We start from the raw sequence: 284,932 nt of genomic DNA, 5'->3' as shown, positions 1-284,932 counted from the left end.
AGTTCAGTTAATTCTATTAATTTTTTTTTTTTACTTCTGAATTCCCTTTAAAAATACAATTATTTTAATATTTTTATTATATTATATATATTTGTGGGGATCAAGGTTCTTATTATAAATAATAAAATACATTTTCTTTAGTTATTTTACTTGTAGTAATATAATAATATAATATTAGTAATACTAATAAGACCTCCTGAGGGATCAATAAAGTTCTACCTTACATTAATAACTTTAAAATTACATTTAAATAAACAATAAAACATATAAATATTTAAAACTTATTCCGTTTTTTTGTCTTCGTGTTTATATGTTTTAATTTTATTAAACATGATTCTGTTTAATATTAATTGATTATTATATGAATCATAATCGATTATTTATTATTAGTCACTTAAGTAACTTCATTTTTCGTGGGTTGGATGTTGAACTTCTGCCTCTTTGGTTCACTTAAAAGTCACCAGTGTGTCCTTGAACTCACCTTCCTGAGAGTTGAGTGACAGCCGCAGAGAGTCCATGCTCCTCGCCGGCTTCAGCGCCACCGGCTCCTTCTCCGAGGCCCCTTTGGTGGAGTGTTTGTGTCGACGCCTCTGGTCCTGGAACCGTCCTCCGATGTTGAAGATGGAGATCCACTTCCGTCCCTTCAGAGAGCTTTTCCTCCTGACCACGTGAAAAAAAACACAGACCTCAGGTCAGCAGCCGACGGAGCCTTGGGGGGTCGAACCCGTCACTCACTTGTCGGTGCCGTCGATGATGGCGTGGTACGGCCGGATGGGCAGAGGTCCGTCTCCGGGACTGAGGTTCCCGATTTTCTCCAGAGTGTGTGTGGAGGAGAACTGCTTGAAGAACCGATCGTCCTGAGTGGACGTCAGTGACGGAGAGGAGAGAGACTTCTCTGGTGGATCACCTGGACAAAGATGGTCGTCAGTGTGTGTGTGTGTGTGTGTGTGTGTGTGTGTGTGTGTGTGTGTGTGTGTGTCTGTCTGTCTGTATAAAAGTAAGTAAGAATTTTTTATTTGTGTGTGTGTGTGTCTGTAAGTAAGTTAGTAAGTAATTTATGTTTATGTTTATGTGTGCGTGTGCATGTGTGAATGTTGTGTGTGTGTGTGCGTGTGGATGTTTGTGTGTGTTTGTGCTTTTGTGTGCACGTGTTTGTTTATGTATGCGTGTGGATGTTTGTGTGTGTGTCTTTATGTGCATTTGTGGATGTTTGTGTGTGTGTCTTTATGTGCATATGTGTGTGTTTGTGTGTGTGTCTTTATGTGCATATGTGTGTGTTTGTGTGTGTGTCTTTATGTGCATATGTGGATGTTTTTGTGTGTGTCTTTATGTGCATATGTGTGTGTTTGTGTGTGTGTCTTTATGTGTATGTGTGTGTTTGTGTGTGTGTCTTTATGTGCATATGTGTGTGTTTGTGTGTGTGTTTTTATGTGCATATGTGGATGTTTGTGTGTGTGTCTTTATGTGCATAGGTGGATGTTTGTGTGTGTGTCTTTATGTGCATATGTGTGTGTGTGTCTTTATGTGCATATGTGTGTGTTTGTGTGTGTGTCTTTATGTGCATATGTGGATGTTTGTGTGTGTGTCTTTATGTGCATATGTGGATGTTTGTGTGTGTGTCTTTATGTGCATATGTGGATGTTTGTGTGTGTGTCTTTATGTGCATATGTGTGTGTTTGTGTGTGTGTCTTTATGTGCATATGTGTGTGTTTGTGTGTGTGTCTTTATGTGCATATGTGTGTGTGTTTGTGTGTGTGTCTTTATGTGCATATGTGGATGTTTGTGTGTGTGTCTTTATGTGCATATGTGTGTGTTTGTGTGTGTGTCTTTATGTGCATATGTGTGTGTTTGTGTGTGTGTCTTTATGTGCATATGTGGATGTTTGTGTGTGTGTCTTTATGTGCATATGTGTGTGTTTGTGTGTGTGTCTTTATGTGCATATGTGTGTGTTTGTGTGTGTGTCTTTATGTGCATATGTGTGTGTTTGTGTGTGTGTCTTTATGTGCATATGTGGATGTTTGTGTGTGTGTCTTTATGTGCATATGTGGATGTTTGTGTGTGTGTCTTTATGTGCATATGTGGATGTTTGTGTGTGTGTCTTTATGTGTATATGTGGATGTTTGTGTGTGTGTCTTTATGTGCATATGTGGATGTTTGTGTGTGTGTCTTTATGTGCATATGTGTGTGTTTGTGTGTGTGTCTTTATGTGCATATGTGTGTTTGTGTGTGTGTCTTTATGTGCATATGTGGATGTTTGTGTGTGTGTCTTTATGTGCATATGTGGATGTTTGTGTGTGTGTCTTTATGTGCATATGTGGATGTTTGTGTGTGTGTCTTTATGTGCATATGTGTGTGTTTGTGTGTGTGTCTTTATGTGCATATGTGGATGTTTGTGTGTGTGTCTTTATGTGCATATGTGGATGTTTGTGTGTGTGTCTTTATGTGCATATGTGGATGTTTGTGTGTGTGTCTTTATGTGCATATGTGGATGTTTGTGTGTGTGTCTTTATGTGCATATGTGGATGTTTGTGTGTGTGTCTTTATGTGCATATGTGGATGTTTGTGTGTGTGTCTTTATGTGCATATGTGGATGTTTGTGTGTGTGTCTTTATGTGCATATGTGTGTGTTTGTGTGTGTGTCTTTATGTGCATATGTGTGTGTTTGTGTGTGTGTCTTTATGTGCATATGTGGATGTTTGTGTGTGTGTCTTTATGTGCATATGTGGATGTTTGTGTGTGTGTCTTTATGTGCATATGTGGATGTTTGTGTGTGTGTCTTTATGTGCATATGTGGATGTTTGTGTGTGTGTCTTTATGTGCATATGTGTGTGTTTGTGTGTGTGTCTTTATGTGCATATGTGTGTGTTTGTGTGTGTGTCTTTATGTGCATATGTGGATGTTTGTGTGTGTGTCTTTATGTGCATATGTGGATGTTTGTGTGTGTGTCTTTATGTGCATATGTGGATGATTGTGTGTGTGTCTTGATGTGCATATGTGAATGTTTGTGTGTGTGTCTTTATGTGCATATGTGTGTGTTTGTGTGTGTGTCTTTATGTGCATATGTGGATGTTTGTGTGTGTGTCTTTATGTGCATATGTGGATGTTTGTGTGTGTGTCTTTATGTGCATATGTGGATGTTTGTGTGCGTGTCTTTGTGTGCATATGTGTGTGTTTGTGTGTGTGGATGTGTGTGCGTGTGCATGTCTGAATGTTGTGTGTGTTTGTGTGCGTGTGTTTGTGCTTGTGGATGTGTGTGTGTGTGTGTGGATGTTTGTGTGTGTTTGTGCTTTTGTGTGTGTGCGTTTGTTTGTGTGTGCGTGTGGATGTTTGTGTGTGTGTCTTTATGTGCATATGTGGATGTTTGTGTGTGTGTCTTTATGTGCATATGTGGATGTTTGTGTGTGTGTCTTTATGTGCATATGTGTGTGTTTGTGTGTGTGTGCTTGTGGATGCGTGTGTGTGTGTGTGTGTGCGTGTGGATGTTTGTGTGTGTTTGTGCTTTTGTGTGTGTGCGTTTGTTTGTGTGTGCGTGTGGATGTTTGTGTGTGTGTCTTTATGTGCATATGTGTGTGTGGATGTGTGTGCGTGTGGATGTTTATGTGGATACCTGTGTGTGTATCTGTATGTGTGCGATGTGTGTGTGCGTGTGTCAGTGTGCGTGTTTGTGTGCGCACGTGTCTGTGGATGTGGATGTGGATGTAAGTATGTTTGTGAGTGTGTAACTGTGTGTGTGTGCGTGCATGCGTCCATGCAGGTGTCTGTGTGTGTGTGTGTGTGTGTGTGCGTACCTGCGTCGGGGAACAGTTGTGCGACGTGTGACAGGATGAACTCCACCACGATGGACTGAACTCTGACCTCCATAAATGCCGCGGTGCCGTTGAACCCTGATGTCTCGATGTCTTTAGACCTGGATGAGAAAACACACATGTTCATCCATGAGGGACCCGGAGTAGATCTCTACGTGAGAGTCTCCTAAGTCTGGCACGAGACCCAGGACTGACGGCGTCCACACTCACCTGAGCAGGTTGGGCGCCCAGACGATGGCGAGGTTCCTGGCGTGCATGTTGGTCTCGGGGGAGAACGACGCCATCTTGACCAGATGACGCATCAGGAACTCCAGAGTCCTGCGAGACAGAGAAACACCGACGGTCAGCACCGGCCTTCCGGTCCAGTCCTGATGCCGGACCTGTAATGAGGCGGAGGGAGTTCCTTCAGGACGTCCCGGATCTTCACCAGACGCTCGTCCTCCAGCTGCAGGGCCACGGCTTCCTGCGACAAACAAGATCCTTTTATTGATTAATAAAGTTACAAATGTTCCGATAATCTGATTCTCTTTTACTCTTATTTGTTCCCAGCACAACTAGAACTTTTAAAACTGCTTGTCAACTGTATCCTCTCGTCCTGAGTCATCGGGATATCTTCAGGATTTCAATGTTACTTTAGCTGCTGAGGATGTAATGGCTGCTGCCATCCAGCGGAAGTTGAAATGTTGTTGGTTTTTTTAAGCATTTCATTGTTTTTATTTTTATTTTAAATAATTTCTATATTGACAGTTTGAAAGGTCGAAGTTGTTTGGTGTTTCTTTTTAAATAATTAAATAAAAATGTAATATTAATTTTCCACATAGTAGAGTTTGATCAAACAATTCAATTTTAAATTCAATATTTTATTCAAAGTTTTTTAAATTCATTCATAATATAAAAATGTTATATGAAAAAATATATATATAATTTTTGAAGAAATTCTTTTTTTATTAAAAAGAAAAAAAACAATAAACAATCACTACAGAGATTAATTCAAATATTACAAAAATAAGAATTAAATGCTGAGAAAAGAGTAATAGTAATATTTAAGGAGTTTAAATATATAATTATATATATATATATATAATATATAATATTTTTTCTTAACTTTTTATGCCAAAATATCTTGTCTTTTAATATGTTTTAATATTCTTACAAACCACATTCCCAGACCCATTTTTCGGGACATATAACTTGTGTATTTTCATCAAATTTCAGGAATTAAATAACTAAACTTCAACAGTAATTTGATGGGGTTCGTTTAGTTCCATCTGGATTCAAGAAAGTTTTGAAGGTTTCTTTATTGACTTGTATGGCTTCTCACCTGCTTACGCACGCAGCAGAAACTGGAAAACTTCATTAAAAAGTGATCAATTAAAAAAAAAAACAGCTGCTCGGGGGAGGTATGTCTCGTCCCAGTGCTCGACTCTCACCGCGAACTTGTCGTAGAGCTGGTAGGTGAGCAGCGGGTTGGGCAGCTCCCTGAAGTAGGCCTTGCACAGCGAGCTGACGCAGTGGATGTCCTGCAGGTACAGGTCCTTGTTGAGATCCGGACCCCCGTCGCCCTCGAACTCGCCCCTGCTCCGGGGCACACATCGTTATTAAAGCGTGACCTGCAGGAAGTTCGGAAAGATCCTCGGGACGAACCGGAGCTTCTGGATGTTGGACGAGACTCCAGACAAACGGTAGATTCCGTCCACGACTCCATGTTGCTCCACAAACTCACTGCAGCATCGGAGAACCAGAGGAACTTGAACATGAAATACAAGGATTTACAAAAACTTTGATTATCCTCACATTTTATACAGCGGCTGTGGTTAGGGGCCGTCAAGCAAAAGTAAAGGAGGGAGAAAAAAAAAGTATAAAATTCGGATAAATTTAATTATTTTGTCCTATTTTATTTCATAAAAAAACACATTTTTCAAGTATGTTCAATGTTTTTTAATGATCAATAAATACTCACAAAAAAAAAACACATTTTATACTGTGAATGTTGTAAGGGGCCAACAAGGGAAAAATAAAATACAGTTTTATTGATCATGGGAAAAAAAGAATGAAGCTGTAATTTATTTCATTTTATGTAAAGTGTAAAGTTATGCAATGACATAATAAATAAATCAAAATTACCAATTTTATTAGTAATATTGGTTTTTAGAAATATAATATAAAACACTATATGTTTCACAATTATTCCCTCCAAATAAGGGCAGATTAAGGAAAAAAGAGATAAAAAGTCCTTAAACAAAGATCTTTAGATAAATAATAAATTAGTTTATAATAAATAGATCATAATTTTTATAGTTTTACTCAAGGTGGTCACGATAAAATTAAGCTAAATATGCTAAAAGTATTATTTTCTTGTATTTTATATACTTTCTCTTTACTTTCAAATCAGATATAAAAGCATTTCATGTTCACTTAAAGCTTTTTAAAGGTCAATAAAATACTAAATAATTTCAAGATCTTTAAGGAAAATAAATCTTCTTATAAATAACATTTTTAACGACAAAATGAAATTTATGCCACAACGTCGAAGAAAATACATTTGTATTTCAAGGTGTGATGTTTAATTAAGAAATATGATACGCTTTATTTTCACAGATATTTCCCCCAGAAAAAGAACAGGTAAAAGAAAAGAAAAGAGAGAAAGTCCTTTAAAAACGAATATTTTATAAATAATAAAATAGTTAATTTATAGATGATAACTTTTACAGTTTTACTCTGATCTCATCAAGCTAAATAATTAATATTTGTTATACACATTTCTTGAATTTTTCAAATCTAATATAAAAGCACTTATTTTTAGAAATAGTTTTTTTTTATGTGTAATTAAGAAAAGGAAAATATTTTATTATATTTAATAATATTTGTATGTAAATAATGCAAAAGATGAAATATAGTCATGTAATGACATCATAAAATAAATTTAAGCAGTTGTATTGTGTAATATTTGTTTAGAAATATGGTTTAAAACATTTCCCCCAAAAAAAGGAGAAACGTCCTAAAAACAAAGATCTTTAACGACTAACATTAGTTAAAAATAGATGTTTCCCCATCAGGAACATTTATAGACAAACACAGTTGTCAGAAGGTCCAACAGTGGGACTGAGAAGAATAGAAGATGGAGGAGTGGAAAGGAAGCTCGCAGACTAACGACACGTCAGGACGGTGAGATGTCGGCGGTGGCGTCGGACTGCAGACCCCGGACCTCCCTCGGACTCACCTTCTTGAGCCGAGCTGCTCAGATGCTCCAGCAGGTCACATCCGAACACCTTCTCTTTGTTGGCCGCTTTCCTCCGAACCCTCCTCATGACTTCCTGTCGCCGCTCCTCGCGGGGCCCTTGTCGTCGCCGCTGATCCTCGCGGTCCTCGGTCTCAGAGCTTCATCTGGTCCCTCCTCGAAGTCCACCCTTTTCGAGACCCCCCTCAGACCATGGTCCAGGCTGCAGCAGAGGGAGAAGAGCAGGTGAGTTTTCCATCCCACGCACACTTCCTCCTCCTGGGCTCTTTCTCGACAGGCCACACCCTTGCCTCGCGGCTTCTTCTCTCCCACGACCTTTGACCCCGGGACCCCTCCCGATCACCTGGACCGAACACTCACCGTCGACCGGGTTCCGGACCAGCTCCCGTGAGGTCCGGTGCGTGTCGTGATCGACCCCACGACGGAAGTCAACGGATCAAAAACCTTCCTTGACCTCTACCCTTCGACCCCTGCCTGTGGTCCTGGTCCAGAACCTTCTTCTGAAGCAAACGAACGCACGAGTGGAATCAAAAGTTTTTAGACGTCCTCTGAGGGCGAACAAACTAAAGCGTGAACGATGATGCAAGAAAACCACTGAACTTCCCCTGTTGACTTCCTGCGAGCGTTTGCTTCTCTCGCGCTTTCTCTGTTCGCTGCTATGCGACCCGAAAAAAAAAAAGAAGAATCACTTCACTGCTGGTCGCGTCACAGAATCTACCTCGTGTCTATTTCACCAAAAATTATCAAAATATACTAAAAACTGTTTAATTTTGACCAAAAATAATCACTTTTTTATTCAAAATTCTAATGTTTTGACAAATATCTCTCCATTTATTTATCAAAATGTCGCTCTTGATCTTTAACTATACATTCAAAAAATAAGTTATTCTGTGTAATTTGTTGCAAGATGCAGGAGCCAAGGTCTCAAGCAGTTGCCGCAAAATGATTTGCTAATATTTGGTAGTTTACATACTGGTAAACTTTAAGTAAAGGGAAATACTTTTTGAATGGAATGCTATTCTCATGGTAGCGTAGCTGGTGGCTAACAGTGCTAGCTGTGTTGCGGTGAAACGGAGCACCCCGTAACACTTTGTGTTTTTTTTATATGTTGAAGATTAGAATGAAAATTGTTTAAATTTACAATGAAATAAAACGTCTGATATCAAATTAAAAGGTTTTTATTACTTTATTTTTTTTATAAACTTAACTTAAACCTGTTTCCTGAATGGCGTTATCTCGTGTTACAGGGTGGTAAAGAAAAATATACATATATTTAATCACAAAAATGCATAATTTTTTATTAAGTTTTGTCTGAGGAGGGAAATATATTTACCGATTATATTCTTAAACAGTATGTAAGTGTTTTAAAAATGGCTTTTGCTGAATACTTTTATTTAATAGGACGTTAAAAGCAGCTTTCTTTTCGCTAACCTAGCGAGTAAATACCAGTGTTTACGACTGCATTTCGCAGCTTCTTGTTTCCAAATTTCCAAAAACTGTCAAGATTAAATCGCGGAAACTGTATAATGTGCATCACGTGACGTAGCGTTAGTTCGTATTTAGGAAAACTAGATTATTTTTATTCGCTCTTCATGCTTGATTATGAAGCTACTTATATTTATAGAAACTATAATTCCGATTCTGAAAAAAAAAAAAAACTTTAAAATAATCTTTGAAAATGCACCGAACGTTTGTTGAAAGTGACGTCATACGACGAGCCAGAGTATTTTATTTTATAATTTTGTTGACGCCCTTTAAAACATAAATATATTGTCTTCACGTCATCAAGTATTGACGTTATACGACGTGAGTGAGTGACAAGTGACGTAGTCTTATTTTGTTTTATTAAACGACTACACATTTTGTTTTGTTTTTTGATGTGTTTGATAAAACTTTTGCTTATATTTTTAACGTACATTGTGAACATTCACAGGTGAAAAGTTACGTTACATATCGAGCCAAATTTTTTTTTTTTAATATTTAATCATGAAAAGATGTTTTGATGTTACACTAATTATATATGTGTTTGGTGTTTTTTTATTAAAACTTGAAAGTGTATTTAATATTATTATTATTATTTCGTTTTTTTTTTTTTAAGAGCGGGTCCGTCTGTTAATAGTGTCCGGAGGAAAATCCTGACGGAAGCATTTCCGCGACGCACACCTGCTTGAGCAAAAACAAACACACTCGGTAGTTATTTTGAGCTGAAATCACGATTAAATCCAACGCAGATAAACGAGTCTAAACCTCCTCGTTCCTTCTCTGGATCGTCCTCTGGAGCGTGTGATGGAGAGCAGCAGCTTCCAGGCGCAGATGTTGTCCATCATGGAGGTTCTGGCGCAGGCGGCGGCGGCGGAGATCCACCGGCGGGTCGACGACAGCTGCGCGGTCCTGCGGCTGGAGCTCAGCCACAGCCGGCGGGACATCGAGGGCCTGAAGAAGAAGTGCGGCCTGATGGAGGCCGAGCTGAGGAGGAGCCGGATCAGGGTCCGGAGGAAAGGTTGGAAAAGTTTCTGTGAAATATGCTTTATTATTATTATTATCTTTATATTTAACATTTCAATTGGTGTAATACTTAATATCTGCAATAATAACCTGTGTTCGATTTCTAGGTTTCTCCTTCTCAACTGCTGCATCTGTCAGACGGAGCCAGAACCAGTCCTGGACCTCCCAGATCTACGAGCCGGACCAACCCGAGCAGGTTTGTCATTAAGTAAAATAAGTTATTATTATTATTATTATTATTATTATTTTCCGTATTGTGGAGAAATTGTCAACAGTTAGTAGTAGTTATCACGTTAATAATTAAGTGTATTTATCATACATTTCTAATGACCACTTGAACTATTGTTGTTGTGTCTCAGAGTGACCTCCAGGAGGCGCTCCAGGTCCCCGCTGAGGTCCAGGTCAAAGAGGAAGAGGAGTGGCAGTACGAAGACTCGGAGAAGCTGGGTAAAAACATTTTTATGACCCACAGCTGGTGGGTCGGTTACTAGGTTACTGGGGTTTAAGAAATATATCGATTTGTTTAGAAATCATGGGGGGGGGAAAAGTTTTTTACGATTTACATTTTCACAGCGTTTGTTTATTTTTGTGTTGCAATTGAACTTCCGGCCACTTGATGGCAGCAGTCATTACGTCCTCCGCAGCTAATGTAATACAGAAATCCTGCGAGATGACTGAGGACGAGAGGATAGAGTCGACTCCAGCAGTTTTTAAAGCTGATGTTTAAACATATTTTGGTTTAAAAACAAATGAAAGCAGTTACGACTGAGGACGAGAGGATACAGTGACTCCAGCAGCTTTTAAAGCTGATGTTTGGACATATTTTGGTTTGAAAATAAATTAAAACAGTTAAGACTTCGTCAAGAGTCATGTGGTCTGTAAATTCTGCAACACCAGAGTCAAGTACTAGACAATACTACACATATACTGTATACTTGTTACTACAGTATCACTATACATCGTATCGTTGCCCCTGTATCGTGATCGTTGCCAATACTCACCTCTCACTAACTCTGCTTCTTTCTCATGGTTTTCCTGACAGAGACCCACGAGTCTCAGACTCACCCTGAATCCACCGTGAAACAGGAGCTGTTAGAAGTTCCGTACGAGACCCTCATCCCACCCTTATCGTCGGAGCAGAGCGAGGAGCTGGAGCTCCCGCAGGAGATCCCCTCATTACTCGCTTCCCAGTCGACCTCGCAAAGCATCACGATGGTGACGCAAACGTGGACGCACCAGAACGACGAAGACGACGCGCCTTTGTTGAAGGCGCAGCTACAGCTGGGTCGCCCCGGGCCCCCCCCCGGTCCGGCTCCCGACCTCCCGGCGTTTCACAGTCGCGGCAGTCGGAGGACGAGGGTGCCCTGGAGGTCGTGCTCCGGGGAGAGACCGTACGGCTGCACCTACTGCCACAAGAGCTTCATGTTGTTCAACCACCTGAAGGAGCACATGCGCTGCCACACGGGCGAGAAGCCGTACAGCTGCCAGCAGTGCGGCCGCAGGTTCACCAAACAGTTCAACCTCCTGCGACACGCCGTGGTGCACAGCGGCGAGAAGCCCTTCTGCTGCTCGCTGTGCGGGAAGTGCTTCACGCAGAACTCCGGCCTCAAGTCGCACCAGAAGAACGCTCACTGACTGACGTCACTGGATGGAGTCTGGACTGGTCTTTGTCAAATTCAGGGTTTTTAAGGTGTTCAATCTACTAGACCTAACAACGCTCAAGTCTGAAGTCGCGTGACTAGAATCGTCACTAACTCAGACGTAGCATCGTTGGAGAAAGTGCAGAGTCATCATTAAAGGTGTAGGAAAAAATGTGTACACTTGCAAGCAGCACTGTATCGTGTTTTTAAAATTTTATTTTATTTTATTTTTTTGGTTTTTAATAAAGTGTGTATAAATTAATTTTAAATGTAAAATTAACGTAAAAATATCCATGGCGTTTGTTTATTTTTTGTGTGGAAATTAAACTTCTGGCCACTAGATGGCAGCAGTCATTACGTACTCTGCAGATAATTGAACATTGAAATTCTACAAAATCCTAGTAATGACTGAGGACGAGAGGATACAGTGACTCCAGCAACTTCTAAAGCTGATGTTTGGATATATTTTGGTTTGAAAACAAATGAAAGCAGTTACGACTTCATCAAGAGTCATGTGGTCTGTAAATTCTGCAACACCAGAGTCAAGTACTCGACAATACTACAAATATATGTTACTACAGTATCACAATATAACGTATTGTTGTCCCTGTATCGTGATGCATATTGTATCGTCAGATTCTTGTCAATACACATCCCTAGAGTTTGTGTATTGGAAATGTTTTTGTAGCAATTCAACTTCTGGCCACTAGATGGCAGCAGTAATCACACCCTCTGCAGCTAATTAAACATTGAAATTACACAAAATCCTGGTAATGACTGAGGACGAGAGGATACAGTCGACTCCAGCAGCTTTTAAAGCAGATGTTTGGACATATTTTAAAAAACAAATGAAAGCAGTTACGACTTCATCAAGAGTCATGTGGTCTGTAAATTCTGCAACACCAGAGTCAAGTACTCGACAATACTACACATATATCCTTGTTACTACAGTATCACTATATGTCGTATCGTTGAAATGGATCAAATACTTGCTAATACACACTCATAGTCATCATTAGAGCTAGCATAGCTTTGTAAGTTCAAAAATATTTAGTCATTAACGAGGGGAGACTCAAAACAAATTTCTACTTTTTAAGACATTTTTCATATCTTAGAGACCTCCTCATACATGAAGATAAAGCCTTTTAAATTTCAAATTGTACATTTTCAGACACAAAGAAGAGACAAACCCCAAAAATAGAATCTCTTTGTTGTTATTTTATCAGCAAAAACACCTTGAAGCAGAAAAAAACTCTTTACACAAATATACAAATGTAAGACATCAGTAATCATTTCAAATTTAAACCTTAAATCACGGACATATTTTGCAGAGAGAGTTTCAGGACGAATTTTAACCATCAAAACAGAAATCCTGAAATGTGTTTGGAGAGGAAAAACAAGGAGGAAAATATGAGTGTAAGGTGAGGACGACCCTTCTATTATGGACGGAACTGGACAAGCCAGACGTGACGGAACCTACTCGCGTCAAGCTTTGAAGCTAAAAACACCATAAAAGAAAGTCGGCTCTTAATGACAAGCTGAACGTCTTTGGTTTGTCCAAAGAAAACTACATCAAACATTTGCTGAACAACTTTTTAACCGTTTCTGAATTGTGCTACTTGTGATGCTAACCATTAGCTTTAGCTTCTCCGTCTATTCAAGGTTATTAACCCATTATTTTCATTTTAATGTCGACATATTTCCCCAACTTCTCAAGTATGTGGATTTGCTAAATCTGATACTTATGATGCTAACCATTAGCGTCTCTATAAAAATGTAGCTAAACTTAGCTAATCTTTTTTTTATTATTATTGCCAACTAATCCCCTGAAGTTTTTGTTATCCTGCTGTTGATTTACAAGTTTTAATACCTGTGATGTTGACCGTTAGCATCTCTTTGTAAGGTTAGCTGCCTTAGCTAATAAATAAAATGTATTTTATTGCTGTTGTCGATTTCTACCGTCTGACACTTATGATGCTAACTATTAGCATCCCAATATTATCTTAGCAAGTCATTGCTATAATAGTGGTTTCTTCTTCAATCTGTGATGATGCAAAAGTTTCTATATTTCTTCTATTGTATTGTTGACGTATAAGTATGCTAACTTAAGAACTTGGATGATTGTGATGCTAACCATAAACAAATCACGTTTTATTTTGTAGTTGTTGTCGTTTTCTGATACTAGTGATGCTAACCATTAGCATCTTTATGCAAGAATAGCAGCTTTAGCTTATCATTTTCTTTACGTCGACTAAGTGATTTACTCTTGAAGCTAACAATTAGCATATGTCAAGTTAGCCGCCTTAGCTGATGGTTTCATGCTACAATCCCATGTTTCCATGATGAAACTAAAGTGTCGGCGTTTATCGATCACGTGTCGCCAACTTGTGTCACGTTAGTTTAACGACATCCAGAGAATGGTTAGCATCACCGTTAGCAAACAAACGCTCTCAAAAGCGGAGGAAGAAATGTCGCGATAAATCCGTAGAGTCAAAATAAAGGTACTCATCTGCAGAAGAATCTCAGAACTAAACACAAAGTTTCTTTCTCACGTGTCTCGACAGTGATCCGCACATGTAAAGTAACGACCATAAGTAACCATAGTAACGCTGAAAGTGACGCCGTTAATCATTGGGGTCGCGCTGAAATAGTTCCGACCTTTCACCCTTGATATTTACACATCAAGAATTTACATTTACAGAATATTTAAGAGCAAAAAAAAAATGTACATCGTCTTTAAATTTAATATAAACAACAGATCTGGAAAAATAATCTCTGCTGCGCCGACGGGGGTCGGAGTTCGCCGTGTTGAAGTGCTTTTTTTGTGTGTGTGTATATGTGTGTGTGTGTGTGTTACATCCGGGCTGTTGTGTCGTCCTCCTCCAGGCTGCTGCAGCAGTCCATGGTCTCGCTGCTGGGGACGGTGGGAGACCAGCTCTCCTCGAACACGTCGTCCTCGCTGCCCGTCTGACCACCACCTCCCTCCAGCTCCTCCTCCTCCTCCTCCTCCTCCTCGTCGCCCCCTCCCCTCGCTCTGCAGTACGCCGGGATCTCAACCACCACGTACTTCTTGGCCCAGCTACCCAGGGCCGCCCTCTGTCGGGCGTCGTTCCCGAGCGGAACCGACTCGGACCAGGCACCTGCAGGGAACCACAGAGGATCAAACGCTGCTTTTTTTAGAGGTGATGAGAAGAATCAGCCTTTGGGTTTTGAAGTATATCAGTGTCATCAGAGTATTTTTTTAGTATTTAATATATATATTTTTGAATAATTTGTATATTGAAAGGTTGATTCGTTTTTCAAATAATTTAATAAAGATATATATATATAAATATTTCCACAGCTTGACAGAGTCTAAGTCATGACACGAGAAAAAATTATACTAACTTGTAATAATTGTTTTTGTCATGTCGAGAGCTCCGTACAGTTTAATATTCCAATTCCGATCATTCAAAATTTTAATTTCCAAAATCAATATTGTCTGGTGGCGACAAAATTTGTATATTGAAATTTGAAAGAATTTAGAAAATTGTTAGTTATTGGAATTAAAATAACAAACTCTGCGTGTAAAACAAAATAACTAAATTTAATGTTTTATAAATAATTTAATACATAAAATCAATTAATTCAAATTAAACTATTTTTTAACACAGAGTTAAATATTCTAATTTCAATAATATAAGAAAAATCCATTTTCTAACTTCAATATTTTTCAATTCGTAGCTTCTTTTGATTTCAATAAAAAAACAAATGTTGGTATAACAGTGTCACCAGACAGTACCAATAGAGCACCGAGCTGCTTGATCGAACTTCCAGCCAATCACGCGACGCACAGACGATCATGTGACGAGGCACTGGAGCGTCAATCCATCATGGTGGATTTACAAAGAGACGATAAGTTAAACTCATGGTACAGCTAAGTGTAAATTCAAAAGTTAGATCGAGTAGCTCAGTGCTCGTTTGGTTTAGTCTGGTAAGACGGCACTATCATCTACATTTTTAATTTTATTATCTAAAGAATATATCTAAAAAAAATTGTAATCATTGGAAGTAAAATATCAAACTCAATTCGTAAGAAAGTTGTATTTATTTTTTAGATAATTTGAGTATTTAAAAAATAATTGAATGTTTAAAAATGAAAGACATTTCTATAAAAAAATAATAAGTATTAAAATTTGAATCGTTAAATTCCACCATTCAATTTTCTGATGTCACCGATTTAGAAAAGTGGTTCCGACCCGAGACTCACCTGGTGCCGCCGTGCCACTCTGGCCGGAGTGAGCCGGGGCGGGGGTGTTGAAGGGTCCGGCGGGGGAGGCCAGCTGGAAGAACTCCGAGCGAGGCAGTTGCGGGGACACGGGGAGGGAGTGACACTGTCGGCCCGGCAGCTGCTGCCAATAGTACGACCCCTCCAGCTGCGGCCCGGCGCCGGCGCGGCCCGAACCCGGGTCGCCGAAGACGCTGCCCGGCGGCGAGTGGAGGTCGAACACCAGCGAGAACACCGACTTGCTCGGGACGTCGAAGAACTTGATCTTGCCCCCGCACAGGTCCTCCCGGGCCGTGAAGGGGTTGATCTTGCGGGGCCTGGACGTCCTCGGGGGCGTGGGGGGGTCGTAGTAAGGGTCCTGGACGTCGATCTTCCTCCCGGACTTGCAGGCGAAGAAGTCCGACTGGCTGCGGCTCAGCCAGATGTTGCGTCGGGGCCGAGGGGACTTGGGCGGGATCTTGTCGTCCCGGAAGCCCAGCGGGTTCAGACGCTTGAAGCCCTGGATCTTCTCCCCTGCAACACAAACACACACTTCTGTTTGAGCGACTTTGTGCGTCTTCAGCGAGTTGTGCGTCTTCAGCGTGTTGTGCGGCGTCACCTTTGGACATGATCTTCTTGTCGTGGTCCCGCTCGTTCTCACACACCATCTCCTGGATTTTGAGGCGAGCCAGGATCTCCTCGAGGTGACGCACGATCTCCGGGAAGGACGGACGGAGCGACGGGTCCATCTGGAGGGAGGAGAGGATTTTCTATCAACTTAAACATGGAATAAAGTCAATACAAATATTTGTTGGGATAGAAATGCGGCATCATTTGGAGAAGACTTGAGAAAAGTGCTGTATTTATGTGACTCTTGATAACAAATATTATATAATGTTAAAGTAGAAAATGTCTCCGACAGTATATATATTGTATTAATATTACTTTCTTTAGTTCTTTGTTTAAAAAATGTATTTGACCTACTTTAGAAATATTTCTTGCTCTTCAAAATAATTGAATCAATAATTGAGATAATATTTACAAATAAATGTTTTTTTTGCTTTAAAAAAAAAAAGAATTATTTATGAATATTTTATTGGTGTACTTTTATACTTTTTTTTAACTTGTTTTACTGTGTTTTGTTATTTTTGCACTTCATTTATTTCACTTTTTTATTTTCCTTCGGCACTATTTTTTTTTGTATATTTTTGTATATATTGTTTATCCTCATCTATAATCCTCTTCTAAATTTTTTTTAACCCATTCCGAAGACGTCGACAGCCACAACACAAAGGATACCACAAACACATTTGTTTTCGGTCCTTCAGGTCACCTTGACCCAGGGAGAACACAAGGGATGCCACAAACACATTTGTTTTCAGGCCTTTGGGCCACCTTGACCCAGAGACAACACACAAGGGAAACCACAAACAAATTTGGGTCAAAATGAACTGAAGGCCTGAAAACAGAGACAACACAAGGGATACCACAAACACATTTGTTTTCAGGCCTTCGGGTCATCTTCACCCAGAGACCACAAAAGGGATACAACAAACACATTTGTTCTGATGGTGTCGAGAGGGACTGAAGGTGATCTTCGGGGACTAACTGACGGAGGAATGTTGTGGAAAGACTTGGAGGGTGAATTAAAAAAGGATGAGAGGAACGAGGGAATAAAAAGGAGACGTTGGTCGACGACTCACGTTGCAGCAGTTGAAGGCGAGCTGGAGGAAGTCTGCAGGACAGTCTCCGACCATGTGCTGGAACATGTGGTAGTCCAGACCGAAGTTCTGCAGGTCCGACAGTTGAGAAGAAGAAAGTATCACATAAAATACCAGGTGGAAAGAAAGTGTCTATAATTGACTTAAAATAACAATAATGATAGATTATAAATCAATAATTAATAATAAATTACATTGTTTCATCTCAGGACCATTTTCTCCTCTTAGCTTATGTTCATGACATTAAATTACATATTTAAGAGAATATTTAAAACAATATCAAACACACACGTGTGAATGAGTATATTATATATATATATATTTAATAATGCATTTTTAAAAACTAATAACAACAACAACATGATAAGTAATGAAATAAAAACAATTAACTAGTTTATATTAAATAGAGTTTTTGATAAAGTTAACACTGATAAATATTGAAAAAATATTACTAAATTACATCCTTAATTTTAAGTTGATCAAATTTACATTTTTAATTGAATAATTTACACATAATTTAAGTACAATATTGAATATATTTGTCTATTTATCATCAGTAAGTTGTGTTCAGTGACCTCGGTCCGCGGGAGGAAGTCGGGGTCGGCCTGGACTCGTGCGATGATCTCACACAAGATGATCCCGTAGGAGAAAACGTCGGCCTTAAAAAAAGAAAGGAAATTATTTCTTAATCTTTAAAAGAAAATGGTGATGAATCTTCTTCACCTTCTCGTTGTACGGCTCGTCTCGAAGAACTTCCGGGGCTATCCAGAAGGGGGAGCCGACCACGGACAGCTTCTCGGCCTCGGAACTATAGTTTTAACACAAATGTTTACAACTCAACAGAATAAACACAACCGAGTGAGGTGGTCATAATGTTATGGATAATCCACTTTGTTCCAATCCTCACTATAAGTGACATTTAAATATACATGGATTAAGTTGGATTAGCTAAATTGCTATTTTTAGTCTAATTAAACGTGTTTAAACGCAGGATAAACAGTTGAGTGGAATTATGGGGAAATTGCTCTTTTGAAACTAAAACAATAAGTTTCTTTAAATGACAAGTTCGTGGATAATCCTGGAGAGAATCGAGAAAGTGAAATAATCCCATCTGTGTGAGCGAACATGACTAATGTTGTCTGTAAATATGGAATTAAAGGATAAAAACACGAGATTAGGGAAGGAAAAAAAAGGGGGAATTCCGAGAATTCCTGAGATGAAACAGTGTCATCTGATAATCTGGCATTAACAGGGTGTCTGTTGTGATGGGTGAAGTTAGGAATAATCTGCTTGATGTGGAGTTAGCTGTGACATGTGAGGACTCTGAGGTCAGTTTATATAGATTTATTTCCGTACAGGTTGGTGGGAATCTTCTCCGCCAGGCCGAAGTCTCCCACCACGGCGCTGTAGCTGCTGTCGTCGCACTTGATCAGGCAGTTCTGCGAAGGAGAAGAAGACGCACGAGCGTCAGGAAGTTGCAGAACTCAGGAAATTAAAAGAAAAATATATTTTGTGATTGAGCAACATCTGGACCAGCGTCCACTTCCTGATCACATGACTCGTCAGCGACACTGTGAGCCAGTCGTACGAGCAGGAGACGCAGTCGAGAAAAGACCGTTAATGTCGTTATTCTTTCATTTTGTAGTTATTCATTTTAAGCATTTTTAAGAATTTTCTGTTTATTGAAACTTTATTCCTCATAATTAATTTGCAAAAATGGAATTAGTTAAATACAATTGAAACGACATATATAAATATAAATACTGTATATGACTACATTGAACCCTTTATTTCAATTGATACAATGATATACATATTTATTTAGTATCAATTTATTTTTTAATATGGTTATATTGCACATAAATCAAGTCAAATATTGTTTCCTTTTTAACTGAAACTGTAAACGTGAGTTTTGTTCTCCGACCTCCAAGTATATATATATATATATATATATATATATATATATATATATATAACTAAATGCACCCTTAATTCGATTTGATAGAATATGATGAAAATAAATATATAATGATTTTGCAATTCACTTTTTTGATGATCATTTATTGGCAAAAATGGAAATAATTATACATAAAAATGAATAAAATAGAAAATATACTGCATATAAAACTACAATGAACCCTTTATTTCATACAATCATATAAACATTTATATATATTTTTTTTTTATTTGGCTATATTGAACATTGAGTAAAATATTATTTTTTTATCTGTAACTGTAGAAACACAGTTGAGTTGTGTTGTCTGACCTAAATTTCACCCTAAATATCAGCTGATAGAAAAATTATACAAGGAAAAGAAAAAAATATAATCATTTTTGTGCCCTAAACCTATTAGATTCGTTTCCTTGTTATTCAATCACAGAAATAAATGTAATTTAATTAAATATTATAATTTTTATCCTAAAACTGTTGGTTCAATTAAATTATTTAAATTACATTTAAGCAATCTTTTAATTGAAATATATTTGTTGATTAAGCAACATTCTTATTTTATCCATCTTCTCATTTTGATTGAAAGAATAGAGAACAAATCATTCTATATTTAGACATTTTTCCACAGAACGCACCTTTGACGTGAGGTCCCGGTGGAAAATGCCTTTGCCGTGCAGGTAGGCCAGACCGCTGGCGATGTCACAGGCTAGCTTGACCCGAGCCGGCCAGCTCAGGTGTTTGTCGCTGTCCAGGAGCTGCTCCAGGTTCCCGCCGTTGATGTACTGAAGGAGACACAGAAGAAGAACCAGATGTGAACCAGATGTTCTCTCGCTCGAGAAGTTTCTGAGTAGCTTCCTAAATGTTCGTCTACTTTCTTTACAACGTCTACTTTTCTACGTTGTTGTTATTATTCTGAAAAGAACCAAAGGAAGCAAGAAGCAGCAGTTAGAAGCCATACAAGTCAACAACGAATCCTTCAAAACCTTCCTGAATCCAGATGGATCCATGAAACACCAACAACATCTTATCATCAGTTCATTCATTCATTCCTGAAAATATCAAGAAAATCTTTTGCATTGAGTTTTAAATCATGATATACAGGGCGTCCAAAAAAAGGGGAAATGTTGTCATCTACACATCATTTAGAAATATGTACAATTAAACATAACATTTTAAAGACAAATATTTTCACCTTTTTAACTGAAACTGTAAACGTAAGTTTTGTTCTCTGACCTACAAACATATATATATATATAAATGAACCCTTAATTCGATTTGATAGAATCTGATGAAAATAAAGAAATATATAATAATTTTGCAATTTTGCAAACAACTTTTTTGATGATCGTTTATTTGCAAAAATGGAAATAATTATGAATAAAATAGAAAATATACTGTATATACAACTACAATGAACCCTTTATTTAATACAATGATATATACATTTTTATTTATTTATTTTTATTTGGCTATATTGAACATTGAGTAAAATATATATATTTTTATCTGTAGCTCTAGAAACACAGAGTTGTGTTGTCTGACCCAAAACCAACGAATCCTTCAAAACCTTCCTGAATCCAGATGGATCCATGAAACACCAACAACATCTTATCATCAGTTCATTCATTCATGAAAATAATAAATGTCATCTAAATTTTGATGTTTACTTGTACATATTTCTAAACGATGTGTAAAGACCACTTCATTTAGGGACACACTATAGCATGTGTCAAACTCTGTCCCACCAGATGTTTGCTTTAAAGACCTAGTGACCTATAAAGATGTTCGATAAGATAAGGAACAGAGACTTTTTTTTTGATCAGGAAAGAAGATAAAATCTCTCAAAAAAAAAGACAACATTAGAGTCATCTGAGAATTATAAAAAAAAAAAGGTTATTTTTTGGCCCCTGACTTACATCATCAAAATATTTCGGGCCCCTTGTTTGATTGAGTTTGACACTGAGACTGACAAAATAAATTCGATTTCTTTTTGATCCCAGACCTGACCACAGATCTGTTAGAATCCAACCAACACCAAACCAAACCCTCCAGACCGTCACTGATGTTTCTGGGTTACAGACAGTCTGTATGGATCTGACGGCTGCTGGTTCCATCTCTCCGATGAGCGAACGGCTAAATTAGGGGTCGAAGCGACCTCCGGCCTGTCGGCTCGTCGGCTCCGATCCAGACGACTCGTCTGACCTCGTTGCAGACGCGCTAATCTCATGTCACGAATCACGACAAACTGGTCTGAGCCGTGAGGAGATGAAGGAGGAAATTGGGACATGTCAGGCTTGATGTTGGAGTGACGGGTGAGGATGGGGGGGTGAGGCGGGGTCTGAAGACTTGTTTCTCCACCAGGCTCACAAGAATCTCGAATCATCTCGAGTCGAAGGATCTTCCACACGGAGATTACATTTCATGACAAGCGAGGCCGCGGCTCTAAATAGCTTTTATTAAACATCTTTCGCTGGAACTCCCACATCCATTTGGAATTCGCAGGAAGCAGCGCTCGACATAAACAAGGCCGGGAATAGAAAAAATGCGCTGAAGTGGAAACTTTAAAGGGGATTTTTTTTCAGTCTAAAGCAATTTTGGAAATGAGGCGATTCAACCTCGACAGATCTGAACACGCTCGCAAAAAAAAAAGGCCTTTCCCACCATCATGTGTGTTATATACTGTATTATGATATTATATTTTTCATACGTCAACATGGACCCTTTTAAAATGTGTCTCCAAAAACTGATTTGCCACATTCTTTATTGACACTTGTGCACGGACATCAAGTTATTGAGGAACAAAAGTGATTGTTCTTTTTAAAAAAAACAGCAATTATAATAAATGTATTTGATTAATTGTTTAAAGATTGCTGGAGGAAATAAAATATATATAATATTAAAGCAAACACTTCCCTTTAATAAAATAACAGTTATTCTCTATAATAATAATGGAAATAATACTGAAATTCGAGGAAAAAATTTAAACAAGTTAAAAAAAAGGCAGATATAAATGTATATTGAGACGATTGTTAAAATAATATATATATTATCTTAAGAAAAAGGTGGTTTAGCAAAAGAAGTGTCAAATATTTAAAGAATCAGAAAAGACAAAATTCCAAATTAAAATGAAAATGAATTTTGTTTAAAACGCGCAAATGTTTAAATATGTCTTGACTGTCAAATATGTCGAGTTCAACACATCAGTCGACGTCTACCTCCGACCGTGACGTGTGAGGGGCTGGAGAACATTCCTGTGGAGACCTTCAAAAGCAGATCTTCAAAGGCCAGACGAAGGAACCGGAGGAAGAGATTTCATCTCTCTTTCATCACCTGCTGCCTGATCGGCCGTTGAAGACGATTGAGAAACAGTTTTTTTCTGTCCATCAAGTAGACTTGATAAGGAAAACTTAAAAGTAGCAACAACTGAGAAACGGATTACTAGACCTCCGATAGATCGAGGTCCATCAGGAAGCAATTCAGTCTCTGAGAGAAGCCTCTTGATGAAGAACCCCCTACAGGAGTGTTGCACTCTGGGTAGACACACGACGGCATCATCCGTACAAGCGTACATCTGTACTTTAGGAAATGAGAAACATGGAAATGTGAAACATGTGTGATTTGACTCGAGGAAACAAAGGGTCCTTGTTGACGACTGGAAGCCGCTCCAACCACCAGACAATCCCACCACGGGTCGCCACGTTTCTCTCAAGGCCGGAGTGCAATTACGATGGCGGTTCCAACGAGGGGGGACAGGGACTAGGATGTCACATGATGAAAAGGTGCCTCTGCCCCTGGAAAACCACCCCCAACGTTCATGACGAACCCATGAATGAAGTGCTTTCTCTTGCAAGGGACAACTATAGAAACTATTACTGTTCGTTCTTTGAGGTTTTACTGATGTTTTTAGTTGTGCGATGAATTTGTTATCATTTAAACAAATGGGTAAGGCTGGGGTATCGAACTCGAGACTTCCTCTTACTAAAAATGTATATTTATTAAATAAATAAAATTGATTTTTGATACCGTATTTTCCGTTTTGCTTAGGAGCAACAGCCTGGAAGGATTTCTCTCCTCTGGTCCTGAACCGTGTTCAGGAACCATCAGTAGATTCTGTTCCACAGACCTCAGAGCCCGAGCTGGGGTGTAAGGCTGGATCAGATCAGTGATGTAAGGAGGAGCCTGACCATGAAAGTAAGAACCAGAATTATAAGTTGATTCTGAAAGAAACTGGAAGCCAGTGAAAATGTAAGATGAGTCACATCCTGTTGGCACCAACATGAAAGAAACGACGTTAAACATTAGCTCATGTTACTCACATCAAACATGTGTGGCTCACGCTCCACAAACACTAAGGTTTTTTTCATCCATTAACCTCAACGGTGCGTTAGAGTGCGAGCATCTGTGCGAGGCTTCCTTCTCTACTTTCAAGGCTCCACGTGGGAGTCGAATAACCAAACAGCGCGAACCTGCTACCGGAGTCTGAACATTCAGTTTTGTCTGGACACAACAGGATCTGTTTACACCGCCGCAGGAAAACAAGACCCGCCGCGGCGCGTCTGCTCTCGTCCGTAACGTTACCAACACTCTTTGGACAAAGTTGGTCTTTGTCGGCGTGAAGATGGCGATATTTAAAAAGTGCGCCCGGGAGCATCGTAAAAGCAGATGAATACAGTTGTTTATCTGGAGGTGCATGTCGTGAACGCTGTACGTTCTGCGATGATTCTGCACACAAAGAGTCGTTTGAACAGTTTGTGACGAAGAATCGCCTCAAGCAGTCGAAGAGACAAAACATCTATAATTAGGACAAAAGCGACAGTAAAGTTTATTAGTCGATAAAAGTATTTTCTTTGCAGTCCAGACTAAACAAGATTCATTTCCGTTTATATATTTAGCAACCAAAGCATCTTCCAACTCCTTATTTCGTTTTTAAAACTAGTGACTCCCAAGGACGGTCCCGGGTGGCATTTGAGGCCTGTGAGCTGGTTTTATGTGGCTCTCGTTCTCCATTAACCAAATATTAATTAACCGTAAAATTAAATTAAATTAAATTAATAAAGTAAATATCCCATCAGAGAAATGGAAAGACCCCAAAGTTCTCTTCCATCCTGCTATGGGTGCCAATGTAAGGAGGATGGATTTTATTTATTTACTTTCTTTATTTTCCTTCATTTATAAGAATATATTTCTATTTAAACATGTATATATTTAAAGCTTACTTGAGATTAGTTTATGCAAGTGTACTATGAGCCATATTTTAAATGTAACTGCACATTATCCTTTTAAAATAAACTGAACAAACATTTTTTAAATTCTTTATTTCGTTAAAATTATTGATGTTTATTATATTTGTTATTTGTAGCATTCAATAAAAACAACAACTGTTAATCTCATCTTTTACTAACAAACTTTTAATAAATGTACTTCTTTTTAAAAAGTGTATAAAAAAAAAAGGCATTCAAACATAAAAGTAGAATTATTTCTTTCTTCGGGTACTAGATCATATATTAAGAAAAAAAGGTTGGTGACGTATGTAGATACAACTAGGATGAAATATAGAGCTTAAACATGTATATAATTGATTGTAGTATTACTGCAGTAACAACAAGTTCTGCTGGACCTTTTCATGTGTGACCTTCTCAACCTCACTGACAATTACACAGTATGATGCTAAATTTATTCGCCGAGAGTCTTTGCACCAGAAAGTTTTCCCTTTCACAAACACACTCCCACACACACTTAAAAACACACACACACACAAGTTAAATATAGGTTAAGAGCAGCCTTAAAATACTGCTCTCTGTAACTCTAACGCTCCAACATTCGGCATCACGGGAGAATTTCATTAGCGGTTTGTTTCCTCCTCTCACTTTCAGGCACAAACAAACACAGCTTATGTAACAGTGACAACATCTCGTCCTCCATTTTACACTGATGAGGACTTTTCTATTTATGTTTCCCCCGTGTTACTGCAGTAATAACACCAGTAATACAATCGTACTCACAGAACTAATACAGTTTATATAAAGTTTGTAGTGGGGTATTTGGGTATTTTTAACTAAACAAAACTTTATCTTTGGACAAACAAAAAGACGGCTTGAAATGCAGGGAAGTCCGTCAAACTAGACTTTGAGTTCAACGATAACTCAAGACAAAATATTTATAGATTTGTATACAAAAAAGACCAAAACAACCGTAAAATCTTAACCCAAGGCAAACACACAACCCTTGACGGACCAATACGAGTCAAAGCCGAGTCAGAAATAAAACTCAAAACAAAATTGGAAACAAGATTTCATCACAAAACTAAAGGATGTTAAAACAGGTCAACAAAGAGTCAAACATTATTTCATCATCGAGTCAGTCAAGATTTAGCCTTTAGATAGTCAACGTTAGAAAGAATTCAGTCAAACAGAGGAAGTGACCTCTTACCTCAGTCAAAGCGTGGAGTTGACCCTCATGAACGCAAACACCTTTGAACCTACAAAAGACAAGGAAAAAAAAGAAATTTAAACTGAGGAAAATGTCCTTCTTCAGATGAATTCCCGTTTGTTTTCGTGACTACTTTTGTCTCAAGTGTGTGTAGTGATTGGTGGACGTGTTTTTGACCACTTGTGTAGTTTTTTTTTTAATAAAAGCAGTGTTTCTCTAGACGAAGAGCGACAAAGCCGCGGAACAAAATGTTTCCAGCGGACAAGACAGGGCAAGAAATTTGTGCTAAAACAACATAACAAGGGCTTCACCTGCATTCCTCACATTTATCGTCCACGTCTCTGATCTACACAAACTATCTTGTGTGTCTTCATGGGTAAGTTTGAGGTTCACTATGTGTTACTCTATTTTAAGAGGAGAGAAAGAGTTTTTGACCAAATATAGAGGCAAAATTTAGGCCAAATCTGGGACTAGTTTTTTTCTTCTTACATATAACAATGTCTGTGCTTAAGATAAGATAAAGGAAAAGAGATTATTAAAGGCTACTTATAGGCAGACATCTACTACGAGTCAAAGTAATGACAAAGGAAAGAAGTTTGTGTTGGAAAATGTTTAAAGAAAATGTATTTAGATGAATCAAAACCACCAGAAATGAAAAGAAAATATTTAAATACTTGCTGTTTTTGAAGTAGGTTAATGACATGTTGATCTTAATGACATTTACACAACGATTTTAAAACGACGTGTCAAAAACAAACATTAAAAACCGTTGGGACACAATGAGGCCCGAATATAATCCAAGAGCTTTAGAGTTCAGGATCCATTTATGATGAAGATTTTCAACTTCTGAATCCAAGAAAAAAACTATTACAGCTTGAAATGAACACAAGAAAACATAAATTATAAGACTTGATAGTGACTTTAAGAGCCAGTATTGGACGTGTGAGACGACTCAAGATTTCACCAAAGTCTCTCAGTCGAAGATGAATTTCGTGGCTGTGAATAGAGGAAGTTAGGAAATCCCTGCAGTCAACGGTAGTTTCAAGAATGGATAATCTCGACATCATTTCTCAACTCTTGGTCGTTGTATTCTTATCGCACGTTCTCCTGATATCGCACACTGCTGCACTCTCTACAGCATCTGCACGCGTGTTTGTGCGTGTGTGGTCAATAACACATCCATAACACTCCCAGTCCCACCAAACCAGAATCACCCTGCGGGTCCCACACATGGACTCCAGCTCACAATGCTTGCCTTCAGTGTCGCTTGTTAAACATGCAGAAATACATAACGCGGCCCACATGTGGCCCCCTGACAGAGACGCCATTGTAGAAGACAGTGTTGCATGTTTGTGCGTGAAATAACACACTTTCACGGTTGTGTGTTCGTGAAAGGAGTTCCCTAGATGAACGCACACAAATATGTCTGGCTTTGAATCATTATGAATCACACAGAAATCGTGTTTATCTTGACTTATCAATGTTATTTCAGATGAAAAGTCAGTTTGTACATGCATTTGAATATAGGTTTTACTTCCCTGTACATGGACGTGTACTACAAGACATGATCCAAGATAAGTATTTGAAATGGTTGCAGAAATAAGAGATAGATAGCGATGTTAGTAGTGGTAAAAACAAGTGTGTAGATAGTTGAGTGTTAATAGAGTTATAAGGTGGGTCAGGAAAGGGGGTTTATTTGAGTTAGAAGACTAGTTGTTCAGGGTTTTATCACATGTTAAAATCCAAAACCATAAAGAAATCATGGTGTAGTTTCAGTTCAGGAATGTTTCAAGTCCTACCAGAGCAGCTAGAAATCACTTTCCCACGTTCGTTTTATTATTATTATTATTATTAATGTTTATCAAGTTTTAAAGTTTATTTTATTATCAATCAGATTCATGATCTACAAATTCTTCGGTCATTCTGGTCTGTGTGTGTTAAAAATATGTTAAAATATGAAGTAAAAAAACAACAACATTTGAACCTGTCAACAAGTAAACAATACGTTGTTAGTTTGATTATTTATGTCAGTTTAGACTTGTTAATGTTACAAAGTTGAAACATCAACTGGAGTGTTTTGTCCTCGAAAATTAGCAGTAATGTATAATAATGCATTATTATTATTATTATTGTATAATTCATCTTTGAAAAAAGGGACAAAGAAACTCATAATTATGACAATTCTACAAACACAAAACCAAAAATAAACCCATGTGTGTGATTCACGAAACATAATTAGGATCATAGTGAGGAAACTAATCTTCAATGCTTTAGATAAACAAACCCTTAACTCCCAAGAACATCATACGCAGATGTTTCATTTCAAATTGACTTACGGTCCACCGTTGCCAACCACTGAGCTAATAACCCGTCAGATCTACTTCTAATAAACCAGGAAAAAAAAAAAGGGATTTTAATGAGCGTTTATCGTTGAAGATACACGTCTGTAACTGGATGATAAATACCTGCACACTGGACACACCTCAGACAAAAGATTGTTGTCCTTCTATTCAGGAGATATAAAAACAAACCCTTGTTTATTCTAGATGTTTCTAAATAATCTCTGTAAAGCTCGGTGAGTGCGTGAGCGAGCGCAGGAACCAGCCTTTAACAAGGCCTTTGGATTAGTGACTCAGTGGTTCTGTGAGTCAGTAATTACCTCTAATGGATTTGTTGTAGCAGATTTATCCTGTTTTACAAGCTTCTTGTTCGGCGATTACACAATGATCAGCCAGCGTGACCGAGACTGTAATCATTTCACAGTTGTTGTTATAAGGACGACTCCGACATGCCAACCTCCGCTGACACACTAGTTAATCTCTCAGCGACTTTTATACGACACATAGCAATTATTTTTTTCTACAATCAATCGTTTAAAGATTTCTGTGCGTTTTAATTTTATTTTTATTCTGGGATTCAAGTCTAGTATCTATATTTTAGACATTTTATTAAATTTTCTTTGTGCTTTTCTGTGATGGTTGAGTTTTTTTTTCACTGACTAGTTTAGTAGTAAAATAAAACGTGTCATTCTGTAGTTACATTTTATTATTAATTTTTTTCTTTTTTTGTGCATTTTTTCCCGTATAATTGTAAACTTATTTGTATTTTTCTGGAATTTCATATATATTTAGTTTTTTGTTGTTTTTTAAGTCTTTTTGTCAATGAAAAGTGACATGTTTCGTCACTCAAACTCCTTTTATGAACATTTTTATATGAATTCTATGTGTTTTTTTCCATGTTTTACCTCTTATTGTGACTTTTTATTTTTTATTTTCGTAGTTCAGGTAAGTTTTCATTCATTTGTGCATGATATTTCACTTTTGTTTACCTATAAATAAGCCTTTTTATACAAGAACTTTAATTTTAAAAATCACTTAAAAAAATTATTCAGTAGTTTTTTTTTGTTGCTGCTCATCATTTCTCTACCGTCGACCATATAGTCAAATAAGTAAGTAATAAAAAATATATATATTTCCTGCTTCATACAAATATCTTACAACATCTTAGCGTGACTCAGTCTTTTGATCCTAATCTTCATTTCGAAGTTGATCAAAGTGGTATTTAAAATACTTTGTTCAGTCTTAAAACGGATCTAAAAGCACAATAAACTCTGACTCAAGCTCTTGTTAACGGAGAAGGCTCTGGTTGCGAACTGTGCCGCCTGGTCAATGGCATCTATTCAGACCGACCTCGGCAAAGGAATACGACACTCGCACAAGTCAACTTCTTCGCCATTTGCCCGATCCAGTCAAACCCTGGGGGCAAAAGTTACTTAAAAACCCTTTCATCTGGTGACGTGTCTTGGCGTAACTTTGTTTGTCTTCCGGATAATGAATTACGGCGACACCCACCTGAGTATTTGCGGGTGTGACAGGCGGTTCATGAGCTGGACTTCTCGCAGCATGTTGGCCCGGTTGCTGCTTATCTTGTTCTTCTTTAGAGCCATGACTTGACCCGAAGCTCGATGACACACCTGGGACACAAGCGGCGACATTTTTTTTAATTTCTGATATGCAATGAGAAACAGAAACAGTTGATTTCAAAATATTGTGAGTGTGTCACGTTGTTGCTGAGGCATTAACAACACAAGAGAGGAAGTAAAGAAGTGAATCGAGGTCATCCTCTGCCGCTGACCGGCCGTGACCAGCATCTGTGTCCAGTAAGAGGAAAATCAATGGTGTATTAGTGAGGGTGGAGTGTTGGTTGTTATCGTTTCAGCCTCTGGAAGATCCAGTCCAGGAGAGATGAGATCATTCGTCTCTACAGAGAAATGTTCTCTCGACCTCTAATGGACACTTCCTGATAACTGTTCCGTTGATCTGAGGTTTCTGACTTCCTCTTAACAAACGCACACATTAAAAAAAATGTCAACCACATGTTTATTTGACAAACACGAGATGAGACTGACTCATCAAAAGTTTTGCAATCATTTTTAAGCTAAAGAGACTTTACTTTATTGGTAAACATGCCAAACAAGTGCATGAGGAAACCTTTAAAATCCAGATGGAACTACACAACAACACCAAAAGTCAAATCATCTGAGGACAAACACTTTAAAATAAGTCCATTACTATGACTTTCATAGTATTTTCCTGATATAAATGTGAAGTATTTACTTATTTTTAAATATTTAACCACGCAACTAGCCAGGGTTTTTTTTGTGGTAACTGCACGGTTTGAGGGCATGAAGCTGAATGAAACTGATAAAGGTTCCCCCTTCAAAAAGTGCAACAGTGTACAATATGTGCATCATTTTTTTTTAAAGTCAAAGTGAAGTTCAAGTTCAATTTTTGTTCAGACGGTGAAACAGCTTCCTCGTCTCAGATCAAGTTCAAAAGAAGGAGGTGGGACGCTCGGAGCAGCTCCACCACAGCACGGCAGAAACAACGGATTCCACTCCTCCCCCACGTCGGTCTATCCTTCTGCCGACCTCCCCCCATCCCTCACTCTTCATACACCCCCCCCATCTGCATTCGTCCTCATCCCCCTCTTCCATCTCCAAACTGTCTCTAAACAAACCCTCGTCCTTCACAGGAATCCGGAACTTTTTTTTTTTTCTTTACTGGATTTCGACTCTCGAGTCGCGACTTGTAGAAAAAACTCCCTCACTTTTTTTTTTCCTACTTCAGTCTCTACTGAGAAAACATCTTAGTATTTTTCGATCACCTTCTCTATGAGTAACAGTCTTTAAACTACGGAGTTACAATGGTTACAACGTTTTTCATCCATTCATTCTCATCCAAATCTGTTTGTAAAAAAAGGGTTTAATTTTTTTTTGGGAGAACTTGAAACACCCCTGAATCGAAAAATAAAGTGTATTTCTCTCTGATGGTTTTGACTCAGGCACGTGAAACAACACTATCCTTCTGGCTCAAATAAAATCCCTTTCAGACTGAACTCTAGAATCAAAGTAGGGTTGATGAGATTCTTTTTTCAATTCAAGAGAGTATTTTGGGGTCTCGCTCACGAGTCAAGGAAGGATTGAGTGAAGAAAGAGCTGAGCTAGAAGACAAAGCAGATGATAGATTGTGTCTTAATTGTGATCTTTAGTTTCTAGTGACTCAAGAAGGAGTTTTCTCTCCAGTTATCTCGACTATCTATCATCCAGGAGAGATTCGGATCTTCAAAAGAAAAGCCAATTGATGTTCCTTGAGATCTTGTCAGGATGTTTCCTGGATGGATTTTTATTGAGGAGTCCATAGGGCAAACCCAGGACCCATTAGTGATGGAAACTTTGATTTAAAGCGTACCACAAAATGGGATGTTGTATTATTTTCTCTGACAACTATTTACAAGAGTATAGTCTGATGTAAACAAGTAGTTTAGATGGACAAACATTACGTTTTTAAGAGGCAAGAGTCAAACAAACAAAGGCACTGAACTTCATCTCTGTGTTTTGAAAATGATGACAGCAACTCTGGTTTTCCTCACTGAACCCCCCCCCCCCCACCTTCCACTCTGACACTGGTATTGTTGTTTACCCACGCTGCTCTGCAGTTCACGCCGCCACAACAACACAATGAGCTGCAGTGTTCACGCCGCCCGCAGTGATGGGGTGTTTGCCACAGGACAACCGACAGACCCAGAAGACGACAGAGCCGAATAAAAGGCCGGTTCAAAACCACTTTATGGGCTTGTTGATCAAATCCACGTCGCTCATATTCAAACGGCACATCGGTCCGTCATCTGTTGCAAATGTAATGTTATTTTGTCTCTTTTTCTAAGATACATTTTATTAAAAATAAGAAACTTTATTTTTTAGCTGCTGTTGTAGGACTCGAAACATTCCTTAACTAAAACCAAACTTATAATAATTTATTTTTTGTTTTGTTTCACATGTCTGAGTCAAAAGCAACACTGAACAATAAATAGTATTTTAACTCAAATAAAAGCCCTTTTTGACCCACTTTTCAACTCTAATGAACCATCTACAACTCACTTCATCTCACTCCCTCTCACTGAACTCATCAACGCAGCTGCGATAATTTAGAGATTTGTTTTATTTATTTAGGTGTTCCCCCTCATTTTCTGCAACCATTTGAATTATTTTTTTTGGAGTGTGCTGATCGAGTTCAAATACAGAGACGTAACTCTCTATTCAAACATATACAAACTGACCTTTTCCTTGCAAGATCCAAGGGCTACTGATAAGTCAAGATAAGCATGTTCCTTGGAAAACTGGCAGAGCTATGAGTGATGATATCAAACTTAGGTGTTCTTAAGTATTTTAAAATAATCTTGTTTATGATAAAAGTAAGGTATGATTAAGTGTATTCTCATAGATGCCTTCAGAGTGTGTGTGTGTGTGTGTGTGTGTGTGTGTGTGTGTGTGTGTGGGGGTGGGGGGGGGTGTGTGTGTGGTTACCTCCTTTCATGAACACAAGGGCAAGTGTGTGTTAATTAATGCACAAACATTAACACTGAACCTCTCATTCAAACTAACTTTCTAACTCAAAAAACACTCTCAGAAACACACTACGCACTTGTTTTATGCTTCAGCTCAATCCCCCTCAGGGAACTCATCAGCGCCCCCAGTGTGTGTCCGCTGGATACTTGGCTTTAGACTCTTTGCACTTGAACTCACATAAGACAAAAGGTCCACAACACACCTCTCTTTGTTATGCCCTTCTTGACTTAATAGCGTACGGATTAACTGCTCTTGTTATCTTAGCGTCTTCCTGACGCTAAACATCGGAACCTGCCGTCACATGACGGTCCTTCGTAAAGTAAACAGGCCGCCGTCGTCAGTCTTTCCACTACTTTCATTGTGACGCGATCAAACTAATACGCTGCCCTCGCTAACCTATGGTTGTCGTCGCTACATGGAGAAACCAGACGCGCCACAAGCCACATGAAGGTTCAGATAGGACTCTTTTTTTAGGAACATCCTGTCACACCAGGCGGCACATCCACCCAACATTATGGGTTTCCCTTGAGAAAGATGTATGGTGTGGTCCTACACAGCGCCATCTACTTTTAGACTGGAGTGTTTGAGTCAATACAACTCTGTGGAAAAGAAGCCACATTTAAGGCATGGGGCTAAAAACTAATTTAAAGTGAACCTCTGTTGCCGATAATGTGAGCCACAAAGATTTGTTCATTAGTTTCCATTAGCTATGCTTTTACATTTTTCTATTAAGTCAATATTTTTATCCAGAATTTGCAAATAGATGGGAAAGTAGAATCATTAATGTCAGAGTTCAAGTGGGACGATATTACAAATCCATTGTTGATAACCTAGAGGTAATATATGTGGAGTTAGCATTACTGTAGATATATTAGTAGTTAACATAACCGTAGATATATTAGTAGTTAGCATTACCGTAGATATATTAGTAGTTAACATAACCGTAGACATATTAGTAGTTAGCATTACCGTAGATATATTAGTAGTTAACATAACCGTAGATATATGTGTAGTTAGCATTACCGTAGATATATTAGTAGTTAGCATTACCGTAGATATATAAGTAGTTAGCATTACCGTAGATATATTAGTTGTAAGCATTACCGTAGATATATTAGTAGTTAACATAACCGTAGATATATTAGTAGTTAGCATTACCGTAGATATATTAGTAGCTAGCATTACCGTAGATATATAAGTAGTTAGCATTACCGCAGATATATTAGTAGATAGCATAACCGTAGATATATATGTGTAGTTAGCATTACCGTAGACATATTAGCAGTTAGCATTACCGTAGATATATAAGTAGTTAGCATTACCGTAGATATATTAGTAGTTAGCATTACCGTAGATATATTAGTTGTAAGCATTACCGTAGATATATTAGTAGTTAACATAACCGTAGATATATTAGTAGTTAGCATTACCGTAGATATATTAGTAGATAGCATTACCGTAGATATATAAGTAGTTAGCATTACCGTAGATATTAGAAGTTAGCATTACCGTAGATATATAAGTAGTTAGCATTACCGTAGATATATTAGTAGATAGCATTACCGTAGATATATAAGTAGTTAGCATTACCGTAGATATATTAGTAGTTAGCATTACCGTAGATATATAAGTAGTTAGCATTACCGTAGATATATTAGTAGTTAGCATTACCGTAGATATATTAGTAGTTAACATTACCGTCGATATATTAGAAGTTAGCATTAACATAGATTTATTAGTAGTTAGCATTAACATAGATATATTATTAGTTAGCATTAACGTAGACATTTTAGTAGTTAGCATTACCGTAGATATATTAGTAGTTAGCATTAACGTAAATATATTAGAAGTTAGCATTACAGTAGATATATTAGTAGTTAGCATTACCGTAGATATATTAGTAGTTAGCATTACCATAGATATACTACTAGTTAACATTGTCATAGATATATTAGTAGTTAGCATTAGTACTAGATTTTCAACAGCACTGTATCAATTTTTTCCCCACAATAATTTAACATATTTAGAATTAATATGAAACTATTTAATTTGTTCATTTTAGTGTTTCAATTGAACTTCCTGCCAATAGATGGCAGCAGTCGTAACGTCCTTCACAGCTAAAGGAACAACTAAATCCTAGCGATGACTGAGGACTAGAGGATACTCCAGACGCTTTTAAAGCTGATGTTTGGACATATTTTGGTTTCAAAACAAATGACGACTTCGTCAAGAGTCATGTGGTCTGTAAATTCTGCAACACCAGAGTCAAGTACTCAACAATACTAAAAATATATCCTTGTTACTACAGTATCGATATATATACTGCGATGTATTATATCGTTGCCCCTGTTATCGAGATATGCATCATATCGCCAGATACTTACGATGAGCATCGGAGTGTAACTCTACACTGTCAAGACCGTTTTTCTCAAACCCACCTTGTAGACGTCAGAGAAGAATCCAGAGCCGATCCACTCGCAGCTGAAGTCGTCCAGGCGGGTCAGACAGGAGAAGGCACTGATGAGCGCCCGATAGGACGACGGCCACACCCGGTTCATCTGGAAACACCGAAAAGATATGAGCTCAATCTCACTATAGAGGAAGCTGACGCTTCTTATACATACCTGCGAGGGCGGGCCCACGCCCATCTCGCATCCCCCTACGCCGCCTATACCGTCCCGGTCCTCCGTGAAGCGGTCGGGTCTTGTCGGGAATCCGGCGATGGAGTTGCGTTTGTTCCGATCCATGGCGAGGTCGTAGACGGTGATGCCAGTGCGGGGGCCGGTCGTCTGCGGGACACCCACATGACAGGAACGCCGGGTCGTTGTGACGGCGCCGACGCTTCCACGGCAACGACGGGCGCTGGCTCGTCGCTCATAAACGTGATGAAGACGGTATCACATGGTTGACGGACGACCGGAGCCACAGGTGACCTGAGAACAACGAGAAAAAGTATATAAATGGAAGCTTTTCTTTAACGTTTTAACGAGTCGAGGTCGACTGAGCAGGTTCGGGATCAAATGACGACAATAAAGGGAGTTTGTTTCGTAATGAGCGCGAGAAGAGATTAAGTTCTGACCCGCTGGGCCAACACTGACTCAACACCGCACACAGATTTCTTAACTTTATACCCATGAGCAGCAGCTTGTTTTCCTCACGTCGTCAGGATACATTTAATTTCTCGTCTCTTAATAAGAGTCGACACGTAAAACGAGGAGCTTTCGCAGATGTGAATGTTTCACTTCACGGGAGCTGTTGTGTGTTTGTCCGCCAGGTCCTGGAATAAACTCTTCCAGATGATGTCGGGAAGTAGAACTTAAGATTCCCAGGTGAACTTTCGATGAGCTCATGGGCTCGGAAAAAAGACGACGGACGGTTTGAATCTCCTGGAGAACCTGGTTATTACTCCAGAGCGACGGCGACTTCAAACCAGAGCGAATTAACCAAAGACGACTCAAATACTTGACGTCCCCATTGGAATGGAAAGCCCCCCTGACCCCCCATAAAGATAGGCAAAAACCCAAGTCAGAGCAACCACCGATAGATATTTTTGAAATTCCGATCGAGAACATTTGTTAATATCCCCGAAAAGATTCCTCCTTCTGACCGCCATTACATCACCACATCGGACTCCCACAGAGTCCCGCTGACCTACTGAACAACTTCTGAGATCATTTTCTGCCCGAGTCACGTCCTTAAAAGGCTTTTCCATCCTCCTTCTCCGTCCTCTCTCCGGAGACACCTCGTTTTCCTGCGAGCGCTCAGACAGCGACGTTGAGAAATAACAAGCATCTGCGTCTTAAAAAAAAAAATGAAACCGCAGGCGGCGGTGTCGTATTATTGGAGGGAGGTTTAGAGTCCAAGAGCAACACGGTTCATCAACGTGGTGCCATCGAGAATAGATCAACAGATCTTGAACTCTGGGATTGGAGACAGCTGGCATTGATCGGCGAGTGTCCACCACACACACACACACATCTGAGGCGACACTGACCAAACGCACACAATCGCACACGCGTGAGGATGATTTTAACACTGCTGTGCTACACGCCAACCTCACATACAGTTTACCGCCTTTTTCGTCACCTTTTCAGCCACTATCAAATCTTATTTATTAGGCTTTCAAATCGTATTTTAAGTTTATCATAATTATTTTGGGGTTTATATTTTAATAAAGTGTGTGTAGAATAAAATAATTGTAATTTTTCTATTTACAATTAACAACCAAATATTCACCCAGTTTATTCATTTTTGTGTCGCACTTGAACCTCCGGACACTAGATGGCAGCTGTCATTATGTCCTTGGTGGCTAACAGAACAATACAATCCTGGAAGATCCCGGTGATGACTGAGGACGAGAGGATACAGTGGAATCCAGCTGTTTTTAAAGCAAAAATTACAGCGGCTAGGTTGCAGCAGTCGTAACATCCTTCACAGTTTATCCATCTATCAATAGGAACAATTTAATCCTGGCGATGACTGAGGACGAGAGGATACAGTGACTCCAGCAGCTTTTAAGGCTGATATTTGGACATATTTTGGTTTCAAAACAAATGAAAGCAGTTATGACTTCAGTCTAGAGTCATGTGGTCTGTAAATACTGCAACACCAGAGTCAAGTACTCGACAATACTACACATATATACTCATTACTACAGTATCACGATAAACTGCATTGTTGCCACTGTATCGTGATGCGTATCGTATTACCAGATTCTTAACAATATGGGACTCTAGGGGATGCAACAAGTCTTGAGGGACCTGGTTGCATCTTCTCAAGTCTATAAAAGGAATCGTTTGATCAGGATTAATTTTTTCTTTTAAGAAATCATTACATTTCAAAAGTTGCAAAGATATACATCAAGATAAAGATGTATGGATGATAACAAAAAGTTGTGTAATCATTAAGGAGAAAAATACATTAAAACATGAACGGACAATGATTAACAAATCCTTTTGAGCAAGCATGGCTTTTTTCTCATGGACCACAACTACACACCCTGCGCACATATTGGCCGATCCCGCCTTTTGACGCACCACAGCAAAGAGATTATCATGTGAAGGGTGGATTTCTAAAGCGGCCCGTCTTTATTTCGGGCCCTTAGAGTGCGGTTAGTCGCTTCCCCGGACCAGATGGGACATCTCTGGAGAAGCCCGGGGCCACATGTCTAAACGCTAGTTTAAGGGGCCGGAACACGACGCTCGTGAATAACAAGGCTGATAGAAAAAGGAAAAAAAAAAAGTCAGCCGTAAGTCAAAAGTGAAGCGATAATGAGAAGTGAGAAGGTTCCTCATGGTCACATGTGCTTTCAACAGCAAGTTTCATAAATAATAAAAAAAAACATGAATAACATGTCCTGACCTGCTGCTCGCTGAGTCGGAGAGGTTTTTGTTCTGATCTGCTCAAGAATGTGCGGAGAATAAGACGGGGATCTGGTCGCGCAGGTGAGTCGCGACCTCTTATCTGTCGACGATCACGAAGGTAAACTGCTGAGATACACGAGCCGCCGCATACCTGTCATTCCTCCAGGGCTCCGGATAATTAATAGAGAATGACTTGCAGGATTTTCCAAGGCTTAGGAATGACACACTTAACAGACACGTGTTGATATCGTCCCACACTTCTGCTGTGGACCGTAAAAAATTCCATCTTATTAATATCGCAGTTTTTTTCGGATAACCGGGGAATAATAACACATTTTTTGGAATAATACACTAAGCTATTCCACTCCAGTAGAAACATTAAAAAAAAGGAATGTTGCTTTGACACAAAGTAAATAAAAACACACCCTCTCATAGATCACCCTGCTGTATAAGAATATTATTATTGTAATTTCTATTATTATTATTATTATTATTGCATATTGGAGTAACTCTTAAAAAAAACTATATTTGAATTTATTGTAATGCCAATGTCATCACCGAGTCCAAGGACTGAATATCTAGAAATTGCGTGTGAGCAATTACATTTTCCTAAGGGGACAAATTTTATAAAATGTCTGTTGTAAGGGACCATCAAGCAAAAAGAAAGGAGTGAAAAGTATTAAAAAAAAGTAATAAAATATAGTGAAATCAACATTGCTTTGTATTTTATTTAACACTTTTTTAGATCTAAATCTCACATAGGAGGGGCAATAAATACTCGCAAATATGCCAAAAGTCCTTTAAACTAACAAAAAACTTCAGATGCAATTAGAGACTAGTAATGAAAAATCTAAATAAATATACATTAAAATGTTTTCAACATGATCTTTGACCTCATGAAGGTCACATAAAATTACAGTCAAAGAGTTGCATGTGAACCCTGGGCTGCAGCTTGTCCAGGTTTGCTGTAAGTACGTTTTATTATTCACAGACCAGGGTAAGTAAGTAAGTAAGTAATATATATTTATAGACCAGGGTCACAAAGCGCTTAAACAATCAGAACAATACCCAATAAAATATATACTTAAAAGGTCAAGATAACACCGATAACAACACACATCAGGGGTGAAAAATCCTAAAATAACTAGGCATTGCGAAGAACTTGAAAAAGGACCAAAAATATATATATATATATATTTTGTATTCAAAGAGTAACATGAATTTAACATTTAAAAACATGTATTATGCTGAGGGGCCCCTGGTTATAGGGTCAGTGCTGGATTCCCTGCTGGGGGTGAACAAGAAACTCAGTTAAACATTGGTACAATTGGACTAGGTACTGACCACTGCAGACCATGAAAACACAAGAGGATTTACTAAGACTTTATAAAGATAAGTAACGACTCTGATGCATTCAAGTGATTTAAAATCCCCAAAAAGGATTTGCAATACATTTCTAAATAGTTTCTAAATGAAAATGTACGAGTTTGAGGTGTAGTCGGAAGTGGAAATATTGATAACGGAAGTCTTGACTTTATTCGCCACAACGATAAGAAGTTCAAAGTTACCTTCTTGCGTCCAGGCGTGACCGTCGACGGGAAACGTGGAGGAAAGTTCCATTCCTTTGAAAACGAAGTTTAATTTTAACTGAACCAAGATACGAGAAGTTCGTAGAGAGTTAGCCGAGCAGCTAACAGTTGCTAGTTTTGTCAACAAAACTCAGACATTAGCTTTTTTTTTTTTTTTTTTGGTCCAGAAAGTTCCTCCAACAGTAACTTTCCTGCGAGTGTGTCCACTTTCCTCGAGGGTGGAATTCCGCGTGGACACGACAAGCGTCTCTGGAGCGATACGTCTCCTCACATCTGCGACGCTTGTTGTGTTTGACAGCTCGTCGTTTGCTCCCACCAGGCGCCTGCCGGCCCCGCCCACGCTTAAGTGACAGCTCCGCTGACCAATGAAATCGCGGCGGCGTCAAGGGTCGTCGGTTCAACTCCAGCCATTAAGAAACAAACATTTTCATGTAGTTTTTAACACCAAACAGGTCGTACTGAACAGATCCATAAAGACGTCTATTATTTTATTTTTTTTTAGTTTTCGACTCCATGAGAAGTCTTTCTTTCAAAAGAAATTGTTGTTTTTCATCATTTAAGTTGTTGTGTACATCAGCTGTTTGACACACTAATACTTATTTGAGAAGTTTTAAACTTGTTTTTCAATTCTTATAGAATTATGGTGTGAATGTCTAACGTGTTTTGATTTGATGTTTAAATAAAACTTTATTCGTGGACAGTTTTCATAATGATACCATGGACGCATGATAAAAATATGCATTTACTTAATAATAATTTGATCTTTACACAGATTAAATACAAGGCAAAAAACTTCTGTAGTACCTTCTAATCGGATTTGTTCTTTTGGTTCGTTCGTCCCCATATATGTGTATTTATGTGTAGTTTTTGTCTTCCTCTCGTTTGTTTATTCTTTTTGCTTTTTTTAATTACTATTATTATAATAGTACTCAGGATAGATTGATGCTTATTTGGTTCGTCTTGCAATTGCTTTTATATATTAGTTTGAAATATAATTCCATATGGGTTTTATATCAACTGCACAAAACAGTTGTTTAAATGTAATTGTTTGTTTTTATTGTTGCTTTATAATTGTGCAATAAAAAATTAAAAAAAAGACTTTTCCAGAGGTCACAAAGCGCTTAAACAATCAAAACAACATTCAATAAAATATATACTTTAAAGGTCAAGATAAAACTGATAACACAACAGGAGTTCCAGAAAATCATGAAAAAACCTGAACAAATAAAAATGTCTTAAGATGTTTCTTGAAGGAGTCAGTAGATCATCAAACACAGAGATGGTTCCAAAGCAACAGTCTGGAAGGATTTCTCTCCTCTGGTCCTGAAGCGTGTGCGTGGAACCATCAGTAGATTCTGATCAGATCAGTTATCAATAATACTATAATACAATAATAATTTCTATATATAAACTATAATACAATAATAATATATATATAAACTATAATACAATAATATTTTGTATATATAAACTATAATACAATAATAATGTATATATATACTATAATACAATAATAATGTATATATAAACTATAAGACAATAATAATTTGTATATATAAACTATAATACAATAATAATATATATAAACTATAATACAATAATATTTTGTATATATAAACTATAATACAATAATAATGTATATATATACTATAATACAATAACAATGTATATATAAACTATAAGACAATAATAATTTGTATATATAAACTATAATACAATAATATTTTGTATATATAAACTATAATACAATAATTTCCATACATAAACTATAATACAATAATAATTTCTATACATAAACTATAATACAATAATAATTTGTATATATAAACTATAATACAATAATAATGTATATATTAACTATAATACAATAATAATTTGAATATAAAAACTATAATACAATAATAATGTATATATAAACTATAAGACAATAATAATTTGTATATATAAACTATAATACAATAACAATGTATATATAAACTATAAGACAATAATCATTTGTATATATAAACTATAATACAATAATAATTTGTATATATAAACTATAGAACAATAATAATTTGTATATATAAACTATAAGACAATAATCATTTGTATATATAAACTATAATACAATAATAATTTGTATATATAAACTATAGAACAATAATAATTTGTATATATAAACTATAATACAATAATAATGTATATATAAACTATAAGACAATAATAATTTGTATATATAAAGTATAATACAATAATAATGTATATATCAACTATAATACAATAATAATTTCTATACATAAACTATAATACAATAATAATGTGTATATATAAACTATAATACAATAATATTTTTATATATATATATATATATAGCTGAATTAAAACGATTGTTTTTGTTGCTCCTATTTTGTCCCTTCCCGGCTGCCGCCGCCGTCGCGCCGTCACGTGACATCTAGAGTATCCGGTTCCGTGCTGGTCGTCCACTGCCATGTCTCCACATCTCAAATGTAAATAACGAGCAGTTCCTCCGAACCTGTGCGACCTCGACTCTCTCGCCCCGAAAACATCGACCCTTGAACCGGGTTCTTGTGGTTCTCGAGGACAAGATGGACGCCATGTCCGGCTGCGGCTCCTTCCACAGCCAGCTCGCCTCCATCATGGAGATGCTGGCGAAGACCGCGGTGCTGGAGGTGAGCAGGCTGTGGGAGGACGAGCTGCGGCTGCTGCAGGTGGAGCTGAGGAGGAGGGACGGAGACATCATGGCGCTGCAGGTGAAGCTCAGGTCGCTGGAGGAGGAGAGGACGACGCGGGGAGATGACGCCATCAATCCAGCGTCCAGATCCCCGAAGAGAACTCGACTCGACTCGGTTGTTGACACTGGTGAGTGTTCTGTGTTTGCGTTGTTTTGTCAATAAAATATATTTATACTTTCAAATACTTTAATTTAATTATGTACATATTGTTTATTTATTTATTATTTAACACTCGAATATTTTCAATATTAATTATATTTTATTTCTTAAACATATAGTTTTAAATTCTAACTCCCATAATTTAAAAGTACGTTTTTTTAATTCAATATTTTTAAATCCGTAGCATTTTAATTCAATATTAAAAAGAAGTTGGTTTAATAGTTCGACCAGACAAAACCAAATGATCACCGAGCTACATGATCGAACTTTCTGCCAATCAGGCGACGCACCGACGACCACGTGACTGCTAGACTGCTAGGTACTCTTTTGGTAATATCTGGTGGAACTATTATACCAATGTTTTTATTTTTAATTTTTAAAAAACGACCCATTTTTTACATTTAATTTAAAAATATATTATTTAAAAAAATGCAACTAGAATATTAAATATTAATTATTCAAAAGTAATGATGAATAGAATGTAATGCATAAAAATATACAATTTACAAATTCCATATGCCATTAAAAATTGTAATTAAAAAATCCCAAAAACATTTCAATATATAGATAATTGAAAAAAAAAAAAAAAAACACAAAAAATCAAAGTTTCGACATTTTAAACTTTTAACCTAACGAGGATTAGACTTTTTAATACCACACTTTAATATTAAATTTAAAAAAAACACACTTACATTGGATTAAAAAACGTTATTTTATAATTATTGGAATAAGGATATCAAACTTTATATGTAAATTTGAATAATCCATTTTGAAAATATTCGACTTATTAACAAATAAACAAATTCAATGGATATAAAAAAAAAGAACATTTCAATAAAACAATTCAAAGTTTAAATATTCCAAATAATAAATACAACCATCGACATTCTGCTGAAATTGTTATACTTCCATATTGAACAAGATTTCAGGTGCAATACTGAATATCACCACCAGGCTGCGCTACATCCAAACGCTTCTGTCATTTCAGGACTCGACCAGGATGAAGTCCAGACTGCGGTCCAGCGTGTGGAAGATAAGCTGGAGCTCCGGGCGTCGACACCAGTGGTGACTCCTGAAGCAGAGAATCTGATCCCAGACCAGAGTGAGACGCAGAGCGACGTGTTGAAGCTGGAGGACGACGTCCAGATCATGGAGGCGCTGGAGGTCGACGACCCGGGGGGTCCGGAGGAGCCGCGGTGGCCCGCCTCCGCCTCGGACAGCGACGACCTGTTCGAACCCACGAGGATGTCTCAGAACATAGACTCGCAGATCCGTCTCATCCAGAACGCCTTGAGTTTGATGGACAGCTCGGGGGAGACGACGGCGTCGTCGTCGCCGCTCAAGGACGAGAACTTCGCTCTGTGCCGACGATCTCCGCCGGCGCCGCAGCCGAGCGCCGCGGACCCGAGGGGCGGTACCATGTTCTTTCTCAACGGCCCGGACGCCGACCCGGGAGCCGGCCGGGTCCGGGAGAAGTGGTACATCTGCCCCATCTGCGGGAAGAGCTTCGACCGCTTCAGCCACCTGGAGATCCACCATCGCATCCACACGGGCGAGAAGCCGTTCGCCTGCGGCGTCTGCGGCAAACGCTTCTCTCAGAGGAGCAACCTTCGCACGCACCAGAGGACTCACCGCGAGCTGTTCCTGCACAAGACGCTCAGCACCTGATGGACTTCTATCAGCGACATCGCAGTATTCAAGTGTTGAATTTTATCTTATTTATTTACGATTTTTTTATTATTTATTATTGACTTATATTGAGACTTTGAATTGTTTTTTTATTCATTGAATATTTACAAAATTAATTTTAAATTGTTTTTACATATGTAGTTTTATATTTATATTCCAATAATTCAAAAACGAATTTACTTAATATAGTATTTTGAAATCTATTGCCTTTTTAATTCAATATAAACATGTTGGCAAACTAACCAGACTAATCCAATCGAGCACAGAGTTACTCGATCTAACTTTTTAATATCCACAAAGCTGTTGAAACTACCATTAGTTGCAAATATATGAAATATTACTGTTGCTACCGAATCCGCCGTGATTGAATTGAACGTGCCACTACTGTCACATGACCATCTTCGCATCACACGATTGGCTAAAAATTCGATCAAGTAGCTCGGTGCTCTTTTAGTTTTGTCTTGTGAAACTATTATAGAGACGCTTTTGTATTGAATTTAAAAGGCTACCAATTGAAAAATATTGATTTTTGAAAATTGTTATTTTTATTTTTGGGACTAGAATATCAAACTCTATTTAAAAAATATATTAAATTATTGAATAAAAAACAATTCAGTCTTTCAATAAAGAAATAGTTGATTTAAATTATAAAAAACAACAATAATAATTCAATGCTTCAAAAAACACTAAGATTCCAATAAAAACATTTTAAAACGTTAAATTCAACTATTAAATATTCTGATGTCGCCGATATACTTTCATTTCACCCTCCTGGCCTTTGAACTTCGACAAGATCGCTAGAAATAATAAAGCTTTTAAGTTATAAACTCGTCTCGTTCATCCGAGTCAAAGATTTAAACTTCTTTTTAGTCGCACACTTTCAATCACACCCTTGATTAAGTCGTACCTTCATTTTTTTATAAAGTCTCAAATGTCTTCTTAGTTTCAAACTCAATGAAATACTTGTTGGTAAACTTTAGTCACATCATCACATACTTTTAGTCTCACACTTATTTCGGTGGATTATGAAGAAAAGAGCTGAGCTAAGAGACAGAACCGCTCGACCGCGCCGATCCGTGCGACACATGTAATCCAGACTATAGATTATAATCTGTGAAAAAATGCATTTTAATTGCACGAACATCATTTAACAGATGGAAAAATGGTCGTAACCACTTAAACGTCGTTAAACATTTGCTTCTTTGTAACATAAAATTCACCATAACAACACAAAAACATCAATAACTGGATAAAAAAAAAGCGTGATGCCAGATCAATATCTCGACATCATAACTGTACAAACATGTCGTATATAATCAATTTATAATCAACAATTAATGATTCATTTTTTTTCCTTTAAAAATAACTAAAAAATCGGATTTGTCACGAGAGTACGTTCTACTCTGGGACTTCACTTCCACTCCCGAGCAGCAGGGGGCGCTCTTCTTCATGTGTGTGGTCCAAAAGTTACGGGGTGCAGCACCAGCGAGCCAGCTCTTGGGTGCGACGACACGAGTATAAAAGGTACCGTGAGTCAGATGATCTGCGGCTGCAGCAGGACGGCCCTGGAGTGAGGCAGCGGCCGCAGGAGTCCGTTGCTGTAGTAGAAGTGGTTGGTCAGCGCCTCCGACAGCTGACACACACTGTTGCAGTCGTCCAGCTCCTCGGGGGCGGGGGGCGGGGGAAGACCACCCCAGTCCTCCTCGGAGGACGGAGAGTCTCCTCCTCCTCCTCCTCGGAGCTGGTCCGGCCCTCGGCCGTCTATCCTGTCGTCTCGCTGGACCTTGATGGGGACCAGGGACGAGGGGAGACCGGAGTCCTGGTGGACGACTGGAGTTAAAGGTCACTCAGTTTTTTAACCGTTCTGACACGTCAGACACTTTCTCACACTTATTCTGTCTCACACTTATTCTGTCTCACACTTATTCTGTCTCACACTTATTTTTTGTCTCACACTTATTTTGTCTCACACTTATTTCGTCACGCTCTTATTTTGTATCACAGTTATTTCATTACACAGTTATTTTGTCTCACACTTATTTCGTCGCACACTTATTTCGTCACACACTTATTTCTTCTCACACTTACAGTATTTTGTCTCACTTATATTGTCACACACTTATTTCGTCACGCTCTTATTTTGTCACGCTCTTATTTTGTATCACAGTTATTTCATTACACACTTATTTTGTCCCACACTTATTTCGTCGCACACTTATTTTGTCACACACTTATTTCGTCACGCTCTTATTTCGTCACGCTCTTATTTTGTCACGCTCTTATTTTGTATCACAGTTATTTCATTACACACTTATTTCGTCACGCTCTTATTTCGTCACGCTCTTATTTTGTCACGCTCTTATTTTGTATCACAGTTATTTCATTACACACTTATTTTGTCACACACTTATTTCGTCGCACACTTATTTTGTCACACACTTATTTTGTCACCCACTTATTTTGTCAAACACTTATTTTTTATCACACTTATTTCTTGTCACACACTTATTTTGTCACACACTTATTTTGTCACACACTTATTTTGTCTCAAACTTATTTCGTCTCATACTTATTTTGTCTCAAACTTATTTCGTCTCATACTTATTTCGTCTCATACTTATTTTGTCACGCTCTTATTTCTTGTCACACTTATTTCATCTCGCACTTACTTCGTCTCGCACTTTACGTTACACACTTTCAGTGTCAAGATGCTTTTTGTTTTTAGTTTTGACATTTTTAGACACATTTTAGTCACACTTTTAGTTCATTAATTTGGTCGCACACTTAATGAAATACTTTTGGTCAATTTAAGTCACAACTCTAACAAAGTTCCATCATCACACACACACACACACTATGTTACACATGTGTAGTCTCACATTTGTCATGCATTCCTGATCAAACACACAAGATAGTCGTGCATTTACATACTCACTCACTCACTCACTCACTCACTCACTCACTCACTCACTCACTCACTCACTCACTCACCAGCGACATGTTGCTGCTCTTCACGTACGACTCCACCCTCCTCCGTCGCTCCTCCGTCTCTCCGTGGCTCCAGACCACGGGGCGGCCCAGCTCGTCCACCTCCACCCCGCCTGCGTTCCCCCAGCGCCCCGCCAGAGTGGACTGGCTGCTCTTGTAGACCGGTCGCTCCTGCTGGAACCACACGAGAGAACATCTTTAAATTCCTACGGCAGTGAACGCAACACTCGTGACATCCATTCAAATGTAACATTTTTTAAATATAGTTTGTCTTCTTGTCACTGAGCATGAGCAGAACTACTATTTAAATGTAGCTTTACTTCTTCTTCCTGGTAAAATGTCAACACTAAATAAGAAGTTAAGTTAAGATAAGTTTAGAGAGACACTGACCAGAGACATCTCGCTCTTGATCCTGCTGTCCACGCGCAGCAGACCGTAGTCCTCCGCCTGCAGGGGGCAGCAGCGAGTCAAAGTTGGAGTCAAATAGTTGTGTAATAGTTTAGTGTGTGTGTGTGTGTGTGTGTGTGTGTGTGTGTGTGTGTGTGTGTGTGTGTGTGTAATTGTGTGTCTGTCTGTAAGTAAGTTAGTAAGTCATTTTTGTGGGTGTGTGGATGTGTGTGCATGCGTAGGTTTGTGTGTGTGTGTGTATCTGTATGTGTGTGTGTGTGTGTGTGTGTGTGTGCGATGTGTGTGTCTGTCTGTCTGTCTGTAAGTAAGATAGCAACTAATTTGTATGTGTGTATGGATGTGTGCGTGTGTATGTGCATGTGGGTGTGTGTGGATGTGTGTCCATGCGGATGTTTGTGTGTGTGTGGATGTGCATCTCTGTGTGTGTTTGTGTGTGGATGTGGGTGCATGCGTGTGCGTGTGTGTGTGCATGTGTGTGTGTGTGTGTGTGTGTGTGTGTGTGTGTGTGTGTGTGTACCTGGGATCTGGGGTCAGTGCTCACAGAGTTGAGTCTCCTGAGGGATGTGTGTCTGGAGAGACTGTTGATTTCAATCCTGGAAGAGAAGCAGCAGAATATTTAGAGGAGTGAAGCATCACTTGGAGGATCTTTGATGATCATGAACGACTGTGTGTTGTTTTTTAAAAACATTATTATGATAAAGGATGTTAGTCATGAAACATTTACTGTTATTCCAACAATTAATCAGACACTTTAAGATAAAAATATATAAATGATTAGTATGAAGGTAGATTTGTGATTATATTTCAATCAAAAGAAAAAAATTAAATAAAAAGAAAAACAGTTATAAAAAATAGTTGATACTCAAACAATACATATGACTAGTCTTTGAAAAAGGGTAAAAAGTGTTGATTTTTTTGGGGGGGAAATATTTATTTTGATCGATTTTTCTTTTAATTTAAAATATTTATTTCGATGAAATCAACTAAAATACTTCTTTTTACTGAAGCAACTTTTATTTGTTTTGAAACTATTTAATTTTCATTGATGCAAATCTTTTTGATTGAAGTTTTTTATTCCAAATATTTTATTTTGATTGATCTTTATTTTTACTTAAAATATTTCTTTCCATTAAAGCAACTGCTATTTAATTTTGATGTGAAATGAAATGTTATATCTAGTTACATGTTTGAATGCTTTGTTTTAGTTCCGACGAACAATGCAAATATAAAACATAAAAATAGTTTTAATAGGACTTTTTTTTTAACGTTGTAAATGATGAAAAGTATGATGTTAACTTTTCACTCTTTTATTTAATTATTCAAAACTTTTTTTAACTTTCTCCACAATTTTTATTTAAGGTTAAACTGTGACAAACTTTGTTTATACTAGTTAAGTAACATTAATAAAGTGGTTTAAAACAGTCTCGACTCTGAACTCACGTCTTCTCGGTGAGCTCCAGCTCCAGCTTCCTGTTCTTGCGCTGGTGGTGTCTGTTGACCAGCAGCAGCACCAGGACCAGAACCATGACCGCGGCTCCGGCCAGAGCTCCGAAGATGATCAGGTAGAGGTTCTCAGCTGAGATCACCAGACCTCGAGACTTTGCTGGAGACGAAACACAAACTTTGAAAGATGCTGAGAACTGAGCGGTTGTATATTTCACCACCAGGGGGCAGCAGAGTCTTACGCGCGCTTTGATTTAGGAGACCAGCGACACAATTAGACACGTGACAACATTAATATTTAAAATATCGATAAACTTAAATATCTGGATGTTTTTCATGATACTGTATTGATATTCACCATCACTATGACGATTGTTTTTTGCTTCCTATCAAATCATATTGTTATCATAGTCATTTTAACAAATTGTGTTAAAAAAGAAAGAAAAAGATTCCATTTAAAAAAAAATAATAATAAAATATTCACATGCAAATATTCACGCGTTTTTTTTTTCATTTTTGTGTTGCAATTAAAGTTCCGGATGCTAGATGACAGTAGTCTAAAAGTAACAATGAATTCCTGCAAGATCCCAGCGATGACTGAGGACGAGAGGATACAGTGACTCCAGCAGTTTTTAAAGCTGATGTTTTGGACATATTTTGGTTAAAAACAAATGAAATCAGTTACGACTTCGTCAAGAGTCATGTGGTCTGTAAATTCTGCAACACCAGAGTCAAGTACTCGACAATACTACACATATATACTTGTTGTATTTATATATATATATATTCTAGAGGAGCCCTTGGACTTGATTGACTCAGTTTAATTTATATATATATATATATATATATATATATTACTCAGTTTAATACACATTTAATTAATAAATAAAAATAATTATAATATAAAAATGTTATTTGCTATACAATCATATTTCTTATTGTTCATTTGTGTTTCTGATTTTAACAAAGTGTGTAAAAATTAGAATTACTTTACAAATTAATAATTCATCATTTTTGTTAAACCTTCTTCGCAACTTACAGGAATAATTAAATCCTGCGATGACTGAGGACGAGAGGATACAGTGACTCCAGCAGCTTTTAAAGCTGATGTTTGGACATATTTAGGTTTGAAAACAAATTAAATCAGTTACGACTTCATCAAGAGTCATGTGGTCTGTAAATTCTGCAACACCAGAGTCAAGTACTCGACAATACTACACATATATCCTTGTTACTACAGTATCACTATATATACACCGTACAATACACAGTATATATAATCTCGAGAATCCCTTGGATTTGATTGACTTAGATTAATTTAACATTTATTGTCGATAACATGAATTCAAGTTTTGTAAAAACATAGACCAATTTAATTATAAGTATTGATACACAGATATAAAACACAAAGAACTACAATCAAATTTGAAGTTTGTAGAAGAGATTCAGTTTGTTTTGACACGTGTCATTCTTGGTGAAAAAATCAAACACAAACTCTTGTTTGTCTTGTAGATTAAATACATGTAAATACATGTAGATATATATATAAACAAGTATTCAATTGAACAACAAGGTGTCAAACAAATAATCCCCCCTGCAGCTGATCACATCAATCAAACCCGCGGCGACGACATCCCATAATTCTCACCCGTCACGGCCATCAGGAAGTCCGTCTTGCTGACTCCGACCACGTTGACGGCGACGCACTGGAAGACGCCGCTGTCGTTGAGGTGGAGGCCGCGGTCGAACTTCAGGGTCCCCCCTGCTGAGCTCACCCCCTCGGGGAGGTCTCCCCCGCTCCTGCGTCACATGACCTCACGGTGAGAGATGCTGCCGCGTGATTGGCTGTCGACTCTCCTCACACCAAACATACACTTCAAACGACGACAGACGCCAGAGATGTTTGTTTTGTTTGCGGCAGACGTTTGCTCTCGTGGCTCCATCTGATGTTTTTTTAACTTTATTTACAATACTTTTTTCTTGTTTATTATTGTATTTGTTTATTTTGAATATAACTATTAATACATTTTAACTTAATGATCAATTAAAATGATTAATTGATCCTTTTGGAAACTATTAATAACATACATTTTTAAATAATATTCTTTAAAACCCTGTTGTATTACATTACATATGTAGTATGTTTTTTTAATTATTTGATCATTTTTACTATTTTTCGTTGCAAAAAAAACGACTTAACAGAACACATGAGTTTAAATACTTTTTCGTATTAATATTCAACAGCACTGTTCCTTTTATTGGGGTTAAAAAAGGACTTTGTTATTTTCTATAAAATCATATTTTCTATTGTTCTTTTGTGTTTTTAATTTAAAAGAAAAAAAAAGGTTTTATTATTTTAAATAAATAATTATTCATTTTTGTGTTTCAATTAAACTTCCTTCGCAGCAAAAGGAAGAATTAAATCACGCGAAAACCACAGCGATGACTGAGGACGAGAGGATACAGTGACTCACAGCGATAACTGAGGACGAGAGGATACAGTGATTCCAGCAGCTTTTTAAAGCTGATGTTTGGATATATTTTGGTTTCAAAACAAATAAAAACAGTTTCGACTTCGACTAAGTAACAATATATTTAATTCTTCTTTGCAAAAAAGCTACTTTAAAAAACACATAATTTAAAATAATATCCAAAAAATACAAATATTTAAACTTGACTATGTTAAATATTTTCTCACAGGAAGTATTTATGAAATAAATGTTAATAAAAAGCTCATTCACATCCTAGTTTTGCAGATTTTCTTTTTTAAAAACAGGATTGTTGCCTTCAGGAAGCAGAGGAACGATGACAAGACTACGAAATCAGGAGACTAAAACATTATGACCACCACACTCAACCAATACTGCTGCACACGCGGTGAGGTGTGTGTGTGTGAGTGACACAAATTAAAAGGTTCTTGTGAAACTCAACACTTTCTGCTGAAACTCACGCTGACACCCATCGAATCAACAGAAGAAGTCGAGCGTTCAACAGAACCAGTCGGGCCTCAGTCAGTCAGTCCTGGTCAAACAGTTCCTCACCAGAGCAGGTTTCTCCTCCGAGAGGAGTCGAGTTGCTGCAGACGCTCCCCTCAACCCGCCCCCCTCGATAAATAAAAGTGGAGCTGGGTCAGATTCCCCGTCCCAGGACCCCACCTAGATTTTCTCACAGGCTCTTTAGAGTCGCAGATTACAATCTGACTGAGGAGGAGCTCCTGGAGGAACTCGACAGATCAGATTAGAATCTTGTCGTTTTGGCTGAGAAACAATGAGTTGGATTGAAGCCCAGAAGATTCAGATGCGTGTTATTTAATGCAATCGAGAAAGTTGTTTTATTTTAACATATTTTTTAAAACTGAGGATGACTTGATGATCTGTGATTTTGTTGTTTTTCTCTTTTGTTTTTGTTTTTATTTTAATTCTTAGTAAACCAGATTATTAGTTAAAACATAGTTTTAGAGCCATTTTCAATGTGTCTAATGTTTTTTTTACTTTATTTAGAACACTTTTTTTCTTGTTTATTATTGTATTTGTTTATTTTGAATATAACTATTAATACATTTTAACTTTGTTAATCCTTTTGGAAACTATTAATAACATAATATTTTAAATAATATTCTTTAAAACCTTTTATTATTTGATCCTTTTTACTTTTTTTCGTTGCAAAAAAAACTACGTATTATTATACTTATTCGTATTAATATTCAACATCATTGTGTATTTTATAGGGTAAAAAAAGGACTTATTTATTTGCTATATAAAATCATATTTTCTATAGTTCTTTTGTGTTTGTTTTTTTTTTTTAAAGAAAGATTTTATCATTTTAAATGAATAATTAATCTTTTTTGTGTTTCAATTAAACTTCCTTCGCAGCAAAAGGAAGAATTAAATCATGCGAAAACCACAGCGATGACTGAGGACGAGGGGATACAGTGACTCCAGCAGCTTTTTAAAGCTTTTTTTTTAATTCTCATTAATAAATTTGTATTAAAATGAACTATATAACTAGACATACTTCTGGTTTTAAAATAATTTATATCTTCCAAAGCTTATTTTGACCCTTTTATTTATTTATTTTTGGTCATTTTTGTTTTACTTTTTTCTCTATTTTTGCTGTTTTATGTGTAGCATCTCGTCATGAATGTATTTTTCGACTGTTTTGTGTATAAAAAAAAGGGGAAGAAAACCCATAGCTGCTTGTATTACAACATCATTATATTGTGTATCTGAATTGCCAACAAATGCACAATAAAACGAATTAAAACCTTTTTTTTAGATATTAAACCTACAATCATTTGTTGTTTATTATTTCATTTATTCCATCAATTTATTGTTTGTCAACATATTACTCCATTATTGGCTGTTACTCACAATATAATGTAAAATAAGTTAATCAACGTAACATATAAATGTTTTATAAATACATGTTTTTAGTTTATTAAATAAGTAAAAGCTCTTTGGAATAACATCAGTTTTACTTTCCACTTCAGGTCTAAACTGTTGTTTCTTCATAATATTTATTTTATTACTCATGCTTCTAAAATAGGAGCCTGAAGAAGAGTCGCGAAGATCGTCGTCTCTCAGCCGTCGACGCTCACAACGAAGCCTCGTCTCTCATTAAAGTGCAGACTCAGCGATTTCACAGCCTCACACTTATACTTATAGTCGCCGGCTGTCATTAAGAGATCAGGGATCGTCTCCCGCTCTTCCTCCCTCCCTCCATCCCTCCCTCCCTCCCTCCCTTCAGCTGGTACGAGTGGCAGGACGTGGAGTCGAACCAGCAGCAACATGAATAATAAAGTCAGTTGAAGTAGAACTCGACGTGCAAAGAGGAGTCAAAGTAGTTTTGTTACAGTGAAATAAAGATTAAAAGCAGAGCTTGTGATGGAAGCATCAGTATTTGTTTGAGCAGTAGTAGTACTGGAGGCGATACTAGTTGTTGGTATAGTAAAATCAATAGAGCATAGTTTTAAAAAACACTTACACAACACATATTACCATTAATAAACTATTGATCCGTGTGTGTATCGCAGCATAGTTGGACAACTAGTTCTCTTAAAAAAAAGTAATTACAGTAAATAATACTTTGTATTCTCTAACCTTCTTATTTATTGTTTGATCAATATTATTCTTGGTCATTTTTGTTTCCATTTTTCTCTTTTACAGCTGTATTTCCAATTTTTATCCATCTCTTCATGTATGTATTTTTGACAGTTTTGTTTATTTGAAGAAAAAAGAAAAAGCTATTGTTGTTTACATGTTTTTGCTGTGAATAAGTATTATTTTGTGCAGTAGAATCAGCAAGAGTACTAATACAAGTAGTAGTGGTAGAAATATTGTTTTTCTTTTTTATTTAAATATTTAAACCTTGTTTTTTAAGTTTTATTTAACTAATAGATTTAATCATTTTTATATAAAAAGGTTGAATTTTTTTTGTTGTTGTTATTATTTAATAAAAAAGATTAATATTTTCAAAATGAATTTCTTTTTACACATAAAATTTCGATATTCTAAAAAAAAAAAAAAAAAATCGAAAATAATAATCTAAATTCTATATTTTTAAATTGTAGCCTTTTAAATGTAATATTGTCTAGTGGAACTACTGTACCAACAACTTTATATTGAATTTAAAAGGCTACAAATTAAAAAATATACAATTTAGAACATACATTTTTTAATTGTTGGCATAAGAATATCAAACTCTATGTGTAAAAAAAATTATAGCTCTTGCTGGAACTATTTCAACAACATTATATATTGAATTTAAAAGGCTAATAATTAAAAAAATATATATTGAATTTAGTAAAAAAAAGAAAAGAAAGAATTATTGGAATTAGAAGAACTCTATGTGTGATAACATATATAATTAAATTAAATTATTTAAAAAAAAAAGTTTAAATAAAAAAAAGAATTCACTCTTCTGACAGCACTGCTCTGCTTCCATAAATCCGATCATCTGAATTTGTCAACTAATATGATTTAAAATGCTAAAAAAGTATCTTGTTTTGTAGAATAAATACATGTTTTCTGCTTGGATGAGCATTCGTAGTGTCTGCCCACTCTGACTGAGGAGTCACACGTGAACGTACCAGGTCCAGGTGATGTTGTCTGCAGGAGGGTTTCCTTTGCCGTCACACGTCAGCTGCACCTCCTGCAGACCCACGTACAGGTCTTCGCTCTTCGCGCTGATGCTGGCGTCAGGTGGGTCTGAGGGAGGAACACAGTCCAGAGGTCAGAGGTCAGAAGATCTCAAGGGTCACGGGATTGGACTCACAGTGGACCTCCAGGGTGTTCCTGAGCCTTGTGGGCTCGTCCAGACCGGGGTGGGACACCAGACAGTCCAGACGCTTCCCGTTCATGCTCCTCAGCGGGTGCAGCTTGTAGTAGCTGGACGCCGACCCGTCCTCGCCCTCGTGGTCCTCCACCTGACCCGGCAGGTCCGTGTCCCAGGTGAGGCGGGGACGGGGGCGGCCGGCGGCCCGGCAGGCGGCGGCGAGCCGGAACGACTGACCCTCCACCAGCACCTCGGGGTACACGGAGGAGAGCGGCAACTCTGAGGGGAGAGGACCAAGACTTCAGGACAGGATTCCTTCGTGACTCACCAGGAGACGCGACGACATTCCTGGTCCGACCTCGTCGCGTTCAAGATAATCACCTGCTGCGCAAGAGTTCATGTCAACTCCACTGTAATGGAGATCAGAACCAGAACATCTGGTCCAGTGACATCTGTCACACTCGACTCAACCAGGGTGTACTTTCAGAACATTGTTGACGTGGAACATTTATTTCTCTTTGTTTCTCTTAATAAGAAAATAACCCGGAACAATGTTGAAACTTCATTTGTTTTTTTTTAAGCACTGAATGATTTGCTTCATTCAATTCCATTGACCAACTACTTGATCCAACTTTCAAAAATGTAACTAATTAATTAATTTCATTAAAAAAGAAAAATCATGCTCAAATGAATGAATTTTATTTATTTAAATCATTTAAAGTCCATAATTCAATATTCTTTAATATACTATATATATGGTCTAGAAAGGCGCTATATAAATAGAGATTATTATTATTATTATTATTATTATATGTATATACAGTATATATAGTCTCTTATTTTCCTTATTTAATTTTTATTTTTTTAATATGTATTCTAGTGCTGTGGTTCCCAAACCATGGTCTGGGGACCACAACCGGTCCAAAAGGCATTTGTTACCAGACAAATAAAAAATATTATATAATTTTGTTTCAGTCATTTATATCCTTTCGTGTAAGACACACTTTGCTGACCTTTAACCCTTATTTCCTTTGAGTCAAGGTGAATGACATCCCTGGCTTCCAGAAATACATATGCAGTGCTGGAGGTCGTTGACCTTGACCCAAAGGAAATAAGGGTTAAAGGTCAGCAAAGTGTGTCTTACATAGATCTTGAACTTCTATTGTATCATCAGTGTGTGTTTCTACAAAACTCTCTTTTCATTGAAATATTGGCATTAGAAAAGGATCTTAAGCCCCACCCACTGAAAACACCTGTTTTTCTGGAGATTAAATCTTGTTTACCATTACCACGCCCACTCTGCTGTGATTAGTCAAAGGTTTCTCATCGTGCATTCCTCAATCCTAGAGGTCTCCACCTCCAAGGGACTTGTTGTATAAACAAAGCGGGGTTTGATTACAGCTGGGCTGGAGGAGGAGTGAAGCCATTATTACGTCATAATGAACTCTTGTAACCTCTCGTTTGCCCAGATTTTAGATAGGGGAGAACTTAAGTTGAAAACTTGGTCATGATCAGGGACTCACTGCATCTTGGAGAGGAAGACTTGTAAGTCGTGAAAGTATCGGAAGTAACATTCGTTCCTCTCGTTTCAGTCAAGTTGAAAAACATTTTTGTGGACACAGACATGTATTATGTACACAATTCAACTTCAAGTCGTGACTGACGTTAAAGGCAGCAACAAGTGTTTAAATGTCACATGTTTCTACATAAATACTTTTTTTGTTTGGTCTCTTCCTCCGCGACTGGTCGGACTCGATGGTGAGTCACGGGTCACGACCGGAGTAGACGCTTCCACGACATGTAAACACCGAGGCGGCGTCACAGAGACTCCCTCGCCGTGTTTCCAGTATTAATGACGCCGACGTAAACAGGTAGTTAGCATTAGCGGCGGTAACCCCGGCCGGATTAAAGAGACAAAAGAGCGACGGCAGAAGCTGCGTGGAAAGGAACAGGAAACAACATCAGTGCGAACATGTTTTTCCAATCAAACAAAAACATGAAATCATCTTCACACGAGCTTAATGTACGAGCAACGGTTTGAGGATTTCAACACTCCAGGCTTTCTCTGTGATCTTTAGATCGCTTCGGCTTCACCGGCGTGTCGGGACAGGACAGACCGTCAGCTGACGAGAGAGTGACAGCAGGAGAGGTTTTGATACCGTCTTGAAGCATCGGAAAGATCAGAGATCTGTGCTGCAGAGCTGAGCTAAGAGGTGACACGTACCAATCAAACAATCTGTTCTTCACTTGAATTGATAAGAGAATAGGTGATTAAATATTGATCAGAATCACCATCTGTAGTCAAATGACTACACAATAGGGGGGTTAGAAAATATTGACACAGCATTCAAATCATATATATTTTTAACCGTAGTTCTTTTATGGTTTACAGTTCAATATAGTGTGTCTAAAATAAAATAATTCAATTATTATTTACAATTAACAAGAAAGTATTCACAGCCTTTGTTCATTTTTGTGTTGCAATTTAACTTCCGGCCACTAGATGGAAGCAATCATTACGTCCTCCGCCGCCAAAGGAACATTGAGATCTCACGAGATCCCGAAGATGACTGAGGACTAGAGGATACAGTCGACTCCAGCAGCAATGAAAGCAGTTACGACTTCGTCAAGAGTCATGTGGTCTGTAAATTCTGCAACACCAGAGTCAAGTACTCGACAATACTACACATATATCCTACAGTATCACAATATATAGTATCATTGTCCCTGTATCGTAATGCCTATCGTGTCGCCAGATTCTTTATCCAACTTTATCGACAGGAATAATTTAAAGTTTGCTCACTACTGCCCACTGCTGTGCCATTGAGCTCATGGCTGTCAACAATATTTCAAATGCTTAAAAAGGAAAAGCAAATTCTAAACTCTCAGGGGGGTCTTTCCAGTTTATATCATTTTTATTATTGACATTTTTATCAGTTGTTTTTCCAAAGCGTAACCTCCTCTGTTAAGTCGAATTTGTTTAATTTAATGTTTATTTTTTAAGTTGAATGTACTTTTTTTTTCACCTTTTTTATTTTAATCACTGTAAACTTTGTTTTGAAAATATTATTATTAAGCTACCTACACTGTTTGTATATTCTTTTATCCTTTTTAAAAGCGTCTTTTTATGATTTGTTCATTTCTTTTTCGACCTCCGAGGTTTTTTTATCGTCTACATTTAAAACCTTTTCACTCCAGCTGCACCTTTGAAGTCTGCTCCACCCATCTTATCTGGTTTGATTCACGAGCTAAAGTGGTTATAAATCCTAAATACGGCTCAACCCCGAGCGACCTCTCGGCGAGGGCGACCCGACGACACCGGGAAGTAAAAAAACAACAAAATGAATCTCACTCCAGACGGAGAGGGTCATCTTCATCTCGAAGTTCCCGAGGGGGTAGGTGGAAATGTGGCAGATGTAGACGCCCTCGTCCGACTCCTTGGTGATGGGGATGAGCAGAGCCGAGTTCACCATCGGGTCGCTGTCCTCCATCTTCACGCGGTTGGAGTACGAGCCGAAGGCTGCGGACACAAGGTCAGAGGTCACCATGTAAGTTCGACTAAAGTTATCAACCGGAATTCTCACCTGTGCGCCCGTCCTGGAAGTGCACCGTTATGATCTGCTCTTTGGTCTCGTCCTTGAGCTGCTTGGACCAGGTGACCTGGACCACCTTCTCGCCGTTCTGCGGCTGGTACCGGCACGGCAGTCGGGTCACGGCGTCGGCCATGGAGCGCAGCGACGTGCTGCGGCGAGGAGGTTCGATGAATCTGCTCTTCACGCTCACGGCTGCAGAGAAGAAGAACGGATCGGAAATAAATAGCAAATTAATAACATTTATATTTCATGCATTTTCAAATTATTTACGCCATCAATTTGTTTTGTTTTTATTCACATAATTTTATAAAAATTCAAAATTGTATTCTGTACTTTTATCACCGAAAGAAACGCCTTTGTTGTGTTTAAAACAATGGAAATAATAGTGTCATGATTTTTATGTAAAATAAAAGGGAGCTGAAGAGAGGAAAGATAGATAGATGGATAGATTGACTTTATTATTCCCTCTGGAGAGCTACTTCGGGAAATTGGGTTTCCCAGTTCGGTACAGAACAAAGTGCAAGTATGAAGAACAAGGGTCAAAGGAAATAAAACAAAGAAAAAGATTTTAAAAGGGACACAAAGATTTACATTAAATAAAACACATCATATTTTCGCTTCACTTCTGCCCCCAAACTCAGAATTAAACAGTCTAATAGCACGAGGAATGAATGAGTCCCTGAGTCTATTAGTGTTGCATCATGGGAGGAGCATTCGCGCTCAATCTGCTTCTCTGTTCACCGATGACAGTGTTGAGAGGATGATGTCATGATGGACAGTAGCTTCTCCAGAGATCTATTCTCAGCGACTGTCACCAGTGAGTCCAGCTTCCTCTACATGGATATGAAGAGCAGATGTGAGGGAAAAAAACGAATGAGAAAGAGGAAAAAGTTGCGCTAAGAAAACATTGGATGAGTGGAAAGTAGAGAAGAGAGGAAGGACAAGTGGAAGAAAAGAAAGGCTTAAAGTGAGGAAAAAGACATTCAAAAAAGAGGATGGGAAAGAAAACTGAAGTTAGACGAAGCATGTGCTACTGAGGAAAGAAGGAGAAAAAACTAAATGTGAGGAAAGTAAGTAATTTATATGACAAAGAATTTAAAACAGTTATACAAGATAATTAAAGTAATAAGAGTTTACTTGGTGTTTTGGTTGCAATTAATTTCTATTCCTATTGTAATATTTATTTATAATTTTTTTTTATTTATTTACGAATGTATTCAATTGGTATTATATAGTTTTGTATTGTGTTTGTATCATTTCGCTGCCAACGATGTACGAGACGCAAACATGGAATTTAATTGCAGAACAACAGTCTGAATAACGTTGTTCTTTGACGGTGTAGATATTTTTACTTTGTTGTAAATGAACAAATGAAAAGAAGTTGGAATTATGAAGAGCTGCAAAGAGAATTAAAGGCAGAGGATCTATGAAGGGTGAAGATGAAAGGAGAGAATAAGGAACACCAAAGAGTCAAAGGGAGGAAAATATGGATGTATGAAAAAAGGGAGGAGAAAATTCAAAAAGAAAATTAGGATAACAATTGTAGACATGAAGAAGAAAAGTGGATGAACAAAATACAGAATAGAGAAAAACAAAAATAGGAGTAAAAATAAGATTTTTAGGAAAAATAGGGGAAAAGGAAAGAAAGAAATAAATAGGCATAGAAAAAAGGAGGGTTGAACAGAAAATCAAGAGGAAGAATGGAAGGACGAAGGGAAGAATCTAGGGAAGAATGGAAAGAGAAAGAGATGATGATATGACCTTGACCTATGTTCTTTGTCTTTGTCTTTAGACTTAGATTGTGTCATCTTGTTCTTCCTCTTTATGTTCTTCTTATTTTATTTTTTATGTATTATTTTTTATTGTTTATGAAAAATTGCTGGCTATTGTAAAAAAACAATTTCCCAAAGGAGACCTCCTGAGGGATCAATAAAGTTTTACCTTACCTTACCTTAGTTTAGCTTGAAAGCAAAGGAAATTAAAGTAAAGGAAGGAAGAAAAAAAGGAAGGTGGGAGGAAAGTCTGTCCCAGAATGATGGCAAAAAGAAAGGTAGGAAGAAACACAGACAGGTAGGTAGACAGACAGAAAGGTAGGTAGACAGACAGACATGTAGAGAGACAGACAGGTATAGAGAGAGACAGACAGGTATAGAGACAGACAGGTAGGTATAGAGACAGACAGGTAGGTATAGAGACAGACAGATAGGTAGAGAGACAGACAGGTAGGTAGACAGACAGACAGGTAGAGAGACAGACAGGTATAGAGAGAGACAGACAGGTAGGTATAGAGACAGACAGGTATAGAGAGAGACAGACAGGTAGGTAGAGAGACAGACAGGTAGAGAGACAGACAGGTATAGAGAGAGACAGACAGGTAGGTATAGAGACAGACAGATAGGTAGAGAGACAGACAGGTAGGTAGACAGACAGACAGGTAGAGAGACAGACAGGTATAGAGAGAGACAGACAGGTAGGTATAGAGACAGACACTTTCCCACACAAACACTTGCACTTTGATTTGTGGACTGAATCAACTCGTGGTTACTGATCCACCGAGTCACTGAGTCACTGAGTCACGTGGGACTCCGGCTGATAAAAGTGGACAAAAGAGCCTCACAGAGGGGACGCGACCCCCGACCCCTTCCTGTCACACTTCACCTTCATCCGGGAGACAAAGTGAAGCGACTCCGACCCCGAGTCTGTCCCGGAGACACGGGAACCTGTCGCACCGTCCAGTTATTAATCACAGCAGGAAGAAGTGGGTCACGACCGAGACCGTGACCGGGTCTGTTGTGGCCCCGTCAGTGAAGGATGTGTCTACACAGGACGGGTCAACAGTGCGGTTCTCATGTGGGCTCAAGTATAGTTTGGCTCACGAGTGAGGGGAGGATGAAACACCACTTTCAGTTTCATGTTAAGTTAATTATATTCTGGAACATAACTATATATCAGAGAACAAGGGCCTAAGACTCACTGGAGGTCTCTTGAGGACATCAACAAAGTTTTATCTATCTATCCATCCATCCATCCATCCATCTATCTATCTATCTATCTATCCATCCATCCATCTATCTATCGCTGACACCACTGAAAGAAAACGAGGACTCAAAACAAGAAGACGACAAAGACCGAAAATATGTTTGCTACACAATAAAGTTGTTGGAATACTGTACGTTGTGTATTTACTAGAGGTGTGTATTGGCAATAAACTGCCGATACGATAACGTATCACGATACAGGGGCAACGATACCATATATCGTGATACTTTTGTAACAAAGATATATTTGTAGTATTGTCAAGTACTTGACTCTGGTGTTGCAGAATTTACAGACCACATGACTCTTGATGAAGTCGTAACTGCTTTCGTTTGTTTTTAACCAAAATATGTCCAAAACATCAGCTTTAAAAGCTGCTTGAGTTCACTGTATCCTCTTGTCCTCAGTAATCAGGATGTAATAACTGCTCCAATCTAGCGGCTGGAAGTTTAATTTCAACACAAAAATGAACAAACACAGTGTATGTTTACATGTAAAGTGAGTTAAATGATTTAATTTTATGCATATGTTATTAAAATATAACATATAATATATATGTCCAAAACATCAGCTTTTTAAAAGCTGCTGGAGTTAACTGTATCCTCTAGTCCCCAGTCATGGAGGTAATCTCACAGGCTTCAATTTTACCTTTGAGCTGTGGAGGATGAAATGATCCGGCGGCCGGAAGTTTAATAGCAACACAAATAAAAATAAATCGATACCGTGCTGTTGAATATCGATACAGTATCATGGAAGAAAATACTGCCATATATCGATGTATTGATATATTCTCACACCCCTAGTATTTACTTTGTGTTTTTAAATCGACTTTGAAAGATAGACTTGTAAAACAACAACCTAACAATCTTATTATGCAGTCACACAAAGATTGGTCGCACACTTTGCAGATGACCGACCTCTGACCCGGGGCCACCCACTCTGGCCCGGGAATGTCTCGGAATGGGGAAATCATACGAGGAACCGCCACAACCCTGGGTCGTGAGAAGAACTCTCTCTCGAAGAAGAAGAAATCAAGCAAGTAGGTTCCGATCTGCGGTCGTCAAGAATGTGCCGGAACCACATTCTGTCTTTGTCGCTTTGTCGCCTCCACTCCTGCAGCGACAAACACGTCGCTGAACTATGTTGACGTCCCGGGCGTTCACACCCACGTGTCCAGCAACTCACTCCAAAACCATCCTGCACCAGGACCAGCTTTGAGAAGGGATTTCGTGATTCTGAGATGCGTCACAAGTTCCACTTTCGTACACAATCCGTGTCATCGAAACTTTACTGGTCGAAACAATCGAAACTTTAAGCGCCTCGGCTACATTAGCGAGTTGAATTCGAGGTCTGAATAACTAAAGGTTCTCACTGCGAGCCATTAACTCAAACTTTATTTACATCCTTTAATTGACAAATGAACACACAATCCTACATGCTTGCATATAAAACACACAATCCTTCAACTTCTATTAAGACCCTCAACCTCCTGGAACTCCTGTAGTTTTATCTTTACCTTTAAAGTATATACTTTATTGAATATTGTTTTGATTGTTTAAGCGCTTTGTGACCCTGGTCTGGAAAAGCGATATACAAATAACAATTAATTACTTACTTACAATCCTACATGCTTGCATATAAAACACACAATCCTTCAACTTCTATTAAGACTCTCAACCGGATAAACTAGGACACACAATCCTACATTACACAACTAAGTCACATGATTCTATATACCTACACTAAGACACACACACAATCCTTTATACAGATACTTATTGAGGAACATATGTCTGCACACTTCAACAAACATGTTTTCAAGAGTTTTGCGCTACATATTTTAAACTAATTCAAATTACCAAAACAATTTTACTAAATATAAAATAAATATTTAAAAAAACTTTATTGATTTTTCGTGCAAACAAAGTATTGTCTCAACCTCATGCTCTCAAACCAAAAACCAAATAAATTTAAACCAGGATTACAATAAATGGCAGCAGTTAAGACACTGGAAAGATCTTAAGAAGGCGTTTATGGAGTTACAGTCATTATTTTTAAACACTATTTTCAGCATGAAATATTATTTACAGTCTCCTGCGAGGCGTGACGACAAGACACAACAAGAATATCTGTGTATTTTTAGTGTTTTTAACCTTTTTTTAAACAAATACTTTTCTTCTTATGGTGAATAATAAATCACACGTTTTGACTACTGTCAATGTTATTACTTTTTCTGTTGTTTATTTAAAAGGAAAACATTGACAATGTGTCAATAAAGTTCTATTTAGCCATCTATCGAAAATGATATATTTAATTATTTTAAATACGTTATTTAAAGGTTCAAAAGTCCACATAACTTGAATTCTACTCGAAAAAAAAAACAGGTACATAAATAATACGTTTAAATGTATTTTAAGTCACGGTTTTGACCATATAAAGACATAAAGCGCTATTATTATTGTAGCAGCTAGCTTAGCATAAATTACGTTTAAAATCCGAACATTTAAATTTGTTTTAATTTTATTATTTTATTTTACATTTTAAGTCGTTTGAGTCGTCGCGTACATGTCTTTATGTACACGTGTTTTGACGCTATTTTTTGCACTTTAAATGCGCATAAATTCACTTAAAAACACCGTGGAAGTTGAACGACTCACCGAGGACGAGCAGCAGAACAACACAGTTCGCCATCTTCAAGTCCAAAGTTAAATCCAGGAAAATGATCGACTTCAGTCCCGCTGGTGTGTGGAGGCTCGGACAGGTGAGCACAGGTGAGCACAGGTGAGAACAGGTGCTTTCTTCTCCTGCTCGAGTCCACAAGTGTCAGTGGTGTCGCAGCTCAGCTCAGACGCAGGAGGAGCGACTGAACGACTGAACGTCTCTCTGCTCTGTCAACGTTCAGTGAAAAACACTTTATTTCATCACCACGTGTTGTTCTTTTACTTTATTATCTCTTTGATGTCTTTTGTTACGTAGATTCTTTTTTGTTCCTTTATAGTGTCTTTGTGATCATTTTTACTTCCATTATTAGTATCAGCTCATTCATTTCTAAGCTAATGTAGCAAAGCTAATAGAAAGCTAGCTATTTGAAGCTAACAATGTATTTTTTGTAGCATTATTTTCATTATAGTATCTTTAAAAAATCTGCAACTACTGTTATTATTTATTGTCATATGCATCTGTATTAATAATTTCAGTTGTTGTATCGCAATTTAAACTTAAAATAGTATGTATCACAATTGTTTGTTAATATATCTAGCATTTAATGTATTATTTTTGTTGAATTTACGTTATGATTTATTTTTAAATTATATTCTATAATCTTTTTTTTTAGGTGGTATTGTTGGTTTATTTGTTTTGTTTTTTTAATATGTGTTCTGTATATTTAATCTTTTTTCGATGATGATTATGATGATGATGATGACGAAGATGTGGTTGATAATGATGATAATGATGAAGATAATGTTGATGATGATGAAGATAATAATGATGAAGAAGATGATAATGATGCTGTTATGATGATGATGAAGATGCTGTTGATGAAGATGATGATAATGATGCTGTTATGATGATGATGATGATAATGATGCTGTTATGATGATGATAATAATGATAAAGATGATGATGAAGATGCTGTTGATGAAGATGATGATAATGATGCTGTGACGATGATAATAATAATGATGAAGATAATAATGAAGATGATGATGATGATGATGATGATGATGAAGATGCTGTTGATGAAGATGATGATAATGATGCTGTTATGATGATGATAATAATGATGAAGATGATGATGATGATGAAGATGCTGTTGATGAAGATGATGATAATGATGCTGTGACGATGATAATAATAATGATGAAGATGATGATAATAAAGATGATGATGAAGATGCTGTTGATGATGATAATAATGATGAAGATGATATTAATAAAGATGATGATGATGAAGATGCTGTTGATGATGATAATAATGATGAAGATGATGATGATGCAGTTGATGATGATGATGATGAAGATGCTGTTGATGATGATGATTTTGATTATAATGATGAAGATGATGATGAAGATGCTGATGATAATGAAGATGTTGATGATGATGAAGATGCTGATGATGATGAAGATGCGGTCGATGAAGATGTTGATGACGATGATGATGAAGATGTTGATGAAGATGATGATGAAGATGTTGATGATGATGATGATGAAGATGTTGATGATGATGATGATGATGATGATAATGATGAAGATGTTGATGATGATGATGATGTTAAGGTAAGGTAAGGTAAAACTTTATTGATCCCTCAGGAGCTCTCCTTCGGGAAATTGTTTTTTTCAATAGCCACAGAAAATAAAGCAATTTTTCATAAAAAATAAATCAAAATAAAATAAAAACAGGAACATAAAGAGAAAGAACAAGATGATACAATCTAAGTCTAAAGACAAAGAACAAAAATCAAAGAAAAACAACAAAGACAAAGGATACAAAGATTAACATGGAGCAGAACATCCAGATACTCTCACTCCACTCCTGCCCCCGAACTCAGAATTGTACAATTTAATAGCCCGAGGAATGAATGAGTCCTTGAGTCTATTTGTTTTGCACCTGGGTAGGAGCATTCGTGCTTCATCTGCTTCTCTGCTCACTGATGACAGTGTTGAGAGGATGACTGTCATCGTCCATGATGGACAGTAGTTTGTTCAGTGATCTCCTCTCAGCAACTGTATCAATAGTCAATAGTTGATGATGATGATGAAGATGATGAAGATGTTGATGACGATGGTAAAGTTCATCCATTAGTGTCAATAAATTCCAAACAAGGTTTGACGTCAGACTTTATTATTTAACAGAAGTAAAACAGGAAACGGTTGATTTATTTTTTGCTTTTCTTCTTGTCATGAATCGTCTCATAGGTGTCGCAGCTGGGCGCGGACAAACCCTACACACACACACACACACACACACACACATTAACACAATAAATTAAATCATATACATTTAATCCTTAATATTATATAAAGTCTCACAATGTATGTGGCATCGTCTGTACGTTGTCTCTGTCGGAGAGAAAATATTACACTTTTTCCATCAACACTTTTTTACATTTCAATCAGGCTGTCGGTGCTAAAAAAACTTTTAAATGATGAATATTTGAGTTGCTTCTCTCGACAGCTTCTTCTAAACGACAGGAAGTGAGTTTGCACAAACTATTAGAAATTGGCGACAGGAAACGAGAGGCAGCTCGACGACTTCCTGCCGAAAGAGGATGAAGCTCGAGAAAAGTTACCTCCAGGTTGCTCAGGTGATTCCTCGAGTTATTGCGCTGAAACACACAAGCGACACACAAGCAATAATTCTTCTGGGAGTTCAGTACATCCATCGTTCAGTGTCCTGGGTCTGACCCGGGGCCTCCTCACGGTTCTCAACAAACACCCTCAAAAGTGGAAAATCTAACCATCGGTAAGTTAAGTCTTCTGGCTCGGCTCTTCTGTACTCATGAACAAAACCTGTCGTACCTTTTTTTGTTATTGAGAACCATGGTCTCAGAATTGGAGAAGCTGATCCTCATCTCACACACTTGACATCCACAGTAAAGGGATGTAAGAAAATATTTACCAGATATGTCACAATATTTTTGAATATTTTGGATTTTTCTTGTTCAAAAATATTGTTTTTCTTTGTGGCTTTAATTATGTTTGTCATAGTTATTATATGGTTTATATTTAAATAAAATATACATCAAATTAATTGGATTAATATTAATTATTTATAATAATTTAAATCACCTTACTTGTAAACATACACTGTGTTTGTTCATTTTTGTAATAACTGCTCCCATCTAGTGGCTGGATGTTTAATTTCATCCTCCGAGGCTAAAGCGACAATGTTATCCCGTAGATGACTGAGGATGAGAGGATACAGCGGAATCCAGCAGCTTTTAAAGCTGATGTTTGGACATATTTTGGTTTAAAAAACAAATTAAATCAGTTACGACTTTGTCAAGAGTCATGTGGTCTGTAAATACACCAGAGTCAAGTACTTGACAATACTACACATATATTCTTAATTCTTGCCAATACACACTCCTAATCCAGAGTATTGATGAGTATTAAACTGTCTAAAATGTATCCAACAAACTGCGGATACATTTGCTTCTCTCACTGTATTTTCATGATCGCAACAATCTCACGGAACAAAAATGTCGCACATCTCACTGGTCAACACCTGTGGCCCGAAAGTCAGTGGTCGTGAGGCGAGTGCAGACGCGGTGGACTCACCCTCAGCTTGCAGTACAGCACGGTCAGCACCACGCCGTACAGCAGCAGCAGCCCGTCCAGAACCAAACAGATCATGATCCGGTCCTCGAACCCCAGAAACAAATCAACAGCTGGAGTTCGTTTTCAGACGAAATTTGACTGAAGCGAGAAGACGAGGAAGTCCGCGACTCTCCGTCCAAAACCGCACCCCCCCCCACCCCCTCACCCCCCTCCTCTCCCCACTGAGACAGGAAGTGAGAACAACAAGGTGGTAGAAAGTAAAAACAGTTTAATCGTGAAAAAAAAAAAAAAAAAAGCTCTTCACAGCTACAGTTATCAAAACAGCTACGACCTCCCCGGACTCGTCACTTGAGGCACCGTCAGGGTCCGTGGCGCGTTCGAGGGGAGTCGGGAATTAAGGCCGTCGCTACCGTCACGTACCGCTCGTCCTCGAGGCGGTCGAGACTCGAAGAAGTGGATGTGGGATCGAAGTCGCGGTCGTCACGGACGCTTGCAGAGTTGCATCGTTTAGGAAGCGAGCGTTGGATTTAAAATGATTATTTGCAACAAAAAGATAACGTTGCTGAGAATCATCGTCTCTGGGAGGTTTTCGGTTCAGAAGTGAAACCACGACAATCGCTTGTTCTTCAAGGCTCTGGATCCTGACCAGTGTGTGTGTGGAGTGTTTTTAAAAAGAGATGAAAAGCATTGAAAACATGAAAATGTCATCATGTGGACACAATATTAAAAAAAAAACAGGTTTTTGATCGACAGAAATCATCAACTTTTCTTTAAAAACAAACAGTCTTTTACATCTTTCTTTTCAGCATATTCCTCTGTTTAGCTTCTTATGTCGACGCTCAGTTTTTTTATATTAAAGCGACAATTCTCAAAATAAAAATAAAGACTTGAAACAATGGTTTCGTGGACACGTCCCTCTGTGAAGATAATACATCTAAATTGACCAGAAAATCCTCTAAAAAACGTGGTTTTAACATTTAATAATTAATTTAAAAATTAAAAACTGTTGTCGTGACGACACATGCAAGGGATTCATTAAAAGGTTTTCTGATTTAGTGAAAAAAGGGATCATATGGTCGCAATACAATTGAAAACCGTAACCATTTTACACATATTTTCTTCTTTTTCACGACAATCTGTTGCCAAAAGCATGAAATTACACATCGGATGTTCTCTCGCTTGAGTTTTCCCGAGAGAAAAGTAGTTTTTTTTGTATTTATATGATCAAAAAATCCCTTTAAATACTTTTTTAGGCTTCAAACCTTCCAAATTAACTGTTAAAATGACAAAAAGAGAGGCGTGGACGCGTCCGGGCGAGACCAGAGTCAAGTCACGTACCGATTACCGATAATTCCCAGAGTTCCTTGGGAAGCAGAAACGTTAAAAAAAGCGAAATAAATGCAGTTTTTGAAACATTTCTTCACGACTTTAAGGCAGCGGAGGAGGGGAGGCGGGGGTTTCATCGCGAGGTAAACGAGTCCTACAGTGAAGATTATTGGTCGGCAGAAAAGTTCCATCATTTTTCTTCCATGTGTAAAAACAAACGATGAGTCGGCTAAAAAAAACAAAAAAACAAAAGCTCCGAAATCTTCCTCCGCGTTAAAAAAAGGTCAAGAAGGAGAAGAAGGAGGAGGAAGTGTTAATAATCCAGAGCTACATTCTCAGTTAGCAAGAGTCACAAACAGGAACTCTGCGGTCGACCTGCTTCACAGGATGTGATGTCATCGCCGATGCTGACTCAGCGATTTAAAATAGTCCAGTGGTCACAAAGAAAAAAAAAGGTTCCTCGAGAAATGAAAGGGGTCCTCGTGGTTCAGGGGGGGGGGTTAGTTTTAGGGGTGGGGGGTCGTCATCACACCGACGTCTCGGACTGAAGCCGCATCACGAACTTGTGGCTCTTGGGGTCCACGAACTCCTCGCTGAGGCGCAGGAAGGGCAGCGGCGTCACCGTGACGACCAGCGAGAAGTCCAGGCGACGCATGGAGAAGACCAGACCCTGACGCAGCGCCGACGTCACCGGCTCCTCGCTCACCAGCGTCCACTGGCGACCCCTGCCGTTCTGCTGCTGGTACTGCATGGTGGGCCCCGGCGAGAGGTAGCGCTCCAGGAAGGCCTGCAGGAGGGGGGAACGAAACGGAATCGTTTAGACCCACAATAGTACACAACACGAGTTCTTTTAACACATTTTATTTTAAAAATGTTTGTGTTCAGGTGTGTGTTTGTGTGTGTGTCTGTGGGGAGATGATTGTGTTCAGGTGTGTTTTTGTGTGTGTCTGTGGGGAGATGATTGTGTTCAGGTGTGCGTTTGTGTGTGTGTGTCTGTGGGGAGATGATTGTGTTCAGGTGTGCGTTTGTGTGTGTGTCTGTGGGGAGATGATTGTGTTCAGGTGCGTTTGTGTGTGTGTCTGTTGGGAGATGATTGTGTTCAGGTGTGCGTCTGTGGGGAGATGATTGTGTTCAGGTGTGCGTTTGTGTGTGGGGACATGATTGTGTGCATGTGTGCGTTTGTGTGTGTCTGTGGGGAGATGATTGTGTGCATGTGCGTGTTTGTGTGTGTGTGTATGTGGGGAGATGATTGTGTTCAGGTGTTTGTTTGTGTGTGTGTCTGTGGGGAGATGATTGTGTGCGATTTGTGTTTTTTTGTGTGTCTGTGGGGAGACAATTGTGTTCAGGTGTGTGTCTGTGAGCAGGCGTGTGTTTGTGTGTGTCTGTGGGGAGATGATTGTGTGCAGGTGTGTGTCTGTGGGGAGATGATTGTGTTCAGGTGTGTGTCTGTGAGCAGATGACCGTGTGCAGGTGTATGTTTGTGTGTGTCTGTGGTTAGATGATTGTGTTCAGGTGTGTCTGTGGGGAGATGATTGTGTTCAGGTGTGTGTTTGTTTGTGTGCGTCGGTGAGCAGATGATTGTGTGCAGGTGTGTGTTTATGAGCAGATGATAGTGTGCAGGTGTGTGTTTGCGTGTGTGTATCTGTGAGCAGATGATTGTGTGAGTGGTGCGAGTCTGACCTTGGGTGTCATGTTGTGTGTGATGCAGAACTGCAGATGCGTCAGGATGCTCTCCATGCTGTGGAAGGCCTGCTGCCTGGTGGTCCTCAGGTACTTCTGCATGGCGCGGGCCATCGGGGCGAAGATGGCCTGAGCCGCCTCTCGAGGATCCATCACCTCTCGGGGGTGTTTGGGGGACGAGGTCATCTCCTCCTCGTGCAGACGCTTGATGTGCGTGAAGGCTTCTTCCACCGCCACCACCAGCCTGGAGACGAGTGTGTGTTAGAGAAGATGGAGAAGATGGAGGAGGAGGAAACGATGGTCCTGGTCCAGCGTACCTGGCCTTGCGTTTGCGGACCCTGCGGTCCATCTCCGCCTCCTCGTAGTAGAACTCGTTGTGAGAGTTGTCTCTCCGTCGGGCGGCGGCGGCGATCATGGCTCGAGACTGACCGCCGGAGTTGTTGGTGGGGTTTTCTGGAGATGGAGAAAGATGTTAACTTTGAACTGTAACGCTTGACAAGTCTCATCTGCTGAGTTCACAGAGAGGGAGTGAAGTGTTGTTAGTTGAGTTAGAAGTTAATTTTTCCTTTGAAATAAAAGTATATTATCATTCCTTAATAAACAATTGTATCTTAAAGTTCATAGTAAATAAGTTTATTAGATATTTGCTCCAAGTAGATGAAGGTGCAATTCATTCCTGAACCACATGGAGGCGCTGTACGAAAGTATATCAATACAATCAGTACATATGGTTGAATTTAACAGTTCAAATGTAAAAAACTTGTTTTTCATTTAATTTAAATTCAATAATTTGAATGTTTTTTTTTAAATAAATTAATTTAAAAATTCTAATATTTACAAAATGACTTATTTTATTATAAATATATTCTTTTTATGTTGATTTTAAAATACATTTTCTAAATCAAATGTTTCATATCAATACCGAAAACCAAAGCAGTGGAACTTTTGTACAAACATTCTATATTGAATTTAAAAGGCTACAAGTATTGACTATAGAAAAAATATATTTTTTAAATGTATTTGAATTAGATAAATCAAACTCTATGTATAAAAGAAAATGAATTTATTTTGAAAATATATATATTTTTATATTCAATTAATTCAAATCAACCTTTATTGATTTTTTACATAAATTATAAATAAATTAAACATATATCTTTAAAATAAATAAATAATGTATTTATAATTATTCAAAAACAGTTTTAATGCATGAAAAAAAAAAAAAAATTAAATTAAATTATGCATCAACATTTGAAAAGTCAACATTGTGACACTAATCTTCTAGTTCTAGTCGACAACAAAGGTTCTCGTACCGTCGAGCGTGTAAACTTTGAAGCCCGTCATCTTCTTGGACAGGATGGACTTGGGCAGGTTGACCAGCGCCGGGTTGTAGACGGGAAAGTCGTTGTAGTACCGGTCCAAGACCCAGACCGCGGCTCTTTGGACGCTGGAACACAGTGAGTTTAAGCGATGATCACCTCTTGAACATGTTGGTGTCCTAGATATAAACCCGGGGGTCTCACCTGAGGTGGCCCACGTTGTAGAACCTGCTGACCCCGTCGGTGCTGCGGACCACTTTGAGACAGAAGGCCGGCTGCATGTGTCGGACCTCCAGCAGCACCAGAGCCAGGTACTGGATGAAGAGCAGCGCGTCCACCAGCGAGGCGGCGTACTCCACGATGCCCCTGTAGTCCCTCTCGCGCGGCTCCAGCACCCGGACCCCGTAGAAGAGCCAGTACGAGGCCACGAACAGGAAGACCAGGACCATCAGGAGGCAGCGGAAGACGAAGAAGCGGGGCAGGGTGGCCCTGGGGGGCCGCAGGAACAGCGCCCAGGAGGAGATGAGCAGCACCAGCAGCTTGAAGGCCAGCGAGACGTAAAGACCCTCGCAGGGGGTCCCGCACGTCTCCAGGGAGTCCCGCCACAGGACCTGCGGCAGGATGAGGAAGGCGAGCGGCGTGACCAGGGCGAAGAAGCTCAGGACGCCGCCCAGCGCCGGCCCGATGAAGCGCTTGCACTCCAGCGGCGTGGACTCCTCCAGGTCTTTGGTGAGGCGGGTCAGGTCCTCGTTGGAGATGCTGTGGTCCGACGTGCCCGTGACCACCGTGGTGGTCTCGCCCCAGTTGTCATCCTGTCGGAGGAAGACGGGTGAGGACGGAAAACTTCTCGACAAAAGAAAAAAATATTTTTGGCTTTTCTAATCATTAAGATGCAAGGAACAACAAAATCATGCGAGATCCCGACTACGACTGAGGACGAGAGGATACAGTTGACATACCGTTGTATCGTATCGCTATATTCTTGCCGATACACACTCCTAGTGAAGTGTGATTTTTACTATTTCGCCTAAAAGAGTTACCGTATTTTCCGGACTATAAGTGGCTCCGGAGTACAAGTCGCTCCAGTCATAAAATGCATAATAAAGAAGGAAAAAACATATATAAGTCGCACTGGAGTATAAGTTGCATTTTTGGGGGAAATTTATTTGATAAAATCCAACACCAAGAACAGACATGTCATCTTGAAAGGCAATTTAAAATAAAACAGAATAGAGGCAACAACAGGCTGAATAATTGTACTGTATGTTACGTTACACAACTGAGAACCTGGTATGTTAACATAACATATTAAGAGTTATTCAGATAACTATAGCATAAATAACATGCTAAGAAGTTTACCAAACCATCCGTGTAACTCTGAATAACTAAAATCCAATGAAATCTTCATCCTCGGTGTCACTTTTAAACAAATCCGCTAACTCCGGAGGTAGAAGATGCGGCGCTTCCTCTTCTAAGTCGAAATTATCAATACAGGCCTAGAGCGCCCTCTTGCGGTTTTTGTGAAAATAACATGTGTAATGATATACCGGTAATAATGTGTGAATAATTTCACACATAAATCGCTGGCCAAACTATGATAAAAACTGCGACTTATCGTCCGGAAAATACAGTACATTTAAATTAAGTTTCAATACAAGCGACAGCGCCCTCTGGTGTCCGAGAGCTGTACTGACCCGCTCCTCTCCTCGCGTCGACTCGGCGTCCAGCAGCGGCTCGCCAGGCGTCTGAATGGTCACCGACTTGTCTCCGCGGCTGCTTCCATCTCTGCTCTTGGAGCGATGACGGTCCCGCCGCTCCCTGGAGAACAAACACACAAAAACACACTCGTCAGACCTCAAATGTGTCACTTTTTCATGTGTCATTTCTTTGGGTTAATCTCTTCCTTTCCCTTTCTGTCTGTGTGTGTGTGTCTGTTTGTGTACGCCAAGTAGTACACAAGTGGTTTGTGAGTGTGTGTTTCAGCTACAAAAAAACACAACTGGAAATCGTTTCTGTGTGTGTGTGAGATTGTCTCAACATGAGAGCAAAGGGAAGAGATTGTTTGCATTTGCGTGTATCAGTTTGTGTGTGTGTGTGTGTGTGTGTGTTACTGCCTAACAGTGATTACTTCCAGACGACTGTGTGTTTGTATGAATAAGTCCTGCATGTCCAGCATGAATGTGTGTGTTTGAGTGAGAGCATAGTTAATTGTGTTTCCTTGTGTGTTACAATACATAATTGTGTGTGTGTGTGTGAAGTATTTTGTGTGATTGTTTGTCTCTCAGCAAATGTGTGCATATGTGTTTTCTTTTTTTGTGTCTCTTTGAGCAAATAATTGTGTACAGGTGTGTCTGTGAGCAGATTTGTGTGCGTGTGTGTATGTGTGGGGGCAGATTGTTGTAAGTGGGTAAGTGGGTATCTCAGCAATAATTGTGTGCATGTGTGCGTCAGATTGTGTGCATGTGTGTCTGTGAGCGAACGATTGTGTTCATATGTGTGTTTTTTTTTGTGGGTTTCAGTGAGGAGACCATTGTTTGCATGTGTGTTTGTGTGTCTGTGGGCAAATCATTGTGTGTATGCGAGTGTCTGTGATTAGGCAATTGTGCGTGTGTAAGCAGATAATTGTGTGTATGCGAGTGTTGGTGAGCAAATGATTGTGTTCTATGGGTCTGTGAGCAGACAATTGTGTGCATGTGTGTGTCTGTGATAAGATCATTGTATTTATGTGTCTATCTGTGAGCAGACAATTGTGTGCATTTGTATGTCTGTGGAAAGATCAGTGCTTATGTGTGTATCTGTGAGCAGACAATTGTGTGCATGTGTGTGTCTGTGGAAAGATCAGTGCTTATGTGTGTATCTGTGAGCAGACAATTGTGTGCATGTGTGTGTCTGTGGAAAGATCAGTGCTTGTGTGTGTATCTGTGAGCAGACAATTGTGTGCATGTGTGTGTCTGTGATGAGATTATTGTGTTTATGTCACTATCTGTGAGCAAATCAGTGTATTCTTGTGTGTGTCTGTTAGCAGACAATTGTGTGCATGTGTGTATCTGTGAGCAGATAATTGTGTTCATGTGTGTGCGCAAATGTGTGTCTGTGAGCAGATAACTGTGTTAAAGTGTGTGTGTGCATGTGTGTGTCTGTAAGCAGATAATTGTTTTCATGTGTGTATGTGCATTTGTGTGTCTGTTAGCAGACAATCGTGTGCATGTGTGTGTCTCTGAGCAGGTAATTGCTTTCATGTGTGTGGTCAAGTGTGTGTCTGTGAGCAGATTATTGTGTTAATGCGTGTGTGTGTATGTGACGTTGAGCAGATCATTGTGTTCATTTGTGTGTGTTTGCAAGTGTGTGTCTGTGAGCAGATCATTGTATTCATGTGTGTGTGTGTGTCTGAGAAGATCATTGTGTTAATGTGTCTGTGTGTATGTGTCGTCGAGCAAATCATTGTGTTCATGTGTGTGTTTGCAAGTGCGTGTCTGTGAGCAGATTATTGTGTTAATGTGTTTGTGTATGTGTCGTTGAGCAGATCATTGTGTTAATTTGTGTGTGTTTGCAAGTGTGTGTCTGTGAGCAGATAATTGTGTTCATGCATGTGTGTGTGTCTGAGCAGATCATTGTATTAATGTGTGTGTGTATGTGTCGTTGAGCAGATCATTGTGTTCATTTGTGTGTGTTTGCAAGTGTGTGTCTGTGAGCAGATCATTGTGTTCATTTGTGTGTGTTTGCAAGTGTGTGTCTGTGAGCAGATCATTGTGTTCATTTGTGTGTGTTTGCAAGTGTGTGTCGTTGAGCAGATCATTCTGTTCATTTGTGTGTGTTTGCAAGTGTGTGTCTGTGAGCAGATCATTGTATTCATGTATGTGTGTATCTTCAGTAGTTTAGTCACAGAAGTAGCAGCTAATGCGACAACAGTGTTCGGTGACATCAGGTTCTCTGGAGTCGAAGGAAACTAAATCAAACATGCGGCGACACGTCGTCAGGCCGACAAGTCGACACTAGAGCTGGAGGAGACGGTGGCCTGTGGGTGGTCTCGCTGGTTAACATCTGAACCAGGGGAAAAAAGTTAAAACGCCGCGGCGTCTACCTGTGTTTGCGGGAGCTCCTGGAGTGGGATGACTTGTACGAGTAGCCCGAGTACTGCGACTCGTTGTCCATGTCTCGGGTCGGGGGTGAGCGGACTTTACGAGCCCCGCCTCCGACGCCTCCGCCCGGGCCGCACGGCCGCCCGACGCCGCCCAGCTGACTCTTGCGCTCCGAGATGGACTTGCCGGAGAGCGGCAGCGGCAGCTTGAGCAGGTCAACTTTGCTCCTGAGGGAATCTATCTTGGAGGCCGGCGAGGAGGGGGAGGGAGAGAAGGGGGAGAGCGGGGGAGGCCGAAGAGAGGAGGAGGAGGAGGAAGAGGAGGAGAGGGAGACAGGAGAGAGATGAGGCCAGGATCTGCAGGAGAAACACAGCAATTAGTCAATCTTTAGACACAAAAACATCACGTGAAGACGACGTCACTTCCTGTTGCTGTACTCGAGACTCCAGCTAGGACATGTCACGATATATATCACGATACGATATATCGTGATACTGTAGTAACAAGGATATATGTGTAGTATTGTCCAGTACTTGACTCTGGTGTTGTAGAATTTACAGACAACATGACTCTTGACTGAAGTCGTAACTGTTTTCATTTGTTTTGGAACCAAAATATGTCCAAACATCAGCTTTAAAAGCTGCTGGAGTCACTGTATCCTCTTGTTCTCAGTCATTATCAGGATTTTGGGGAATTTTAATGTTCATTCAGCTGCAAAAACATTGCCAATACACAAACTCTAGGGATATATATTGACAAGAATCTGACGATACGATATGTATCACAATACAGGGACAACAATACGATATATCGTGATTCGTGATACTGTAGTAACAAGTATATATGTGTAGTATTGTCGAGTACTTGACTCTGGTGTTGTAGTATTTACAGACCACATGACTCTTGACGAAGTCGTAACTGCTTTCATTTGTTTTGGAACCAAAATATGTCCAAACATCAGCTTTAAAAGCTGCTGGAGTCGACTGTATCCTCTCGTACTCGGTCATGGCCGGGATTTCAGTGTTCCTTTAGATGAGAAGGACGTAATGATTCTCATCTAGTGGTTGTAGGTTTAATTACTACACGAAAAACACTCAAAATTTGTAGTTAATGGCATTTTATACACACTTTATTTAGATATAAATCATAAAAGAAGTATAATTAAAATGACATTTTCTTACATCCTTAAGTCCAACTATATAATCTGCTTAAGACATTCTCTATATATAAAATGTCTCATGCCTTTATCTTTATTTAGTTAGGAATTCTATCAAACTTTTTCAGGAGGTTAAACCTGGTTTGCACTGTGAGAGAGTCGGGTCTGGAGGACTCATTGTGAGTCACAGGGATTTCATTTATTTATTTTTATTCGACTCTTTACTCAAAGATGAATGTTTTCAGGACTTCCTGGTCTGATGCGTAGATTCGCCCGGATTAGGACCATGTTGATTTTCTTTAAATATATAAACTATTGAATAAATGATTAGATAAAAATCAAGCTTTCAATATAGAAGAATAAACAATCAAAACAATGATTAAAAAAACAACATTTCAATAAGAAAAGTCTCAGCACTTGAAACTATTAAATATTCTGATATACTTCCATAGTTCTACTCCCAGAAAGTGAATTAGGCTCCGCCCACTGACACACACTCGCTCCTAATCTCAGGAGTGTGTGTGTGTGTTTTCACCGTGGCCGAGGTTAATCATCACGCCGCACCAGAAGTGATCTTTAGCCGACGCTAGCCGGCGCACAAAAGCGGCCATATTGCATTACTGTGTTTTCACTAAACTAGTTTGGCCTCCTCCTCCCTCGCCGGCTCACATTCCCCCCCGCGCTCTTCCCGTCGCCCCGGTAACCGAGCCGGGGCGCTGCCATGGCGATGAAAGAGGGGGGCGTTCGGTCTGGGGGGGTGGAAGGGGTGTTGGAGGTTGAGGGTTGCCGTGGTAACACGACCCTGCGCTGCCCTCGCTGACGGAGATGTTGGAAAGAGAGGCGGCGACGTGACGGATGTCGCTCTGTCACGCTGGTTAATTGATAAAAGGGGGCGGGGCTAGTGGGAACAAGAAGGGAACGAAGGGGGAGTGGGAAGGTGGGCTGGGGGGTCGGGGGGGTCGACTGCAAGAACGACTTCATCTTGGATCGAGTTTCAAACTTTCAATTCTTCTGAGATCTGGAGGAAGAAAGTTGCTACATGAGTTTATCTCCTGATCCTCCTTCGTCAGTGTGGTTGAGCTAATGTTTAGCTTATATAGCTTAATGCTAGTTTGAAGAAAGTGTTAGACTCTCCAGGTGTGTAAAACAATATCGATGCACCTAAATATCGCACCCCCCCCAACAACCGTACTGTAATTTAATGGGGTTTCTTTTTTTGGCTTTTGGACGACTGAGGATGAGAGGATACAATCAACTATAGTGGCTTTTAAAGCTGATGTTTGGACATATTTTGGTTTGAAAACAAATGAAAGCAGTTACAACTTCATCAAGAGTCATGTGGTCTGTTTATGTTTATCATAATTATTTTGTGTTTTATATTTTGATAAAGTGTGTGTAGAATAAAGTAATTGTATTTTTCTATTTACAATTAACAACCAAATATTCGCCGCGTTTCTTCAGTTTTTGGTTGCAGTTGAACCTCCGGACACTAGATGGCAGGTGTAATTATGTCCTACGCGGCTCACAGAACAATTGAATCCTGGAAAATCCCAGTGATGACTGAGGACGAGAGGATACAGTAGAAAAAATTACGGTGGATGGATTGCAGCAATCGTGACATCCTTCACAATTTATCCATCTATCTATAGGAACAATTAAATCCTGGCGATGACTGAGGACGAGAGGATACAGTGACTCCAGCATCTTTTAAAGTTGATGTTTGGACATATTTTAGTTTGAAAACAAATGAAAGCAGTTACGACTTCGTCAAGAGTCATGTGGTCTGTAAATTCTGTAACACCAGAGTCAAGTACTCGACAATACTACACATATATCCTTGTTACTGCAGTATCACAATATATCGTATAGTTGTCGATTTATCGTGACACATATTGTTACGCCAGATTCTTGCCAATAACAAGGCCAAAAATGTTTTTGGATAAAGACTGGCTCAGAATTTACCTATATCTTCAACATATTCTTCCAAATATTATTGCTAATCCCAGCTAACCAGGGACACTCCAGGAACTCCTCACACTACAGTCATTTGTTGTAGCCCAGGCGTAACAATTTATCGACATCCCCATTTAGTAAAAACAATTTTCAAATACCAGAGGCTACAATTTATGAAAAGTAAATAAAGTATTATGCCAAGTCTACAGTAGGTGGCGACAGAAACAAAAGTGGACAGAGTAAAGTTTTTTCTCTTTTATACTTATACAATAAATATAGCAAAAATACCATTACGCAATACATTACTTTACCAAATTCTTCGTTATTTTGCACTTTAGTTTCAGTGAATGTTAATAAAATATTGAAGTAGTGAATCATTTATTTTCATTTAGATTTTAACATGTAATTTTGTGATATTTATAATCATTTGTTGTAATGTCTATTCTAAGTGTGTGTTACTAAAGGTCTTACTATATACACATTATGGATCACAATATCTAAAAAAGTAAATAAATAAAAGCTAAAAAAATATTTAAAAATGAAATCGCAATTCAACGTTATTTCTACCAAATCCTTGAATTATCGCCAGAAGACTAAAATCTCCTTAACTTTACTGGGTCCATCTAAGCCGTAACATTATGACCACCGTGACAATATGTAAATGTATACGTACTGGAGCTGAAGTTGAAGTTCAGGTTTTAGGACAATAAAGGGGATGAACAGCGAGGAGGGTGGGGTCCTGGTGCCGGATGACATCAGTGTCAATCACTTCCAACAGAGTATCAATGTTTTTCAGAACCAAAATAAAGAACGGGACATGACAGCCAGGACACGGAGGGGACACCGGATCTGCCGGGGGGTGTGGTCCGGCAAAAGGGGGTCGGGTTTCCTATTCAGTGGCGCTCCGCTGACCGCCTCACAACAACCACTTATGTTAAATTCATGTCAACTGATTCACTCGCAGCGTCTCGAACCGCGGCCGAAAGACGCCACTGTTCGTCAGAACGACGGCGTTTTCAAGAATGTGTCCCGAGACCTCGTTGGCCGGACGACGAAAAACAGTCACACATGCCACGCTCAAAATGTAAGGTATTTTATACCCAGGGTTGCTACAACTCGATTAAATACAACACTTTCTAAATACTTTTTAAATGCCATTTGAAACTAAATGAATCAAGAAAAATGTAAATATTAAAGATAACAAAAGTTATAACTTAGATTTAAGGAAAACTTGACACAAGTTAATGTTTTAAACATAAAATAAACATGACTTTTTTCCCCATTGAAAACTTTCCTCGACTCCCATTGTACTGATTTTTAAAAAACATGTCATGAACAAAATATATTTATTCATGATTTATTATAAATAAATACATGTTTCCAAATCCAACATTAAATCATACATATCAGGTGCTCATACTTTTTAGAATTGTGTAAAATGTATTTAATACTAATAATGGACTTATTTTTCAATTGTTTCAAATAAATGAATTTAATGCTGTTTAAAACGTTATAAAGATACTGCCTAACAAGTTTTTTTTTCCATTCAAATCTTTTATCTTGATTTTTTTCTAAACTTTATTCCAATTGCAATTGAAGATACTTTGTTGACGTCGATGAAACGCTTAATTCTTTTAATCTTATAGACGACTGAGGACGAGAGGATACTTTATATTCCAATTGCAATTTCAGACACTTTGTTGACATCGATTAATAACATGATTTTATTTGACTTATACACGACTGAGAACGAGAGGATACTTTATTTTCCAATTCCAATTGAAGATACTTTGTTGACATCGATGAAAAACTTGATTTTATTTGGCTTATAGACGACTGAGGACGAGAGGATACTTTATATTCCAATTGCAATTGAAGATACTTTGTTGACGTCGATGAAACACTTAATTTTTTTAAGTTCATAGACGACTGAGGACAAGAGGATACTTTATATTCCAATTGCAATTGAAGATACTTTGTTGACATCGTTGAAACACATTTTTTTTGGCTTATAGATGACTGAGGACGAGAGGATACTTTATATTCCAATTCCAATTGAAGATACTTTGTTGACATCGTGGTCCAACAAACAAACATCACTTTAATATTTTCCTCCTGTTTTTTTTTTCAAATATGTTTTTCCACATCGTCTCATTTTTCCACTTATCGTTTTATCGTCACATCGACTTCAGTTCCCACCGCAAGCCGTCGACGGATCTCCACCCCATGGAATTTCTTTCGGGCATTTTTTTTTTTGTTTTTCCGAGTGTCTCTTAAAAACCACCTCCTCGGTGGAGCAGACACTCGTCGACTCTGATGATGGTGATGAACACAAGAGCTGCTGACGCGACGCAGATGTTCCACAGCGGTCATTAAGAGGCGAAGAACACTCGTGAGGTGAACTCATAAGTGGAGTCAGAAGACGACTCACTCTTCGCCGAGACGCACATTCTTGTGTGTGACGGCGTGTTAATCATCGTGTGTGTGTGTGTCTGTGTGTGTGTGTGTGTGTGTTTGTGAGAGTGTGTGTGTGTGTGGTCTGAGATGAAACACTTGGACTCCTTCCATTAATGGAGAAGTTGTCTTCATCATCAACTGAAGCCAAATATCCCTGCAGTGCTTTTGAAGCCACTTACTCACAAACAACATTAACATGAAAACTTTTGTTTTGCTTTCTCAAAAGTTACAATGAGCTCCATGAGAATGACTTTCTGTTTTTGTTATTCCAGAAATAACAAATTAGAAAAATATATATATATATATATATATGGTCACCTTTGTGATGAAAACATCAAAATATCTGAAAACACTCTTCAAACAGGTTTAAAACTTTAACAAATGTGTTTTATATTAAGATGATGTTTTATTTTATTTTTACTATTGAATTTAAATACTTTCTCTTTGATTTGACTACTTTCAACTACTAGTTATGATCAAAACGTCAAAATATCTGAAAACACTCTTAAAACCAGTTTTCAAACTTTTACAACTTTTTACAAATATTTTTTTTATTAAGATGATTTTTTAAATTTTATTATTGAATTTAAATACTTTCTCTTTGATGTGACTACTTTCAACTACTTGTACTTTTGTGATTAAAACGTCGAAATATCTAAAAAGCTTTAAAACTTTTACAACTGTGTTTTTATAAAGAGTTTTTATTAAATTATTTATTTTATTTTACAATTGAATTTTAAGTTCTGTACTAGAATAAAACTGAAAATCTCAAAACTTTTTGACGAGACTACTTTCAACTACTAGTCAAGTGTCCATTTGATCTTTTTTTAACATCAATTTTAAACAATTTATTTAGCAACTAATTATTTTACGGTCGCGCAAAAATGTTGACTTTTTTGTCAACGAATGAATAAAATAAATCACCATTTAAAAAAACATTTAAACATCAGATTTGTGTCTTTGGGATTTTTTATTTATTAATTTTATGGTCATTTTTTTAGAACCGTTTATATTTATATTCCGGATTTTATAATATAAATAACAAATTATTTAATTTTAATTATATATATATATACTTTTTTTAAATTTATTTAAAGTGTTTCACGTACATAAAACTATTTAATAATTTCCTATATTGACTCTTTTCCTCCAAAATAGAAGTGAAAAGAAATAAATAATAAAATAAAAATAAAATACAATTAAAAAAGAGTGAGGTCTAATGCCATAATAAACGCTAAACCACCGTAGTTTACAAAACATTACTAATATTCTTATTTAAATACGAGTATATATATTATAGAATACAATAAATCAAATATATATAAATACAACATATTTACAGTCCTATAAGATGAAATAAGTGATTAATACACTACAGTGCGCATATAAATAATTACATTTAATTAAGAAAAACCTTATGTTGTTATTAAAATAATCTTTTTTATCATGTCCATGTGTGTGTTTGTTGTCACCAACACTATAAACATCCTAAATTATAATCCAGTCTTCTGTTCCCGACCCGAAGATAAAGCCGCCGACAGGAAGCGCAGCTCGACTTACTAAAATAAAAAATCATGTGACCTTAATCTGGGCTCAGAGTTGTTTTCTCAGCGGAGTCGAAACTGTCAAACATTTTGTCAGCAGCTGTCGCCCCCGGAAGAACAAACCCGGACCATCTCTGCGACCATCTGAGGACCAACTGTGAAAATATGTCCACGCACACTCGTCAGGCCACACACACACACACACACACACTAGGGCCCGTGACAGTAGCAGCAACTGGACCCACATGAGCAGGTGGCTCTGAACCATTCCTGCAAAAAAAAAAACTCCTGCTGATCTGGATTTGGTTCGGGAGGTTCTGGTTCTGCTCCATCAGAGGCGCAGGAGGAGTTTTAAGAGCCCGGATCAAAAGATCATCTTCAGCCTCTGAATCAAACTTTGTTTACGTCCACTGGACCCGAATCAGAACCGTTCAAACAAGTCCGTTTAAGGAAGGAAGTCGGAAGATTTGTTTCATGAGTCGTGAATACTTCTCACGATGATCATGCAAGAGTTTGAAACCTAAAAAAACAGAGATTCTTTCCTACTGAAGATCTTAAACTTCAAACCAAAGCGCTCTATGAAGGTGTAAGAAAACCTCCATTCAACAAAATACATCTGTTTTTTACATATATTCAACAGCAAAGTTTAGATTTTTGAGGTTATTTTATGGTAAACATTTCAATATATAATATCCCTAAAAGAAGCTGGGATAGGCTCCGGCTCCTCGACTTTTATTTACAACTCACGTGCAAATATTCACATCGTTTATTCATGTTTGTGTCGCAATTAAACGTCCGTCAGCTAGATGGCAGCGGTCATAATGTCCTCCGACGCTAAAGTAACAATGAAATCCCGCCAGATCCCAGCGATGCCCGGGTACGAGAGGATACAGTCGACTTCAGCAACTTTTAAAGCTGATGTTTGGACGTAATTTTTGGTTTGAAAACAGATGAAAGCAGTTACGACTTCGTCAAGAGTCATGTGGTCTGTAAATTCTGAAACACCAGAGTCAAGTACTCGACAATACTACACATATATCCTTGTTACTACAGTATCACTATAGTATCGTATTGTTGTCCCTGTATTGTGATACATATCGTATCGTCAGATTATTGTCAATACATATCCCTGGAGTTTGTGTATTGGCAATGTTATTTGCATCTAAATGAACATTGAAATTCCAACAAATCCTGGTAATGACTGAGAACAAGAGGATACAACGACTATAGCAGCTTTTAAAGCTGATGTTTGGACGTATTTTTGGTTTGAAAACAAATGAAAGCAGCTACTACTTCATCAAGAGTCATGTGGTCTGTAAATTCTGAAACACCAGAGTCAAGTACTCGACAATACTACACATATATCCTTGTTACTACAGTATCACTATAGTATCGTATTGTTGTCCCTGTATTGTGATACATATTGTATCGTCAGATTATTGTCAATACATATCCCTGGAGTTTGTGTATTGGCAATGTTATTTGCATCTAAATGAACATTGAAATTCCAACAAATCCTGGTAATGACTGAGAACAAGAGGATACACCGACTATAGCAGCTTTTAAAGCTGATGTTTGGACGTATTTTTGGTTTGAAAACAAATGAAAGCAGTTACGACTTTGTAAAGAGTCATGTGGTCTGTTAATTCTGCAAAAGCAGAGTGAAGTACTCGACAATACTACACATATATCCTTAATTCTTGCCAATACACACTCCTAATCCAGAGTATTAAACTGTAAATTGTTTCATACAAACTGCAGATACATTTTTTTTTCTCACCGTCAACTGTATTTCGGCCGCTTGATTCACACGTGAACAAAACCCCTCGCTAATGTAGAAACTAACCAGTTTAATTTGTATTTATGTCCATTATTTTTTCTGTTGACTTTATATTTTTATTACTTTTTTGTGAGTATTTATTGCCCCTCATAAATATTTAGGCGAACAGTAAAAAGGGGAGTTTTAAAATGTAAATAAGTTACTGGATATACATTACAATTATACATTTTAATCTTTCATCTTGATTGTATTCGTTCATTTTATATTTTTCCTTCCTTCCGCGCCTCATAACAGCCACTGTATAAAACAGAAACTACCTTGATAGTATTTTGATTTCCCCGTGAGACGGAGAGATAAGAAAGAAAACAACAAAGAACGTTAGCGAATTAGCTTTGCGGCTACACCGCCAACACGCTAGCAGCATCTCACCAGATAAAAAAGAAGCTACCGTGTCATTATCAACCTACATATGTAAAGGTCGCGGTTCGAGCTCCTCGAGCATCGGCGCGACCTCCACAACAAACGGCCGAGGTGATTTATACGTTGCCAAAATATTAGCAAACTAAAAGCCGCGAGTGCTCTCGGGTTCTAAAGTTTCAAAGCCGTAGATGACTGTGGTTTTTTTTGAGAAAGAGCTGCCTGAGGAGAGTCAGGTCTTTTCTGCTGCCGAGCTTTTATAGACCTGGTGGCTTTTTTTACGAGCCTCTTTGTTTCCCCCTGTTTGTTTTACTCTAACGGCATCTTATACGCCTCAGTCCAACAAACATTAGTCGACGTTTGAAGCACTGCAGGCTTTCAACTCGCGCTTAAAAAGCATTTAAATTATTTGAAACAGTCGCAACATCAAAACTTTTTCAATTTTTTGTGTTTAATTCGGTTTTAAAGTCTTGATTAAAAGAGAATCAGAGATGGTTTAAGTCGGATTACTGCGATCATTTAGCGAAATATTCTGATATTTTTCTTGGGAGTCTACTTTGGTACTTTTTTGTGTGTTTTTAAATGTTCTTATTTTTTTATGTTCTTGTACAGAACTTTGTATCAACTGCTGTTGTTTTTAAAGTGCTTTATAAATAAAGTTGAGTTAAATTAATTTCTTTAAAAAAGCTTATTCAGATGCTCTTTTTACTTTAGCTTTGATTTACATTTTTGACTTACATATATATATGTAGTTGTGAGGGATGCAAACAAAGTATTCGTAGCATTGTATTAAGTAGAAAAATGTGATATACATATATTGTATTAAAATAAAATACTTCCTTTATAAGTAAGTCGGTTGCTTTACTGTCAACTTTGGCTGGATTTGGTTTTTAAATAATGTTTGACAAGATATTCAGAGATAGTTTTGTCAAATGTATATGTTTGTTTAGGTAAATATGTATTTTTCTTATATAAACTTTCAACATTGGCTACTTAAATTCATTAAAAGAAAAAAAAAATTATGATATCGCGAGATCTTTTTAATTCAAATTTAAAAATTCTAAAAATATTCTTGAGAAACTGCATAATAAAATGTCATCACACTGTTAATTTTAACAATAGTTATATTGGAATGTTTTTATTATTACTTTAATACGTTTTATATTGTCAGTCAGTTTTTATGTTGATAACTCAAGGATGCTAACCATTAGCTCAAAAAGCTAACAAGTATTATTATTGATATTTTTGTATTAGAAGGATCATTTATAATAATGAAAACTATAAACAAAAGGTATTTTAAAACAAAAACTCTTCTTTACTAAACAAGTTGGTTGCTAAACAGATTTTTGTTTTAAAAACAATAAATCACACGACACTGAGAGACTGAATTCAAATCCCAATTCAATGTTCTCAGTACATTCCTAAAAAAATACAAGATGCTTAAATTAAATCATTCATAGATTTTAATAAACAAACATATTTTTAATTTGTATTTTCGCAGTTAATTATTCTGTATATTACTTGAGTATGCTAACTGTTAGCCCAGAAAGCTAACAACAACTTTTCTTTTGAGAACAACCGTTTAAAAAAGCATTTTAATCCACAAACCAAATAATAAAAAATAATAATAACCATTTAATTCATTTTAAAATTGTCGACGTTATGTTTTTCTACTCAGTTTTGTATTTTTATTCATTTAAATTGGCGGCCATTTTAAGATAAAGTTATTTGTTTTTTCCCTGATTTTGATTATTCACTTGTTGGTTCGAGTTTGTTTTTTTAAAAACACATTTGTTTTTGTTTTTTTTAAATAAAAAGCGAGTAGAACCACAGGAAGATACTTTCAACTACTTTTAAGTAGGTTTTCAGTTTAAACTTGTATTTTCGGTTAAATTAAAAGGCTTTTTCTGGACGAAATTTAAAGAAAAAGAAGGAAAAGGTTGGTGTTGTTGTCTGAAGATAAACAAGGATCTCCGGGGACAATGGAGACTCCCAGGGCCGCCGCTGGTGGTCCGGAACCAGAACGACTCTCGACCCCCCCTCCGAACCAGAAACGAGTGTTTCGAGTGGAGAAGCTCCAGAGGCTGGACCGAGGATGCTCGGAACCGCTTCGCATCTCCTCGGTTCCATTGCGAATTTTGATAAAAGAAAACCGCGGCGGTTCGGCGGTGAAAAGTGGACCCGAGACCGACGTGGCTCCGGCGACAATAGCGGCTGCAACTTCCCTCGGAGAAGACGAAGGAACGACCACCGCGTCCTTCCCTCCATTGTTCCGGGGAAGCAGCAGCAGCTCCGGCCGCGTCTCTCTCACGGAAGTCCAGCACAAAAGCGGCCTTTTCACGAACGTTTAAGTGGAATTAAAAAAAAAAAAGAGCACTTACTTATTTGTGAAGATCCATTCAAGGTATTTCTCTCACTTTCCACTTTCTTTGCAGCCAGACGAAGCTCCGTGCGCCCCGCCTCTGACCCCGCCTCTGCTTCCCCGCCCCGGGGGGTCGAGACCGGGGTGTGAGAGGACGGGGAGCCGAGAGGGACAAAACAAAAACCCGGAATTCATTTTGCTTAAAAAAAATAAAAAAATAAAAAATAAAACAAATTGACGTGTATAACGAATGATTAACAAACCGAATAATGTTTGTGTCTTTTTATAACTGATTTAAAACCAAATTAATCAGGTTTTTATTATTATTTACGTTTTTAATTAGGTCTTTAATTATTCTGTGTGTCGGAAGTTATGGAAGTCAACTTTGAAATTAATATCTAACACAGAATTTTTACAGCATCAAAAGTTAAAACATTAAAAGGAAAAAAAAGGTTTCGACAAAATTCAATGTAAAGAAATTCAGCAAAAAAAAAAAAATCAGTGTTAACAGACTTTGAAAATTAACGTATAACACTCGCTGTCGTGGTGCTCGGTTCTGTTTTTATATTGCTTATGTTGTATTCTTTAATTATTTTACTCTGTACTGACAATACAAATAAATCCCATCTGGTGTGTACAGTAGCAATAAAAGTTTCCGAATTTGAGTCTAAACTTTTAATTAATCAAAATCAGACTTAGATTTTTTTTTTAAAGACATAATTTATTTTTTTCAGTGATGAAATACATAAAGATTAAAATTCAATGTGTAAAAAAATACAAGGTAAAAATAATTTTCAGTGTTAATTAAATGTTTAAAAAATTTGTCAAATTTAATCAAATATTCAATGTAAAAAAAATCTGTGTAAGTTTGTCACACTGAATTTTTAAAGTATCAAAATAAAATCGGATATTGAATATTAAAAACCATCAAATTTTAAGCACAGTTATTTTTACACTGTTGTCTTCTCTCAGATTTTTTTTAATTTGTTTTTGTTTTTAATTAAATGTTTCACATTCAAAGTTCTTTATTTAATGGTTAACATTGAATATTTTCTTGACATGGAATTTAAACTGAATTTATTTCTACAATGACGGCTAAAGAAATAACTGCTTGAAATTTGCCGTTTTTTAAAATTCAAACTCCGACTTTGATGCTGTGAAAATTCATTGTTAGTAATTCATATTAAAAGTCTTATGACACACATTTACTTCCATAAGTAGTTTTGTATATTCAACAGATTATTTGTATCTCCTTGCTTGTGTTTGATGTGGAAATTTAAATTCCAAACTTTCTTGCTTTATTTTCCAATCCGGAAAGTTCACCTTCATTTAAACATCATCGTCTGGTACTCTGCTGCAACCAGAATGATAGCCGAACACTTTGATGTTCTGGTCAGAACCAGGTCATTTATGATGGACATAAAAGATCAATTTAAATCCCAAAGTGATGAATATGCGAAGCCATGACCCCCATTTTGCTAAACCCCCGTCTCCCACTTAACCCCCACTATCCCCCCCATCCCCCCTTGAACTCAATTTCAGAGACAAATAAACACAACAAAAGTGTGAGGTCAAAACTGGTGATGAAGATGTGATGCTCCTCCTCCTCCTCCTCAGCATGGGGGTTGTGACAGTACAGTACAGAAACCTGAGAGGGACAATTTTGGGTTTTTTAGACGATTAGATGAGAATAAACATTTTTTCTTCACAAAAATGTTTTTGATTTCATCTAGAATTTGAAATTCCTCCTCACACACGGTTCTCATTTGTGATAATAAAACATATTTTTAGTAGAATAAAATCAGTGTTCTGAGTACATATATTTGTACTTTTCTCCAACTTGAATATTTCACAAATGACTTAAAGATCTTAACACAATTTTACAATTGAACTGATTTCCAAAATATACAGTATTTACTGATAAATAACATTTTAAACATTTTTTTCATTAAATTATCTTGCTATTCATATTTTTTACATTTTAATTTCTTTAAAAACTCAAATGCCCATTTTTTTTTAATCACAATATGTTTAAGTATTAAAAATTTAATTTTGAAGAAAAAAAAAAAGGAAAAAAAACATGTTATTCTAACGTTTTTATTTGATTTTATTTAACAATTCATTTTCCATATTAAGGTGCTGTTTTTTAATGTTTTCTGTTCATAAAACATTCCAACAATCCACCGTCTCTCCTCTGGATGTCACTGGATCCAATAGAAATAAAAAAAACAAAAGAAGTTAGAAAAAGAAGTTTAATTTCCCGCTCAAGGCAATTTTTCCTTAAAACCAGAATCATGTCGACTACAAAAACTCAATAAAAAGTCTTGAAGTAGAATTAAAACTCGACGAGGATTCGAGGGCTCGTGTCGCCCCCCGACCGGAGATCCGGGTGGATATGTGGTCGAACGTTCCTTCGCCTGTTCCCCGACGAGCTTGGACTAAAATAAATTAGATTTTTAAGATGAAGAAAATCTCGCAGCAGTGAGTCGTGTGTTGTTCAATAATGGAGAGTGGTTTGATTATCAGCGATCGATACGAAACAGAAGCAATATTGCACCTGGCGACACACACGCTCTGGAAAGAAAACAATCACTTGTACACAAAAAAAAAAAAAAAAAATCACAACTGAATCGCTCACAGTCTTATGTACACAAACATTTAGTCCCGACATTCTTGTCCAACGCAGAGAAAAAAGTATGAACACCTTAACACCGGTGGGTCCTCGCTGCCCAACTACAGTCCACTGACCCAGATGGGTTCACATCCCGGTCTTTTTCCCCCCCGAGTGAGTCCAGAAATAAGTGGCGGGTTCGTGTACCAACGTGTCGGGGGTGGGGGGTGGTGAAGCTAAAAAAAAAAAAAAAATGGTCCAGTAGTCAGTCGTGAAGCAGCACCGGCTGGTCCTCGTCAGTAGGTGGCGTTGGCGGGTTCTCGCCCTGAGCTGAAGAGGACTTCGGCCTTGGAGCTGAGGAAGTAGGTCAGCAGCAGCGACGTGAGCATGACGCCCACGCCAACACCCAGGGTCAGCATCTGAGGGAGGGGGGGCGAGAGGAGAAGGGTCAGCGCCGGGTCCGTCCTCAGGCCTCCACCCACAGGACCACGAGACTCACCTCAAGGTCGTGACTGGCCACCAGGAAGATGCGCCCGTTGATGGCGCTCCAGCGGGACTCGGTCCACGTGGAGTAGTTCCTAGAATCCCACTGTTGCAGGACGCTGACGGCGGGGGACACGGCCAAGGAGGTCCGGGCGCTGGAGCGGACGCAGAAGCCCACCCTGGCCGTGCTGTTGGGGGGCGCGGCTCCCTGAACCCACAGGTAGTAGAACATCTGCGGACGGAGAAGAGAGAGAGAGGTCAGGTCTGTTCGCTGCGCCACCACCACCGCCAGGGGGAGCCGTTGCCGCCGTACGTGTTTGCTCTCCTTGTCGTTCTCCTCCTCCCTCTGGTTCTGACAGTCGTCCTGCGTGACGTTGACGGTGCTGCCGGTCAGGTTGGCGAGCACGTGATGCACCGTGACCACGGTGTCGCTGATGGAACTCTGGAACGCACCCACGTACAAGTTGGCAGGTTCGTTCTCTGAGTGGAGGAGAGAGAGACGGTTGAGTGAGGTTGAGTGACGGTTACAAGTATATCAGTGTCACCAGAATATTGAATGAATTTAACATTTTAAACTATTTCTTTTTACAAATTGTAATTCAGTCATTTTTATAAAGAAATATTTAATTTGTATGTAGCCATGTGCAGTGATATCTAGAGTTGATCTTGTCTTTTAACACTGTGGCCAATTATGTTGACATCAAGATGTTTTTTTCTTTTAAACCGTAGCCATGTGCGCTTACATCCAAAGTTGATGTTTTTTTTACACTGAAGCCATTTGCGCTTACATCCAAAGTTGATGGTTTTTTGTACACTCAAGCCATGTGTCAAGGTTTTTTTTTTTTTTTTTTACACTGTAGCCATGTGCGCTTACATCTAGAGTTGATTGCTTTTTTTAACTGTAGCCATGTGCGCTGACATGAAGAGTTGATCAAGGTTGTTTTTTTTACACTGTAGCCATGTGCGCTGACATGAAGAGTTGATCAAGGTTGTTTTTTTTACACTGTAGCCATGTGCGCTGACATGAAGAGTTGATCAAAGTTTTTTATTTACACTGTAGCCATGTGCGCTTACATCTAGAGTTGATTGCTTTTTTTAACTGTAGCCATGTGCGCTTACATCTAGAGTTGATTGCTTTTTTTTACACTGAAGCCATGTGCGCTGACATGAAGAGTTGATCAAGGTTGTTTTTTTACACTGTAGCCATGTACGCTGACATGAAGAGTTGATCAAGGTTGTTTTTTACACTGTAGCCATGTGCGCTGACATGAAGAGTTGATCAAGGTTGTTTTTTACACTGTAGCCATGTGCGCTGACATGAAGAGTTGATCAAGGTTGTTTTTTACACTGTAGCCATGTGCGCTGACATGAAGGGTTGATCAAGGTTGTTTTTTTTACACTGTAGCCATGTGCGCTGACATGAAGAGTTGATCAAGGTTGTTTTTTTTACACTGTAGCCATGTGCGCTGACATGAAGAGTTGATCAAGGTTGTTTTTTACACTGTAGCCATGTACGCTGACATGAAGAGTTGATCAAGGTTGTTTTTTACACTGTAGCCATGTGCGCTGACATGAAGAGTTGATCAAGGTTGTTTTTTTTACACTGTAGCCATGTGCGCTGACATGAAGAGTTGATCAAGGTTGTTTTTTTACACTGTAGCCATGTGCGCTGACATGAAGAGTTGATCAAGGTTGTTTTTTTTACACTGTAGCCATGTGCGCTGACATGAAGAGTTGATCAAGGTTGTTTTTTTTACACTGTAGCCATGTGCGCTGACATGAAGAGTTGATCAAAGTTGTTTTTTTTACACTGTAGCCATGTGCGCTTACATCTAGAGTTGATTGCTTTTTTTAACTGTAGCCATGTGCGCTTACATCTAGAGTTGATTGCTTTTTTTTACACTGAAGCCATGTGCGCTGACATGAAGAGTTGATCAAGGTTGTTTTTTTACACTGTAGCCATGTACGCTGACATGAAGAGTTGATCAAGGTTGTTTTTTACACTGTAGCCATGTGCGCTGACATGAAGAGTTGATCAAGGTTGTTTTTTACACTGTAGCCATGTGCGCTGACATGTAGAGTTGATCAAGGTTGTTTTTTACACTGTAGCCATGTGCGCTGACATGAAGGGTTGATCAAGGTTGTTTTTTTTACACTGTAGCCATGTGCGCTGACATGAAGAGTTGATCAAGGTTGTTTTTTTTACACTGTAGCCATGTGCGCTGACATGAAGAGTTGATCAAGGTTGTTTTTTTACACTGTAGCCATGTGCGCTGACATGAAGAGTTGATCAAGGTTGTTTTTTTTACACTGTAGCCATGTGCGCTGACATGAAGAGTTGATCAAGGTTGTTTTTTTTACACTGTAGCCATGTGCGCTGACATGAAGAGTTGATCAAAGTTGTTTTTTTTACACTGTAGCCATGTGCGCTTACATCTAGAGTTGATTGCTTTTTTTAACTGTAGCCATGTGCGCTTACATCTAGAGTTGATTGCTTTTTTTTACACTGAAGCCATGTGCGCTGACATGAAGAGTTGATCAAGGTTGTTTTTTTACACTGTAGCCATGTACGCTGACATGAAGAGTTGATCAAGGTTGTTTTTTACACTGTAGCCATGTGCGCTGACATGAAGAGTTGATCAAGGTTGTTTTTTACACTGTAGCCATGTGCGCTGACATGTAGAGTTGATCAAGGTTGTTTTTTACACTGTAGCCATGTGCGCTGACATGAAGGGTTGATCAAGGTTGTTTTTTTTACACTGTAGCCATGTGCGCTGACATGAAGAGTTGATCAAGGTTGTTTTTTTTACACTGTAGCCATGTGCGCTGACATGAAGAGTTGATCAAGGTTGTTTTTTACACTGTAGCCATGTGCGCTGACATGAAGAGTTGATCAAGGTTGTTTTTTTTACACTGTAGCCATGTGCGCTGACATGAAGAGTTGATCAAGGTTGTTTTTTTACACTGTAGCCATGTGCGCTGACATGAAGAGTTGATCAAGGTTGTTTTTTTTACACTGTAGCCATGTGCGCTGACATGAAGAGTTGATCAAGGTTGTTTTTTTTACACTGTAGCCATGTGCGCTGACATGAAGAGTTGATCAAGGTTGTTTTTTTTCTTCACACATTAAGGTTGATATTCTAATTCCAATAATTCAAAAATATTTTGTCCAACTTTAATATTTTGCAATTCATAGTCTTTTAAATTCAATATTAAAATGTTGGTATAATTGTGTCACCAGAACATTCAGCCAATCGTGCGACACGCCGACGGTCATGTGACTGTTACACTATAGATATAATTGAAGTCAGTTATTCAGAGATAAAACTCTTGAAAAAGCCTCAAATTTCAATAAAACAATTTCAATATAAATATATTTTTAAAGTGTTACATTCTGATAATTTACTAAATTCAATTGTTTTAATTCATAGCCTTTAAATTCAATATTATCTGGTGTCATCATTGCACCAATATTTTTATATTGAATTTAAAAGGCTACGAATAAATACGCTTTTATTTTTAATTCCGGAATTGAAATATTAAACTATGTGTAAAACAATATCTATATAATAATAATAATCTAAAATATTTTTATTCTATTATTAAATCTTTCGATGTATAAATCATTATATTAAACGATTTAAAAAATAACTAAATGCTTGAAGAATTCTTACGTTACTGATTTACTACATTAATCATCAATTCAACTAAATGACTATTAATTTAATAAACATTTACTTCAGGTTCAATATAAAAAATAAATAAAAATGTGTGAACACTTGTAGACCCTCAGGGTTCTACATCCATCATCGTGAGGTCGTAGGTCGTGGAGACTCACTCAGGTGAGCCATGAAGTCGGCCGGGATGATCTCCTGCAGCCAGGTGTTGTTGGCGCTCACCAGGAAACTGAACAACATCCTGCTCACCTGAGCCACACAAACAGAGACGGATGGTAAGAACGTGAAGCTTCTCTTTTTAAATCGTCCTGAAGGTTCTTTCTGGTCGAGCGGCGACTCATTTACCATCTGAGGGTCTGCGTTGATGCTACTGACCACCGCCTCGTCTCCTCCCGCCTGACGGTACAGACTCCGGGCGACTACTGTGGCCACGTCAGCCAGAGACTGCAGGAGAGACACACATATGATGTAGAAGATAGACATGATCATCTACTCATGACACAAACATTCTTAAAAACTAGCAACGACTCCCTGTAATGCTAACTGTGCTAACAAGTTAAGTTAAATTAAATTAAGTTTTTCCTTCCATCCATCCTTCATTTCCCCTTTCCTATCCTTAGTCATTTCCTTCCTTCCTTCATATCCCTCTTCCATTCCTTAGTCATTTCCTTCCTTCCTTCCTTCCTTCCTTCCTTAGTCTTTCCTTCCTTCCTTCATTTCCCTCTTCCTATCGTTAGTCATTTCCTTCCTTCCTCGTCATTTACTTCCTGTCTTCCTTCATTTCCCTCTTCCTATCTTAGTCATTTCCTTCCTTCCTTAGTAATTTCCTTCCTTCCATAGTCAGTTCCCTCTTCCGATCCTTAGTCCTTTCCTTCATTCATTCATTCATTTCCCTCTTCCTATCCCTAGTCTCGTCCTTCCTTCCTTCATTCATTTCCTTCATTCCTTCCTTCCTTAGTCATTTCCCTCTTCCTATCCTTAGTCATTTCCCTCTTCCTATCCTTAGTCATTTCCTTCCTAACTCCTTCTTTCTTCCCTCTTCCTTTCTCCATCCATCCTTCATTTCCCTCTCCCTATCCTTAGTAAATTCCTTACTTCCTTCATTTCCCTCTTCCTATCCTTAGTCATTTCCTTCTTCCTATCCTTAGTCATTTCCTTCTTCCTATCTTAGTCATTTCCTTCCTTCCTTCATTTCCCTCTTCCTATCTTAGTCATTTCCTTCCTTCCTTCCTTCATTTCCCTCTTCCTATCCTTAGTCATTTCCTTCCTTCCTTCCTTCCTTCATTCATTCATTCATTTCCCTCTTCCTATCCTTAGTCTCTTCCTTCCTTCCTTCATTTCCCTCTTCCTATCTTAGTCATTTCCTTCCTTCCTTCATTTCCCTCTTCCTATCCATAGTAATTTCCTTCCTTCCTTCCTTAGTAATTTCCTTCCTTCCTTCCTTAGTCATTTCCTTCCTTCCTTCCTTAGTCATTTCCTTCCTTCCTTCCTTCCTTAGTCATTTCCTTCCTTCCTTCCTTCCTTCCTTCATTTCCTTCTTCCTATCCTTAGTCATTTCTTCCTTCCTTCCTTAATTTCCCTCTTCCTTCCTTCCTTCCTTCCTTAATTTCCCTCTTCCTTCCTTCCTTCCTTCCTTCCTCCCTCCCTCCCTCCCTCCCTCCCTTCCTTCCTCCTTCCCTCCCTCCCTCCCTCCCTCCCTCCAGACTACAGTAAAACCATCTGCTCTGATCCTCGATCCTGGTGAAGCACCTTGGCCGTGTCGGTGATGAACTCCAGCTTCTCCTCGGGCGTCATGTCCGCAGGATACGTGACATTCAGGTTCTCGGCGTTGTCGTACATGCTCTCGTAGAACCTGCGCACACACGTCTGAGTTAGCGTCCGTCCTGCGCCTGCTAGCGGGGCTTTTTTTTTTCTTCTCACCGATTGGCGTAGGTGGACTGGTGGTCCTCGATCACGACCCCCGGGATCGGCCGGAGCAGCAGGAAGCGCTGCAGCGAGGCGGGCGGGAGAGGCTGGGAGACGGACGGCGTGTCCACCAAGATGCTAGCTTCAGCGGCGGAGGAGCGAATGTTGGAGATCAACTTGTCCACCTGAGAAAATGACAGGGAAAAAAAAACCATGTTCTCACACAAAATAAAATGTAACGTCTTCCAAATTGAAGCGCAAGGAACAGAGAATGTGATCGACAAAACACTAGGTAACCATGGTAACGGATGAGATTGCAAACCTCTCCGTTGACGGTCTCGTTTCTCCTGGACACCGGGTCAGAGTGGAGCCAGAGGGTGGAATTGGTCTGGAGACCCACCTGCAGGAACAGTTCCTCGTCAGAACCTCGCATCTCAGAACTTTTTTTGAACCATGTTATTGAACCATTTTTCTTTATCAAAATTGAATACATTCTATATTGGACAGCGAAATTTAATTGAATATTTTTTATATGTATAATTTTAATATGAAAGTTTTAATAATATAATTGTTGTTTTACAGATAGAGTTTGTAGTTCTTATTCCAATAATTTAAAAAAAAATAAATTCTAAATTAATTTTTTTTTATTCGTACCAAATTCAATATAAAAACAGTAGCAGTAATAGTAATAGTAGTAATAGTTCCACCAGGCAATATTGAAGTAAAAAGGCTATGAATTAAAACTACTGAATTTAGAAAAAGAATGAACAGAAATTGATTGATTGATGATTAGAATTATAATCAAAAATCTTATTTAATCTTAATATTTTTTATGGAATTATGAAATTAAAACCAACCTTTCAATATACAAACTATTTTAAGCAATTATAAAAAATAAACTGAATTAAATTATTAAAACAAAACAAAGTCTCAACACTCAAAACACGCAAAACATTCTGATGTCACCGATATACGAACACACAACTCCTCAGACACAAAAGTACAAGAAATTAAGTCTCACCTGTCCGACCTCCAGCAGCGAGTGAATGTTGTCCAGGTCGACGGGGAACAGTTGGTTCTCCATGTCGTACACCATCCTGGAGCTGCCGATGTAGTCGAAGGTCTCCTGTAGGACCAGAAGTTAGAGAACACATGGAGATCGGTGGGGGGTGATGATCGGGGGAGGAACTGACCCCGTTGAAGAAGGCGTACAGGATGGTGCGGATGGGCGGCGACTCCCGCGTGGCGTTGCGCAGGGCGTGAGCGGCGGCCAGCAGGCTCACGAAGCCCGAGACGGCGCTCACGGCTCCGGGCGCCACGTCGAAGAAGAAGGAGTGGCTGTCGATCTGCGGGGGGGAGAGGAACACGGATCAGAAGAGAGCGTGAGGTCGGGTTTGTCGTTCCGGGGGGGGGGGGCTCGGACTCACCCTGGTGGCCGCGACCACCACGCTCTCGCCCTCCTTGTGACCTTTGGCCGTGTTGTTGATGGGTTTGGTGGAGCCCCAGACGTTGTAGTTGCCGAGGGGATCGCAGACCTTCTCTGTGGAGGTCGAAGAGAAGCAGTTAGAACAATCGTCAGCGCCCTCTAGTGACTTCTTCTCTACAAGTCAGCACGACTATAGTTATGAACCATCATTTTTCCCTTGAACAAATTCTTCTATTGCTCTTAGTCGTGGTGACAAAATGCTTTGCCGCCCAGCCAACCTATCACAGCTGTTGATCATTTAATACATAGCAACATAGAATTAAAAAAATATTATTATTATTATTATAGTGACCGATCAGCCGTCACTATAGCAGCAGTGTGTGGAAAGGCATCATGGGAATTGACTTTTGTTGACACTATAAATAAGCCGTTAAAATAATTTCTTTGCCAGTTTCACTGCTGTGTTTTCTGTGCAAAGACAATAAAATAAGGTCTAAAGTTTAAAGTCTAAAATATACAGTATCTGTCAGTATTGAATTGTTCAAATTTAAACTTTATTTAAAGCCAAAATGAGTCCAAACATCCGATGGACTCTAGTGTATCCTTTCTTTTCACTCATTGCTGCCATTTCGCCAGGTTTTGTTGATACTTTGGCTTGGAGGAAATGACGAATGTCGCCAACTAGTGGCCGGAGGTTTAATTACACCACACGAATGAATAAACTGGATATTTGCCTGTTAATTGGAAAATAAAACATTGAATGATCGTTTTTTTATACACACCCTTTCAAAATATAAACCATAAATGAACTATGAATTAAAATAAAATGTTATTTCAAAGGTTAAGTGAACAATAACCACTGTACCAGAGTTGAGGCTGAAAGAGATGTCGCTCCTCCTCATGCAGGTGGGCGTGTCGGTGACGGCGAACATGTGCGAGTACAGCTCCATGGCACACAGCGGGTACTGAGGCTCGCTGCCGTTCACCGACAGGTTGTGGTCCAAGTAGCACTGGAGAGGTAGAAACATATCAAAGACCCATTAAACGTGCGATGAGAAATGTATTTATTGTTTCTTAAAAACATGATGATGAGGATTTATTGGCTAAAGGATCGCTGCCGCGGTGATGAGTTCACTGAGAGGGAGTGAGACGAAGACAATTCATGGAGTTAGAAAGTGAGAGTGAAATTGTATTTGAGTTAAAAGACTATTTTTTTCAGTATCGTTTCACATCTTTGAGTTAAAACCATCATAAAGAACTTTAGAAGTTCAATTTCAGTTCAGGAATGTTTGAAGTTCCAAGACAACACCTGAACACTGACGTGTCCATGTTTTTAAAATATGTCAAATAGTTTAATCCTTCATGTCTGATTAGACATGTTAATGCTACTATGATTTATTTATATTTAAACTCACTAACTAACTAACATCAGTCAATATTTTACTAATTTTAAGCAATTCTACGTAAGTGAGTGGTTTTACCTGTCGAATGTTTTGTGTGTCGTTGTCGTCTTTTAGGGAGAATATGGGGAACTGGAACTCTTCAAAGGAAAGTCCGTTACCCTCTGGGTTCCACTTTGTCGTGTTACAGTTAGCCAGTTCTGGACCGTACGTCTCCGAATACACACCTGTGTCATAGACATGTAAAAATAAGTTCATCAGTTTCAAAACTTAAATGACATTTTCCAAAAGAATTAGGGACCAAACGTGCACATCTGACCACGAGTGTCACGACACACCAGCGACTGGTGACGTCAAGTTGTAAAGTAATTCGTAAAAAGCATCACTTGTGTGTCTCGGCACTGACCCGTGTTCTCATTAGGGCACGTCACGTATGGAGAGAAGGGAGTGGACGGGTTCTTGCTGGGCGTCACCACCGCAACACCCGCCACCCTGCTGGTGCCATTCTTCAGCTTCATCATGACGGATCTGTTGAACACAAACACGACTTTAAAGGGCGAATAATGTGTTGATTCAAGCGTCTCTGTTTGTACGAAACTCTCCTTTCATCGTAATATTGACATTAGAAAATGTTCTTAAGCCCTGCCCACTGAAAAAAAAAGTTTTTCTGGAGATTAAATCTTGTTTACTATAACCACGCCCACTCTGCTGTGATTGGTAAGTAAGTCAGTAAGTAAGTAATTTGTATTTATTTAGCGCTTTTCCAGACCAGGGTCACAAAGCGCTCAAACAATCAAAAAAATATTCAATAAAGTATATACATTGAGGTTTGTCACAGCATCATCAATCCCAGAAGTCTCAAGCTCCAAGGGACTTGTTGTATAAACAAAGCGGTACGTGATTACACACGGAGGAGTGAAGCCATTATTATATCATAATGGACTCCGCTCTCGTAACCTCTCGTTCGCACAGATTTCAGACAAGAAAGAAATTTAGGGAGTAATAAGTTAAAAACATGGTCATGATGAGGGACTTAGTGCATGTTGTAGAGGAAGACTTTAACATTTAAAACATGTTTGTTGGGAGATTTGGAGTTGCACATTAGTTGCCTTTTATTCTCTACAATTGTCCGAGTTCAGTAGATAATTGTCTACCACTGTATGTTGTTTTACAACAAGATGATGTTAAATAATAATAACAACTAATAAAAATAATAATAATAATAATAATAATAAGTCACAGATCTCTCAGCCCCGCTCAGGCTGGTGTGTACAACTTAAAAATAAAAATACCTGGTGAAGAGTCCAGACTCCATGATGACCAGGTACGGAGGTGTGCGTCCCTTATTCAGGACGAACTCCAGGTTTTCTTCCGACTCCAGCACATGTAGAACGCCGACGTTCCCCGACATCGACGCTGAACACGAGAGTGAAAAGTCAAGTCTCAGCAGGACATCGGAGATTCAACTCACACACATGCAGCACTAGGAAGACTTGTGTGCGATCTGTGAGTCTGCGTTGAATCTACTCACACTGGCAGCCGATCTGATGGGTTGCGTTGAGCAGTCGCACACATGAGATGGTGTCGTTTAGCTTCACGTAAATTTTCTTCTCCACTGAGGTGCAGCAGACGCCTGAGAGAGAATCAAACGATTTTAACTTCATATAATGAGCATTTATGAAAAACATGCACATCTTTTAATGTTTCCCATAGTAGGCCACTGATGTTAAAAGTAAGTAATCAAGTAGAATTTGTATAGCACTTTTCTAGACCAGGGTCACAAAGCGCTTAAACAATCAAAACAATACCTAATAAAATATATACTTAAAAGGTCAAGATAACACCGAGACCAACACAGGAATCAAAACTTCGATGTTAGATTGAGTCTGACCATGAATAGAGAACCAGAATTTTAAAGTTGATCCTGAAAGAAACTGGAAGCCAGTGAAGAGTTTTAAGGATCAGAGAAATGTGAGTTCTTCTACTAGAGCAGGTCAGAATTTTCACTGCATAGTTCTGTATCAACTGCAGACCATTTAATGAAAACAACACATTTGTTGCTTTATGACACACAAATATACTAAGTGTGTTTAATTATTATTAGTCCCTTTTTAGACACAAAGTTTAAAAAGTGGTCATAATGATGTGACGAATGTTTCCCACCATTTGATCCAATAAACTAAATAAAATATGAAAAAATATTTAAGATAGTATCTTTAGCTCTAAACTTCTTATGAGAGTCTTCAAATTTAGACTTTGTATTTAAAAAAACATAATTTATTTAGATACATGATTTGAACAATGGATCATATCTGAAAACTCCTAGTTATATGTCGAGTGCTTGAATGAAGCAGATCCATACACTGACCTTGTTCTACATACTTTCCCTTTTTATTCTCAGTTTAAAATAATAATAATAATAATAATGTCTATTTATATAGCGCCTTTCTAAAACCGTTTGATAGTCTTTTGTAGTTGTTCTCTAGCTTTGACTCAACATCTACTACAATACTTTGGGTTACCGTGATCTTTACAAACATATTTTATATAGAAATCTCATACAATTATTGTTTTAAATCGTGCTTTTTTTACTTTAAACATTTCAGATACTTGACTGAATATTAAAACAAGTAGACAACACGACAGTCAGTGGATATTTCCATGTATTTTTTTTAACCTTTTTTCTTGAATTTAGGTGATAATATTGAAACATATAATGCATTGAGTTAACTCCCTGAAATTCAACACAAAAAAACAAGCCCTTGTAGTTCATTTCCTAAAGATGGCAGGTGATAGTCTGTACAATAGGTAAACACCAGATTTTAACCACTGTTTCCGGGGTTGTTGGTTCTAATCCCGAGGCTGAATCACGAGCAGTCACGCTCCTGTCAGCAGCACTGATCCCGGTTTAAAGAAGAAGTGAAACATGGCCTTCGTGATAGACGGTTTTAACCAGCCATAAAGTAGTCTCATCATTTAAAAAATACATCCATTAGATTACAGTATTCATAACAGTCGACAAGGATTTGCGCCGAAGGAAGAGCTATGTGGTTAGCCTAGCGCCAGGCTAGCTCCGAACACAAAAGAAGCTCAATGAGTGAAGTTAAGGAGACAAAAAACACTCAGGCTTGTTCAAATCCAACGACACGACGGAGATAAGGGGTCAAAGGTGGTCACTTACCGCTTAAAAAGACGCATACTAATAAATTAACGACCCATTTGTTTGTGAGAAAGTCCATCTTCCTGGTTCATGCAGGAATAACACAACAGGAAGTGTTGACATGGAAATCGTCCGGGTTTCGAGTTTTTTTAGTTCCGCTTCTGGTGGCGCCCATGAGAGAAACCACACACACCAGCATAATATATATAGATATCTATATATAAATCTATATATAGATATATATTTCAATGACTCACAAAATACACACATCAAATAATTGTAAATGTTTTTAGGCCCTAATCAGGTGGGTATATTAAAAAAAAAAAACGTAATGACCTAATTGCATTGTAGAAAAAGGTTAATGTCAAATGTAAGAAGCCGGAAAAATAGGAAAGTAAAGCAAAGTAACAAAGTGATAATTTGAACAAATGCCTTTTGTGGAGAACTTGGATGTAAGCTGGAAGAACAAACCAAACACAGGAAGATAGACTCCGACACAAAATCTGCTGATGGAGCATTTATTTTATTTCTTACATACACCAAAAGTTAAGATTGTTCATCTCAAGACAAAAGCTGAAGTGTGGCAGCAGTTGAGATATATTCACTGCTGAGAGAAGCATAGAGGAGCACAATGATTTCAAAGTATTTTCACCTTGAATACATCATTTCTTTGAAGGTTAGATCTACTTTGTTTTATTTTTTTTCTGAGCACATTCTTCTTCCCCGTCTCCACTCTCAGCGGAACTGAAGTGGACTCACGCGCAGGCCGATCACGTCCTTGCCGATCTCCGTCACCTGAAGGAAGAGCAGATCGAAGTTAGTTCACACAGAGTCCGATAATAACAGACTTCAAGTGTTTGAGAGTTTCCGGTGTGACTGACCTGAGTGACTCTGCAGATCTGGCCTTTGTAAGTGGGAGAGTAGCAGGCCCCCGACAGAGGACACTTCTCTACAGGACGGCCACGATACAGGGGGACGAAGGAGGCGGCGCACAGGTCGAATGGGTTGTGAGGGTCGTAGTTCAGCTGGTGGGCGTCGGTCAGGGTCTTCTCACACGCCGCCAGGATCCTGCGGGTCTGAGGGGAGACGCACACAAGTGTTGGGTAAAGAGAGTGTTTCAGACGTGTCTCGTCGACTCACCTGCTGGGCCACATCGGGTTTGGGCCCGAGCTCCAGGATGCGGCGAGCGAATCCTGCCGCCGTCTTGAAGTTGCTCAGTTTGAAGAAGAGATTCTGGGCCGTTTTCAGCACCAGGACCATGTGGACCGGCTGCAGGTTACAGTGGGTGAAATAGGCGGCCATCTGAGGAGGAGAGAGAAGAACGTTGAGGTTTGTGGAGAAGGAATCGATGAGTCTAAAAACGCACGACTTACCTCACAGTGCCTCTTCTGCTCGTCGAGAGTGCCTTTAGGAAGCGTCTTCCTCTCCGTCTCCATGGTCAGACCCACAATGTACTCTTTGCAGATCGTTAACAGCTGCTGAGCCTGAAGGGAGGGGTTTTTAAAAGCGTCATCGGTGAACTTGAGGCGGCGGCAGAAAGCGAGGTCACTCACCTCCGCGATCTCCTGCTTGTTATCGACCACCAGCAGCGGCACCGACAGCAGGATGGCTCTGAAGCGCTCCACGGCCTCCTCGAAGCGTCCTGCGGTCGTCAATTGGTAGCACTGCTGCAGACGGGCGATGAGGTCCGCCAGGCGAAGTCCCACAGCAGGAAGACCCTGTTTCATGCCGCAGTCCTGCAGTAAACTAAGAGTTAGCTCCGATTCAACTGGATGTTAAACCATGAGCATGAAACCAGGGTTCCTACAGGTAAAGGTTAATTCAAGCCAAGACTTGTTAAGGCCATTTGGAAGTAAATTCAAGAAAATGTTTAACACCACACCTATTACAAAGGGTTAGGGACCTGGGGCTGGGTACTTTTGCCAGTTTACACAATCAATTTGATTGTAATCATAAGGTTCTAAATTGAAATTTTGATTACTTTCAAAATCTGCTCTTGAATAATTAAAATAAAGAGGAAACGTATAGACTGTAAAACAGTTAAGCCATTTTCAACAGTTCTACTTCATGCATTCTCTGCCCTCTACAGGCTGTTAGAGGGCAGAGTCAGGGTTATGGCTGTAACTTGGGTGTTTTATGTGCAAAGATTCTAATAAAAACTGATAATCATTATAAAAGAATTTATGAATTTGATTCATAATCATTTACCGGGCCCCAATAGGGACAATTTTACCCAAATATTAATTTTAACAAAATATTTTTTGAAAATATTCTTATAAAAAACAAACACATTGCCTGGTCCTAATTTTAGCCATGAAGAAAAATGTCAGACAATTCTCCATCAACAATCATCTACTGATGTTTCCCAAATCAATGTCTCTCTTAGGAGTTGCAACAAGAACACTACATTCATCAGCTGTGAGAGTCCTCACCACAACTGTATGGTTAGTTCAACTTTTGTGAGCATGTCAATCTGTAAATGTGTCATTTATTTTCATAAATATATGTTGCCAAATGTTGAAACTAACATCCAAGTGTGTCCATATGTTTAAGACTTTGATTTAAAACATTTAATGCATATAATCAAATGCTTATTTATAGATTCAGTCTTCTTAAGGATCCATGGAACGCAAGCTTCACCTTCCAGTTCCTCTGAGGGTTTGCCCTCAGGCAGGGCAGCGACGGCAGGCCCAGGTAGCAGGTCCGACCTCTGGACAGGGTCTGCATGAACAGAGACTTGTAGGGTCCGAAGTTGACCACTCCCACCTGGTCGTGCAGCAGCTGTGAGGGGACGGGGGGGGGAACAGGGATTTTAGACCAACAGAAATCAACCTTCGGGGCAAAAATTCAAACTCACTCTCATGGCAGTTTCAAAGGAGCCGGCCAGCATGTGATCCACCGGCAGCTGCGAGTTGTTGCACCACATCTGGGTGGGACTGATGCCCTTGGTGGGCGGGACAAAGAAGCCCTCATCCCCACCTGCTCCTGCGCCAGAAGGCAAGTCCTGGTGGAGAGAATAGAAGAGGTTGATACCCTGGTCTTTCACTGTTGTTTTTTTTGAGCCTGATCATATAGAATAATAGTGTAATGGGTGTTGGAACGTTAGCGAACATCCCTGCGGAAGAAGCTGTAGGCCAGGCCATTAAAGGCTAAAGTGGGAGTTACCCTGTGGAAAAATATTTTTTGTCCAACCAAAACAATATGCTTCAGTGGAAACCGAGTAGTACGATAAACCAGGAGGAAACCAAATGAGATAAAAAGTTAAAACAAGGGGTTTTCGGTGTAGATGAAAAACCCATTTTACCAGAAGCATGGACACAATTCACCTACTTCCAAAAATATAAATACACTATCAAATATTAATAAGACCTTTTTCAATAATAGTTGAAAACTAAAAACTACAGGACATGGATTAAGTCGTTTCTTTTGAACTGTGCTGCCTTTCTTGTTTCTCCTTAATTGTTGCATCCTGGCTCTCTGTTCCTCTGATGCTACGCAAGACATCCTGGAGACCAGGGTAACCTGGCAAAGATCAGATCAAGCAAATGGTTCCTCACCAGCTCCGGAGGCAGATCCAGGTCCTCCTCTACATCCCATCCCCCTCCTTCCTCTTTTCCGTCTTCTCCCAGACCATCCTGAGCATCCATGAAGCCATCTGAGCAGTTCAAAAGACAGTCGCACAACTTCAAAGTTGGAACTACAAATCATGCGCCTGGGAAGTGAAATGAGCTGAACTTGCCTTCGTCCAGAACCAGCTCGGCATCATCACCCCACCCTTCTCCTCCGGGCGCTTCCATGTCCAGGTCAGCAGCCATCTGACCAGCTTTACCTGAAGAGGTAAGATGAGCATTAACAGGGTTTGGGTATCAATACTTGGTACCACAACACCAGCAACTTAAAAAACAACAGATAAAAGATACATCAAATTGAAATATTTTCTTTAGCAAAGAGAATAAATAGACAGTTTGGTCTTTGAGAACTAGCACAGCTTAAATTCTACTGGTTTGGACGACTGCTGACTCACCCTTGGCAGCGATGGCGCCCTCGAAGAAGCCCTTAGACACCGTGAGGAGAGGCCAGTTGGTGTCCAGAGGGTTGATGGGAGGCGGCGGCTGCAGCAGCTGTGCCTCCGAATCAATCTCTGGCATCTATTAATGTAATTATTGACATTTTTATTAGACCGTGCCATGAATAAAACTAAGAAGAAGGCAAAAATAAATGCACTTTCTGATCTTACCGTCTCCTTTTCGGGATCAAAGGTCTCCTTTAGAGCCTCCGCTTCTTCATCCAGTCCATGAGTGGCGGCGGTGAGGTACGCTAGAGATTCTGGAAGATACAAAAAAGGTCACAATGGCAAATCATTTCTGGGTTTTAATAGTTGCTTCTGTAGGTAATTAATCATCTCGGGGTCCTTGCAGTTCGGCATTGATGAAATCTAATCATTACAGGCAATAAACATAAGGGTGTGTTTTGGCAAGAATCTGGCGAAATGATCAGGATAAAGGGATATTAATGTGATAAACTATGATACTGTAGTAACAAGGATATATTTGTAGTAACTCTTGACGGAGTCGTACCTGCTTTCTTTGTTTCGAAAACTTAAATATGCTCAAACGTCATCATTTTTTTTTACATTGACTTTGTTGAAATATAAATCATAAAAGATCGGATAAAAATAAAGTATGATTTGAAAGGCAAAATTAGTTTTTAATACCTATAAAGTGCTTTATATATATATATATATATATACATATATACACACTGTATATATATAGTGTTAGAGTGTATTACGTCAGTCAGAGCTTATTCGGGGCACGATGAAATAAAATGCATACTTTTAAATGAAACATTAAAATATTGACAAACTTACTCTGTCCACAGTTCTTCAGGATGCGAACGCGCTCGTTGACGTCTCCCAGGTAAAGTGCTGCCTGGTAATGTCCGCTCATGTCCTTCCTGATCTCAGCTGCAAGTGGGAGGGGGAACAGATTTCAAGACCTGAGCTCATATAAAAATTTTAAAAAAGTAACTTCACTCACCGATCTTCATCATCTTGCGCAGCTTGGCCAGGTTTCCTGTGATGAGGTACAGGAAGGTGAGCTTGTCGAAGTTCTTGGTCCTCTGGTAGCACATCTCCACCACCTGGTGGTGACCCTGCAGCAGCGCCGCCTCGCCAAGGCGCTCCCAGCAGCTGCGCTCATCCAGAGCCTTGGCGGCCTCGAGCGCCACCTGGAGGTTAAATTAGAAACAGCAGGCGTAAACTTTGGCTCATATCAAAACATGAACAAGCAGAACTGAACTGTATTAGACACAGTCTTTCAAAAACATTATTTGTTTGTATCTGGTACCTCGATGTTGCCACACTCCAGGGCCAGACTGAAACGGGTTTTCTCATCTTTGACGAAGTGCAGCGCCACCTCTGGGTAGCCCTTCTTCTGCAGGTAGGCGATGATGGACTGACCCACCAGCTTGGCGTTACGGACCATGTGGAGCACCTGGAGAGAGAGACGATCAGAACAAGCAAAACCCGAGGAGCTCCTCGTAAACCTTTGCCGGGGGACAGACCTCTTCATATTTTCGGTTCACCAGGGCCAGTTTAAAGCGGTACTCGGTGGGGTCGATGGTGAGGACGCGCGGCCTGCACTCCCGGTCCAGGCAGTAGACGCTGTTCCCTCGGACGCGAGTCACGTAGATGGGCAGGTCCAGAGTCCTGATGATACCGTGATCGCTTCAGGGAGAGAAGAAAGAAGAATGTTCAGTTTCTTTTAATCAAAGAAAGCACCTCCTGAGCAAAAGTTATACAGTAAAAAATGAGTTATACTAAACATTCACTAACACTGCAAACAAACAAAGTCTCAACCACAACACATTAAATTGCTGAAGTTTATATCCGGTCTGGATGATTGTGCGGTTACACTTGTGTGCATGTACCCAGAGGTGAGGGCGTATTTGATGTGGTTGGACGTGGTGTAGATGAAGACTCCACTCTCGTCCCAGGCGCCGCTCTTCACCCGGATGTTCTCGTGGATGTTGCACAGACTCTCCAGCTTACGGTTGCAAATCATGATGGCTGCGAGAGAAAACACAGGATCTAACCAGGAGGCATGGATCACCGGGAGCATCGACTCTTGTTATTTCAACTGAGAAGCGTTCAGTCGCCTCATTCCTTCCCGTTTCTTTTTTTAGAGAAGGTCAAACGAGACCATTCCAAGAATATTGTTTTACTGTCTCCTGACATCGTTGTTGGGTAAAATCTAATTAGCAGAATCACATGTTGCTGTTACTCTGAGAAGAATCATTTCATCTGCAAAAACATCCTAATCAGTTTATAGAGGAGAGGCGGTTCAGGTGTTTGTGGTTCTGCTCGGCTCACCATGCTTGGCCAGCAGTGCCACGTGGCTGGTGTCGGCGCTCCACACCACGTATTTGACCTTGGCGATTTTGACGGTGGCCAGCGAGCGCTTCTGCTGCACGTCGAACAGCGTGACCCCGTCGGTGTCGCGGAGCAGGAGGGAGCCGGTGCCGGCGTAGAAGATCTCCTCGCAGCTCGGCACCTGGACCTTCTTGACAATTTCGTTCTTGAGGTTCTTGATCAGCAGCTACGAAGACAGAAAAAGTCGTGGAATGATTTAATTTAGTTAGAATATTCCGGGATGAGCTCAAACGTGTAATCATATCATCAGTTACTGGCACAGTAGACGTACCGAGTGCATACGATCCAAGACGGCAAATCTGTTCCTGGCCACCCAGACTGCAGTCAGACCTGAGGAGCGTTTTCCTTCTGGTGCTTTGAGGGGAAGAAACATTTAAATGATTGTGTCGACATCAAAATAATATTGATCCGACGACAGCCGGTACCATCGGGGTTCTGGGAGTCGCTCTCTTTGGGAATGGAGTAGAGGTCGTAGGTGCTGTTCTCCAGGTTTGTGGCCCTCTGCAGGAGAAACGAGGAGTAACTTAATAAACAACAAGGAATTTTCAAACAGGTTTGTCGTCTTCTGCCACTCACCGTACAGAGCAGGACAGAGTTTTCCGCAGGGTTGTAGGACATGCTGAACACTGGGAATTTTGAGCCGCTGATGGAGAAATGTAGACAAATGTATTTTTAACATTGTAATTCAATTCAGGGCCAAAAAAAAATTGTTTGTTTTCTTCATTTTTTTCATGTTTTCGTGGATAGGTGTACCTGCGGAGCTGCATGACGGCAGTGTCCTTGCTGCTGTTAAAGTCCAGCTGCCGCAGGAAACGGTCCTTCACGTAGTACAGCATGTTGCCGTGGACAGCATACGCTGGTCGCTCACGCTCCAGCTTGAACACGATCATGCCGCTGTCATGACCTAAAGGAGACAATTTAATGATACAGGTTATAAATTCTATATACTTTATATACTGATTTGAGGGGAAATATTTCATCCTAAGACAAGATATTAACACTAGCAAAACTCAAAGTGAGAGAATCATACCAGCAGCAAAGAGGTTGAGGTTCGGGTGAGCCCCCAGCACCCAGAATCTATCATGGTCCCGGCGAAAGGTCTGAACTCCAGTCCTCTTGGACATGTCCCAAACTCGGATGCTCTTGTCCTCAGAGTTGGACAGGATGAGCTCCTGGCGCGGATGGAAGACGGCGCAGGACACGTTGTTGTAGTGGCCACGGCACGTGTCCAGCTCCCACGCCTTGGACTCTGGAGGGCGATGACCGAGGAGCGAAATTGAATTTAGAATAACCGCAAACCAACGGGTACAAACAAATGCTGATGCCTTCCTACCGTTCATCCTCCAGATCTTGACCTGCCTGTCGTCAGCTCCAGAGACGATGAGGGGCATGGTGGGATGAAAGGAGGCCCAGTTGACCCCACGGTCGTGACCCTGATCACAGAAACACTTCTTGTTAATATAAGGCAAGTATTGAATATGTTGAAAATTTAAGAGGAGATAAGGAGAGTTCAATGCATGTCAACAAATGAACCTCCAAAAACAACCCAAACATTATTAAACTGTACATTCTACAAATAAATCTCTCATAGCCCTGTCTAAAACAACAGGTTGATAAAGAACTGATCTCTGCGAGTAAACATATCAATTTAAATTAGAGTAAATCTTGCTTTAATGCAACTATAATCTTAGATCTCTCGCGGGTCGTGCAAATTGAGTCTGTGGCGCAGATTTAGCATCAGGTCTTCAATTGACACGTCTCTGAGAGGGAAAAATATTTCCATCAAAGAAGCTGTTCAGTTTACTGTATCACGTTAGATTTAGAACCAACATGGATAAGGAAGAAGACACACAGCCGTACCTCCAGCACGTGTTTGACCACAGCATCCGAAGCGCCGAACAAATCGACACCAGAGATTCCTCGAACCTCGGTCTCCACAGCACCAGGTGACAGGTTCTTCTTTCTCAGACCTAGAACCGACATTAAAACCACCGGGCAGAAGGAGGAGGCACGAAACACAAAAGGGAACAGACAAACCAGAAGAGACTTGGATTAAAAAAAACATTATGGGTAAAAATAACGGCAGACATTTCGGCTGAATCTGCAGCGCTGTTGGACTGCTGAACGCACACACGCAGGTTTGATACACACCAACGCAACATTTGTCGACTCTTATCCCTCCATCTTAAGCCTGAGAATGATCTGGTAAGCGCGAGTTGATTGATCAGGTTAATGAATCAAAAGAACAGTGTGATCAGGTCTTTCTCAGACTCAAAACATTTGGGATTTTAAATATGACGAGCAAACAAATGTTGCGTTCTTGAGTCGCGCCTGCTGAAGAGACGCAGTGAACATCAGTCCAACAGCAGCATCAAGCAGGGAAACGATAAAAGGGAAGTGTAGGGGCAGATGTTTCTGGGAGGAGCGATGGATGAAGACTGGTGAGGTGAGTGGGCTGGGCTGATATGGGTGGGCAGGTGGTTGGCACTGTGAAGACGTGCTATGATGGCTGTTTTTTTTAGCATGAGAGGACTGGTTATTGTCACATATACTCATGCACGCTACTCAGTGTTTGAGTCACATGCAGCGTTAGGAGTGTCTGTTAGATGTACACAACTAGTCCACACACATTAAGATGCGTCTTTGTGTCACTACATGCATTGAACTCATACTTAATCTTAGCATTTCCCCTTAAACACTGCAAGATTAAATGAGATAGAAGTGACTTTGTTTATGTTGGGGTTTTTTCACCCTTTTTTCCTACAGTTATTAGAAGAGACACTTTCTTACATTTGCTACATGCACTACTTTTTATAGCTTCAGATGTAGAATATTAGTACATGTGTGTTAATGGGATGCAGAGGACACAGTTATCAACAGTTATTAACAGTTATCTCACAACATGAAGAAAAAGGACAATGTTTTCATGATCAACAGGCGGAAGGGACAGGATAAGAGTGATTATTGGTTCATTGAGTGAGAGGAAAGGAGAAAGAAAGAAAAACACCGAGCAGGAATATAGAGCATGCTGACACACAAACACCTTCATCTCAGTTGTCGCACACATTTTTGTTAAAACCTGAATTATTCACAATGTTACACTCAGTATATCAGAATACTAAAATGTAAATGGCCAAAATGAATAATTCAGCTCTTTCTGAGAGATCAGGTGTTCCATCAAGCAGCCCACAGTTCAATTTTTGGGGAGGAGGGAGAGGGTTTTAACACAGGTCCAACCCTTTTCCTCCTCACCCTCGACTCCAATGTTACCCCCCAAAACTCCCATCATAAGACCAGGACCCTCTACACTGCCTTCTCCGAGCGCTCACCAGAGATATCCCACACCCGCACGGTTTGATCCAGACTGGCGGACACCACCAGATCCTCAGACGGGTGGAACTGAGCACACATGACGTAGTGATTGTGGCCGGTCAGAACGCTGTGGGGGGAAAAGAAAAAGGGGATTTAGTATCGGGAGAATCCCAAAGGGTTTAAAAATTGCTTTGTTATGATAAGATTATTATGGCAAGCTGACTCGATTGATGGCAGGAAGCTGGACAATTGCAAGGAGATATTTTGAACAAACTAAAGTCCATCAAGGGTGATGCCAAACATCACACCGTCATCGGTGAACAGAAGCCAAGTGAGAGGATGGCCGGTCCTCCTCAGAAAGAAAACCAACTACTAACTTCTCTTCCTATTTAATAAATATCTCTGGATTTGGGGACTGGAGGAGGGTGTGTGGGTGATGGGGAAGATGGTCCAAGTCTATGTTCATCCTATACTGATAGTAGACTTTGTTTGTACTTGGTTATTCTGCTGGCTGCTGTATGGTGAGTGGAACCCTAAACTTTCCAAATAAATATTCCCGAAGAATCAATAAAGTAATATTTTATCTAATCTAATGGAGATTAGGCAAAATAAAGTTAAAAGCAGTCTTACCAGACACAAGTCCTGGACTGCCAATTCCAAATGCGGATAGTCTGGTCATCTGATGCACTCAGGATCCACGGGTACTCCTTAATTTATAAAAATAAATGAAATATTATATACGATAAAAAGTTAAAAATGTAATAAAAATAAGGTCACAAGTCTCACATGATGAAAGAAGGTGGTTCTGATGTAATCCAGGTGACCAAGGAGTGTGAAGAGGCAACGTCTCAATTTGTAGTTCCACACCTAGAAACCACAAGATTTGAAATGATTGAGTTCATTTTTAGCAAAGTTGCATATGTTAGACACACAAAAAGCAACACATCTTAACATAATAGTTTCAATTCTTCAGAGTTCCTAGTGAAACTAATCATTATTTTCAGACATAACAAAAACCTTGATTTTGTAGTCGTCTCCTCCCGACACAAACAAGGGTTGCTGCTTGTGGAAGTCAATGCCTCTGACAGGACCTGCCGAAAAAAAACAAAAAATGTAACCAAGTCTGAACAAGAACATATTGTTTTTAGTTGTTGTCTCACCATCATGCTCATCAAACTTGTCTATCAATGTGCACATTCGATAGTCCCACAGCTGGATCACTCCGTTGTGTAAACTGGCGAGAACCCATGGCCTCTTGGGATGGAAACTCAGGCCTGGAAGACACAGATTTAAAAAGAAAAAAGAAGACATTTTAGCTCAACAACAATAAGATGCAAAACTGAATGAATGATAACGATGAGATTACGCAGCTGGTCCGTGTAGTTAGCTGGTTATTATAGTTAAGTACGTTATACGCATATGACAACAGATAATATAGAATATTGCAAGTAATTTTAATCTGCATTAGTATGTAATATTTAATCAAAATACAATATTGACACGTTAGTATGACAGACACCAGCAGCTAATGCTAGCTAAACGGATTTAGCTTCTGGCCTAAACAAGCAACATTACCTTTGACTCGCGCCGATTTAGTCTCGAATTTGGTCAACATGGTCAACAGCGAGGATTCTTCAGATCCTTCTGCAAGTTAAAAAACACCTCAAGATGAAGGCGAAAGTGTTAAATGGTCCCAAGAAAGCAGAGTCCGGTTGCCTTTCAGCTCCGCTTCCTGACACGTAGCTAGTTCTGACTTCCGGTGACGCGGAAAGCTCCACGACGGCGCGGTATAGACGTAGGGAACACAGAGCTCCTCTGCAGGGCTTTAATATGACAAGAGCGGATCTGTGTTTTATATTTCTAGGCACTCAGGCCACTTCGCTGCATCATGACGTGAGTTTAGCAGAGAAGTTGATAAATAAAAATAAAAAAACGTTATAATACGTTTATTTGATTTATTTTATTTATAATTGCCCGTGTTAGCTCCTATGCGAAATGCTGAAGAAAAAAACATAGTAGCAAGTTTATTTTTAAACATAATACATTTAAAAATAACATATATAGGTTTTTATATATATATATATATATATATATATATATATATATATATATATATATATAAAGAAACCATAAAGTGGATGCAGTTATACTTTTTAAGGTACAAATTGTTGTTATAATTTAGATTGAGTTTGAGTCCAAAATGTACCTCCATTACAAAAAACAACAACGATAAATCCCTTTAGGATACGATTTATAAGTAAGTAATTTTTATTTATATACCGCTTTTCCAGACCAGGGTCACAAAGCGCTTAAACAATCAAAACAATATTCAATAAAGTATATACTTTAAAGGTCAAGATAAAACTAATAACACAATAGGAGTTCCAGAAAATCAAGGAAAAGCCTGAACAAATAAAAACAGGGCCTGTGTCAGCTAATAATACATTGAAGAAAAAACAAAACCCAGGTATGTTTATTTTTTAATTTAATAAATATATACTTTTAAATTAAATATTTATAGAAAATAAATATCCTATTATTAAACATAAAATACATGTTGTAATAAATGTTTTTTTTTAAATAGTTTAGATTTAATTTAAGCCAAAAAAAATGTACTCAATAACAAGAAAAAAATATCACTAAAATAATATTTTGATCTTTAATAACAAAACTGGCAGACGTCTCTCACCCGAAGTAGATTGAATAGACAACGATGAATACATCAGCGTTAGAGAATGATTTAATATTTTAGTATTATGATGAATCTATTAACATAAAAACAAGACGACAAAAGCAATGAATGTCCCATTTTTAATTTACAAAGTGAATTTTGAATTGCATGTTGAAACCGAGCGCTTGATTGATGAAGGCATCACAAAGAATAGTGAAACTAATCTGCAGCGACCACTTCCGTCTCCGTTCACAGCCATTTCCATCATCACCGACGGCTAACAATCCGTCCCGTCCGGCCATCGCTTCCCAGGCTCCTCCCGTGTGCAGTTAAATCTACCGAAACGACGCTTGATGTGATTTTAAACTGATTACCGAAGACACTGTGCTGTGACGTTAACGACCCATTATTACACTCAACATTTTCAGCACTTTAAAACCATAAACCTGGGAATCGAGGAGGGGAAGCGCAGGAAGTTCACACGACAAAAATCACAGGAAGCAGAAGGCATCGAGGAATCGTCCTCAGGCACGACACGAGGATCATCGGTTTCGGGACGACACACTTATCCGTTAAATAATTCAATACATTTGTTAATAAATCACAAACTAAAGATGCTGTAAACCTGCACAACTCTGATGGACGTCCAGCTCGCACGGTTTTCAGCTTCATAAAATCATGGCAGTGGTCAGCCGTTGTTCTACTTAAAAAAGAAAAAAAAAAATCTGACCCGGAAACTGCCGGAAATTATTAAAAGTGTTCAATGTTGTGCGTTTCCTTTGCTGCGTGTCGTTTCTCCCGCCAACCGCTAGTTGGTCAACACAGCTGCCCGTTCGTCCGCCTCGATGTCACCGTCACGAACCGATCCAGGCATGATGGATAGCGACGACGCCTCCTCCGCCGCCCCCCCCGAAAAATAAAGCCGACCGGTCACATGATGGAACACTGGTCTGCTGCGCCGGCCCCTGCGGCCCCCGGGAGATTCAGGGATTCCATGTCGAAGTTAAAGCCTGGAGGCTGAAGAAGAAAAGAGACACAAGTCATGAAATAAGTCTCTCATCATGACCACGTTTTGAACGTATTACTTTATAAAGTTTGTATGAAATCTGGGCGAACGAGAGGTTACGAGCGCAAAGTCCATTATGACGTAATAATGTCTTCACTCCTCCTCCAATCAGCTGTAATCACGCCCTGCTTTGTTTATACAACAAGTCCCTTTGACGTGGAGACTTCCAGGATTTAAGAGGCATGGTGCCAAACCTTGATGTTTGACAGCAGAGTGGGCGTGGTTATGGTAAACAAGATTTCATCTCCAGAAAAATATAATTTACTAATGTCAGTATTTCAATGAAAAGAGAGTTTTTTTTACAAACGGACATGTACTGATGTTAAAATAGAGTCCAACATCTATTTAAGAGACACTTAAATCAACACATCAGTTGAACTTAAATAGTTTTGGTTTGTGTTTCTTAACGGATGAAAACTTACCGCTGACCCTGCGAGCTCCTGGGGTGGTTGTCCGAGCTCTTGAAGCTGCAATAAAGAAAACACATTTCTCAGTGTGAGAGTAACATCCATTAGAGGAAACTCACTTGTTTTTTTAATTAACACGATTTTAAAGTTTTACATTACACACAAATGATTGATAATAATTCAATATTTCATTTTTTTTCATGCGCTTCATTACGTTGCGGTGAAACGATTAGTATGAGCAACACACATGTGTAGCAATCTTATATTTGGTGCCAAAGACAAGAGTGAATCATAAAGAAACTTTACTCCCTGCGAGTTTTAAAAGGCCAACGACGTGTGTGAGTCCCTATGTTTTATGTAAAGTAGGGGTGTGAAAAATATACAGATATATCACAATTTAACAACACTGTATCAATTGATTTAAAAAGTTTTTTTTGCGTTCATATTTTATTTTTATCATGTTTATTTTATGGTTTATATTTGAGTATATAAGTGTGTGCTAATAAAGAAAAATGAAATCCTGCACGATCCCGGTGATGACTGAGGACGAGAGGATACAGTGACTCCAGCAGCTTTTAAAGCTGATGTTTGGACATATTTTGGTTTCAAATGAAATCAGTTACGACTTCGTCAAGAGTCATGTGGTCTGTAAATACTGCAACACCAGAGTCAAGTACTTGACAATACTACAGATAAATCCTTGTTACTACAGTATCGCTATATATCATATGGTAACACCAGAATCTTGCCAAAACACACCCCTAATGTTAAGTAAATCTGTTTTCTTTCATGAGTTAAGTTCAGTTTTCTGTAAGTTTTTTTTTTTTTTTTACTTCTGACATCATTCTTGGTGCATGAAGACATGAAGACATGAAGACATGTCCAGAGTAACAATGAGAGTTAAACCCTTAAATCCCTGGATGCCATGAAAGTAAATGTGACCAGGATTCCACAATAAAAAACGAACCAAGTAAAATCTGAAGGTGGTTTTCTCCGCCAGAAGGCGAGTTTCATTGCGAGAGACAAACCTTCTGCATCAGGTCCATGATTTCCTCGAACGTACTGTCCTTGTCTTCTCCTTCTTCCTTCTCAAAGTGCTCGCAGATCTCCCCCATGACCTTGGCCTGCTTCTCGTAGCGCTGGTAGTCTTCAGTGCTGAGGCTGGACTTGTTGGCGTCCAACCACTCGGGGTACTGAGTCAGGTGGGGGGGGGGATACATTAGCATAGTGAGCAGAAGAAGAGATGTTAGCGAGGTTGCAGACCTTAGTGGTGATCTCCTTGAGGGAGGGGTAGAGCACGTCCTTGGAGAGGATGTTCTGCATGATGGACTGCATGATGGGGAGGATGTTGGCTTCGTCGCCTTCGCCTTCTCCCTCGCCCTCCAGGCCTAAACCTTCCAGAGCTTTGACGAGATCGTCGCCGGCCAATCCTGAGGACTGAAGGGAAGAAAATATCGATACACTTGAATATAGCGATCATTTATTTTTACGACACATTATCGATATTCACCAGCATTGTATAGATTTAAAAAAAAGACAATCTTAAATACATTTTATTTATATCATGTCTTCTATGGTGTATATTTCAATATAATATACATTTATACATTTACTCCTGCTTAAGGAACAATTCAATATCGCGAGACCCCGGCGATGACTGAGGACGAGAGGATACAGTCGACTACAGCAGCGTTAAAGCTGATGTTTGGACATATTTTGGTTTTAAAAATACTTTATCTGGAAAAAAAAAGGATTGGTGATATTGTTTTTTCTTTATCTGAATTGACAACTAAATTAATATTAAAAAATAAAAGAAGTTAAAAAAAAATACTAAAATGAATTAAAAGAAAATGTTTAATTGATGTCAATCTGCAACTGAATATAAATAAAACATGTATACTTCTAGGGGTTTAAAAATATCAATATTGTACTAATTTAAAACAAGGCAGAAAAGTGTTTTTTTTCCCTTTTTAATGTTATTTTATTTTTAATTATAGTACTTGTATGCAAATATTTTCATGTTTGTTCATTTTCGTGTTACAATTAAACTTCTAGCTACTAGATGGCAGCAGTCATTATGTCCTCTGCAGCTAAAAGAAACGATGAAATCCTACAAGATCCCCGTGATTACTGAGGACAAGAGGATACAGTGACTCCAGCAGCTTTTAAAGCTGATGTTTGAACATATTTTGGTTTCAAAACAAATTAAAGTAGTTACGACTTCGTCAAGAGTCATGTGGTCTGTAAATTCTGCAACACCAGAGTCAAGTACTCGACAATACTACACATATATACTTGTTACTACAGTATCACAATATACTGTATATTATTGTTGCCCCTCTATCGTGACATGCATCTTATCGACAGATTCTTGCCGACACACACTCCTATACACAGGGCAGTCACAGTTGCTCACCTGCAGGTTGTCTGCATTCTTAGCCAGTCCTTTAAGCGTGTCTTTGAGACACGAGGTGAACTCTTGTTGCGAGGCGGTGTCTGTGCCCACTTTCCCCGCCGCCTGCGACAGTTTGTTGAAATGCTGCAGCAGGTCCGGCTCCTCCTGGGCCAGCTCGGTCATGGCCTTCTCCCACTCCTCCTTGGCCTGGACTGCCATGTCGCCCTCGAACAGAGTCTCGAAGAGCTTACAGTCCTCCAGCATGGGCGGCTGACAACGAAACCACACCGTAGTTAGTGTGATTTGGAAAACGGAACTAGAGCGAGTACAGAATTCTGTCATTCCTCAGTAGAACCTTGATGATAAATAAGTAAGTAAGTAAGTAAGTAAGTAAGTAAGTAAGTAACTTATTTGTATTTATATAGCGCTTTTCCAGACCAGGGTCACAAAGCGCTTAAACAATCAAAACAATACTCGGTAAAATATATACTTTAATGGTCAAGATAATACTGAGAACAACACAGGAGTCTCAGAAAACATTAATCAGAAAACGTTATATGAAATAAGATAAAATAAAGATAAAGATAACGTTAGAAATGATAATGAAATAATTACAAGTGAGTTGGACATTAAACTAAAGATTCAATAATTAATCCAACTTAAAATAGATGATTAAAAAATTGAAATAACTCAATAACTAAAGTGTATTTTGTTTATTAAGAATCCTTCATTTAATTTGGGGGAAGAGCATATATTTATGTTAATAAAATCATATATAATTTAATAAAAACATCACATTCTGATGGCTTGTTCGCAGATATGATTTGATAGATCCTTCGCTAATGGCTACAGTGCAAACACTAATGATCCAGATTTTAAAACAAAACAAAAACATAGATTTTGTTTTTTTAATTTGTGACAACATGACCACGAACCTTCTCCGGTCCATGGCTGGCAGAGGACGGAGGAGCAGCCGCCTGCTCAGGGACTGCAGGAACCGGCTGCTTGTCAAAGTCATCGAGCGCACCTGAAATATCAGAACAAGCAGGTGAGTGTCGTCAACATGAAGTCAACTTGTTTGTGCTTCATCCAACAAGGAAGTGAAGGTCGAATGACAAAAGTAAAATATTTAAAAAATAAAGACATTTTAAGGTAGAAACCAATCCGATACAACTCATTGCGAAATCCTTTTTGATTCGCTACAGTTGGTGTAGACATCTGTAATATTTAGTTTATTTAATTAAATTAAGTAGAAACGTCAACATATTACATGTCGGATCGAAATTGTGTCAACACACATTTGCATTTCAGGTAAACCGTCTCAACCATCCAAAAAAAGTGTATATTGGTGAAGGAAATACGGATCAATTTAATCACAAAAACTACAGAAATACACATGTTTACTATGATAGTAAACATATGTAGCTGTTTATATCAGGATTATATCAGTTTATTCAAGGACAAATGTACTTGTTGACAGGCGAAGCAGAATGACAGCTATGACCCCGCGTGGGATATTTAAGACACAATAGGAATTAAAAACGAGTTTAAACTTTAATTTATCGGAATTTTGGTGAAGTTTCTGGCTTTAGATCAGTTTGACGTGAAGCGACAACGACGACGACATCGATGCAAAAATGCAGGAGAACGTCGCGCTTTCAGCCGCAAGAATGTGAGCAAAATGGAGAAAAATAAAAGTATTTGTTCAAGCTTACTGTTCAACAACTCGTCCAGCTCGGCATCATGCCCGGCAGGAGACTCTTCGGACTCTGACGCCATGATGCTTCTCCTCCGAACAGCAGCGTCACGTGACAGCCACCGACGTCCTGAAAAAAAAATGTCGCGCGATCATGACGTCACTCGGCGTCAAGAGCCGACGTGGCGCCATCTAGTGACGAAAGGAGCGATTAGTCTCGATACTGCATGTAAAAAGAAATGAAAAGTAGTTGTGTTTCTTTATTATTCCTCGAAGAAAATGCGTTAATAAAAGTGAATCGTCAATAATAAAAAATCAATAATAATTAAATAAAAACGTTTTTTTAAGAATAACAAATACAGTTTCAGTTTTAAAACATTTTTTCAATAGTTTTTGTTGTGCATTGGCCCCTCTTATGGATAACGTTTGTGTCTCACTTCCTAAATTTCCAATAAAGTTTTGAAATGTATTGATATATTCTTTTTTATTGAAGCAACTGATGGATCTACTGACTCCTTCAAGAAACATCTTAAGACACTTTTATTAGTTAAGGGTATTCCTTGATTTTCTGGAACTCCTGTGTTGTTCTCAGTATTATCTTGACCTTTAAAATATATACTTTATTGAATTTTGTTTTGATTTTTTAAGCGCTTTGTGACCCTGGTTCTGGAAAAGCACTCTATAAATACAAATTACTTACTTAAACTTTGACTTTAACAGGATTTTCTTTCTGTTTAAATAAAGAAAACCCCAATACCTTCTCTATTTATTCCAACTTCAAACATGATTATCCATCTACCCTTTTAATCAAGCATTCGGATTTTTTTTTGTATTTCTTTTTTTGAAATTTTTTATTTTCATTTTTTCAGAACAAAGTGGTACATACAAGAATAAAGTACAGATTAAAAAGAAAGATGAAATACAAAGTAATAGTAATAAAATAATAATAATAATAATAATAATAATAATAATAATAATAATAATAATAATAATAATAATAATAATAATAATAATAAAATAAAATTAAATAAAAACCCACTCCCCAGGGAGCATACCCATCAACCTTGATACTTTACAAAATACATATATTTATCAAGAGTTAGAAAAAGAAAATCAATAAATGCATTCAAACAGACAAAATGGAAAATAAAATGACATCTCCTCAAATGAAATCGCTTCTTATTGGTTTTACATATTCTGTCCATTTGGTCCACATCCTGTAGAACTTGTCCATTTCTGTTTGGAGTGCAAAGGATAGCTTCTCCATCTTATAAATGTCGTAAATGATGTCCATCCAGTCCTCTGTCGTCGGTGGTTCAACTTGTAACCACTTCCTCGTGATACATTTTTTACTCGCTGCCAACAATATGAAAAGCAATTTCTTGTCTCCATTGTTCCAGTTTTCGGTTGGTAAGTCACCGAGGTACATGTTTTCACCTTTACAGGGAAGATTCACACCAAAAATGTTGTTAATATGACTGTGGATCTCTGTCCAAAAAGTTTCGATTACCCTGCAGTTCCAAAAGACATGCCAGTGATTTGCTCCATTATACCCGCAAAGTCTCCAACATGCTTCATCCGTGCCCATGTGTTTTTTTTGAACGGGTGTGATAAAAAATCTAATAATATTCTTCCAACAGAACTCCCGCCATGAATTTGATCTTGTTGAAAACCATTGTAGATGACAAATTTTTTCCCAGCTCTCATTACTGATTGATATATATCTCCATCCTTTTCCCATCGCTGCTTTATATATCCTGTGTTCTCTTGTTTAGATTGTCGAATTGCTTTGTACAATTTAGATACTATTTTATTGCTATTATTTGCCTCCAATAATGAAATAAAAATCACTAATAATCCTTTTTCAAATTTTGATTAAAATAATTTCTGACTTGTAAGTATCTGTACCTTTTAAGATCCAAGTCTTAAATCTGCCGTCCCTTTTATTGGGCACAAAATCGGAGTCAAAAGCACCTCAAGATCCTCGGGGAATCCTCTAGGTGGCATGATTTAACCAATTCCTGCCAAGATTTTAGAAAAATGCTTGTAAAAGTATCATCTTCAACCTTCAGTTCATCCTGCAGCTTCTTGTCTGCCATGAGAGCAATCAATGGAACACCATTCACGCTAGAACCTTCCAAGTTCTTCCAGCCTGCAGTGTAAGATCTCGAACAGAGACAGATTAAGGGCCTCAACTGTGCTGCATGGTAATAATCTTGAAGGCAGGGCAGGCCCATACCTCCCTTCTCTTTACTTAATTGCAGTGTTTTATATCTGACCCTGAGTTTTTTCCCTTCCCTAACAAATCTTGAAATTAACCTGTCCCATTCTATAAATTGTTTTGGTGGAATTTTGACCGGGAGACATTGAAAAAGATATAATATTCGTGGCAGAATATTCATTCTGATGGAGTCTATCCTTGAGTGAAGATTTAAATATGGTATAGTTGCCCATCTTTGTAAATCCAACTTAATTATTTCACTGAAAGGTCCATAATTTATGTCATACAGTCTCAGCAAGTCTCTAGATAGTGACACCCCTAAATATTTGATGAGTTTTGCATCCCATTTCCAGTTATACATAGTCCTGATGTTTGATGGTGGGTCATAGTTCAGTGTTAGAACTTGGGTTTTATCAATATTCATTTTGTAGCCAGATAACAGACCGTATTCTTTTAACATCTCCATCACTTTGGGGAGTGTCTGAGTAGGTTGTGTTATGGTCAACAGTGAATCATCAGCAAATAACGCAAGCTTTTGCTCCCCCGTGGACATCATGACCCCTTGGATTTCTGCCCTCTGCCTGATCCATTTTTTTTGTATTTCTATGTAGAAATCCTTGAATTAGAGTCGAACATCTCTCATTCTCTGAAAATAAAGGATCTTTTGGCACTCTTGAGGTACTTTTGTTACATTTAAAATTACATTTTGAATATGTACTGTATATATATAGGCAGAACAAACGAATAATGACATTAAAAAAAAGAGAAAAAATATGCACTTTTTCTTACTAGAATAGGGCAACCACATTTTTTCTTACATAATAAACATAAAATAAAAGAGTATATTTATTTTATGTGTTTTGCATTATCCATTTTAGGATGGTGCTGTTCTAATTATTTTGGATTCATTCAGTTTAAAAGTGCATTTTTCTTGTTTCTCATCCACCAGCCTTTCATCTACAAATTTCACAATAACTCAATCTATTTAATATCAACTCATCCATGATTCCTAACCATCCCTTCATGGGAAAACATATCAACTGGTCCACCACGCTGTGAATAGAAGAGCATTGTTGGTAAAAGTGAGTTGACATTCTGAACCCAACAACAACAGAATCAGATTAGCATCGTTTACGGCTGCTAACTCAATCTACGAGAGAATGTTGGAGTCAGACTATTGCTCCGTCTCCTCACATGATCAGGAAACATTACGACCGTCCGGCACCAAACAAGAGCGGTCGTCAGGGGAAACAGGTACTTGGTTGCTGGGTGACTATAAAACACTATCGGAGAGAGAGGGGCGAGTCAGGAAACAGGGGATGATCGAACGATGGAGGGAAGTGGAAGTCATAGCAGGGGTGACGTCACTTTTAAGTTTTCACACCTGGAGGGGATTTCCACAGTTGAACAATTCTATAAACAATCAAGATTTTATAGTTTTAACTCATCTGTGGGGCTGATGAAGGTCGGAGATGATGGGATGAGGATCAGCTCCTCTAAGTCTGGGACCGTATCCAGTTCATATCGGAGATCCTTCAATTTGTTTCTGAATTAGACTCTGAATAAAAGTCTGTTTTTCACATCTATTGAATATAAGAAGGAGGATGATTGTCACGCTCTGAAAAAAATCCTCCAGTTTTTGTAATTGTCAATTATTAATTTATTATTAATATATATACTCATAATCAATTAACAATTAATAACTTTATTTATTTCTTCTTATTCATCATTATTTCATCATTTCTGTTTTTACTATTTAAAAATTCACATCAGATAGCTGTGTGTAATAAATATTAAAAAACTATCCCAATGCTGTATATTAACCACTGCCAAGGATGGTCATATTTTTGTCCTCATCCTCAGAAGGTTCTGAATAAATATAATAATAATAATTGAGCTAAGTTTAATCAGAAAATAAGGCACACTCCATTAAAAAAAAGAGGAAGAAAAAGGTTATATACAAAGAATAGATGATCACATTTTGATGGTTCAATCAAAGATTATCTTGAAAACGTCCATTAATAATTATCAAAAAAAACAAAAAACATAACACAATGGTGGTTAATAGAATACACTTCCTAAAGTACAATCAGTCAATGAATTTGTGAATAATGGTAGTTTAAAAAAACGTCATTTTATATTGTACTGTTCAAGCTAAGTGAGCTCCTTGGCAGAGGTATGAGCTGCTTTTAATGTATTTTATAATCTTCAGAGTCTAATTAAGATGAACCCAAGATGGTTTCAATTTGTAATTTTTAGTTCGGTTTTATGAAAATAAACTTTTAGTCCTGATTATTATCATTGTATTGTGGTTGTCAAGCTACGAGGGTGATGCATGCAAGGGTTTTGGGACAGATGTGTGAAATGCTGAAGACATCTGACGCCTAATTTGGTTTGCTGGGCCGGGAACAGCCCCCTTTTTTTTTTCTTCTTCTTTTTTTTTTTTTCGAGCAGCTACTCAGTCAAGTCAGGCAGCTGCAGTCGGGGAGTCGCACTCACAACCTCTGGATGTGTCGGAGCAGCTGAAGACAACACAACTGCAGGTAAAGTCACGGGTGTTTTATGAGTTGTTTTTCTTTTTACTGTGCGAGCAGAAACTTGTTGCTTCTCTCTCAAGAATGTTGTTTTTAAAGATACAAACTGTTGCTTCAGATGAATGTTTGTTAAATAAGCTTTTTTTTCTTGAGAGGTTTAAATGAAAATGTGTATAAATCAACACGAAAAGTCAATTTAGAAGTTGATTATCTACTTTTTCAAGCTTCCGCTTTACTTTACATCATAAATATATTTTTTATTTTTTTAAGAAATACGTAGCAGCCTGACTTGAGCTCAAGTTTGATGTCAAATTATAATGTCTAGGTTCATGTTGTGCTGTCCGTGCATCAGTCTGAGGAGGCAGGGTGTGGCCGGGCGGCACACCCACCTATGCTGTCAATGAATGAGCACGAGCAGAACACACGTCCGTCGCCCTCAGCTTCTCCTCTCCGCCGTCCTGTTTACTGTCAAGTTTGATTCATTTTACGATCTCCACATGTGGAGGTTCTGCATGAGCCTCCCTTGAACGTCTTTCTCTAAAGTGAATTAAACCGAAATGAAGTCAGAGATGTCGTACGGTGACAAACACGACCTGAACTCTGGGGCGTTTGTTTACGACCGCCGTGACGGACTCACATCCCGCAACATTCCATCTGAGGAAGTGTTATCCTGTCGTGTTTTCCACACTTCTTTCTCCAATTACACTTTTTTTCCCTCCCTCTGTTCGGCCTCTAATGCTCCACCTGAGCACACAGTAATAGCCGGATTGATTTTTCCATCGTGAGCCTTTACGTTTATTTTGAGCGGTTTACATGACGGGTAATTGCTAGTCTGACTTTAAGGCTGGTGTGGGAGTACCCCGGTGGGGGAGGGAGGGAGGGAGGGACAATCATGGAAAAGCGAGGGAGAAACTATGAAGAGGGAGGAAAGAAATTTGGCAAATATGACAAAGTTCCCAGTTGTTCAGAAGCCGCCAGACTAGAACACATCTGGAAGTCATCAGCGCCTTGGAAAATCTTACGAGAATGGAGGGAGGAAGGGTACGACGAGAGGTGGGGGGGCTGGTCGGTGAAAGAGAAGGGGCCCCACGGTGAGTCACTCTCCTGCTATTCCACTCCATCACTCTGTTTAAAAAACTGTGTCCTTCTGTGGCTAAAGGCTTAGGGCTTCCCCAGAGTTCCTCCCCAAGTGTTAACATCCCTCCCCCAGCGGACGCTGATTTATGGGCGATCCCCTGCCCCACCCCTCCCAAAAATCCCTCTGACATTTAACAGCTCCGGCCAGAAACCCTCGACTACAATGACCAGAGATCAGATTTAGATTCTAAAGGAGATGGAAGCCCACTACTGTCTCTAGTTGTCTATCCTAGGAAAGGTAGGAGTGGAGTGCTGCTTCCATATGTCTTAGTCCGATTGAGGCAAAACCTACATTAAACACCTCGAGTCCAAACACATGGTACACATGTGTGAGAACACCTTTCAAACACGTAGGGCTCTGCTTTCGTACATAAAATCCTGTCTTTGATTACGAAGCATGGACGTGGGGCATAAGAGGGAGTGTCCCAGGTGGGTCACAGGTGGCACAGGGGTATTCTTAAAGACGAAGGTACAAATCCAGTTATGACTACAACCCTTCAAGATACACAGATTCTTCTTCACTCTTGGGCCTTAAGGAATCTAAACTCAAATGGCTTCCAAAAAAGGCCCCAAGAGTGGGACTCAAGAGTTAGGAAGTAGGTGCGTCGTGAAGACCCAAGCAACACCTTATTTGGGTTGCGATGGTAAAGTCCAAAGCTAAAAATGAACTAAACGTCATCTATAAAGAGAATACACGCTTCTCTTCTTTTACACCCTTAATAAGATAAAGAATCAACATTTGAACATGTCATCTACCCCTGGTCTTCAGGGAACATCCTAAAAAGAATTCCGCATCTCTTTTTTTGGCCCCTTCCTTCGTACCTCATACCTCAAACCCGTCCGGATTTTTTACCCAAGCAGCCGCAACTGTCTAAACTTGTGTTTAATGGGACTAATGTAAACATGGCCCGCTCTCCCGGGCCGTAACCGTCTCGCTGTGTAAACTAGGAACAAGAGTGTGGCGCTTGTTGAGCCAAGTGGGCGGTGGTGCCGTCACAAGAGGCCGCGAGTGGAGGCCCGGGAACTTGACAGCGTTTCTGCATCGTAAAAAATTCTCCATCTCGTACCTCCAGTTCGAGGAACAGAAGTCTTGCTCTCAAAATAGTTGGCGGAGACGGACAGTTTGAGTGAAATCTCAGAAGTACAATCACTTGAGATGTTTCGCACATGTTTTCCAGTTGAACGCTACTTTGAAGAACAGAAGTTAAACTGTAGTGTTGGATCAGTACGTCACGGTGAAGACACAGCCCAGGGGTGGACAGACTATACTGGGAAAACCTCTACACGTAAGTTGGCACCAGTGGGGAGATGTTACCGAATTATATCACAAGGCAATTTTGCAAAGGGTCTTAAAAAAGAGGAGGCGTATTTAACTGTCCCATTTAAATTTGTAAATTTAAGGTGGAGAAGGTCTTTGGCTAGGGTTTGGTTCCAGACTGTAGATCTGTTTTCGATCTGTGCAAATATCTTCTTTAAGAACCAGGCAATGGTAGGGTTAGGTTTAGGGGTAGGGTTAGGGTTAGGGTAAGGGTTAAGGTTAGTGTTAGGGTTAGAGTTAGAGTTAGGGTTAGGGTTAGGGTTAGGGTTAGGGTTAGGTTTAGGGCTATGGGTTAGGGTCAGGGTCAGGGTTAGGGTTAGGGTTAGGGTTAGGGTTAGGGTTAGGGTAAGGGTTAGGGTTAGGGTTAGGTAAGTAAGTAAGTAAGTAATATTTATTTATATAGCGCTTTTCTAGACCAGGGTCACAAAGCGCTTAAACAATCAAAACAATACTCAAAAAAGTATATACTTTAAAGATCAAGATAATACTGAGAACAACACAGGAGTTCCAGAAAATCAAGGAAAAGCCTGAACAAATAAAAACTTCTTAAGATGTATCTTAAAGGAGTCAGTATGGGTTAGGGCTATGGTTAGGTTTAGGTTTAGGGTTAGGTTTATGGCTATAGTTAGGGCTATGGATCTCAACTTTCATCTTTGGTCCTGGGCTTTATATTAACATAAATAATTGTTTTCTAAGCAGGTTTTATGTCTATCGGGAAGACCATAGTGAAATAATTGATTTTTCTTGTTTGACTCTATATTAAATTGGAATTAAATGAAGCTAGTCAATCCTTGTCTTAAAGCACTATCGGTTTAAAGCCGCCACTGTGTGTGTTCCAGCCTGAACCGACCCGAACACTAATCTTCATGAGTGTGACAGCTGGAGACATGAGGTCTTGTTGAAAATGTGATTCCAGACGTTGTTAGCCGTCGGTTTCATCATCTGATCGTCTCAGTTCGCCAATATAAATCCAGCGGAGAGGAGGAAGAGGTCATCGAGCGGGCGGGCGGCCATGATGAGCCACGTCTGATCAAATCAGAGAAGCAGAATTTATCGTTGCATCGAAGAGAGCGGCAGCAGTTTGAGGCTTCGTGACCACCTGTGCAGACGAATCTTTCAACAACCGTAGAGCTGGAAATGGACCACTGGGTTGCTAATGGAGGGGATGACGTCATCAGGGGCTTTGGGACGGGGCGGGGTTAATAATTGTTAGTGGAAACTTCTACGACTGCTCGAGGAGAAGAGTCTGATGGACTTTAAGAAGTTTCGTGCCAAGTCCATAAACTCTTCTAATTAAGAGAGTGACATTTTATGACAAATAAAAAGCAAATGTTTATTTTGGTTCTAATGGCGGTTTGACGGACCGAGAGGTTACTTAAAGTCCAAAGACTTTGTGTACTTTAAGAAGGGGAGTGTATACTAGTATTTGCAAGGAAGCTTTTTGTGATATAACAGATGGATGGTATCGTGAAAGAGCAGCAGTTTAAAGTTCTACGTGTTCAATTGACCTGCTTTGTATTCAGCAGATCGCAATCTTCGCATTGAGAAATGTCAACGAAAGTTGAACTTTGTTTTTTGAAAAGTGCAGTGTTTTGCTAACATGAGAGTCTGTAAGAATCTAACAGTGAAACTGAGTGAAGGTTATCTATACACAAATCCACTTTTGTTTTAATCATATGTCTTTTATGGTTTATATTCCAATGAATAAAGTGTGAAACTGAATCCTTTTTAATTTACAATTAACAAGCAAATATTTACAATGTTTGTTAATTTTTGTGATGCAATTCGAATTCCGGCCTCTAGATGGCAGCAGTCATTATGTTCCCCATATCTAAGATTCTAGTGACAACTGAGGACGAGAGGATACAATCGACTCCAGCAGCATTTAAAGCTGATGTTTGGACATATTTTGTCTGGCTAGGGTTTGGTTCCAGACTGTAGATCTGTTTTCGATCTGTGTTAGGGTTAGGGTTAGGGTTAGGGTTAGGGTTAGGGTTAGGGTTAGGGCTATGGGTTAGGGTCAGGGTCAGGGTTAGGGTTAGGGTTAGGGTTAGGGTTAGGGTTAGGGTTAGGGTTAGGGTAAGGGTTAGGGTTAGGGTTAGGTAAGTAAGTAAGTAAGTAATATTTATTTATATAGCGCTTTTCTAGACACAAAGCGCTTAAACAATCAAAACAATACTCAAAAAAGTATATACTTTAAAGATCAAGATAATACTGAGAACAACACAGGAGTTCCAGAAAATCAAGGAAAAGCCTGAACAAATAAAAACGTCTTAAGATGTATCTTAAAGGAGTCAGTATGGGTTAGGGCTATGGTTAGGCACCCCAGCTGAAGAGTACCTCATTGAAGAACCTTGGTTTGTAACAACCCTTCATCATTTGTAGTGGCTGATCAAATGCAATACAAGGGCAATACTTTCAAAACAAGCCAGTTTAAAGTTCAGGCAGAGATGGACAACACCTCTGTAGGCACAAAAGGAGAACGACTACCACTGTAAGCAACTTATTATTCTGTCGTCAGCTTTTAGGAATCAGCTCAGACCCAAGAGAGTATCGGCCGTGAATCACACTAGTGTTTCTAGAGCCAGTTTCAGACGCGTTCACAGACCATGGGATGTTGGGACGCAGGGGCTGCCTATATAGTTGCAGGAATAGTGTTGAGAAAGCAGGAATTCTAATAGGACAGCCTGTTCTCCAGATTGCCAGGCCTGATGTTAAAGCACCGTGCTCACAGTGGAGTCATTCTTCATGGTCTGAAATTGTGTTTTCATGCTTTCACTTGTTTTTCTGAAATACAATACAAGCATTGTGCGCCTCAGAGCCTGTTCGTGGTTGGAGATCTGCTGCCCGGTGCCCTCATGTGGTCAAGTGTTAAACGTTTTCTAGAAAAATAAATGCCAACAAGTGTCACTTATTAGTGTGATCGGACACAGAGCCGTCACATTTCAACCTTCCACACACAGAACCACTGCCAGGAACCTGGTGGGAGTCTTGAGACGCGTCTTATCAGAAGACATTTCAACAACGTTCTGTTTATGCAAAACAAACTTCTTGAAAACAGAAAATTCTTCTCTGAGTCAAAAAGGGAGTTTTCGGTTCTCATGAGCTGCTGTGAGTCATCCATCCTGGCCAACCATGTGGTGATAATTGCCGATTATTGATAAAAGGATGTTAGAATTGAAGTGTGTTTGACCAGATTTGTGTTTTCTCGTTGCAGTTTTTCTTAAAGCTCAAGACTAAAAATCTCAACATGCCGATCGTCCTCCACACCAAGCCACTCCTGTGGACCCGCCTGGCAGCGCTGGTCTTCACCTGCATCGCCTTCTCCGTCGCCGCCCACGGTGCCAGAATGGACCACGGCGTGGGCGACTGGTGCATCTTCTGTTGGGCCTTCAGCTTCGCGGGAACTCTCCTGGTCCTCCTGGTGGAGGTGTTCGGCCTTCAGACCCGAGCGCCCGTCTCCTGGAAGAACTTCCCGATCACCTTCGCCTGCTACGCGGCTCTGCTGTGCCTGTCGGCCTCCATCATCTTCCCGCTCTACTACCTCAAGGGCTCGCTGGGACCCAGCGAAGTCCGCGACTTCCGCATCGTGGCCACGGTCTTCTCCTGCCTGGCCACCATCGTCTACATCAGCGAGGTCAGCATCACCAAGGCGCGCCCGGGCGAGGTCGCCGGCTACATGGCCACGGCCCCCGGCATCCTCAAGGTCTGCGAGACCTTCATCGCCTGCGTCATCTTCGTGTTCATCAGCGACAACAACCTGTACGATCGCCACGACGCGCTCAGATACTGCATGGCGGTCTATTGCATCTGCTTCATCCTGTCCGCCGTCGTGATCATACTCTGCGTGGGCGAGTGCACCGGCTGCCTGCCGTTCCCCTTCGCCCGCTTCCTGTCCTCCTACGCCCTCCTGGCCGTCCTCCTCTACCTGTCGGCGACCATCATCTGGCCCATTTTCAACTTTGACCCCAAACACGGCGGCAACAAAAACAGGCCCTACGCCTGCAGCAGCTACGTGGGGCTGTGCGTGTGGGACAAGCTGGTGGCCATCGCCATACTCACCGCCGTCAACTTCATCCTCTACCTGGCCGACCTGATCTACTCGGCCCGCCTGGTGTTCGTCAGCGCCTGAGAGGAGACGACAGACGAGGGGTTTGATCCACGAGGATCTAAATATGGCGCATTCTTCTTCGACCGGTGGAATTCAGAAGTCTTTTTATGTAACGGTCTTGGACACGTTCACAGCACATGTAGGTCTATATGCCAAATAGTTTCACAAGCTAGTTTTTCATACCTTTGTTTGCACTAAGAAGCAGTTTTAAGCAGAATTAGTTTAAATTTTAAAAGGCAGTAACGTCAACATAAAAGTTGAAAAAAAAGGCCAGAGACACATACATTATAGTACATTTTACCGTATTTTTGTATCTAGTATTTTTTAAGCTTCATTTAAAACATTAAAAACCCAACATTTTCTTAAAGAAAAATCTTGATATTATTGTAAGAAGTGAGTTAACTATTTTACTTCCTACATCATTGTATTCAGAGCTACTGTTGAGGTGAGATAAAAAAGTAATTTATGAAATTATTGGGGCTTTGCATTAGCATGTAAGACTTAGCTTAGCTTCATCAGGGAATATTATTGTTGCCTAGAATAACACAAATATAAACATAAACACAGCTTCAACTGCCGACATCTGTGTATTTTTACATTTATGACAATATGGTGACAAAGAAATCACGGTATTTTGTGTCTATTTTCGCAGCGAGTTAGCATGACGTTAGCTTACGAAGCTAAAACTGTTTATTCCGTCGAAAGAAAAAGGAAAAAATGTTACGCTTTACTGCATTGCCGCAGACAATGGGAACAAGATGAAGAGAATAAATATGATTCTACGAGGAAAAAAGTTATAGAAGATGAAGAGTCAAAACTGCAGTGTTAGCCACTTTAGCGGTCATTAGCCACGTTAGCCTGTGGTCAAATATATCCTTGTTCTCAAAGATACAAAAGTATTTTATGTCAATTTAAAAAGATTACAAAATAAATGATTTAGGGCAGACAAAGATAATTACAAATACGGCTTACTATTTATTACAGTTAAGAATGTGCCACATTTATTTCAACCAGAACAAACCCACCAGATCGAGTACGACAATATTCCTTGCGCGTGAAAACGCGACACACATGAGCTGGAACACGCTGGTAGATCAAAAGTTCAGAAACCATCACTCTCAAGAGTATATCCTGCCAAGCAGCTTCGACGTATACTAAATCAGCTTCAAGCTTTAAAAGAGTAAATAGTTTTTGTCGTTTACTTTAAAACGAACAAACTGTCGCCCGAATTGTTGCAGCTAACCAGTTTTGTTTGTCGCTCCAAACAGCTCCCATGTTTAAATACTTGAAGTAGTGGACAATATACGGCTTCTTTCCTTGATAAAAGAAATATATATGTGTGTTTGTGTGTGTATATTTGCAAGCTACAATCCAATGGAAAGAATATATTTGAGCACCTGGTATTAATACTGTCGCTCCCCGAACCGTCTGCTGACATCTGTGTCTGGTTCTGGACTGCTGTAGAGACCAAAAGAAATTGAATAAAATACGCTTTTTTTGTACTCCACAGTTTGTCCCCATGTCAGTGTTGTAGGAGCATGTAACCCAGTATTTGAATAAAACCACACGGGCGACAGATGAGTGTCTGAGTTTGTTGTTGCATCCGTCGTCACAACTTCCTTTGGCTTTACTACACAATTTAATCAGGTTTTAATACAATGTTAAATAATATTTATTTTAGTTTGAAGTGCTTCGTAAGAATGATTAAAACAGTAACACATATGTAGTAATAGTTTTTATCATTAGAAAATATAATACATTTCAAACTAATATTTATTTAAATGTTTTTTTTTAATCATTTCAATCATTAAAAAAAAGGTTTTTAAATTAAATAATTTTGACTACATTCTTAGTTTATTTCACCATTTATTTAGTATTTTTCTAAATTTATATTAAGATCTTTCACAGTATTTTGGCATTGCTAATTTTTATTATTTATATATTTTATTAAACAGTTTATTCAATGTTCAATACTATATTCATTGTTTATCAACAAGGATTTATTTTTAAATATATTATACTTACTATACTATTTAAATACTCATTTAAAATCAGAAACAGATAAGTTTATTGCGAGTAATGTTAAAACAGGACAGGAATTTCTATGGTGTTTTGGAGTCATTATAAAACAGAATGAATTAAATTAAATGAAATTAAAAATAAATAAATAAACTAAACTTAACTAAACTAAACTAAACTAAACTAAACTAAACTAAACTGAACTACACTACTCTACACTACACTACACTACACTACACTACATTAAACTAATATAAAATAAAATAAATTAACAAAAATAAAATAAAATAAGCGACTGGTACATTATGGTGGGTAAATAAATGAAATGAAAATCAATAATAAAATAAAAAATCAATAATCACAAGCTTTACACCCCAGACAGCAGTCCTGTAGAATGAGTATTTTTAATTTTTTCTAATAATATCTTAAAAAAATAGTGTAAACAGAATAAATCATGAAAATAAATCAATAATAATAATGTGATGAAATCCTATTAAGGTTACGTGAGTTATGTGTGTTTGACCATTAAATATAAATTAAAATAATAATTAAAAATAAACGGTGCTTTAAGTTGATGCTGAAGATAAAATAAAAAGTTCTAAGAAGAGCTTACATTTGAAGGTATGATAAAACAGCAACTGCAGCTCGTCCTCATCTGACCTGAGACGAGCCGCAGACTTTCTATCTCTGGAGGATCTCGTTCACAGATGTTCAAACGGTTGTTTCTCACACGAGGAGGCCATGTTGACCGTGCATGTGCCTGTGACTCACTTAAGAAAAAAAAACATGTTGCCAAATAGTGTCTATTTTTGTCAACTTCTCTTTATATCCACCATGTTTCAACACAATATCTATATTATTGCGTAACTGTCGTTTAATTCTAACACACTGACCACTTTTCTTTAGGCGTGACCTCATCGTGACCTCATCGAAAACAGGAAGACTAAACTCTCGCAACTCCTGCAGCACGAGAGCAAGAGACACAAACACTGTTTCCACGGCAACAACAACGTGACAGGAAGTGCAGAGGTTAAAAGCGCAAAACACAAAAACCGTGTCATGTATTTTCAATTGACTTAACTTTCTTTCTTGATGTCAGCTTGCGATGAATGAACAAGTTAGTCTTCTCACCTGATGGAACTCCATCTTTCCAAAGTTTGTTTCATTCGTCATCTACGAATCTCTCATAACCTGGACCTGTCAGTAAAGACTTCCAGCGCCGTGAAATGCTACAACACCGACATCTGCTGGTCATCTCTGAAACTACACCAGTCAACAGATTTAAATTTAGCCTCTTGTTTGGACTGTGGCCAGTAATAACATTCTGACCAAAACATTCCTTCCTATCTGCGGAGGGATCAACGGGGAAGTAGTGAAAGAAAAGAGAGTCCAGACTTCCTCCTCATGGGTCTGACCCGAGACCTCCTCCCAATTCTCAACACGAAGGCATCAAAAATATATAGAGAATTTAGAAAACAACATTGTGTATAACAATAATAATAAGAAAATTGTTATTGACATTGTGTATGTATTTATAAAATGTATTTATTCAGTTCAGAACATTCAATATTACAAAACATTTTAATAATATGCAAGAGATATATGAATAATATAGATAATTTAGATTGTATCATCTTGTTCTTTCTCTTCATTTCTCTTTGTTCTTGTTCTTATTTTATTTGGATTATTTTTTTTATGAAAAATTGCTGTATTTGCTGTGGCTAATTGGAAAAAAACAATTTCCCGAAGGAGACCTCCTGAGGGATCAATAAAGTTCTACCTACCTACCTATTTAGAAAAATAATATCTTATAATTTAAATGATTTATGGTTTATTTAAGCTAATAATTTAACATATTTATTGTAAACTCGATATTGCCCGTGTGTGTGTGTGAATGGTTGTATATCTTTGCCAACCCCCCATAAGGGAATAAGTGGCAGAAAATTATTGAATAAAATAATAATTAAGAGTATTTATTTTAAAAATATAAGTCATTAAAATCAATATTTTCAGGAAATATTTGTCTGCCACTTCTGTCAGTACATTTTAAAGTAAATATCAGAACAACTAAAAAATATATACATTTAAAGCAAACTAACTTTTTGGAAAAACATTCAAGAAAAATGTTAAATGAATGAGTTACGATAAAAAGTAAGCCTCACAGGTACTCGTCACACACAATAAGTTTCCTGCTGAACTTCAGAGTCGAGAGAGAAAAGTTGGAGGTGAAACACTGGGACGTCGGTGAAGATTTAAAGCCGAAGATTCCGAACTCGTCATAAAAAGACGTTCAAAGCTGGGAAACGCTGCGTCCAGCACCAGCTTTTCTCCTCGTCTCCATGTAAGGCAGCGAAGAAGCCTATGGAGCCGTAAAAGCGTCAGGAGGACGAATGACTCTGTCCGCCTTCATCTCTTTGTTACGAACACGCGAGCGAGCGTTGAAAGATGAAACTTCACACACACACTTATTAAAACCTTATTTGTCTTGTCCACGGGGGGGGCTGTGACGGTGTCCAGCAGGGGGCGCCGTTAATACTCGTTTGATGCTCAAACACGTTTTTTGATAACTGAACGACCCAGCATGCATTGCGGGTCTGGTTGAGCTCGTTCCCCGCCAGGTTCCCCAAGTCAAAGAAATGAAGACAAAAGCAAGGTTCATGTATAATTTATATTGAAAACAACTTCATGAAGCTCGTCACGGAGCTGCAGGTAACAAAGGGAAGTAAGTGCACAGTGGAGGATCGTCGAGAGCTTCTCAGTTCGGCTGGTTGTTGGCGTGCGAGCTCGACTGGTACGACTGGATGTCCTCGCCGATGAACTCCGACACTGCCGGGGTGAAGAGAAGGAAGTTAGGCCGTTTCGTTTTCTATTGGTTATGTTTACACAGATGGAATCAGGTCCGGGTCGACTTATTGAAAATCCACTCTGCATAAGAACAGTTGCCTTAGCTCAAGCTGCTGCTGTGGTGGATAAATCAAGCTCCTCTTTATATTAAAGGGAGACTAACGTAAAAACCCAACTCTCCTGACTCGCTCACATGTTTCAAATGTTGAAGTCTTACTCTCCAACATGCAGGAAGTCCCACATCATGACCATCTTTTGAACTTATTACTTTATAAAGTTTGTCGGAAATCTGGGCGAACGAGAGGTTACGAGAGCGGTGTCCATTATGACGTAACAATGGCTTCACTCCTCCTCCAGCCAGCTGTAATCATGCCCCGCTTTGTTTATATAACGAGTTCCTCTGAGGTGGAGACTTCGGGGATTGATGACGCTTGGTGACAAACCTCAAGTGGGCTGCTTATGTTAAACAAGATTTCATATTCAGAAACAGTGTTTTCAGTGGGCGGGGCTTAAGATCATTTTGTAAATATTGCAATGAAAAGTAAGTCAAGACCTCCACAGAACTCCTAAGGCGGTTTCACTCTACAGATAAAAGCAATCATCAATGTTATCACGGTAAGGCTTTGGTAACGGACTTGGGTCTGCCTGGAAAGGTGGATTTTGGTTGAGTTCTGGTGCCTGGTTGGCTTGATGAAGCCATCATTTGGATAGGCAGAGATGACCTGACCAAAATCCCCCTCTCCAGTCCAGGACCAAAGTCTAGTTCACTTGTTGCACATCTCGAATTTGTAGGAAAGCAGACTTCATCCAGAAGGACCACTCACCCTCTTCAAATGTGATGTGGTGCATTGATGAGGAGCTGCCGAACTCCAGGGGGCACTCCTGAGTCTTCGACTCACCCCCGAGACCGAACACCTTCCCTTGCTGATCCCAGACGTCGTAGTGGGAGTAGGGCGCGGGACACAAGTCCTGGTAGGAGCTGGGGTGCAGTGGCGGGGACGGGCACATTTCCTGAGGATATGCAGAGTACTGGGGGTAAGGAGAGGTGGGCATGGGGGGCAGGGGGGAGGTGGAGATGGGACTGCCTGCCGGGAACGGACTGAGGGAAGAGGAGTGCGACGGGGAGGGGGAGGAGGAGAGGTAGGGAGAGTCCAGCCACGGAGAAGGAGACGGCGAGTTGGGCTGCTGGCCTCGGTGGTACAGAGGTGGCAGCAGCTCGGTGAAGCCCAGCTCCAGGTTCTCGAAGCTGGGGTGTCGCTCGGACATCGAGGACCTGCCCGGGTCCTCGTCGACTTTGGCGCAGAAGTCGTCCTGGTAGCCTACGACAGGACAGGGCGGGGAGGGGTAGGAGGGGTAGGCGGGCAAGTGGAAGCCCAGGCCCTGATCCTCCGTCATCGGGAAGACCTGGTCCCCTCTGGACTGACACCTGGGACCGGCGTCCAGGGGCAGGACCTGCGGCCGGGACAGCAGCGGATCCTCCTCCTTGAACATGACTGCGAAGAGACAAAGAGCCGTGATAGTCCCTTCATCTCGAACACCTTCATCAACAATCCTACCGAAGACTTCAAATCCAAAGAAGCCAATTCTAGACCTCAAGAAGTATGTTTTTGGGGGGTTAAATTCCAAGTCCAACTTTCCCTTGAGACCTTAAGTGGACCTAAAAACACTCACCTGGCAGGTACTTGAAGCAGTGAGTGCTGCTTCGTTTCCTCTTCCCGTTGGAGACGTACAGACTGACGGACACCGGGCGACTGACCGACAGGTCGCTGTAGGCCGGCACTCGAACACACAGCAAACACTGAAGACACAACCAGGGTCAGAGAAGGGCAGAGGTCAAGCATGTCAGAGTGGCAGGTTTACCTCGTTGCTGTTGTCTCGGTCCACGTGAGCCTCCTCCTCCCACTGCAGCTTCCCATCTGACCACACAGCAGTCGTGAGCTTGAATCTCATTAACTCTGAACAACTGGTGTTTTTTAACTCAGATAAAATCCCTTTCGCACTCTCAGTAAACTCTCTAGAAATGTTCGTCTCATCATCCTACAACGTTTGTTACCACGCCGCACAAAAATACATTTTTCTAAACAAAATTTGAGTTTTTCTGTCATTGATTATAATTGTTATAATTAAAAAAGACTGGATTATCCTCAACATTAACCTGTGAGGTCAAGACACTTGTTTCAGTGGAGTTTACTTAGAAATAACAACAAAAGTGAGTATAAAGAAAATGAGTCAAACACAAACTCTATATGGAAGCATCTTGTTGCGGAAAAAACAGTCCAGAGCTCCTGCCGATTCAGCGATATTTATTTCTAACGAACTTGATAGTTGAATGGATCGAAAATTCAGAATTTACTCATTTTCTACTCACCCTCGTGTCGACTAAGGGTTGGGTTTATTTTCAGAGTAATCTGTTACTTTTTTAGCATTATAGACAAAAATGTTTGTTCATTTTAATGTAGCGACTGGAGCTCAGTTGTCTGCGTCTTCACATTCGTCCAAAAAGACACTTGAAAACGTCCAACTATCTCCGTACTGCTCGACATGAAAATAACTGTTCAGAAAAACTTAAACAAGTTTTTATTTTAAGCTTGTTTGTGGAACCAGACACTCCCCTTTCCTGTCAGTGTAGCATGTTAGCCTATTAGCTTCTGCCACAAACAAGCCTAAAATAAAAACTTGTTTAAGTTTTTTCTGAACGATTCTTCTCATGTCAAGGCTTCAATACAAGAGGCACGTTAGAGAAGAGCAGTATGAAGGTATTTAGATGTTTTTTAAGTGTCTTTTTGGACGAAGACAACTGAGCTCAAGTCGCTAAATAATCCCAACCCTTAGTCGACATGAGGGTGAGTAGAAAATGAGTTAGAATTTAGGGTACTATCACTTTAACGTTCATGTTACTTAATTTTTTATCTGAAGTTTAGTTAATAAATATAAAGCTGAGATTTAACAGTTCCAGGACGCCTGAACTTGTTTTGTACTTTCAGGAACTGATTTAAATTGCACCAGTTGTTAGGAACACAAATCTTGGACCAAGTACACTTGACTGAAGGACCAGAAGTTGTTCACCGAGGGTCTTAATTGTTTCAGGAAACACCTCAAGTCAGGGTCGAGCCTCGGCTCCCAGAACCAGGACCATATTGTCACACACAACAATCCCTCCATTTTTATAAAGGATGAATTGAGTCACGAAGGAGTCAGACTCGGGGCTTCAGAACTCCAGAACACCGAGCCAATTAAATTTACAAGCACATCTACCAGAGCAGAAAATTTTCTCCAGCTCCAGCTGCCAACTTTCATAAATAACTCGATCTCAGAAAGAAGGAGCTTAAGCAGGCATTTTAAACGAATAAAGCCTTAAATCTCCGAACTTCTCTGCTCAACATCACGGTTACCTGTTCCTCGCTCCATGAACAACACCCGGGATATCGGCAGGAAGTTGCTCCCACTGACCAGGAGCTCCTCCCCTCCCTCCACCGAACAGGAAGTGATGCTGACCGACTCGATGACGGGGAGTTCCTGGGCGGAGCGCTGAGCTGGTGGACGATGGATAAGTTGAGAAGATGCTGGAGAGGGGGGTTAGCGTTTAGCAGCTCTTCCCACTCACAGCACTCGATGGGCAGCGACGCCACCTGGAGCGCCAACACTCGCCCGGGCGGGGCGGCCGGGTGCGTCAGGTGCATGTGGGTTCGGAAGACCAGGCGGACCCGCGTGTTCTTCCTCCCCACGTCCGTCTCGCCTTTCCTCAGCTCTATGTCGGAATTCCTCAGCTTCAGAATTCCCGCGCAGTCGATGCTGGGACAGCAGTTTAACGTTAAGACCGGAACTTTTTTTTTTTTAAAACGTGGATCGCTGAGGACACTCACAGCGCCGTCATGTTGTTCTCCGGGTTCAGCGGGATGTCCAGCAGCTTGGTTCCGGCCTGGACACTCTCATGACTGGCGGTTCCGACCATCTTGCCCGTGACCCTGACACACAAACTCAGTTGAAGCTCTCAAACTTAACAGCTGCGCGAGCGTTTCGCAGCACCTGTGGATCTGGTAGAAGGGGTGCGGTCGGATGGACCGGTCGTCCGCAGTCCCGACAAAGACCTGCAGGGACAGCGGCTTCCTCTCGGTGTAGCCGCACAGCTGACGGGAGGAGAATCGTCACTTTTGATCGAAATATTTTTGCTTTCCGCTGCAGTACTCACCTTCACCACCGGGTGTCCTGACGGCACGGCTTTAACGGCCCCTCGGCTCCCCTCGGTCTCATAGTGGGCCCGGTGGTGTGGACGCGGCTGCACCTCCATACGGAGCTCGTACTGGTCGAACTGGGATGGCAGCGGCCAGTCAAGCGGTGGCAGAGCGTTGGATCTGAGACGAAGATGTGTGAGAAGGGTTATGTTAGGCCTTTAGAACAGGGGTTTCAACCTCAATCACACAAGGGGCCAATATCTTTTTAGCAGTCAAAGTTACGCGTCAAAGTAACTGTTTTATTAACAGGAAGTGTGAGTCTGACCGTCATTCTTGGATGTTTTATTTATCTTATTTATCTGTGTTTGTCCTGGTTCACGAAACATCAGTGTTACTCTTATTGAAAGTCGCCAAAATTATATTGTTTACCTCCTTATTTATTATATATTATATATATATATATATATTATTTAAAAGTGTATGTTCATAATACGATGTTAGCTTGGTTAGCTCAGTAGGTAACGCACACCATTTTTGAAGTTTCAGGACTCGGAGTTTCGCCTGTTCGTTCCCCGCTCTCGACTTCTTAATTCAACAATTTTTACGAGTGTATTATTATTATTTAATTGCAATGTGTTTGTGATAGGTGAGTATAAAGTATCTATGATGTCCTGGTGCAGAAGACCCTTTGTTAGTAGCTTTTCCTTTTGTTTTCCTTTTGTCTATGATGTATGTCACAGTTTAATTAGAATGTGTTTTTTAATTTGTATATAAACAAGGAGCACAATCAACATTATTCATTATAAGCTTACAAAGTGTTCTCCATGTTATTATCAAATTAAATCTTTCCCCAGCTTCCACTACAGTACATATGTCAGTACCATGCAAATAATTTGGGAAACATAAGGGTGAGAGTGAAAAAAAAATTGATGGAAATGTCACCCAAACATTTTCAAAAAGCTACAGGGTTGTAAATTCGTACCTGAACAACGGACTGTGGGCCGTGGCTCTGGTCCTGCCCCAGGCGAGAGCCGGAGGAACCGATAGATAGTCCATGCCTGTAGATTGGGTCTCTCTCCGGGATTGCACTGTCTCTGACTGCAGACAGGGGACGCCATGTCCTGGAGCCTGCTCCGGATCCACCTCCCTGGAGGACAACTACAGAGAACGGACGGTAAAGACCAGGGAAACGGTCCTGGCACTGAAAGTGCACAAACCTGCTCCAAGGAGGTCTTTCGTGTTTTCTGGGGGATGTTGAGGTCGCAACTGCTGGGCAGGGCCTGTGACGAGGGGGCGGAGTCACACCCTTCCTGGGTGAACCCCAGATGTTCCTCAGAAGAGCTCCCCCTCCTGGAGGTGCAAGGTGAGCCGAGCGGCGTGTTGCGACGCTTCTTCCCTCCCGGAGAAGTCGGCCTGGAGGACGGAGAGAGCCCGTAGTGGACGGAGTTTTCACCCAGATCCTCCTCCTCCACCAACAGAGAGTCACAGCTGGAGGCGGGACTGAGCCAGCCTCGGGACGAGGGGCTGGAGGCGGGACTGGGACTCAGCGAGCCGGGGCAGCGGTCCCTATAGCTGAAGGGGTCCAGCAGTGGGAGGAAGAGTCGCTCCCGCTCCCAGCCACCTCCTCCTCCCATGTCCCAGTAGGTGGGAACCGTGGACGCCGGGTCATCGTCCGGAGAGATCGTCGTGATCTGGATGCTCGGACACTCGACAACCCGGGATTCCGAGACCTGGAACCACAATGGATGAATCTTTAGAAACAGAATTTCCAAAATGGGAATCAATAGACATTGGTCAAGATAAGTGGTGGTGGAGCTATTGACAGTTTTCAGGTCCTTGAAAACAGCCTCACCTGAACGGAGCGTGCCGGCAGACTCTCATAGGTTCCGCTGAACTCCCGGACCAGGGCTCTCCGAGGAGGCGGCGAGTGCATCCCGACCCTCTGGCTTGCCGGCGAAGGCACCGTGGGGATGCTGATGGAGTGACCTGACCCGACGTGGTTCTCTGTCACTGAAACACAAGAGTCAGGTTTTAGTCGAGACTCATGGAAGGTGGTGGTGGTCCGTAGGTGTTCTGCCAGTTGAAAACCGCCTGATGACAAGAGTTCTTTGAGATCCTGCTCGCCTAGCACGAGAGGAACTCATGAGATGTCAAACCCAATTTTTGAAAATACAACTTGGGGGAACGCTCCAACATGCCTACCTCATTCACTGCACAACAATTTTCCTTGGGATTCTAATCCAGACCATGTGTCAGACGGAGATGTTTAAAGCGAACCGCAACTTAACCTCAAATCCAGTCCACTTTGGACAAATTGGACTGGACTTGAAAACAACTGGATAGGAACCCGGGGAGCGAATTCCGTTGAGTCACCATGATTTTTCAAAGTTGATTCACTTTAGTGATTCTGTATTTTGTAAAGTCCTGTTTTTCTAGTAAACAGAATAAGCCGCACGAGCTGCATCTGTGGTGCGACGCCATACAAGTGAATGACCTTCAAAACTTTCCTGGCTTCAGATGGAACTATCCAACACCAACAAAATGGAATCATCAGTCCCCATTTCCAACATTTCCTGCAATATATTCAGAACCTTCGTTTATTTCCCTTTAAATAAACTCTTAAATTGTGCGTGAGTCCTCATCATCCAGGCCCTTCCCCGGTACTTTCAGGTCAGGGTGAAGCATGAAACACCAGCTCTAGACTTCTTCCTTCAGAGGGGAACATAAGTCCCCTTCTGTTGTGGCCTTTCAGGTGTCCTGGAAAAAGAGTTGTAGCCGCATAAGAACTGGAGGGTTCCAAGAACACATCCATGACTTGAAATCAACTGGATAATAAGTGACCTTCAAAACTTTCCTGGCTCCAGATGGATCTATCCAACACCAACAAGATGGAATCATCCATCTCAATTTCCAACATTTCCTGCATCAACACATTCAGAACCTTTAATTGTTGACAAAGGGAAACATAACGTCCTTAATGAAAATAATTACTTCTACACATCTGTGAGACCTTCACCAAGAACTGATTTTATTTTCCTTTATATAAACTATTAGATTTTGCGTAAGTCTAAGTCAATCAGGTCGGGGTAGCATGAAACACCAGCTCTAGACCCTCAGAGGGCCACATCAGTTCCCTTCTGTTGTGGCCTTTCAGTTGTCCTGGTAAAAAAAGAGTTGTCCCTCATAAGAACTGGAGGGTTCCAAGAACACATCCATGACTTGAAAAGCAACAGAATGCCCTGTCGCTCTATTATTAGCAATGTTTTTTTGTGGAAAAGTGAAGCCAAATAACTCCAGAAAGCAGCTTTTAAACGGTCAACAGAAGTTTTCCGAAGCAGTCTCGCTCCATTAATTCTTTTATTTCACATCTGATGACTTGAAGTTTTGCCTGTGACTATAAAAGACGGTGGACGTTGAGCAGATTTGGGTTGCAAACGCCAACACTCATATGGCAATAATTTACTTACGCACCCCCCGCCAATCCTTTCTGGGTGTTAAACTCTGCACTCCTGGCCAGGACGGATCACGGAGCCCAGTTTTCCCTCATTAAATTCCAGATTCATTAATAAAAAAACAAATTCTAATCACATGACAGCATCTGGTTGAACATGCGCCAGGGCAGCAGACCCACTTTCGTGGTCAGACATTGGTGAGAGTTGCTCTGAAATGGCACACCGGCGAGTTTTTTTTTTTTTTTTTTTTTTGGTCAAAACCGCTCGCCACTGCCAGCAAATTAAGACTTGCGGTAAAACAAACAAGAAAAAAAATTGTTCAAAAGTTTCCTGGCAACGAGAATATTTCCAAGTGATTAAAGCTGGAAGCGCCGAAGCAACTCATGCTGCTTCATATGATTCAGAAGGTTGTGGCGATCCTGCGCCAGGAGGACCAAAAAGTTCATAGATCTATTGGTCCAACTACTGTACGTCCCAGAATGAACTCCGGAATATAAGTTAAAATCTGAAACGGGGCTTTTTTTAACGGGCACATCTGGACCGGACCTGAGCGCCAGAGCCCTCCATCACATATTCTTTATATTGATCATTCGATTAATAGAATACAATTGTATATATTTATAGTCAAAGTTCTACATTGTTGGGACTGTTGTACAATGAAATTCAGTTTTACGTCTCAACACTTAAAGGAACATAAAATGTAGAATATAAAATAAAACAAAATGATAAAAAATGAATGATTAAATAAACATACAAAAAGTAAATACATTAATAGATATATTTAAAAATCGATAATTAAAATTTGATTTATAAATAATAACCAAAATACCATTGATTTTAACCAGTTATCTACAGTGCAAATTATTTAAAAGGTTGTGAAACAAGTGTAACAATACAATATTAAAGCTTAAAAAGTGCATTCTTGGATACAAGCAAAGAGAACCATCTATGATAAGTCTGTCTCTATCAATATTAGAAGTACCTTGATTTAAATCTATTATAGTTTCCTTTATAAATAATAAGAGAACGTGAGATTGTCCCTGGAAAATACACGGTTTAAAGTAGAAGCTGCTTGTTGACTAAAGTGGTAAAGCTCGCCGTTGTGTACTTCCTGTCACGGCTATTTGTTAAACTAGTGCAGCATTCGAAGAAAGAAAGTTAAAATCTGCTCACGAGCAGCGAGAAAAATATCAATATTTCATTCAGAGAAATCCTCGTAGACGACCGGGATCAGCGCTAACAGGCAGCAGTGGTCGCTAGGTGTTTGGTTCAAGGCCCCAAAATGGAGAGGAGACGACTGGTTGTTTACATGAACAGAAGCAGGAACAGAAAAAAAAAGATCCAGACACGTGGAAGCGCTGCTCGAGGAATCGCAGGCAGCGTCGACTCGATCGTCTCTAGCTTCAGGTGTGCGGACGAGCGACCCTCGGTATCGAAACTGCGACACCGAACCAGAACCCTGAAGCTCAGAACCACACTGGACGGTAGAGTCGGTGACTTTAAAACGTGTGCACGTGCGAGCTAGTAGCTTTAGCCAGAGGTGAGAACAGGATGTTCTGATTCAAAAGATAAAAAAAATCGAGTCAAAGATTTACAACTTGAATATACTTATGGATGAGTCATTCGGCCTTTGAATCTTTAAAAGATGCAGAAACATTTGGTTGTTCAAGAGTTTATGAAGTTATAGGCGTAAAACTACATCAAAGATGACATCACTTCCTGTTTCCTCTATCAACAACGAGAGTATGTATAGACAGAATATTGTGCATATTGGGTTTCTGTGTTAGCTCAGCCGTGCTTGCGGAGGAGGTTAAACCTGGTCCACGATTAGAGAGACTCACTCCGGTTCTAAGGAATCTATTTTTAACTATTCCTGTCTTGTTTCATTACTTCCTGATGCGAAAAGGAATCATTAACAGGCAAAGATCCACAACTCTAGTGGTTTACATGGACATTATTATTATTATAATAACAGGCAGGATGGTTACTTAGCGTAATGCTACGACAGGGAGCCCCCTGGTGGACACAAACACCGCTTCACAACTATAAAACAAACGATGTGTTGCAAACAAAATATACGATTCTTGTCTCAAAATCAATAATTCAGGATGTGAATAATATTCAGCGGAACAAGCTGGTTTTACCAAATTATTATTTTTTCGCTTCTAAGTTACGCTTCTAAACCATTGGGGATGAACATTTTTAACTTAAGTAAAATGTAATCGCACGAAACACAAAACTCTGTTCCATCCTGGTACAATTATGAATACATCTAGGACTAATGGCTTGAAAGTTTTGAACATTAGCAAATGATAGATAAAATATGAAGGCCATATAAATGGGATTCCTGAGATGAGATTGTAAAGGTCGAAAACTGACGATCGTTACTGTGACGTGCGTTTCGAGAAAAGTGTTGCCATAACATGTGTTTGAACTCTTAGGCAATATTTTACAGGTTCTTTGAGATTGTTTTGAAAAGATATTGGGTATTCAAACGGCAAATGATGTAGATAATCAATTGGATGAGAAGTTTTTGAAAACAAAACAACCAGAAGAACTGCGTAAAATATGGAATTTTGGCCACAAAATACTAATTTATGTTCATAAAATTCGCATTTGTGGGCACAAAATATTTATTCATGGCCACAAAATAATAATTCTTGGTTAGGAAGGACTCATTTGTGGCCAAATAATAATTTAAATTCCGTAACGTATCTGTACAACACTAAATCATAGGGAGAGAAATTACACAAATTAAACAAGTTTGTGGTCACAAATAAGTAAAACGTGGCCAAGATTTAGTATTCTGTGGCCACAAATTATTTTTATTTTTTTTACCATGTCATTGCTGAGGCTGAGATAGATATTCTATGTTTCTTACAGAGAGAACATTTCTAGCAGCATCAACTGTCAATGAAAACAAGTTTTAACTTTAAAGGATTATTAGAGCTGGGGACTCAAGGTAAGGTAAGGTAAGGTAAGGTAAGGTAAGGTAAGGTAAAACTTTATTGATTGAAATTGTTTTTTCCAGTAGCCAGCAATTTTTCATAAACAATAAGTAAGTAGTAAAATAGTAAGTAAGTAAGTAAGTAAGTAAGTAAGTAAGTAAGTAATTTGTATTTATATAGCGCTTTTCCAGACCAGGGTCACAAAGCGCTTAAACAATCAAAACAATATTCAATAAAGTATATACTTTAAAGGTCAAGATAAAACTGATAACACAACAGGAGTTCCAGAAAATCAAGGAAAAGCCTGAACAAATAAAAACGTCTTAAGATGTTTCTTGAAAGACTGGGTTTTGCAATTTCAGTCGTTTTGTGGTACCGACCAAAATCCTTCGATAGTACCGAAAAAGTATCGAAAAATGCTTCGTCTACAGGTGCAACACTAATTCAAGTATAGTTCTATCCCTTGTATTTTCTCAGGGTCGAGGTGACCCAACGGCCCCGAAAAGGAACGCAAGGGATACCACGAAACATTTGTTTTCGGATCTTCGGGTAACCTTGACCCTGAGATAATACAAGGGCTACAGGAAAACTGACAAAAACTGAACACCACATTCATTTGTTACTTGTTAACAAGTTTTGTTTTGCACTGGATGTTATTTTTAGACGTGTTTTCTGCTTAAAAAACACAACTTAATATTAATGTCATTAATAAAGTATTTGATCTTATTAAATTGGTATCAAGAAAGTATAGTTCAGGAACCAGCATCGACATGTTCGAGGCCAATGTTAAACGGGAAACTAAGATTGTAAAAATACTTTTATGAATACAAGAAGATTTTATTTGCGGGGGAAGGGAACCGGGGGGTGAGTGGAGGACCCAGAAGAAAGGTGGCCCCGAAAAATTGGGGATTGTGACGGTAAAGAATCCGGGTTGTGGACGAGCAGTCAGGGAGGTTTAGCTGAGGTTGAGGTTCCTCCCAGATGGCAGCTGTTAACTCCGCTCACACGCACAGCTGATTAGAAACACATTGAGTCTGGGTCTCACACACACACACACACACATTAATACACATGTGGATGCATACCACACACACAAGAACAAACACACAGTAGAAATGTGCTTACAGACGGAGTCACGCACAAACACGCACAGATTCCCACACGTCAGAAGCGAAAAGATAGTTTCTCTCTCACCCATGCCGGGGGAGTCTCGGGTCAGCGGGGCGCTCTCGCTCCCCTCGCCGGGCGCGGAGCTCTCCGGCTGGGCTGCGGTCACCGGGTCGGCCCCCCGGTTCTGGTCCTCCTCGAACACCAACTTGAACTCGAACTCGCCCTCTTCCCAGCCGGAGCCCGGTGCGGCCCCCATCGCCCTCCCGCCCCCTGCTTCGATTCTTCCGCCGATTCAATGCGAGTCCCCAAAAAAAAAAAAAAAAAAAAGAAAAAAGTTACGTCCTCATCCTGGACATCGTTCCTTTCCTTCCAGAAAACTTCCCAGACGTGTCTCTACAGAAGGTGAAGGTCCTCAAAGAACCGGGTCTTTGAAATCCGGATCCATCGCCACATCCGCGCGCAGGGAAAAACTTTATCAAATATTTTTTTTTGTCGTCCTTTACCCTTAATTGCCTTTGGGTGGGTTTCCCAGCTCCTGGACTCCCGATAGGACCTCCTTCCTGTCCATCAAGAACCCCCAGACCCGTCCTCCCTTCTCTCTCCTCCTTCCTCTCTCCCTCCTTCTCCGAGGACTCTCGTAAAAAAAAAGAAGTAGTGCATCAGTTCTTCTCTGTTAACTCACCATCTCACTTCTAGGGTCGTCACCTTAACTACCTCAGTTAATCCACCTGACAAGCAGGTCACCAAGGGGTCAACTCAAATTTTTTTGGGGGAAAAACTAGTCTATCTGGATTTTTCTGGGGGGAAAAATGGGACACTGGGACCTCCTGGAGCCTCGGCGTATATCTTTAACACACTTAATTTTTAATAATAATAATAAACATCAATTTTTATTTTAATGGTATTGTAATAAAGTGTTTATAAAGTAAAATAATTCAATTTTTGTATTCAAAATTAACATGAAAATATTCAAGCCGTTTGTTCAGTTGTGTGTTGCAATTAAACTCCAGCAGTCGTTACATGCAACACCGCTGAAGGAACAATGAAATCCCGCCACATCTTGGCGATGGCTGAGGACGAGAGGATACTGTGACTCCAGCAGCTTTTAAGCTGATGTCTGGTCATATTTTGTTTTTCAAAACAAATTAATTACGACTTCGTCAAGAGTCATGTGGTCTGTAAATACTGCAACACCAGAGTCAAGTACTCGACAATACTACACATATATACTTGTTACTAGTATCGCTATATATCGTATTGTTGTCCCTGTATCGTGATACGTATCGTATCGCCAGATTATGGTTGATACACATCCCAAGTGTTCGTATTGGCCATTTTTTTGTAGCAATTAAACTTTTGGCCACTAGATGGCAGCATCCATTATGCCCTCTGCAGCTAAATGAACATTGCAATTCCACAAAATCCTCGTAATGACTGAGGACGAGAGGATACAGTCGACTCCAGCAGCTTTTAAAGCTGATGTTTGGACATATTTTCGTTTGAAAACAAATAAAATCAGTTACAACTTTGTCAAGAGTCATGTGGTCTGTAAATTCTGCAACAGTGTCAAGTGCTCGACAATACTACACATATATCCTACAGTATCACGATATATCGACATATATAGTATTGTGATATGTATGGTATCGCCAGACTCTTGTCAATACACACCTCTATAGTATTTAATATACATTTTGTTTTTGACATTTGCTGGAAAACAAACTTTTTTTCAAGTGTAAATGTTGTTAAAGTCATAAAATGTCTTTGATCTGGCAAGAAATCCTTTTGTTATCATCATAATTACTCAATTTTTAATAAGATTTAAATGACAGCCCCCTCTTCCTGTGTGTCACTTTCCCTAATCCCTCCCCCATTTTCTTCTCCCTCCTCCTCCTCTTCCTCCTCTTCCTCCCTCCTCTTCCTCTCCACCGAAGATCTGGTTCTCATTATCCTCTCTCGTCTGCTCTCTGTCTGAGTCAGGAGACGAAAAACTTAAATAAACACTATCTGGCTCTGACCCGCTCCTTCTTCCTCCTCCCCCTTCATCCCCCAACCCTCGCCTCCCCCGCTTGACTCCCCCACCACCACCACCACCACCAGCCCTCGTCCTTCCCAGTTCTCACAGTCATTACACAGGGGGCTTCACTCTCCCTGCCTTCCTCTCCCGGGTCTGTGTGGGCCGGATCCTAGACCCATCACAAGTTGTTGCAGGCAGTAAAAGTGCTACCAGCAGGCCCGGAAATAAACTTTGTAGGGTCCAGATTTGAGCCCCCCCGACTACAATCCCACCCCTCGACATGTTTTTCTATAGCCTTATAGGAGACAACACAGGGTTGCAGTGTGAACGCAATTGTTGTTATTTGGTCAATTGGAAAACTAAAAAAGTTTGATTAAAAGTAATTTAAAGCTAGATAAAGTTTTTGTTATTTATTTATCTGTTTACCTGCAAAATAATTCAGCTGAAGTGAATTCAAAGTATTTCACTGAAAATGAGTACAAGAAAAAGAAGCTTACGTTCAAGTTGTGTTATGAATTACCATCTGGATCCAAAGATAATTGGAAGATTTTTCCTGCTTATTGCTCTGATAACAACAGTATCTCATTGGCTTAAACATGTGTAAAATTGCAAATTTGTTGAATTGAATCTCAGAAACCTTTTCTAAATAAAATACAGACACTAAGAAATTCAAACGTACTTTGAATGGAATTGCAACTTGACATGAGGCTTACATTAATGAATTATTAAGGTCATTATATGTACAAAAAAAAAATATTCAAAAAGATATTCGATGATTTCAACAGGACTCGCAGCTGTGACGCGGATGTTTGTATTTGCTTCCCCCTGGTGGTCAAAAGTGAGAACAGCGCCTGAGCTTGAGGGGACGATGAGTGGAAACTTGAACCTGTGAGGACTCGATCACATAATAACACAGTACAAAAGAAGGACAAATAAAAAGGGATGATTTATGTTCAATTAATTGTAATAACCTTTCTTTTTTCTCTTTAATTTTGTCAGAACATCGAAATACACTCAATATTTTATCATTATTGTAATTTTAAAATAGTGGCTCATGTCTTATATCCTACATTATATTATGAATATAATGTGATAATGATTTTGATTTTTAGCGACTCAAACACATGTTATTCAGTCAAGCGACCGAAGACTCTGATGTGGAGAAACACACCCTCGGTTTTATTGGAGTGCTCGGTGACAAACTCAAGTGTCACACTTCAGATAAGAACCTCTAGATTGAACAGGAAGTGGGTTTTGCATGAGGGGGGAAGAGAGGGGGACTCTTTGAGATTAAAGGATTGGAAATACTCCGAAAACCAAGCTTTTGCTTATTATTAAAGATCAAACGGTGCTTAAACTTACAGCTCAAAAAGTGTGTCAAACACATTCAGTGATTTTATGACATCACTATGTTCCTTTCCATTAATAACACCTTATATATTTTTATCATATATAATATTTGAGCTGCTGCCTGACAGCTGTGACTCATAAAATCACTCTGAGATTAAAGTAGCTGATAGTAGAAGGTCCACAAAAACATACAGTATATATTTTAATTACAATTTATATATAATGAGCTCCTTTATATATTATTTCCCACCCAATACTCTATCCCTTACTATTGAATAATATTAATTAATTAATTAATTAATTAATAATTGTAATAATAAAAAAAGGAAGATGGAGAGTATTAAAGAAAATAAAGTAATACCATATAATACTATATTATGTATTAGCTAATTGTACAAGTAAAACAAATAAAATAATATAAATATATATATATATATAAAAAATAGAAAAATGAAATAATACAATGAAAAAAAAAGAGATTGATAAATAAAAATATATATATTATATATATATATATTATAATAAATTTAAAAAAAAATAAGCGACATTACAATAAAACGACAACTAAAATAAATATATAAATTATATATATGTATAAATAAATTCATATATCATTTTATTTTCTATATATATAGCATATATAAAAACAGATAATGGATATATAAAAAAAAAAGTATAAGCTTTTGTTCGCCAAATGTATCTATTAAAATTGTCAATAAAATAAAAACAAACTATAACACAATAAAAATATTTCTTATAAAGCATTTAGATGGTAAAAACTTAATGAGCAAAACATTTAAAACACAGGAAATTTGAGGATTTTTTTTGACTAAAATATGGTCATTAAATCCTAAAATAAGAGATTGAGTAAGGAATGACGCATTATTGAGTGACAGGGAAAGTTTTGACATACTTTAAACGACCTTGATCAATAGAATAAAAAACTTATCCGGTTTCATCACAGGCCTGACGCACAGAGGAATATACGCTGCCCAGGGGGAGCGGAAATATGTAACTTTATAAACATGTGGCCGTGGGACATGTCTCCGCAGAAAGAGGCTGTTCACATGTCTACTCAAGTGGAGAGGAGTGGAGGCTGAGAGCGTGTTGGACGAGACACACCTCTATATCGTGGCGTGTCAAGGCTTGTGGGTCCGGACGTCAACCAGAGGTTCCAGGACCGAGATGTCAGAGAAGATCTTGCAGCCGGAGGACGAGGAAGCACAGACCCTCTGAGGAAAGATTCCATCTGTGAGGTCAGTGATCGTCGCCAGGATTATTATATAGGTTATCTACACTTAACACTTCAGTGCAAGAACTCTTAGAACCTCAGATAGGTTTCGACTTGACGATCATTCCAGGGCGAAGAGGGAAGATTCCTCATTCCAGACAGAAGTAAACAAACATAATGACATTGTTATCTTCTTGTCGTTATCTGTTGATCTTCTTATACTTTGATATTTCACTGACCTTCTACCGATACTATCATTTTACCACAGTGTACCAGGTGTGTGTAGTTGTAAATAAATGTTGCACAAACATCTGAACGATGTAGTAGGTAGTTGTTGTAGTAGTAAATGCTTGTTGTAATAGTAGCAGTTGTTGTAGTAGGTAGTATTTGTTTTACTATTTGCATAAGTTAGACTTGTTTGTTTTACTATTTGCAGAAGTTAGACTTGTTGTTGTTGTAGGTAGAAGTAATTGAAATGGAACATGTGGTTGTTTAAGTAATAATAAAAGTTGTCGCAGTTGTGGTGTTTTATGTTATTGTAATACATAGTATCAGTAATCATTTGTTGTGGTTGAAGATACAAGTAGTTGTAGTATTTGAAGTAGTAATAGTAGTAGTAGTAGTTGTTGTTGCCATATTAGTAGTGGTACTGTCATTAGTACTATAGTAAAAAGTAGTAATAGTCATAATAGTAACTGTATTAGACGTAGTTGTGTTAGTAGTAGTGGTTTTGTAATTGCAATACATAGTAGTAATAGGCAAAGTAGTAGCTGTACAAGTAAGAGTAGGTCAAAGTCTTTGTAGTAATTGTTGTTGATTAAGTAGTAATATTAAAAAGTAAGTGTTGGATTAGAAGTAGTGGTGTTTTTGTAATACAAAGTAGTAATAAACACAGTAGTAGCTGTATTAGAAAAAGTTTTTGTAGTAGTAATAGTAGGTAGAGATAGTTGGAGTAATGGTAATTGCTGTTGATGAAGTAGTAATTGTAGTAGTAGTAGTTGTCTGTAGTAAAAATAGTAGAAAAAATATTTGTAGTAAAGGTGATTGTTGATGACGAAGAAGCAATGGTACTACAAGTAATAGTGGTATTGTAATTGTAATTGAAATACAAAATTGTAGTATTCACAGTAGTAGCTGTATTAGAAGTAGTTTCTGTAGTAGTAATAGTAGGTAGAAGTAGTTGTGGTAATGGTAATTAATGAAATAGTCATAGTAGTAGCAGTAGTTGGTTGCAGCAGTAATCCTGGTATTGTCATTATAAAACATAGTAGAAATAGTCATATTAGTAGGTTTAGTAGAAGTAGAAGTTGCTGTAGTTCTAATAGTGGTAGCAGTAGTAGTTGCAGTAGTAATAGTGATATTATTATTATTAATAATTATTATTATTAGTAGTAATAATCAAAGAAGTAGAAGATGTATTAGTTGTGGTAGTAGCTGTAGAAGTTGTAGAGAAGGTAGCTAAAAATAATGCTAAACAATTTTAGCTAAACTATAATGTTACATAAAACAAACATTAAGTAACACTTGCCATTATAATGATTAAGGATCTGAATGTATCTTATCAGAATTATCAACAATGTTTATACTAATGTTTATACTTAACTAATATTGTATAATTATTTACAAATTGTGTTTATTGTCTGCCTTGCATGCTAACAGCTAGCGGGCTAACATGCTAACAGCTAAACTAAAAAATAAAAAAAAACGTGCCCTAAAGGCATAAATATAATAAAATGCTATTTTATCTCAGCTACTCTCAAGGATATTGTGTGGTTTGATATTCACTCACCACAAAGAGGATTATATGTTGCCTTCACTCACGCTAAAGTGAATTTATTGACTAGCTGAACATCCCATAAACAAGAGCTCTTTCCCTAACATGACAACAAATAGAATCTCCAAGAATACATTTTTATCAGGAAATAAGTACTTGAAGTCCAAACAAAAACTTCCTGTTACAGCTACTATAAGATGTTTTTTTTGTTGTTTTTTTAAATTAAATCAGATGTTACTATTTTTGTTACTATTTTCTCTTCTGGGAAAGAGAAACAAACCAAAAAAAAAAGAAAGTCAGATGAATGAGTGTTGCAATTCTGTGACGGCGTGTTTTAGCACGTTTACTTTCGTGACTCAATACTGTGAATATTTGAGAGGAACAAAAACGGCTTATTAGTGTTCCCGCGTAATGGTCGTTGGTGCGACGCCAGGCTGCACGGATTTGATTTACAAGAGATTCGAAATTCCAGCAGGATGAGTTATGCCGTTTAAGTATTAATCCGAGATGGAGTGGAAAAGCACCAGAAATCTAGGAAAACTCTGAGGTTGCGTTCACATTCTTGGATACGAGCAAGTGTAACTATATGTTACAATTGTAGTTTTTGAATTAAGAGCGCCGTAGAAAACTTTCTTTCTGTTTTGTCATTTTTCGCAGAAAATATTTTGGGAAAAAAAGGGTTTTGATATTTTTATATAAATTGTATATAAGTACAATATATATCTAACATTAAATATTAAATACAAATAAACAACAACATTACTTTATTTGGCTTGAACAGTATAATTTACTTAAAATGCAATCAAATTACCCTTTAAGCTTAATTTATAATGTCTTATTTTTTATTTAATTTTCCCCATAATATTAACTCCTGTGTAATCTCCGGGTCAAGGTGACACGTCATTGACCTTGGCTCACAGACGACACAAGGGATATCTCAAACATATTTGTTATTTGGGCCTCTTGGTTACTTTGACCCAGAGGCAACACAAGGGATACAACAAACACATTTGTTTTTGGGCCTCCTGGTTATTTTGACCCTGAAGCAACACAAGGGATACCTCAAACACGTTTGTTTTTGGGCCTCCTGGTTATTTTGACCCCGAAGCAACACAAGGGATACCTCAACCATGTTTGTTTTTGGGCCTCTTGGTCACTTTGACCTAGAAGAAATACAAGGGATACCTCAAAGATATTTGTTTTTGGGCCTCTTGGTTACTTTGACCCTGAAGCAACACAAGGGATACCTCAAACACGCTTGTTTTTGGGCCTCCTGGTTATTTTGACCCTGAAGCGACACAAGGGATACCTCAAACATGTTTGTTTTTGGGCCTCCTGGTTACTTTGACCCCAAAGCAACACAAGGGATAACTCAAACAAATTTCATTTTGGTCCTCCTGGTTACTTTGACCCCAAAGCAACACAAGGGATAACTCAAACAAATTTGTTTTTGGGCCTCCTGATTACTTTGACCCCAAAGCAACACAAGGGATACCTCAAACACGTTTGTTTTTGGGCCTCCTGGTTACTTTGACCCCAAAGCAACACAAGGGATAACTCAAACCAATTTGTTTTTGGGTCTCTTGGTTACTTTGACCTAGAGGCAACACAAGGGATACCACAAACACATTTGTTTTTTTTTGGGCCACAGGGTCATCTTGACCCAGAGATAACACAAGGTTTGAAGCTAATGTTATGCTTGAATTAATTAAGGCTCAGTGTAACAGGCACAGTTTATTTTGTGGCCCCTGAGGAATTGCTCTAGAATGTTGGTCGATATCAGGCAGAAACCTAAATAAAACCAGACTTAATACAATCCCGGTGAATCATCTTGTCCTGACACGTCCACGATCTCTCTCCAGAATGTCCAACCTCAGCCGCCTACAAGCGCTCGCCAACGCCACCGCCATGAACCCGGAGGACGACAGCGTGGTGAGCAACGACCTCTCCACCGCGCTCGGGGCCCTCATCCTCGCCCTGGTGTTCCTCCTCGGGGTCCCCGGGAACCTCTTCATCGTCTGGAGCATCCTGGCCAGGACGCGCCAACGCTCCGTCACCACCCTGCTCATCCTGAACCTGGCGTGCGCCGACGGCTTCCTCATGTGCCTCACCTTCTTCTTCGTGGTCTACCTGGCCATGCAGAGCTGGGTGTTCGGCGAGGTGATGTGCAAGGGCCTCTTCTACCTGTGCAACACCAACATGTACGCCTCCATCTTCATGATCACGCTGATGAGCGCGCACCGGCTGGTGGTGGTGGTCTTCCCCCGCCACGTGTCCTCCCGCATCAGCAAGACGGTGGTGATCCGGGCTCTGGTGGGCATGTGGGTGCTGGTCATGCTCATCGCCGTCCCCTCGCTGGTGTTCCGGAACGTCAGGGAGGACCAGAAGGAGCGGAACAAGACCAGGCTGGTGTGTGCGCCGGAGCACACCTTGGACCGACACGTGAGTTACGACCGCGGACGTGAAAGTAGAAATGTTGTCTCAACTTCTGAGGTTGACTTAGTTTTTTTTAAGTTTAGGGTCTATGGAAGTATATCAGTGCCATCAGAATATTGACATCCTTAACCCTTGTTTTTAACAAATGTGTTTGTTGTACCCCTTGTGTTGCCTCTGGGTCAAGGTCAACGACCTCCACCACTGCATATGTATTTCTCGAAGCCAGGGAGGTTGGTCACTTTGAATCAGAGACAACACAAGGGATACCACAAACACATTTGTTTTTGTGTCACTTTGACCCAGAGATAACACAAGGAATATCACAAACAGATTTGTTTTGGGTCACCTTGACCCAGAGATCAAACAAAGAATATCACAAACACATTTGTTTTTGGGTCACCTTGACCATGAGAAAAAACAAATAATATCACAAACAAATTTCATTTTGGGTCACCTTGACCCAGAGATAAAACAAAGAATATCACAAACACATTTGTTTTTGGGTCACCTTGACCCAGAGATAAGGGATCAGTATTGAAACTTTAGTTATAATAAAAATTTAAAGTTAGTTTTTAGGCATCGTAATATTTTTTGTTGAATATTTTAATAGTGTCTTTATTAAAAGGTAGAATTTGTTTTAATTGAATCATAAAATTCAATAATTTAATACAAAAATCTAATATTCTTTATTTAAATATCGATTTTTTTTTTTATATATATATAATAAAAATTAATGTATACTGAAAAGCAGAACTTTTCTTCTTTATATTATATATATTATTATACACCTCACTCTCCACTCTACCCCTGCCATCCAGGTGAGGTTCCAGTACACCTTTGAGACGGTGGTGGGCTTCATCATCCCCTACACCGTCATCATCACCAGCTACGTCCTGATCCTGAGGCGACTGAGGAAGACCAAGTTCCGCAGGAAGGTCCGCAGCGAGAACCTCATCCTGACCATCGTGGTCACCTTCGGCATCTTCTGGCTCCCGTACCACATCGTCAACATGATGCAGGTCTGTAGTCCTCTTTGAAAACGGTGTCATTTTTTTTCTTCCTTTTCCTCACGATCTTTCCACGGTTCAGGTCGCGTCGCGCTGGTACAAAGAAGGTTCACCTCGACGAGAAGGGTGAGTTAAGAACTTTTTGGAAAACTGAAAGAAGAACTGCTGTCTTTTGTGGGTCTCTTTAGTGGTTTTCCTTCTTCCAGGCTGGAGCAGATCACCAAGGACAGTCGCGCCGTGACCTCAGCTCTGGCCTTCATCAGCAGCTGTGCCAACCCGGTGCTCTACACCTTCGCCGGGAAGTCCTACATCCGGAAGAACGGGCTGGCCTTCATGGCCCGCCTGTTCGAGGGGACTTCCCAGGACCAGACCGGGAAGAGCCGGATGGCGAAGAAGGAGAACATGACCCTGGCCACCACCGACTCCAGCTCCGGGTCTTCGACCCAGAACGCAAGATCGCAGATGTGCACGGATGAGAACTGAACTGAGGGGTCATGGGGGTTCGAGTCCGGGTATTAAGGTTCTCCAGTTTCCATCAAAGTGGGTCCACCAGACCCTGGCTTGCTGGGACTGTGCTTGACATATTTGAATGTAAAAGAAAAAAAAAATGTACGTCCATCACAGAATGTAAATAATTTGTATTTTATTAACAAGCAACGAGTGGTTTTTATTTTTAAAAAAAACATGTCGTAACGACCATGAGGGAAATTTCCAGAACCTGTTGCGAAATGTTGGTCATGTTCCGACGTCAGAGTTGTGAAACTTTATCACCGGAGGGGATTGAAACCGTGAAAGTGATAGAAACGTTTATGCAACTGAAAGTGTTCATTTTCTGCTGTATAGGGAACGAACCATCGAAAATAATTTTTAAAAAACGTAAAAAAGTAGTTGAACGTCATGATTTTGAAAGTGTATTAGTGTGAAAATAAAATTCTTAAATACTTTTAACCAGCAAAATAACATTGACAAAAACAAAATACATGAAACACATTTGTGCAATTTAGACTTGGATAAAAAAACAGCAATTTCTTAGTCAGTAAATGAAGTTTAAATACATATAAAGCTCAAAATTCAGCATAGTCTGAGGAAAAACAAGGTTACATTTTTACTTGAGACACAATGTAAAGTTTTACTCGCTACATTAAAGGGGTTTTGTCTTAAACTCTAAAAAAAGAACGGATTACTCTGAAAAATATCTTAACTTTTAGTCACCATGATGGAAGAAGAATTTAAAGTTTATTAAGCTACATTTTACAAGTAACCCCAGCATTAAAATGTTAGATTGTCATTGCACAGAACAGTGAAAAACTTGCAATGAAACCGTTGCTTGGCAACCGTTTAAAGAGAAAAACAAAGCATAAGATTGTATAATAATATAGTGCAATATAAAGAGAATCAATGTTTCAAATATTGCATATAAATAATGTGCAAATACAAGCAAAAAATAGTGCAATATATATTAAACAAATGTTTTAATTAGTGCAATTGCTCAAAGTTTAGTTGGACATTGAAGCTACTTCTCAGTAAGAAAGTAAACAGTACAATCATGTACATCATTTTTTCAAAAGTATATTTGAAGGTTAAACGATTGTCGCAAATGACCCCATTTTGAATTAACAGTTTTGTCAACTCAATAAAGTTTTGACCCAGTCACGACTTTGAGACGCATTCAAAACACAAAAATTTAGAAAGTAAACTTTATTGATGAGAAAATATTCCAGTTACAAAGAAACAGCTCGAGCTTCCAAACACCAAGTCTCACCTGCAGCTAAAAAAAACAAAAAAAGTTAGTAAAGCAGAGATAACGTTTAGAGAAACCATGTGGTGCAACAAGGACTCACCGTATGACAACTTCCGGTCTGCACCGACAAGTCTGCAACAGCGACAAAGAGAGCAAAAGTTAAAACGTGATAAAACAAAAATAGAAATAAACAGTGTGGTTTCATGAGCGCAAGTCAAACCCGAGTCAGTGCGTGAAGAATAATCATTAGTTTCAGGTGAAACACGGACTCACGTGGGACTCATCACACCAGGTTTGACGCGACACATGTTTAGAATCAGTTTTTACGACAAGGACTTACCGTAAAGCAAACTTCCGGTCCGCACCAACAACTCTGCAACATCGAGAAAAAAGATCAAAAGGTTAAAAAAGGTGATAAAAATGTGATCAAACTACATCGACACATGGTTTCACGAGCGCGAGCCAAACCCGAGTCAGTGCGTGAAGAATAATCATTAGTTTCAGGTGAAACACGGACTCACGTGGGACTCATCACACCAGGTTTGACTCGATAATATTATCTAGTCATTTGAATTATATTTATTAGTACTAAATAAGAAAATACTGAGGCTGATCGATTATTAATTTAAAATTAAAAAAAAAAGATAAACCACCTGCACGTTAGGAACCACGCGGTCTTAGAAACCGGAAATGGTGGTAAAAACGAGATCTAACGAATAATAGCTTAAATAATTAAACGTAAATAAAGGCTAAACTTGACTCACCACGTGTGAAGCAGAAGAAAAACTGATAAGAATGTAAACTGGATGGAAGGCGGACCAGAGCGAGGTCGAGAACGCAGGCGCGGCTTATTATATACCACCAACCACGTGACCACAAACACTTCCGGTTGGGGAACAACACTGGTTAAAAATTGATAAACTATTTCTATACTTTACGGGTGAATACAAAATGCTTAATTAGTCTTGTTTATTATTTAAGGTTTGGAATAAAATGAATAAATTAATGTTAGAGCCAAGACGATATATTTAGGTGTTATAATTTCTTTTTTTTTCTTTTTTTTTATTAACGAAATAAAGTATAACAATAATTTAAATACTTAATAACAGAAATACTAATTCATGATTAATAATTCATATTTCACTAATTCATGGTACAGTTCTTTATTCCGGATTCTTTCAAGCCAATACAGGATTTTAAGAATCTGATGATATTCTTTAAAATATAGGGTATGAAGGAAATTGCTGTGCGGAAGGAAAACAATGTAGTAGAAGAAAAATAAATAGTAATTTAAAAAAAATAAAAAAATAATGTCTTAAACATATGAAACAAATGGAAATGCTTAGCAATGCTAGCTAATTATTTTAGCCTAACATTTATTTAATTGTCGATCAAACATATATATCTATGATTCAGAATAAAACTTAATCATTACTTGAATGTTAATGCTGATTTCTTGAAGATAATTAAATAAACTTTTAGATTTCGTAACGGGTCATTCAGGACTACAAAATGACGTCACGTGTCGCTCAACTACGGCGTCCCGGGTGGATGAATTCCGCGTCAGGTCAGAGTCTCCTCACAACAACGATTCTCTCTGACACTGAGTCCTCGCGTGTGTCGTGTGGAGTGTGTTTGAGTCACCATGAGAGTTCTTGTCGGTGAGTCGTTTTTCTCATTTATTATCTGCTGCAAAAGATTAAAAAACTCGACATAACGCTGTTTGCTAACGTTAGCTTCGCATGTTACATGACTCTGGTGCAACTTTATTTTTATTTTTCGAGACTCTGTTGTGTTTCAGTTCATAAAACAACCAATTGTTTCCCTTAGAAAACTGCTTTAAACCACACGAGAATAATCTTAGTTCCATTTATTTTGCGTAAAGGTATCTCCGCACATGCGCAGTGTCATCTGCTCGTTTATAAAACCGGTGAATATTTCTTAAAATTAAATATTGCAGATTTAACTTGATTTATTCCCTTAAACACATATTAATAAAAGTATACCAAAATATCCATTTTTTGTTTTTCATATCCGGTTGTGCAACTTGTATTTTACTGTTGAACATAAAATAATAAAACAATGGGAAGGATTGAGGAAGTAAAAGCATCGTCTCTGCAGGAGGAGGATCTGGATTCGTGGGTCGTGAACTCTCGCGTCTGCTGCGAGGCAAAGGTCATGAGGTCACAGTGATTTCTCGCCAGCCCGGTCCTGGACGCATCACCTGGGTAAGTTAGCTTCTCTTTGTATATTCACACTGATTTAATTCTAACTTTTCGTCCACTGTTGTTCGCCGGCAGAGCCAGCTTCGGTCCAGTGGACTCCCGCCCTGTGACGGCGCCGTCAACTTGGCCGGAGAGGAAGTCTTGAACCCTCTGAGATGGTCGGCTTCACCGGCTTCAATCATATCAACGTTGTCGTTTTTAACTTTTCTTCTTCTTGTTCCAGGTGGAACGAGAGCTACAAGAAGGACTTGTTCTCCAGCCGCCTCGACACGACTAAAGCTCTGGCCGAAGCCATCTCGGCCTCGTCCAGTCCGCCGAAGTCCTGGGTCCTGGTGACGGGGGTCGGTGAGTTTCTTTAGTAACACTGAGGATGAGAACTAATGACTTCCATTAGGAGCCGATCAGGTTTTGTTTCTACTGATATTTAAGCATCGTCACAGTCACTGAGTTCGTCTCTTTAATAGTGATTTTAAATGATTAGTTTCAGTTTTTTTAATCAAGATGTTAAGATGGTTGTGTGAAGTTCGATTTATATATTTTGTTATTCAATCAAAAACATCTTCATTAAAGAGAAAAAAAATGGATTGAATCAAAAAAATATTACCAATTTAAAAAAAAAAATGGATTTCAAGATTTCATTTAACTTTAATTAGTACTTTTTAGTTGAAGTAACCCTTATTATGTTCAGGGTGTATTATGGTTAAACAATTTTTATCCCAAGAAGTTGCTTTAATAATATATATAATAATGTTCGATTGTATTATTTTGATTAAAGTAAAAATAAAACTTTTTTGGAACGTTTTGATATATTTTTATTGAAGTGAAAAACATTTTGAAGTATTTTATATTTTTATTGAAGTGAAAAACATTTTGAAGTATTTTATATATTTTTTTGAAGTGAAAAACGTTTTGATACATTTATATTTTATTGAAGTAAAAAAAGTTTTGAGGTATTTTTTATTGAAGTATTTTCTTATTGAATATGATATATTGAAGTAAAAAAAAAGTGCTGAAGTCGCTTTTATTGAAGTTGAAAGTCATTATTTTAAATGAAATATTTTTTTATTATTAAAGTAACTTTTGTTTGATGGAATAATAAGGAAAACAATCTACCATCATATTTCTGGATCCTCTTTCTGCAACTGTCCACCAGGTGGCGCACACCAGGCCCAGAGACCTTGCGCCCAAGATTTGAGTAGCATTAACAAAAAGATGTTCAGTTTAAGTTGCGTTAATTTCCTTTTGTGTGTGAATGTGTGCAGCGTGTTACGAGCCCAGTCCGACCGTCAAGTACACGGAAGACAGCGAGTGGACGCCCTTTGACCTTCTGTCCAGGCTGGTCCAGGAGTGGGAAGCTGCTGCACTTCTGCCCCAAACTCTGACCACGACCAGACAAGTCATCGTGAGGCCTGGTGGGTGTTTAGGGTTCAGACTCATAGACGTATATACATGTCTAGTTCTCTACGGTGGCCCAGAAGACACATTTAAAGAAACAAAATCAGAAACCCAACCAATTCAGAAAGTCATGAAACTAGTTTATTAACTTTAAAATAGATTTTACCGTCATAGTAAAAACTCTGAAATTATGGAAAATATTAAACAAGTCATGAAGTTAATATACAATTGAATGGAACAAATTTACAAAGTCAAGAAACACTTTTACTTTGTCATTAATCAAATTTTCAAACTCGCGAAACCAATTTACGATTTAATGGAACAAATTTACGAATTTATGAAAAATAAAATTTACAAACTCATCAAACACCTTTACAAACTCTGAAACACATTTACAAAGTCATGAAACAAATTTTCAAAGTCATGAAACAAATTTTCAAAGTCATGAAACACATTTACAAACTCTGAAATATATTTTTTAATTCATTATAAATATTTAATTAGTCATGAAATAAATTTACAAAGTCATGAAACAAATTTTCAAAGTCATGAAACACATTTTTTAACTCATGATAAATATTTACTTAGTCATGAAATAAATTTACAAACTAATGGAAAACATACAAACTCTGAAATATATTTTCAAGTCATGGAACAAATGTACTAAGTCATAAAAAAAAAAATTCATCAAATAAATTGACAAACTCTGAAATACATTTTTGAAAAAGTAATAAAATAAATTTACAATTTCACGGAACAATTTAACAAAATTCATGCAAAAAATCTTCATAGACGAGAAACAAATTCATAAACTATGTACATTTGTTTCATGACTTCAAAAAATGTATTTCAAAGTCATAAAACAAATGAACAAACCCATGAAATACAATTTTGAAGTCATGAAACAAACTTAGGAATAGATGAACAAATTTAGGAATTCATGAAACGCATTTTCAAAGTCATGAAACACATTTACAAACTCTGAAATACATTTTGAAATCATGATAAACTTTTTCCAAAGTCATTCTACAAATACTGAACACAGAAGCTAATTTATTAGTTTAGGAGATTGTAATTTTGTTTCAGTGGTTGTAAATTTATTTCCCACTTCCAGGCCACCGTAGTTATTCTAGCAGACTTGAAGACACCAGGCTCCTCAAAAGCTTGTCCATCTAAACTCTTCTCGGTTCGTCCACCAGGGGCAGTGTTGGGTCGTGACGGCGGCGCCATCAAGCAGATGATGCTTCCCTTCAGACTGGGCCTGGGGGGCACCCTGGGGTCCGGCAGTCAACCGTTCCCGTGGATCCACGTGTCGGACCTGGCGGGGATCATCACGCACAGCCTGGAATCTCCTCCCGACGGTTCCGCTCGTCCTCAGGTCCTGAATGGAGTCGCCCCGGCCCAGAACACCAACCACGAGTTCACCAAAGAGCTGGGTCGACTCCTGAGGCGGCCCACCGTCTTCCCGGTACCGGGCTTCGTGCTCAACGGTCTGCTGGGCTCGGAGCGCGCCGTCATCCTCACCCAGGGTCAGAAGGTGGTGCCCAAAAGAACTCTGGAGACCGGGTTTCAGTACCAGTACCCGGACCTGAACTCTGCTCTTAAAGAGATCGTGAGCGGCTGAATGTTTGTGTGTGAAAAACCAAAGGAATAAAATCAGAAAAAAATCTAATGTTTTCAAGAGTTTATTGACGCGTCAGTCAGAGGAGGTTTGGTCGTCGTCCTTCGAGGGCAGAACCAGCGGCACCTGGTCGCCCCAATCACTGTTCCTGGCGCAGCGGTACACGTCCCTGCAGTTCAATACCACAGTGTCAATGTTGGTCAATAAATAATGGTTTGAATTTCCATAAAATTAAAAGATGTTTTATCATTTAAAATTATAGTTATAAATAATTAGAATCATCAATATCACAACATTTGTTCTTTTGTGTTGCATCCCATGTGATGACTGAGGACGAGAGGATACAGTGACTCCAGCAGCTTTTAAAGCTGATGTTTGTACATATTTTGGTTTCAAACCAAATTAAATCAGTTATAACTGAGGACGAGAGGATACAGTGACTAGAGCGGCTTTTAAAGATGTTTGTACATATTTTTGTTTCAAACCAAATGAAAGCAGTTACAACTGAGGACGAGAGGATACAGTGACTGCAGCGGCTTTTGAAGCTGATTTTTGGACATATTTTGGTTTCAAACTAAATAAAAGCAGTTACTACACTACACTAGTATACTAGTTACTATACTACACATATATACTTGATACTACACTATCATAACACCAGAGTCAAGTACTCGACAATACTACACATATATACTTGATACTACACTATCATAACACCAGAGTCAAGTAATAGACAATACTACAAATATATAGTTGTTACTACACTATCACAACACCAGAGTCAAATACTCGACAAAACTACACATATATACTTGATACTACACTATCAAAACACCAGAGTCAAGTACTCGACAATACTACACATATATACTTGATACTATACTATCACTATATATTGTATTGTTTCCGCTGTATCGCCAGATTCTCGACAATACACACTCCCAGTAATGAGTACACAAGCACACACTAACGTTACATGACGTGTGCGTCTTGATGATTTTTAGCTACACAAAAGTCCTTCAACACACCTGCTGTGTTTGCTCGCCGTCACCACCTGGTGGCGCAGCTGTCCGTCGGAGCAGCACATGTGACAGTGGACGTGTCTCGACCTGCTCTTCACCGGCGCGACCAGCCGGGCCCAGTCCACGTCCGAGTCCGAGTCCGAGCCGGGCTCCGGGGTCCGGCTCAGGATCAGGAAGCTGAACTTCTCCAGCTGCAGGTTGAGCTTCTGGACAACGAGACGAAGACGAAGGTTCAAACGTGACCTGGAGAAGGTCTGGAGAAGGTCTGGAGAAGGTCTGGAGAAGGTCTGGAGAAGGTCCAGAGAAGACTCACCCTGGACAGAGGCAGTGGATGGTGCAGCTGCTGGAAGTTACAAGGAGTCGGAGGCTTCAGGGACAGCTTGGGACACGTCAGCTGGTGAGGACACTGGAGGACACGAGTTCATCAACACACAACAGCGACTGTTGGAAGACTTGTGGAAGGTGCTGAAGGTTTACCGGAGCCAGGACCGAGGCGGGTCTTCTGTCGTGGACGACACTGTCCTGGTTCTGAAGGAGGAGAGAGTCAGAGAGAGAAGGAGGAGGGAGACCAGACGGCCGCTCACACTGACCTGCAGCACCGCGTCTCTGACCTCCATCAGGGTCTGGTGACCTTCTCTGGTGCCGCTCTCCACCAACACCTGACGCACACACACACACAACAACGTCGTTGTCATCACTGTGTCTGTATGTGTGTTTTATTTCTGTCTACATTAGTGAGTGAACATGTGTGTTATTGTTACTTTTGTACTGCAAGGGTAGGTGTATGAACACAAGAGTGTGTTTTCATGTTGTCAGTATAGTGTCCACGTGTGTGTGTGTGTGTGTGTGTGTGTGTGTGTGTGTGTGTGTGTGTGACTGTGTGTTTCCCAATGTGTACGATAAATGTACAAAACATGTCTTTGAATGCGTGTCTTTTTAAATCAACGTGTTTGTGTGTCTTTATGTGTTACTCTTGTTTTTTGTACGCTTGTGTTATTGTCATCACTGTAGTGTTCATGTTGGTATGCAAGTGTGTGTCTGTGTGTATTGTTGCGTATCTGTCAGTGTCTTTTCATCTGTCTTTGTGTGCGTCTCATATTCATTTGTGAAACCCTTGTACGTGCGTGTTTTTTGTACTATTTTGTGTTATTCTTGTGAGTGTGATATTTGACATATTATTTTGTACAACCCTCAAGAGTATGTGTTTGACATATTATTTTGTGTTACCATCATGAGTGTGTATTATATTATTTTGTGTAACCTCTGTAAGTGTGCGTTTGTCATACTACTTTTGTGTTATTCTTGTGTGTTTGACACATTATTTTGTATAACTGGCATGATTGTGTGTTTGTCATATTAGTTTGTGTAACCCTTGTAAGTCCGTGTTTGTTATACTATTTTGTGTTATCTTTGTAAGTTTGGGTTTGACATATTGTTTTGTGTTTCCCCGATGAGTGTGTGTTTGACAAATGATTTTGTGTAACCCTCATGAGTGTGTCATATTACTTTGTGTAACCATTGTAAGTGTGTGTTTGTCATACTATTTTTGTGTTATTCTTCTGAGTTTGTGTTTGTCATATTAATTTGTGTAACCCCTGTAAGTGTGTGTTTATCATACTATTTTTGTGTTAATCTTGTGAGTGCGTGTTTGACACATTATTTTGTGTAACCCTAATGAGTGTGTATCGTATTATTTGTGTTACCCTTTTGAGTGTGTGTTTTCTTATATATTTTTGTGTTTCCCTCATTTGTCATATTATTTCCTTGTGAGTGCATGTTTGTTATTCTATTTTGTGTAACCCTCTTAAGTGTGCGTTTGTGTGTCAGTACAACTAAGTGTGTTCATGACCAGGTATCTGTTGGTTTTCCTCCACAGAGTCAGTGCAGCTTCCACTCGCTCGCTCGCCGTTTGCAGCTCCGATAGCGTGAACGCGGCCGACACCACGTCGAACTGGATCTGCAGAACATGGGTCACGGTTAGTGGTCACATGACCGCAGTGATAAAACAAGGTGTATAGGGTCAGAACCGGGTCTGGTACCTTCGGGGAAAGAGGAAGAAACTGTCTGAAGTACACGTGCTTGAACCTCGGCTCTCCTTCGTCTTCACCACCTGTTGCAACGACCGACACGCGTCTCAGTGAAGCAGCAGATCACACGTCGTCGCACGAGTGTGTAGACCTCTGAGAAGCCGCTCCGCCAGAGTGTTCATGATGCCAGAGCTGTCCACGCACACCATCTCCTTCAGCGAGTCCGGCCAGCAAGAGTGCGACGCCCTGAGAGAGAGAGAGAGAGAGAGAGAGAGAGAGAGAGAGAGAGAGAGAGACGGGTCACGATCTCAGAGGGTCGGGATGTGGGCGAGTGATACTGACCAGGCCACGCTGCCGACCCCAGAACCAAAATCCAGCAGAGACTCTGGGGCGAACGCGGGGTCGCGCTTCATGATCTGGGGAGACAATCGAGGATCTTTTTTTTTTCAATACCCCACTAGAGGGCGCACTGCAGACACATGCCAATTCACTACCTCATTCAGAGCTCGCCTCACTGCAGCGTATCCCCCGGCTAGCCGGGCAGCCATGTAGACAACACTGGTTTCCTCATTGTATCTGAAGAGATTGAAACAAGTGAGAGTTTATTGAGTTAGAAAGTGAAAGAGAAAGTAATTTTATTTGAGTTAAAAGTTACTTGTTTAAGTCGAAAACATCATAAATCATTTTTTTGTTTCCCTTCAGGTTTTTTAGCTGCTGTGGCGGACGTGAATCACCGACTTGTCAAGAGGTAAATAATAAAAGTCATAGAGTGAAAGTTTGTTCTAGTTTATTAAGTCGTTTTTTTTTAATTGTTGTAAGTTTAGTTACAGTCAAAAACTCACACGATAGAAAAAAAACTCGACCAACTTGTTAATGAAACAGAATTAAAAAAGGAAAAATGAGTTAAAACATGGTTATTATATAGGTTTAGGGACAATCTTACCCAATTATTATTTTTTATAAAATAAAAGTTTTATTTAACTGAAAAACTTTCCTTTGATCCTGCTTGTTTTTAAAAAAAAATAATTCTTGCACAAAAAAAAGCATGTCTCGTACAAGTTGCCTGTGAGTGTCTGACGTCAAAGAAATTATAGTTTGACAACAAATTGTCATTAAAATAAATGTATTTAAGACATTCAAATGCTTGTTTTTAGATTATCTTACTGCCTATGCCTTTTTAAGATTTTTAAGAATGTGTGGGAACCCTGTTGCATCATATTAAGAATTATCTTGGAAGAGACAAACAAACTCACTCATGGAACAGTTTTAACGATTGTTCAGTTATAAAAATGGATTCATTATGTTAAAGCTTAAGGTTCAAATTAAAGTTTTACTTGAGAGCGGTCCAGTGGTAAGTCGTTCTTCTGAGCTCGGACATCACTTTCTCCTGGATCCGTTTCTCCAGTGCCTCGCTGTCAACATCTGCATTTAAGACAAACCCGAACAGATGTTTTCGAAAACTTAAATCCACATCGTGTCGAGTGCATGAGTCCGAGTCACCCACTGTCAAACGACAGCATGGCTTCATCCCACAGGTTTCTCTCCAGACTCTGAGCCTTCTTTCTCAGCGTTGAATCCTCCACCAATCTCTTCCTGCTCCACAGGAAGTTCCTCATACTGTGAGCTCGTTCGTCAAGTTGACGAATGTCCGCCTCTGCGGGGACGAAAAGCGTGAATACCAGAGTTACAACGTCGCGTTCGTCACAAATCCTACTCTGGACGATGGAGAGCGCAGCAGCTTGGAGCTCATCGGGGATCTTCAGGGTCTTCATGTTGCTGATGCCCGGGTGGCGCTTGTGTGGGTTTCCCTGGAGGAAGTCCCCGTTAGGCTGGACACTTGCAGCTGCTGTCATTGCCTGGTAGGAAAATAACAATAAGTGTAATATTTGACAACCAAAAAAACATGTTTTTAAATCGCTCACAATGTTTTGCATAACACATCTACACAACAGATCATTCAATACATTTTAAAATCAAACACAATAGGAAAAGTAGTCGACTAACATTGCAATTACGAGCAAAGAAACCTTTTTTTTTACAGTTTTAAATAAAAAAATAAAAAAATTATGTTTGTATGCTAAGTGACAAGCGGGGATATATATATATATTTTTTTTTTACAGTTTGAGAAAAACTTGCGTCTGACCTCTATCACAGAGATGATGCGTTCAATGACACCCACAAACTCACCCGTATCGTTATACTCGTCACAACCGTCCGGTGACACAGAAACCCGACTCTGTAGATCCGACTAGACATTCTGAAAACCTATTTTTTCCCTCTTAAATTACAAAAAATATAAACAGCATTCTGTGCGGATCACGTTTGTCCCGGCGGTTCCATTAACAAAATAACTCCGTTGATTCCAGACGCGGAACCATTGTCATCGAAATTATGTTCCGCTTGATCGTGAAACATGCAGGATCGCTCACTCTGTTGACGATTTGTGGACGTAACATTAAACTGTCTTATGTTCAGAGATGCGCAAGATCTTTATGGAATCCATCATTAACTCATTAAGACAATCTCTAAACATACAAACGGTCAATATTGAAAACATAAACCGCAAAAAACAATACATTAGAAGTTTACAAAAAAGAAACGCGTCATCATACACGATCTTTGTCTTGCCCGGCGCGGAAGTCCATTAGAAGGTTTTCCCGCCCACTTTCTGGAGTCCAGCGTTCACGTTAACATTACTGCACATCGAAAAATAAAACACACAACATGAGGCCAACAAGGAGCACCAGATCCAAAAGCAACAGTGCCGCAAAAACAGAAGATGTACCAGAAAACACCGGTGAGTTCTTGAGTTAGCTGGAAGCTAGTTTGTTAGCTTGTATACAAACACAGAGGAACACGTCTGGACAATGATCTGAGATAAAAAAATATTAGTGTTTATATTGAGCTATATATCTATATGTAGGACATTTATAATAACATAAATAGAAGGTACAAGTGAAAAAAAACAAACAAGTAATGGTAAAAAGATTTTTTGTTATCTAATTTAATATCTACATCCCACCTTTGTGTAACAGTGTGGCAGTGGCAAGGAGACGAGAGTCAATGGGAACCGTATTCCTCGGCCGACTGCTCCCTGCTGGACGCCGCCGTCGCCTCGGGAGACACTTCCCTGTCTCTGACTTCGCCCTCCGGGACCGTCTACAACGTGGACCTGAAGAAGATGATCCAGATAAACTCCGTCACCAAGTACAAGAGGAAGATTCGGAAACACGCGCTGAAACCTGGTTTGTTTGTTTGTTTCCTTCCTCAAATACAACGTGACGCTTTGTAAGTCGATTATTGGTGATGGTGTTTTTTAGAAAACGTGGTGAATGACGGCGGCGATGAGGCGACTGAAGATGTCGCACAAGTTAAAGAAGAGGAAAGTGAAGATCAACCTCCTGCCAAGAAGAAGAGAGGACGACCTAAGAGCCAAGCAACTACTACTAAAACTGCTGACAAACAACCTAAAGAGGAGATAAAAACAGGTAAAATGTGAAAAGTTTTTTTTTTTTATTGTAGTTTGTCGTTAGAGATTGAACTTAAGCGGCTTGTCGATGTCTTCACAGAGGTCGTGAAGACTGTGGTGATGAAGGGAAAAGCTCCGGTCGACTCGGAATGTAAAGCCAAGATTGGAAAGGTGAAATGAAATCAAACCATGAAACTCTGGTTGTTGAACAAACAGACGATTGTTGATGTTTTTTTTTCGTTTTTCCTTCGTCAGGCTTACGTTTACAATGAAGGCAACGATGTTTACGACGTGATGATGAACCAGGTGACGTCCAGCGACAAACATAAATCTACCTTCCGGCAAACTCTCCTCCATCCATCTGTTTCTTTGATAGTCTGCATTAGTTTGCAAAAGTTGAGCATTACAAACATTCCTAAAACAATCCTAACTCTGAAAACTATCAGATTCAAGAGAGCACAATCTTTTTTTTTTATAAGTTTAAGCATTCTAAGCTTATTGGGGCAACTTTTAATGACATGGCTGGCTTCATTTGGCCCTTGAGCCACGAGTTTGATGCACGGTTTGCACTGGTCTCTCTTATCATTCTCTCTAAAGGGGTGCAGGGAAGGAAGTCTTGACATCTCTTTCAGGTGCTGCCCCCCCAAGACTTGACCTGGCGCCTGAAGTTGATAAATTGACATTTTTCTGTTCTGGCAGACGAACCTTCAGTTCAACAACAACAAATACTACTTGATCCAGCTCCTGCAGGACGACAGCTCGAAGCTCTACAGCGTGTGGATGAGGTGGGGAAGAGGTGAGCCCTGATTCATGACGTCCTTCTCTGTGAAAGATCACGCCGGACTTAAAGTCTTCCTCTCTTCAGTGGGGAAAGTGGGTCAGAGCAGTCTGACGCAGTGCGGTGGCGATCTGATGAAGGCCAAAGATCTCTTCAAGAAAAAGTGAGCTCCATCTCCGCTGGTTTATGTTGGGATATATTGAATGACTTGTTGTTGATTCAGGTTCCTGGACAAGACCAAGAACGAGTGGGACGAGAGGGACATGTTTGAGAAGGTGGCAGGGAAGTACGACATGGTGAAGATGGACTACAGCGCTCCCGAGAAGGTCAGCTGTGGAAGGTGTCTTAGTCCTGGACCAGGAGGGGGAGAGATAGAATAGTGAGGGAGAGGTGGATGGAAGGAAAGAATGGGTGACTATGAGAGGGAAGAAAGTAAAGGACAGGGGAGGAAGATGTAAATGACAGTAAGGACCAGAGAAAGAAGCGATGAGAGAGAAGAAAGAAGGTACGTGAAAAGGAAAGTGAAAGGCTGGAGAAGAATGAGGTTATGGTGATGGAGAGATGTACAGAGGGAGATGGAGGGATGTGAAGGTGAATATGTAGATATCTGGAGGTGAAGATGAAAAGATTTGGAAGTGATGATAGACAAATTTGGGGTGAAGATAGACAGATTTGGAGGTGAGAATTGAAAGAGCTGGAAGTGAAGAGAGAGATTTGGAGGTGAATATGTAGAAATGTGGAGGTGAAGATAAAAAGATTTGGAGGTGAAGATGAAAAGATTCGGAAGTGAAGATAGACAGATTTTGGGGTGAAGATAGACAGATTTTGGGGTGAAGATAGACATATTTGGGGGTGAAGATAGACAGATTTGAAGGTGAAGATACACAAATTTGAAGGTGAAGATAGACAGATTTGGGGGTGAAGATGGAAAGATTTGAATGTGAAGATAGACAGATTTGGAAGTGAATATAGACAGATTTGAGGGTGAAGATAGACAGATTTGTAAGTGAAAATACACAAATTTGGGGGTGAAGACAGACAGATTTGGAAGTGAAGATGGAAAGATTTGAATGTGAAGATAGACAGATTTGGAAGTGAATATCGACAGATTTGAGGGTGAAGATAGAGAGATTTGGAAGTGAAGATAGACAGAGTTAGAGGTGAGGACAGACAAAGTTGGAGATGAAGATAGACACAGTTATAGGTGAAGACAGAGGTCCAGGTTTGACGGCTGACAACTTGCCGTGTCCGGTGTTTCAGGAGGAGAGTCAGGAGAAAGAATCCGTGGTCGAGCGAGACTCTGCTCTGCACGAGAAGGTCCAGTCTCTGCTGAAGCTCATCTGTGACCTGAAGGCCATGGAGGAGTGTGTCCTGGAGATGAAGTTCGACGTCCGCAAGGCTCCTCTGGGTCAGAACCTTCTTCTTCCTCCTCCTCCTCCTCCTCCTCCTCCTCCTCCTCCTCCTCCTCCTCCTCCTCCTCTTCCTTCCGTTTCAAACTCCTCCAGCGCTCTGAGCTGACTTCCTCCTGCAGGCAAGCTGACGTCGGAGCAGATCAAGGCGGGCTACACAGCGCTGAAGAGGATCGAGGCGTGTCTGAAGAAGAAGGGCAGCAACAGGGAGCTGCTGGAGGCCTGCAACCAGTTCTACACCCGCATCCCCCACGACTTCGGGTAAGAACCGCCCACCGTGTTGTTTGAGGGGGAGAGAAGGAGGGGGAGATAGAAGTGTAGAGGAGGAGAGATGGGGGGGGGGGAATGGTTGAGTAAGAGAGAGTTGAAGTATAGAGAGGAGGAGAAGTAGAGAGAAAAAGGGAGGGATGAATAAAGACCTAAGGAAAGGAAAGAAGGTAAGAGTCTCCTCTGATGCTGTGATTCTGCTGCAGCTTGAAGACTCCTCCACTGATCCACTCCGAGGAAGAACTGAAGGAGAAAATCTCTCTTCTGGAGGTGAGATGATGATGATGATGAAGATGAAGATTTTGAAGATGAAGATGAAGATTTTGATGATGAAGATGAAGATTTTGATGATGATGATTATGAAGATGTTGGTGATGAAGATGAAGATTTTGATGATGATGAAGATGAAGATTTTGAAGATGAAGATGATGATGAAGATGAAGATGATGATGATTATGAAGATGTTGGTGATGATGATGATGACGATAAAGATTATGATGATGACGATGAAGATGTTGGTGATGATGATGATGACGATGAAGATGTTGGTGATGATGATGATGAAGATGTTGGTGATGATGATGATGACGATGAAGATGTTGGTGATGATGATGATGAAGATGTTGGTGATGATGATGATGACGATGAAGATTATGATGATGATGACGATGAAGATGTTGGTGATGATGATGATGAAGATTTTGATGATGATGATGAAGATGTTGGTGATGATGATGACGATGAAGATTTTGATGATGATGATGATAATGACGATGAAGATTTTGATGAAGATGTTGGTGATGATGACGATGAAGATGTTGGTGATGATGATGATGAAGATGTTGGTGATGACGATGAAGATGATGATGACGATGAAGATGTTGGTGATGATGATGATGATGAAGATGTTGATGATGATGATGACGATGAAGATTATGATGATGATGATGAAGATGTTGGTGAAGATGATGAAGATGTTGGTGAAGATGATGAAGATGTTGGTGATGATGATGAAGATGTTGGTGATGATGATGAGGAAGATTTTGATGATGATGATGAAGATGTTGGTGTTGATGATGATGAAGATGTTGATGACGATGAAGATTTTGATGATGATGATGACGATGAAGATGTTGGTGATGATGATGACGACTCCCCGAGACATTCCTGCGTCAGATGACTCCTCGTTCTTCTTCTTCTTCACCTCCTCCTGAAGGCTCTGAGTGACATCCAGATCGCCGTGAAGATGGTTCAGTCCAGCGCAGGAGACGACGAGAACCCTCTGGACCGACACTACCGGAGCCTCCGCTGCAAGCTGGACCCGCTGGAGTCCGGCTGCCACGAGTACCAGGTTCTGACCCGCTTTCTCCGTCCTCCCTTCATTCGTTCATTCGTTCGTCAGTTATTCATCCGTCCATATTCAGTGTTTCATCTCTCATTCATTCATCCAGTCTTTATCGCAGTCACTCATCCATTAAAAAAAACGTATTTTCTTTACCCGTTCATTCCTCTCTTTCATTTACCTAATTTTCATCCTCCCATCATTCATTCATCCTTCAAAATGAAGCTACTTTTCATGTATTCATAAGTAATTTATTTATCCATTTATCATCATAAATGTTCCCATTATTCTTTCATTCATTCATTGAGTAACCACCCTCCTGTCTTTCATCCATCCCCTCATTTTAATTTCAGCCATTCTCCCTCTCTTTTTCATCACTCCTTCATTGGTCTTTTCCTTTTCAATCATTCAATTTACCTATTCAGTCATCCATCCATTCATTAATGTCCCTCTTTCTTAAAACTTTATTCTGTCAATCATTCACTTGCTATTGTTCTACTTTTCATTAATTATTTGTCTTTCGTTCTCTCTTCATCCTTTCATCATTTATCAGTTTTTCATCCTCTAATGTTTCGAACCCATCCTTCCTTCATTTATCTTTCGTTCGTTAATCTGTGTTTGTTGCGAAGAAGACTTTATTTGATTGACCTGGACTCGTGTTTCTGCAGCTGCTGGAGCGGTACCTTCACTCCACTCACGCCTCGACCCACTCCGACTACACCATGACGGTTCTGGACATCTTCTCCGTGGACCGGGACGGAGAGAGCGGCAGCTTCCTGTCGGACATGAGCAACAGGTGAACGTTCACCGGGTCTCGAGGTGTGCGACGACTCTTGCTCAAGGTTTCTGTTCCGGTTCCCGATCCAGGGCTCTGCTGTGGCACGGATCCCGCATGTCCAACTGGGTGGGAATCCTCAGCCAGGGACTCCGAGTGGCGCCGCCTGAAGCTCCGGTCACCGGCTACATGGTAGGAGCGTCACTCTTTTATTTAAGGTTTTCTTTACATTCTTTATTCATTCATTCATCATTGACATTGTTAAGTGGTCATTTAAATTATTTTTTTTGTTTTTAATTTATTCCTAAAGAACCTTGAGAAAAACACTAATCTATTCATAGAACTTGATTATTTATCTGAAATTAATTTAATGAATTAATCAAAATACTTTTATAATGAGTTAATATATTTTTTCAACTTGTTATGTTTGTTTTTTCAATAGTACCCGACGCTGCCTGAGGATTGTTATAAGATGCAAAACTGTTTAGATTTACCTGGGATACCATTAAATGTAATTATCCTTTTTATTCTGGAAGATATAAGTACGAATATTAAAACATAACAACTATAATACAACGAAAACATCAGGTAAAACTAATCTAATATTACTAAGGACAATAAGATCAATGGACATTTTATTTAAATCCGTAATTAAAGTTAATTTATTCGCTGTAGAAAATGTAATTCCGCTTCCTCAATATATTAATAATAAAGCACAATAAACAACCTCATGCAAACCTTCACTCGGTCATTCTTGTGTTGATGAATCATAGTTTCAGATGAATCCTTTATTTTTCAACAATTTATGTATTCATTTCTTATTAACCACTCATTGATCCTGCTTTAATCTTCAATCCTTTATCATTTTCATCAGTATATCCATCATTTATTTATGAATTCAACATGTTCCTACTGACCAAAGCTTCATTCATCCATTCGTCCTCTCATCAATATATTCAGTATTTGTCCATCCATCCTTCAACTATTTATCAGTCCGTCTCACTCGCTCGTTCATTCTGTCTTCAGTCTACTGTATCTTTCTGTTTTCTTTGTATCCTTTTCTTTGCGTTATTTCCTTGGATCTATATTCTTCATATTTGCACTTTGTCATCCTTTGCCCTTTGTTCTTTTATTTGCACTTTATTCTTTTTATTTGCACTTTGTTTTTTGTTTTTATGAAACTATCATCTGCCGTGAACTGGAAACCCAATTTCCCCGAAATGGAGACCTCCAGACGTATTCATAAAGTCAATCTATCGATCTTGTAGTCCTACTCAATAGGGGGCGCTCTCTTTGTGTTTCAGTTTGGAAAAGGCATCTACTTCGCCGACATGTCGTCCAAGAGCGCCAACTACTGTTTCGCCAACAGCAGCGGGAAAGTGGGACTTCTTCTGCTGTGCGAGGTCGGTACTGGTCTCTGGAGTGAGCTGAGCTGTGAGGCACCGTCTCACCTGTGTGTGTGTGTGTGTGTGTGTGTGTGTGTGTGTGTGTGTGTGTGTGTGTCCAGGTGGCTCTGGGCGACGCCAACGAGCTTCTGGACGCGGACTACGAGGCGGATAAACTTCCCTCCGGGAAACAAAGCACCAAAGGCGTCGGCCAAACCGGACCCGACCCGAAAAACGGCGTCACTCTGTAAGTTCAAACAATCCCCCTTCCGACACCAACCGACGAGATAATAACTCTTTATCTTTAGCGACGGCGCGACGGTTCCGATGGGTCCGTGCGGGAAAACCGGTCAGACCCGGAGCAGCGGCTACTCCCTCCTCTACAACGAGTTCATCGTCTATAACCCGGCACAGGTCCGCATGCGCTACCTGCTGAGGATCCAGTTCAACTACTCGTCGCTCTGGTGATGTCATCAGTCGTCGCCCGCAGCTAGACGCTCCTATAGTTGATGCTGCTTCTATGGATCAGTCGGTTCTGCCGCACGAAAATACGTTGACGGGAAATTATGTAGTTTTACTCGTGGTCGGGAAACGGTTGTTGGAAATTGTCAATAAATATTTGTAAAAAAAATAATATTTTTCTTTATTTTTCTTTATTTATTCCTTTATTAACTTTTTTGTCTCCTTTCACTGATTTAACCAGTTTTTTTTATATGAATTAAAAGAAAAAAAATGTTTTAAATTATATACATTTAGGATTTTGACAATTTTTGAATCATGTAATGTTTTTGAGTCATTTCATGATTCCTAGTATCTGACTCACTATCAATGACTCCTTAGTTTTCAGGAACATTTTAAATTTTTAACTTAACCTCATTTTCTAATTCGAGAATAAAGTTACGAGCCTTAAAATGTGGCTCTTTTTTATTTTTAAATCTGAATCAATTTCTTAATATTTCATAATTGGCTCATCTTCTGACTTGGCTTCTTTCTTGTCGATTCCTTTTTTTGATTCAGACGGAGGTAAATATTTTCAAAAGTGATTATTTTTCTCTTATTTGTAATTTCTTGGCTCTTTATCTGACTCAAAACTTGTTTGATTCTTTTCCATATTGACACATTTTCTGAATTCTAACTCGAATCTACTTGATATTTGCTTCATGTTCTTCCTGAGATGTCTTCTCATGTTGTGTCTTCATTGACTCAAAGAGTAGAATCTCCAGTACATGACATTATTTTATTTGCTGTTTTTGCCACAATAGATAATAACTTTTCACATTAAGGGGTCGTCACAGGTGTGTCCGTCTGCAGGTTCACCTCTTCCCCATCAGGAAGAGGAAGATGATGACGATGTCCAGGTAAATCTTCAGCGCGGCGGTGATGTAGTCCTCGGGGTCGGTGTCGCCGTTCATTATGATGGCGCAGTCGCCGGCCAGGAACTGGAAGAACAAGTCGAGCTTCAGATTCACGACACGTTATTCTTGTTGCCGAACAGTTTTCTGAGGCGTACCAGCGCGTAGAGAAGAGCGCCCAGACAGCCGTAAGCGATGTCCGCCATGTGGTTGTAGTAGAAGGACGAAAACACTCCGAACATGAGGAGATCCACCAGCAGAACCAGCCCCAGGCCGTAGCAGCAGCTGAGGTCGAAGCGGGTCTGAAAACATCGAATGAATGTGAGGGGAAAAAATGGGTTAGAACGATGAAAAATGAGTGAGTGACACGTGAACACTGACCTGTACGGAGAAAATGATGATGGCCAGAGAGATGGCCAGAGTCACCGCCATGGTGATCATGACGGCGAGCGTCTCGTGGTAGGAGGCCACGGTTCCCACCATGAAGGAGAGGCTCACGGTGACGATCGACTGTTGACGCACAAACGACCAGTGAGTGGAGACGCAGGAAAACAAGTCAAAATGTGCAGCGTGAGTCAAGTTCGAAGGGTCAACGTTCAAGAAACCCGGTTGAATCTGAGAGAATGAGGACAATTAGTGAAGGAAAGGTTGAGAGAGCATGAAATGAGGGGTGTCTTAGGACTGCCCATCACATCAGGATGGTTCCCCAGTTGGGAGGATTCAGTTGAAAGACGTAAGCCTCGGAAAAAGGACAAGAAATGTTGACAATAGACGTCTCCAAGTGCTGGACATAAACGACAGACGGGCAAGAGTACCCGATGGATAAATGCAAGTTGCGACAAAGAACCAGCTCCTGACTGACATGGAACGATTAGCGAAAAGTTCCTGACATTAAATGAAAGTTCCTGATAGATGGGCAACGGTACCCATCAGGCACAGAAGGCTACTCAAAAAACAGCAAGTTTCTCACTTAAACATAAGTTCCTTAAAAGATGGGCAAGGGTACCCAATGGATAATTACAAGTTACCACAAAAAAGTTGCTCCTGACTGACACGGGACGATTAATGGTTCCTTGTATAAAAAGTTCTTGAACGATGGGCTACGGTACCCATCGGGTAAATACAAGTTACTGACAAAGAACTACAGTGTCGATCATGACCGACACGGAAGGCTACTCAAGGAACAACGGCAAGTTCCTCACGTAGACGAAAGTTCTTCAAAGATGGGCAACGGTACCCATCGGGTAAATACAAATTACAGACAAAGAACTACAGTGTAGCTTATGTCCAACACAAAAGGTTACTCAGCGAATAACGGCAAGTTCCTGACAGACGGGCAATGGTGCCCAATGGATAATTACAGGTTACCGCAAAGAACCAGCTCCTGACTGACACGGGACTATTAACGAAAAGTTCCTGACATTAAATGAAAGTTCCTGACAGATGGGCAAGGGTACCCATCGGGTAAATACAAGTTACTGACAAAGAACTACAGTGTAGCTCATGACCGACACGGAAGGCTACTCAAGGAACAACGACAAGTTCCTGACGGATGGGCGATGGTGCCCAATGGATAAATGCAAGTTGCGACAAAGAACCAGCTCCTGAATGACACGGGAAGATAAACGAAAAGTTCCTGACATAAATGAAAGTTCCTGACAGATGGGCAAGGATACCCATCGGGTAGATACAAGCTACCAACAAAGAAATAGCTCTAGACCAACACCGAAGGCTACTCAATGAATAATGGCGAGTTCCTCACATAGACAAAGTTCTTAAAAGATGGGTTCCCAATGGATAAATGGAAGTTACCCACAGATGGGTTCCCAACATTGAACACAGCTCTTGACAAACAGGGAATGTTACTCAACCAATAACAGCAAGTTCCCCTTCATCAACGGAAGGTCTTAAAAGATGGGCAAAGGTACAGAACAGATAAGCAGAATGAACCAACAGATAGGTTCCCTACATAGAACACAAACGGGGGCAAGTTCCATCAGACCAGGGTTCCCAACAGATGGGCAAGAGTTTCCAACAGATAAGATGCCAGGTCTGGACAGAAGAGGGTTGAGAGTTCCCAACCAAGGAAGACAGGAAAGAGGGACCAACGAATAGAGGATATTGACAGATGAATCGATGCTAGTCCCTGACAGACAGTCACAGGTTCCCCTTCAGGAAAGGGTACTCAACAGACAGATGCAAGTTCCTGACATAGACGAGAATATCAGACATAAACCGGGGCTCTCTGCAGACAGGATGGGATTTCCAATTTCCTGACTGATGTCTCACTCAGAACACTGTTCCAAAAAGACGGCCAATAGTACTCAACAGAGTTCAATACAGACCAGCAATAATTCAGGAAAGGTGAAAGTGTCCATTGGAAAAGACCAGAGAGAGCTCCCAGAAGACTTTTTATTATGGCTAAACCTACCAGGCCTATGATGTTCCAGGGGTGTCGCCGGCTCAGGGACTTGCAGCAGGCGAGGGTGATGGCCACGAAGGCGAAGACGAAGAACGAGCTCAGGTAGATCCAGATGTTGCGCTGGACCACCTTCTTGACGGCGCTGGAGTAGGTGAACAGGGTCACCGTGCCGAAGGTGAAGAGCAGCTGAAGCGTCAGGATGCTGAAGACCTGGAGGAGACACAAGAGGTCGTCACATGAGTCGTCCACTAGATCCGATCGAGTGTTGATGCAACGGACCTTCCTGACGAACGCCCGTCTCACTGTCTTGTCCGCGAAGGGCGACGGCGTCTCCGCCAGCGGCGCCTCAGAGACCTGCACTTCTTCGCCGTCGGGGAGAGGCTGGTCTTCGGGTGGAGGCGGGTAGCTGAATTCTCCATGGATCTCGCCCGCGGGTGCCTCTGCCAGAGTGTACGTCGGCGGTGGCATCAGAGGAGGGTTTTCATACGGCGGTGGCGACACATCTGGAGGCGGGAAGCTGTCAACGGTCGTCTCTCCGGACATCTTGGAGTTCAAAATGAAACGGTTCTGTTTGGAAAATACATTTGGAAATATAATTTAAATAAACAATTGTGTATTTGTATCATATCTTAATAAACAATGACTAACCGTATCAAATCCTAAACTTATTGCATAAGTTTATTATATAATAATATATTTATTTATTATTTATTGTAGAATCTCGTTCTCTCATATCAAAATTGTCTTGAAATAAACAATCGTGTACTTTTAATGTAGGTAATGAAGAAAAGAAAGCGAGACATTAAAAAGTATAACAATGTAAAATGTTTCTTATTTTAATCTCTTCTAGTTCTTACAGAAAAGTTCATCTATTTATTAAGCTAAAGATTTTTGCAGATTTAAATTGAATACAATATAAAGACATTTCTAGTTACAATTTGTAAAAGTTTTGTTTTCGGTTTATTAAATTGAAAAACACATTTTGGCTAGTTTCATGTTGTTACGAATTAAAGGTATTTTTACATCATAGAAAAAAACATTTTGATAAAACATTGAGTGCAAAAAAAAAAAAGTATTTTTTTAAACTTTGACCTCTGAGCGCACAACACAGGTCAGTGAACTGTGCTCTCATGGGAAATTTCCAAAGTTTAGTCAAACTTCCTTCTTGAAACCGTTGACATTGATGTGACTTCCTGTTTCCCAACGGGGGACAGGTACGTTTGCATCACTTGTTGTGTGCGTTTAGGGAACGGGAACGCCCAGGTTTACGTTTCCACATCAAGACTAGCGAAGACTTTTACCATTAGTCTGTAATAATGTGCGACAATCAGTGGCCGTAAAATTATGACCACCAGGCTAGCAACACAACAAGTTTTAATGGTGCAAAAAAATGTTATATTTAATGCAAAGAGAAGATTTTTTTTTACAAAAATTAAACATTGTACACATTACACACACTTTTAATATTATATTGTATAATCCATATTGCATATGTCAAAAATGTAACTAGACAAAGAGATCAATAAAGTTTTATCTATCTAACTAGAATTACAATTTTGACATATGCAATATGGATTATACAATATAATCATCAAGTGTATAAATATATATATATATATATATGTGTATGTGTGTGTTTTTGTGTTGAGTCGCATAATTTGTTTTCTGTACAATAATGAGTAAAATGTATACTTTTTTAAAATTGTAACTTAATGTTTATCCATCGTTACTGACAATATTTACGTTTTTTACAATGAAAAATGTTCTGCTTTAAACACATTGAAAACTTAACTATTAACTAATGATTAAAAAAGGTACATATTTTTAAAGATAAATAAATGGATTTAGGCTACAGCAATTAATTTAAAATATTAAAAAATAACATTGGTGAACTAGAACAAATTATAATTCAAATATTTTTTTCTAGAAACGATTTTAATTTGTTAATAATAATATAATTATTGTTAAAAAGTGTATTGACACATAGAATACAATCAAATAAATAATACAATCCAACTTGTTTTAATGTATTGTCTTAAAATACATTAAATCAGGGAATTCACAGACTGTAGGTCATGTTTGAATTAAATATTATTCCATTGATATTTGAAGTATAAATATATTTTTGGAAAATGCCCTTCAGAATTTAAGCGTCATATTTAGTGATATCTTACCTTCAGTGCTGCGAGTGAATCTTGTGAGTTCCGACTCTTTATATACGTCGGAGGTGAAGCAAGAGTGAAGACCTGAGCTGGAAGTTTTTCTGTTGCTTCACTCGCTCACATCAGCTCCTGCTTCTCGACACTTTTTACTTCTCGACATCCAATATTCAGAACATGAAATGATTTATTATTTTAACAATTAAACCGATGTCTGCTGAGGAATAACAAAACAAATCCATTGTTTAAATCAAAAATAATTACATTGATAAAATAATTATTATAATTTGCTGTTAAAAGTAAGTTATTATGTTGTTCAGAGGGATCGCTCAGTTAGCATGACGCGGTAGAAAAAAGTGGCAGAGATGCTAGTAAGTACTTTATAATGTTTAATAACCTGTTATTATGTAGCTATTACACATATTATTGCATTGTTTATTAATGTATGTTCCCTAATATTACTGACTGCAGATTACTTTTAGAAAGAAAAGGAAAATAGTAGCAACATTATTATTTTTTTTACAGTTAGCTTAGCTTAGCTTAGCGCAGAGCTAAGCTTCATTAGCAGCTTTATATTTCTTTTCCATAAGTAAAGTTTCACTTGTTAACTATGAAACACATCCCTTTATTACTATTTTAATCTGTAAATATCTAGGGATTTTGTGTTTTGGATTTATTTTTATGTTCTGAATTTATTTAGTGCACTTTGCTAAGCTAAGTTAGCAGCTACGAGCTAGCAATGTATCTTATGCTGTGGAAGAAGTTTAGAAAATCTAAGTGAGTTTGACAAAGAGGGTGTTTTTTTGTTTCCAAATGTGGTTTTGCTCATAGTTTGAGGTGTGAACCGTGTCAAACTATGGTTGTCTGTGGCTTTGTGTAGAAGTGTGTCTTCTTTTCACAGCTTCCTTTTTCCTTCTGATATCTGTGTGTCTCTATTTTCACGAAGAAACAACATAAAACAAATAATACACAGTGTCAACATAGTCAGTCCATTTGGTTGTTGGTCTGGAATCGTTGTGTATTTTTGCAACTTAAATTTGAAGTTCACCATCTCTTCTCATAGCTAAGGTCGGGGTCACGGGGGCAGCAGTGAAGGAGTGAAGAGGTCCAGACTTCCGCCAGCACCTGCATCCAGAAGAACTCTTAACCTCGAGTGTACCATCTTGGATGAGCAGGAATTCTTCTGGATCACAGGTGAGTCCATTTTGAATTATAACAGGTATAATCACATGTGTCATGAAGCAGTTGTCAATAACGATTACACTTCATCAGTGGATGAAACAGCGCCATCTGCTGTTACTATTACTAATCATAATAAATCGGTATTTGTCATAAAAAGGTTATGTCATTATCATTTTTGAACCAAATGTGTCATTAGATTATTACACATTTGGATGAAATTGTGACTCACGTTTTGTGAATGATGAAAACTATTGAATAAAAGAGGAACAAATAGTTGCACAAATTATTGGAGGTGATTAAGAGTAAATCTGGACATAAAAATCAAAATCACATTCGCATCAGAAAATAAATGTACAAAAACTGTCCCATTTAAAATTCACAGTCAAATGTGGCTAAATAATGTCAAGTCATATTATGTGGCCAGTCAGAATGTGACTCATGGTCAAGGTACATTTATATATATATAAAATTATACATTTACAGTAAAACTGAGGTTGAAGGAATTTGTGGAAATTTGAAACTCCAAATTTTGAAAATATAACATTTTTTCAGACCCCTACCAAAGGTGTGAAAATATTTTGTCCCCTCGCAGTCCTTAGGAACAAACACTTGTTGATCAATAAATGTTAGTCACAAATGATGCTCCTCGCCCAAAAGAAAATCAGACCAAAACCTCTTTCACACATATTTATTGTAAAAAATACATATAAAAACAATTTCTGAGACATACAAAAGATCGGAGCTTAGAAACAGTATATTGAACAGACAGAGACCAAAGCCATCTTCTCTCTCATCACATATTTACAATTTAATAAATAAAATCAATTTGTTTTTAAACCGGAGTAAAAGGCAGATTGTCCGTTTCTCGGAGGGGGGGGGGGCGAGGGGATGACGACGACGACCCCCTTCCTCGTGGTTGCTCTTTTTAAAAATCACAAACATTCCAAAGACGTCGGCGTGGAGGCCAAGATGGAGGCCGGGCCTCCACGCCAAGGACGTACAAGAAAGACCGCGCTTGGCTGGAGAGTTTAAACACACGCACGCACACACAGAGCGTTTTGATAGTTAGCATTGGTAAAAATTGAGGTATTGCACCACACAGCTTGGAAAGTCGAGGGGGGGAAAGGGGGGATACAGAAACAGCAGGGTTTCCGATTGTCACTCATTTTTTTATGGACAACCCAAACTCCCATCCCTACCCGGCGATTAGAAAAACACACTGGAAACGCCCCACCCGTCCTCGCGAGAGTATACAACATCATAACATATCACCACGACAAATGTAACATCGAACGCACCTCCTCGTGCACGACCTCACAGACTTTTGGCATTTTTTATATATAAAAACTCTTAATTCACCAATACAAAAGTACATGCACGGGGCTGCCCTCTAGTGGCGAGACAGGTCATAGCACCTCAGACTGCAAAAATAAAAATAAAAAGCAAAACAAGGAGAAGCAGCAGGGGGGGGGGGGGGTAAGTGGCGCAGGCTCGCAGGGTAATACCCCAGAAAATATTTTTTTACTCCAACACCCATGAGCGCCCTCTACGGTCAAGCCCTGAAATAACGACGGAAGGCCTCATGCGCAAATAAAGGCAAACGAAATCCAGGAGCAGAATGAGCCATTTTTTAAACCCTTCAACCATCAGTTCGTTCTAACAAAACGTCAACTGAAATCCAGATCCAAACATTCTGTACCACATGTCTAAACCCTGGTATAATAATCCTGTCTTTTGGAATCTGATGTCCGAACAGAAGCGATAATAAAAGATGGCCGTGAAACATTACCGGAAAGAAAAAGTCTGGACTCTTGACGCTCGTCTGTTCCTCTCCCACTCTGGGTCTTAAGTCAAACAAGAGTCCCGGACCCCTCGAGGAGGATCCAGACCCACATTCGTACCAACGTAACTCGCCACAACTCCGGCTCCAGATCTGAACTTGCTTCAACTCAATTTGGAGGAACAAAAAGTGCTGAAACGCGGCGGCGTTGCTCTACCAAACAAAGTCTCACATACAAATAGCAGCACATGAACCCGGCAAAAAAAAACAAACACTTGGGCCTGAAAACGATGAGCCCCAAATCCCCCATGAAATGTTTAACAGGCAAGATAAGAATCATAAGAAGTCCAGAATCAAGGCCCGGTTCGTCGCCTGGTTCCTATTGGGCTCGGCCGAAGGAGACAAAACATTCATCCAATAATGCAAAATACTCAAAATGTTTGTTTTTTTTGGGAGCAAAAAACAAACTCCATGTCCTCAGTCATAGATGGTTCCATCGATTAGGGTTCATAAAACGGGGATCTTAGGATAGATGAAGCAGCAGTTTCTCAGTGGTGGAACGGAAATGGTCCAGACTCAGGGTTGAAAGGGTCGGATCCCAATCGTCACAGGACTTTTCTCCTCAGATGGTTTTCTTTATTCTTGTCAATGTTTAGGATTCAGTGTCGTCTCCTGCAGCAGGAAAGAGGAAGTTGAAGTGAAATCCTGGAGGAAATTTCAAAGTATGTTCTAGTATAGTCAACCATTGACTCTTCTTATGGTCCCTTTGGAGCCATAATCAAATGTTTAATAAACTTGCTCAGAACCAGCGGTTTTAACCTCAATAGCAGACCTGTTTGTGCGGAATGGGGGCCACATGTGGCCCTTTTTATGTAGTTGCATGGCCCTCATGATTTTGCATCATGAAACTATATTGATGAACAAAAAGCTTCCATCAATATCAATGTTTTTCTTGAATCGTTCTCTCACAAATTTTTGTAATCAAATATTTGAGGACAATATTGTCCATCAAATTAAACAAACAAGTCCACATTTTTAGACCATGATATCCCTGATTTCAATAGAAAATAATAAAATAATTATGATCATATAGAGAGACTATCAAATGTATCTATTAAAATAATGTTTTAAAAAATAATTCCATTTGTACTTTGTTCACCATCAACAGTTACAATTCAACACGTGGTCACTCATTCAACTCTGCACTAGAGGGAGCTGTGGAGTCCAGGAACCCGCCATGCTCTGCCGTTTCACTCACCTGAGTCTTATTGGTCACTGCGGGGTCCATGTGACCTGCGAGTCAATCGAATGGGTGTTCGGGGCAGCAGGGTTTCACCTTAGACCAGGAATCAATGCAGCTGCCGAGAGAGAGAGGAGGCCGAGGGTCAGAGCGACCCATCAATCGGGATGTGGACGCGACGGCTTGAAGAGGTTTTAAAGATGGACTACTATTTCTATAGAGTTCAGGACACGTGTAGATCCCCCCCCCCGGACAACTAAAAGACAGTTGCTGGATGAACTAGATGAACAGGATCAGCTGCTGAACCTGCAGTGTTTGCTTAAAACCGCTAGAAGAGCGTTTCTCAAAAGCTCTTCTGACGAGAATATTAGATTTTTAGACTTGTTGACTCACGCGACCAACAACTCTGGTCGGTTGCGCAGCACTAGTTTCGGGAAGGAAGCGCTCAGGACTTGCACATCAGCCTCCAGCATGACCTTGATGCAATACCAGTTTTACCCCAGCAAAAACTTCTGCTATGAGACAGAACGGGGACAAGACCGGACTTGCAGATGCTGGAAAAGTACCCGAGCCAGGGAACCCGTCAGAAGCTAAATCTCAGACGACGCTTCCTGTGAATCACGGTTGCAGAGAAACCTGACTCAAAATGAAAGACAAGTGGGAACACAGAGGATCGTTCTTCGCCCCCTGGGGTAACCATGACCACTAGGAGTGGTAGAACACCTGCACTGGACAGGTTTCACACAATTTTGAGGGAACCCTGAGAAGGACCCATTAGAGTAGACTCGGAAGACCTTCTTGGATCATCAGAAGTATCTTTAAGAGGGACTAGGAGCTGCTCAAGAAAACACTGGCAACTCTTGTAGAAGTTTGTGTTTTTTTTTGCCAATACGTTTCATTTAAAGTAAAAATTTCAAGAACTATGTGTAATTATAAAATATCTAGTGACAGACGCCAGGGGCAGGATTCTTAGGAACTCTATAGAGTCGACAGGTTGGAAATAACGGACGAGTCTGTGAGCGAAGTCAGAAATGTGTGTGGTTGCTCAGACTACTTCCTGTTTCCACGAAGACATACTTCACATACGACGACCACAAAGACTGGAGGGGTTACTTTGACTCAGCCCCGTTACCTCTTGTGGTAGACGCAGAGACATGCCAGTCGGGCGATGGTCTCCCCTTGCACCAGATCCTCCAGGCAGATGGAACACTCGCCGCTGTCTTTGCTCAGCACGTCCGCTGCGAACAAACACACAAAGAGCATTTAAAAACCACAGCCTCGCAAAAGTCGTTTCCGAGTTCCAGATGAGTTGTGAAACTTAACCTCATTCTACAAAGATGTGCATTTGAGCTCCACGGCACGTTGATATTTCACTTTCGCTCGTCAAAAGGTTGTGGCTTCTGGGAAAACTGTGGGCAACTGCTGTCGGCTGGGACTTTCTAGAACTTTTAACGAGAGTTTCAAATCCAATACCAACTCATCTGGAGATGCGTTCGTCACTTTAAAACCTTTAACAACTAAAGGGTATCCGCTTCAAAGTGATCCTCCTGACTGAGACGACCAGTCCAAGTTTTGTCCGATTAACTCAAAGACATCAATGGGAACAAGAATATTGAGTTATACAATTAACATGAAGGGTCTTGTAGACCTAGAAGACCAAGAAGGGTGTTCTCAAAGGGCTATTAAACATGAGAACCCAACTCTCCTGACTCTCTCACATGTTTCAAAAGTCTTCCTCTCCAAGATGCAGTAAGTCCCTCATGACCATGTTTCGAAGTTATTACTTTATAAAGTTGCTCTGAAATCTCAGCGAACGAGAGGTTACGAGAGCGGACTCCATTATAACGCAATAGTGGCTACACTCCTCCAGCCAGCTGTAACCACGCCCCGCTTTGTTTATACAACGAGTCCCTTGGAGGTAGACACTTCCGGGATATTAGATGTTTAGACACAAGATACTTGACCAATCAAAGCAGAGTGGGCACTGTTCTGAGAAACAAGATTTAATCTCCAGAAAAACTAAGCGTTTTCAGTGGGCGGGGCTTAAACACATTTTTCAATGTAAATAAATAAAAACAAAAATACAATAAAGGGTCCAAGATCTATTTAAGACACCAAACTGAAACACACTGGTTTCCTTCCAAGTACATGAAGAAGAAAAGCCTTAAAAGAGCTTCATCTTCTCCTTTACTTAATGTGATGTTAACTCGCTGACAGCAGGTCGAACGATTGAGAAGGATGTCTGTCCGTTGTAGACACTTCAGAGTCAGTTCAGGAAGTGTCATCTGTACAAACACCGCCGGCCAGATGAGCAGAATTACTCGGCAAAATAAAGATCTCTACGAGTATTCTGAGGTGGACCGATACCAAACTCAAGATCTAGACGTTCCTTTATTGTAGTCTATTCATCTTTCTTCTCCCGACGATCCTTCTAGACATGATACTAGACCGTGTACGTCGTGGCGAGAAAAAAAAACCCCCAAGAGAAGATGCTCACCGTTGTAGGGAAGTGGAGGAGAGGTGAGGCAGCTCAACAGGTGATCCTCGATCCGTCCCCCGGGGAAGGGCTTGGAGCAGAAGGGACAGCGGATATCTGTGCGGGAGGAGAATCAGAGCAGAGATTAACATGGATGATGCATGAAGCCGACGTCATAGCGAGCCGCGGCGGCGCCTTGTTAGAACATCTCCATTTCACGGCCGAAACACAATCCGTCGGTGTATATGGGGAAGTATTCTTGCGGCCGAGATAGCCGTGAACAATGTGACGACGGATTGTTCGGCGCCCCCGGGGCGTTGACGTGCCCGCCGGCGCTACCTCGCCGCCCTACATTCGCCTCCACCGGCGGGGTGCTGACAGCAAGTTCTGACCCACTTCAGCTCGGGAAACCCAACACGCTGGTGTTTTGATTATGCCGAGACATTTCTGCAGACTCATCTTAACATTAGGGATGTGAGAAAATATTTACATTGTGTCAATTTTTTTTTTTTTTTGCTTTCAAATCCCTTTTTTTTTTAAATCATAGTTCTCTTATGGTTTACATTCAAGTAGAGTGTTGTGTAAAAACAATTCGATTTTGTTTAAGATGAAGAAGATAAGATGTGGTTTTGGTAGTGCCAATAGTCTGGGGGTTTAAAAGAAACTATTTTAGTTTAGGGTAAGGCCATTTGTAATTTTAATACCGGCTTTATATTTACCTGCTTAAATAACTTTTTGTAAATTAACGGATTAAACTTTTGAACTAAAATGTTTTGATAACTATAAACAATTATACACATATTTAATACTAATGCATCCTATTATATTTAACACATCCTCTGCTGCTCAAAGAACCTTTAAAATCCAGCGAGATCCGGGTGATGACTAAGGACGAGAGGATACAGTCGACTTCAAAAGCTGATCTTTGGACACTTTTTGGTTTCAAAACATATTAAAGCAGTTACGACGTCAAGAGTCATGTGGTCTGTAAATTCTGCAAGTACTCGACCATTCTACAAATATATCCTTGTTACTACAGTATCGCTTCAATGCACCTGTATTGTGATATGCGTCGCCGGAGTATTGCCACAATACACACACTTTAACATCCTTTTTGTAAAGAACCAAATGGTTCATAAGGGCAGAGTTTTTTTTACTTCACACAAAGTAACCAAAATTAGCATCAGAGAATACGTTATCAAAATAAACTAGGACGAGTAATTACACTAGTCTGGCACCTAAAGAAGGGAAAGTCTCCATTTTCCACTAATAAATAAGGTAAGGTAAAACTTTATTGATCCCTCAGGAGGTCTCCTTCGGGAAATTGGTTTTTTCCAATAGCCAATGCATACAGCATTTTTTTTTAAATAAAAAATCAAAAATAAATCAAAGTACAATAAGAACAAGAGAAATAAAGAGAAAGAACAAGATGACACAATCTAAGTCTAAAGATAAAGAACATAGATCAAAGAAAAACAACAAAGACAAAGGATACAAAGACTAACATAGAACAGAACATCCAGATACTCTCACTCCACTCCTGCCCCCGAACTCAAAATTGTACAATTTAATAGCCCGAGGAATGAATGAGTCCTTGAGTCTATTTGTTTTGCACCTGGGAAGGAGCATTCGTGCACTCATTCTGCTTCTCTGCTCACTGATGACAGTGCTGAGAGGATGACTGTCATCGTCCATGATGGACAGTAGTAAATCAGGCCTTGCTCAATGGCTGGAGTCTTGTAAAAGTAAAAATAAGTCTCAAACTTCAACCATCATATTTGAGAATAGAGTTCCAATGCCAAGTTTACCATCTCAGAATGAATCCCAATACTAAAGACAAGGTCCGGCTACAAGAGTGTGTTCTTAGATTTTAAAAAGCATAAAGTTCACTGAGAGTAATAGAGCAAATTGCTCAGCGTAAATAGAGTTGGAAATAGAATCTGATAGTGACTTTATTTTAGTAGGTTGTCACCCTTCATAAAGAATGTTTCAAGTCATACAACAGCAGCTAAAAACACATGAACACCATCTCATCTAAAAGTAAAGAATACAAGTACAAAAGTGAAAGTTTGTTCCAGTAAACAAGTCAATACCCTAGAGCCTTAATCTGGCATCTTGGTTGAACTATATCAGGTGCTTCTTTTTTTTTTATAAAACATCTGGATTAACTTCATTTAGATCATCGAATTAAGCCGCTAAAAATGTTGGGTGTTGCCGAAGTAACCGCATTTCTGTCATAACTAAATCATTCAACTAACGGCTCAGAGGATACTCGATGCCACAATGCAAGTTTAATGTCCTCGTGTGCTCCTAGGTCAGCATCTTGGACTCCTTCCAGCTGGACGCAGAGGGCCCTAGAGAGGAAGTGGCCAGGAGACATCCTTGAGAGAACCAGTCCATCCTGCCTGGAAATCACTGGCAGGGTGGATGACGAGGTGTTCCCAGGTAAAGGGTCCGGCAGGATGGGGGTCAAGGTAAGATATGCTGGTGCCAATATGGTTGGTCAAGCAGGAAGAAAGTTTAGGAAGCATCTCGCTGGAAGTGGAAAATACCAGAGTGTCTTCTCCAGGTTTGTAGGCTTCAACAGACAACAGTCTGGGTAATAGTACTCAGCAAACACCAGTTTTATCATCATTTACAGCAGATTGTGAGGGTTTAGTGTCAGTGCTAGGAACTTAAGACCCCACTATTGAGGGTTGTGTAACAAAAAAAGCAGCATGACCTGCACAAGACCACCACTACTGTGTTCCAGGAAATAATCTTGTTTAACGTCATATTTATCAGCAACAAAGGTCACACTAAATCATGTGTAAACCGATCAAGATGCGATTAAAAGTCCAGACATGTTTCTTGGTGATCGGGTTGCACAACAGAACAGAACGGTCACCATCACGTCGACAAAAGGGGGAACTTCAAGAGTCACAAGTTATTTATGGGCCGACGATAATAAAACAACACATGTTACAATATGTCACGCATGATTGGGAGATTGTGACGGTTACGCCGATACATTTAAACGTCAATTTCCTGTGACATCTTGGCACTCGTGTTCCAAAGACGTTAACTCGTGGTTTAAGCTCCACGATCGAAGTAAGTAAGTCATTTTTATTTATATAGCGCTTTTCCAGACCAGGGTCACAAAGCGCTTAAACAATCAAAACAATACTCAATAAAGTATATAATTTAAAGATCAAGATACAACTGATAACACAACAGGAGAAAATCAAGGAAAAGCCTGAACAAATAAAAACGTACCCGACTTTGGGCAAATATTTATACACCCTTGAGCAAATATTGACGACCATTAAGGAAAATTAGATTAAGATATTTACTTTAAAATAAGTAATAACAGCTCTTGAATAGGTTGGTTTAAAAAAATACATACAATTGTCTCTAGAAGACACAAGTTATTCCCAAAAATATACAAGGCTTATATAGATGGATATATAGAGAGATACTTTATTGATCCCCCGGAGTATTTTTATTTGGCTTAGTTACATAATAGAAAAAAACAAATATCACGTTACAGTTGATGCAAGTAAACTTTGTCATCATTGCCTCCCATCTTTGAAAAAAAACTCCTTTAAAATGTTATTGATATTTTTCATAGTTCTTTACATTGTTGTTTTATTTGAAGAGAACATGTTACTTTAAAACAGTGTTAGTGCCTACATTAAAAGTTACGTTTCAAATGTTGTCCTCTGAAAGCGCCAATGCAGTTGTTATTTAATATTTGGAAATACTGAATAAACACAAAAAAACGACACGTTTGAAATAAGAACCGGTTTCCGTCTCAACTTACTGCCATGGCGGTTGTTAACGCGGTACAGGCCGATCCAAGCCTCGGAGACCGGCCGCGGGTGCGAGCCCCGCACTCGGGCGGATCTCGCGCTGACGCTGCGGGTCGAAGAGTGCCGAGTGGCGGGCAGACGCTCGGAGAACGTGCGGTGCGGAGCGCGGCCTGTCTCCTCCCCGGGCTCCGCCGCGATCGCCGCCTCCTGGTTCGCCCCTCCGTCCTCCTCCTCCGGCTTCCCGTCGCCTCCGGTGTCGTCCTCCGCGGGCGACGCTTGGCTAATGCTAGCGGGGATGCCGTGGTGCTCCTCGGGGCTCCCGTCGGCGCTCGCCCCGTGCTGCCCCAGGTCGGAGTCGCTGCCTTCCTCCGAGCGGCTCCGGTTGGCCTCCGTGTCCTCGAAGCTGCCGGAGAAGTCCACCATGAGGCTGGTGGGCCTGGCGCAGCGGGGTCGCCGGTACGAGTCCCGCTTCGGGCCGTCCTTCCCGAAGGCAGGGGGGACCGGGTCTTCCTGGAGGCGACTCGCTCTCGTCCCCATCTCTGAATGTAGCCACTAGCTCGGGCGAGGAGAAAAACCCACAACGACCTCGAAACGACACTTTGGATTCTCGACGCCGACAACGATCCGGATCACATTTGTGACCCGCACACGGCGTCGAAAGGAGACGGTCTCGGGGAGTAAAAAGCAGCTGTTCCTCCGCCGGCCTTCACTTCGTCCTCCTCGGACACATTTTTCTTTCTTTATCACGGTCTCGGTGCTGCAGCGGAAACGGACAAAACTCGCTTCCTCTTATGAGCCCACGTACACGCACAGTTACGGTAACGGTTCTGGTGCCTGATCGACTCCAGCTGTGCGCTGTGGACGCTTCGGCTTCCGTAGTGACGTCATCAAGCTTTGCTATTTAAAAAAATCCAAAGTTATAAAAGTCAAGAAAACCCCACCCTCCCTGCCAAGAACAAAAACTAATATTATCTAAAAATATAAAGATATAGATATATAAGATAATATATATATATATATATATATTTAAAAGATACAACAAAAATAAAACACAACATACAAATAAATACTAAGATAGCGATCGAGGGTCTGTGAACATTTTAAGATACTTGATAAAAAGTTCGTTTTGTAACAAGGATTAACGTAGTTTACCACTGTAGGGGAATATTTATTGTTTTGTGTTTTAAAAAAAAAAAGAAAAACAATTAATTCCAGTATTTCTTGTTCAGATTTATTTTTCAATACACATTTACTATAAAGAAGACATAACTTCTCTTGGTAGCCTTTCTACCTTAAAGACAAACAAAACTAACACTAAATATACATATTTGATAAAAACATAATTTTCCTATAATTCTTTTTTATTATTAATTTATATTCAATCCTTAGGTCAAGATATATTTTTTCTGTGTACAACTTTTTAACATGACATTTTTTTCTTAGCTTCATTTAATTGGATTTGGATTTCTTCTGGCAAATGTTTTTAAAATATTAGTTTAATAAATGCTAGTTAACACTCTTAACTAGTATATCAAAAGAAAATTGCGATAGTAATTTAATTTAGTAAGTATATTTCCCCTATTAAAAATATAATATATATAGATAGATTATACTTATTATTTGTTATTTGACAATACTAATAAATGACAATTAACCAAAGCCACTTGTCCTGTAAAATGTATCTATTAGGCCATTTTGTCAGGATGTCTGGTGGACTAATAGAAAATATACAAGATTTTTAAAATAAAAAGTTATATAATGTTTGTTTATATTACGATAATTTCTATCTTAAAGGGAAATTGCTAAGGTGGGACATTGCTTCTGCGAGGAAAGATATCATTCAGGAAGTTTTTTCTCTTGTTATACACATTTAATTCCAATTTTAAAAACACATTGTATGTCGTAAGTACAAGTGTCCTGTACGACTGCTCCTATACGACCGTCATTACGGTAGCTCCCTCCACCAATCAGCGCTCTTGTGTCTGGGCAGGAGCTGGTTCAGGAAATAAACACAAGCCTGAGCTTCACTTTAGAAGACTTTAGAACATAAACAAACATATTTTAAAAGAACGCATCGTAGCTGAGATCTGGTCGTGATGCCCAGCGGTGAGTTGTTTTCATGTCTCGCTCTTCGCTTGTTTCTAACCACGACGTCAGCATAAAAGTAATGAGTCATGGTTGAATCATGCAGATTTAAACTACAAAAATACTTTTCAAGTTCTATTCTATTTAAATCTGTGATTTATTCACTTGCGGAAAAGACGATTTTATAAATTAAATATTATTATTTTAGCATACAGCTTCGTTATAAATGCTGTGAGCAGAATACAAATAATATTCATGTAGAATTATTTGGCTTCTTATTTGGTTCCTTTAATGTAATACAAACGAATACATCTGCCACCATTTTTTATCAACATATGGAAAACATTGATTGTCTTAAACATGTATCAATCTTTAGACTTTGTACCAGTAACACTCCTTAACCAGCTCTTGTTTAAACAGTAGGCGGAATGCGGCGGAACTTCTCGCCTGTACTTTCTTGAGTGAGTCTCATTGATCGATTGATTCTTTTTGTCTCCGCACAGAGATGAAGGCGTCGACTCTCCAGCCGACAGTTGACGTCGATCTGCGTCAGCTCACCGGTGGACGGAGCCTGTCCTCCAACTACGTCCCCCTGTGTTTGGAGAACAAGTTCTTGAAGGAAACCCCGTCCCTCGTACCTCCTCCTCCTCCGCTGCTGCAACCATCCACCCTCTCCTCCTCCTGGCTCCTCTCAACATCCCACACTCCTTCCTCCCTGATCAGCACCGAAAACAAGCTCCTGAAAAAGGACGCCTCTTCCGCTCTCGCCACTTCCATCTCATTCCCGACAAGCTCTCTGTCCACCAGCCGCTTCTGTCATCCTCCTTCGTTCCTCGGTGCTGAACAGCAGACTCCGGATGAAGCAGATGGAGGTGAAGATGAAGAACCTGCATCAGAAAGCAGTTGGGCTTTGGTATGTGACACGTTTTTCACTCAAGCAGATAATAATGTTCTTTTTTTTAATACATTTTTTATCAACAAATGAGAGAAACTAAATCCTATTCTGTCACAAAATCTGTAGTTTTCTATTTTCTAAAAGGTTGAAGTTCTAATTCTGTGCTGTGATCATCAGTCGTCCAGCAGTGATGGCGAGACGTCTGAGGAGGAGGAATCTGCCTCGAGCATGGAGCTAACAGTCCAAGACGTGCATGAGTTGGAGGACCTAGACCCGGGAATGGTCAGCAGGAGTGAGGAGTTTGCTGAGATGGATGGAGGAGCGCAGGAGATTGTGGCCAATTTAAAGGACCAAAAGGTAAAAATGATCAATAAAAATCAGAATAATTTGATTCTGAATAGAAAGGTTTAATTCAAATAAAGTTTTCACAAGTTTTAATTTTTCAACAGGTTATAACTATGTAAAAAAACAACATCAAAAGTCTGTCCAATATGTTTTATGTGTAAAAAAAAATCCATTTAATTATACATTCTTCAGTCTAAGAAAAAAAGGTAATCTTAGATTAAATAGTTCAATTATTATTTACATCTACTTAGAAATTCTATATTTTGGGACGGTCCCTGAAAACGTGGGCGTCATTTGCATCTTAACATCCGAAGTGTCTGATGATGAAATAACAAATGTACTTCCATGATGTTGACGTTTGATCTCGATCCGATCTCCAGTATCATCTCCTGAACGTGGTGTGTTGCTCTCTGGTCAACAAGAGTGTGGATCCAGGAGCAGAAGAATGGGACGAAGAGAAGAGCGTCTGGACCAGGATCATAAACCTGGTGAAGGGAATTTCAGAGAGCGATCCTCAGTTCGTCCTCAAGGTATATACATACTTCTTGTTCCTGGAATACAGAACAAGTGTTGTTTTTTTTATCTTCTGCACTTGGAGGATACTTTGATCTTTTATTTCTAGTTCTTCTGTGTAAGTGTTTCTTTCAAGCGTATATAAAAGGCTACCAGTTAAAAAGTATTTAGAAATTCAGTTTTTAATAATGGGAAACACAATATCAAACTTTATTTGTAAAACATACTACACCAACATTTCTATCTTTAATTCAAATGAAAACACATTTAGAAATAATTAATTTTGTAATTATTTGAATAAGACCATTTAACTCTGTGTAAAAAAAAAAACATTTTTAGTTCAATAATAACAAATGTATTACAAATAATTACAGAAAAATAAACACATTTTTCTTTCAATTAGTTAATTTCATTTTTCAAAAATATAATTATATGTTTAGAAAAACAACAGCAGCAATCCAATTCAAGATTTTAAGATACTGTAGAAACAAGAATACATTTGTAGTATTGTGGAGTACTTGACTCTGGTATACACAGAATACACATGACTCTTGACAAAGTCGTAGCTGCTTTCATTTGTTTTCAAACCAAAAAATGTCACAAACATCAGCTTTAAAAGATGCTCGAGTTGACTGTATCCTCTCGTTCTCAGTCATCGCCGGGAACTTGCCAAGATTTAATTGTTTCTTAAGCTGAGGAGGACGTAATAACTGCTGCCATCTAGCGGCCTGAAGTTTAATTGCAACACAAAAATAAACAAATGCCGTGACACAATTTATTTCATAACATTGATCGAAATAAAATCTTATTTGAAAGCCAAAAAAAAAGTTATCGAAAAAATAACCCGCAATATTCAAGGGTATCGATATTTTCTTACACCTCCAGGTGGCAGTGTACACGCGACAAGAGTTGAACATCCGCATCACCGCCAACTTTCTGTTGGCTCTGGCAGCCAACCTTCCCGCCACCAAGTCTCACGTCCGCAGATACATATGCGCCGCAATTCAGCTGCCTTCCGATTGGCTGGAAGTGGTTCGGATCTACAGCAAGGTGAGTCGTCGTCGGACCCAGACTCTTTCGGTCAAAACTAGCTCCTCACCGTCCACCTCTGTGTCCGCAGTGCTTCAGCAAATCACTGCCGATGTGCCTGAAGAAAGGTTTGACCGACAAGTTCAAGCAGTTCAAGGAGTATCAGCTGGCCAAGTACAACACGCGCAAGCATCGCGGCAAACACTCTGCCAAACCCAAGGTAAAACCACCACAATCATCAACATGATGAGAAGATAAGTCAGGACTGTGACTGAGAACCATGGCCTCAGACAATGCTCATGATACTTCATGCCTTGTCTGCAGGAGAAACCGAGCGCCGAGCAGGTAAAGAAGTGGGCCGATCTGCTCCGATCCGAGCCAGCTATTCTGGAGAAATATGTAAGTTCCTCCGCAGTGAGTCACTCCATGTTTGAGTCGTCAAGAGTTCCTCAGCCGGTGATTCACGATTACATAACTTCGGTCCACACCCTTCGTGGTTGTAAATATTGCTCATTTGAATTCTATCCTGCTTTTTATTTTTGGCTGTTTTTCTTGTCTCCTTAAATAACAATTCAAGTTGTATAACTTATAATGTATGTTTTTCAATTCTGATTTTATTTCTTTCATGTTTTAACTTGTTAAAAAAAAAGTTTAACTTTTCCCCAAGTTACCTTTGAAACCGTAGTTCTATAAATGTGTACGACGCCCTATACAGGCTGATAACAGCTTGTAGAAGGTCAGAGCATGCATGAAGTAGAATTATGTTTTAACCCATTCTATGCATATGCCTCATGATGCTAGTTTATTATTTTACTTTCCTTCTTTCCTCATTTTTAGATCTTATATGATCATTTTTTAATCAGTTTTAACATAAATTGAAGGTTGTTTGGATGAATAAAAAAACTCAATAAAGATTATATTTTTTGTGTGTCCAGCTGCAGTCGAAGAAGAGGCAGGTCGTGGATAAGAAACAGGCCGAGTTCAGTCTGAAGAAGATGATCAGGACGCTCCACATTAAAGAACCTGCCGATCACGTGATGGCCATCCTGGGGAGGAAGTGAGACGCTTCATTCACACGCTCACTTGTCAGAAGCTTCAGGGTGAGGGGCTTCACGACTCCGGTCTTCGCAGGTACCCGGCGGACGCGAAGGCGTTCACCCACAGCGGACTGAAGGGTCAGTGGGACCACGAGCGAGCCGGGCAGAGGATGAAGCTGAAGGAGCCGGAGACCTGGGAGCGCCTGCTGAGCCGAGAGGGGAACAACGCGGCGACGTGGGAGCGACTCATTGGTTCAATCATTTTATTATTATTTTTTAAATTCCTTTTATTGATGAATCTTAAATAATCCTTCGATTTCTCATTGATTAATCTATTTTTTAAATGCATATTTTCATCGTATTTAATATATATACATTTTTTTTCAGTTTTTAAAACAATGTTTCACACTCATGTTTATTCATTTTACTTTCAATTTTCTTTTTGTCGTTTTATAAAATTCAATAGCTTTTTAAAGAATAATGTATTTGACTTATTTTTTTCTCTTATTACATTATATGGGAAGACAACATTTAAAAACATTTTTAATTATGTATTTAAAATTGTTCTTAATTTTTTCAGAGGTCTTTTGTCACTTTAAAATTGTATCTTATTATTTTTAATTGTCTATTTTTTAGACATACATTTTATTAACATCAAATTAAATATATATATTTTTAAATTAAAACACTTTTACGTCCTTTGGTGTTTGTAATACTAGATAGAAATTACCTTCTTTATTTTAAATGTTTGTGTCACATGAAAGTCTCTCTTTTATTTTACGATTAATTATATATTTTCTCATTACATCTCGTGCAGACATTTTTCTTTCTTAGGATTATTCTAACCCCGTCTTACTGTGCAGATAATAATTCGTTGCCCTTCATGGCCATGTTGAGGAACCTGAGGAACATGATCACTCAGGGCATCAGCGAGACTCACCACCAGAAGATCATCGGTCGACTCACAAACAAGGTTGAGTTTCAACCCGGCATTCCCATGTTTTCATAAAAGTGTCGTCACACTTTCTGTCGTGGGTCCACAGAATGCCGTGATCCAGAGCCGCCAGTTCCCCCTGCGGTTCCTCGCTGCCTACAAAGTCATGATGGAGCTTCGTAGCGTCGGTGAGTGACGAGTTCAGCTATCGAGAGCATTACGAGAGTTTGGGAAATGAAGTCTCGAAATTTGACTTAAAGCCGTCGAGGCGGCGCAGGATATCCCGTCCGTGACTAAAATCATGACCAGCATCCTGAAGAAGATTCCACGGAGCAAACGCTACCAGAACCTTGAGTGGGACGAGACGAAGAGGTGTCGTAAGAGGGTAACGATGGGAGTGCCGTTCATCTACCAGATGTATCGAACCAAGAGGGCCCAGCTCTTCAAAGCCAAGTCAGTCTATGGGCACAGGTTTACTAAAAGGAAGCTGGTGATTTAACACAATTTTTTTTCCCGACCTCCAGTCGACGTAGGTTCACGGTGGAAGTGCTGGACCGCTACTGTGCAGCTCTGGAGACCTCTGTCCAGATCTCCTGCCGCTATAACATCCCCCCCCTGCCTGGACGGACCGTCATCATGCTGAACTCACACTGGTCGGATACGGATAAATGGTTGAACAACCTTGACTTCTACATCCCACCTGACCCAAACGCCGAAGAGCCCAAGATGGAGGAAGAAATGGAGGAGGAGGAGGAGGAGGAGAAGAAGAATGAGGAGCAGGAGGAAGAGGAGAAGGAGAATGAGGAGGAGAATGAGGAGGAAGAGAATGAGGAGGAGAAGGAAGAGGAAGAGAATGAGGAGGAGAAGGAAGAGGAAGAGGACGAGGAGGAGAAGGAGAAGAAAAGGAAGAGAAACAAAAGGAGAAAGAGAAATGAGGAAAAGAGGGACAAGCTCGCGCCTTCGGTAAGAAAAGTTTATCAATTTTTTCTGGGTTTTGGACTGATTAAGCGTTGCTTGGTAACGGTGTATCCATAATATTCATCCGCTCATCAACTGTCCAGATCCAGATCTTCCTTCAAGTCAGAGCCATTTAGATGTTTCTCTGTTGTGACTAAAAATCGAGCTGGTATCTCATAGCGCTGTGACATTTGAGGAGGTCCTGATGATGAAGACTCTCATACTTGTTACGATGAAGTCAAGAAATATAAACATAGGGGTGAAGGTGCCCATTGATCCACAGGTATGGGCCGTAATAACCAAAAGCAACAAAGCAACATAGCTTGGAAAGTGAACTGGTTTGCTTCTGGCCTAAAAGTTGCAGGTTCAATCCCAGCTCTAAAAAAGATTGTGCCATTTTGTCTCTGAGCAAAACACTTAACTTTGATTGTTCTTAATGGTGATATGGCGCGCTGCATTGCAGCCTACTCCTATCGGTACGTGAATGGATGACTTGGTACTAGATTACTTTGCTGATAAAAAAACAATTTTATTTTCAATTTTTTTTTACCAAAAAATGTTATATTAGCTTTTTTAAAAATGTGTCCTGACGGTACCCTCCAGTCAGTTTGTCATGTGTCCTTCACGTGTCTTCAGGGGCGCGAGGTGGCGTCTCTCCTGGCTCTGATGCTGGCCAGCTGCTGCGAGGACGCCAACATCTTCATCTATTATTCTTCACGTAAGTTTAAAGTCACGCTGAAGTCGGACGTCCTGCTGGAGAACGTGAGGAGCGTCGTCAAGAGGATGGAGGTCAGAACCAGATACCACTCCAAACATCAAGGAAACAATTTGACTCTGAATTAAGTAAATAAATGATGTTCCACTTGCTGCAGGAAGCCAGAAACGCACCTTACGACGAATACAACAAAGACGTCAGCATCTTCCCCAGGAATGGCAAGGTTAGTGTAATTGTGTGAATCCAAATAATGTTTTTTTCTGTTAATAATTATCACATATTAGGTTGACTATTATCCCATCTGGGTCATCAAGCTATTTTTTTGTGTGACGTTGGTATCTACTTTAAAGATGAGGAAGAGAGGAAACAATTGAGAAATAAAAAATACGACAAAGAACAGTAAATATGAAACCGAAAAAGGCGGAGATAAGGAAAAATAAATTGTAAAAAGGATACACAGCAGAAGGTAGACAAAGAGAAGGAGAAGGGTAAATGATGCATAAAGGCAGCTTGTAGAAATGGAGGCAGAAGTCAAACTGGAATGAAGGATAGCTGGTAAGAAATTAGAATTGGAAGGGATGGAGGAATGTTTTAGGAAAGGAAAAAAACTAAAGTTGTGGGAGGCTTTAATTTAAAATAAGAGGTAAAGGTTTATAAGGAAACAAAAAGAAAATGGTAAGATTGTAGATTGTATAAATGTCTAATTTGAACAATGAAAGAGGTGCAAGAAGGAAAGACGGGAGTTCACATGTCGGGAGTCAAACTCACGGTCGGTGCTGCGGCTTCACAGGTGGACAACGTCATCCTCATGAACGAGGGCTGGACGCCAAACGATCAGACCTGGAAAGTCGACAACTACAGGAAGGAGGTCAACAAGAAAACCCTCTTGGTCAAAATCTTCTTAACTGACCATTAGTAAGTGTCAGACGGGGCTCTTGAGCAAGGCATGTTTGAACCAACTGAGGAACTTCTGCTCTCCTGCAGCTATGGGGATGACAGGAGCCATGATCCCCAGACAGTGGAGCTGGTGGGCTTCAGCGAGCAGACGTTGAGGTGGACTTCCTTTCTTCATTCCTTCCTTCCTTTGAGCTCGGATGTTTTTTCTGACATGACCTCTTGCGCAGGTTTGTGGCCGAACGAGGCTCCTCCAGGCTGCTGGATCATGTGGAGTACATGGACAAACTGCACAAAGTCCCGCCACAGCAGGGAACCGTAGAGACCACCAAGGTGGACAAAGTCTCCATACCTGCCAGTCCTAAGATCAGGTGAGCCAAAATCACAACTGGCCCTCAGGAGTGACTCACTGAGTCACTTATAACCGACTCATTGACCAAATAAATGTTCTGATAAACAGCAAGTCATTAGTGATTTACAAAATGACCAGAACTCTCAATAACTGACCTTGTACCTTGACTCAATGGCTTTCAAAGTGGGGGACCACCAGGGGGCGCTATGGGGGCTCAGAAGATTGGAGGAAAACGGAAGAATGGAAATAAATATAATGTGATATCAGATGAGATGAAATTTATATTTTTAACTATTTGCCCTGAACTAAAATCACTACCTTGATATTTGGATTCCCAAGCTTCCGGTTGTACCGTAACACCTGTGATGATGTCACAGTCTTTGCTGTGGAACTTTTTGCTGATAAAAAAATCTAAGATCGTATTAGCGTCTTAAGTAAATTAAAAATTAGGTGAAAGGCGAAAGTATGGATTTAGAGACAAATTGAAAAATGTAAAAAAAACATGCTTTAAAAGTAATTAAAAGTTAGGAAAAGTTGATGTTTCTTTACATATTTTGAAGCATTTTACTGTGTTTTTCATTGGGATCCCCGGTCATAGACCTTTTGATGTTTTAGGGGTCCCTGTGTAGTGAAAAGTTATGTAACCCATGACTCAACTTAACTATTGAATGACTCAAGAATGTTCTGACTCGTCTAGATAAACCTAGTAACTGACCCTAAATGTTACTGTCAAATTCATTCATTAAGTTGAGCTTGTTTTCTTACCCACTGACTTATTGACTTCACTGACCAACTAACTTGTTTACCCACTGATAGAAATAACTGAATTCTGATTTTGTTGTCTTAACCTGACCAACAAAATTACTAAGTAAAAAACTTTTGTTTTTTTCTGCTCCTGCAGGTGGCGCACCGTCCGAGTGTTCGTCTCGTCCACCTTCAGAGACATGCACGCCGAGCGAGACGTCCTCGTTCGGAACGTCTTCCCCGAGCTCCGCCGCCTCGCCGCGCCACACTGCCTCCACGTGCAGGAGGTGGAACTGCGCTGGGGCGTGACGGAGGAGGAGTCCGCCCGGGCCGCGGAGATGTGTCTGTCGCAGGTGTGTCGCAGCCAGATGATGGTCGTGATCCTGGGGGAGAGGTACGGACTGGCGCCGCCCAAACCCGCCCTCCCGGACCGCCCGGAGTGTTCCTGGGTAGGAGTGATGAGCGTGAGTCCACGTTTGGTTCTCCTTCATCAACCTCTGGCGTTCTCCTATTCCGCAGCTGGCCTCGGCTCCTGACGGTCTGTCGGTCACGGAGCTGGAGGTCCGTCAGTTCCAGGCTCTTCACGGAGACGCCGAGAGGATGTTCTGCTACTTCAGAGACCCGGAGATCAGCAAGTGTGTAGCCCTCACTGTGGAGCGTTTACTTCTTCAGCTCTTCAACCCGGATCTCTCTCTTTAGGTCTGTTCCGGTGGCCTGGAAGTCCGACTTCTCTCCCGAGTCCAAGGAGGCCCAGTCCAAAATGCAGTCTTTGAAGGAGATGATCCAGAAGAGCAAGGCAAAAGTCACAAACAAGTAACTAGTTTCTGTATTTCCTTCCAGCCTCTCCTTATATTGACTGACAACATGAACAGCCAATAGTAATAAGTAGGACAGTCAACGACTACACGTGATCAGTTACACAGATTACAGATCATTTATTTAGAAAAATCAATAACCGTTTAGACATTTTTCTCTTACCAATACATACATACATGTGATCGGAAACTCCTGTTGACCAATGAGGCACTTATTTTGGTCATACGATGTGTGCCTTATAGACCGAAAAATATGGTAAATGAAGTGATTTATATGTCAGCTGGTTATAACTTAGTGCCTATTTAAAGTGGCTTTGACCAAGACTTTGATATAATGGGATTAAGTAGGTTTTTAAATTTCGACAGAACCCCCTAGTGGTTATTTAGCGCAACTGCAATCGAAGAATCGTTGACGTCGACAACCATAATAATAAGAATCTAGAACTCCAGACTGTAATCAAATACTGACATTCTGAGACCAAATCGATGAGAAAAAAACAAACTCCATCACTTCGATTCGACAACGAGACGCGTCTCTCTCATGTGACTCATCATCGCAGCTACTCCTGTGAGTGGGCCGGCGTGGTGGAGGGGAAGCCCTACCTGAAGCACCTGGAGGACTTTGGAAAAGCCGTCCTTCAAGATCTGTGGGCTGGCATCGTCAAGCACTTTGTGAAGGTCAGTTGAACATTCGTTCTGACTTAATGAACACTCTCCTTTTCGCCTCACCCCCTCTGGTCTGTGTTTTGGGCGGTCCTGCTGAAGAAGTGCTTGGCTGCCTCCTCAATGATGCCACACGAGCAACATAACTCTTATCATCTGTGCAGGAGAGCGACGAGGTGGCCTCAGACGTGCTGGAGCAGAGGGTCCACCAGGCGGCGCTGCAGGCACAGTGCACCGGTCGGTCCAAGCAGCTGTTGAAGGCCGCGGCGACCGTGAAGCAGACCCTGGCGAACGGCGGGATGATGTTGGTGGAAGGCCGTCAGGGAGAAGGCAAAAGCGTCTTCACGGTAGTTCGACTACAGACTTCTCTCGTGAGCGTTTTTCTGTGCATCAGTGAGTGAACCTTCTGCTCCACGACAGGCGGCTCTTGAATCCAGCCCCGGGAACTTCGACACCATCTTTTACTCGACCGCTGCCAGCCAGTCGGCGCCCTCTGCTGGTCACATGCTCCGATACTTGGTGAGGTCTCTGAGGGAGCTGCAGGAAAGTGAAGATGAACATCCACCGACCCTTGTTTACAGGTAGAGCAGCCTTTAGATTGACGTGGGTTCAAACGACGGCACACCAAATGTAACTTCCTGCCGTCATTTTAAACTTGCTCTGTGAACATTTACTTTTCCAGTCAAATGTCATCAGAGGGAGATGAATGATAAGTGATTGTAAGCTTTGTTTTATTGTGATCATAAAGATTAAGAAGGTAAAACTATTTAAGCTAACTTTGAATCTGTTTGCTAGCTTATACTAGCTAGCTGCTGTTAGGAGCAGAAGGGATGAAAAAAAACAGTTTAACCCAAACCCAAATTTAAAAAATGCTGGGTCTCAGTACATTGACCTGAAGCTCTTTACTCTAATCCAAGTCTAGCATTAGCAAATACATTTGTTTAAACGTGAAATTGAAGTAATAAATAACCAGAAGTAGCTCAGCTAACAAATAAATACAGAGCTAGCTCCGTTTTTGCATCTATATTTCTGTATGAAATTTCACATGTTCATTATTAAATCAAGATAACCTCATTCTTTCTGCATCAAGTAAATAAGGAACTATGTGTATGGAAGTATTTCAGTATTGTGTAATATAAAATGTTGAAAGAATTTTTTAACTCAATAATTGAGTTCAATAGTCGCTCTCAGCCAATCCTGCGTTGCGCAGCAGATCACATGACGGATGGCACTATAATAGCATTTCTTTTTAATTTAATTTAAGAGTCTACAATTTTAAAGATATTAAATTTTCAAAAATATTCTATGAATTATTAGAATTAGAATATTAAACTATATGTGTAAAAAAATATATATTTTAAATAATTTGGTTCAATGGTTCATAGATGAACACAATTAAACATTTTTTATTATACATTTATTCTTGAATTAAAAATGTATTTAAAAAAATGTAATGTTTAAAAAAGATTCTATTAAAATAAAAATAAAATACATAACCATTACCCATTCAATTCTGATGGCACTGATATCCTTCCATTAATATCTCTAAATTCCCCTCTTCTTGTTTGCGTCACTCAGAGATCTGCTGTCAGAGTTCCACACGACCTTGAAGGACAGGAAGGAGAAGAAGCCTCTGGTGTTGGTGGTGGACGGCGTGGACAAGGTGGTCGACGCCCACGGTCAGATCAGCTCAGAGTGGATCCCTCAAAACCTCCCGAAGGTAACTTTCGCTCAATTTTCCCGGAATCAAGAAAGAAACCTTGAACCTCTTTGTTCCGCTGTCAGAACGTCTGCCTGGTCCTGAGTGCCACGTCCAATGCTGCGCTGGTCCAAACCCTCGCCAAGCGCAAACATGCCGTCCTCTTCTCGCTCGGGCCGCTGATGATTCGTGACAGACTCGATATAGTCAAGAAACAACTGGATGATTTCGGGAAGAAGTTGAGTGACACCGCGTTCAACAACCAGGTAGGTGTCTTAGCGACGTCCCTGTTGACGAGGAGCCTCCTGAACCTTCTCCGTCTCGGCTCCAGCTCCAGACTCTGGTCCTCAAGAAGGGAGCGATCAGTCCTCTCTACCTGCGTCTGGCATGTGAGCACCTGAAGAACTTTGCCTCCTTTGACACGGTCAGTGACTATCTCTAGTTTCATGGTCAAGAGGTTGTGAGCACAACTGTCCCTGAGTTAAAGATCGTCGTCTGTTTGTGTCTCAGCTGAATCAGAACCTGCAGGATCTTCCCGACTTTCTGGGCCAGTTGGTCCAGGTCAGCCTGGAGAGACTGTGCTCGCAGCATCGAGCCGTCGAGGGACTCAGATGGACTTTATCGGCTTTAACCGTCAGTTCTGCAGGCGAGTCTCTCAGAGGCTGTGAAGTCTTTCTCGAATTGAATTGAAATCTATGTTTTCTAGGATTTTCTTTTGTTTTATTAGTCACGAATTATAATAATAATAAAACGTAAAAAACACTTGAATACAAAATTAATGAATGTATTATATATTTTTTGTTCAGTTGTTAAAATATTTAATAACTGAGATATTATTCAGAAAAATGTAAACATAATTATAGAAAGTATTACTTTCAATCAATTTTTAATATAAATCAATTTTAGTTTGTTACAAGCCTAAGTATTTGTTAAAAAAAAAGTTAAATAAAATGACTGAATAATCAAAAAAAGATCTATATTCATGATACATCCATAAATACATCTAGTTATATTTCTTGGTGAGTACTAGAAACTCTAAAAAGCAAATAAACAAAAGATCGTTCAAAACTATTCAAAAAATACATTTTAAAATCAAACTTTATTATCTCTTGCGGTAATATTTCTTTGTTTGTGGAGAAAATACTGTAATTATTAAATTATCTATCATGTAGTATTTATTGATAATTACTGTATTACGAAAGAGAAAATGTTTCTTGGGTAAAGAACGTTTAAAAGCATGTTTCACCAGAGAGTAAAGCGTGTCGTTCCTCCAGGTCTCCGAGAGACGGAGCTGTACTCGCTGCTGAACGTGAGCGGCGGCATGATCGGGGGGGCAGACCGGGTCCAGAAGCTGAAGCTGAACAATCGACTTCCGATGGCCACCTTCACTCAGATCGTTCTGAGCCTGCGCAGGTGAGCATCTCCTTCATTTATCTGCCTCTTTCGATGATCTCATTGTGACTTTTGTTCGTGGCCCAGTCTGATCGACCCGTCTCGCTGCTGCCACGAGGACGACCCGCTGAAGCCGACCCACCCCGAGGTGAAGCAGGCGTTCGAAGACTTCTTCCTGCCCACGGAGGGGGACCGGACCAGAGCGCACCACCTGCTGGGAGGTAGATCGTGTCTCCAAACATGTGTCACCATGAGAGCTTGACGTAGAGACGTCTCTCTGCAGTTCACCTGTGGATGGTAGCCGACACCGAGGGAAAGGAAACGTTCCTTCACGCTGAAGCTGCTGCAGTTCAGCAGCTGCCCACTAGTCTGGTGAGTATCATGGTCGACATCCACGTCTTTTATAAACTTCTAATTAAACCTTTATTAACAATCCTGTCCTTCAAAAACTATTTGAAGACTTGAAGGTAAAGTGCGGCCACGTGCAGCCTGTTGACTCCATATTTGTGGCCTGCATGAGGTCAAAATATTATTATAAAAATGAACATGTAGAAATGTTTCTGATGACACAGTTTTATTACTAGTTCAACTCTAAATATAACTTAAAATCATTTTTTGAAAGTCATTTTTGTCCTTGTATTTGTTCTTTTATGGGTATGTTTTCTTTTCATTATTTGAGAAAAAATGCTTATCACATTTTTAATTTAATTTATATTTAATTAAATATAAAATACCTTATTTAATGGCATAGAAACCCTTTTTCCCGTATTATGTATTTTATTGAAATTCGAATGAATTAGGCATTTTTCACATATAGAATCTTTAAATAAAATACATTAAAGAAAAAAGCCTTTTTAAAAAATAATCTCCTTTAACTTATAATTATTTTTCAGAATGTTTGTCCTTTTTTGTCCTTTGGCCCCTAATAACAGCTCCAGTGTTTAATGTGGCCCATGAGGAAATTTAATTGCCCACCTCAGTCATATCGGTTTCTTAGTGAAAAATGATCAATGTTATTAAGGATATGTTCACTGTGTCTGAAAGCAGGAACATTAGATTTGAGTGGTAAAAAAGAAAAGCTTACCTCGTCTAGGTGCAGTGATGAGTTCACTGAGAGGGGATGGTGTGAGGAGAGAACGTTTTTATTAAGTAAGTAAGTAATATTTATTTATATAGCGCTTTTCTAGACCAGTGTCACAAACTGCTTAAACAAGCAAAACAATACTCAAAAAAGTATATATTTTAAAGATCAAGATAGAAATAGAAACGTCTTAAGATGTTTCTTAAAGGAGTCAGTAGATCCATCAAGTGCAAAGAGAGAGGAAGATCGTTCCAAATTTTAGGAGCAACAGCCTGAAAAGATTTCTCTCCTCTGGTCCTGAACCGTGTGCGTGGAACCATAAGTAGATTCTGATCCACAGACCTCAGAGCCCGAGCTGGGGTGTAAGGCTGGATCAGATCACTGATGTAAGGAGGAGCCTGACCATGAATAGATCTGAAAGTAAGAACCAGAATTTTAAAGTTGATCCTGAAAGAAGCTGGAAGCCAGTGAAGAGTTTTAAGGATCGGAGAAATGTGAGTTCTTCTACTAGAGCGGAAAGTTAGTGGGAAAGTGATTTTGTTTGAGTTACAATACTAGTCTTTTCACATGTTTCAGTCAAAACCATCATAAAGCAACGTTAATTCAGGAACTGTTTCAGCGTTGAGTTCACTGAGAGGGAACGGGACGAACACAGAGCTGTGTTAGAGGAGAAGAGCTTTGAAGAAATATTTATTTTCTAAAGATTAAAAATGATAAAGTCACAGAAATTCATATAAATCGATCATTATTCAGTGTCAAACTCAAGGCTCAAGCTAAATGGCTCAAGATCGGTGCATATTACTGTTCTCGTGGATGACCTGTGAAGATGCCAGTGTTTAAGATAAGGTAACAAGACGCAGATTATGGATGTGAACAATTAGACTTCCGTTATTTTGATAGATTTAACCTCCAAAAAGGAAAAGAAAATATCGAGATCAGACTTTGTGTTGAAGACAGTTTAGTAAATATACTTTTAGTTTTCTCAAACAAGTTGTGTGGTTGAGTTTGACACCTCAATCTCTTCCCAGATCGCCAGCGGACAATTGGAACCTCTGGCTTCATTGCTCTCCAACTTCTATTTCCTGCACGCCAACGTGAGACACAACCTGCTGCACCAGCTGCTGCAGACCTACTCTCACTACGGTTCGTGATCAACCTGCTTGTCGAATTAAGTGGAGAATTTATTTATTGTATTCTTTTGTTCCAGATGATCTGGCGAAGACCAAGTCTCACACGAGTAAGAGCTTGAAACAAGCCTGCAATGCTTCGACAGGTTCCGTCTGACTGAAGTCTCTCTGCTCGCAGGTGACTACCAGGTGAGCCTCGAGGGCTGCCGGAGGTTCCTGCAGCGGAACGCGGCCCTGCTGGCCTCGTGGCCGGCACTGTTCGTCCAGCAGGCCCTCAATGAGCCGGTCAAGTCTGCTGCTCACGTTTGGGCCAAAAGGCTGAAGGTTTCTCAGCGAGCCGTGGAGTGGAACAACAACGACAGTCAGGAGAAATCCTCGAGGTCAGTCAAGGTCATCAGCTCCTCTCCGAGCGACTTATTCACCCATGACATCATGATTGACAGCACGCTGGTGACCACTTTTCCGGACGACCCCACGTGTCTGGTGGCGAGTCCAGACGGGCAGATGATGGTGGTCAGCTCCGCACAGGGAACGCTGCACTTGGTCCACACACACACTGGACAGGTGACGCACACCTACGCTCAACATGTTCTCTCGCTCCTCCTCGCTTTTATTTATCCTGAAGCTCGGATTCTTTACAGGAAGTGAAGTCGCTGGTCAGCGGCTGTGACGGCGTTTCCAGCTGTGCCTTCCTCAGCGATGGACGTCTCGCCGTCACGTCCTTCGATGGACGGATCGAGATATGGGACGTTGAGAATGGATGCAAGTGAGTCGAAGATCTTTTATGAAGAGTGAGTCAGTAAAAGAAAAAATGTTAAAACACTTCTCTTCAGGTTGCTTGATTTTATTTCCATTTTGTTAAACTTGCTGAGTGAGCATTTTTCATCTCTTTGTTCTCAATAGACTTTTTATTTATCTGATTTATTTATTTAATTAATAATCGAAATGAGATAATTATTTGACATGTTTCAATGACAACCTTCAGTTGCGGACTTATTACGTATTATTCCCTTCTTTTCTGTCAAGTATATTATTTTCTTTGCATAATTCAATTAACTAATTTCTATATTAAAACATTGAATTCGTTTTTCTGAAAAATAATTATTTAACTTAAATATAAAAAATAAAAAAAATAAAAATAAAAAAAATATTATTATTTAAAAAAATAATTGGAATAAGAATGTCACAGTTTTTAAATTATTCAATTATAAAAACCTTTAAATATAGAAATTGTAAATAATGAAATGCTAAAAAAAATAACCATTTAATATTATTTATTAAGTGATAAACTTATTATATGTATTTTAGCTGCTGGGGTAGAACTTGAAATATAATAATAATAATATAAACTGAAACTAAACTATTATTTCTTTATGATGTTTTGACTCTTATTTGATTTCTTATAACTCAAATACAATCACTTTCAGACTCACTTTCTAACTCAATAAACACTTGTATTAGTCTCACTCCCTCTCTGTGAACTCATCACTGCAGCTATTTAATTAAAAACCTCCTGGGAAGTCCTTGCCCAGCCCTTGAACTCCGACATGATCATCAACGAAGGTCAAACTGACGTTGACTCTCGCTCACAGAACCGCTCTGATCGACGGACACAAGAACTCCATCACGGCCAGCAGCGGCACAGCCGACAGGAAGCACCTCGCCACCGTGTCCTTGGACTTCACGCTCAAAGTGGGTCCCGAGCTCTGGCTCTCCCTGCCGTCCATCAACCTGACGCTCACCCCGTGTCTCCCCAGGTGTGGTCCTCCGACAAAGGTCATCAGGTGGCCTCCTGGCCGAGCACCAGCCCTCTCAACTGCGTCACCTTTGACCCCGAAGACCGTCTGCTGGCGGCGGGCTGCTGGAGCGGGCAGGTGCTGGTGTGGAACTGGCTTCAGAACCAGTCGCAAGCGGTGAGTCGAGAGACGGATCTCGGTGACGAAACCGGCGTCGAATCTTTCGCTTCTGGTTTCAGATCCTCCGCGGCCACCGGAGCTCTGTTCGCTCCGTGTCCTTCTCGCCGTCGTCGTCCTCCATGCTGTGCTCGGGCTCCCTGTCCGGGGAGGTGCGTCTGTGGTCGGTGCCGCCCTCCACCTGTGTGGGGTGTTTCCAGGCTCACTGGGACGCCACGGAAGCTCTGACCTTCCTGGACGACGGTGCCAAGCTGCTGACGGCAGGATCCGACTGCAGGGTGAGACGGTGAAGCCGACTTTAAACCCTTCAATTAAAGTTGTATGTTTTTGAAATTGGTCGTTCGAAGTATATCAGTGTCGTCAGAATATTTAAGTTTAATATTTCCTGTTTTTTCAATTATTTAATACAATTAATTCTATATGGAAAGGTTGAATTTTTTTTTTTTATATAATTGAATTTAAATAATATTTAAATAATATTTTCAAACATATACTGTATATATACAGTATATATATATATATATTTTACACATAGTTTGATATTCTTATTACAATATTTACAAAATACATTTTCTAAATTTAATATTTTTTAATTCATTGTCTTTAAAATTCAATATAAAAATGTTGCTATAATAGTAAGTAAGTAAGTAAGTAATATTTATTTGTATAGCGCTTTTCCAGACCAGGGTCACAAAGCGCTTTAACAATCAAAACAATACTAAAAAAAGTATATACTTTAAAGATCAAGATAATACTGAGAACAACACAGGAGTTACAGAAAATCAAGGAAAAGCCTGAACAAATAGAAACATCTTAAGATGCTTCTTAAAGGAGTCAGTAGATCCATCAAGCGCAAAGAGAGAGGAAGATCGTTCCAAAGCTTAGGAGCAACAGCCTGAAAAGATTTCTCTCCTCTGGTCCTGAGCCGTGTTCAGGAACCATAAGTAGATTCTGATCCACAGACCTCAGAGCCCGAGCTGGGGTGTAAGGCTGGATCAGATCAGTGATGGAAGGAGGAGCCTGACTGTAGCAATAGAGCGCCGAGCTCCTCGATCAAACTTTCAGCCAATCATGTGACACACGAATAATCAATGTTAATCTATTTATCATGGTTGAATTTAATGTAAAGGTTAGATTTCAACTATTTGCAATGAATGGTATTTTACAGCTTTAGTGTTGATTGAAAAGTTAAAGAGCGAGTGGCTCGGTGCTCGATTGGATTAGTCTGGTTGGATGGCATTATTAAACCAACATTTCATATTCAATTTAAAAGGCTAAATATTGCATTTAGAGCATTTGTTTTGGAATTATTGGAATTAGAAAATCAACTCTATGTGTAAATATACTTTATTACATTTGAAAATATTGGATTTTTTTTCTTCTTTCAACATAGAAATGATTGAATCCAGTTTTTTTAAACAAAAGTAATGAAAGATACATCATTTAAAGAAAAAGAAATTCAACATCATTCATCAGTAAAAATTCTCAGGACTAACCAGTAGTTTTGTTGTTCCAGCTCCAGCTCTGGTCCGGGGGTCTCGGGCGCTCCATCGTTACCATGAAAGACGAAAAGGTTGAACCTCTTTTTTTTTTAGTTGTGAGTGATTAAGATCTGACCTGTTGATCCGTTGCCGGTCCAGGAGGAGCAGCAGCCTCCCCGGAAGAAGAAGAAGTCCGAGTCCGAGGAGGCGGCTCTGTGCGTGGCGGCGAGGGGAGACTATGTCGCCGTGGGTTACCATGGCAACGGCTTCAGACTCTTCAGCCGCGACTCCGGTTGGTCTTCGTTCGTGGAAACTCTTTGACATAAACATTCACTGAGATGTTTTTGCTCCTCCAGGTGAGCTGGTCTGGGCGCCCGACTACCTGAACCTCACCGTTTACTCGCTGCTGTGGATCTGCGTCGACGTGGAGGAGACGACTGTGGAGCTGCTGCTGACCGCCGGAGCTGACACCCGTCTGCGGTTGTGGAAACGAACCGACGATGGAGGAATGACCGAAGCGGGGTTGTTCGCCGGGCAGGTGAAGCCGGTCCGGGCGATGGCCCACAACAAGACCTACCTGGCGACCGGCTCAGGTGATCTGCAGCGATGACGAAAGATCCTTCTTTCGATTTTTACTTAAAATAAAACTTTATTGTTCCGGTGACAGACGACTGCAGCGTGCTTCTGTGGCTGCTGAGCGAGATAGCGGTGGATAACTGCAGCGACCCCCACGACCTGCTGAAGGGCCACAGCGGGCCGGTCACCTGTCTCACCTTCAGCCCCGACGGGACGCAGCTGCTGACCGGAGCGAGGGACAAGGTGGACCTCGGAGAGATTTGTGAAATGATTTATGATGATGAAAAAAACACTCACTTCCCGTTGTCCTTGTGTTCAGGCTCTGGTGTTTTGGGATGTGAGTACGACTCCGGCGGTTCAGTCCAGGACGATCCCTCACGCTCACAGAGACTGGATCACTGGCTGTGTGTGGACTCCAGACTGTGTGGTGAGTCCTGCTGTCTTGTTGGTGGTTTTATTGATTTATTTTTACACACGCATATTAGACTATTTTCAAATCCATTCTTTTGCATTGATGAACATTAAACCTATTGTTGATAAGGTCAGGATGAAACATGATTAAATACATGTTTTAAAAAGTACAATCAATGTGGAGTCAAAGTTTTATTTTAATTTCTTGATACTACTTTTTACTTACTTATTATTTCATTATAAGTCATTTATTATTAATACATATTGTTCTTATTTTTTTAAATAATTTGTTCAACTCATTTTTTTAAAATTAAACTATGGTAAATAATCAGTGCAATCAGAATAGTATATATTAATAATAAATCATTGAATTTTAAATTTCAAATCTCGTCTTCGTTTCAAATGATTGGCTGAAAGTTTGATCGAGTAGCTCTGTGATCTTCTGGTAATGCCTGGTGACGCTATCATACCAACATTTCTATATTGAATTTAAAAGACTATAAATTAAAAATGAGGAAATCAAACTTAAGGTGTACAAGAAAAAGGTGTTCATTCAATTTTTATTACATTATTAAAAATAATAATTTAATTATAGAAATGGATTAATTTGATCATTTAAAACCATAATTAAATTCTTAAAAAACATAATTTCCATAAAAAATGTACACATTTTGTTAAGTTACGTTTTATATCTGCATTTTGTTATTAGATAAAGTTTTAATTTGATATTTTTGTGTGTATTCTGATGCGTCTTAAATATCTAAATGCCATGAATTCTAATCCGTTAATTGTTTGCGTCTCCTTCAGGTGAGCTCGTCCAACGACGGGCAGATCATCCTCTGGGACGCGACGGACGACAAGAGGTTGAAAGTGTTCACCTGGTCCAGTCCTCTCACCTCCATCTGCTGCCAGGTCACATAAAACACCAAACTCTTTGTTGCCATGGCAGCAATATTGGGCAGGTGGTCATAATGTTGAGCGTGTGCGTGTGCAGGGTCCGTACCTTCTAGCCGGGTGTTCTGAAGGTTCCCTTCACATGTGGAACTGGGAGAAGAACATGGAGATCTGCCACATTCCCGCCCACAAGCAGAGGATCAACCAGATTTCCATCCTGCCAGGTGAGCTTCTCACGTTCCTTCAACTTCTGCGTCTACAACTTTGATTCTTCTCCTCAGGCGACGACGCCCCGGAAGACCTGAAGGTGGTCACGGCGTCCGACGACGGAGCGGCTCGCCTGTGGAGTCCCATGCAGGTGAGTCGTTGCGAGAATCGGACCCTTCTCTCTTTCGGAGTGTCTCACCCGCCGTCGTCGTCCACCAGGTGGAGCACTTCGGGAGCCTCCTCGGACACAGCGGCGGCGTGAGCGGCGTCCTCCTCAAAAGCGGCGTCCCAGAATTCCTCAGCATCTCTGAGGACGGCTCGCTCCGGAGCTGGACGTGGGATTCAGGTCGAGTCATGACTTCAATGAAGAGTCTGAATGTTTATATTTATTTATTATTATTGCCAAGAAGTTAAATCTTTTATTTAGGTTATTTTATTTTTAACAGTTGAGCTTCATGATTTAACATTTGTTAACATTTTTAAAGGTTTAGTAAAAAAATGAAATATTTGTTGAGTCATCAAAACTAGAAATTGTCTGATTTAGAAGATTTTTGGTCAAATTAAATTCAAATTTAAATGACATTTTAGGTTATTATAAATCAGACTTCAAAGTAAAATATTTAGAAGTGAAAAATATATATTTTTTAATTTCGATTATTCTATTTCTGGGACAAATTTCTGAACAATTTTAAGTATCTTTATATATTAGTTAACTATTTAATTTCCGTATATTATTATTATTTATCTTTGTATTTAATTTTGATATGCCCACTTTAATGTACAATTAATTTATTCAATTTAATTTAATTTATTCTATTTTCTGCCAGTAAAGGCTTTCAGATTTGTATCCTAAATTCTTGAGTTTAAAAGAAAAAAATAGGATTAAAAGTTGCTTATACCCTTCTATTATCGTAGGGTCAAGATGACCCGGAGGCCCAGAAAACAAATGTGTTCAAGGTATTCCTGTGTATTTATGGAAGGCCTTTATCTTGTTGAGACAACACAAGTGATAATTGGGTGAAAGAGGAATAAAACTATGGAGATAAAATGGAAATAAATATAAAAAGTTGTTGTTCATGTAATTGTGTAAAAGTCATGTTGGAGTCGACAGAGCAGCTGAGAGTAAAAACAAGTCACGAGTCAAGAAGAAGCGTGAAAGTCGTGAGGTTTAATCAAAGGGATGTAGAGAAGAATTGAGGTCAGAAAATTGTTCAAAATCCATTTAAAAAAGTTCAAAAGTCGATTTAAGGAAACCATTACAGTTTCTGAAGGGAGTAAAACGTTCTTTTAAAAAGTGTTGAACTTCTCTTCTGCAGGGAATGGTTCGGGCCTGCAAGGGTCGGTCACGGCGCTTTGCTTCTCGCCCGGTCACGACCTGGTTCTGGTGGGATACGGGTCGGGCCTGCTGGAGCTGTGGCGGAACAACAAACGTGTCGGCCAGAAGCAGGTGATGATCACGGACAGGAAGTGAGCGACACACTCTCTCTCACCTCCGTTCCTGTTCTCAGGCGGCGAGCGTCGACGTCACGGCCGTCTGCGTCATGGACGACGGGAACTTCGCCGTCGGATACAAGAAACCCAGCGTCGACATCTGGAGGCTGGAGTGGAGACAGGAACGTGCCTGGTGAGTGTGTTGGACAGCTCCCTCTAGTGGCCAAGCACTAAAGAAATGTATATAAAACATCTCTGACCTCTGCAGCCTCCTCAAGGTCGCCACCCATGCGGTCGACGACAACGTGGCTCATCTCATCCCCTGCAACGGCCTGATCGCCGTCTCCGTCTTTGGCCAGTTCTACAACGTGTTCGGGGACCATAACGACTGGAGGAACAGAGACAACCAGTGAGTGACGAGATTGACCTTTGACCTCCGGGACCTTCAACCGTGGTCTCCCCACAGTTGGGAGCAGAGCGTGCGGGTCCTGGACGTGAGGCGCAGCGACAGGAGGAGCGCCTGGCTTATCGGAGAGGACAAGACCAACGTCCAAGTCGGCTTCCTTGTGAGTTCAGATTGAAGCTCAAGCCTTTGATTACTGAAGTATTAACAAGTATTTATTTGTAGTATTGTCGAGTACTTGACTCTGGTGTTGCAGGATTTACAGACCACATGACTCTTGACGAAGTTGTAACTGCTTTCATTAGTTTTGTAACTAAAATAAGTCCAAACATCAGCTTTAAAAGCTGCTGGAGTCACTGTATCCTCTCGTCCTCAGTTGTAACTGCTTTCATTAGTTTTGTAACTAAAATAAGTCCAAACATCAACTTTAAAAGCTGCTGGAGTCGACTGTATCCTCTCGTCCTCAGTTGTAACTGCTTTCATTAGTTTTGTAACTAAAATATGTCCAAACATCAGCTTTAAAAACAGCTGTAGTCGACTGTATCCTCTCGTCCTCAGTTGTAACTGCTTTCATTAGTTTTGTAACTAAAATATGTCCAAACATCAGCTTTAAAACAGCTGGAGTCGACTGTATCCTCTCGTCCTTAGTTGTAACTGCTTTCATTAGTTTTGTAACTAAAATATGTCCAAACATCAGCTTTAAAAGCAGCTGGAGTCGACTGTATCCTCTCGTCCTCAGTTGTAACTGCTTTCATTAGTTTTGTAACTAAAATATGTCCAAACATCAGCTTTAAAAGCAGCTGGAGTCGACTGTATCCTCTCGTCCTCAGTTGTAACTGCTTTCATTAGTTTTGTAACTAAAATATGTCCAAACATCAGCTTTAAAATCAGCTGGAGTCGACTGTATCCTCTCGTCCTCAGTTGTAACTGCTTTCATTAGTTTTGTAACTAAAATATGTCCAAACATCAACTTTAAAAGCAGCTGGAGTCGACTGTATCCTCTCGTCCTCAGTTGTAACTGCTTTCATTAGTTTTGTAACTAAAATATGTCCAAACATCAGCTTTAAAAGCAGCTGGAGTCGACTGTATCCTCTCGTCCTCAGTTGTAACTGCTTTCATTAGTTTTGTAACTAAAATATGTCCAAACATCAGCTTTAAAATCAGCTGGAGTCGACTGTATCCTCTCGTCCTCAGTTGTAACTGCTTTCATTAGTTTTGTAACTAAAATATGTCCAAACATCAGCTTTAAAAGCAGCTGGAGTCGACTGTATCCTCTCGTCCTCAGTTGTAACTGCTTTCATTAGTTTTGTAACTAAAATATGTCCAAACATCAGCTTTAAAAGCAGCTGGAGTCGACTGTATCCTCTCGTCCTCAGTTGTAACTGCTTTCATTAGTTTTGTAACTAAAATATGTCCAAACATCAGCTTTAAAAGCAGCTGGAGTCGACTGTATCCTCTCGTCCTCAGTTGTAACTGCTTTCATTAGTTTTGTAACTAAAATATGTCCAAACATCAGCTTTTAAAAGCTCCTCGACTCGACTGCATCCTCTCGTCCTCAGTCATTGCTGGGAACTTACCTGAGTGCCTGAGAGAAAAACACACGTTGATAAGGGAAAAGTTTTAATGTAACAAAAGCATTTTCTGTGTGTAAGTCTTTACTTTAAAAACTAACCATCACAAAAAAAAACAAGGGAGTTTTGTGTCTCAAAACATTTTTGTTTCTGTTTTTTCTTTCCGTCAAAAACAACAAATTCTGCCACCAAGTCTGTGAGACTGATGGTCGTAATGTTTTCAGTTCTCTGTGGGACACGGGGAGACTTTCAGCCTGAAGTTCTCAGACCTCAACCTGTTTGAACGAAGCAGAGACGAGGGGAAGCTGGAGGACACGACCACGGCGGGCGCGCAGGAAGAAGGTACGACGGCCGTAACATTACGACCACCAACGCTCCAGTGTGGCTCACCTTTGACCTAGAGAGGTCGGACCAAAACTAAATAATATTTCAAGGTTTTTTATTAATTTAAAAGTTTCTGTATTAGTTTTATGTATTAAACATTCTTATAATTTATTATTTAAATGTTTCTTAAAATTATGTATTTAAGTTTCTTATAATTATGTATTTAAAATATGAATATAATGATGTATTGAAAATATTCTTATAATTATGTATTTAAAATGTTATTTTAATTATGTATTTAAAATAGTCTTATAATTATGTATTTAAATATTCTTATAATTATGTATTTAAATATTCTTATAATTATGTATTTAAATATTCTTATAATTATTTATTTTAAATATTCTTATAATTATCTATTTAAATATTCTTATAATTATGTATTTTAAATATTCTTATAATTATGTATTTAAAATGTTCTTTTAATTATGTGTTTATAAGTTTTTTATAATTATGTATTAAATATTCTTATAATTATTTATTTAAATGTTTCTCTAAAAATATGTATTTAGGTTTCTTATAATTATGTATTTCAAATATTCTTATAATTATGTATTGAAAATATTCTTATAATTATGTATTGGAATTATTCTTATTATGTTTTTAAAATATTCTTATAATTATGTATTTAAAATGTTATTTTAATTATGTATTTAAAATAGTCTTATAATTATGTATATAAATATTCTTATAATTATGTATTTAAAATATTCTTATAATTATATATTTAAATATTTTTTATAATTATGTATTTAAAATATTCTTATAATAATGTATTTCAATATTCTTATAATTGTTTATTTTAAATATTATTATAATTATGTATTTCAATAATCTTATAATTATGTATTTAAATATTCTTATAATTATGTATTTTAAATATTCTTATAATTATGTATTTAAATATTCTTATTATTTATTTTAAATATTATTATAATTATGTATTTAAATATTCTTATAATTATGTATTCAAACATTTCTTAAAATTACGAATTAAAAAGTTTCTTAAAATTATGTATTTAATTGTTTTATTAATTATGAATTTTAAAATGTTCTCAAAATTATGCAATAAAGTTTTTATTTAATGATGTATTAAAACATTATTTTTTTTTCAAATTATGTATTTAAATGTTTCCTAAAATTACGAATTAAAAATGTTCATAAAATTCGGTTTTTAGGTTTTGTTTTTAATTATGTATTTAAAGGTTTCCTAAAATAACTAATTTAAAATGTTCTCAAAAGTATGTAAGTAAGGTTTTTTTTCTTATGTAAAGTTATTTTTTAATTATGTATTAATAACTTTCTTAAAATTATGAATTTAAGGGATTACATTTTTTTATTGTTTCAAAGAAAAAAACCGAAGCAGTTCATGTATAATGTCAATATTTCATATACATTTAGAGAAACAAAGTTCTTTATATATTTCTGTACGACGTGGTCTTGACCTGATCAACGACGATGTTTGTGCTCCAGACTTCTTCGTGCTCGGGGACCTGTCGGGGAACATGCGGAGCAGCAAAGGTCCACAGTTCTCTTCCTGGAGCGACAGGAAGTTGGTGAGTGGCGACAAGTTCTGGTCGCTTAACGTCAGAAAGTTAAAGAAGGTTCTGGTACCCCAGGTCCACAGCGACCGGATCACCGCGCTCCGGCTCACCAGAACCACCATCGTCTCGGCCTCCGCGGACCGGACCGTCAAGATCTGGGACCGGACCACCATGAAACAGGTTTGTGGGATTAAATCACTTCATTCAAAAACGTGTCCTTTTAATCCTAATCTCTCCAGCTCGGCATGTTCGTGTGCGAGGGTCCGGTCCTGGTTCTGGAGCTGGACCCGGTGAATCCCTGCAAGATGGTGTGCGGCGACGCACTGGGGAACGTCTACTTCCTGTCCTGGCTAGAATAATCTCAGAAGTATTTACTCTGAAGATGCATTTATGTTTACAAGTGCCTTTTATTTACTGACACGAGCTCGACTTTATGTTGCCACAGATTATAGAGAATGTTTGACACGAGCTCAGAAGAACCTGCTTCATTAAAGTGTTTGTTCTGCACTTCCGTGTTTGTGTGTCTGCTCTTGTGTTGAGGTGAGAGTGTTGGCGCCATCTGGCGGTGAAGCAAAGAGATGTGCAGCAGATTATTTAACCTATCAGGAACCAAACGGTAAAATGTTGTTGTGTGTAAACACTAACAGATTACAGATTACAGATTTAAGATCACAGTTGTCACCCGGGTACGAAAAAGAGCTGGCATGTAGCAACACAACTGACTAAATGAATAGAAGTTTAAGTTACGTTTAAAAACATGGAATAAAAATTGTGATGAAAAAAGTATGTATTTTTAAATAATTCATAATATACTGTATATATTTGTTGTTTGATTTGTTTTGTCTGACATTATTTTAATCACATTTCGATTTAAAATTCCAAAAATGGGTATATAGGTAGTCATATTTTCTTTATTTATTTTATCTTTATTATTTGCCAACATCCTGTTGTTTTACTTTGAAAATCTATTTTACATTTGTGATATTTCCTTTAGTTAAAGATTCCATTTTGAGCTTCAGATTAAATGGAAAATACTACAAAAGGATGATATAATTAAATATATTTAAAAAAATCTTGTATATATACATAAATATACACACACTCAATGTTTAAATATATTTAAAATTTCAATAAATAATAATCTGCTATTTCTGTGTTTATATACACATTTATTAATATTTTTTTTACTTTCATTTATTTATGCATTTGATTATTAATGTGTAGCATTGTTTCGACATTTATTCATATATTTATACATTTCCGTTTTTCTTTTCTTTATTTCAAAATATTCAAATCTATTCACTTTTACGTTCACGTTTACTATTGTATTTATACATGTATTTATTTATTTGATTAGAATGATCATTTATCGTCTTTCATTAAGAAGAATAACCGGATGTTGGGAAATAATATTAAAACATTAGCGTTTCTTTCACAAATACAAGTAATATAATAATACTAGTAATAGTAATATAGTAATATAATGATTAAAAAAAGCCTAGTGGACAAAGTCTCTCACTGCAACTGAATCAAAGATCGATCGATAATGTATATATTTAATATTTATTTGTGTGTTTATCTCAGTTGTTGCTTGAATGTGTTTAACCGTCGAAGGTGAATGTAAACAAACCAGGAGAGTCACGTGACCCTGCAGGTTCGTCGACGTCACATCTGGAAACCATTAAGTCTAAGAGGCTCGTGAAGGGAAACTGTTCTGATCTTTTCAAACCTTTCCATCCAAACAACAGTTTCTTTTTCCATATAACCATTTTTTTTAACTTCTTTATCTGACTTTACAATGTATTTATTAAATGATTATTAACTAGCATTTTATCTCTTTTTTTTCTTGAATCTGCAACTTAATTTGCAAGTAAATTCTATATTTTTATTGATGGCAATTTATTTATTCATGTTTGGTTTAAATTCATGACACAATCTTTATTTTATATTTTATATTTTTTACCAGTGATTGTTTTATCCTCTTTTCACATTTTCAAATATTATCAATTTAGTAAATACTTACTATACTTTTGATCATTATTTTTTTAATCATTCTTTAAAACAAATGTGAATTAAAATTATAATCTGAAAAATTCGCTATTGTATGTTATTATTATTATTTTATAAATGTGTTTTTTAACCTTAAAAAAAAGTTTAGTTTCACGTTTTCAAAATATTATGACATCATACTTTTCAATCCTTGAAAATGATTAATCATTTTTCTTGTTTAACATTTAATTTCAAATTATAATCTGATTAATCCAATATTATATCTCATTATAAAATAATATTTCAGATTTTTTAAATTGTATTGTTTTGTGTTTTATCCTCTAAAAAGCTTCTTGGTAAATATTACAATAATATTCTGGCAACAGGTCAGATGTGGCCGCACCGGCGACGGAGAGACCAGATTATAATCCATCCCAGGGAGGGAGAGACGGAGGGATTGAGGAAAGGAAAAGATGACTTTCCCTCATTTCCCTGAGAAAACAGCCGAGCTCACCTGGAGAGGAAACGCAAGACGAGGTCATTTCCTGTCGCTCGGTGAGACACAGATGATCCTGATTAAGAAGCTGCAGAACGAGAAAATCAAATCTCTTGTTCTCAGATCACGTGACAGGAAGTCAACGACCTTCTTGTTCTGATGAAGGTCGGCTGCTCCACTCCGAGTCCACGGTGGACGACTCCGCTCTCGACAGGTCGAACAGGAAGTTACATCATCTTTAAAAAAAAAAAAGGTGATGAAATGATGATGGATTAATAATGGAAGGATGATCTTGAGATTATACACAGGGTTGTGTGTTTGAGTGTAAGTGTTGGTGTGTAACAGTGTGTGTGTGTGTGAGTGCAAGAGTCGACTGTTTAAAGTGCTAAAGTCATAAATCAATGTTAATCTGCATTTACATAATCTCAGTTATCTTCTTAATCCCACAGTTCTTAATCCAGTGTGTGTGTGTGTGTGTGTGTGTGAAGGTTTAACTCTCATTTCTTTAGACAACTTTACACAACGCTCCTGGTGTGTGTGTTTAAGTGTGTGAGTATGAGCTTTTGTGAACAGGGAAGTGTGTGTTTGTATGGTTGTGTGTTTTAGAATAGTGTGCGTAGGTTTGTTTTTGTTTGGTTTACATGTAAAGGTTGTGTATTTGTGGGAGAGTATGTGGTTTATTTTACCAGTCTTTGTGTCATTAATGGACTTGTGTGTGTGAGTCTGGTGTCAGTGTGTAAATGTGAGTTTAGTTGTGTTTGTCATAAATAAATAAATAAAAAACTTCATAATTTGTCGACAATGAAATATGAATAAAATACACAAATAAAGTTTTGACGTTTGAATGAACAATCATGACATCATCAGAGTCAAGGATTTGTTGTGCGACTGTGTGTGTCCAAGACGGCAACAAATGAGGTCAGCCCACAGTTGTGTGTGTCTGTCTGTGTGTGTGTGAACAGCAGGCGGTGCCTGAGGAGAAACACACTCTTAATTAAAACACAAACGCACACACACACACAGGTATTCTCTTGAGATGAAGATGAAGTGATGAGGAGTGACATGGCTTGTGTGTTCGACTCGTGACACACACACACACACACACACACACACACACACACACACACACACACACACACACACGTGATTATTGATCTGCAGAGTGACACGATGGTGGCAGCAGAGGAAATGAACAGAGCAGAGGGAGGAGAGTGTGATGAGAGTCTGATGATGACAAAGACCCACAACGATGGTGAACGAAAGAAGGTCACATGACTGGTTTTTATATGAGATTTGTTTGTTGTTATTGAAAGTTAATTTGTATATAGAAAGTTTCAATTTTTCTTCTTGACTTTCTATTTTGTAGTTATATATATATATATATGTATATATATACAGTATATATATTTTTAAATATTTTTTCAACTTCAGCACCTTTTCTGATGTGATATCAAATATTTTCTTAATCTTAACTCTTTTCAACTTTTTGTTCTATTTTTGAACAATTTGATGTACATTTTTGCATTTATTTATTTTGCTAAAATTCAACTTGTATATAAGATGTTATTTGTCTTTTTTCCTTCTTGACATTTTATTTGTTATTATTATTGATTTACTTAAATCACATTTTTACGACTTCAACACAAGACTCATTTTTTTAATTTCCAGTTTTTTTCTTATTGTTTTTTTCTATTTATTAGATTTTTCTTTGATGGAAATCTGGAGATTTTTCCCCCTTCATTTTTTTTTAAATTTATTTTTCTTCTAAATGATATGATCTTTTTATTGTATTTATTTTTTCGCAGAAATCAACTTTTATCTAAAAACTTTTTTCCTTCACACTGTTCAGTAACGGTGCTCTTTTTGTTTTCTATCTTTCCGGCCTTTTTTGTGTTGTAACATTTCCGGATTTCAATTTCCTCTAATAATTTTTTTTACTGAAACTCAACTTTTAAATAACGTTTATTTTTCTGTTAAATCTTTGTTCCTTTTTTCTATTATTTTCAACTCAAATCATTAGTTCCAAAATGCTAGTTAAAGTGTTAGCCGTTAGCTTCTCTCCTGTTCTGCTGTCAAGCCTCAACCACGGCCTCAGACTTAAAGGCTGACAATAGAGTTGAACCTGCTGAGGCACAACAAAGGCAGAGGACAGGACTTTGGGGGGGATTGACTTCATCTGTCAATGCACTGATGGGGGGCGAGAGGCTAAAGTTCACTTCCTCATTTGCATTAAACATCATTTCCTGTTTCAACAACACAGCAGCAGGACGGGAGTCACCTGTGGAGACCCCTGTGAGGAGGGGGGCGGAGCCTCGTGGTCCACCTGAGAGCGGAGACCCCTGTGAGGAGGGGGGCGGAGCCTTGTGGTCCACCTGAGAGTGGAGACCCCTGTGAGGAGGAGGGCGGAGCCTTGTGGTCCACCTGAGAGTGGAGACCCCTGTGAGGAGGGGGGCGGAGCCTTGTGGTCCACCTGAGAGCGGAGACCCCTGTGAGGAGGGGGGCGGAGCCTCGTGGTCCACCTGAGAGCGGAGACCCCTGTGAGGAGGGGGGCGGAGCCTCGTGGTCCACCTGAGAGCGGAGACCCCTGTGAGGAGGAGGGCGGAGCCTCGTGGTCCACCTGAGAGCGGAGATCACTGTGAGGAGGAGGGCGGAGCCTCGTGGTCCACCTGAGAGCGGAGACCCCTGTGAGGAGGGGGGCGAAGCCTCGCGGTCCACCTGAGAGTGGAGACCCCTGTGAGGAGGGAGGCGGAGCCTCGTGGTCCACCTGAGAGTGGAGACCCCTGTGAGGAGGGGGGCGGAGCCTCGCGGTCCACCTGAGAGCGGAGACCCCTGTGAGGAGGAGGGCGGAGCCTCGTGGTCCACCTGAGAGTGGAGACCCCTGTGAGGAGGAGGGCGGAGCCTTGTGGTCCACCTGAGAGCGGAGACCCCAGTGAGGAGGGGGCGGAGCCTCGTGGTCCACCTGAGAGCGGAGACCCCTGTGAGGAGGAGGGCGGAGCCTTGTGGTCCACCTGAGAGTGGAGACCCCTGTGAGGAGGAGGGCGGAGCCTTGTGGTCCACCTGAGAGTGGAGACCCCTGTGAGGAGGAGGGCGGAGCCTTGTGGTCCACCTGAGAGCGGAGACCCCTGTGAGGAGGAGGGCGGAGCCTTGTGGTCCACCTGAGAGCGGAGACCCCTGTGAGGAGGGGGGGCGGAGCCTCGTGGTCCACCTGAGAGCGGAGACCCCTGTGAGGAGGAGGGCGGAGCCTCGTGGTCCACCTGAGAGCGGAGACCCCTGTGAGGAGGAGGGCGGAGCCTTGTGGTCCACCTGAGAGCGGAGACCCCTGTGAGGAGGGGGGGCGGAGCCTCGTGGTCCACCTGAGAGTGGAGACCCCTGTGAGGAGGGGGGCGGAGCCTCGTGGTCCACCTGAGAGTGGAGATCACTGTGAGGAGGAGGGCGGAGCCTCGTGGTCCACCTGAGAGTGGAGACCCCTGTGAGGAGGAGGGCGGAGCCTCGTGGTCCACCTGAGAGTGGAGACCCTGGACAGGTTCTTTCAAAGCGTCTTTGTTATTTCAGTCGCTCTGGTGGGAACAATCCGGAGCTTTAAGTTAAGACAAGAGTTCAAGTGCAGCTGAGAGTCGACAATAAAACCTGCTGCTCTCAGATCAGCACAACAATGAATAATATCTGCTGCTCTGAGCTCGACTGATCATCCTTAGAGTCCAGAGGAGGCTTAAGAATCAACTGGTGTGTGTGTATCAGTACATACTGTATGTGTGTGTGTGAGTGTTTCCGTGTGTACATGAGTGTGAGTGTTTGTATACGTATGTGTGTGACTTTGTACGTGTACAAATGTGTGCGTCTGTGTTGGTGTGTATGCGTATGAATGCGTGTTTATGTGTGGGTTTGTTTGCTTTTGTTTTTAGTAAGGAGTGTGTTTCTGTGGGTTTGTGTTTATGTTTGTATTCATGTTTGTGTTCATGTTTGTTTATGCTCATTTGTGGGTTTTTGATTGCGTTTGGGTTTGTATGAGTTTATTAGTTTGTGTGTGTTTTTATATGTAGGTTTGTCTGTGTGTGTGTGTGTGTGTGTGTGTGTGCGGAGGGGTGTCTTATGTGTGTGAGCATTTGTGCTATACATAAGTGTGATTGTGTGTCCATGCCTGTATTCTCATGTGTGTGTCGGTCTGGGTGTGAAAATGTGTGTGTGTGTGTCTGTGTTGGTATGTATGCCTATGAATGTGTGTTTATGTTTGAGTTTGTGTGCTTTTTTTTTTAGTTATGCGTGTGTTTCTGTGGGTTTGTGTTCATGTTTGTGTTCATGTTTGTTTATGCTCATGTGTGGGTTTTTGATTGCGTTTGGGTTTGTATGAGTTTATTAGTTTGTGTGTGTTTTTATATGTAGGTTTGTCTGTGTGTGTGTGTGTGGGGGGGGGGGGGGGGGTGTTTGTATGTGTGTGAGCATTTGTGCTGTACATAAGTGTGATTGTGTGTCCATGCCTGTATTCTCATGTGTGTGCTGGTCTGGGTGTGAAAATGTGTGTGTGTGTGTCTGGGGAGGGGTGTTTGCTTGTGTGTTTGAGCATTTGTACACATGTGTGTTAGTGCGTGTGTGTGTGTGTGTGCGTGTGTGTGTGTGTGTGGGAGGAGCAGGAAACCTGATCATAGGCAGGTACAAGAATAGATCCACACTGTCGCCGACCTTCCTGCACATGACGGACTCACAACAACAGTCAGTCGTGTGACGTGTGTAACACACATAAGAGGGAGGAGTCTCAGTGGACCCTGATGTTTGTGGATGATATGGTGAATTTTTTTTTCATTTTGCTTATTTATTTTTTACTGTTTTAACAATTAATTTCTACTCAATACATATATTCATGATTAAGTATAAATATTGATAAATAAATATTTATTTTCTTTATAACATAAGAAAATCTTAACTTTTCTGTTACAAAACAAGTATTGATGTAAATAATAACCACACTATGAAGACTCAAGAATCAAAATTAACTTTTTATATTTGTGTATTTCACTCCATGCAGTGCTGCCATCAGACTCCACAATAAGAACTCAGCAAGATAAATATTTAACAGCACCTTTTCTTCTTGTTATTTTCTTCTTGTTATATTTGTAAATATGATGTGTATATAATATAGGGCAGATTTTTATTCTATTCTATTTAGATCTTTCTTTTCATTTTATTATTCTATTTCTGGGTGTCTTTTATTTTTTTTATTTGAGGTATTGCGCTTGATGTTGTTTTAAACTGAATTTCCCCTCGCGGGACAAATAAAGGATTTCTGATTCTGATTCTGATTCTGATTACTTTTACCAAAAATACATCATTTATTCTGAAAAAACATTCTTACCACAAACAACTAACCACTTAAGATTAGTTTGGATTCATTATTTTCTTTCACGTTATTCTTCAAAATTTTGAAATTTTGAAAAGGTGATTAAAAAACAGATTTGTTAAAAGACAGTGTAAATAAATGTGGATTAACATGTAGATAAAGTAGGATTTATAAGGATAAAACCATGTCAAGAGGAGAAAACGTGTTCATATATATTAATATTGAAACTCTTAATGTATACATTTATATGTGGAACACTATACTGTTTTGTTTATATATTTAGTTAAATACATCTGACAACAAAAGCCCAAAAATACACGAAGACATATGAATATATAGTTGTTATAAAAGTAGTATTCATCTTAAGACGTTTTTATTTGTTCAGGCTTTTCCTTAATTTATCTTGATGGTCCCAGTATTGAATGTGGCCCCTGGGGAAATTGAACTGCCAACCATTTTATCTTAATACTAATCCACATGTTTATCCAAATAAAATGATTATGTTTTAGCATTTATGCCTCATTTATGGCTCTTACGAAGACCCTGTTTCTTTAAACGGCGACACAGATGGAGGATTATTTGACTCAAACCTGTGCGGGAGACAAGGTCTCAAACAGGGTCTGTGTGGTTCTCAGTATTATCTTGACTTTTAAAGTATATACTTTATTCAATATTGTTTTGATTGTTTAAGCGCTTTGTGACCCTGGTCTGGAAAAGCACTATATAAATAAAAAATACTTACTTACTTACTTATAATGTAACTTGCTGTAAATACAATTATTATCTTTTTTTTTTCTTTTTTTATTTCTACTTTTTTTCATTTAACTGTAAAGAATGACTTCTATTAAAAGATTAATTTAAACTATAACTGTTTATATTTGTCATGTATTGCAGAGTTCTGCTCCACCTGTTCCTTCAGTCACCTGGATCAGAACCTGAGAGCATCGACCACTGACCACTTCCAGCAGCTCACCGGGCTCGACGCGCCCTTTTGTGTCCGCCCGGAAGCGACCCGCGGGCGGGCCAGAGCGAGCGAGGAGGAGGTGCTGCCGTAAACCCCGCCGGAGCGTCGCAAACCAGGTGTTTTGTCGGTGAGGGGAGGGGTGAGGTGGAGGGGGGAGGAAGGGAGGGAGGGAGGGAGGGAGGGGTGAGGAGAGGGAGGCGACTGTCGGTCCAGACTCGGCGAGGATCATGGCGGATGGCCCCAGGTGTAAGCGCAGAAAACAGGCGAACCCGAAGCGCAGCAGCGGTAAGTCCAACTCCTACCGTGGGCCGCGTGCGAGGCGAGCGTGGATCCCGCCGTGGACGCGCGCGTCTCCGCCGCTCAAAAAACTCCTGACTTTCGTGCCTCAGTTGCGGCACTTTTTTTTCTCGGGTGACTCCGGAGCGGGTGGACCGTTATACCTGGCCGCCCTGCTCTCCCCGCCTCTGGGGCCGCCTGCCTCCCAGGACCGTTATCCGCCTCGCTAGAATAAAGCTCCGCGCCTCCTCCTCCTCCCGCGGCTCTCGCTGCACCTCTTTCAGGGACTTTTCGACACTTTTTTCCCGGGCGCTAGCTTCTCTCTCAGCGACAGGTTTCTCTCCACAACGTGGCCGAGAGGCGGCTTGTTGTCGGACGCCGTTTCTCTTTTTTTTCTTTTTTTTTCTTTCGGGCGAGGTTTCCCCGTCGCTTTCCAGCCTCTCCCCTCCACCCCGAACCCTGTCCTCGGTGGGTCTTCGTCCATTTATCCGCACTTTGTCTCTCTTGGGGATCCCGCGGGGAGGTTTTTATCGCGGCGACGCTGCGAACGTGATGTTTCTGGACGAGATCTGGTCCTGAGCGTGATCTTTCTTTTTTTAATGTTTGAAGTGAGAGAGAGAGAGAGAGAGAGAAACAACAACTTCAATCATTCTCTTAAACTTCATTCTGGTCACTTTTTTTAGAAAATCCACCTGCTGTTTTTTTTTCCACTTTCTCCATCGTCATTATTATTGTAAACGGCGTGTCGTGACGTCACGAGGACCGTTATTCCCCACTGTTATAAACAGCGACGGTGACGACAGCAAGTTTGATAATAAAAATCTAGTTTTTTAGCAACACTTATTGGGTTTTTTTTTTCTTTCTTTGTGGTTGATTATTTTATTTTTTCATAAATAAGTGAAAAGGTGAATTCGTGATGATGCGTTCAGGTGGCTCGCTTCCTGATTGGTCGGTTCCCCCACCTGGTCTCTCCTCCTGTTCAGCCTCACCAGCCAATAAAAGCGGAATAAATATATATTTATATATTTACTTCTGAGGCTGTGAAGCACCTTTTTTTTTTTTTTTCTTTTTTTTTTATCCCCGCGCTGCTGACGACACGACGTGCGCGCAGGAGCCATCATCCTCCTCATCATCATCATGTTTACCTGAAGGCGTAGATAAAGCGGAAACAAACACCTGCGGATCTCGGTACCGGATCCGGTCCTGCTCGATTGTTCTGCTCAGAAGAGCTGCTCGAGATGTCAACTTGTGCAGGTAGACGTCGTTATTTTCTCTCTCTCTCTCTCTCTGTGTTTCGCTTCAGTCCTTCTCGCGGGATTTATCACCGCGATTCTGACCCACTTTTATTATGGCTCGGTTTCGAACCCATTCGTGGTCGTGTGCGTGCGCGCGTGTGTGTGTGTGTGTGTGTTATTACTCCACCGATAATAGCGTCTGGTTTCCATCTATTGTGCTGCGGTGGTTTTGTTACACAATATCCTGCTGGTGTGGAGGATGATGATGATGAAGATGATGATGATGATGAAGATGATGGTGATGATGATGATGGCGGTCAGTCCCGTTACTGCAGTGAGGCGGGGTTGATGCTTTTTTTCTTCCTCCTGGAGACGACACAGCCAGGTACGCAAGGTGATGCAACACCTATCAAGGTGTGTGAGCCGCGTGCGTGTGCGTGCGTGTCAGTGTTCGACATTCATCGCAGGAATTGGTTTTTGTTTTTTTGAACAGAGATGATAGTTTAGATGTTATCAAGTCAAATCCATTTCCTCAGTGTTTGACTTTGATTTGTGTTCAATGAAAAATGCATTTGTTATTTATTGTATAATAAATTAAATACATACATGGATGTGAAGATAAATATTAGATCCGTATGTATGTTGTTTCTATTTAAATATTTGTAGGAAAACAGATTTGAACGTCGGTACATTCATAAATATACACGTGAATAAACATAAAAATGTAATGGAAAATACGTAGATAAATAAGAACCTTTTATGGTAAAATACATAAGAAATAGTATACGTGTATATGTGTATATGAAGTATAGTTTGATGAAAAGAAATGATTGATATGAATAAGGAAAACACTCCTACGATGTCAAGCATATATTATAATAATAATTTGATTTTCAGGGACTTTGAACAGGTAAAAAAGAAACGATAAACTCACTTAAGACAATAAACTAACAGAAAACAAAACGTGGAAATGTAGCATGATTTAAAAAAGGAAGTGAAAGTGACTAGAGGTATATATTTAGCAAATAAAGTGAAAGAAAAATCATTTTTTACATAAATATTCATGTATTTTTTAGCACCTGGAGTATCCTTGAGAGGTTTAATGGTTTTTATTTTTTCAGGCTTTTCCTTGATTTTCTGGAACTCCTGTTGTGTTATCAGTTTTATCTTGATCTTTAAAATATATACTTTATTGAATATTGTTTTGATTGTTTAAGCGCTTTGTGACCCTGGTCTGGAAAAGCACTATACAAATAAAAATTACTTACTTACTTACTTACATTAGGTGGAAGAAGAGACAAAACAGAGAGGAATCTTCCAATGATTCGTGGATCCAGATGGTAATTTGGAATTCCACAAAAACAACATAATCTCTTCTTTGTCCTTTGAACGTATGCCACCATCTTTTACTTAAATAGATTCTTATATAAATTCTTAAAAAGACAGTAAAACCTGGCTGATCAAATTCTTTTCTGAGTAACAAATACATCTTAAGTGAATAAATGATGCAGTAAATCTCTTAAAAAAAACATTAATTGGCAGATAAATGGATCGTACATATGTATGAATCAATTGAAAAATATAAGCGTGAATATAACATAAATAAATCTATAGATAATTGAATATACACCATGTAGTTTGATTGACAAAAATTACTCAATACTTGAATAAACGAATGAATGAATGAACAGAATAGTATCAGGATGAATGGGAGAACAAATTAAAAGTAGGTGATACATGTGTGAAGTCAAAGGATGGATGTTGAGGTACATGTGAGGATGCAATAGTGAATATTTGGATAAATCTGTAAACAAATGATGAATAATGGATAAATATGTTTATAAACAGTCGCATACTTGGATAAATACGTTGATGAACGGGTGAATATATGAAGGAAAATGAGGCTAAACATGTTGTGAATAATATATGGAGTTATTTGTCTGCTGAAGTAGATATTTTGTTCATAAAAACTAAGGTCAAAGGTCATGTAGAAGATCTGATAAGTCTATGAACTCTGGTTGATTAAGCTTCGTCTTCAGTCGGATCTGAGCGAAAGACAAACTCCTCGCACTTCCCTTCTTTTTTCCTCTCGTGAGCTTTGATTCCTCCCGATATTTTACCTCCGTGTTCGGGGCAAACCTGAGGGATGAGCGACAGTGAGGCGAGGGGGCGCTGCAGGGGGCGCAGCAACAACATCCCACTTTGATATGACTTTGCAGACGAGGAGACGAGCTCCTCTGTTCGTCTGCCTCATGAAGTCTGACAGTCACAGACGAGGAAGTAGGTCGTCGCTCGTCTGGAACATCCCACTTGCAGCGCTTCAGTGCTGTAATCCACTCTTTTAAGACACCGGTTTTTGTCTTTTTTACACACATTTCTACTGACTTGTGTCGTCAGAATCAAAGTCTTATGAGTCAACATTCTTATATTTTTGTTTTTGTCTTATCCAGCTATTGTTTAAATAGGTTATTTGCTAGCGCTGATGTTATTAGCATTAGCTTTATTTCTTCACAAACACATAAGCAATGTTGTTATTTCTCCTGTCAATCAAAGAGTATTCAGTTTAAGATACAATTGGACATTCATTTCCGATTATTTTGTCTCCAAGTTTGCACGTTATTGAAGATTCTGCTCTGAACGTTCGTAGCTTCATGATGAAAAAGCTAACAAAGCTACTGTAAGTTAATGACAACAGAAACTGAGGGATTTATTTTCGTAAATTGAGTTTTATTTTTAACCTTAATACGTTTAATTTCTCTTCATATATGAATGGCTTGTCTTTGAGTTTCTCGTCAGGCCCGTCGTGAGAAAATAGCTAGTTCTGATGGAGCTAAAGTTGCTAAAGCTAAAGCTAGCATTGCTAAAGATACTCGTTGTTAGCAAAGGAAGGAAAATGTCTTTTTGTTGAACATTCTGTAATTTTAAGAAGGATTTTTTAGTTGAACATGTTGTGATATATGTATAATATGTTGCTTTATTTAGGAATTTAAAGCTAAAGTACTAAAACAAATGGATGTTTTCAGAGTAGACGTTATGACTAAGACGTAATAATTGACTTCCTGTTGAGCAACACCTGAACGAGACCGCCTTTCGACTTCCTTTTAACTTCCTTTTAACTTCCTGTCATCGTGGAGTCGCTGTCGTCGCATGCACCCTTGACCTTTGACCTCTCAGATTCCCCTCCACACGTCATCTCGAGCATCAAACCGATCTCGAGACGGTGAATTAGGTCAACGTGTTGTTTCATGAATTTAGGAAAATGAAAGAAGCCCTTGTTGAGATGGACGGTGTCGTGACGGTCATGTGATCCTCCCGAGGACACAGTTTGTTGACATGTTTGCTTGAAGTTATTGAGAAAACTCACAGTTCGAACTGTCCTCTGGAATACAAGCATTAGGTGGCGCTAGTCGTGTCGTCGTCTGACGTCAGTCACCCTGTCGTGTCGATAAAGCTTTATCATGTGCGTGGAACATGGTAGACTACATTGATCAAAAATGAATTACATTCTTTCGTTTATTTTATATATATTTTTGTTGGATATTTCACTCTTTTTTATTTTAAAATAATATATAATTTCTGTTGAATTAAACTCATATTTTTAATATATATCTGTATTCACATTACACTTTTATTTCATTTTTACAATTATTTGCATTGATTTTACTTTTGTTTTTATTTATGTATATTTATTTTTACCATTTAATTTACCATTCATTTTGATTCAAAGCCATGTTTTTTTTTTTAATTCCCACTATTTTCTATTACTTAATTCTTACTTTTATTATACTGTTTTGTTTTTGGAGTGAATTTTCTCTCAGCAATTTTTAATAGTTTTGTAGAAAATCTCCTCAATTTTGCACACAAAGGTTGAGACTTAAATGTTATATTAATATAAATATAATATTTGTGTTGAAAAAAAAGTTAGAAAATGTTAGCACGATGCTAACTAGCTAACTGGTTGGCTTTCTGCTAATCATAAATACACAATTGACAAAACAACTTTGACAACAGGTGCGACACAAATGGACATTTTTGATGAGACATTTAAAAATAGTGTTTTTGTTTTAGCGCAAAATGATATTTTAAACTTGACAGATTGTTGAAGAAGAGCTTCATCGGTCACATGTGTGTCAGCGCTAAGAAGCTTGTTGGTTCAGTAGCTGTTAATTGATCCATGACGCTCACTCATTCAGGGTACTTTCTCTTTGTGTGTGTGTGAGTGTGTGTGTGTGTGTGAGAGAGTGTGTGTGTGTGTGTTTTCAAGCCCACAAATGGGCTCTTGGAATGACAAAGCACTACAGGATGTCTCCAGCATGTTTCCATTAGCTCCTCCCATCACCGTTTATGGTCTGTAGGGGGAGGGGCGTGAGCTCCTGACGCTGCCGTGGCTAATTGAACTGTGTGTGTGTGTGTGTGTGTGTGTGTGTGTTTGTGAGAGAGTGTGTGTGTTAGCATTAGCATCGAGGTGGGAAACTGCTACTTTGCTCCTGGGTCTGCATGACAACAACTCTTAGCTTGGATTTACATGAACCCAGCAGGTGGTCATGTGACGTCAGCCTCACAGGTGGTGATGTCATGTGATGTCAGCTGACGGTGTTTAGTGTGTTTTTTGAGGATTTGTTGTTGATTTGTTGTGTCATCGTTTGTGTTTTCAGCGATTATGGTGGTACTTTTTTTCTCTAAAATTTTTGTTGGGTTTTACTTTTCTTTCATTCTTGTGCTAATGTTTTTTTTCATCTTTTAATTTTAGAAAAACAAAAGGATTTTCACGCATTTTATTAAGAATCTATACATTTTGTTTGTTTATCTTTCATTTCTTTCTTGTGCTCACTTTACTAACAACCTATATTTGTGTTTTTTAATAGACTTTTGTCATGTTTTTTCTTCAATCTTGTGCCCGTGGGTTTGAAATTTTTTTTATTTAGCATTTAATTAACCATCTTTATTTGTGCCTTTCTTTTAGAATTTTTATCACGTTTTATGTTTTTTTTCAGGATTTGTAATATTTATCCATTCCTTTATTAACGTTTTAATAACGATATATATTTTTCTTTTTTTTATAGAATTTTTGTAATAATTTTTAACACACGTTAAAAAAAACATTTTATTAACCATCTTTATTTGTGCTTCTTTCTTCTTATTGTTTTAAAAATATTTTCTCCAAATGTCTCCCTTATGTTTGTTACTACATTTATTTTTATATTTAACATATTCTCAGTTTTATCTCAAATTTCTTTCATTAATTGACATTTTCCAAGGCGTGTGGATCTCGCAGCAGCAGCTGAGTTTAGTCTGGTTGTTGTTGCTGTGAAGTGAGTGTTGTTGCAGTTCTTGAGGGTAAACGTGGTTCGTCAGCAGAGGGGAGACAAAGAGGAGAGAACCTCACAGATGCAGACTCCCCCACAGGGTCAGAGGTCAATCAGCATCCCCCACAGAGTCCTGGCGAGCCACATGTGCTCGGAATCTTAGCCGAGGTACAGAAAGTTTGTTTTCCAGCTGTAGTAGCATCTCAGCCGTGTTAGCATTCCACTTAGCCTTTGAGCTGTGTTAGCATTCCACTTAGCATTTGAGCTGTGTTAGCATTCCACTTAGCATTTGAGCTGTGTTAGCATTCCACCTAGCACTTGAGCTGTGTTAGCATTCCACCTAGCATTTGAGCTGCGTTAGCATTCCACCTAGCATTTGAGCTGTGTTAGCATTCCACCTAGCATTTGAGCTGTGTTAGCATTCCACCTAGCATTTGAGCTTTGTTAGCATTCCACCTAGCATTTGAGCTGCGTTAGTATTGAGCTACATTAGCAGTGATGACCTAGTTATTATTATTATTATTTATACGATTGTTTCAATCTCTGTGTTTATTCAATTAGCTAATAACCATCAATTAAGGTAAACTATTGACTCATGTTAGCATCTTATTTTAATAAATCTCCAGAAAATGCTATCTTTGGGCAGCTAGCATTTTCTTTTAGCAAGACTTTTATTAGCGGGTGTTGTTTTAATATCCCTTCAGTTTTCTCCTGCGTCTTTGTATATTAGCATTAGCATATATTAGCTAACGTGGGTTACAGTTTTGTCTGTTACCGCTTTGTTTTTTTTTGTAAAGAAATTTCCAAAGATGGAGTTGAAGACCTAATGTTTACAGTTGATTATAAAGTAACAGCAACTCATTTGTTTTTGTTTTAATTGTAGGTGTTAGCATGTTAATGCTTACAGTTTAGCTTTTGCGACAGCAATCCTGCAAAGTTATTATCTATTTATTTAATATTTATGCTAACACGTCTATTCCGAGACTTCACTTGTTTTTGTATCACAGCTGGACGATGCAAATGCTAAATCTCTCTTTTTGACGTTTATTTTTCTCTAGAATTTGAAACAAATAGTCAGAAGAACATCAACTGAACTTCGTCCGATCACTTCCGCCTCGTTGACAGAAGTGAAACTCACCTGCAGTCCCAGGGTTCGGTCTCACAGGAAAAACCGAAAACACACTTTATTTATGTATTTATTCTCGTACAAAAATGGCTCATTATTGCCCTGATGCGACCCGGTTAAGTTCCCCGGTCGACCCGAGTCGTCGGTGCAGTCGCTACAGTGACATCATCCGTGCTGTGCTCGAGGGCCGCTGCCTCCATTAGCGCTTCCTCCACAGGGACGGGGAAGCCTCAGGAGCGCCGCACTCACACACTCGCGAGGGCCACTTTAACAGCCACATCACATTCCCCGGAGCGTCACACACACACACACACACAGACACACACACACACACACCCTCTGGAGGGCCCTATTAGCAGACGTGAATTCAATTGTGTACTTCCAGAGATTGAAGAGACGCAAACAGACCTGAATGAACCTTCTGTCTTCTGTCCATTTATCACGACACTGTCATATCGCACACCACTACTCACAGACACACAAAGTGAAGAAGTACAGATCGCACACCACTACTCACAGACACACAAAGTGAAGAAGTACAGATCGCACACCACTACTCACAGACACACAAAGTGAAGAACTACAGATCGCACACAAACAATACACAGATCATGTCATGTTTCGAATACCTGGGCTCGATTAGTCGTGTCTGTTTCTGTGGATCGGATAGGAATCATGTGTTCATGCATTTTAAGAACTGAACTTTTAAGTACCTAGTAGTAGTTTTTAATGGAATCTTTGCTGACAAATGTGGCTCAGGGGCCACTTTAGGCCCTCTGCTTTCATTTATCAGGCCCTAACAAGGTGTCGACATTTTGTAACTTGTGGTCATAAATAATATTATTATATTCATTAATTATATTAATTATATTACCTATCTTTTCAAGTCGTTAAATTTTTTTAATGACAATACTGAATTTTTTGTGAACAATATATATATATATATATATATGTATATATATATTGTTCACAAAAAATTCTATATAAATATATATATATATATTTATATTATATTATATTTTCCTTAAAATATTATTCCCAAATTCAAGTTCTTTTTTCTTCTTAAAAGTGAAATTATTTCCTCTTTTTTTCTTAAAAGTCAAATGTATTAGGTATATATATGCTGTATATATATATATTCTTTTTTACAAATGTATTTATTTTGAAAATCCTTTAAAGCTATATGAACGATAAGGTACAACTTTTATATTTAACCTTAAATGAAATATTTATTGTTCAAATGTAAAATCAATTTTTAACAACAACTTTCTGACACTGTTTGTATTCACGGCACCAGATTATATATATTTTTCCCCCCTTTGGTCATTTATTTGCGACACTCATACTTTCTGGGGCGACTGTACTGTTGACAGATAATAAATTCCCATCTGAGACTTGGCTTAAAAATGATCTAAAAATCTAATCTTGCATTTATAAAATATTGGGTAAAAGTGCTGACTCGGAGGAACCGCTTCATATAAATCAAACAAAGTGACTTCAGTAGCGTCACAACGTTTGCTTCTGCGTGCACAACATAACACACACACATTAAGATAAAGGTACAAAATAATAACACAATCATACTCCAAACACACACTGAAATCGAGAGAGAAGAAATAAATCAGCATGATCGTAAAAAACACACACATCTTAAGAGAAGCAACTACACCCACACTACACTACACTTTAATGCACACATTAAAACTTGAACACAACTCATCCATGCTCCGAACAATATTGAGATACACAGCAACACAACAAGTAGAAAACACTCAGAGACCAGTGCACGCAAAAGATTGCGAGGAAGGTAAACGCACACACATGAAAACACACGCTTGACACAAGTGTCATAAATCACGTCACTGTGGCTCTTAAACATAACATTAATATCTTAGTCACGTCTTGGAGAGAAGCTATATTAGTACTACTGCTCACAGCAACATCAGTATTAGCAGGCCCGTCAACACAAACACACACACACACGCACACACACACACTGCTGACTTATGTAATTCTCTGTGATGTAACTTTAATGAGCTAGCGGGACTCGGAATGAGAAAAAAAAAAAAGCCCCATTGAAGACAAACTACTTTGTCTTGTGCCAGAGCGGCAGGCGGCCGCGGGCCGTAGTAACCGGCCGTAGTAACCGTCCAATCAGGATCATAGCTGACCGTACACGCAAGTCAGCCACGTCACGCCAGAACACACACCACGGCCCCGGCTAGCGCGGATGCAGATTTGAAGTCGAAAGTTAAACCCGGGCAACTGACTGAGAGACTCACGTCTGCTTTCAGTTCACTTTCTACACCGGGGAGCCTCTGGTGGACACGCTAGCAAAAAAGCTAACGTTGTCAACAGTATTTAGACGCAGATCCCGATAAAAACACACAAGTTGTGTAGCGCTAACAAAGGTCCTAACACGACACACAGTCATTTCTGCTCAGACTCGGCGAGCTAAAGAACAACGAAGAGGCCCTCGTTACGTATTCCTCCGCCACCTGTCCTGCTGCCGCTGCAACCCCGGGGGTCCCCGGGGGGCCTTTAGAGGGCTCAGCTCCTCCTCGCCCACCTGTCCATCCCATAATTCACGTCTCTGGAGAGGCGGCGGATCCACTCTGACGCTCACTTTTGAAGCCACTCTGCGAAGTGAAATCTTATTTTCGTGTTCGTGTATTGACGTCCCTGTGGTTCGAGGGCGAGTGAGAGAGTAAAAGTATTTGTGGTTTATTAAAGCATATTTCCTTACAGAGTAATACTTGCAGTAGTAATACATCAGTCGCCGTATCACAGATGTTTTCGTGATTATTTAAACATCAGATCAACAAACACAACGGCCCTAATAACCGCACTCACCTTACTAATGGTGCAAACAAAAACGGTGAACTCCCATGATGCCTAGCGTCTACACAACGCTCTATTTAGTGACAGATGATTTGTCGCAACAATACTGTAATACTTAAATCATGGTTATGTCGCTACGTCAAAAGTGGTGGACGACTGTGATTGGTTGACTGGGCGGCAAAGCATTGCGGGAGCGGTTCAGGTCACCGTTACCGAGAGAGATGGCACCGTATGGGTAATGTTGGATTTCAAAGTTTTAAGAAATGTTGTTAAACAAATGTTGTTGATTTAAAGAAGTAAGACATTTAATAATTGTTAATTTGCAGATTTCGTTATTTCCGGAATAAACCGCAATTAACGAGAAACAATGTATAGGATTATAAAAGCACTCAGATCCGTTTGAAATTGTCATTTTTTAGCATTTGAAATACACAAAACATCCTCTAAATGGGAGGTTGTGTTGAAAAGCTCGCTTCCAGAAAACACACAACAATACTCTTGTACTGCAGCTCCTTCTGCACCACAGAGACTGATTGGAAATGTGTCTTTTCTTCTTGTTTTCTTCGAGTTGTTTTGCTAGCAACTTGCTAATAATAATAGGAGATTAGCAGTTGTAATATTCGCGGTGTAGCGAGTGTGTTTCAAAGCATTACATTTGTTGGCGGTCATAATGTTACGGCTCGTCGATCGACCCACTTAAGTCCGATCCCGGCGACGACGACGACACGTTGTCCCGGGTTGTGAATGATTCAAAGAGACGCGAGAGTTCGCGGCGTCGCCGCCGGCTCTGTGTCGAGGCCGCGATCTTCCTCCGAGTCGCGAGTCTCCGAAAGAAGACTCTGAAAGAAGGAGGGAGGACCAGGGGAGGAGGGTGAGATATGCTAATGCCACCTCCAGCTAAAGACAGCCAGAGGAGTTTCCCACCGGGTGTGTGTGAGTGAAAGACACACACACACACACACACAGAAGATGGAGTGAATAGCTTCCTTTCTTGCGACACACACTAGCCGGCGGTGGCGCACACAAATATTCTGGAGACTTCATTTAGAATCTCAGGTGGACGTTAGCAAGAGTCTCGGCGGGAAGTCTTTCATGGCCGCGAGCAGATTAGCTGGTGAACGCATGAATATGCAGCGACAAAGTTAGCATCGCCATGGAGTCCAATCCTCGCTCCAGTTTTTTGCTGAGTCATCGTGAAGTAGCTGTTAGCCGTTGAGTTAAAGCTAACTGTAAAAAAGTGTATTAAAGGGGGGGAAAGTTGGAAGTTTGAGTTTATCTGAGGTTGTGTTCAAACACTGTTGTGTGAGAGAAACACTGGAAGATGTGTGTTTGTAATTGTGTCTTAAGTTGGAGCAGGTAGTGACATGGTAGTATCTGCGCTAGAGTTAGCATGTGTTAGCATCACAAGATACATGATTTGTACAAAAAATACATGAATAATTAAATAAAAATCAATACAGTGTTGAATATCATCACTGTATTGATTTTTACTTAATTATTCATGTATTTTTTTGGCTTTTAACTTATATATTTTTTCATTTGTTAAGAGTTATTTTATGGTTTGAATTTCAATAGTGTGTGTAAAATAAAATAAATGGATTTCTTATTTTAAATGAACATGCAAATATTGCATGAATGCATTTTTGTGTTGTAATTAAACTTCCAGCCCCTAGATGGCAGCAGTCATCACGTCCTCCACAGCTAATAGAACAAGACTGAGGATGAGAGGATACAGTCGACTCGAGCGGCTTTTAAAGCTGTTTTTTGGACATATTTTGGTTTGAAAACAAATGAAAGCAGTTACGACTTTGTCAAGAGTCATGTGGTCTGTAAATTCTGCAACACCAGAGTCAAGTACCTGACAATACTACACATATATCCTTGTTACTATAGTATCACGATATATTCGTAATACGTATTATTAGATTCTTGCCGATACACACAACTAATTCTGATGTTGTGAGTCCTGCTAGTAGCTGCTCTTGAGTTAGCATGTTAGCGTGTTAGCTTCATCATGAGTGGGAGAAGATCTTGTTCTACAAGTGTATGCGACTCTATCTTGTCAAAGTCCGTGGACCGCAACAAGGTCTAGTTTGATTTATCCACCCTTGCATCACTGAAAACATTTCTGAGGTTTTTGTCACGTTTTTTTTGTGAGTTTCCCTCCGTTTTTCGACCACAGCGCTTAAGTGGGCCACTCCAGGATTAAACCTTTTGTATGTAATCCTCAAACACCGCGGCTCCCCCTCAACACACCTGAGCAGAGAAACAAAGCTTTTTTTTTTTTTTTTTCTTTTCCGTCTCACACAACAATCATGCGAAGCTTCATTCATCCGTCCACGTCTCTGGACCGGCTCTGGCGTGAACACAACACCTGCTTCGCTGTTCCACGAGCTACACATGCCAACTTGTTAATCTCCAGCATGTGAATCCAGAGATGATTTTTTTTTTTTTTTATAAGCAAAAAACGAAGATGGCGAGCAGCTGGTGGCTGCGGGATTAAAAAGTTTCAGCTCAAGATATAAGTTACACAAAAGACGAAGGATCGAGACAAAGAAAAACGTTGACGTCCTTAAGAAGGTCCTGAGATCTTTAGAAGTTTCCCTGGCACATGGCACTCACAGAACAAATACCTCTGCCAAGGAGGTTAATTTAAAATAGTTAACAATAACAATTTAGTAACATTTTTTCCATACTTGCCATTGAAATCTGAGAGCTGAGAGCTGCTATATATATATATATATATATATATATATATATATATATATATATATATACCAAACATACCTTTAGACTTTTAAGGAAAAAAAAAATTGCACCTTTGAGAAGAAAAAATAAGAAATATGAGTGAGAAATATTTTAATGAAAATATAATAAAGATAAATATTTTTTTCTAATATATATTCTTAGGATTTTTAACTATAACGTCAATATTGTCATAAACAAAAGTATACGATTTGGTTTAACAATGAAATAAAATTATTTTTAGAAAATAGGGGTAGGTTAATAAATATAATAATATTTATATATATATATATATATATATATATAAATTACATAAACAATTATCATGATGATAAATAATAATAATGACAATAAAATACATTTGAACAGAACCAGACACACACTGAAAAGCATTTGTCCTTTTATCACAATTTTACAAAATAATATATAAAAATAATTTATTAAATTCTTAATTTACTTTCTTTACTTACAGCAGCAGATATATAAAACATAATGTTCCCCTTAGCATCTTTAAAATTACCTTTTTTTTTTCGACCATCATATTTAAATCTAGTTTGGGGATCGTACTGGAAGAAAGTTGTCGCCATCCGGTGGTCATAGTTTAAATTAGTGCTGGTTGATGAAAGGACAAGTGTTGGCTTTATGACTATTCCACTTTTAGCTTCTTTGTGTTGTTTGTGTGTGAGTTTTGTATCCATTAACAACAGAAACCAGTTAGCAACAGCTAGCAATAGCTTATTTAGCAACTAGCATCTTTTTTGCACCTTAATTCTTTAACGTGATCTTTGCTTCAGTGTCGATCAGGAGCCAAACATTCATTCATCTCGAGTCATGCGGCGCTTGAGTTCCAGGAAAAGTCAGAGACACTGTTGAAAACTTTGGCTCCGTGTCGTCTCTGCGAACTCGACTCAGGTGTTTTTTTCCAGAACAGTCCGAACAGATGTTAAACACTCGGATGTCATGTTTTACATCACAGCGTTCTTAGCCTGTTAAACTTCAGGACCCCCCCCCCCCCCCCGCACGTGTTGTGTGGGAGACGGAGAGTGTGAGTGGAATACTGAGCAGGACACGAGGTGAGATCACAAATGCAACACAACGTTGTGTTGTGTTGTGTTGTCTCGGGAGTAGCAACTTAGCTCGGGCTAGCTTGTTCAGAGCGATCGTACCTGGACCAATCAGGAGGCTGTATTTCCTCACTTAAGTTTGCTACTAGCATAACTGTCAAACTAAACACAAACAGGAAGTTGCTAATCAAGCGTCTGAATCTGGTCCCGCCCCCCTCCACACCCCCGCTCGCCCTCGGATCACATGATCAATCCAGGTAGATTCGTCGTGACGGAATGTGTTTTTCCACGAATCGAAAACCAGTCCAGTTTTCAGTCTCACGATCAGATATTCCAGGTTGTGAACGCCAGAGAGACTTTAATATCCATTAGCCGCCGCGCTCCTCCAGCCATGCTAAACAAATTACATCCTGCAGGCAATTAGGTAATGCAAGAGGCCGGCCAATCAATGTGAGCGACTCCGGCTAATTATTTTTATGGAGACGCTTTATCGCAAGAGAAAACCCTCGCGTGGGTTTAAAGCACCGACGCGTGGACCCGCCTGTGATCATTGTTCTCTTGTCAGGGGGTCAAAGGTGACATCTTAAAGTAGTCCACGGCAAAAAAAACAGAGTTATTGTTGGCAACAATACGATATATCGTGATACTGTAGTAACAAGTATATATGTGTAATATTGTCGAGTACTTGACTCTGGTGTTGCAGTATTTACAGACCACATGACTCTTGATGAAGTTGTAACTGCTTTCATTTGTTTTCAAACCAAAATAAGTCCAAACATCAGCTTTAAAAGCCGCTGGAGTCGACTGTATCCTCTCGTCCTCAGTCATCATTGTATTCATCATTCTATGGCTAGGGAGGAAGTAATGACTGCTGCCATCTAGCGACCTGAAGTTCAATCGCAACACGAAATGAACGAATGCCATGAATATTTTCTAATTTTGAGTAGAAAACACATATATTTCATGTTGTTCACAATTTAATAAAATGTTTACCAGAAAATAATTACGATAAAATTAAAAATAAAAGAAAAACGCTACAGTGCTGTTCAACCTTGATACAATATCGGGGAAAAAAACATTATTAATCTGTGTATCGATATTTTTCACACCCCTAGTATGTATTATCAAAAGTTTAGTTGCAAAACAAAAGATTACATATAATAATAATAATCATTTATTACTCATTTGCAATTATCAATTAAAACATTATTTATGTTATTATATTTAAGCATGAAACGACTATGATAAAATAAAATACTATTTGAAAGCAAAACAATAAATTATCTTTCAAAAAAAGTAATTTCTTTTAATTGATAAAGTGTTGGACGTTGACACACGTTGTTTGGATGTTTGTCTCATAAACCAAAATATTGTCGTCTATTTAATGTCCACGACATGAACTTGCTGAAGGTCATGTGACGCCGGCCTCCATGATTGACGCCCCCCCGCCCCCCTCTCGCTCTCCTTGAAAGTCAAACAGACGACCGGTGGAGGTTTGTCACTGCTGGTCGTCAAGGTGCCACATCTCATCACACGTACGTGGAAGCAGGTTTTAAGGGCGAGGATGTTAACCTGGCTGATCCCCTCCCCCACTCCTGCAACCCGGGTGTTGGGGGGGGCTGGGCCTCGGCGTGTGAAAGGTCACATGACATCACTTCCTCAGACCTCAGCTGACCGTCTCCTCTGGTGGTCCACAGAGAATGATGCTTTTTTCCCCCAGCATTCCATGTTTTTCTTTCATCAAAATTGTCTTCATTTGATATAAGAATTTAAAACATGTTATTTCATCGTCAGTTTTCAAGATTTAAGATTTAAATCTTCGACATATTGAAAGATACAAAAGGGTTTACGGGGACATACGTCTCGCCTCGCTGCAGCTAGCACCGTTAGCCACTTGCTAAGCTAGCACATATAGCATTTTTTGTCACTTTAGTTAAAATCTTAAAGGTTGAGTTTAATATTTCAAATGTTGAACGTTTTGTTTTTTATAAAAAAATATATATATATCGGAATGTTTTTATTTAATAATTTGAATATTTAAAAATTTAAGTTAGTTTTTTTGGAACAATTAAATAGAATATAATCGTACACATTGAGTTTGATATTCTTATTCAAATAATAATTCAATTTATTATTATTATTTATTATTTTATAATTCCGTCCATGGTGAATTGATTGACAGCTTGTTGCATGATTGGCAGAAAGTTTGATCAATTAGCTCAGTCTCTTTTGGTAGCACACCAACATTTTATATTGAATTTAAAAGAATATTGAAGTTAGAAAATGCGTCATATTATCAAACTATACGAGTTAAAAAAAAACATTTAGTGTGATAATTATTTTAAATTAACTTTTCATTATAAAAACATATTGAATTAAATAATCAAAAAAGAAATCAAATGCTTTAAAAAGTATTGTGGTTAAAAAATTAAACACTGACAGATACTGGATGTTGCATTGTTAATATGAGTTTTTGGTGAATATTTTAAGAAGCACTTTCCTAGAAGCACTTTCACATTGGATTAGAGAAAGTATTTGCTCAACTTTTTGTTGTAAAAGCCAGAAAAAGGGTTATATATATAAAGATATATATCGTTGTTCCTACAGTATCGCAATATCGTGACACATGTATCGTGATACGCATAATATCGCCAGATTCTTGCCACTACACAGCTCTACAACAACAGCTCAGGTTCCATCATGAAGTTCTTGTGTAAATATTACGGTTTAACTGAAAATGTATGCATCGTTACTTCTGGTTATGATATTCTCCACTGTCACCTTGTGTTGTGAAGGTCAACCAAGCTTGCTCAGATGTGAGACCATGACCGTTTTCTAAAAATAGTCCTTCCAGACAAGGAAGAATTTAGCCCAAAAATAGTTCTGCCAGAACATAAAACGAAAAAAAAGTCTGGTCCAAAATGTAAACATTCTTTGTGATGAAGAAAATCAAAGTAATTGTAAGCCATGTGTGTTTTCTTTTCCATTCTTTGAGCAGCTGATTCAGGTACATTCAAAAAGTACTGCTTCAAAACTTCTGGTGAAGATTCGACGCTGCTGTTCCAGACTCTATAAGAACACAAAAGTATGACGTGTCCTCGGGTTCAGCGCCGGCGCTGAGCTCCACTTCATTTTCATACAGATGGACACAATCGCTGCCCAGAATAATCACAGCGTTTTTCCACTCACACTTTCCACCGAGCGAGTCTCACTCTTATCCCGGCTTAAATGATTCATCGCGCTTCATAATTGATGACCGTTTAGATTCCTGATCTGACATCAAAACACCGTCACGCCGGAAACCCAGAGTCCCCGATTTGTTTGGTGTTTTTTGAAGGTAGAATGACAGTTCTGGGTCGTTTTTTTTTTTGTACCTCGGCTGGGCTGGTGACCCAAATCGGCGCCCGACGACGGTTATCGCTTCGTCGCGGCGGTAAAGCGAAAGTGTCTCGTTAGCTTCGTCTGTCGCGCGGTGGTTAAGACGACACTTTTGACAGCATCGGCTCACGAGGTCGTTCAGAACTTTCTGCTCCAGATTAGTCGTGTGTATTGACAAGAATCTGGAGATACGACACGTATCACGATAGAGGTGCAACGATACGATATATTATGATACTGCAGTAACCGGTATATATTTGTAGTATTGTCGAGTACTTGACTATGGCGTTGCAGAATTTACAGACCACATGACTCTTGACGAAGTCGTAACAGCTGCTGGAGTCACTGTATCCTCTTGTCCTCAGTTGTAGCTGCTTTTATTTGTTTTGAAACCAAAATATGTTCAAACATCAGCTTTAAAAGCTGCTGGAGTCACTGTATCCTCTTGTCCTCAGTTGTAGCTGCTTTTATTTGTTTTGAAACCAAAATATGTCCAAACATTAGCTTTAGAAGCTTCTGGAGTTGACTGTATCCTCTCGTCCTCAGCTGTAGCGGCTTTCATTTGTTTTGAAACCAAAATATGTCCAAACATCAGCTTTAAAAGCTACTGGAGTCGACTGTATCCTCTCGTCCTCAGTTGTAACCGCTTTAATTTGTTTTGAAACCAAAATATGTCCAAATATCAACTTTAAAAGCTGCTTGAGGCGACTGTATCCTCTCGTCCCCAGTCATCAGAAAGATCTAGAGTTTTCATTCTTCATTTCGCTGCGGAGGACGTAATGAATGCTGCCATCTAGTGGCTTGAAATTGAATTGAAACGCAAGAAACAAACACTGCGAATATTTGTTAATAAATAAACTTTATTCAACTAACCATGAACAAATTATGGCCACCGCCCCCTCGCCCCAAAAAAAGATTGATAACATACGGTCTCGTGAACAAACTTTTTGCGATGTTTACTTTCGTTGACATCTTGTTACGTTTCTACTCCAGGTGAACCGAAGATTCCTGCGTTTGTTTTGACACAACACAACCCGTCCTGCTCCAAGGCTGCTAATTCTGGACGCACATGCCTGGAGTTCCTCGGGTCACGTATCTATTTGTAATCGAGAGTCACATGACAGGAAGACTCTTCGAGGTGAAGACCTCCCGAACAATTCTGGACCAGAAAAAAAAAAAAAATAGAAACGCTGACTCAGCGTCTTTGCTTGGCAACAGACGCATGGACGTCGCCTGCTCGCAGTAATGGTCGAGCTGCTAAATTCAATCACACACACACACACACACACACACACACGCTCACACACACACACACACATCCCTCCTCTCCCCGGGTCGATCGGGATCTTGTGCGGCCCCTGGCATGGAAACTCGAGCCATCACATCGATTTCTTTCTCCTCTTTGTTTCCGAGCGTGTCTTCGCTCGGGCTCGTCAGCACGTCCGTCGGTTTCTCTCGCTCGGACGCCGCGTGACGGCCCGCTGCCGTCGCCGCCGCGACCGTGGGTTTAGTTCCGCGCGCCTCGTGGGAACGCAGATTACGTAACCGTCACGGTCCCTCATCCCCGTGGGTTCCTCTTCAGAGACCTAAAATCCAGGTCAGCACTCTCTTCAGTGGCGCATACTCATCCAGCTCTTATACCTGTTCTCCGTGAGAGCCTTGGGAGCCCATTACCACTAAAAAACAACAAATTCACATTGAAAATATACACTGTAATATTATGAACATTTTTGAATGTTTTTTTAAGTATTAATTTTTTCTGAATATGTTTTAGTGATTTTCAGTGTCTAAACAATCATTTTGTTCACATAGTTTTATATTCTTATTCCAATAAAATCATTATTATATTAATTCTGTCACTATGTTTTAATTTGTTGCCTTTTTAAACTCAATATAAAAATGATTAAAAGGCTACGAATGACAAAAAATATACATATTATTCTATATTCTATATATTACTCTATGTGTAAAATCTGCATTTAAGTTGACAATATTCAATTATTATTTTTTTTAATTATTAAAAAGAAATACATAAACAACAACAAATATTTATTCACATTATTCAATAAGAACAAAGGTATCCTTTCAATATTTGACTTGATTCCATTTATTTATTAAAAAAAAAGAAATTCAATAAATATAAATAAGTCTCAACATTTGAAGTGTTCAATTTAACCCTTATGTTATCTCAGGGTCAAGGTGACCCGAAGGCCCCGATAACAAATGTGTTTGAAGTATCCCTTGTGTTACTTCTGGGTCAAGGTAACTTGAAAGCCTGAAAACAAATGTATTTGTGGTATCCCTTCGGGCCTCTGGGTCACCTTGACCCAGAGAAATCACAACGGTTAACCATTCAATATCCTGATGGCGCCGATATTAAATAATCCTGTTTAATCTCTCAATATTTACAAAAGAATTAATAATAAAAAAACAACAATATATGTTATATAACTTAAATAAATCAGGTGAAGGATTAAAAAAAAAGGGAGAAATTGTATTGGTGAGTTTAACATACAAAGCAAAAACAAACAACAGGAAAAATCATATATTTTTTGCTTGTTTAGATTTTTACTCTATTATTAATTTGTGTTTTTATGAATCGAAGGAACCATCGAGAGGCTTTGATTGGCTCTTGAGCCTCAACATGTCTGAGTCCACGAGCAGCTCTGCTCCTGGACTTCAGCGTCTCATGCTCTAGTTCATCACTGATGACTTATGGTGTGGTCCAGATGTGAGGAGGTTCTTGTGTGTCCATGTCTTCATCATCATCATCTTCATAAAAACTAACGACAAACATCCGCGCGTGCGACCACAACGCTGCTCATTGTTGAGCTCGGAATATTCCGCTTTGTCGTCTGAGGTTAACCGAGGTCATGTCGAGCTTCCTATTTTTTCAACCCCCGCCGTCACTCCGCCGTAACATTACGACCGGCGACAAGGTGACACACATGTCTCTAGGACTGTAGTGTGACATGACAGCGGAAGGAGGAGGGAGGCGGCCAACGCGATAAACAGGAAGTGACCGCTTTAACCTCTGCTGATGTCACTTCCTGTTCACCGAAAAGCCCTCGCAGTTGTCCAGCCGAGGTGAAGTGATGATGTTCTTAAATGTAGGTCAGCGCCGTGTTTATACTGTATGTGTGGGTGAGGGGTGTGTGTGTGTGTGTGACCCAGATGCTGTCAGAGAAGCACACATGAGCAGCTGTGCGTGTGTGTGAGTGTGTGTGTGTTACAGGTACACACGTCACACATGGCTTTTATTTTTAATGGATAAGGCAGAACCATGGCACTGTTCCTCTACCTCTTGGGTCAGAGGTCAAAGGGCACGAGCTGGAACCATCTGCGGAGAGACTTGTGTGTATGTTCGTTTTCTTTCAGAATATTTAATGGTCGAATTTGAAATTTCAAATACGTATACATTTAAATTGTTTAATATAAATGTTGTTGTTTTTTAAACATTGTCTTAAAAAAATACTTTGATAAGAATTTTGTTACTTATCTTACTTTCAATGCCCTTCACTATACAAATGATTAAATAGATAATTCAATAGAAAGTGCATTAAATGATGTTAATGTTAAAAACAATTTTAATAATAAAGGTTTAAAGATTTACAAAGTTAAATTGAATCATTCAATATTCTGATACGCGTAAGTGTTATTCCTACCACATTACTGTCGATCTAAAGGTTATTTTTCAATAGTTTTTATTTAAGATAGTAGTGATTAAAGTGCTTAGAAATGCTGGCACAACTTCCCATTTATATTTGTGTCACTCTTTGACATCCAGAGTAAAGTTTCAGATCCATCCGACGTCTTTTGAGAGTGAGCAGAAACATCTATAAACAAACAAGATGGCTGCCAACAGCATCACTAGCTCTGATTCAAAATAAAGGTAGAAGGCTGAAAAAATTACGATCAATTCCAATTGATGTTTCTTTTCTAACTAAAAGTGCATTTATAAAAAGTGAGTCAGTTTTTAAATATGTTACATGATCATTTTGCTTTTCTCATTTACAGCCTTGTTGCTAAGCTAGTCAATGCTAAGCTAACCAATGATTTCTGATCAAGAAAGCAGTAAAAGACAGAGTTGCCTTCAACAAACCTGCTCTGGTGTGGTTCTTGTTTCACTCTGCTCCGGTGACAGCGTTTATAGAGAAGCAGGACGTTGAGACTCAGCACCTGCACCGAACAGGAAGCAGCTGGAGCTACGCTTGCTAAACTCTGCTAATATAGAAGCTAATGAATCAACTTCTCTTGTTGAGAGTCTGTTTGTTGGGAGATGACGTCGTGAAGAGGGTGAGACTGTATCGTAAAGGGGGTGAGACTGTATCGTGAAGAGGGTGAGACTGTATCGAGAAGAGGGTGAGACTGTATAATGAAGAGGGTGAGACTGTATCATGAAGAGGGTGAGACTGTATCATGAAGAGGGTGAGACTGTATCGAGAAGAGGGTGAGACTGTATCATGAAGAGGGTGAGACTGTATGTTAAAAGAGGGGGAGACAGTATCATGAAGAGGGTGAGACTGTATGTTGAAGAGGGTGAGACTGTATGTTGAAGAGGATGAGACTGTATGTTAAAAGAGGGTGAGACTGTATCATGAAGAGGGTGAGACAGTATCATGAAGAGGGTGAGACTGTATCATGAAGAGGGTGAGACAGTATCATGAAGAGGGTGAGACTGTATGTTGAAGAGGTTGAGACTGTATCGTGAGGAGGGTGAGACTGTATCATGAAGAGGGTGAGACAGTATCATGAAGAGGGTGAGACTGTATGTTTTGAAGAGGGTGAGACTGTATCGTGAAGAGGGTGAGACTGTATCGTGAAGAGGGTGAGACTGTATGTTTTGAAGACGGTGAGACTGTATCGTGAAGAGGGTGAGACTGTATGTTTTGAAGACGGTGAGACTGTATCGTGAAGAGGGTGAGACTGTATGTTTTGAAGACGGTGAGACTGTATCGTGAAGAGGGTGAGACTGTATGTTTTGAAGACGGTGAGACTGTATCGTGAAGAGGGTGAGATGATGTCGTGAAGAGGGTAAGACCGTATCATGTAGAAGGTGAGACAGCATCATTAACGGGGAGACTGTATCATGAAGAGGGTGAGACTATCGTGAAGAGGGTGAGACAGTATGTTAAAAGAGGGTGAGACTGTATATTAAAAGAGGGTGAGACTGTATGTTAAAAGAGGGTGAGACAGTATGTTAAAAGAGGGTGAGACAGTATGTTAAAGAGGGTGAGACAGTATGTTAAAGAGGGTGAGACAGTATGTTGAAGAGGGTGAGACAGTATGTTAAAGAGGGTGAGACTGTATCGTGAAGAGGGTGAGACAGTATGTTAAAGAGGGTGAGACTGTATCGTGAAGAGGGTGAGACAGTATCATGAAGAGGGTGAGACAGTATCATGCAAAGAAGCGAACACACCTCCAGCTGCTGCAGCGACTCATGACTCAGCATCTTGTTCTTCTCTCTTGTGAATCGTGTCCATGTATCGATGATCCTGGAGTCAGCAGCTCCTGATCCATGACATCATTGTTTCCTGCAGAACAACCTGAACCACATCCTGTATTAACCCATGACTCGCTGATTTAGACACATTTAAACATATTTAACATATAAGAATATAGAACTCTTTGTGTAAAATGATAACATTATGACCAGTGTCTGCATTGGTCAGTACTATCAACACGAGGACTTTAAACTCTACACAACATGAACCTTCCTGTAGATTAAAGCACTTAATATGTGTATTTTTGAAGAGTTTACAGCATGATTTGCAACTAAAAAAACGTTTGTGTATTGGGTAATAATCTGGAAATATGATACGCATCACGATATATTGTGATACTGTAGTAACAAGGATATATGTGTAGTATTGTCGAGTACCTGACTCTGGTGTTGTAGAATTTACAGACCACATGACTCTTGACGAAGTCGTAACTGCTTTCATTTGTTTTGAAACCAAAATATGTCCAAACATAAGCTTTAAAAGCCGCTGCAGTCCACTGTATCCTCTCGTCCTCAGTCATCGCCTGGATCACAGTTAACTTGTTATTGTATCGATACTAGGATGTGTATTGGCAAGAATCTAACGATACAATACATATCATGATACAGGGGCAACGATACGATATATAGTGATACTGTAGTAACAAGTATTTATGTGTAGTATTGTCCAGTACTTGACTCTGGTGTTGCAGTATTTACAGACCACATGACTCTTGACAAAGTCGTAACTGCTTTCATTTGTTTTCAAACCAAAATATGTCCAAACATCAGCTTTAAAAACCGCTGGAGTCACTGTATCCTCTCGTCCTCAGTCATCGCAGGAATCACGGAATTTAATATACATATACATTTGTCTGTGAAGACGTTTCTTATCCAAGTGGCTTCATCACTTGGAGAGACCAGCAGGTCCGACTAGACATCGACAAAAACCAGGTCCAGTTGACCTGATTCAAGTCCCTGGAGATTAATCCCTTATAAGTCCTTCTTTAAAGAAGACATTTTACATCACAAACGATCCTCCATCAATCCTAGAAATATGATGTTGTTTACCTTCATAGTGATACGTTTAATAAAAGACTAGCATACAAGTATGTTTTGTTGTTTTTGACATGTGACGACAGAACCATGTCACTGTGTTTATTACTCTCTAAGATGTAAAGTCTCTCTGACGATGAAAACAAACTTAATGTTGAATTTTCACTACTGACACAAATTAGAAAGTACATTTCAACAAGAACTGGGAACAATGAGCTGCTACTGACGTCAAAAATGATAACAAACACACAAAATAATAGTCATTTTTAGTCATTATTGTCTTTCTCTGCATTTAACATAACAATGTTTTGCATATTAAATTTGTTTGTCCTGATGAATGGACTCATGTTTGTTTTTCTCTTTTTTATGTAAAGCACTATTTGACTCTGAAGGGTTTTATATACATTAATATACATCATAACAATTGTATTATTATTATTATAATCATTTAAACAATGCCGAAAACTTCTTCTTACTCTCTTCTTATCAAACTTAACCTAATTTAAAATAATGTTAAAGTCTGTAACTGAATGACTTGCTTTAAAATATTAAATATTTTCTATGTACAAATTTGTAAATAACATTTTTGATCAAACTAAAGTAAAATTCTATAACGTTGTTGTGCGTGTTACTGTTCCTTTAAGACTGAGACAGGTGAGGGAGGGGGGAGCGAGGAGTTCTGATGTTTGCAAAATACCTTTACAGTACCGTGAAAAATATATTGTGAGACTTCGGTATATGTTTTATTTCCTAGCTGACATATTTCTTTCGAAGGCAATATCATTACGACCACTTTATTTGGTCACTTTAACAAGTAGAATATGAAGAGAATACATCATTCTCGGATCTACAAGTTTTTATTTTACACTATTTTTAAACTATGTTGAACAAATATCTGGAATAGCATCAATGCTAACATGACTTCCTGGTGACACAGCAAAGTATTTCAAAATAAGAGTCCAAGTCAACACTTGTTTTTAAGTTTTTATGTGAGAGGAAGTTAAACCCGGTCAAGTATCCGATCGAGACAGGTCAAAGTTGAGATGAACTGATGTTTTATTTGAAGCTCACTCGCGTAAATAAAAAAAGTGCTAACAGTTAGCGGCGGCTGCACCTGCCGCAGGACTCTGGAGCCAGAGTGGAAAATGTGCGTCTGGCCCTTTAAGATGCTGAACTCTCGCTGCAGCTGCTCACCATGTTAATGTCTGTTCACATCGAGTAGCAGACAGACATCTTTAGTGATGCACTGTTCCGCTGGGCACACACACACACACACACACACACACACACACACACACACACACACACACACACACACGCACGCACATACGCAAAAGAGCACACACACACAACAGTGGGGTAATTGTCTGTTAGGGGTTTGGCAGTGGTCCCATACTTCACAGCTGCACTGCATCTACACACACACACACACACACACACACACCCCACACACACACACACACACACACACACACACACACACACACACACACACACACACACACACACACACACACACACACACACAGCCATCATGAAGTCGACTCACATGTTTGCTGGTCAATGAATCGAAGATCAAAAACACTTTGAAATCCAAAAACAAATATTCTTTTGTGTGTTTTATTTTTTTTATTATTTAAATGGTTTTAATGTTTTGTTTCATTTCAATATTTATCTCAGTTTAAATCAACTTATTAAAACAAATTAAACAAATGATTGTTTATTTTGTGTTTGATTTAGTAGATTTTAATTGAACATTCTATTCAATTATGTACATCATTTAAAACGTTATATTTTAGCTATAAATTAAATAATTTATTTATATTGTTTCATGTTTTTGTTTGATTCTCGTTTGGCGTATATAATATCATCGTGTTATAGTACATTTAAAATTATTATTACTTCAAGTTAAGACATTTGAAATGTGAATATTTAACTGTATTACATAGATGATTTAGAATATTAACATTTTTCTTTAACTTTGAAATTAAAGGTTAAAAAATATTTTAATTGAATGCTGTCAACTTTATTAAACCAAATATTATTGAGTACATATTTATTTAACAGTATATTTGTGTATGAAAATGTATTAAGCTCAAATTATATTCATTATTAAAACATATATTTCTACCTCATTTTAATTGATGTTAAATAATTAATCTAGTTCATTTATTGTTTATGTTTTTTATATAAATGTGATATCCTGTGAATCTTTTATTACAGTTTAAATCTACTTTCGCACATCTAAAATTATGTTCAAGTTGATGTAAATAAAACCACTTTATTTACTTTATTTGACTCTTTTATTACATTTTATTGAAGTTTAAATCTACTATATATCTATATAATATATCTGTTTGTGCCGGTTTCAGTACATTTCTAATTTAAGATTATAATAAATGTATTAAGTAAGTAAAATGTATTTAACCACAATCGCATTGATAATTATAACCATTTATTTTCACCTTGGAATTAAAAACATATACAGTATATATTATAATAATTAATAATAATATAATAATAATAATATATTAATATAATAATAATATTTAATTGAATGTTGGATAATTAACATAGTTTATTATTTATTTTATTTACAAATAAATGTGATTATCTTTTTAAAGTTCTTCCTATGACTTGGAATTCTGTTTTAATTTGTCTATTTGAAAGGAAAAAACATGATATTGTTTTATATTACATGTTTTACCATTTTACTTCTTATTTTCCACTATAATCAAAACATTTTCATCCTCTTGAAACATCTTCCAGACATAAGCAAACGATCACTAGCTTCTCATCGTCCATCTGAGCTCCGCTGCTCTGATCTATTCCTGGTTTCTTCCAAGTGTCCGGTGCTGGAGTGACCTTTGATCCAGATACCTGTGTTCTTGCCTGGCGGGTCACGTGACCCGGTGTGTCGGCTGGAAACATGGCCGTGGAATCTTCTTCTCCATCACTCTCTAAATAATGAAGCGAGCGAGAGCTCGGATGATGATTAATAAATGTGAGTTTACTCAGGAAGAGAAGATCATGGAGTCTAGACTCAGACCTGCTCCTCCCCTTCTTTTTAAAAAGCCTCAAGATGAAGAGAAAGAAGTGAGACATTGTCATGATGACGAGTGTGTGTCACGATGACGAGTGTGTGTCACCAGAACACACCAGAGAAAGTTGTGTCACGTGAGAGGAAGCTTCCTGTTCGTTCCTGTTCGCTCACTGCTGACACCTATCTGCCAATTTTGTCACTGCGTTTATTTGCGTCGAAGACAAATTCGAGATTTTAAAAGCCTGTTTACTAAATAAATAGGTAAAATAAAAACGTTTTAATTAACGTTAATCCTTAGAAAATGCCTTTATTAATGGTTATAACATTGTTTTTATTTTTCTAATTATTATAATTGTCCGATTTCTGACAACTAACCTAATTTTTTAACTATTTGTATACTATTTTATTTTTAGAAGTATTATAATTGTCTGATTTATGACAACTAACCTAATTTTAAAACTATTTTTCTACTATTTTATTTTTAATAATTAAAAAAATAATAACAAAATAAAAACGAATCTAATTGTTTATATATTTTTCCTGTATTTTATTTTTTAAATTATTATAATTGGACGATTTCTGACAATTAACCTCATTTTTAACCATTTTTTCTACTATTTTATTTTTAAATTTAGCAATTTTTGTTGTTGCTGTAAATGTGTGACACTTTTTTTTAAATATTATTATTAGTATTTATCATTTATTCTTCTTCTTCTAAGTATTTCATTTTCATGGGTCTTTAAGTGAATTTCCTTTTTTGAGTGCAAAGTTAATTTATTTAAGTAAGTAAGTAAGTAAGTAATATTTATTTAATGTGTATTTTTTAGTATAATATTTTATAATAAATTCCTTTAATCTCCCCACAGTGGGAACATTTGAAGATGTGTTAGAAGCGTTCCCTAAAAATTACTGTATAATTTTAATAATGTTAATTCAATTGTTTTGCTATGTTTTTTAATTTCCTATTTGCTTCTTTTTTAAGTTTAAAATTGAATTGATTATTTTATCAGCCTGCTGCACAGAAAAGACATAAACAATATGACATTATTACGTCACATTTCTATACGTTATAAACTCCTCGGTTGACTCTGACTCCTCCATGGATCCACAGATCTGGTGAGTCATTGGACGTCAGGCGACGAGTCGTCGGCGAAGGAAGCAGCAGGTGAACAAATGTCCGAAGACAAAGAAGGACGAAAACCGAGGATGATTTACTGCCGTTGATTAGTTAATGGAGAGCAGGTGTGACACGCAATCAAGGAGAGAAGGTTTCCATGACGACAGAACACACGGATACACACAATGATAAGAGTCGCCGATGCGGCACCAGATTGTGTAGCTTTGTTGAAGTGGGTCAAGTTTGTTCGCTCCGGGGTCACTGGGTTCTGGTTCCGAGGTTTAGGTGAAATATTTTGGTTCTAGTTGTTTATATGGCTAGTGAAGGTGCGGCTTGAGGGCCCCTTGTGGCCCTCTGCCTATGTTCATGGGGTCCACGTGAGGTCAGTGTTTGTATAATAGTTTCATCTTGTTTATTCAACCGTATCTTTTTTAACTATTTTATTTCAAATTGTTTCATAATATCATACATTTTATTTTAACATGTATTCATATATTTTTATAAAGTGCTCTTCATTTATGTTTTTGTAATGTTTTTGTAAATTTATGTTTTGGTTAAAACACGATTTTACTTCTTGATAAAAATATATATTTTAAATGGAGGCCATTGATCCTGGGGCCACATAAAGAGAGTCGATACCTTTTTTCTAAAAATAGTTTTTCATCGTTCCTGAAATGACATCATTATATCAACATTTTTTTCACAGTACTTTTATACAGCACTGGATTATATTTAATTATTGTCAAAGTTATTTTATGGTTATTATTTTAATAAAGTGTGTATAAAATTAATACATTTTTATTTACTATTAACATGAAAATATATATTCACAGCATTTGTTCATTTTTAAGCTGCAGATAAACTTTCGGCTAACTAACTAAAAAATACAATAAAAATCCTGTGAGATCCAGGCGATGACTGAGGACGAGAGGATACAGTCGACTCCAGCAGCTTTAAAAGCTGATGTTTGGACATATTTTGGTTTGAAAACAAATGAAAGCAGTTACAACTGAGGACGAGAGGATACAGTGACTCCAGCAGCTTTTAAAGCTGATGTTTGGACATATTTTGGTTTGAAAACAAATGAAAGCAGTTACTACTGAGGACGAGAGGATACAGTGACTCCAGCAGCTTTTAAAGCTGATGTTTGGACATATTTTGGTTTGAAAACAAATGAAAACAGTTACGACTTCGTCAAGAGTCATGTGGTCTGTAAATTCTGCAACACCAGAGTCAAGTACTGGACAATACTACACATAAATACTTGTTACTACAGTATCACTATATATCGTATCGTTGCCCCTGTATCATGATATGTATTGTATCGTTAGATGCTTGCCAATACACATCCTAGTATCGATACAATAACAAATTAACTGTGATCCAGGCGATGACTGAGGACGAGAGGATACAGTGACTCCAGCAGCTTTTAAAGCTGATGTTTGGACATATTTTGGTTTGAAAACAAATGAAAGCAGTTACGACTTCATCAAGAGTCATGTGGTCTGAAAATACTGCAACACCAGAGTCAAGTACTCGACAATAGTACACATATATCCTTGTTACTACAGTATTACTATATATAGTATTGTTGTGCCTGTACCATGATGTGTCGTAGGTTTCATTGCAATGGAGTTGTAGGAACAAAGGTGAGTCACAGGTGGAACAACAAAGATGGTGTTCTGTGGGTCGAGGGGTTTGAGATCAAAGGTTTATAGAACTTGGCAAAGATATTGTGATGAAACAAAGATCTTCTTTCCTGGTGAGACACTCGTTGGGGTCACTGACCAGCAGTGTCCCTGACAGAGCTCATGTCGGACAGTCGAGTCCAGGTGTGTTTCTACGAAGCCTTCCTGTCAGGTTGGTGCTGAAAGATCTGCTGCTGACACGTGTCACTCACGCTTGATGGACGTCTTGAAACACCCAGATGGTCCTTCAGGTCTTTGACTCGTCGTCTTCTTCTCCCTCCACAGTCACAGACTTCAACAATGGCTTGGAGGCCAGCTCGGACTCGGACGACGACGACAAGCTACACATCGTGGAGGAGGACCAGGAGTCCAGCAAGAGTCCGCCGGACGCCGAGGGGGCCGCCCGGGACGCCAGCCATGAGACCGCCGCCAACGTGTTACCCGTCAACGGGACCTGGACCAAAGGTAGGACCCGTTTGTGAAGTCATGTGTGTTTGTTGTTCTGCACACTTGTGTGTTTTCACTTCTCAAACCAGAGGTACTCAGTAGTATTGGTTTAACTCTTTGATCAACAACTTTTTTTTACTGATATAAAAATGTCTTTGTGTCCTACTTTGAGACTGCTGAGCTGCTTTCTCGCCAAACTAGAAGTTCATTTTGTGAGTTTTAGAAAAAGATGATAGTACTTTTTCCTTTTATCTTTTTCCTTTTTCATTTAATCAAATCTACTTTAAGATTGTAAAGAAAACGTCAAAAAAAAACCTTTTTTTTTTTTGTTGCTTTAATCAAACTTTTGCCCTACTTTAAGACCGCTTGGCTGCTTTTCCACCAAACTAATAGTCAATTTATGTGAGGTTTTAAGTAAATAAGTAAGTCATTTTTATTTATATAGCGCTTTTCCAGACCAGGGTCACAAAGTGCTTAAACAATCAAAACAATATTCAATAAAGTATATACTTTAAAGGTCAAGATCCGGAAAAGTAGTCGTTAAAACGGCTGTTTTTAGCAATTATTGCAAGAGCTCAAGTGAAAAAATATTAAATAAAAATAACTAAAATAGGCAGTATGATGTTTTGTTTTGCTTTATACTGTTTGTCTTTGACCTTTTTTTTCTTTGGTAAAGTTTTTCTCGGAATTTTTCTTTTTGACGGTTCACCGTTTTGAGGTAATTTCATTTTTCCTTTTATATATGATTTATTTTATTTTTTTTACACAAAGGATTTTTTTGACACTTTGACACTACTTTACTACTTTGATCTATTGTCTTCAAACTGTGACCAAAGGAATAAAGTATGTCCGACTTAAAGACTGCTGAGCTGCTTTCTCACTAAACTGAACGTGAGTCAAAGTAAATCTTGAAAACAGAGACTAAACTCAATTTATTTACACACACACACACACACACACACACACACACACACACACACACACACACACACACACACACACACACAGTTGTTGGTCTCTGGTCTGCTTCACGCGAGTGAGGTTGTGAGGCTGCAGTGTCAGCAGACATGATTGATTGACAGGTGAACACACAAAGCTGGGAGAAGGTGAGCAGGAGTGAGAGCCGCTCACACCATGTAAGGCTTGTAGCTGCCGAGCCGAGTCGGGTCGGAGTCGTCGTCGTGTTTCCTGCTCCGAGCTCTCGTCGTATCGCCCAGTGTGTCAGAGAGAGAGAGAGAGAGAGAGAGGAGGAGAAAGGAGGAGGAGAAAATTAGGAATGTTACCTTTTTATCGTTGATTTCTCTGCTGTTGTTGTTGAAATAATGCATGTTTTTTAATGGTTTATGTAAGTAAGTAAGTAAGTAATTTTTATTTGTATAGCGCTTTTCTAGACCAGGGTCACAAAGCACTTAAACAATCAAAACAATATTCAATAAAGTATATACTTTAAAGTTCAAGATAAAACTGATAACACAACAGGAGTTCCAGAAAATCAAGTCTTTTTTTCCTCATCAAAAACATTTACTCTGATTGTTCTTTATAAGTTGAGTTTTCAATAATCATTTATTTCATTATTTGTTACTTTATTTTTGGGTTAAACTGTTGTTTGATTGGTTGCTTTGGAAATATTTATACATTATTTAGAAATTTTCCCCCAAAATCTGTGTGGATTGAAATCTTTTTTATAATCCACTCTTGTATTAATACTTTAATATTAATTATTATTTCTCCTACCATCTTGTACTTTTGATTCATAATGAGCTAGCGATTAGTTTTTTGTGTTTAAATTGTTTAGTATTTGTTCCAGATCCTTGTGTTATTAGGATATAAAGATAATAATTACTGAGTTTGTTTTATTTCATGTTTAACTTAGTCTACTGACTCCTTCAAGAAACATCTTAAGACGTTTTTATTTGTTCAGGCTTTTCCTTGATTTTCTGGAACTCCTGTTGTGTTATCAGTTTTATCTTGATCTTTAAAGTATATACTTTATTGAATATTGTTTTGATTGTTTAAGCGCTTTGTGACCCTGGTCTGGAAAAGCACTATATAAATACAAATTACTTACTTACTTACTTCAGTTCTGTTCAATTGACATTTTCCATGAAGGAATACTGAGTGTTAAGCGAGAATATTGTGAGCTTCAGTGTCGTCGTCATACGACCTGCTGTGGTGTTTACACTCAAGTGTGAGTGCACTTTTGACCCCGACCTCCCCCTCCCCTCGTACCTGCCGCCCCTCACCTGTCCTCCCTCCCCGACACACATTAATGGACGAACGGTCGAAGGAACGACTGGAGAAAAGTTGCTGAACTGAACATTTTTCACAAGATTTTTTTTTTTTCTCGTGGACGACCCGTTCTGCAGTCTGGACCGCACTGCAGCACCCATCCATCCCGCCTCGTAAAGTCTGAACGAATTCACAGTGACGGATTCTGGCAAGGTAGAGCAGGGCTGTCTGAGTGTGTGTGTGTGTGAGTGTGTGTGAGTGTGTTTCCTGTTTTCATTCCACTCTGATATCCAACATGTGTGTTTCTCCTCTCGTCATGACGGAGAGGTTTTTTCAGTGTAACTGTGGTGGGAAAATATGCAGAGAGGTGTATCAGCTGGAGAGGAGGCGGGAGTGTGTGTGTGTGTGTGTGTGTAGGGAGGGAGAATGGGGCTCTCATGTGAAGGAGGGAGGAGAAAATGAAAGTTAGAAAAGAATAGTGTGGGGGTGGCGGCGGGGTATGTGTCGAGGGTGGAGGTATAGAGGGATCCTGCAGGAAACATGTTTACAGCTGTGAGTCGTTTCCTGGGCTTTTCCACACATTTCAACATATTTATGTCGAAACAGCTGAAACTTGTGCTACACGTTCGACATCTGAAAACACTTCCTATGAACCCCTTAAACCTGTCGTGGAATCTCTGCCGTTACACGGTAATAATAGCACCTTATGTAGGAGGGGTTTGGCATCACGTCTTTATTGATATTTCTTTACCTTAAATCTCTTTCTTTATATTCACGTGTATTAAGTCCCTTAATTGGTGCGTCCTTTATTGTGGTCCGTCTTCATGCTAGCTAGCAATGCTAACAATAAGTAACGAAAAACACTCATATGGTTTACTCAATAATAAAGTCCCCTACCTTATGACTATTTATTATGTCTTTTAATCGAAATACAACATAATAAGTACTTTTAAAGCGATTATCTTTTATTTATTATGAAGTATCAGTCCCATCGTTAATTTTCCGGGTTCAAACAAAAAGCAACAATAGTTCCTATTTCCAATTATTATTATATTTTTGTTTTTTCGCTTATTTATAACAATAATATTGATTTAAAACACTTATTTAACCTATATAATAACCTAATAACGTTGTTTTCATACGTTTATTAGTGAATTAATGTAGACTTTAAAACGATCCACGCACTCCATCTAGTGGTGCTTTTTAAATAATGCAACCGTGGTTCCATGAGTACGAGAAAACTGTTATTTTGTGAATTTTAGGCCTCAATATAAGACTATTATTCACGATATTCACGTTAATCAGTTTCACATATCGTTTGTGAAGTATTACAAATTTTAAAACACATGACATTCGCTTCTGTTTGGCATTAGGATTATTAAATAAACGCAGTTTTGAACAGATTTATTATAATCATGCAGCAGAATTCAACATAAGAAAAATAATGTTATAAAAATGTGCTTTAAATTAATTAAATTTGTCTTTAAAAGCAAAAAAAAGTTGCTTGTCTCTGTACTCTTGCGAGATGATATTCCTGTGTGGGTTGCAGTGAAGAAAGAGAGTTTATCCGAGGAGGAGGGGGAAGAGGAAGAAGAGGACGATGACGTGGAGAAGGAAGTGAAGGATTCTCTGGTGGAGGAGATCCTGCAGCAGGGGGACACGACCATCATCTACCCTGAGGCCCCAGAGGACGAGCAGAGCCCGGCCGAGACCGGAGGAGCAGATGAAAATGGTGAGAAAGTAGTTAACGGTCGTTGGATTAAAATGAATTAATGTGCAAACGAGGAGAATAAAAAGGCTGCACAAGTGACTTCTTCATGTACATTTCAATACAGGAACTGATGCAGAATCAAGTCACTAGTTGTCACATCCTATATTTATATGAAAGAAAAACTGATCTGTAAAACTATTTATTATTTTCTTCAAATTCTATGTTCTGTACACTTGTAGTAAAATATTTACAATAAAAAATGTTTTTTCCAAACGTGTTTCCACAAATGTTACATTTTATAAAAAAAAACGTTTTTATTAAATATATTTAAAAAGAAAGAATAAACCCAAAAGGAAATTAAGAAGATCATGTCAAAGAGCAGAAAAATATTTACAATATATTTGATATATTATGATTTTAAATGAAAAAATATAATTTAGAATCCAGGGAAAATAATCTATCACAAGCATTTCAGATAATGATAATGTAATGAATCTTGGAATCGAAAATACTTTCTTGTATGTATTCTAAATGTTTTAAACAGTTATAATAAATAAATAATGTCATCATTTTTTTATTTAAATATTAAAGGATCTGTTTTTTCGCAGGAACGCCGGATTCTTTCTCGCAGCTGCACGTGTGTCCGTTCTGCTCGCGCGGCTACAAGCGCAACGCGTCTCTGAAGGACCACATCAAGTTCAGGCACGAGACCAGCGACGACAACTACAGCTGCTCGCACTGCAGCTACACCTTCACGTACCGCTCGCAGCTGGAGCGCCACATGAGCCATCACCGCGGCAACAAGCAGCAGGTGAGTCTTCGCCGCCCAATTCAACTTCAATTTTGAAGAGAACATTTTTAAGTTACACTCAATAAAAACCAGGGCGGTGTATTAGCAAGCACCTAGCGATATGTTACGTGTCATGTTACAGGATGTTATACAGTGATACTGTGTAGTAACAAGAATATATGTGTAGTATTGTTGAGTACTTGACTCTGGTGTTGCAGAATTTACAGACCACATGACTCTTGACGAAGTCGTAACTGCTTTCATTTGTTTTCAAACCAAAATATGTCCAAACATCAGCTTTAAAAGCTGCTAGTCGACTGTATCCTCTTGTCCTCAGTCATCGCTGGGATTTCATTGTTCCTTTAGTTGTGGAGGACATAATGACTGCTGCCATTTACACGCCATAAGTTTAATTGCAAAACAAGAATGAACAAACACAGTGAATATTTGCGTGTTAATTCTTTAAAGAAATAAAATTGAAATTTGAAACACACTTTTTAAGACTGTAAACCATAAAAAAAAACCTTGATTAAATACAATGCCATCTGAAGTATAATTGCAACACAAAAATTAAGAAACGATGTTTGCATGTGAATTGGAAAATTTAAAAAAACAAAATATTTATTTTATACACGCTTTGTTGAAATATAGTTTGTTTTGCAAAATAAAGTACCATGACATTCTATTCTATGTTAATCTTTGTATCCTTTGTCTTTGTTATTTGTATTTGATCAATGTTCTTTATCTTTAGACTTAGATTGGGTCGTCTTGTACTTTATTTTTATAGAAACTTTGTTCTTCTTTTTTTCTTTGTGAAACTATCACCTGCTGTGAACTTGAAAAAACAAACAAATTTCTCGAAGGGGATCTCCAGAGGGGATTAATAAAGTCCGTCTAATGTTTGTTTTAGAACAGTTTGCATTAGTCCAGTCGTCAGCACTAACAAAAGCAGCGACGCCCAGCGACATCTGTTGAATTCAAACTCCCCAAGCACATTAACACGTGAATCAGGGGTGCTATGTTTGGCGACAGGAACACCTGGCCAGGTGTGACCTGCACAGCGTCGAGAACGAGCCGCTAACGACGTCTCTGGGGTTTTAAACCGGAGACTCTGTAGAAGCCTCTCGAGCTGCTCCTCAGTAGAACTTTCCCCCCCATCTCTCCGTATGACAACAAGGTACAGGAAATACTCTTTAGCTCGACAACGTGTTATGATTGTAAAGCGATCGGGATAAAGACGCTTCTTAATGACATCACAGGAGATCTTCTAATTCAGACGTTCTTAAAAATGGAGTCACTCTTTAATTTAAAGTTATATGATTATAAAGAAGAAGACACCGAGCCAGACAGACCACTGAGGAGTTCTTGGACCGAACGTGACAGTTAGACAGTAAAGGATAGTTCTAGTTTACTTTGCTAGTTTAAACATGATCGTCCGTGGGTGTGTGTGTTGTTACCCTCTGTGGGTGAACTTTAAACCTCACGCTCTTGCTCCTCCTCTTCCTCAGCATCACGTTACTTCGACGCCGACCACCATCGCAGGGACTCGTAAATTCAAGTGCACAGAATGTTCCAAGGCCTTCAAGTACAAACATCACCTGAAGGAGCATCTGCGCATCCACAGCGGTGAGTTTTTCACTCTTTTGTTCTTCTTTGTTCCCTTTATTGAACTGTAGCTTATTATCTTTTATTTTATTTTATTTTTTTATAAATAGAGGTTACTATTACAGCAATGTTATTTAGTTTCATTATATTTTCGTTAAAATAAAAATAAAACACAATGTACTTTTACCATTAAAAACGCATGAGAAAATGTTTTATTTTTATTTAGATCTACAATTATCTGTATCCCTAGAAATGTTGAAACAAATTGCATCACTTTAAATTATTAAAAATATATTTATATAAATACGGTTGATGATTGAAATAAACGAAACAAAAGACCCGATCTTGCGATGTCAACGTAGTTATTTAATAAAGGTTGATTCAAAGACAACCACGTGATCGTTACACATGTGTCCTTCCAATGTGGCGCTTCGTTCGATCCATATCGAGACTTTTACGCAAAATTATGCGCAATAAATGGAGGCAGTGCAAGTGTATGGTTCACACGAAGTCGTTTGATCCACATGTTTGCCCCGAATGTTCCGAAAGAACCGCGTAGTTTGGACCAACGAGTGTTGTTTTTAGCATCGCTAGCTAAAGCTAGCAGCTACGGAGACGTAATTTCCGACGTCACTTTGAGACATAAAGATAACAAGAGTTCAAAGTAAGAGTCCGAGTATTAGTGAACGAAGTTTTTTTCACAACCTTTATTACATTGTGACATCATTGTGTATAGTTTTCTATTTTTTAAATATTTAGATAGATAGATACACTAGCAATACAGACTGTAATTCATAAACATAAGAACAAGAACAAAGCTTCTATAAAAATAAAGAACAAGATGACATAAGTCTAAAGATAAAGAACATGGATCCAAGACAAAGACAAAGGATACAAAGATTAACATAGAATAGAATGTCATGATACTTTATACTTTCACTCCTGCCCCCAAACTCAGAATTAAAAAAATCTAATAACACTAGAAATGAAAGAGTCCCTGAGTCTGTTAGTGTTGCATCATGGGTTCATGCTCCATCGGCTTTTCACTGATGACAGTGTTCAGAGGATGATGTCATCATCCATGATGGACAGTAGTTTGTCGAGCGAGAAGATTTCTTTTTCTTTTTAAACCTTGATAATTTCTCCCCCACAGCTTTTAATATTAAAATATACTACAAATACATCTTAACAACCCTAAACGTTTTAGTTCAGTATGTTACATTTACATAAACAATGTTCCTTTGGCTCCTTCAAAAGTCTTAAATGCATTCAATTCATGAATCTAAAAATAAAACCTTAGTTTTGATTACAATTTCTTATATTTCACACTTGAAAAATGTGATATTTTACATTAGTTTTCAATCAACATTTATATTTATTTACAAAAATATTACAGATTGAGACATGGGAAGATGTAAATTAGATCTTCAAGGTTGAAAAATGTGACTTTTAATCATGGATGAAAGTGGTACCAGTAAGTATTTTGTGCAGTGGTTCTTCAAAATGAGCAGATTTTAGAATATTATTAAAATCTAATTATTATTGGATTTTCGAAAAAACGTCATTAGCTTAAAATTGTATGTTTATTTTGTTTGAATTGAAATATGGACACATTTTTTTGCAAAAGCTTTTCTATTGATGTGGCGTTTCTTTTTGGTTAATTGTTATGTTGGTCTTAAATTTAATTTCAAATTGTATTTAAAATAGTCTTGAATGGAACCAGGAACCCTGATAAAGGTGTGACAACATCCAGAACATTGATTGATGTGTGTTTTCTGTCTCGCAGGTGAGAAGCCATACGAGTGTTCCACCTGTAAGAAACGATTCTCCCACTCGGGCTCGTACAGTTCCCACATCAGCAGTAAAAAGTGTCAAAGTCCTGGATCCAACGACGTCACCAGGACGTCAGCCCCTATGTTAGCCGCCCCCCTCCCGGTGCCGCCCGCCGCCATCTTGGTCCGAGAGAAAGTGGACAGCAAACCTCTCCAGGAGCAGCTGCCCGTCACCCAGATCAAATCGGAGCCCGTCGAATACGAGTGCAAGTCGGGGGCGCCGGCGACGTCTGCCGCCACCATCAAGCTAGTCAACGGCGGGACGACGCAGCCCACGGTCGCGGCGCTTCCTCAAGGCGTCGCCATGGTGCTGCCGACCATGGGCCTGATGTCGCCCGTCAGCATCAACATCAGCGACCTGCAGAACGTGCTGAAGGTGGCGATGGAGGGCAACGTGCTGAAGCAGGCGCTGGGCTCGCCCAACGGGCTGCTGACGGCGGGGAAGCAGGGCATCGTGCTGCAGCAGCCGCAGCAGCAGATCATCAGCCTGCCCGCCTTCGTGGACCACGACGGAACCACCAAGATCATCATCAACTACAGCATCAGCCCGACCGCCGCCACCACGCCCACCACCCAGCCGGCGCCGCTCATCATCAAAAGCCACCTGCCCGTGCCCCCCGCCGTCACCACCGCGGCGGCACCCACCCCTAGCAAGACGGGCACCACGCCCGAGGCTGCCGACCTGAGCCGGGTCAAAACGGAGCCCGAGGCGGCCTCAGACAAATCGACCCCACAGACTTTTGTAAACACTGTAAAGATGGAGTCGGCCGAGACCGACGACGGCGGCGAGTGTTCGCTCTGCAACGACTGCCCGGACGACCTGGAGGCGCTGCACCTGCTCCAGCACCGGAAGGCCGCCAACGGCGAGGCGGTGGACTCGGCGGCCCTGGACCCGTCCTTCGCCACGCTGCTGAACGAGGCCGGCGTGACGCTGGACGACCAGCCCGTGGACGACCCGCTCCTGCTCCTCAAGAAACACTTCGCTTCCAACGCCGACCCCAACGAGGAGGAGCTGGAGGAGGTCTCGGAGTCGGTCCGCATTCCTCTCGAGGTGGTCCGGAAGTGGTTCGTCAAGAGGCGGGAGAAGAACCAGGTCTCCAAAGGGACACCATCGGGTCAAGGTGGAAAGAAAAAATCAGAAGCCACAAGCACTTCCCCGTCACTGGGCGCCAACAAGGTGGTGATCAAGACCGAACCAGAAGACCCTCGGGACTCCCAGGCCGAGCCTCTGGATCTCTCCCTCCCCAGGGAGATGTCCACCGCCATCGACGACAAGTCGCCCCTCAAGCTCTCCTGCCTCACCAAGGGGCATCTGGACGGCAAGACCATCTTCGTCACCACGCCTCAAGCGGGCAAGCCTATCAGCATCGTCTCGGCCGCCCAGCTGCCCACCCTGGTGGCCATCGCGGGGCAGGGCACGGTGGGCTGCCTCGGCACCATCAACTCCATCAACTCCTCCGCCAAGAGAACCATCCTCATCCCCCAGCTGTCCTACAGCTACGCCTCCACCTGCAGCACCACCGGAGCCAAGACCGTCGTGCTCAACGGCCACAAGGTCAGAGACGGAAGATCCTCCCAGAAGGTTGTGTGTAGTTGTGTGTCTGACGGCAGGATTTGTCTTCTGTAGGTGGAGAAGAAGTCCGACAGCAACTCGGAAGCGGCTTCGCCGACGCCGGACGAGCAGAGCGACCAGGATTCTCCGTGTAAGAAGCGGCGACTGGAAAACGGCATCTTCTCCTGCGACCTCTGCTCAAAGGTCTTCCAGAAGGGCAGCTCCCTGCTGCGACACAAATACGAACACACAGGTACTAGAACCATCAACTAGGACTCGCACCTTTTCACACATGTTTCAGTGAAGACGACTTTCTTGTCAAGAGTTTATACTGTCAAGTTAAACCTGGTCAACACTCTGAGAGACTCGCATCCTCTCTTCAGAGAAAAAAATGGGTCTCATAGATAGACAAATAAACAAGTCTAAAGATAAAGAAATAACAAAGACAGGAGGATACAAAGATTAAAATGGAATAGAATGTCATTATACTTTATACTTTCGCTTCACTCCTGCCCCCAAACTCAGAATTAAACAATCTAATAGTACGAGGAAGGAATGAGTCCCTGAGTCTATTAGTGTTGCATCATGGGAGGAACATTTGTGCTCCATCTGCTTCTCTGTTCACTGATGACAGTGTTCAGAGGATGATGTCATCATCCATGATGGACAGTAGTTTGTAAGTAAGTAAGTAATTTATATTTATATAGCGCTTTTTTAGACCAGGGTCACAAAGCGCTTAAACAATAAAAAAAAAGAATATATATATATATATATACTCAAAATATATATACTAAAAAGATCAATATGACACCGAGAAAAACACAGGTGTCCCAGAAATTCAGGGAAACGCCTGCAGGAATAAAAAAGTCTTCAGATGTTTCTTGAAGGAGTCAGTAGATCATCAAACACAGAGATGGTTTCAAAGCTTAGGAGCAACAGTCTGGAAGGATTTCTCTCCTCTGGTCCTGAACCGAGACTTAGTTGCTAACTGAGACTTAACCGACTTGCAAACAGGGCCGGGTCTAGGCAGGGGCAAGAGGGGGCCTGTTGTGCCCCCTCAAACTTACATGTAAGTAAGTAAGTAACAGCACTATGCCCCCTCAAGATTTGTGGCTGCCCCCTCATACATGCCTGTCTAGACCCGGCCCTGCTTGCAAAGAGTTTTTGTTCTTGTGTAATGAAGTCTTTAGGACTCACTTAGATGTGTAGGACTCAACTGTTGTCCATGTATAAAAGATAATTTGTTTCGGCCAATAGAATCACAGAGATTAACTTAACTCACAACTTTAGTCAAGAGCTCCACAGTAAATGTCAGATAGTTGTGTTTTTCATCTGGAGGACGATCCATGACTCGCGTGTCTCTGTGTCTCAGGGAAGCGACCCCACGAGTGCCACATCTGCCTGAAGGCCTTCAAACACAAGCACCACCTGATCGAACACTCGCGGCTGCACTCGGGCGAGAAGCCGTACCAGTGCGACAAGTGCGGCAAACGCTTCTCGCACTCGGGCTCGTACTCGCAGCACATGAACCACCGCTACTCGTACTGCAAGAGGGAGGACGTGAGCCCCGAGCACGACTCCGGACCCGGCTCCATGCAGCCCGAGCTGGGGGGCAGCCCGGCCGACGGCTCGCTGCTCAACAGCTGGACCTCCATGCTGCCCCCGCAGATGGACTCGGACGGGCGGGAGACCGAGGAAGAGGAGGAGGAGGACGAGGAGTACCTGGAGGGGGACGAGGCCATGTGCATGGACGACATCCGCGTCGTGCAGGTGGACGACGGCGAGTGCGAGATCTACGAGGAGGACTTCGACGAGGGGGAGGAGCCGGGGGAGGTGGTGGAGGTGGAGATGGGCGAGGAGGACGAGGAGGAGGAAGAGGAAGAACGATCGGACTGTGAACCAGATTTGGACAAAAGCATCAGGGAGCCGGACGACGGCCAAACCCCCGACGCCAAATGAAACCTCCCCCGGACTGGTGAGTGGTACTCCGGCGCCGCCTGGTCCAGAACGGTCCACTACTGTGTACAAACACCCCGGCGTGCCTGAAAACGAAAAAGAGAAAAAAAAAACCCAACATTTTTTTTTTTCTTCTTCTTGTGGAGTTTAACAGAAATATCAGTGTTTAAATTGTTTATAGAAGATTTTAAACTTTGTTAGTTACTGAGACGGTTGTTTGTTTGTCATCGCGTCAGTGTTACTAACCTCTAGCTCTGTAAAGTTATTTCTAAAAAAAACCTTTTTATTGCCAATATGTCTCCGAGAATCAGTATTTTATGAGTTCTACGAACAAACCTGTGCACTACAAGTGTTCCCGCGCGGACACAACGTACGCCCTTCAGTGTTACTCGCGTGTTCCCGCTAGCAACACGTCGTCGACTGTGTAGCCTTTTTGCTAGCGAGCGTTTTTAGTTTTTGACTGTTAGCCTTAAAAACGAGGGGAGGGGAGGGAGGGGGAGGGCCGGGGGGTTGTGACCGCGACTTCAGTATCACCAAAATTAGACCTATCAGGGAAGTCAAAAAGCCAGCAGGGGGCGTCTTTGGCTCAAGAGAAAAAACCCATGCGAGTTTTGTGTGAAGCCGCGCGGCGCCTCCAGCCTTATGCAAGACCGGTGAGCTGTTAAAGTGCCATTGAACAGTGTTTCTCTCACGTGTAGCCACTGCAGCGTCTGTTACCGACGTTCACTCAAGTTTGTTCCCACGCGGGTTCACGACGTCACCTTTCGTCAAAATCACCTTCACATGTTTTTCTGCTTGAAAATAGTATTTCAACGTTTTGCACCTGGATGAAGAAGATGAGCTGAACCGGAATTTTTTTTACATCCAAATAAATTATTGGGAATTTTTTCCAGGTTGTCGTTAAAATGTATTTGATATGAATTGAGAGGAGTTTCTTAACTGGAGGACAAACAAACAACTGGATGAGTAGTGACCCCTGAGGTGCACCAGATTTATGCAAGAAGATCAAATCTCTTCCACTACACAAAATGCATGCAAAAACTGACCTTTTCAGGTCAAACTGTAAATGTCATATGTAAAGATTTTTGTAAGAATTGAAAAATAAAAAGAGGGAGGAGCAGCGACCCCTGTGGGTCACCACATGAGTCCTCGGAGCAAGTTCTTTTCATGTCAAATTATAAAAATAAATCCTAAAGAAAAGATGCACGAGATTTGACCCCTGTGGTACACCGCATTTTATAAGAACCATTTGAAAAATAAATGAAATGATGTAATAAATGTTTTAAATCCCTGATGATCAGTCGACAACATTTACATTTAAAATAAATGATTACAGCTAAGTAGTCAAAACCCTTTTTACTAACTAATCAATTAAACCACTTTTTAATTTTTTTTTGTATTCCTCTGTTAGCTCAGGAATTCAACAAGCTGTTATGATATATGTAAATGGATCTGACACAAGCATGGATCCCTGTGGTGCACCAGATCCTCAAAATAATTAAATGAATTAAACTAGTTAAATGAAATATTGTATTATTATTTTGAGGAGAATTATAACTATCCATATACATTTTTATAATCCATCAAATAACAATTTATTTGAATGTATTAAAGTTAAAATAAAAGTGACATAAATATTGTCTGAAATGTAGCCAAAAAACATTTAAATGAATTATATCCAACACATGCAATTTTAGAAATAAACTCCTAAATTTGGGGAACAAACCTGAGTGAACAGTTTTTGTGTTACCAACCAGTGTTTTGATGGTTTTTGTACCGTTCATTTTGTTGTCAGTATTAACTTCACCGTTTGAGTTGCTTTTTCATATTTATGTTTGTATTGTTTTTATATTTTCTGTCGGGTTATTTATTACAGTGTAGTGAACTTGTAGTCGACTTGATACGATAATATATTTTAGTATGAAAAGCAGCCACGAGTCAAAACTTCCCGCCGAAGTGTCGACGTTTAAAAAAAAAAGAAGAAAAAGCTATAAAAAGCGTGTACTCGGATCTGTTGACGCCACACGTGTGCATCTTTGTTATGAAGCTACTGAAACCCTGTGATTTTAAAAAACGCATGTTTTGATGAAGGATCTTGTGATGAAGACGTTGCTCCTCTTTTGTTTTGTTTTTTAATGAAGCCAAATGTTTATTTTCTGTGCCAACCTCCAGAGCTGCACCCGTCTGTCGTCCCTCTGTACTTCCACGCCCTCATTTTTCTATTGTATTTAGTTCTCTCCATTTTTATGACTCCCCGTCACAATAAAAGTATTATGACGTCACCCCTGAGTCTGTTTGAATGACATTTTTAAATAATATAGTTTGTTTATATACTGTATATATTTTGTTTGTTTAATATATTCAAATATTTATAAATGTTGATTTTAATGCGTATTTTTATTTACAAAGTATGAAAAAATGTGGACAAATATCCATGTTTAATGTGTTTTGAAAAAATACTCACAAAAAGTTTGAATTAAATATTTAAATTAAAAGTTAAGCTAGTAAAAAAACCTTTTATCCCTCTATTATTTCTTTTATCTGTCTGTCTGTGAGGGAATATTTTAAAAACAACTGTTTTTATAGCATATTTTAACATAAAATGTATTTAAAATGACATATAGCACTATACAAATAACTTTAGTTTATTTAGCTTCATTTAAACTTCAGTACACTTGATTTTCTTCTGTAACCAAATATATAAAAGTGTTATTTTTCTTAAGGATCTTCAAATAAAATAAATGAAACTTTACCCAACATGCGATAATATTTACTCCTATTTTTATTTCATGATTTCCTTTTTAATCTTTAACAAATAAAAGCTAGTTTTCCATCATCTTAAGGCTCCTTTTATTCGACCTTTCTTTCAATATGCAGTACGTTTATCCACCACACGGAGGCGCTCGTATCTCGCGCCCAGCGAGTGGAATCGTGAGGTCACGTGATCATCACTCGCTCATCCGACCCGTCAATCATCCGTTCATGAACTATTTAATTCACCCATCTGTCCATCCGTTCCAGAGCACGTGACTTCTTCACCCGGCCGATCACGTGACACCCGTGACTAAAAAAACCCACTAGTGACCGTTGACCTGCAGGGGGCGCCAGAGCTGCGACACATCTTCGTTTTAAGACGAACCTGCGACCGTTGAGGAGTGATTGCACGATGACGTCACAGCTCCTCCTCATACTTCTGGAACGTTCCCTCGTCAGCGCGCGGCTGGTAAATATTCATGTATTCGTCGCTGCAGGTTATTCATCAATTCCACAGTAAAGTAGTATTTGTTCGACGCTTTTACCGCAAGAATCCATTTACATTCATTACAATCACAAAGAAATCACTTCCACAAACTTCGAGGTTTATTGTTAATTCAGCTGCGCGCGAGCTTCATTTTTATCACCAGAGAAATACCACGAAAAACACATTTACGTGGAGAGAAAACACGCAAAAATGTATTTAACTGTCAGAACACGAAGGATCAGAATCAGGTTCTAGTGTCACCATTTTTTAGATCATTATGAAAATAGTTAATTAGAGGAAATCGTGACCAGGTGAAGACAAATAAACTTTTTAAAGTTATATTTAAACATTACTAAAAACTAGACCATTGTATCCTCTTGTCCTCAGTTGTGACTGCTTTCATTTGTTTTCAAACCAAAATATGTCCAAACATCAACTTTTAAAGCCACTGGAGTCACTGTATCCTCTTGTCCTCAGTTGTAACTGCTTTCATTTGTTTTCAAACCAAAATATGTCCAAACATCAGCTTTAAAAGCTGCTGGAGTCGACTGTATCCTCTCGTCCTCAGTTGTAACTGCTTTCATTTGTTTTCAAACCAAAATATGTCCAAACATCAGCTTTAAAAGCTGCTGGAGTCGACTGTATCCTCTCGTCCTCAGTTGTAACTGCTTTCATTTGTTTTGAAACCAAAATATGTCCAAACATCATCTTTAAAAGCTACTGGAGTCACTGTATCCTCTCGTCCTCAGTTGTAACTGCTTTCATTTGTTTTGAAACCAAAATATGTCCAAACAGCAGCTTTAAAAGCTGCTGGGGTCGACTGTATCCTCTCGTCCTCAGTTGTAACTGCTTTCACTTGTTTTCAAACCAAATTATGTCCAAACATCAGCTTTAAAAGCTGCTGGAGTCGACTGTATCCTCTCGTACTCAGTCTTCACCGGGATGTTCCCTTAGCTGCGGAGGACGTAATGACTGCTGCCATCTACTGGCTGGAAGTTTATTTGCAACACAAAAATGAACAATTTGGGTGAATAATTCTATGTTAATTTGAAAATAAAAATCGAATTATTTTACTTTAGAAACACTTTATGTAATTTGATATATATATATATATATATATATATATATATATATATATATATATATACATAAAACGTATTATTTCATGGTATATTTGAAATATACATTTCTTTTAAGCTGCTGTTCATGTTGTCAGTTTGTGTTTAAAACTTTTTTGTAGTTGTCGAATTGTGAATTTTGATGAGTCAGCGAATTTCAGCCTCTGACGACATGTTAAGACTTTATTGACGAGTCGTTAAACATTTAAACGTATGGATCTGATGATAATAACATTTAATCTCCTGATCAAAAGTGACCGACATGTTCTCGACTCCAACATCACCCGACTCCCCGCAGACGCCGGCGGTCGTAATGTTTTGGCGGCGCACAGATGGAAGCGACGATCTCTGACGGCGGCGACGACAACAACAAGATGGCCGCTCGCGCTCCGCGGCGGAGAAACGAATTAAAGCTCATTTCACGCCGCGGCGCCTCGAGGCGACGACGACGTTCATCACAATTAGTGGAGAAACTTGACCTCGTGATCGACGGCGGCGAAGCTAACGAGGCGTTCGAGGCTCGTCGTCTGAACCGGGTTTGACTTTTGAAACATCTTTACTCTTTAATCACTTTTTACACATTATCACTGGTTTTGGTTGATTTAGCTCATGAGGTTGTCTTTATTTGAACTTAATTTTCAGTTTAAAATGGTTAACGGTGGATATTTATTAATATTTTGGATGTTTTAATTATTGTTTTGTGACTTTATATGACAAACGTTACATTTTTAATCCATAAACATGAACTTATCACTTTTGAAACGCATCTTCTAAAGTTAAAAGTTAATTTTTTGAGACTTTTAATCCGAAATATTTTCCATAAACTGTAAAAAAAAATGTTATTAATATAGAAAAGTTACCTTGATCAGAAAACTTTAAATGAATAAATATGTTTTTTTTTCTATACATTATTCCTGGTATTTCATTAAAAATGTTAATTAAATGACTTTTATTTTCAAGTATATCAAAATGGTTTTACAATAATATTAACTTTCCCTTTTTCTCAGATTTTATTTAAAATGTTCATTTTAATCCTTTAAATTGTCAATAATTTCTGTTATTTAAAATTTTCAATTTAAAAAATAAATTATATATTTATATATATATATATATATATATATATATATATATAAATATAATTTTAGTTAGTTTTTTTATGTGAAAAAACCCAACTCAAAATATATATTTACATTTATTACACAACATGAACACAACATAAAGAACCAGTATCTTGTTCTTCTGTCAAAAAATATTATTTATTATTTATTTATTAACTAAAATATATTTATAAATAAATCCTAACCTTGTGAAGGAAGAGAAAAATATTGCGTTAAACACAAATGTCACTCAAAACGCCAGAAAAAGAGAATTATTTTATTGAGAAAAATAAGAACAATAATAATAAAAAAGAAAAAAAGTATTTTAAAACTAAATCCAACAGTTAAAAAAATAATAATAATTTGAAAAACAACAGCATATATTCATAAAAATAATTACATTCTGAACCACATTCGAATCCTGAAAGAAAACAAAATGAATCGGTGTTTTCGTGACCCCGGTGACCTCACAGTCGCAGGGTCAGAGGTCACGCAGGCTCGCGGCGCCGAAGTGCGTCGCCGGCGGACGCTGGCGAGCGCGCCTGTCAGTAAACATCATTAAAAAGTCGTTAGAGACTCGGGACGATGAGACGGGAAGTCCTCGCGCGAGTCGTTAATGGAAATCTTTATTCAAAGTTGCTTCTTTTACAAACTTTAGCGAGTTAAGTTATTAGCTTCCCGCTGCGCCGCCGCAGCTCATTAGCCTCCAATCTGACTCGACGACGACTCGAGTTTCCTGATGAATCGTCCGGAACGATCTTCAGCATCGGACTCTTGACTCTGGGTCCGGTTGTAGGGTCCGACTCGCCCCCCCCCGCCCCGCCCCAGAACCGGACCTTCTCCTGGACTGTCCGTCAGAGTCCGGCTCCTCGGGCGTAAAAACCAATTATGTTCTGCAGATTGTTTTCATTTTCTTCTGCTTCCTCGGAAACAAGTGGCTCCTCTGACCCGTGGCGTCGGGTCAGACGGCGAGGAGACGCTGCAGGACGCCGCCGTCCTCGCTGGTTCTCCCCGAAGGAACTTGACTACGTGACCCGAGAGTCGACCCGCTTTAAGTTTAACATGACGCCGACTCTGAGACTCATTTCTGTGACTCCAAGAAAAGGATTTTTTCAAGAGAGGCTTCTAGAAACTAGTGAACAAACTACTCAAATGTTTCCTCCTCATCTTCTTCCTCGTCCTCCTCTTCCTCCTCATCTTCCTCCTCTTCCTCCTCTTCCTCGTCCTCCTCTTCTTCCTCCTCATCTTCTTCCTCGTCCTCCTCTTCCTCTTCATCTTCCCCTCCTCATCTTCCTCCTCTTCCACCTCATATTCCTCCTCATCTTCCTCCTCATCTTCCTCATCGTCTTCCTCATCTTCCTCATCGTCCTCCTCGTCTTCCTCGTCTTCCTCCTCGTCCTCCTCATCTTCCTCCTCGTCCTCATCTTCCTCCTCATCTTCCTCCTCTTCCTCCTCTTCCTCCTCATCTTCTTCCTCCTCTTCCTCTTCTTCCTCCTCGTCCTCTTCATCTTCCTCATCATCCTCCTCTTCCTCCTCTTCCTCTTCTTCCTCTTCCTTTTCTTCCTCCTCGTCCTCATCATCTTCCTCCTCATCTTCCTCCTCATCTTCCTCATCTTCCTCCTCTTCCTCCTCATCTTCTTCCTCCTCTTACTCTTCTTCCTCCTCGTCCTCCTCGTCCTCTTCATCTTCCTCATCATCCTCCTCTTCCTCCTCTTCCTCTTCTTCCTCTTCCTTTTCTTCCTCCTCGTCCTCCTCATCTTCCTCATCATCCTCATCATCCTCCTCATCTTCCTCCTCTTCCTCTTCTTCTCCTCCTCATCCTCCTCTTCCTCATCTTCCTCCTCGTCCTCTTCATCTTCCTCATCGTCCTCCTCCTCTTCCTCTTCTTCCTCCTAATCTTCCTCCTCGTCCTTCTCATCTTCCTCCTCTTTCTCTTCTTCCTCCTCGTTCTCCGCATCTTCCTTCTCATCTTCCTCTTCTTCCTCCTCGTCCTCATCTTCCTCCTCTTTCTCTTCTTCCTCCTCGTTCTCCGCATCTTCCTCCTCTTCCTCGTCCTTCTCATCTTCCTCTTCTTCCTCCTCGTCCTTCTCATCTTCCTCCTCTTTCTCTTCTTCCTCCTCGTTCTCCGCATCTTCCTCCTCCTCCTCCTCCTCTTCCTCCTCCTCGATGAGCGATAAAAGACGACAACCAGACACTCAAGGTGAAATATTCCCAACTTCCACTCTGTCTTCCTGAAGTTTCTTTTCCAATTTGTGTGGCGTCTGATGGAACCCTCTGAGGTCGCGCGACAGGAAGTGACCTTCACTCGTCCTGACGGATCACTCGAGTCACAAAAGACTCTTTTGTACGAAGTAAAAAAATGATTCATTTATGCTCTTGTGACCTGATTTCCTTCTGACTCACTTTTTAACCCAGTTTCATAAGTGACCAGGAGGTGGCGCCCCTGAGCAGGAATGTTCTTTAACGACTCCCACATACTAGTGGTGACTCGGTGAGTTAATGAATCTGACTCAACATGGAGAAGATTCATAATCGTGAACTTTGGAAACTTATGGAGCATTTTGTCTGGCCTTGATTGAGTCTTACACGTCCAAATGAGTCCTGACTCGTCTCCGGGTGAGTGACTCGGAAGGATTCGGTTAGAGTTTGAAACGATTCTTTTAAGCTGATAACGATGAATGAAATAAGTTTGACGATTCACATCCAGTTGAGTTGCACTGAGTTGACCAAACTGAGTCTCTGTGACTCACTTTGATCAAGAGGAAGTTGGAAGTACTCAGTGAGTCAATGAGTCTGACTCAACAAGAAGATTCCCACCTGTGAAAGCTGCAAACTCATCAAACCACAATCCTAATGAATCATTGTGACTCAAAGGAGGACAAAACTCATTGACTCAATTAAGTCAACGGCCGTTCTTGATGAGTCTGACTCGTCCTAATGAGTCACGAATTGTCTCTGAGTGGATAAGATTCGAATAAACGATTCTTCCAAATTGTGAATGAGTCCACATCAGTGGTCCGACTCAAAATTGTCGAACTGAATCAGGGAATCGATAATTTTAACGATTCAAGTCGAGTAGAATCGAGGAAGTGGGAAGTATTTCAGTGACTCAATGAATCTGACTCACTGGTGGAACAACAAACCAAATGAATCCTTGTGACTCAAAGGAGTTGTTTAAAAACTCATAGAGTCATCGAGTCAATCAAATAATCGGCTGACCTTGAGTCTGATTCATCTAAACGAGTCCCGATTTGAGTCGGTAACTCGGAAAGTTTGGAACGACTCTGTCAAGTTGTTGATGATGGTCTGACTCATTTTTTGATAGATTTGAGTCAGAGAATCATCAATATTGAGTGAGAAGATTGAAAAAAGATGCATCAAGATGAGTCTCTGTGACTCAATGATCAAGAGGAAGTGTGAAGCACTCAGTGAGTCAATGAGTCAAACATTCCCGAGTGAGTCTTGAGTTAACAGACACCGATTGAGTCACTTTGAAATGTGATGACAACCCTTGAATCGCACACCTCGGAGTGTAACTCGACTCACAAAACAGGAAGCGTCTGGTGACCTTGAGGAGGGGGAGTCGCTCCGACTGTTGACCAGGTTTAACTCCCTCCACCAACACGACTCCGGTCACGTGACTCGTCTGAACGCACTCGTCTCTGCTCTAATGAATCATCGAGGAGCCGCGAGTTTGATTGATGGCTGCGACGCTCGCGAGCAAACACTGCGATCGCGCGTCATTATTCTCGCGGCTAATGATCCGCGACTCCGGCTCGTCGCGACGCTGGTAATGAAGGAGAGCGTTTTCTTCGGCGCGTCAGTCGAGACACTGATCTTCCCACAGAAATAAATCCTGATTAACTTCCAGAGTCGGGAAAATAAGCGTCGCACAGCTCGAGCGCTACGTTGTGTTGCTCTTCATCACCGAAGCTCCTCGTCATCGTTTTCACACGCTTCAAAACACGTGTTAACATAGGAGCCGTTAGCAAGTTAGCGCTGGCGGTCAGTTTAGCAAGATTGTCGGTGGCTTAATGTTCACACGGAGAGTATTGATTAGCAACTTAGCATCTATCGGTACAAAATATAACTTTTCACTGTACAATATTTTACCTTCTGCAGTTTCGACTTTGACTAGTTAGCAACATGGTACCCGAGCGATCTTATAGCTACAACTGGCAACTTAGCATCTGTTGATACGACAACTATGTTTTGTGTTCTGCAGTTTAAATTTTGACTAGTTAGCAACATGGTACCTGAGCGATCTTATAGCTACAACTAGCAACTTAGCATCTGTTGTTATGAAAACTATGTTTTGTGTTCTGCAGTTTAAATTTTGACTAGTTAGCAACTTGGTACCCGAGCAATCTTATAGCTACAACTAGCAACTTAGCATCTGTTGATACGACAACTATGTTTTGTGTTCTGCAGTTTAAATGTTGACTAGTTAGCAACTTGGTACCCGAGCAATCTTATAGCTACAACTAGCAACTTAGCATCTATTGTTAAAACATATGACGTTTCAGCGTACGATGTTTTCAACAAAACTTGTTTTGCCTCTTGCAGTTTTAACTTTGACTAGTTAGCGACTTGGTTCCCTAGCCATCGTAGAGCAAAAGTTAGCAACTTAGTGTCAGACATTTCAACGCAAGATATTTTAAAGGTAAGATGTCACAACATTTCCAGTTGATCAGATATCACTTAGCACGTAAGCCTTCTTAGAGCTACAGTTAGCAACTTAGGCATTCTATAGCTACAATAAGCAACTTAGCATCTGAGTCTTCTTGAAGCTACAGTTAGCAACTTAGCCATCCTATAAGTTAGCAACTTAGCGTTCAACATTTCAAGAGTAGGTGTTTCACCGTAAGACATCATAACATTCGCAGTTTATAAATTAGCAACCTAGCCCGTCCAGAGAAGTTTAAAGCAACGTATAATGAATTTGCAAGTTTAAGTCACAAATAGAATTTTTGAAAACTGTCGTCAGATTCAAAGATAAATCTCTTAATTACCTCTTTAGAGTTGTTTTTGGTTTGAAACACGTTTGTAGAAGTAGCCAATGATTTTAAAGCAACTATTCTCCGTCTTAAACAAACCAAAAACAAACAAAAAAACACCTGTTTTTTTCCTAAATTGTTCAAAATAAAATACAATTTTCAATTCTTGGTATTTAAGTTTAGTTTTTATAGTGTTTGAATCCAAAAACATTGTACATTCCTCTATATTTACTTGAAAAAAACTAAAATAATAACAGATTATAACAGATAATAAAATAAAAAACTTCAGGTTACGTTTAGTTATGACGGCTAGAAATTGCTAACTAGTTTAAAGAGGCACGATCCTGTAATGTTTTTAAAAAACCTAGCGTAGCTCACATTGCTAACACAGAATTTCAAAGTGCGTACGATTTGCTAACGCTACACAACACAGACGAGCGAGTACGAATCCTGTCGTCTGAGAGCAAATCTGTTTCCAGGTCCACGTGTTCGGCATCAGAGCGACTCGGTCCGACTCACATCTCCACCGTGTTGTGGAACAAAAAAAAACCTGGAGGAGAAAAAGTCTGAGAGTTTTACAAGTCCTGGAATATAAAAGTAAATCAGGTATTGATGCGGTTTTACAACAAAACATATGAGAGCTGCAGTTATTGGAGCGCTGCAGGCGCGAGGAGCCCCGTCGTATATATCCGGAGCCGCGAGAAGGTCTCGCCCGGACCGGCACAAATTAGGAGCTGTGGGGCTCCTGGGAAATCACAGCAGGAAACTCTTCACCTCGGCATCCTGCAGCCGTTTACTTTCACTCGTTTATGTCCAGAAAAAAAGTGAGGAGGGCGAGCGCAGGATTTAGAGCTCCCCGGAGACGCTTGTCT

The 284,932-nt window shown here is 39.5% G+C and overlaps 19 protein-coding genes and 1 long non-coding RNA gene across 24 annotated transcripts in view; 8 read left to right on the top strand and 12 right to left on the bottom strand.

Annotated features, from left to right (window-relative positions):
- Positions 1 to 7,730, bottom strand: part of arhgap30 (Rho GTPase activating protein 30) — an 11,783-nt gene extending 4,053 nt beyond the window's left edge. Inside the window, exons 1-9 of the mRNA XM_087810318.1 lie at positions 7,405 to 7,730; positions 7,027 to 7,246; positions 5,451 to 5,553; positions 5,237 to 5,381; positions 4,187 to 4,269; positions 4,017 to 4,124; positions 3,789 to 3,907; positions 736 to 907; positions 482 to 660 (exon numbers count right to left, since the gene is read on the bottom strand). Coding sequence (XP_087666444.1) covers positions 482 to 660; positions 736 to 907; positions 3,789 to 3,907; positions 4,017 to 4,124; positions 4,187 to 4,269; positions 5,237 to 5,381; positions 5,451 to 5,553; positions 7,027 to 7,114 — 997 coding nt within the window. The 5' untranslated portion in view covers positions 7,115 to 7,246; positions 7,405 to 7,730. The remainder of the gene's footprint in view (positions 1 to 481; positions 661 to 735; positions 908 to 3,788; positions 3,908 to 4,016; positions 4,125 to 4,186; positions 4,270 to 5,236; positions 5,382 to 5,450; positions 5,554 to 7,026; positions 7,247 to 7,404) is intronic.
- A 1,448-nt stretch (positions 7,731 to 9,178) lies between these two features.
- LOC148063988 (uncharacterized) lies at positions 9,179 to 12,262 on the top strand. Its single transcript, XM_087810317.1, has 4 exons — positions 9,179 to 9,544; positions 9,657 to 9,745; positions 9,909 to 9,996; positions 10,592 to 12,262. The coding sequence occupies exons 1-4, from the start codon at positions 9,331 to 9,333 to the stop codon at positions 11,182 to 11,184; spliced, it is 984 nt and encodes a 327-aa protein (XP_087666443.1). The 5' UTR covers positions 9,179 to 9,330; the 3' UTR covers positions 11,185 to 12,262.
- Positions 12,263 to 12,387: 125 nt separating this feature from the next.
- Positions 12,388 to 39,693, bottom strand: tesk2 (testis associated actin remodelling kinase 2). Its single transcript, XM_087810316.1, has 13 exons — positions 39,375 to 39,693; positions 35,068 to 35,376; positions 34,882 to 35,001; positions 29,388 to 29,509; positions 25,537 to 25,585; positions 19,743 to 19,889; positions 18,513 to 18,595; positions 17,880 to 17,964; positions 17,732 to 17,815; positions 17,139 to 17,225; positions 16,055 to 16,184; positions 15,439 to 15,969; positions 12,388 to 14,329 (listed from the first exon to the last, which is right to left on the bottom strand). The coding sequence occupies exons 2-13, from the start codon at positions 35,188 to 35,190 to the stop codon at positions 14,043 to 14,045; spliced, it is 1,848 nt and encodes a 615-aa protein (XP_087666442.1). The 5' UTR covers positions 35,191 to 35,376; positions 39,375 to 39,693; the 3' UTR covers positions 12,388 to 14,042.
- Positions 39,694 to 41,861: 2,168 nt separating this feature from the next.
- On the top strand, positions 41,862 to 44,805 carry LOC148063986 (uncharacterized). The gene is made up of 2 exons (XM_087810608.1): positions 41,862 to 42,257; positions 43,278 to 44,805. The coding sequence occupies exons 1-2, from the start codon at positions 41,984 to 41,986 to the stop codon at positions 43,955 to 43,957; spliced, it is 954 nt and encodes a 317-aa protein (XP_087666734.1). The 5' UTR covers positions 41,862 to 41,983; the 3' UTR covers positions 43,958 to 44,805.
- Positions 44,806 to 45,082: 277 nt separating this feature from the next.
- nectin4b (nectin cell adhesion molecule 4b) lies at positions 45,083 to 64,574 on the bottom strand. 3 transcript variants are annotated; one of them, XM_087810605.1, is made up of 11 exons: positions 64,377 to 64,574; positions 58,675 to 58,875; positions 58,443 to 58,610; positions 55,091 to 55,369; positions 54,906 to 55,023; positions 50,466 to 50,617; positions 48,815 to 48,977; positions 47,892 to 47,967; positions 47,357 to 47,413; positions 46,970 to 47,140; positions 45,083 to 45,797 (listed from the first exon to the last, which is right to left on the bottom strand). In XM_087810605.1, the coding sequence occupies exons 1-11, from the start codon at positions 64,408 to 64,410 to the stop codon at positions 45,513 to 45,515; spliced, it is 1,704 nt and encodes a 567-aa protein (XP_087666731.1). In that variant the 5' UTR covers positions 64,411 to 64,574; the 3' UTR covers positions 45,083 to 45,512. The 3 variants fall into 3 exon arrangements, with proteins under 3 accessions (XP_087666731.1, XP_087666732.1, XP_087666733.1); XM_087810606.1 differs by having other exon boundaries at positions 46,970 to 47,137; XM_087810607.1 differs by having other exon boundaries at positions 45,593 to 45,808.
- Positions 64,575 to 66,544: 1,970 nt separating this feature from the next.
- On the bottom strand, positions 66,545 to 88,189 carry LOC148063984 (vang-like protein 2). The gene is made up of 11 exons (XM_087811109.1): positions 88,093 to 88,189; positions 76,407 to 76,760; positions 74,020 to 74,143; positions 72,530 to 73,137; positions 72,320 to 72,453; positions 71,324 to 71,459; positions 71,007 to 71,250; positions 68,001 to 70,113; positions 67,010 to 67,045; positions 66,750 to 66,779; positions 66,545 to 66,661 (listed from the first exon to the last, which is right to left on the bottom strand). The coding sequence occupies exons 2-8, from the start codon at positions 76,475 to 76,477 to the stop codon at positions 69,853 to 69,855; spliced, it is 1,578 nt and encodes a 525-aa protein (XP_087667235.1). The 5' UTR covers positions 76,478 to 76,760; positions 88,093 to 88,189; the 3' UTR covers positions 66,545 to 66,661; positions 66,750 to 66,779; positions 67,010 to 67,045; positions 68,001 to 69,852.
- Positions 88,190 to 90,307: 2,118 nt separating this feature from the next.
- On the bottom strand, positions 90,308 to 102,855 carry ncstn (nicastrin). The gene is made up of 17 exons (XM_087811586.1): positions 102,757 to 102,855; positions 101,107 to 101,208; positions 100,868 to 100,991; positions 99,982 to 100,103; positions 99,657 to 99,802; positions 99,041 to 99,185; positions 98,177 to 98,289; positions 97,943 to 98,095; positions 97,771 to 97,875; positions 97,072 to 97,149; positions 96,765 to 96,934; positions 96,594 to 96,696; positions 95,190 to 95,288; positions 95,006 to 95,093; positions 91,481 to 91,647; positions 91,184 to 91,399; positions 90,308 to 91,103 (listed from the first exon to the last, which is right to left on the bottom strand). The coding sequence occupies exons 1-17, from the start codon at positions 102,812 to 102,814 to the stop codon at positions 90,981 to 90,983; spliced, it is 2,112 nt and encodes a 703-aa protein (XP_087667712.1). The 5' UTR covers positions 102,815 to 102,855; the 3' UTR covers positions 90,308 to 90,980.
- A 382-nt stretch (positions 102,856 to 103,237) lies between these two features.
- Positions 103,238 to 114,218, bottom strand: copa (COPI coat complex subunit alpha). Its single transcript, XM_087810538.1, has 30 exons — positions 114,056 to 114,218; positions 113,641 to 113,754; positions 113,498 to 113,571; positions 113,267 to 113,347; positions 113,111 to 113,187; positions 112,498 to 112,607; positions 111,029 to 111,138; positions 110,502 to 110,601; positions 110,199 to 110,417; positions 109,922 to 110,072; positions 109,745 to 109,811; positions 109,594 to 109,669; positions 109,440 to 109,522; positions 109,109 to 109,334; positions 108,667 to 108,805; positions 108,301 to 108,463; positions 108,084 to 108,230; positions 107,775 to 107,964; positions 107,606 to 107,701; positions 106,973 to 107,061; positions 106,760 to 106,883; positions 106,475 to 106,564; positions 106,293 to 106,390; positions 105,593 to 105,739; positions 105,376 to 105,516; positions 104,289 to 104,471; positions 104,109 to 104,219; positions 103,876 to 104,037; positions 103,617 to 103,811; positions 103,238 to 103,530 (listed from the first exon to the last, which is right to left on the bottom strand). The coding sequence occupies exons 1-30, from the start codon at positions 114,093 to 114,095 to the stop codon at positions 103,471 to 103,473; spliced, it is 3,663 nt and encodes a 1,220-aa protein (XP_087666664.1). The 5' UTR covers positions 114,096 to 114,218; the 3' UTR covers positions 103,238 to 103,470.
- Positions 114,219 to 115,202: 984 nt separating this feature from the next.
- Positions 115,203 to 120,828, bottom strand: pex19 (peroxisomal biogenesis factor 19). Its single transcript, XM_087811034.1, has 7 exons — positions 120,735 to 120,828; positions 119,955 to 120,046; positions 119,041 to 119,289; positions 117,888 to 118,061; positions 117,653 to 117,817; positions 116,640 to 116,684; positions 115,203 to 116,168 (listed from the first exon to the last, which is right to left on the bottom strand). Exons 1-7 carry the CDS (start codon positions 120,796 to 120,798, stop codon positions 116,082 to 116,084), a joined length of 876 nt encoding a protein of 291 aa, XP_087667160.1. The 5' UTR covers positions 120,799 to 120,828; the 3' UTR covers positions 115,203 to 116,081.
- A 4,465-nt stretch (positions 120,829 to 125,293) lies between these two features.
- myadmb (myeloid associated differentiation marker b) lies at positions 125,294 to 133,614 on the top strand. Its single transcript, XM_087811033.1, has 2 exons — positions 125,294 to 125,479; positions 131,143 to 133,614. The coding sequence occupies exon 2, from the start codon at positions 131,176 to 131,178 to the stop codon at positions 132,055 to 132,057; it is 882 nt and encodes a 293-aa protein (XP_087667159.1). The 5' UTR covers positions 125,294 to 125,479; positions 131,143 to 131,175; the 3' UTR covers positions 132,058 to 133,614.
- A 3,095-nt stretch (positions 133,615 to 136,709) lies between these two features.
- Positions 136,710 to 149,043, bottom strand: nfatc4 (nuclear factor of activated T cells 4). The gene is made up of 13 exons (XM_087811347.1): positions 148,666 to 149,043; positions 142,924 to 143,081; positions 142,289 to 142,801; positions 142,054 to 142,229; positions 141,089 to 141,251; positions 140,926 to 141,026; positions 140,763 to 140,864; positions 140,504 to 140,691; positions 140,292 to 140,432; positions 138,760 to 138,815; positions 138,571 to 138,697; positions 137,724 to 138,392; positions 136,710 to 136,881 (listed from the first exon to the last, which is right to left on the bottom strand). The coding sequence occupies exons 1-13, from the start codon at positions 148,835 to 148,837 to the stop codon at positions 136,811 to 136,813; spliced, it is 2,637 nt and encodes an 878-aa protein (XP_087667473.1). The 5' UTR covers positions 148,838 to 149,043; the 3' UTR covers positions 136,710 to 136,810.
- Positions 149,044 to 153,073: 4,030 nt separating this feature from the next.
- On the top strand, positions 153,074 to 160,018 carry ltb4r2b (leukotriene B4 receptor 2b). The gene is made up of 5 exons (XM_087811792.1): positions 153,074 to 153,204; positions 156,816 to 157,395; positions 158,208 to 158,408; positions 158,479 to 158,522; positions 158,603 to 160,018. Exons 2-5 carry the CDS (start codon positions 156,817 to 156,819, stop codon positions 158,877 to 158,879), a joined length of 1,101 nt encoding a protein of 366 aa, XP_087667918.1. The 5' UTR covers positions 153,074 to 153,204; position 156,816; the 3' UTR covers positions 158,880 to 160,018.
- Positions 160,019 to 160,079: 61 nt separating this feature from the next.
- LOC148063977 (uncharacterized) lies at positions 160,080 to 160,971 on the bottom strand. The gene is made up of 2 exons (XR_015713580.1): positions 160,902 to 160,971; positions 160,080 to 160,510 (listed from the first exon to the last, which is right to left on the bottom strand). It is a non-coding gene; the product is annotated as an uncharacterized LOC148063977 (long non-coding RNA).
- A 696-nt stretch (positions 160,972 to 161,667) lies between these two features.
- sdr39u1 (short chain dehydrogenase/reductase family 39U, member 1) lies at positions 161,668 to 165,448 on the top strand. The gene is made up of 6 exons (XM_087811421.1): positions 161,668 to 161,798; positions 162,259 to 162,365; positions 162,438 to 162,520; positions 162,586 to 162,707; positions 163,625 to 163,774; positions 164,957 to 165,448. The coding sequence occupies exons 1-6, from the start codon at positions 161,783 to 161,785 to the stop codon at positions 165,379 to 165,381; spliced, it is 903 nt and encodes a 300-aa protein (XP_087667547.1). The 5' UTR covers positions 161,668 to 161,782; the 3' UTR covers positions 165,382 to 165,448.
- mettl17 (methyltransferase like 17) lies at positions 165,427 to 170,755 on the bottom strand. The gene is made up of 14 exons (XM_087811420.1): positions 170,616 to 170,755; positions 170,142 to 170,283; positions 169,932 to 170,081; positions 169,762 to 169,849; positions 168,922 to 169,003; positions 168,770 to 168,843; positions 168,579 to 168,673; positions 168,440 to 168,510; positions 168,250 to 168,357; positions 166,991 to 167,059; positions 166,878 to 166,928; positions 166,714 to 166,806; positions 166,407 to 166,606; positions 165,427 to 165,547 (listed from the first exon to the last, which is right to left on the bottom strand). Exons 1-14 carry the CDS (start codon positions 170,682 to 170,684, stop codon positions 165,454 to 165,456), a joined length of 1,386 nt encoding a protein of 461 aa, XP_087667546.1. The 5' UTR covers positions 170,685 to 170,755; the 3' UTR covers positions 165,427 to 165,453.
- Positions 170,756 to 171,087: 332 nt separating this feature from the next.
- parp2 (poly (ADP-ribose) polymerase 2) lies at positions 171,088 to 178,437 on the top strand. The gene is made up of 17 exons (XM_087810721.1): positions 171,088 to 171,225; positions 171,464 to 171,673; positions 171,749 to 171,916; positions 171,998 to 172,068; positions 172,153 to 172,203; positions 172,597 to 172,693; positions 172,763 to 172,838; positions 172,899 to 173,001; positions 173,936 to 174,083; positions 174,207 to 174,345; positions 174,558 to 174,621; positions 175,568 to 175,702; positions 176,362 to 176,489; positions 176,561 to 176,660; positions 177,773 to 177,871; positions 177,976 to 178,100; positions 178,162 to 178,437. The coding sequence occupies exons 1-17, from the start codon at positions 171,153 to 171,155 to the stop codon at positions 178,319 to 178,321; spliced, it is 1,947 nt and encodes a 648-aa protein (XP_087666847.1). The 5' UTR covers positions 171,088 to 171,152; the 3' UTR covers positions 178,322 to 178,437.
- Positions 178,438 to 179,093: 656 nt separating this feature from the next.
- Positions 179,094 to 183,883, bottom strand: LOC148063973 (protein lifeguard 1). The gene is made up of 6 exons (XM_087812002.1): positions 183,802 to 183,883; positions 181,907 to 182,194; positions 181,637 to 181,837; positions 179,587 to 179,715; positions 179,364 to 179,507; positions 179,094 to 179,292 (listed from the first exon to the last, which is right to left on the bottom strand). Exons 2-6 carry the CDS (start codon positions 182,168 to 182,170, stop codon positions 179,167 to 179,169), a joined length of 864 nt encoding a protein of 287 aa, XP_087668128.1. The 5' UTR covers positions 182,171 to 182,194; positions 183,802 to 183,883; the 3' UTR covers positions 179,094 to 179,166.
- A 1,757-nt stretch (positions 183,884 to 185,640) lies between these two features.
- Positions 185,641 to 195,080, bottom strand: LOC148063972 (uncharacterized). Its single transcript, XM_087812001.1, has 5 exons — positions 194,267 to 195,080; positions 190,486 to 190,581; positions 189,121 to 189,226; positions 188,007 to 188,106; positions 185,641 to 187,420 (listed from the first exon to the last, which is right to left on the bottom strand). Exons 1-4 carry the CDS (start codon positions 194,790 to 194,792, stop codon positions 188,049 to 188,051), a joined length of 786 nt encoding a protein of 261 aa, XP_087668127.1. The 5' UTR covers positions 194,793 to 195,080; the 3' UTR covers positions 185,641 to 187,420; positions 188,007 to 188,048.
- On the top strand, positions 192,112 to 223,133 carry tep1 (telomerase-associated protein 1). The gene is made up of 56 exons (XM_087812000.1): positions 192,112 to 192,909; positions 196,844 to 197,253; positions 197,413 to 197,592; positions 197,961 to 198,110; positions 198,979 to 199,143; positions 199,214 to 199,342; positions 199,447 to 199,521; positions 200,058 to 200,179; positions 200,254 to 200,411; positions 201,023 to 201,132; positions 201,203 to 201,281; positions 201,354 to 201,546; positions 201,618 to 202,056; positions 202,687 to 202,839; positions 202,923 to 202,988; positions 203,556 to 203,680; positions 203,750 to 203,818; positions 203,890 to 204,030; positions 204,913 to 205,204; positions 205,275 to 205,390; positions 205,455 to 205,568; positions 206,131 to 206,248; positions 206,398 to 206,580; positions 206,654 to 206,814; positions 207,812 to 207,953; positions 208,019 to 208,198; positions 208,264 to 208,356; positions 208,443 to 208,578; positions 209,207 to 209,345; positions 209,412 to 209,545; positions 209,608 to 209,696; positions 211,434 to 211,548; positions 211,613 to 211,642; positions 211,711 to 211,912; positions 211,976 to 212,096; positions 212,174 to 212,298; positions 213,125 to 213,224; positions 213,290 to 213,445; positions 213,508 to 213,723; positions 214,962 to 215,018; positions 215,086 to 215,218; positions 215,283 to 215,519; positions 215,594 to 215,745; positions 215,822 to 215,929; positions 216,721 to 216,825; positions 216,908 to 217,031; positions 217,089 to 217,165; positions 217,234 to 217,360; positions 218,331 to 218,461; positions 218,523 to 218,638; positions 218,714 to 218,854; positions 218,912 to 219,011; positions 220,644 to 220,761; positions 222,277 to 222,359; positions 222,423 to 222,527; positions 222,587 to 223,133. Exons 1-56 carry the CDS (start codon positions 192,759 to 192,761, stop codon positions 222,704 to 222,706), a joined length of 7,911 nt encoding a protein of 2,636 aa, XP_087668126.1. The 5' UTR covers positions 192,112 to 192,758; the 3' UTR covers positions 222,707 to 223,133.
- Positions 223,134 to 231,323: 8,190 nt separating this feature from the next.
- Positions 231,324 to 275,889, top strand: LOC148063970 (zinc finger E-box-binding homeobox 1-like). 3 transcript variants are annotated; one of them, XM_087810449.1, is made up of 8 exons: positions 231,324 to 231,413; positions 261,771 to 261,950; positions 265,711 to 265,893; positions 266,481 to 266,683; positions 268,171 to 268,288; positions 270,054 to 271,654; positions 271,727 to 271,904; positions 273,024 to 275,889. In XM_087810449.1, exons 1-8 carry the CDS (start codon positions 231,356 to 231,358, stop codon positions 273,608 to 273,610), a joined length of 3,108 nt encoding a protein of 1,035 aa, XP_087666575.1. In that variant the 5' UTR covers positions 231,324 to 231,355; the 3' UTR covers positions 273,611 to 275,889. The 3 variants fall into 3 exon arrangements, with proteins under 3 accessions (XP_087666575.1, XP_087666577.1, XP_087666576.1); XM_087810451.1 differs by lacking the exon at positions 231,324 to 231,413 and adding an exon at positions 232,565 to 232,658; XM_087810450.1 differs by lacking the exon at positions 231,324 to 231,413 and adding an exon at positions 261,575 to 261,657.
- The last annotated feature ends 9,043 nt before the right edge of the window (positions 275,890 to 284,932 follow it).

The sequence above is a fragment of the Callionymus lyra genome, chromosome 16 (assembly GCF_982586985.1).
Source record: "Callionymus lyra chromosome 16, fCalLyr1.hap1.1, whole genome shotgun sequence".
In the NCBI taxonomy this organism is placed as follows: Eukaryota; Metazoa; Chordata; class Actinopteri; order Syngnathiformes; family Callionymidae; genus Callionymus; species Callionymus lyra.
The sequence above is the reverse complement of the archived record's forward strand: the minus strand, read 5'-3'. Positions and strand labels throughout refer to the sequence as shown.

Bases quoted from the DNA above. Each gene is read 5' to 3' on its own strand.
- LOC148063972 (XM_087812001.1), bottom strand. From the start codon at position 194,792: ATGGGGACGAGAGCGAGTCGCCTCCAGGAAGACCCGGTCCCCCCTGCC. The intron at 190,582-194,266 runs GTAAGTTGAGAC...CCTCCCGCACAG, and splicing joins CGTTAACAACCGCCATGGCA to ATATCCGCTGTCCCTTCTGC. The intron at 189,227-190,485 runs GTGAGCATCTTC...GTTTGTTCGCAG, and splicing joins TCCTCCACTTCCCTACAACG to CGGACGTGCTGAGCAAAGAC.
- parp2 (XM_087810721.1), top strand. From the start codon at position 171,153: ATGAGGCCAACAAGGAGCACCAGATCCAAAAGCAACAGTGCCGCAAAA. The intron at 171,917-171,997 runs GTAAAATGTGAA...ATGTCTTCACAG, and splicing joins TAAAGAGGAGATAAAAACAG to AGGTCGTGAAGACTGTGGTG. The intron at 176,490-176,560 runs GTGAACGTTCAC...TTCCCGATCCAG, and splicing joins CTGTCGGACATGAGCAACAG to GGCTCTGCTGTGGCACGGAT.
- tep1 (XM_087812000.1), top strand. From the start codon at position 192,759: ATGTCCTCGTGTGCTCCTAGGTCAGCATCTTGGACTCCTTCCAGCTGG. The intron at 197,593-197,960 runs GTAAAAATGATC...TCCGATCTCCAG, and splicing joins CCAATTTAAAGGACCAAAAG to TATCATCTCCTGAACGTGGT. The intron at 218,639-218,713 runs GTGAGTGTGTTG...TGACCTCTGCAG, and splicing joins TGGAGACAGGAACGTGCCTG to CCTCCTCAAGGTCGCCACCC.
- nectin4b (XM_087810605.1), bottom strand. From the start codon at position 64,410: ATGGCGAACTGTGTTGTTCTGCTGCTCGTCCTCG. The intron at 50,618-54,905 runs GTACGTTCACGT...CATGTGACGCAG, and splicing joins GACAACATCACCTGGACCTG to GAGCGGGGGAGACCTCCCCG. The intron at 45,798-46,969 runs GTGAGTGAGTGA...GTCGTCCACCAG, and splicing joins AGAGCAGCAACATGTCGCTG to GACTCCGGTCTCCCCTCGTC.
- LOC148063973 (XM_087812002.1), bottom strand. From the start codon at position 182,170: ATGTCCGGAGAGACGACCGTTGACAGCTTCCCGCCTCCAGATGTGTCG. The intron at 181,838-181,906 runs GTCCGTTGCATC...TGTCTCCTCCAG, and splicing joins GACGGGCGTTCGTCAGGAAG to GTCTTCAGCATCCTGACGCT. The intron at 179,508-179,586 runs GTCAGTGTTCAC...CGATGTTTTCAG, and splicing joins TCATCATTTTCTCCGTACAG to ACCCGCTTCGACCTCAGCTG.
- tesk2 (XM_087810316.1), bottom strand. From the start codon at position 35,190: ATGGATCGGAACAAACGCAACTCCATCGCCGGATTCCCGACAAGACCC. The intron at 35,002-35,067 runs GTATGTATAAGA...CGGTGTTTCCAG, and splicing joins GCGTGGGCCCGCCCTCGCAG to ATGAACCGGGTGTGGCCGTC. The intron at 15,970-16,054 runs GTGACGCCGCAC...TTTGTGTTGCAG, and splicing joins CAAGAAGATCATGTCCAAAG to GGGAGAAGATCCAGGGCTTC.
- mettl17 (XM_087811420.1), bottom strand. From the start codon at position 170,684: ATGTCTAGTCGGATCTACAGAGTCGGGTTTCTGTGTCACCGGACGGTT. The intron at 169,004-169,761 runs GTAAAACTTTAA...CAATCTCTTCAG, and splicing joins TACCACTGGACCGCTCTCAA to ATACAATGAGGAAACCAGTG. The intron at 168,844-168,921 runs GTAGTGAATTGG...TTGTCTCCCCAG, and splicing joins TGAGGCGAGCTCTGAATGAG to ATCATGAAGCGCGACCCCGC.
- myadmb (XM_087811033.1), top strand. From the start codon at position 131,176: ATGCCGATCGTCCTCCACACCAAGCCACTCCTGTGGACCCGCCTGGCA.
- LOC148063988 (XM_087810317.1), top strand. From the start codon at position 9,331: ATGGAGAGCAGCAGCTTCCAGGCGCAGATGTTGTCCATCATGGAGGTT. The intron at 9,545-9,656 runs GTTGGAAAAGTT...TTCGATTTCTAG, and splicing joins GATCAGGGTCCGGAGGAAAG to GTTTCTCCTTCTCAACTGCT. The intron at 9,746-9,908 runs GTTTGTCATTAA...GTTGTGTCTCAG, and splicing joins AGCCGGACCAACCCGAGCAG to AGTGACCTCCAGGAGGCGCT.
- pex19 (XM_087811034.1), bottom strand. From the start codon at position 120,798: ATGGCGTCAGAGTCCGAAGAGTCTCCTGCCGGGCATGATGCCGAGCTG. The intron at 120,047-120,734 runs GTAAGCTTGAAC...CTGATATTTCAG, and splicing joins GCTGGACGAGTTGTTGAACA to GTGCGCTCGATGACTTTGAC. The intron at 119,290-119,954 runs GTTCGTGGTCAT...TTTCGTTGTCAG, and splicing joins CCAGCCATGGACCGGAGAAG to CCGCCCATGCTGGAGGACTG.
- ncstn (XM_087811586.1), bottom strand. From the start codon at position 102,814: ATGGACTTTCTCACAAACAAATGGGTCGTTAATTTATTAGTATGCGTC. The intron at 97,150-97,770 runs GTGAGACTTAAT...CTGTTCCTGCAG, and splicing joins CGCTGCTGGAGGTCGGACAG to GTGGGTCTCCAGACCAATTC. The intron at 91,648-95,005 runs GTGAGTCTCCAC...TCCTCCACTCAG, and splicing joins CGACTTCATGGCTCACCTGA to AGAACGAACCTGCCAACTTG.
- LOC148063984 (XM_087811109.1), bottom strand. From the start codon at position 76,477: ATGGACAACGAGTCGCAGTACTCGGGCTACTCGTACAAGTCATCCCAC. The intron at 72,454-72,529 runs GTGAGACCCCCG...ACTGTGTTCCAG, and splicing joins TACAACGTGGGCCACCTCAG to CGTCCAAAGAGCCGCGGTCT. The intron at 71,251-71,323 runs GTACGCTGGACC...ACTCGTCTCCAG, and splicing joins GTCCGCAAACGCAAGGCCAG to GCTGGTGGTGGCGGTGGAAG.
- sdr39u1 (XM_087811421.1), top strand. The intron at 162,521-162,585 runs GTCGGCTTCACC...TTCTTGTTCCAG, and splicing joins GTCTTGAACCCTCTGAGATG to GTGGAACGAGAGCTACAAGA. The intron at 163,775-164,956 runs GTGGGTGTTTAG...TTCGTCCACCAG, and splicing joins ACAAGTCATCGTGAGGCCTG to GGGCAGTGTTGGGTCGTGAC.
- LOC148063970 (XM_087810449.1), top strand. From the start codon at position 231,356: ATGGCGGATGGCCCCAGGTGTAAGCGCAGAAAACAGGCGAACCCGAAG. The intron at 231,414-261,770 runs GTAAGTCCAACT...CTCCCTCCACAG, and splicing joins GAACCCGAAGCGCAGCAGCG to TCACAGACTTCAACAATGGC. The intron at 271,655-271,726 runs GTCAGAGACGGA...TGTCTTCTGTAG, and splicing joins TCGTGCTCAACGGCCACAAG to GTGGAGAAGAAGTCCGACAG.
- nfatc4 (XM_087811347.1), bottom strand. From the start codon at position 148,837: ATGGGGGCCGCACCGGGCTCCGGCTGGGAAGAGGGCGAGTTCGAGTTC. The intron at 141,027-141,088 runs GTGAGTACTGCA...TCCTCCCGTCAG, and splicing joins CAGGACACCCGGTGGTGAAG to CTGTGCGGCTACACCGAGAG. The intron at 140,433-140,503 runs GTGAGTGGGAAG...ATCGTCCACCAG, and splicing joins GTCGCTGCCCATCGAGTGCT to CTCAGCGCTCCGCCCAGGAA.
- copa (XM_087810538.1), bottom strand. From the start codon at position 114,095: ATGTTGACCAAATTCGAGACTAAATCGGCGCGAGTCAAAG. The intron at 112,608-113,110 runs GTAAGACTGCTT...TTCCCCCCACAG, and splicing joins CAGTCCAGGACTTGTGTCTG to CGTTCTGACCGGCCACAATC. The intron at 110,418-110,501 runs GTAGGAAGGCAT...ATCGCCCTCCAG, and splicing joins CAAGATCTGGAGGATGAACG to AGTCCAAGGCGTGGGAGCTG.
- LOC148063986 (XM_087810608.1), top strand. From the start codon at position 41,984: ATGGACGCCATGTCCGGCTGCGGCTCCTTCCACAGCCAGCTCGCCTCC. The intron at 42,258-43,277 runs GTGAGTGTTCTG...CTGTCATTTCAG, and splicing joins CGACTCGGTTGTTGACACTG to GACTCGACCAGGATGAAGTC.
- ltb4r2b (XM_087811792.1), top strand. From the start codon at position 156,817: ATGTCCAACCTCAGCCGCCTACAAGCGCTCGCCAACGCCACCGCCATG. The intron at 158,409-158,478 runs GTCTGTAGTCCT...TCCACGGTTCAG, and splicing joins ACATCGTCAACATGATGCAG to GTCGCGTCGCGCTGGTACAA. The intron at 158,523-158,602 runs GTGAGTTAAGAA...TCCTTCTTCCAG, and splicing joins GGTTCACCTCGACGAGAAGG to GCTGGAGCAGATCACCAAGG.